A 243,793-nucleotide genomic window follows, 5' to 3' on the forward strand; every position below is an offset into this window, starting at 1 on the left:
GTACAGACGCAGGAGATTGGACTTGTTTTCTTCAAGGAATATTCAACGATCGTAACTAACGATACGAAACGATTGCAGGGTTTCTGTTGTTCCTGCGACTCAGAGGCAAGCGGCAGACGTCAGTACGGAGGCTGGAACAAAAGTTCGGATGGCAAGGCCAAGTCAACGTACAACCATACTATAAACAAACCTTGCAACAGGTTACGGACGGGAAGCAAGTGCTCGAGTTCGAACGATAATTCGGTGGCACGAAGCCAGGCCAAAGGGGATGAAGCTCGGTCCGGGAAGAAATCGGCCACGCTACACGCGAATCTCTTTGCCAACCAGACACCCAAATCCTACGTTTTCGAACCTGAAACTTGTCATAAATCCAATCAAGTTTTATCGAAAGAGGCGTGCGTAAATAAGGGAACAGAGAATCACGAGGAATCCCACGAGTCGAGGAAGAACGAGGCTTTGAATTCTAGCGCGACCAAGTCGATTGCAAGAGAAAGATACAAAGGAAAGCAAGGTGAAGTTTCGTCGACGTGGAGCTTGTTCCTGTCTCCGGAAATGGTGGCTGGAAGGCCGCCAAGCAGAGATAAAGTAGCGTCGAGCGTCGACGTTGAACGAGATCGAGCGTCGACGCAGACGAACGTAGTGTTCGAGGCGAAAAGCGGAAGTGTAGCGGGCGAGCGAAATTCGAAACGCGGTGGATCGACGACAGATATAAAAAATTCAGAATCCACGAGCGAAGATAGAAGGAACCAGTGCGAGGTTTCGCGCGATGGAAAGGGAACGAGCAATCGCGAATTCCACTCGATCAGCTCGAAGGCGGAAGCCAAAAAGCTATCGCGAGAGGAAGGGGAACGTTCGAAAAATCCATTCGTGATCGAGCCAAATAAATGTATGAATTCGATACACGACGAAGCTTGTTCGGGATCACAATTTCGCCTTTCGACGAAGTACAAGTGGAGAAAAAAATTGCTGCCGGAAATGCAGTCGATGGAGGTTAATGGCGGGAAGGACGTTGAGAAGACTGAACGAAAGAAATGCCGGGCAGAATCCTCGTATGGAAATAAAGGTCCGCCTCTGAAGTCGGGCAAGAAGAGGAACAAAATGTTTCCCGTTACGTCGACAATCGATTCGCTCGCGATTCGACCTTCTATGCATTTAAACGAGCCTTTAAAAAATTTGTCGACAGGTGTATTGAATAGCAATGGGTCTCCTGTGGCGTGGCCAGCTCGAACGAAGGAAATCGGGAAGGGTAATTTAAATAGAGTAATGGGAAATACATCCACGTCGCGAGAGACCAGACTCGGGACTTTTAACAAGAAACGAGAGAGGTCCGGATCCTTTCAATCTAACGGTAACAAGAAGGACGCAAGTTGCAGCGAAACTTTTGCTGCAGACAGGCGAAAGCTGGTTTCGAACACGGTCGCGAAAGGTGGAAACACCTTGCGAAAGGAAGATTTTTCTGCGCGTGAAAAGAAGCATCCGAAAGAGGAAAAGATAAAAAATTACACTCCGCAGAAGAGAACCTTGAAGGACTTATCGTGCAGAAATAGCTACGACCATCGGGAAGGAAAAAAGCTGAAGAAACAGGATGTTACGGGTTATGGGAGCGGGACAAATTTCCGACGATCGCGCAGACAGCTTCGAAATTGGAAAAACTGGCGGTCAGCACGGTACAGATCGAAGAGATTCAATGACTTGTCCCGGAGCCGAGGTCGACGAAAGAGAAGCAAAAAGGCCGATGATGACAAAGAACTCGCGACGGCGAATCGGAAACCCGGTCACGTTGTGAGAGTCTATATAGACGTTGCCCGGGACCTGAAGGGAGGCACGAACGGGAAATCAAGGTCGAATAAATTGGCCAACGATGAAAAGTCAGAAATAACAAATGGAAAGGGCAAAAAAGGGAACAAGATGGGCGACGACTCGTTTTCATGGGACGAAACTAGTCAGCAGGATAGCGTGGATAAACAGATCGAGGACAAATTCAGTCGCATAAGCGACGTCCTTAAAGAGGATACGATGGGATCAAAACCAATTCTAACAGAGAACAAAGGCGACACGATGAGCGTTAATCCTGTGCATGAGAAAGAGATGATTACAACTGACGTTGGTGAGCAGGGAAATCAAATTGAAGAGGTAGACGATGCGCTTCCGAACCAACAAATTGACGAAATTCCCGATAGAACGGAGGCTATAATTCTCAATGAAAGAATAAATGACTTCGATAAAAATAAAAATGCTCTCTCGCCTCTACAAATTGGCCAAACTGTCAATGGAAAGCAGATTGTACAAGCTATCCTGAATGAAAAAATGGATGAATTGAGCAAAAAAGCTTCTTCTTATAACAATAAATTTGACATGAATCAGGGTTCTTACGTAGGTTCTCAAGATGAAGCATCAGACGAACTGGTACAAGCAAATCAAAAGGATAATCTCTTTGCGAATAATCCTGACCAGTTGCTCGACAATTACAAGAGTTCAACTTCCAGTCCCGAGCTTGTGATCCCGCCACCGATGGGTTCATCCATGATGAAGGAACAGAATCAAGTTGTATCCAACATGTTCGCGCCAGAGTACGTTGACGATATTGACTCTAACAACGATGATATGCTGCTATTGAATCGTACGTCATTTACAAGCGAAACATCCGACTTGACACAAGCGTTGATCGTGGTAGACCTTTTCAAAATTGCTACGGGCTCACTTACCGAATCTTTACGAAGTACAATCTCTACGGAAACTCTCGAATCTGGCACCAAGTCTCCAAAATTAATCGACAGACTGGGTGGTCTAAAAAAAAACATTGAAAAGGCATTTCAACAGCTGAAACCAACGATCAACAGGACATCGACAGTCAATGAGACTACGACGATCATGCTGAAGGAGTCAACGACGACAAATACGACCGAAGAAACGACCAGTTCAGTCGAGATGACCAAAATCACGGATCAAACATTTCGACCTGTGGTCAAACCCACAGAAAGCGCGCCGCGAACTTCACCCGGAGGCGCTGAGTTTCATAAAGAGGTTTCCATCGAGGGAGTAACCTTTCCCGACGAGACGCCAATGATTTCTGTGCCGACACCTCAACCGGCATTCGTCGATCTGCAGTCGATCTCCCGGAACGTGGAACCGTCCAAAATGAGAAAGAAGTGTATAAACGGTCGAAAGAAGAAAGTGAAACGCACTACGGTTTCGATGATTAAAAAGCAGGGTTTAGAGGCGTTTCACGAGACAGACAAGCTCGACGGAAGAGTGTACAAAGATAATCCGATCGATAACGGCGGGAAAAAGCGATCGACGCGAGCGGATTCCGCGATGAAATTTTCATTCAAGGCGGCCAACATGAACGTCGTGAAGGAAAAGTTGGGTGTGACTAGCAGTTTCTCTCGTGAACAGCGGAATTATGTACAAGTGCAAGTGGAAGATCCGGGTGAAGCTGGAAAAAGACTAAGAAATAGGCTGTCCTCGAAGAAGTATTCACGAGCTGGACAAAATGAAGTGAAAATTGCAAACGAAAATGTAGACGGTTCTAGAGACGTAAGGAGAAACAGGGAACCTGCGTCTGATAGTGAAATTCCTGATTCGTCTGACATCAAATGGATCCATCATCCATGGTTCGTCACGACTGAATCACTGGAGTATACTGTCAAACAGAAGAGTAACAACGACCGTGTTTTTTTCAGTAAAAGTTCCAGCCAGCGCAGGAATAAAAACGCGAGGTACGAAGACAGCTTGAGGGAAGATTCTCTGAATCCAGCAACTGATGGCGTTCTAGGAAGGATCCTGCCGCCTTGCATGAAAGGCAGAGTCCGCCGTGTCGGGGATCGTGGAACAAAGAACGTCATTTGCGAGGCGGAAACGAATCGAAGAGGCAGACGTTTGCTATCCGTTCAGGGGCTGAAGGACGACAAGAGCAAGGCTGGCCACAGATCTAGCAAGGATCAGAAGAAGATTCAGCAGGACGAAGACAATTTTATCAAGGATGATAATTCGGATATGGAGTACGACGAGGGTGCGTCTGAACACCGGAAGCGTTTAAAATCGGTTCGCGATAAAGACCATAAGGAGTCGAAGAAACGAGATGCCACGAGGTCTGCGTTGAAACGGGAGAAGAAAAATAAAGGTGGCGGCAAGGAGCAATCGCTCTCTTCCTCGCAGGGGTCGTCGAGTGATTACGATTATTTCTTACCCGGAGAACAGATGGATGAAAACGACAGAACACTTTTGCAGGAAAAACAAACTGATGAGGATAACAGTGTGGAAGGTCCTGCAGGTGTAAATTACGATTCAGATCCAGCATTGGGAGATCTTTTGGAAAAAGAAACGGACGATGATTCGAAGATTTCCGACGATATGCAGAACGATAATTCTTACAATCAGGCGAGCGATAGCTCCAGTTTGCTCAATGAATTCGATAGATATCCGAAGGATCTAAGAACCGAAGGTCAGATGAGATCCATAGAAGAAGACAATTTGGAGAACACCGAAGCTGAAAACGAGGAGGGCGGACATGGGAAAGATTTCGACATTTCATTTACTGGAAAAATTCATTTGGAGAGCGATGCGTACGGTCGGCCGGTGTCCATCAGTTTCAACGCAGAGCCCGAATTTTTCAGGAAAGACTTTATCTACGATGGAAAAGCGAATACCTATGGCAATCGATTTCCATTAGAGTCAGCGAATTCTTTTATTGACGCGTCGGATACACTCGCTTCCGATGGAACAGACAATGCTAATTTTTTGCCGAACGGTTATGACGTTGAATCGTCTCTGAACGCACCCCTTGATCAAGTCGACGATCGATCGGTAGCCAGAGAATACTTTCTCGATACGATGCGCGCTAGAAATCGAAATGCCGGCAGGTACAGAAACGATCCCCGACAAAGACTGATCCACTTGCAAAAGAAATCCATCAAAGCTAACGAAGATCCAACGAAACAAGACTCGACATCGTCGAAGCAATCGTTGCAGGTTAGCAGCAGCTGGAAGAGAAGTCTTAAACGTTTGAAGAAGAATTCCGAATCCTTTGCATCAGCCACGTGCGTTCCAAAGGAAACTGAAGTGGAGGAACGCGAGAAGTTTGCTGGCGCTGAGCAAGACGAGTCTTTGAACGTGGAAGATCGAAATCGAGTCGCGTTGATTTCGAACGAAGCCAATTCGAAGAAGATAAGCGATGAATTGCTGGACGATTCGCCTCAGGTTTCCTTAGACCAGACTAATTTGCCAGAAAATAATTTCGAAAATGGGGACCCAGACGCTGCTGCAGATGTAGAGAAAGTAGGCTGTTACGTACTGAATAGTACCACGCTGAAGTTTGATTTAGCCGAGGCTACCATCGTTCCTGACAAATATCAAGGGTCCATGGTGAAAAATACGGTTCTCAGTATTCAGGATCTTAAAATCGACGATTCTTCGAATACGACAGAACCAGCGACAGAAACGCCAAAGTCAGCAGTAACGTCACCAGCGATAGAAACGACAACGATAATTTCGAGTTCCAACGAAACAGTGATAGAGGCGCAGATGTCCTATCCAAAACCACCGATAGTGATAGCAGCGGAATCGGCAACGACAACGACAACAACAACGGTAGCAACGACAACGAAGCTCACTAGTTCCAACGAAACCGTTATAGAGGCGCAGATGTCCTATCCAAAACCAAAATTAGAGGCGGAATCAGCGCTTCAGGCTTCGCCGAATTTACCTCAAGGTATAGTTGCCAACGAAGATAGCAAGGAGTCGATCGAGAAGAAGAATATGTTGGCGATTTCGGACTTTGTGAGGAAGTTGGAGAAACTCGTGGCTGATACAGGGAATTCGAGCAACACGACTGGTCGTACTTTGATACATTTGAAGAAGTTTATCATAGTTCCTGACAATCGTACGTTTTGGAGTTTGAAAGAATTCTCGGCCCCGGACAGCAAGCAAGGAACAGCGACTACCGAGACGGTGGTAGTGATGGGAGAAGGAACTCGCATCAAAGACAGTACACAATCTTTGGAGGATAACGATGAGTCGGAATACTCTGAGGTTGAAGATAACTCGAGAGGGGAGAATCGTAACTTAATAAAGGAAATAATCGATTCTGTAATAAAAGGCGATGACCTGAAACGCGAGGTACCGTTCAAACGTTCTGACAAACTGAATGATCGAAAATTGTTAGGTGATAAAAAGGATCTGCTGAGTACAGCAGATGCTCCGGTGGCGAGCGAATGGAAAGATCGGTCGAATGAACAGGAATTCGAGACGAATTTGGAGGTTGATAAGAACTCGGCCGACTTGGCTAATATACAAGAAGAAACACCAACGAAGGAGAAATCTTACCCGCAGAACGTGGGTAAGAACGTCGATGACCAATTCCTCGAATCGAGTCTCGAGAACGGGAAAAAGACGTCGAGAAAGGACAACGATGTTTGCGGAAATAAATCGGGTGTAAAGGAAAAAAGGGATACGGCTGTACGTAATACACGTTCGGCAAATCAGAAACGGGAACACGAGAATCGTGGCAAAAAGAAGGATGCGAAGCATCTGAAAAAGAAACGTCGGGGAAAGCGAAAGAGGAAGACGAAGAAGGGAAAGAGGGAGAAGAACAAAAGGAATAGGAAAAAGGCGAAGAGCAAGTGGCCTTTCAAGAGGAATTTACTTATGCTATCGGAAGAGGAGCAGATTCAACCTTCGAATGTAGATTACAGAATCAAATGGAGGAATCATGATGAATTTTCAGCGAAGGAAGGAGAGACGAAAAACACGGAATCTACAAGAAAATCGTCTGGCGAAAATGGGTTGAAAGAACCGCAAATTCGGGGCGGCCAGGATTGCTCGGATCACAGACATCCTCCTAACGTAGATCCATTAAAATATTTAGAATCCGCCCACTGTCTACGTTTCAGTGATCTATGGTTCGTTTCAAAATGTTCTTTCTTCCTCGACGCCTAGCCTCTTCTCGTCGAAATAAAAGAGTAAAATGACGTGAGAAATTTTTCAGGTACTCGGTGTATCAGTTGGAAGAACCTATAGTAGTCCATAAGATACATCTTCAAATTTACATGAAACGTGCTATGTCTGATGGATCGATTTTGTGGAAAGACTTGACGAATGGTTCGATCATAAGGTAAATTTAATCAACGACAATGAGATGAAGTACGTTTGAGATATTGGAGTCATTAAATTCACGCTACACAGGACGTTTATCTCATCAGATTGGGTACTTTCGATAAATACTATCGAAATAAAGAGAATACGGTGACTTTTACCTATAACGATGTGAGAGCGACTTCGAAGATCGAATACAATTTGAATCCCACGAGAGATCGCTTGCTGGTACCGTCTACGCTTTCTGGCAAAAGATCAAAGTATTCAGAAGCTGAAGGTTTTGAAAATAATACCGTAAAAAGACCGAACAGGTTAGTTATTAGAATGTACGAGAGAAAGCCTTGGTTAAATTGTGCAGGATGGTCAAGCGAGTACCTAGTGGTGCAGGCAGACAAGATCAACGAGGATGCAAACGAGTGTGATAAAGCTGGTGTGGGATTCACTGCATTCGTTGCTCAACCGGGTCGGTGTGAACGTGTCAGTGGAACCTGTTTGAAAAATCAACCATTGGACTACTGGAGACACGACATCGTACGTATGACAAGCGTAATAAACCAAGCAATATTAATATTAACCTGTCCGCTGTCGTTTTATTTTCTACCAATAATTTTAGCCCCTAGTTACTTGTCACGTAAAGAGTTACGATATCAATTTTGCAGATACCTAAGCATTACATATTCTTGGTTTGTTTTGTAGTACCTGTGAAATATTCGATTGGATATCTAACAAATGACACACATACACCCTAACCCCACACATACATCACATCCGGTTTATTAAAATACCGAAAATTAGAATGCTTCGGGTATCTATTATTTCAGTCCTATGCAAATATCGTTGAATAACTAAACTTGTATAGAGTTGAAAAAGAGAAATAGATCTAACCAGAACTGTTTCAAATGACTAATTCACATGCACTGTTATGTACCGTACTATGACATGTAAGGGGGAGTTTAGACCGTATTATTTGCTACGCTAATGTAATTTATTATGCACGAATTTAATGCGTTCGTTCATAAAACACTATATGAGCTGCGAGACAGTACGTGAGTGAATTCATTGTAGCAACTGCGCATACCAAGTACGCGTAATTTCGTCTAAATAAACATGATTCATATTATTGCACGTGAAACGTTATGTGAAACTATCCGCGTTACGCGAAACATTTCAGCCGATATAGTTACGTATTATACACGAGATTGTTTTTTGAGTTATAACGGAACTAACGAGACATACATACATTTTTGAAGCGTATGCGTTACGATGGATTTCGAGAAATCTAAGCGGCCTCGTTTATTAACGGATTAGAAACGGAAGGGTGGGTGGAATATTTCCCGAGGTGCCGGAACATTTCCGTAAACTGTCGGGTGTTATCGAAAGGTATACGTTCGATCTAATGTCACGTGCTGGTAGGAAGCACGGGAGTCTGGGCGGGCTGGTTGCTACTTCTTGAGCAATTTCGCTCGGGTGCCGAGAGAAGCCATCAAATACAAGGTGAACGGAACCGGAAGCCACCAGTTCCTCGCTCTGGAGTACCATTCGCTGCACGTGTCTGTGATCGACATCGAACTCAAGGACGACTACAATGCCCTTCCCAAAGTCGGGTGAGTTCCAGAGGTGATGATCGTTTTTAAGACATGTTTCCACTGAAATTTTGGCCACCTATTGCTCAAGTACTTTTTAAAAAATGATCGAATTTTTGCGTCGAACACGACCCAGAAACATTTCCACTTGGATATAAATTTTCTTGGAATGACAATAGCCTCCATTTCCTGTCGTATCACTTGCCACATTACCTTTAAAATATCTCGAGCTTAGCGCGAGCAAACTAATTTTCATGGTTAATGAAGGTGAAGACAATTTTCATTAAATTTCAGCTCGTCTGTCCAACTCACCGAGGTCCATGTAGATAATACCGCAATTAATTACACGGTGATAACGATGCTGATTAGTAACAAAGGCTCCTATTCGTTCTCTTATCGAGCACGGATTACGGATTGTCCACAAGGAGTTCCGGCATCATGGTTGAACGTCGAGAGCGCGACAAAGACAATCTCGTCCCATCGTGATCGTAAAGTAGCTTTGAGTCTCACCGGCAGACTCTCGTTAAATGAATTCTCTTGCTCCGGTAAATGTCGTGACTCAGTTTATGAAATTTTCTGACGGTTTATTATCTTTTTCGTTCAAAATGAATAAATCATCGCAAAAAGAGATCTATTTCATCGTTTCTTTTTCATCTTCAGTAATACTCTTGAGTCGTTACGACGAGCCTGTAGCATGGAGGGAGATAAAAGTACGAAAAATGGATCGTTGCTCTTGCGTGGGACACTGCAAATGCTCATGCTTGTCCGACGCCCACGATAAAAAAGATTGTCGGCCTGCGTCAAAGGGACATTATCAAACTACTGGTTTTCCAGGCCCACTTTTTATCAATAGTCGAAACCGAACGCACAGCGAAGTCGAGCCTTCTTCAATTTGGCCTGACGTTATTACGCTTGTTTGCTTGGTCTTGATCGTTTTGCTGAAACTTTTGCTGTTACTGGGTACTATAAAAGATAAATCTGATCTTTCGATTACAAAAATCAAACGAGAATTTTCATCAGGTTTCTTTAAGTGGATCATCGGCATATGCATACCAGTCGTAAGTCGTTGGGGATTGGACACTCTATTAGAGACACACAAGATGAGAAAATATTTGGAAAAGGATCTAAAATCAAAGAGCGTCGTGTTTAATCGATATAGGCAACCTGTGCATCCAGACACTGGTCGAAAGTCTGTCAGGATTTGCAATAGGTGAGTCAAAGAAGCCTAAGTTTAATTCAAACATTTTTCACATTTGGAAATCAGATTCTAACGCGACATGTTTCTCCATAGGACAGCAGAATTTTTTCTCAACCTGACATTTTTCTTTATCTATCCTTTTGGGATGGTTCATTTATCTTGCAAGAAACCTGAATATTCTGATCAACCTACCAACTCGGATCAATCGAACGTAATAGAAATACATTTCATAAAACCCTGTCTCTCCTTTGTATACGATGAATTTTCTATTTAGGCTAGTCTGAGATCCGAAAAGAACGAGTCCCAGACGATGATATGCGTCAGCACGTACGGCGACAGTATAAATTCCCAAATGGAAGCAGAGGACACGAAATACGTAATAGACGAGTTGAAGAAATCTCAGGAATCGTTGCAAAATTATAACAAATACAAAGTAGGCATCGATCGATCTCCATACGACGTACGTTCTAACGATCAGTATCGTTTTCAGAGGAAACAAACCTTAAGGGATCAAAGCTCATCCGAGCAATGAAAACCAGTGTTAAACCATTAATAGGCTGTTGTCAATGTGAACAGGTCGAAATTCATCGATCTAGGGAGAAATATACGATTTGGCCTGCTAGGCTCGATGAGAATTATACGCAATGCGGAACACGGAGAATGAATTTGTGAACGTTTCCGGTTGATATCTATTGCGGGGAGATGTGTTCCCACTTTAACCCATTTTTTCCGCTGGGTGCTATTTATACGGGGCGGCGGAATGTAAATATTCATACGGAATGCACGTATTTCTGGTGCATCGCGCTTAGTCACGGCGAATAAAAATAAATGCTCGTTACGTCGGGGATGTTTTAGTTGCGAGATTCATCTGGCTTGTTCCACGCCAAGGGCTAAAACGCGCGCTAATCACGCTCGGTAGAGGACAATTCGGCCGCGTTCGCGGATTGATTTTCTCATCCCTCCGTTCCTATCGTTGTTCATCCTTCACCATTCTCTCTCTCTCTCTCTCTCTCTCTCTCTCTTTGCCTTCTCTTTGTTTTTTTATTTTGAACGGATAATTTTTCACGGAACAACAAATCGGTAGGCGTGCATTGGCGAACAATACCAGCAACTCGTTTGTGTTAATTTGAGTCAATTATACTTGTACGCAAAGAGGAAAAACAAAACGCTATTTTCGTACTACAAACGCGAGCACTTCTATAAAAGGTCTCGTGCTTGTTTTACGATTAGCTCTTACGTTTTATCGGTTTAGCTAATTTTTTTCTGAAAAAAGAAAGGAAAAAGAAGAGAGAAGAGAAGGGAAAGACACGATAGAGCAAACAGTATCGAAAGATATTTTAAAATCCGTACTTAAAGGAGTTCTTTGATATCGCGAAGAGGCAAAGAAATATTTTACTGCTGCCTCCCTCACCCGGTGTCAGGTGGTTTTCATTTTACATGACAGGACTGGTCGATTGTCGGGTGTCGGAAGGAATCGATAAAACCATGCCGCATTCCGATTCGCGGCATCCTTTCCACGTCGCTCTTTTTTCCGGTGTCTGGAACATCTGCATAAACGTGCAATTTCTCGGCGACAGGTAGCCATGGCTACCACCTTCATACATCGAACCACTGCACACATCTCAACGTCCGCTCGACACAGGATCTCCATTCCTCGGTCTCGTTTATTTTCGTTCCTCGTCGCATCCACATAACCAGGATTTTACAAGGGGACATTGTTATTCGAACGACAAAGCAGACGTCGGTTGTTATCCTTTCAACATTGTTCGTCAACCGCGTTTAACTTCATTTCGTCTGTGAATCATATTTGCTTAATGGTACAACCGATACAGGATACTTCCGTTGAGTAAACCGGTCGCCATCGCAATTCGTCCCTGTCATCGTTGACGAACTGTTAATATTTTATTACATATGTCATGCAAAATACATCAGAATGAAAATGTGAAATTTCATCGAGTTTCGTTCTTTATTTATTTGACTGGCTATTCTTTTCAAATGACGTTCCCAATACATTTTTTCATATTTAATTGAATTGCATTTTCCCAGCTTGTGCCGAATATTTCCCAAATAAATAATTACCAACTTATCTTTCAATGCATATGGACCAATTGTTAATAATTTCCAATACGTGCATGCACAAACAGAACGATTTTTTACTAAGAGGAAAACGCTCCACCACCTACAGCGTATTGCTTTGAAATAAAAGCGCTCAACATCACGTTTTGTTAGCCCAACTTTTCTCGTAGCTCGTATTTTTTAGCTATATTACCGCGGACAGCGTTGCGCACGCGAAATTTACATTGCAAATATTTTTCCGCGCAAATATGCTCCTGTTTATTGTTCCCCTGCATGGCTCCATACACCCGCGGGCGCTAGATGAATTTATTAATTCTTTGTTATTCGTTCATGTCTCCGAGTTACTTCCTAATTACATTTTCCTGCCGTAAAGTTACTACTACTTACTCCACGTTTGCCTCGTAAACACGTATATGAGAATACGCGTTGATTCATTTGTTAAAAAAAAAAAAAAACATTGCTTTACACCCTATCGACTTGTTTTATATTCTACCGCTTGAAATTTCTTAGATTCCTGGAAGTTTGGCCCTACAACGAGTACGCTTTTAAGATAACGACGTGTGTGGCTGGGGGAAAAGGGGAACTACGTAAGTTCTAGCGGTTGTATGCTGCACATTGTACAGGTTCGGTTATCTGCATGCACCTGTGCCCGACTTGGATGTCTGTTTGTGGCCGACTACGGCCGGAGAAAGGCGGTTCTTTCTCCATTGTAATTCGGTAGCCTCGGGCTACTCCAGATTGACTATACTCGACTGACCATAGAGGAGCTTGAGGCAACGAGTGTGCAAAACGGAACAATGGTCGTCATGTCGGTCCTCCAAAGCGCGGCGTATGCATTTCTTTTCGTGAAGCATTTTCTGCTTACGGGGCGTTCGAAATGTCAAGACGAGCAAGATAAGAGATCGCGGCTTCCGGGTCAGACAGCTTTTCTACCAATTACCACGATCACCGCGGGACCCGTATCCTTATTTAAATGATATTCTAACGAGCGTCCAGCTGACTCGACAGCGAGAAAGAGCATTATATTCTCGTTATAACTTTCGCCTACACGATACGCGAAAACATTTTCCTCTTTGCTTTGGAAGATGTAATCTAACCAACTATACGTTCATATGTACGATCAACATTGCAATTGAGTTTCACGCGGAGCAATTTCTTGAACAGATCGGTCATTACGGCCACTTGCATGGACAGAGCGAAATGATTAATGCTATGATTCCTGTAATGCAAAGTTCAAGGTTGCATGTTATATGATAGGGAAGTCTCGAGAATTTTCTTCCCTTCCAGCTGTGTCATATGGAGCACATGCTAAATATTTATGTTCCTCTCGATAGTATCGAGCAACGCCTAGAGGTTAGGAATGGAAGCTACCGCGAAGCTGCCTACTCGACGAGCATCCAAAGAAAAACAAATAAACGTGGTATACCTAGTGGTGTAGGGTAGATGGATTTGCCGTTTCGGGTCACCGGAAACGATGGGTGTTGGTATTTTTGAAACGATAGTAAGCTTTTGAGATGAAAGTGAATCCCTTGTTTTCATGCTGTTTTAAAAGGACAATAGTATCCTTCCGTTTCGTAAAAGAGAACTTTTTCGAACGATTGTTTTTTCATTTAATAGTAAAGAATTAAATTGACTTAACCTTCAATGCGGCTTATCCTCAGTTGCATGGCATATCCGCGATTGTACGGTTTACCTATGGTTGTACAGTGTAAAATATGAAGTTTGTCGTTATTCGTCACACATAACGAAACACTCCTTGAATGTATTCTCAGCTTCAAAAAGGTTATTTTAGCACGAAGATCACTGAAGTTTGTAAAGTTCCAAATTCAAATCCAAGTTCATTTTAATTTTATTCTAACCACAAACGATATCGTAACGTTACTTCAGATCGCGGCTCGCGACGTGTCCATAAATACAAAAATGACACTAACAATAAGATGGCACCCGACGATACTTTGAATTGTCAGAGAAAAAACACGTTAATTGGTTGATTTATCTAAAACGAACTTCATCTATGATATAATCGATTTGATTGGCTAAAACAATATTGACGCTCTGCTGGCCACTAGTGAAAGCAACGATTTTATAAAGTGCGCGCGTCGTGATGGAACATCGTGTTTGTGACACAGTGAATTTGCATGAATTTCATTCCGAATGCGACACAACTAATAGCTCGACGCATAAAAGGTAATATTCTGTATTTGCGTTACGTAGCAATCCTCTCGGCAATCTAGAAAAAAATCTCTCTGACTTGAATCCTAACCATAAAAATCCAACAGTGTAACCATTTAACTGGTGCAGCGAAGTCACTCGTTGCCTCGAATTAGCCTTGACTCTATTCTGCTTTTGATCAAAGATGCCGTTTTTGCAAGTGAAATCATTGCGAAATGTTCGCTCGAATGCGAATAATCTCGTCTGTTCTCGACTTGTTGGCGCTCCGATCGCCGATGCTGTTTCTTTTCTAACAATGGTCACCGTGTGTTTGTAGATCGAGATATCGTCGAGCTTGCACACATTGGATCGTATCCGTGACCAATAAACCCCTGTTCTCGGCCCTTTCTCCCGGAAACGCATCAGGATGAGTCGCAGAGGCTGTTACCTCCTTCTCTACGTCGTCGTCCGTAAAGGTAAGTCACGTTCGAATGATAAATACCGCGAGTACACGCGGCTAGCGTGCACAGGGCCGTATCAACTTGGCGTTCCTTTGCACGCAACCGCGTGTCTATGCATCGCATACTGTACATCTATTTCGCCCTCGAAACTTTTTTCACTTTTAATTCACAAATAATTATCCGTATAAACTTCCAAGAAGATTCTACACGAATGATAGAAAATTATAGAAGCAGAAGAGCTTCCACCGTATTTCTCTACTACGTATGTAGAATGATTTATGAAATTAGATAAAATTTTTATTTTATACACGAGAGAAGAAACGACCGATGAAAGATCGCTTGCTATCTCACAAACGACGCTAGTGTATAGCGATTGTATAGTTTTTCCCTTGTTGACATCAATATATTCTCCTCAAATTTAATTTTACACCGTTCCATACATAAGCGTGAATAAGTATGTAACTTCATTTGAAGCGCTGTATGGCGATTACTATTGCAAAGCTACGTTCCCCCGTGTTCTCTGGTCGTATACGCGAAATTAGCAGAGCCGATGTACGCTACGTTGCATTGGCTGTGTAATGGCGCACATCTGGTGCTCCGTTCGGTACAGGATCCAAGCGCACAATATGATCACGGGGACAAAAGGCGGAACACCATGAATATATCCTTAGTGGCTGGCCTGCTGCGTCTTTGTCTTACCGTATCCTCTCTCCTTCTTTCTGACATTCCGATTTTTCATCCCCTGCATCTCCCGCCCTTGCCATGCAATTTTTCTGGGCTCTCTGCTCGTCGACCGGCTTATTGTTCCGATCCTGCGTTAAAATATAGCCACTCAAAAAGCCGCCTACACAGGGGACAAAGGCAAGGAATTTAAGGCAGTTTAGGAGTTTCTGCCCTGTATGCACACGCACCCCTATATTCAACCGGGTCGTCAGCCCTTACGTATCCGCGTGTATTGAGCACCATCCGTTTGGTTTCTACAGGAAATTTCCAAACAACTGTCGGGGAAAGTCGTTGGCTAGCCGCTTTTCTGCCTTTTGGTTTCCGTACCGGGAATAGTTTCAACGAACTCTAATGGAAGCTGGTTAACGCGACGGAGTTACACGGAAATCAACTATATCGTCGGTTAGTTATTTATTGCGGGATTGTAGTTTATTGGCGTTCCTTCATCGCTGTTCGCCACGGAGGAATTCGACGCGCTACCTGCCGTGGGCTATGGAGAACACGCGGCTTTTGTGAAATTTAACCAGTAATTCCACCAGACTGGTTTACATTTCTCTGCCATTTACGGTCATTCCTCTCTCGAGAGAAATAAATGTTACAATATTTATACCGCTTGATGAACAGTCTATCGATTTAGTTCAGCCTCGCGGTTATTCTCTGTTTCTTCTTGTTCTCCTTCTCGGTAACCGAACAATTATCGCTGTGGTCTTCGAAACGTTCCATCACGAAACGGAAAGGGGATCATAAAGTATCGTTAAAGTATGCTGTAGAGCGAACCCGACCTCTGGAGGTTTGGCCTCGAAGAGCAGTTTCCGCTCGCAATAATTCCATCGTTCGTTTCCTGCTCAACGGCGCTTTTTGCGCCTGTGCTCCACTTTAAATACACGAACACCGCACCTACTTCAATTCCATCGTTATCATCGAGTCACTCTAGTCTTTGACTTCGCGTCTTTTCCTACCACGAACACGACAGAGACCAGTTCTGTATAATCATCAGTCGTATCGAGACATTAAGCGATACCAACGTCACTGTGACGCGGTAAAGTGGCCGCAACGCGTTCTCCGAGCGACGTGACACGAAGATATCTGACGAGTCTTGAAATTCGAGCTATAAAACCGAATCGCAATTGCGCGACCTCGTAACGGTTTGCTAGACGGAAGGAAAAACGTAGCGGATCTAATGGGTCGTAGTTATTTTCCTATTCGACCTGCACCAAGACGTCGATCAACATAAAGATTCGAGGTTAGCAGTGCTAAAACGTTCGTGAGAGAAGCAAACATCGAGGTTTCACGATGACCGTTCGTTTCAGTCGCAGTAATACACGACCCTCGGTGGACCGAAAAGGCTTGGAATCGCATCCGGAAACCGGTTGCAGAAAATACACGTCACTAACTGAACCGTCCCCTGTAATTTTACGGGCGAAACCACATTTATCTAGAAATTACACGTTTTCGATGGCCAGTGCTCCTCGACATTTCACGTTTCGATGATAATAAAGTCGAGTGGATCAGGTAGCTTTTCAGAAACAGCATCGCGAAACTTTTCGAATAATTATCCGGAAAAATCCTCGGAGTTGTTAATTCGTACTTCTAATTTTCTACCTTCATTTCTGTAATTTAGTTACGCGATTATCTTCGTTTGCGGAATAAAATCTGGAATTTCCAGAAACTAATAACATTTGGTGATATTTTTTGTCGACTGTCGCGTATGATTTTCGGGAAAAATTTTCGCGATCACTTTGTAGAATAAACGCATGACGTTTATAATATAATAACTATTTTTCTATAATATAATAACTATTTTTGAGGCGAAGCGGTAGTCGAAATTCTCAACTTTAGCTACGGTTGACCCATTCCTCTGGCTTCCGGCGTGCTTTAACGCGGTTCGAGAATTCTCGGCGAGCGCGTTTGCATTCGCGACGCGCCGCGCAATGGGCCAGTTAACGTTCTCTCGAACTACGCAGCTAGATTGTCGTGTGCAGCTGCCGACGTGAATTCTGCATTAACGCCGCGAACAACACGATTCACGCAACATCGGCTCGTTCTCGCCAGTGTTGGCAAGGTCTATGTACTATATCCTCCCAGTCTGACCGAGGAATTCCTCGAATCGTGCCTAGTCCGACAGAGAAACTTTGAAATGTCGAAACCAGCGATGCTAAGCACGGATAAAAGATTATTGAAAATTGACGCCGTTTGACGTGTTTCTGTATTCGAGGCTGCGTTTATCTCGACGAAATCACATCATCGATATAGTCGCTTTTGTCTGGAATACGACACCCATGATTCACAGTCGTCTTTCGACGACTACAGCATTGCAACGTCTGCAGCTGGCAAGAGAGGAAATATATTTTGTTACCTAATTAGTAAAAAGGTAGCGAGAAGTTTCCAGCTATTGGTGTTGCGAGTTCGTAGAACTTTCGCAGCGAGAAACCTGAGCGTTACAACGAGAAAGCGAGACAAACGAAATCCCTTCTCAGGAGACTATGGCGAAAGTTTTGCTCAGAATTTTCTCAAGCATCGACACCGGCGGTCTCAACGTCTCTGTTCTTTTTTCGTGTCATTCTGTTTTTTGTTCTCTAGTACATACTCCAAATGCCCTTTCTATGTATCGTTCTCTACGTGCATCGGTTTGCATATCTAAGCAACAACGTTTTCTCTGAAAGCGGCCCTCCTCAAGACGTTTATTTGCACGAGTGTCGCCGGACACGAGACAAAGTTTCATAGGTCGTGTTTGCGGAGAGGTAACGTGTTAATTCGCAAACTTGAAGCTCGCAGTTAAAAGCTCGCTTGGGAAGTTGCGTCAATTTTGGTAGGTAAACCTGTAAACTTTTGACTAGTTCCTAATCTCGCGCCGTCCCGCGCTCAAATTCCTAAGATTCGCGTTGAATTTTCCAACGGCGACACGACGAGTCTCAGAGTCCTTGGGTACCTGCAGAGCGAGAGGCGAACACACGCTACGCGCGTGGAAGGCTTGTTTCACGGAAGTACTGGCGAGGAACGAGGAAACTTCTCGTTCTCGGTGGTTTGTCGTTTGCCCTGGTATAATGCGCCACCACCCTTCTCGTCAACCCTTAAACTCCCTCGTAAACAATTCCGTGCTCGTAGCGAACATACTCGCAGCTCGTGCTGCACGATTTACTTGGGGTTGAAGAACATTTAAGCTTTTTTACGGATGTCGCCGCCGGGTCTCTCACAGGAAATATTAGCTTATACAGGGAAACAATGCTTTCCAGTTTCTCGATCGTAAAAATCTCTTTACCGACGGGAAACAGGCGAAAGAAGTTGATGCAACGTGTATAAAGTTCTTCCTTAGATTAATTTCCGTTTTTGCGTGACGTCTCTCTCGTTGAACTCGTTGCTTCCTGTTTCCTTCTGTATGGAGATAAAACTCTAACGAAAAACCGACCAGAGGTGTTTTATGTTTTTCTCTTGATTTTTATTTTTTTTTATTTTTTTTTCTTACGTGGGATGGAAATGAAATTTTCGAAGATATTCCTTATACAAGATTCGTAGATTTTTGGACGGATGTCTTTTGGAAAATTGAAATCAACGGAGGTAAGAAATTAATTAAGAAGCGGGAATATTTAAGGGGCTGAACGAAGTTGCGTACAAAGCTCGGTGAAGGCTATTATGCAAGCGGTGTCGAGCTCATAATTCGATTCACGGGTGGAAAAGCGACGGTTGTACGGCTATTACGAGCCGGAATAAACTACAAGCTTATATCGGTGAATAGGCGCGGCACAAGTTCACGTGAAAAACGTGCGATATGCACGCGCGACTCCCATTCGAGTAATACGACTCTACGAACTTCCGTCGCGCGATACATTAATAAATCCGCGAAGTCACATTTTCTCATATGTACGTACAGTTGCCCGCTGGCGATGTAATCGTTCGTTTCACTCATGTAACTTAACATCGTAGTGAAAATGAACCAACAAATCCTGCTGGTATACCTCGCCGTAAAAACGAGATAGAAGAAGAGAAACAAAAAAAAAAAAAAAAAAAAAAAGAAAAATATATAGAAGAAACAAGAAAGCTTGAAATTCAGGTAGCGCGTTCGAGGCGCGACCGCGAATAAGAATCTCGAGATTAAATAGAAGAGAAACCACGTGGGACTCGATTCGTAGCGTCAGACCTTATTCGTTGCCCTTCGACGCGTTTTCGTTCGATGGTGTGCGTTGAACTTTGTCCGTGTGCGAAAAACATCGTCCACGCCGTGGACCAGTCGAGTTTCTTAATGAGGGAGACGCTCACAAGAGTCACTGTGTATGCACCTTGATGGCTGGTGTTGGTGCACGCATACCTGCAGGTATGTGCCCATGTGGTACGCAGCTGGGGCACCTCCATCTCCTATTGGAACCAGCTTCGCCACATTCCCTGGCCTGACTACCTGGGAACTCGGTGTTTCGTCACGAGCTCCTCGTGCTCGTCACTCTTCTCGCACGATCGAGGGGCTCGAGGCCGCGTGGCCACCGCCGGTCAAACTTGATTTTCGACTGTGTGGAATTTTCGGAGCAACGTGGACGGCGCTTCATCTCAGAATCGGTTTTACCCAGTGGTAGCTTTGATAGTTTGTTCGCTTTATTTTTGGGTTCGGTGGCGTGCAGTTTTTTAGTGCTCACCGATACAGCGGGATCAACGATACAGTCGCTGTTGACATTCGGGAATTGTTGACTTATCGGTTCTCGAGCGGTGATAGTTTAATTTCGTTAAAACGTCGCGCGTGTCGGTTGAGTTTTATTTTGTTTCGATGGTATCGATGCAGAGGGATGAAATTGTGACGTTTCATTAATTTAATTGAACGATGCCACGGCGCGATGTGTTGCGTGATGCCTTCACCCCGATCTCATTCGTCTTCCCTGACTATGGTCGAACAAAAATTTTCTTCCTTCTCTTCGTTTGTATTTGTCGGCTAAAAGAATCTTCTTTCCTATGGGCACGAGCTACGGTTATAAAATTGAAGACACGAACCACGATTTATGAAGAGCCACGGAAGAAAAATAATATCGAGAATTGCAGCTACTCTGCGATAAAACTCGCACATTTTCCTTGAGAATATGGTTTTCGAAATTCCAGCAAGAATTATTATCTTCTACTGTTGATCGTATCGCTGCGATATTTTATACATCCGTAGCTTGATTCTCTCTTTAGAATTCAACAATACGGTTTCAACAAAAACTACGAATATAGCGTATCGTGCTATGGCACATCGAAGGCGGGGCCCTAAAGAAATCGGACCCTCGGTTGCTCCGCTCCTGTTTGTCGTCCCTCGATCACGATCCCGATCCACGCGGCAGTCTTACCGCGCCAGCGCGATCGAGAGGATCGATGTTGTGCATCGCGCCTGCGTCTCGATTTTCGACAAATCGGCTCACCGACCAATTTCGTGACATATCAGTGCAGTGAGATAAAATCAAGAGACCTTTTCCTCCATTGTGCGAGCGATATTCCTTTGAGAAAAATATATCTGTGAAAAGTCTGGAGATAATATGTGGTACGGTTTTCTTAGTGACATCGCGCAGGTGATTGTTCGTTGAAATAAAGTATTATTCCTTTCTCATCCATAATATGCGAGCATCGTTAATTCACCGACAGTTTTTTTCAGCCGCGTTATTCAAACTCTCTCGACCCGAGGCGTCTCCGGTTGTCGCGTTGCGTACGCAGCTCCGTTTCGTCTTCCAGCTTGTTCTCTTTCATTCTTTGTTGAACAACTTCTCTTTCCGTGTTTCTGTTTTCTTTTCCGTGGAATACACGAGAGCATATATCAGCTACCGTGACGAGCCATGTTTTCCACAGTGGATTTCCACGACGTCGCTATGAGGTGAAATATGCGAGTTCGCTCCTCTAGTGTCGACAGTAGCAGACAATTATTTTAATGCCCTTAAGATCACACCCCGCTTACAAGATCTTTCTCAGGTAATTTCTTAAGAAGGGTATCCGACTCGTCTGTCGCTCCTTAAGCTTGTTTAATCTCTTCGTCGTCTTTTAACAGCGCCACGACATAATCCAAAATTCATTGTCTCTCTCGAGTTTAACCTCGTCCATTCCACCGGGACCTTTCTATCGTAACGCTGTCAAAATTTATACTCCTTCAGTTTCCTTCTCCCTTTTTTCTTCTCTGTCGCTTATTACCATCAATTTTATTGCCTCTTGATACCTAACCGAGGTCTCCTTTTTTATCTGTCCATTGAGAGATAAAAAAAAAAAAAAAAAATGACCCTTGCTCGTTAGGTTATAATAAGTACATACTGTAGTTTGTAGCTTCGTATCGATAAATTATATCGTTCTTTACGATCCTCTTCCGGGCTGCAACTCGTCCGTAACGAATTGCCTTCTTCTGTTTCTCAATGCGAACGCATCTCTTCGTCGAACGAGTTACGACAACCAACGATACCCGTCGAACTTCACAGGTTTGCTCGATAGACGGTGGAAGGGGCGCGAAAACCGGAAGCCTGGCACGCTCACCAAACCATGGTGATTAATGTTCGACGATCGTTTTACAGAAGGCGCATCGTTCCGGCATAGCATCGAGCGATAGGCTGCGTGCACTGCTTCGTTCCCGCGGCTGATAACAGTGTTTGAACTGTCAGTCCGTCGCGTCGGACTGATAGTGAGTCCGGTTGCACAATTAGACGCCCGTGAAAAGTTCGACTCGGCGACGGTGTGATTAATCGTGTTGACTGACGTGTCCGACGAACAACACCGGAAAGAAAGAGTTACGAGACATTCCGACGATATTTCAGTGGTTGCCGAAAAACCTGTGCTTTCGAGCGGATAAAAAGAAATGGTACCGACGATCGTTAAACATCATCTATACGCGGAGAGCGTCACGGGGACGTTAAATTGTACGATCGATGCGTCCGCCGGCAGAAAGAAAAGATTCTGGAAGACACGCCGATAAATAACACAGTGGCTGAAGTGTTCCACGAACGATGCTTGCGGTCTGCTGGTATCTCGGTTGAGACGCCGGCAGAAATAGAAGCCAGTGATTGATTGTGCGAGGCCCGTCACGAAAGGAATGTAATCAGCGCACGGTGAATCTCTATCCGGTTAAATCACAGTGTTTACTCGGGGTACGATCATACACGAACGTGCTCGAAACCTCGAGCCAATGTCCTATTCTGACTTGAAGTTACCCCCATGAAAAGTTGTACTTTGATGGAAAAGTAGTCTGGTGAGTCTCGCGAGTCTCAAATCGACGAAGCGTTAGTGCGACGCTTGTGATTCTTGCACTGTTCCCTTTCGAATCGAAACGTCTCTGTGCAAAAGTTTTCATCGAAGAAGACGCGAAAGTCTATCGGTTGAACGAGCAGGCGTGATATTTCTCTCTTCGTCTGAAGTTTCTTACTTTGGTGTTCTACGAATTGTTTCCCTTGCCCGATAGTGCATCACGATATTCTCTCGTGACTATCACGCGTCGAGTCGCGTAGTACATACCTGTTGTCACAAATCAGCGGATGACTTGGCGGCGCTGGACTGATAGCGAGACCCATTCGATGTGCAATCAGGAATCACCGATGGCGCAGGGCATCGAGTGGCTGACAACGTGCACCACCGGTTAATGCCGGCTACGACGAAATTACGCTGTGCTAGCGCAGCCAGAAATTGCCAGGATAACGTAGCCACAGTCGATTACTGGGAGTAGTCAGCAGGAGAGATCCGATCCCAGCGGATGCGTCGCGCTAGGTATGTATGTACTGTACATTCTGCATGTCTTTACACATGCTCGCATAACGCTCGTACTCGAAAGTAGATTTATGAGTCTCTTTAGAAGTGTCGTAATTCGCCAATTTGAACACTTCGTTTTTGTTCGGAATTTTGAGTGGCCGTCCGTTTATGGCACGAACAGGCCCATTCCCTTCTTTAGAAAATTCCGAATTACGTGTCCTTCCCGAGCTGTAAACCTCATGACTCCGAGGTCAGATAAAAAACCCCGGGAAAGGGTCAGCCGAAAGGGTACAATGGACAGATGAAACCCACGTCTGGTAGGGAGAATCAGCAACGTAGAAGGACAGTTCATCAGGCATCATACTATGCGGGCGAAATACTTCACTACTAACAAGATCTTACCACCACCGTGTTCATAACATCACACTTTACTTTCATACAACAAATACAGTGCTAGAGATTACACTAACACTCGATCTATTAAACCTTCTCCACCTTGAACGTTAATTCATTCGAGGTACGCGATATCGACCGATCGGTTTGACCTAACCGCTTGCTCTGTAGTCGAGAATTCGCAACAGTATTCTTTTTCTTAGCTCATCGATAAGTTTGTGACTCGTGTAGAACGACTGATGGAACTTTAACTAAAGTTGATACATATAAAATTGATTTTTAAATCTGAGGAAAGTAGTAGGTAATGATAGTCGTTCATTAAGAACGAATGTTTGCCAGAAACGTTGCCTGAATATCCGCAGTAAAGATCCGTGCGTTTGCTGTGTTAATCGTCAGCCGCCTGATATGATATTGCAATATATTAGTAGTAATCGACAGTGTCACAGTAATTAAAGATACAGGCAGCGCGGCATCGTAGTATGCACCGTTCTCGACAATTTCACGTCGTTCTACGGTATCATTCACAGAATCCTACGCAGAGAGAATCCCCTCTAGCTTGATACGAAGATCGAATGACGGGGCGAGCGTGGGTGTACTACGCTCGTACGATCGGCAGACGCGGAGCCGGTTAACGCGCAAAATGCGAACAAAGAAAGTTTCATGGGCGCGGTGATGACTTATCGCGGGTTCGTTTTCGGTTTTGTTTCGTTTCGATCATTCCACCGTATAGTCACACGAATACTGTGTTAAAACTTAACGATTTTACAAGCCGATGATCGCGTTGATAAATTCGTTTGGTCGTTATCCCACTTAATTACGACTATAATGGATTTTGCGAAATGTTTACGTCCATGCGTTTCGTGTACACGGATCGTCTCTGAAAATATGTATCTCTATATGGAAAAATAAGCCTGAAGTAATCTTATTCTATGTTTTCGATTTATTTTTCTCGATTGTATTATGATTGCTGAAAACACCGTGTACGATACTTTACGATATTTTGTATTAATAAATTCGGTAAATTTAGATAGTGCGGATTTGAAAGTATCGTTGGCGCGTTTATTCGAGCATTGTTTTCAAGAGATAAATCGGGAACATTTTCGTATTGTGATAACCTCATTCCAGGAATAAATTTTCGAATTACCAGCGTCATTAGGGATTCGGGAAAAATAACGATTGACACGAAATTACTGGACGAACCGGAGCTCGTGCCACGAATAACGAACGGTCAAAGCACTACAGTGTGCGTGGCCGTACGATAAAGCTGGACGAACATTCACCACGGGCCGATTCATATTCCCTGCGATTATCAGTCTCCGAATGAGCCGAACAATGCGACGAGAATGGCCGCACGCCGCTCGTTCGTGTTGGTTATCTTCGTGTGAATGCACTTGCAGCCCGGCACGGCGTCGCGTCGCTCGGTTTTGAAAAGAGAGAGCGCCGCCTCGTAACGAGTGTATCCGGTACAAAAGCGAGATCAAAGACGAGCAGCCGGCAGGCTGCTCCGTTCCGAGGAATCGAACGTCTGTGGGAGCGTTTTCGACGACGTCTATTGCCTCCAATATCGTGGAATCACGCCTTCGTTAACGTTGTAGCTGCACGAAAATCCTACGAAAGCTCGTTGTACTTCGTTCCTTCCTTAATTTCGACGAAATTAAATTTTTTTTCCTCGGCCAGATGGCGGGAGCTTGCATGGTTACGACGTTGAATTGAATCAACGGGGTCCTATGGACGTGCCAATGAACTCTAATCGATTACAATGAGTTCTCTTTGCGAGACTGATAATTCTTTCGACCGATGGGAAATTCGTAATCTACTTTTCTCGCAAGGATCTGTATCACGTACAGTTGTGAAAATAGGGATTACACCCCGAGCGAGGAATGCCTTTGAATTCTGGCTTTAAACATCTGTCGTGGATCGAGGGTCATCATTTCGAACGTTGCGAAACATTTCTCACGAATAAAGCTGCCTCTTTTCTCATCCAATCGCGTCACAAAGCGGCAGAGAAGCTGGTCCAAATTTAGGGCAATAACGAAGGATATAAATAAGTCGCGTACAGCGAGGACCCTCGAAAGAAAAAACTCATTTCGCATCGCGGTGGTACGATATCTCGCACGAGTTGGCAACGCACATTGTCTTGTCAGAAATGGGCACGTGGTTTATTTGCAAAGAAAAACGACCCGCTTCTCTGTAAGGCCGGGAAAAAATAGAAGAAGAGGGGAAGAAGAGAGAGAAGACAGGAGTACGGCCCCTGGGGACCACATCTGCGGGCCACGAATCAGGCCCCACGTGGAGAGAATCTTTGCTCAAAGTAAAAAAAGTCGCAAAGGGTGCGTCTTATTACAGTTATCATTAAAGACTTTAAAACAAAAAAAAAAAAGCTGACTTCCATCTCTAATATCGTTTATTAAAAACATATTTCCGTACTTTGTGAACAATCTTAAAGATTTCATTAACCGTTCGAATATGGCTGCCGTCAGCGAGCAATATTAATATTTTATTCGAGCTTTAGATGCGCGGCGATCGCGTAGAATAAATTCTGTAGGAATTTGAAGGAAATTTAATACAAACTTTATAGAAAATTTAGAAAGTTTGTGGATTGCTTATCTTCGTGTATCGTACGGGTAACGATACTGTATTTACCTTTGTCATATTTTTACGTTTCGAAGGAACGATTTATGGAAACGTAACCGTACTTAAAGTTCTGAAAAAGCAAGCTGCAATTGGCAATAAATATTTACAAACGTTCAAGCCTTGGTTGATTTACAACACGAGGTACACGAGTCAGGCACGAAGAGTTAATCAGCGACCGTGAAGGATCCGCTACTTCCGAGGCTTGCAAGCCATTAACGATGAATAGGGAAAGGAAGACTTAATAGAGCGAGGTGGCCACGGACGGTGTGTCGCAAAATTCAATCGCGGGGGCGCTCTTTCAAAGGAGAATGGAATCTTTTTCTTAATTGCAGGAACCCGCGCGTTACACTGTAACCACGCGGCATATGATAAATAGCAAGCAACGGTCAAAGGGAGCATCGCAATATGAACAGAAATAGCAATCGTTTCACGGGGCATTTCTATGCGTGGTTCGCTCGGTGCAGTTGCACAGGTCATACACCTCAAAGGCTAGCCTTGTCAGGGCCATGAATAGCCCATCGGCTTAGGAACATGGTAGAGGAGCAGGGTAGGAGCTCGTGAAAGGGTATCGAGTGTTTTCAGAAGGTTCTCTCGAGAACCACTGGGATACCATCGAGAAGAATAGGGACGAAAGGTTAGAAGCGATACATCTATTCCGATTTTTTCCGAGGAATCTGGGTGGCATCCTTAACTTGGAAACTCACTTTTCTAGATTTTCCAAGAAAATAGGGAGAGAACGGCACTCCCTATTTTCTCTCCCATGTCTTTTGCTCACGTGTTTGTACTAACTTTGAAATTCAATTTTGTAAGGTCGTTTATTTAGGTCCTGAAATCGTTCACTTATATTCTGCATTTGTTTATTTACATTTCAAATTAAACTTCAAAAGATTTTGCACCGTGCTCATAATATATTCATAAAAACTTTCTGAGGTAAGTGTTCGAATAATTTCATGAGCTGGCGCAGTTCTGTACTTCTGAATGTTCAGTATCTATATCCGCGAGGATCGAGTTCCCTATTAAAAATCCTAAAGATGTAATGAAACTTTTATAACGAGATGTATTAAAGAGGGAATATTGAAACGTTCGATGCTCGTCTTCCATGGCTACGATTTTTAATATCCTCGAGGCGAGATTTTTTTGCCTCCCATTAATATCCATATCACGTACTTCGGTATAATGGTACCTCGGTTACATCGCCGGTCTTTGTGAAATGATTGATATTCCAAACGTGTCTTTCCCTAGCGTTCACAAATTCGGAACGAAAAATTTCAATTCCCGTGGCTCATAGAATTTTGTACCGATTCTGACAGAAAAGAGAATTCTCGCTAATATATTTTAATTACGCAGTGATAAAATATCTACCATTACGCGAATATAATCTTCTTCCATCATCATAGACTCTTGTGGCCGCTCGTGCTTTGATGCGAATCTACACGGTGTTTCATTAACAGATCCTTTCTGAATGAACGAACAACTAGGGTCACGTTTTGTTCGGAATTAGGTTATGCACTCTGTCTCCTCGGTCCTTTATTTCACACTTCATCGCCTTTTACTTTATGCTCCAATCGTGTGCATCTGTGACCTTATTCCTTTCTTATATATAAGATTATCTAAAATTAAAACCATTCGGATAAATGCAACCTTCCGATAAGAAATTCTTACTTTATATTTCGATATGATCTTTTACACGTTGATTAAAATATTTTCTGCTCGAGTTGCAGCAGAATTGTAGTAACACCTTGTATGCAGAAATGCGTGTGTGATTAAGTGGCGCGGAGGAGTTGTATTATCTGACGTTACGTAGGTGAACATCAATCTGTTAGAAAGATTAATGGTTTGACATTATCATGCAGATATGGTGAAGTCAATCTGCGGGTTTTTTGAGATGCACGAAGTCTTCATTTTCATTTGACGTGCCAAAACTTCGTTTATCATGTTCGACAAAATCTCGATACTCCGTGTGATGGTTTTTCCCTTTGCCTTTTCTTCCTTGTAATTTTATTACAAAAAGTCCTCTCAAAAGGTCGTACCTATAGAAAGGGACAAGCTTTTCACATCAAAGTGGTAGTACGATTAAACGCTTTAACGCATGAAAAACCGAGCCTTTCATCCAGATATCAAATTCACGAGTGGGAGTGCGATGTACGTACAACTGCGAGTTGTCTGTCATCACGTCACCGAATCAACGCAATTACGCAAAGCTTTCGTGACACGATCGAATTTGCACATAATGCGTTTTATACATTCAGGTCTCACAGTCGAGACAGTTCCTCGTTCAGAATCATTGGGGGAAACGATAGAGACGTAGAAACGTGAAAGAAAGAGAGAGCAACGTAGGGTGAAGCAGAAACGAGATTAAAGGTCTCGTCGCGCGATCAATTGACGGGTCAAAAAGGTTTAAGCATCGTGCACAAGCCACTCGAACGAGCTGGTTTAACGAGCCAAACTAACGCTTACGAGTGTTTTCGCGATTGATGCTTGCAACGATTATTAACCCATTAGAAAATCGGTGCCACGGTCGAGTTGCCCACGTTGCTCTTCACGCATTCCTGCCCCGTTCCATTCAGAAGGCACGCGAGTCTTTCGACGTTGTTGTCGATGAATCGAGCAGATACGTTGTTCTCTCGGAGACGTTCCGCTGCTATTGGCACTGGTCCAACACCGTCTGTTTAAAGGTCCGTGAAGCAGCATGAGTACAATGGTTAAAAAACGCTTCCTCGATAGATAGGGGTGTCTTTATTTACACCCCATGCAATCCGGGTGGTCCGGAAGCGAATAAATCGAGAAGCATTCCCGTGGTATAGTTGTCTTTTCTCTAAGTGAGACGTTTCTTTTCTTTTCTTTTTTACTCTGTCATTTATCATTATTTTTTACTATTTATTTCGATTACATCTCGGATACTATTTGGTCATTTGGAATTCTCACAACTATCTTTGGCAAGCTTGCTTCGGGAACTTGCCATAATTACGGTCCACTCTTAATTTCTCTCGGACTGATAAAAGGAAAGGCATAAACGGTGGCGTGTTGGTAAGCGTGCATGCAGCTACGCAAAGAAGTATCCCAAACCTACGCGGCCTCGATCGCGTAGGCTCGTTGCACGATGGTAACAAGTGTGCATCGCGTTATGCGAATTAACAACGAGTGCAAAGATCAGCTGTTAGCCGTGCAAAGAAAGTGTATCGTCCACGCGTATAATTAGTATTCGTTCACGCGCGATCGTTCCTCGCCGAGACACATACGAGAGGAAACACAAGGCGTCGACTCGTGTGTGGTCCCCCTGAATCGTGCGCGCTACTCGATTCATCGACTTCGAGTCTCGTCGATTGGATACGAACGAGTACGGCACGAGACAGTGGAAATGTTCGTGTGTGGTATTTCGACGTTCACGAACATCGGATGTTAATTAGGACTTTTTCTTTTCTTTTTTACGATCTCAACCAGGAGAGTACACACGTCAGAATCCATTGGAGCGTCAGTTTTTAAACTTCGAAATTGTCTAGTTTGATTTGACGTTCTCGATTGGTATGAAATTCATGCAAATGTATGCCAAGGAAAGTTGCTATAACCAGAAATCCTCGAGTTTTTTTAGAGGCGGCAGCTTTTTCTTTCGATACTAACCAGTCACGGCCAACGATCCGAGAATCGTGTTAAATCCCAGCTAACTCTTTGATTCTGGCAGACATCAATCGAGATCCGGTCCGTTTCAGTCTGCTAGATTTCAATTGCGACGCAAATTACACCGATCCGTTGGACCTGAATCGAACAAGTCATATGTCATCCACTTGTGGCGGTTTCTTCTCGTTTCTCTTTTTCATCCAACTAATTATATTTTTAACTTCCCAGATCCTTCTTCGTTACGTTACGTATTCTCAATGTGAATTAATATCCGCTGGAAAAGCGTGTACCGTTTTCGGTTAAGCTACTTCAATTAGCAAAACGGGAATATGTCTGAAAAATGAAAATATCATCTTGTGATAATCATAGCACCTTGATGCATCTCGTTACGCGCTTCACTCTTAGGATCACTGAGTCGCATCGCAACGCGCTTGGAATTTTTAATTCCGTTCGTCATAGCATTACAGCGTCGCGAATCGAATCTTTGCCGATTTCTCACCCGTACCGCCGTATTTCATATAATTTACCGGAGACACGCTAGTTTAGTTGGTGCATTCGATTACGAGCTCGCAATCCGTGTGCTCTGGACGAAAGAGAAAAAATTCGTTAATAACGAATACCAATGGCGAACTATCACAGAATTGTAACAGGCGAGTACTCGGTATGGATGGTCGCGGTTATTAGCCGCGTAACGCGATCGCAGTAACGGTTTCAGAGGTAGATTTAAGATCCGGGTCAGTGCATCTGAAAAATAGGTTTTTGCGGTAGCGTTCCGTGTTTCAGCGACGACGATGGAACGCCGCCATTCAGAGTGCCGCGTTCCAGCCGCCACTGGAATGTATTTTTTCCAGATGACAATTACAACGAACCTTCTGTTTCGTTCCGTTCTCTTTCTCTTCCGTTTTTTGGTTCCTTTTATTTACCAGGTCCGCGCATTGTCTCGGAAGAAATGATTTTGTTGGTCGTTTAGCGGTCCAGGTTAACGCGATAAAGAGAAGGAGAGAGAGAGAGAGAGAGAGAGAGAGAGAGAGACTGGTAATCGCGTCTCTCGGTCGGATTTTCGAGGCAGCATGCGGTCGACGTCTTAATTGTGGGTCAATTTCAGAGAGAGAACGGGGCCACGGGCGAACAAGGCATATTTCTACGCACGAATCTCCCGGCGACGCGGTGGCCCACGGCCGATATCTCGATGAACAGATCTAAAAGTAGAACTCCAGCCGAGAGATCCTTGAGGCGAGGCCGCGTGGGAAACGTTAGAACGGTGTGTGGAGTACATACGTTTGATGGGACGTCGGTTTAATTCAATTTACGCTGCTCGTGATCCTATTCCCTCGCGTGAATTGAAACTAATCTGCCATGGCGAGCAGGACTTGACGTTTCGATATTTATCGCTGAAATTTTTGAGAATTTGCTCCGTACTATCCCTGTGATCCTATCGATGTAGTTGGAATTGCTTGTCTGCAATTGTCTGGAATTCTTGGAACGATCAGCGGGTAGTCGTTGAGAAATAAGCAGCTGGAAATTTATGCTGACGAAACAAAGGCAATTTAGAAACAAACGAGTTTAACCAATTGGAGTGTGTAACTCGAATGGAATCCATGGTTAATTAAATTATAATTAGGAATTAGTTTGTACTATCCCCATAGGAGAATTCCTGACTAAACGTTTTGATAAGGATTAACGGGTATGTCTGAAATGAATGTGTAGAACGATTAACAAGTCGTTTATGTTACGGAAAGCGTATTTGTGAATTCATAAGATGGACCTAATCTTTTGATATATCGATGATATAAATATACGCGACGAGCGTAAATATACTGCTCGATAGTCAATATTCAGCGTACAACGGTTGAGCAGGTACATTGAATTCCAAGCGGCCGTTATGGTCTTTAACGATTCGACGCACGAGCACGTGGCCGACCATTACAATATCTAATGCGCCCCAGGCCCGAAAACCGAATTAATTCCGACCGGATATCGGTCAACTACCGGATACTCCGCCATTGGTAGAACGTGCGGTTGCCGCTTAACCGGAAGCCGATGGGAGAACCGTTTTATGGAAGCTTGTGTCCTCGTGCCATCGTATCATCAAATATTCAAAAACTATTCGTCTCTTTGAATTATGAATTTCAGGACGGAATTTCAAACGAACATTTTCAATTTCCCATTCGCGTTCTCTCCATCTTTAACCCTTTCACTTCGGATTAAAAGGATGACGCGCCGTTGAGTAATTGTGTTGCGAAATTTCGTTTCTTAATTTACATGGATAACGCAATTAACGTTATTTCGTACACTGTCTACAGCGAAAATATTAAACAGCGTATAAGTATCGTGTAATGCATAGTAATTTGACGGGAATGTTCGTTGCAGGAGGGCAGAAAGGAGAAAGGAACTTTTCCTGGGAGATTCGAAAATGCGAGTACGTTGGCATTACCGCTGAAAAATGAACGATGAAATAATCTTGAAGACCTTAACCGGTGGCGGCAACATTCCATTCGCCGATGAGGATGGCACGGTACCGGGCATTGACCATCGCCGCGTTCGATCGAATATCACGCGGAGAGAGCTGACGAAAGAAGCCACCGCTCCGACTCTGAGCTCGAGGAACGTGCAGAGTTTCACAACTTTCCGTTCGATAGCTCAACCGAAGATCGTTCAAGAGGGTGAGTATCGCGGTGGTGAACCGAGCATCCCGATGTTACAGAAGAGTTCGATGTTGAATCAGAGAGAATTAGCTCAGCATAGACAGATCAAGCAATCGCCAGCTTTAAAGAGAAACAGGAACGAGGCGATCGAAACGGGTTTAGAGAATCCTCTGCAACGCTACGAGAACGCCGTGTTGAAGTATCAGAATCAGAAACCGAAAGAACGAGCAAAACGACCGCCGAGTCACGATCGACAGCAGCAACAGCAGAACCACGGTTACTCGAGTAGCGACGAGAGCGTAGTCAGGAACAAGTCGAAGAGCATCAGCTCGATCGACACGCAATCGGTGAACAACATCTTGGACGAGTACGAGGATCTCGATTACAGAAGATCGTCGGACTTGAGCGACGTCGGCAGTATCAGCGTGTCGAACTTCGAGGCTGTCATGATGGATCAGCAGAAGAAACAGCAGCAAGAAAAATCGAGAGTCTTGGCGACGAGGATGCAGCCCAAGTGTTCGCCGGGCCGGGAGAAACCCCAACCAGTTCTGAAAGTGAACCAGCAGACCCAAGTGAGACAGCGGTCCCGGGAGAGGCAGAAGGAATCCGTAAGACACGTTCTTCCATCGTCTCCGACCGAGGACAATTCCTCTTCGTGCGTTTCGCCAGTGGCTGTGACCGTGGACACCAGCCGAATCAGAGTTCCAGAGGTGTTGTTTCGCAAAGGCGAAGTTCAGAAGAGGGTGGACGAGTGGTTGAATCAGACACAGAGTCAGAATTTCTCGGTGTCTCGAGAGAAACCACTGATCAGATCGAACAGTAGCGCCGATCAAAAGAGTCAGAGAAGATATCGTCAAGACTCGAGGTCCAGATCGATAGACGAAGGAAGGGACAAGTTGAACGGAACGTCGTCGAGCTACGACGACCTTAGCCGCGCGGACAAGAAACTGGAACGCAAGGTGGACAAAGTGAACGTCGGCGTGAACACGAGTAGGGGCACGTATAAAGAGTACCTCGCCTTGAAGAACCGAAGCAAGCAACAAGATTACGGCTTCAGCGCGCCGAACAGCGTGATAGGTAGATCGCGAGACATCAGCCCTTCTACCGGTTCGAGAATTCCTCAAAGAGGACCCCTGAGTTCCAGCTTCAGATCCAGACGATTAGAATCCACCAACGAAGTCAGTCAAGCGGATAGCATTGGAGGAGAATCGTCGCAAATCTACCAGGCCGAAAAGAACTGTCGCGTCAGAAGCGCGGCCGACAACAGGCTGACGAATTTGGTAAAGACGAGAAACGAGTCTGATCATAGCAGGATATCTGGAGTAAGCGGCGTAGCTACCGGCGTTACCGGTGGTTCGACAACGGCGACGATCACGAGCACGGCCGCGGTGGCGACGAGCAGCGGCACATCGTCGGTTATCCCCTGCAGGAAAGCGTCGTTTAAACGATCTCAGAATCACGATCAAAGCACGATTGGCGCGACGAGAGCGCTCGTTAAGGAAGAGACAGGCCAGAGAGCGAGAGGAGGCTGTGGAGGGAACAACATCTCGAAGGGCCCGAGCAACCTTGGTGACCAAGGCGAGCCGATCTCACCAAATAAGGACGGAGAAAGTAGGCGCCCGGCTCTCACGAGCGATTCACCGCGAGCCGGTGATAAACCAGCCGATGCTGCCTGTAAATCGATGGAGGTTTCGAGGAGCGTCGATCGGCCCACACGAGATACCCTGAGGATTAGCGGCGAATCGGCCGATTCTAGGTATCTTCAAGATAAGAGAGACAACAAGGTGGATCAGACGAGGCTGGAAACTATTTACAGCGCCGTTGGTGCGCGTGTCCGGACTCTTCAAGGTCAGCAGGAATCTCGCGTCACGAAACCGAGAAATCTTCAAAGCGGCATCGCACAGTCAGAAGCTAGAAAGCCACCGGTTGTGCCGAGGAGGGACCAGATTCCTTGTTCTCAGGATTCGAAGGACGATCGGGCGAGGAATTCGCCGATCGATTCGCCTCAATCCACTTTTAAACCTAATAGTCGCGTATACGCGGCGTTGCAACAGTTGAACGAGCACAATTCGGCAAAGAGCAGATCGGCGGGCAGTAGTCCTTTGGAAAAGTCTCCGAGCAGATCGCACTATTCTTCGCCGAATCACGTGGAGAAGATTTACGAGCGCAGCCTGCAGCCTCAGGTGATTCACGTGGATGACCTCCAATCGATCCTGCGACCTTCTTTGCAGGTTTCTGCTTATGGCGAAGGTGGAACAGGCGGTCGATCAGATCTCAAGTCGCCTCCCAAAGAAGCGGTTATGCTCGACGAACGAAACGAAAAAGAGAGAGAAGCGGACGAGGAGGAGGAGGACGACGAGGAGGAGGAAGAAGAAGAAGAAGCGGAGGTTTACGAACGGGTCGGTGAGTTGCGGTACGAACACCTGGAGACTATCGAAGAAGACGATCAGAAGAGCGAAGCATCCGTTTGCAGATACCCGGAGATCGGATTGAGTCAGTGCCTGAAGATTCAGCAATGCCTGCCGAACGGTAGATCGAGAGGAGGTCCTCCGGAGAAGAAGAAGGAACCGGCGACGTGCACGAAGCGGGACCAACAAAACGAACCTGCCAGAACGTTCGTCACGTTTCACTCATCCGGCTCCCCTCAGGGTATCAAGACGACGAACCTGCAATCTCGATCCGCAGCAACTGGTTTGTTAGAGTGCAACGAACAAGAGGAAAAACGGGAGGTCGCGGAACCGATCATGATCGTCGAGGACTTCGAGATCCCTTACGATTCTGGGAACCTGGCCGACAGAAGCCAATCGTGTCACACGCGTGAGAACAGCAATCTATCGACTGCCACTATTCCGGTGGACGAGCTGGAGAGTGAAAGGCAGGCGGCAAAGTTCAAGGTCGAAGACGCGTGTCTTCGATCGAACGAGACGTCGGATCGGACAATGGACGATGCTAAGGAAACCAGCGAGATATCTGAAAAATGGGACACTGAGAAAGGAGAAAGAACGAACCTGAAGGAGACCGACGACCGTGGCTCGGTAGTGAACGAAGTGTTAGTGAAGAATCTTCAATTCAAGCAGGATTTACCGAAAGATTCGGTGGAGCACAGTGCTGGTGACTCGTTCGGCAAGATCATCGAATATGTCGGTCAGCAGAGACCGATCGGTTTTCATAACGTTTTGTGCGACAATTACGAGAACGTACAGAACGCGAGGTTTAAGGAAAACAAGGTGTACGTGACGAAAGAGGAGATGGAGCGGCAGAGGCTGATGGAACTGCTCCGAAAGGGAGACTACGAATCGGTGAAAGCGGTGAGTGATAAGAAACCAACGTTATTACGCTTCTTCCTTTGCTTTTCTATAGATGTAGTATAGTATAGCATAGCAAGATCTATTAAATAGCGCAAGGTGTTTCGCACCTTTGACCACCTTCCCCTGCCATAAGTAAGGTGTGTTTCCAATAACGTGATACACGCGTAGTATAAATTACAGCGTATGATTCGAGACACGGTCGAGTAGTTAAACGTAAGCTTTATTACGATCTAGCGTTAATAGTATCTGTACACGATTGACTTTATCGATTCCAGGATCTTAATCGGTTTTGCGTTCTAGAGAGAAAGGTCGTGGATTTTCACGAATCAACGATGTTTCACGGGCACGGTTTCGCAACTATCTCGATCGTTCCAGTAGCGTAAACTCGGCCGTTTTAATTCGAAACGAGATAAGCTTCGCTGGAAAGATACGGTTGACAGCAAACCAATAATTACATTTACCATTTCGCATCGGTTGTATATATTGTGTTCCGCGTGCTGAGTCAGTGGTTCTTCCAATAATTACAAGTCGGAATTAACCGAGATATGTTCGATTCGCTCTTTATCTCGATCGCGTATACGCGGAACGGTCATTACGGGCAAAGCCTCTTTTACTCGTTTCGAACCGTGTTCCGTTTGCGCCGACTAGCTGACCGGTGTAATCTGGCGTGCAACGCCGATTTCGAACTTCACAAATTTCGCCTCGCACGATTTCGACCGAATTGCGTAAACAGACCGCGTTACGGTTGGCAAACCGCCATATAATAGAAAATACATAGTTGCGAGTTTCTGGTCTTCTCTCTGTCTCTAATTACGTAAAACCTGCACGAATACGCGGATCCCTTTGCGTTAATTCGGTCCTCGGAAGCTGCGCGTTATCGACTGGGAAATGTCGCTAGAAAATAATTAACCGCGATTAAATCTTGCTTGGAACATTAATGAACCGTATGAAAGGACCGAGTACGATTTTAATGATCCTGTACGTACAATCTCGCTTACACGTAAAGATATTTTCGATGGTTTTCTGATACCACTTTGTGACTGGAAGTATCGTTTTAATATGATGATACGAAAACAATTTATTAGATCCAAATGTATAAGTCTTTTAAAAGTGTAAACAAATTACTTACAGCTATTAAAACTGGCAATATTTTCATATATCTCTGTACATGATTTCACGAGCCGCAGCATCTTAATCCGAAATTTTAAACGAGATAATAATTCTTCAAGATTTCGATAATTTTCCAATAATATCTACTTGCTTGAGGCTTACCTCATTTTTCAAAACTATCCTAATGCTTATGAACGGGCGTGTGCGTGGATGTCGCATCCCCAAACAAGCGAAACTAAGAATAACGGAAATTATCATTCAGAAGGGTGTAGTACGTATCGCGAGCGTGGAAGTCGTTGCTCGTGGTTACTCTTCAAGGTGCACGATCTCGAGACACGACTTCGCGTAAGAAACTGGTGGTGCATGAAAGACGCGAGAGGAACGGAGAGGACCGTACGATTTATGATTCAGCCGTGCTGGGAACCAAGCATTAGATATGCGGTTCATAGTACGCTTTAACGCGCAAGAAAGATGCAATAAATTGTAGCACGCGCGTTAGTACGTCTCGGAGAAGAGAAAACGCGAGGCTCGCCCTTAACGAGGTTTCGGCTCCGAGCTACTTTTTTTTCTCGTCGGCGACCTGCTCAAGGACACTGTAAATTAATTTTCACCCGCCTCTATTCAGCGAACAACTTGTCCGCCGTTGTAAATCGTTTTTCATGGCGAATCAGACGAAATTTCACCTTTTCACATAATGCTCTGTCGCACGAGGTTATTCGCCACCTCGTATATACGCTCGCGTAATTTTATGTTTCCCCGGGCCTGTTGAAATTTCGCGTGACGTAACGAATCATGGACCGACCGTACTTCGTGGATTTTACGGCGCATTAAGGCAGCATTCACAGTGGTAGGCGTTAATGGGACAGATTAATAAGAGATTTTTCAGGACGTTAGCCACGGGACGTAATAAGCGGACGTAGATTCCGTATATACGCGAGCTCAATTAACTCCCGCGGTGCTGTCATCGCCAAACGTCCGATAAAATGCCTTCGTATTCTTTTATCGGTCCGTTACAAAGAATCTCGGCCATTACTGGTAGCGATTTCTCGTTCTCGTCAGCCATAATTTCGTTCTCCGGCGTGTCGTTCAGACGGAAGTCACATTTAACGCCTTCTTTTACCATTATTCGAAGTAAGCGAGTGATTTACGGACAATGCGGATCGCAGTAAATTCAGGACTCTTCAGACAGTGGATAAAAACAGTGATTAAAAGCGCGTATATATCGTCGCAGCGAAGAAAGGGAAAGACCAGGATGTATTTTCATGGAACTAATAGCGAGCAATTCGAGCCGCGAGCTCAGAGTCACGTTACCTTGCTTAATTCTGCTTCGAGACGCGAATATACATAAGCCTATTTAGACAGTCTTATGTCTATGCGTAGGATTATTCGTAAATACATTCTTTACGACTATACTTCGTCCAAGGCGCGGGAAATTTTCTGCGAAAAACATAATACGAAAACGAAAGAGCCTTAAGCGCCTCTTCTCTTCGCTCGCCTCAAGAGAAGCTTCTCTAAAAAATAGACAGAACAGGTTGATCGAATTTATACGAAAATTGCCAGACGACGGGCAAATTCCTGGTTACCTCGAAGAGAAAATTTTCAGGAGACAGTGATTTGGGAAATTAAATGACAAGACGAGCGCTGGCTGGGGGTAGAGCGGTAATGGCGCGAAATTGACGATAAATGGTCCCGACGGTGGCATCGCATCAGGGAGAGAAAGTAGTCTGCGGATAGGGGTGTGTCGATATAATTCACGAGGAAATATCGCGGCGAACGTAAACTCGACGGGGCTGCTCGTCATATTCGAGCCGTGGATTAGGTCGGGTGACCGTTTGCTCGTAAATTTTCCTGATCGAGGAGGCGGCTGGAGAACATCGGCGCGCGTCCGTATGCGTAGAAACGTTCGTGTACGCCCGTCAACGGCGGCGTGCGTATGCATTTCTGCACGTACGCGCGTGTCCATGCACGCTTACATATCGATGAGGCTGCCTACGTCCAGCTATGCATATCTGGGGGTTCGAATGCAGCTGCATTGTTCGCGACCAGACGACGATACACACCGGCAACCCCCGTACGAATTATGACTCGATTAATTCTGCTATGATTCCCATGCGATATCTGTAATGCGCGCCGCGAGTTTAGATTGTTGCCAGTCGAGGACGATTCGCAGGGCACGCCGGATATCGCACGGATATAGGGACGTTCGATGAGAATTTGACTAACCGCGGCTTCGTTGTGTCAATCTACGATAAATGGAAAACCTTGCTTTCAATAATTTCACGGTTGCGCGATTCGGAAATGGAATCGACTCTCTGCGGAATTTGTTTATTTACGATGGCTACGAGAAGTATTGGCGCATCATTGAATTTATTATAACGTTTACGTTCCGTTATATTACTTTGATGTTACGTTGATTAATCATGTATTTATATCGTGTAATGTCTTATGTACAGATAGTAGATACGTTTATAATTATAATCATCATAGGACATGGAATTACCCAAATCAATATAGAATTCATAATGCACTGATATCCTTAAAATATCTGGGTAATCTACATCAACGAAACAAGTATTTTGAACTGGTAATTTTGACAATGTTAAAATCTTGGTTTAGCGAAGGAAAAGATCGAACAGACGTTATATACGCGATTCGATTTGTTCGATCCAAGTTCCATACGACTGTTTTTGAAAAATTTCGTTCAATCGAACAATGGGTCACGGTAAAAGTATAGAAATGATTGCAGTGGTCTGTAAAGTTCGTCCTGTATCGTTTCGAGCTATTTTTCCCAAAAATCTACCCTGCGAAACCAGCTCGCGAATAGTACACGTTTCACACAGAGCTCTCGCTTCGAACGTCGATATTTTGTAAATTGTGCATACGCCCTTACAAACCGTGTTTGCAACTGCACACAGGCACAGGACGCTGATACGTTGTTTCGAGTCCGGGAAAGCTTTCACGACTTACAGAATCGCGACGAACGTACACAAATCGATCTACAAACTATCGATCGGGGTAGGATACGTGCTATACATAAACCAGCTGCTGTCTCTGACAGTGTGCGTCTCGATTAATCTTCGCTTGATTTTGATGCATTGCGCCAAAATTATGTATGCAGGTGCACGCGTATTCCCGGTACAAATTAATTGGTGACGGGGATATGACTATAAAAAGCATACAGGATACTATTATTCCACGATGAAAATACGGATTGATCGTTTAATCGAGATATCGCGGTTTACCTCGTTTCCCTGCACGATGCATATTCGATCGAACAATTGGGAATAACTAAATCATAGTCTATCGAACTTGCGAGAATTCTAGACTTAGCGTTGTATTACCTGAAATCCTTTGCCATGTAGCTAAAGCGGTGTATCTAATTTCATGCGAATATGAGTGCTAATGCGGAGCGCAAATATCGCGAGTCGACAGGCATTCGGAGGTGAAACATCGAATGCCAATGAAGCGTGAAAGAATTCACGGCTGAGGATTGAGGCGTTCTTCGTGGGTGAAAGGAGAGGCAGGTGTGGAAAGTTGAGGACCTGTGCGTTTCGAACGATTACCTCTTACATCATACAATGCTTCGTTTATTATTTTACATTTATAAAATTCCGATGATTAATTTTTATCGATACTATAGTGCGTATAGATTATCCTAAGAGATTTTCACTTTCAAATTCTTTTTATATTTGGCCATAGTTCTTTCTAAAAGTACTCGCACTTTGAAGGCTCTGTACAAGTTCAGAGGGACGTTGAAATATGCCACGCGGAATTCATTATGAATTGCTCGTGACCGAAACATTTCATGTTTCACGGGACAAAAAATCTCGTCCAGGCCATTAACCGTGCATAATAGATAATCCCTTTAAATATTTCGCCCGTTATCCCGGATCAATTGGAGAAAATTATTCGGCTGAACTCTCGATAAAACGTTCTATTATCAAATTTATATTTTCCCTGGAAACCTTTAATCCCTTCGAGTTCTACAAACGCGCGTGCTTTTGTTCTCGCGAAATTTATCATACTTTATTTTTCAACTCGTTTCCCCTTCTCGATGGAGGAAGCTTCTCGTGCTCGGATATATAACGATTGTATTTTGAATGACGGTGAGGAAAAGCCTGAAAAACGAAGGAAAAGGATGTTACGAGTACCGTTCTCTCGCATAAAACGTCTGTACTAGAATCTACTGCTTTGAGAGTCCCGTTTTTTCCCCTCGATGAAATAATTAAAACGTTATTACTAGCTGATACGCCAGATGAACTTTTAAATAAGCCATTCGATATATGTATCAAAAAAAGCTGCACAAGTCGGTGGCGTAGAAACCTAAATACTATAATTCAACATCAAATATATGCGCATTAACAATCGCCGAACTTTCTCGGAGAACAAAATAGTGAATTGGGTGAATTGCGTGGGATGTTTGAGTTATAATATTTTTAATACCTATTAGCTAACTTTTCTCACGACTTTTCACGGAACGGCAAATAGAGGAAGCATGAATTATGTATTTCTTGTCCGATGAAAAGTTGAACGTATTATAGTTCCTACGTAATAATGAATTATCAAACAATAAAAGTTGGCGTCGCTTCTCATTCTGCCGATGCAGCAACGATAGAACGGAGTGGCGCAATCGAACGGGAGAGCTCTTCGGGGTAAAGGGCACGGACTTATTTAGAAATCGACTGGCCGGGACAAAGGGATGACACCTGCACTGTGCCTGGAGTGGGCTCGCAGCTCGGATGCACAGTGAACGTCTCGAAGCGAAGCGTCGGTTCATTGGATTTCAATGGGAAAGTCCCCGATGCCGTGACAAAACAGTCCAAGGGAGTTCTTTCGATACGGTGTTTCCGTGAAAAGAACAGAGAATGACGGAATACGAAAAATTTTAACGGCGGTCATTGGGAAAGAAAGCGACGAAACGTTGCGCAAACCTGTAAAACCGGTAACTTCTCGATGTTTGACTACCCTCGACGTTTGACGTGTTCCGTAACGATCGATTCGTAGCGAATTACACGGCGTTGTTGCACGATATTACGATATTAAGACACACGATCTTCTCGTATTGCCCGACGATGTATCGATTTCTGTGGACGAAGAAGACTTATGAGTTGGCGCGTGTACGGACTGGGTAACGAACAGCCAGGGTATAAATTGCCTGATCGTCGATAGCCGGTCCGTACATGAAAGTACAAACGGCCATCGTCGAGTTATATCAGTTTCCTATAGTTTATTAGAGTCATAAACCGAGCAGTGACAACAATTCTGCTGGTTGCTCGTCGGCGATATGCCTGCAAGCCTGTGTTGGGACACGGTAGACACCAGAATCGATCGTTCTTCTATGCCAGGAAATAACGAGTCTTCTTATGAAATACGATTTCATCGCTCAAAAATTGTCAAGGTGTTTGTTATTGGCGGTTGCCTGCGTCGATGTTGTAAATACCGTTCCTTTTCTGCCACGCTGGATCAAACGTTGTATGTAACATTCTTTAGGGGGTTCGCTCAGCTTTAGGGAATTACATAGCAAGCAGCTGCACTTTGATTCGAGTTTTCACGTTTTCTCCCCTCAACATCTCCCTCTATCTATCTTGCAGTTGTTCGTCACTGATCGAACACGACTTAGCCGAGACATAGAGGGATCTATACGTAATTCTCTGGCCACCAGGTAACCCCTCCGCGAACATCTGTGTTTACGGTGTATCCAAAGCCTCGCTAGGCTGTTCCTATGGTTAGTCTGCCTCGTATTACGCGGTGCTTGTTGCGGCCAAATGCCACGTGACTTTGGGCTTTGCCCACGATCTGATCGACACGATCGAGATCGACACAATCTCGGATATTCGTGGAAATTATGGCTTCGTGACAAGTGTATTCCTGATCGTTGGATAACTCTTCATCCGCCAGCAATCGAGGTGAATCTATACGAAGGGATCGACTGGGACAAGTTGGAACTCGTACGAAACAGATCCTGGATGATCATAGAAATCCGCTTGATGGGGATCGTAGGTAAATGTCGCCGTATCTCTACGTGCGTATCTCTGTATACGCTAGATGCATATTCGATTTGAGCATCGAAATCTTGCGAGGATTAAACAGTACGTTTATCGTAGACCCACGCGATTTTCCTGGCTTTTGTGAGACGTTCCGGTTTCTAATAAATCACTCGACTTTGCTGTACGTTGCACAGCGATCTCCGTGTTGCCTTTGGAAATTTCGTCGTCATTCCACCGGCGTTATTTCGAATTTCAGACATTCCGAGATACCGGCGGATCTCCGAAGGTTGCCGTATCAACTGAAACTTGGCTGGCACGCAAAGGACGCGTCCTCGGATCTGACAGCCGAGATAAAGTTACATAAACGCTAATTACATGGGACAGTTATAAATCCGACCTGGTTCTGTAACTTTAATTCCTGCGAAACTTTGTTAGCGATAATCCTGATCGATAATTAGAAACTTCGCATTTCCCCCTTCTTTTCACTTCTGCTGCTACAATGTACCTGTAATCCTTTCCTTCTTCCGCTATCTACCAGAAAGAGGATAAAGATTCTGGAGTTTCGATGAAGCGAGAACCCTAAATTTCTCTACGCTTCTACAGCTGCCTATAATTTCTCGTAAAATAGACCGAAAAGAAGCGGAAAATTGGGATAAGAAAATTGGGAAAGTAGGCAGTTCAAAGATGGAAGAAGGATGTCCGTGGAATGTCGAGCACCATGCATTTCTATCCTCATCTCTCACGACTCTGTCCCCTCTTACCATACACTCTCTTTTCTTCTTTTGCTCGCCTCACTCCACTTCTTTCTTCTTTTTCCTTCCTTCTTCGAGTACCTGTGGTTTCTCCACATCTTCGCTGTATAGTGGTGGGAAGGGCAGAGGCTTGCGAAAGGAAGACGAAGATCGGGAGACAGTGTATCTCTGGAAACCAGTTCAACGTATAACAGCGTTTTTGCATCGGTCTTACGAGAAACGAGAGCGCGTTTGTGACGGCAGCGGCGGCGGCGGCGGCTGAGATATAGGAACTACGTTACGAAGCGTATCCTCGACTTTGACATCCTGTGATCGTAACCCCAATAGCTATGCGGATTACCGACGTCGATATAGCTAGATTCCTTTGAATAGTCTTCTGGCTTGCCTCGCGAATAACTTTATTGTTAACCTGTGTTGGAAATCCCTTTCACGATGTAACGTATAAGTTATCGTGCACACCAGTGTGTTCTGTATCAACTCGAATGATATTCGAATAATATTGTCTACCCTTGAAACATGGTCGAATGACTTCGAAACGAGTCCGAACACTTTTCGCGTGATTGTTGACACGAGGTATGACAACCTTTGAGTAACCCGAATTTCATTAAAATGATCAGAAATCATCGTTTGCCAAAACTTTTAGAACAGCTCGAACGTCTCTCCAAGGATTTCATCATCATCGTTAAATTTAATTACGATATTCATCGTATCAACAGTGGTTTCACTCTCGCCGATTCCGAATTTAGGTTATAATATTTTCAGGTCTCGTTGAAAATTCAATTATTGGGCGTACATTTACGTAATTACTTTCGTTAACATCGAAATCCAATTCCCATCGAAGCTGTCACGTGCAAAGAATATTTAGTTTATCGATGTAATCACCAGCGTGACTTAGTTTCGTTCACACGAAATCATAAATTCATGACGTTTCGTTGTTGCAGTTTCCGAAAGCGAAGCGTGTCAGAAAGGGGACAATAAAATTGGTGGCATTCATAAACGGGATAAGAAAAGACAGAAGCAAGCTCAGCGTTAGCTGGAATCTTTTATCGGCAGGTACATGCAAGTATAGCAAATTTTCGTGCAACATCCGCGATCGGCTGAACAGTGAATTCCCCCTTTCTCTCTAGACCTGTCCCTTTTTCCTCGGATGGATCTAACTCGAGAAATTTTTCTCGAGCTTCCCAAACGTTGGAAATTGCGCTCACGATATAACTCCTTCTCGGTTCCGAGTATTGTACTCTTTGCAACGATACTGTGTGCGTTTTAGCGGCTAACCCTCTAGCCATTTTCTAACAAATTTTATTCGAAACACGTACGCGTCCCACGATCTATTGATCTACCTCGAACTTGCTTTTTCCAATTTATCAATAGACGATATATGTGTATTGTTCGTGGTCCAACTTCTTGGTATTTCAATCGATCATCGAACTCGTATTCTTCGATACATTATCGAATTCCAAGAATTCGCACGATATTCCTTCGTCGCCATTTTTCTTTTCGCTTCAATTCTACAATGTCATTTTAATAAACTATCGACTTTGTCATCGATGGATTAAACAAAAATTACAAATAGAATGTTACGTTAACCCATCGCCGCTGACCCTTAACAGGTCAAATTTATTAGACTTTCGTAAGAAGCTTCAGACTTTGTCGACCGTTTATAACGAGATTATCAACTTAGCCACGTGTTTGACGCGATGTCGATTTCCTCCTCGTGAGACGGCCGATCCCCCAAAAAATGCCCAGCCTTCCAGGAGGGGACGTGCGTGGCTGAAATCGCCATATGGTGTCCGTCTCGTTTCCAACTCGTCGATCAAGGGTCTCTCGAGGGTTTATTCTCGGTGGCCTGGTTCGGCTCTCGGAACGTGTTTCATTAAAAAGTCTTGCTGAAACCACGGCTCCGTTGCTCGAATTCCAATTTGAAACGTAAGAGATAACGTCGTGAACGTAAGAATATTTGAATTGCCAGAGCAGCGATCTAAATACCTTTTACAAGTCGGATTGTGACGTTGTATCGCGCGCGCTTCCACTGCCGGAAGTAAGGCGGATCGATAACAGCGAAGTCGACGAAATTCTAAACCGATTTTCACGATACCAAGTGCATCGAACGGAACGAAGTTTCTTGGGAGTTCTTTGTACACGCTGCTCTCTTACTTTACACCGAGGGACGTATTTCGCGGCAGTCTTCGGCCAGAGTTTTGCATGAAGGTATGAGAGTTGGGCTACTTTCGAAGGGTAGCGTATAGTGGTAGAAAGTTATTTGAACACTCACCAGAGAAAACTATATAGGAAACATTTTAGAATCTCGTTAGCACGGTAATGAAACACGGCTATCATGATCATACCGGTAAAATTTAAAAGCATGCAGAAAATATATGTACAAGTTATTCGCAGTAAACATAAATTTAGTAAAAATTTAATACAGAGTACGAAGCCTTAATATAACGGATGATTGACTGTTCAAACACTTTTACGATCTCTGCGAGATATATACCTCCATTAAATATTTTGTAGTTTCTATCTACGCTTTCGGATTTGTTTCAAACTTTACCAGTATAAAATCGCGATAGTCGAGTCTCATAACGGTGCTAATGAAATTTCAAAATGTTTCGAATAACGCATAATACATTCATAAAAGACTGCGAAAAACGTTTGAATACCTTCCCGAGCTATCGTGTATGTTGGTGCAACTTGGCGTCGTAAAAGACGAGAACGCGAACAGTCGATGGATGAACGATCGATGGATGATGCGACTCGGTAGCTCGTTTCACCTTCCACTTACGTTTCCGCGATCCGCTCTTCGATATTTTACGGCGATCGTTGCACGGTAGCAGCGACGAAGGGAACGAAGAAGACCGGGGGCTCTGCTCGGTGGAAAATGAAATTTTCCGCAACGAAGCGCGGAGCGTGTCTCGAGTATGCAACGCGCGGCGAACTCGATCGAAATTTTCCAGGGACGCGTCCACGCGAAACAACAGGCCACTTTGCATGGGACGGCCGCCGGCAGCCCGTGCTTTTATTGAACTTCAGCTGATTAAGCGAAGGGAGTCGTCGAACGATTTCAATGCCTGCGGCATCGGTTTTCATCGAGCGAGCTGACGGTTCGGTGGAAACGAGAAGGGATAGTCCGCTCGTCCGCCGGAAAATTAAATACCCCATCGGCAGGGAGTTCTCGGGAGTTTAGCAGCAACTTGCAATGCGGCCCAAACGGTTCCTTATTCTTTCAGGAAAGAGTTCATCGAGAAACTTTCAACTTTCCACGATGTTGCACGATATCTTAACCACCAGGTCCTGGATAGTATAGTGAGCGAAAAACATTTATCGTGTTTTCAAACTTTACTGCAATCCCTTTAATCTAATATCCAAAGAACGTCTAAACTGAAACGCATTAAGAGAAATTACGGTGGATAAAAAGAAGCGGATTAATGGTTGAATTGCACGAAAACGAATGACGCAGTTCGGAACATCTGTCGCGTTACCTCTTCGTCATGCCATATGCAAGTTACGAGTCAGCCGATGTCTAACAGCTCGATCTGGAAATAAGTTTCTTTCGAATAGGAAGGATTTACGCAACTAGGAAAAGAATCTACGCATTCATGGCGATCAAAACTCCATTTTGGAGACGAAGAAGCGCGCCAAGGAAGACAAACGGACAGTGAATTTGGCTTGGAGGCTTTACATAAGGACGACTCTTAAATCTCGTGCCAGGAACGCGTACGTATGCGTGTTACAAGGATATTCCATTGGGCGAACAGGCTGTGCGAGGCTCTAAATAATTTCCAAAGATGCGAGGACCGCCCGAGAGCACCGCAAATTCATCTAAATTCAAGGCGGCGGCGATCCGTTATACCAGAAGGAGCGAGAGGAGATGGGAAGGTGAGCAGAAGGGAGCAGGACGACATATTTTCTCGTGGCTCGGCTCCAGTTGCCCCGTCGTCACCGCGTTCCTCGTTTTTTCAAGTCGCCGCGCCGTTTCGTTTTATCCGAACGGAGTAAGCAGTTGTTTAATAATGAATAATGCATGGAGGATAATGGATCAGAAGGAAAACGCGGCGACGATGAAAGAGCCAGTTTAAAAAGGGTTCGCAATTTCCTGAAGTGGCGCTCGTCCCTCGTGTATTCCAGCTCGGTCTGTGTGCAGCTGGCACACTTGGCTGCACACTTGCTCCGTTCCGAAGTTTATTAGAACACGGACTTTGCGGCCGGGTCGCGTGCAGTTAGGTAAACTCGCGGGGTTCGGTGCAATCTACTTACTCGAGGACGTAACAAGTATTAGACGATCTTACTCCGCTTAATTGTAATTTTCGTTAATTGAAAAATATCCTCATTTTCGTAAGTATTATAATCATCGTCCACAAGTATTACGGCGCTTATTCGTCGTCCTATTTATTGGAGAACTTACACTATGTCGATGTTTCTATGATGCGAATGAAATAAAATTTACAGTACGACTAGCGAGATTTAAAAGCAGAAATAAATGTTCCGAGGACCCCGTTTGTAAAGTGTTGGCAAGCAAAACTTACGCCTATATGTTCCTTCCCTGGGAAAGGTTATTACAGGAAAAGTAGATGTGCAAATACTGCTTTTAGTCGGTGTATCTCTCGTTTCTAATTTATCCGAGGTTTAAGAGGATTAAAGTGACAGAAATAAAAGCGCGGGTACGCGATTTTGCGCTGCCTTAAATTTCCCCCGCAGCGACCCGGCGAAAGCAGCCGGGAATAAAGAGTCTATAAGAAGGGAATAAGGAAAATTCTTATCTGGCGGTTGGGGAATTGTATGGCGGACTAGGGCATAGAGTTAATTAGTATTTATCGCGAGAATAAGCTGGGAGATTGGCTAGTGGCTGCGAGTGCCCCCAGCAGAATCTCTCGAGTAGAATCTTTTCAGAGGATGAATTTTATCGCTCAACTTTCCGCCTAACTTTATCTCATCCTTTATAGTGACATTTTTTATAGTTTTGCATTTTCTCAATAATTACGCCGACAGAAAACGGCAATCTGTGTTCCGTTACTTGTGAAACAAACGATTCATGAAAGACACGTGACACGGGTCGCACGAATGGAACTGATTTTCTGATTTAAAGATTTAGATTGGGACATTTCATTTTTTCCTCTATAATTCTCGCAAACAATTTCTGTCAACTTATTGTATACCTTTATCGTATATCTGAGCTTCAATCAGCTCTTCGTAAATCAATTAAATTTTTGGATGAATCCAGGCAAATTGTCATGTTTCATACAGGATCAGCAGGTATCCTAGTACTCGAGTACTTCGTACACGTGCAAATTAAAAACCTGTTTCTGGTAGGCAAGAGCTTATATAGACACGAGAAAGAGAGGTTGATTTACAGGTAGCGTCGGAAATTCGCGGAAACGTTTGGTTTCATCGTTCGTACCATTTACCGTTTTTCTACGTCACCGATGCGCTGCCAGGTCTGAAAGATCGCTGATTTATGAAACTCACGGATGACAGCTTCCGTTTGATTTATTTACCATGGCAACATTTTTTCACAACCGTGTTCTTTTTTAAGTTTCGATCGACCATTGCTTTCCAAAATTGCATAAAAATCGCATGGAATTCGACTCTGTTAAAAAAGAAAAAAAAAAAAAGAAAAATGAGAAAAGAACGACAGAGATTGTAGATATATACGTCATCGAAATAACCTGTTTGAAAGTCCTTTAATCTTCGAGACCGTAAGATATACGTGCAGCTGCTCGAAAGGTCGTTTGTCGCATTCTTTACACTACTGTGGGACCAGAAAGTTAAGCTTAACATCCTATCTTTCACTCTCGCCTGCTACCTCTGTTCTACTCGTTTTTCCGAAGAAACCAAGGAGGTAACTCTCTCGTGGTGCAAACAATGGCCACCATTAATCTTCATAGTATGTCATAAACCGCGAAATAAAAGCAGCTCGTCGGTTGCGTGTGAATGCTGGCGAAACCTTTAAAGGAATATGCTCTACGCGTAAACAGTGCAATTACTTGAGAAAAAGCTCCCCCGACAAATAGAATGTCGAATTAAGCACTGGAATTTCAAATGCAACGACGCCGGTAACGTTACGAGCCGAAGTAGTTACGATTTGAGACGGTTCGACGATCAGAGAAATTTTTGGGAATGCGCTTAAATTCCTGAACGACGATAGAGAAAGTTGGCGGCCTAACAAAAGTATCTCGGAAAACAGGCTGTCCTGTTATTCGCCACGTTTTTACGATCGTTATCGCGCTAACGACACGTTGGTCTCGTCCTTTTGCTTTCACGCGTTTTCGACTCGAGTTTTTTTCGCGTTCCCTCGGTTTTCTCGCGCTTTTCACGTTCGCTGAACATTGTTATGGCCCCGATGCTTTTTTCTCAATGACGGAGATTGCGAACCGTATTTAGGGCGTGTCGGTAAATCATAAAATCCGCAGGACGTCGACGTTATCGCGCTAAAAAAGGATCAACCGACTGTCCAAGGCATAGCTCTATAAATTGTTGTTTATTTATTTATTTATTTATTTACGGGCAGAAACCCATTACATTTCAGACTATATATTACTAATAATAGGACATTTCAAATGACCAGCTTATCTGCGTGCTTCCATCGTCGTAATATATAGTTTAGATAATATGAGATTAAAATCATGACAAGATCGATTTGTAGAAAATTTGAATGGACGTGCAGTGAGGCGCAAGAGCCGATTCTAATTTTTGCAAACTTAGAGTTACAATTTCAGCAAGAGGTATCTAGTACTTTTATTCTATTTGTATCGTCACTGGTCGATTCGATACGATGATTCTCGGCCGTAGAAGATAGTAGTTTGTATTACTGTATTATGGAAATTCTGGAGCCGGAGTCGATGGAAGAAAGATTTGAAGATCCGTTGGACAAATGATATGGAGTCGAAAGATATATCTAACTGTACATACTCGTCTATCTATTGCCTCCAAAGGAACTGGCATTCGCGTCGTGATTCTTCAAAGATTTAACCATGAAATCTCCGTTTTATCATGCGAAATATTTCGTGCGTTACGTTCTAGTTTAGTGGAATCTAACGAATCTTCGGTCACGAACCTTGGAAATTGGGTTTTGGTCATCTATCCCAATCTATTTGAACGGATTGATGGATAGCTATGAAATTTGCGGGAAACGAAAAAGGGATTCTGCGTTGGCCTAATGCTACCATAAACCTTTTTCTTACTAAACCCCTGCTTTATTATTCTTCTGTTCTTCTTCTTTTTTTTTACGTCACCAACATTTTAGCCAAAGTACGGCTCGACCTCGAGGAATGAAAGTTTTGTTTCTTCATCCATCGTGGTCGTTCCTTATCAGTTCCATTTTTACGATTTCTAAGCTTTCACGTTGCAGCGCACTTTGCAAATAAGAACTGCAGACGTAAATAGAAAGAGGCCGTTGAAAAACAGTATTTTCGACTAATAATAAAAAGAAAAACGGACGAAATTTCGAAGGTTCTCGATTCTTTCCTTGAAGATTCTTGAGATCGATGAATCTCGAAGGATCGGTGTTGGGGTGTCGTGATCACGCAAAGGGCTTTACACCAGTTGCATATCCGGCGAGTCGTCGTTGATCCGCGAAGCGCCGCATCGCGAACCAATTCGGAAATTGGAACGTGCTTGCTCGTAGAATTTACGAGCAAACATCCGGCGGCAGCTTAATAAAGCTTCCGCGGCAGTGGTTTCGACCAGACTTAATTAGCTCGTGGCTCGTGCTGCTTGAAACTCTGTCTCTACCATAGCTCTGTCTCTCTCTTTCTCTCGTCTTGGACTCTCCTGTTACGAAGCAACAACACTGGCAACCGACATGGTTTATGTCGACTTTCTGGCTTCCATCGAGTCACGTCGCGACTCCACTTTCCTCTAGCCTAATTGAAGACACCAAACGAGCACGGAATTTCCATCGAAATTGTATCTCAACTCGAGGGAACTTGTCGATCTTCTTGATCGAACGTACGTTAAAATCGCCGATTCATAGAAATACTTGGTTCGTTACATGCGTACGTGTATTTTTTTGTCTCGATCAACAGCGTTTTCGGTTAATATCCGCGTTGTTGAATTTACTCACGACACTTTATGGGGTTGTTGGAAGCGACAGCTTCGAGTAAAATTAATTAGTTTCTGTAATTAGCCCAACCGCAAACACGAGTTCGTCGTTCGTGACCAAGCACAATTGAAACTAAGTGTTTTATTGCCATTCGTATCGGGCGAAATTACTTCGAGGTAGACCTCTCTATGAGCTTCCTCGACGAAAGTTTTACGAGGATTCCCATGGTGAATACATATTTAATTGGCGAAATTTCATAAAATAGTCGCGTGCTATCCGTAACGCGAAATTTTCTTCGGGCTGCACGTGTTGTATACGAACCGACGGTATATTTCGAAGAATCTCCAGAGTGTTGTGTTTTTAGGTAAAGGAAAATTTCTCGATATCGAGGAGGGATGTAGGTGATACTAATAAATGTCAACGGAGCCTCAGCGTTCGATTTATTCGCCTCTAGGTAATTTCCTGCCGAAGATTATTTCGATACACTATCAATCAGTTGTCAGAAGCGTTCGCATCGATGTCAAGAAAAAGGTGCTCTCATCCCCTGTGAAACTTAGGGTCCAGTAATCTTGATAGAGGATATCCAAGGAAGATTGAAGGAAAGCCGAGGGAACAGGATACGAGGCCCCTGAAAAGTTCCTGTGTCGTTTAACGCGATCAAAATTGCCACAATGACGCGATATCGTTGTCCCAGAAATGCCTTTTCCAAACTACCAAATGTTTAATAGTTCATACTATTTCCATTTAAGGGAACATTTTATCTGAATTTCAGCGTACAAATAAAACAACTGTTGTATAGAATTCGCAGTTCAGAAAGGCATGCTATTGGGTATCTTGATAGTTCGATCGATTTGAACGATCGACAACACTTGATACACCTTTTCTGGACTACAATTCTTAACAGACTAACCTTCCAACATTTATCACTCCATAATCATCCCAGCAATCGCTTCAAGTTAATAGTTTCTGTATTAACTAGGCAACGAACTCTCGATCTTCAGCATCTGGAAATTCTCTGTTCGTTGAAGTTTCTTGCTAACAAAATCGACAATAACCCGTGCACGCACAATGCAACGCAATATACGGCTGAAATCGCTTGCCATTATTCCCAGAGTATTTTTTTAACGAGTGGAAGAATGCAAGACGCAAGATACGGTTGCGCGAACGACATTCTACATGCATTGTCGATGATTATTTGACAATTTCATTGGCGGGAATATCATGGCGCTCGCTGGGTCAACGGTAAATGCGTGTTTCTGTAGGGTGTGTGCGAATCGTAAGCTCGTCACCGTAACGGCTAACATGCATTTCCATGATAATATTAACGTGGCGCTGCTATGAGAACGCAATACTCTAACAGCTGTTCATCAGAAGCCTTTGCGAGACCTGATACGCCTCGTTTTGTTACATATTTCCATTAAATAACGGTGATCGGCATACGGGATTGTCGGAAGGGCTCGGCGAAATCGAGCCGAGTTTACGTTTCATTTCGCCGTGTCCATGGAAATAGGTCACGTTGAAACGTTTGGAAATTGCTACGTAAAATTGGTTTGGTTTTGGGAGAACGTGCGTGAAAACGACCTTTTGAGATGCAACAGACTGCGTGTACGATGGAGCGAAGATATTACAAAAATAATAAGCTCCATTTCCAGCAAGGATGAAGAGTAATTACCAGATCCGAACTGTTCTCCATGAATTTGCCTATAAATATATATTAGCTCTAATAATATACGCTATAGTAATATACGTTTATAGCGATGAATTTTTGTATATTTCAATTCTATTTTCCTTTATTTGGAATTTTTTATCTTGTGAAAAATTACATTTTTCAGCTTAAAACTCGATTCTTCGTAATATCCTATAGAATTTGTTATATATCACTATGCTTCGATTAGAATCTTTTAAATATCTTTCGATTAGATGATTTTTCAGCTCGTATTTTTGCTACGTTTGCCCAATTTAAATGATCCCGGTCAAACTATTCCGGACGTTTGCAGTACGGTCAAATAACAGGAGAAAAATCGTAGCGGGGATATCATTTGTCTGGCGGTGGTGCACCGGCGCAATATTCACGGTTTACGTGCAATTCCTGGTTTCGTCAGGCGTAGCGAACAGAGGAAAAAAGGGAAAAGAGGATTCGTACCGACGACGGTGAATTATCACGCTTATCTGTACCGCGTGTACTGGAATTTCTGGTAAAAGCCGGCCGCTCCTCGCATGCACGGAGATGCAGAGTTATGTGCCGGTGATAATACGCTCGCGTCACGTGCAACGGAAGTCGGAAGTTATTCCCTAACATTCGCTTGTTCCGCCGAGGCTGATTGCAAAAACCGGCAGATATACGCGACAGATATACGCGTCGTTGCTTCGAACGAAATAATTAGCACCTTCTCGCGCGCGTTAAGTAGTTAAGTTGCCACGTAAACAAGTGGTGTGAAACGTGCTTAATACACGAACAAACGAGAAATACCAGGATTTTCATAACTTTGAACATTGTTCGAAAGTACGCACGTACATACGTCGGAAGGATTATTTCATTTCTCGCTAAGATCTCCGGTCATTTGTAGATATTTCCAATTATGCCACGTGTTAGATGCATCGCAGACGGTCACGCGTGTTGATCGCACGTACAATGTACTTTAGTCTGAGTGCAAATGTACGGTCATAGCAGCGACAGGAGCGAAGCTAGTATGCCCCTGGGACTGGCAACAACACCAACAGTAGCTGCATACCTCGTGACATTGTATCGTATATCATAGGCGAGCTGATGTGCAAGCCGGTGCATAGACTGGATCATTGCGTAGCTGTATTCACGCGTGCACGCACGGCATCGTGAAAGCGTCGAAATGACGTATGCGGATTTGTACGAGCACCGGTTGTCGGCTGGAAAGTGGTTGAATTATTTCCGGGCACGTGGCGCCAACGTTAAATCCCGTTAACATCGTCTCATACCCTCGCACCTCTTTCATCCTCTTCTGTCTTTCGACTCTCGACTCATAGCCAGGACGTCACGACGCGGTCGAAATTTACATTTAGGACTTGGTCACGGACATAAATGGAAGCGAAAGAAATCGAAGCGTGTTCGAATTCGGGGTATCTATACGTTTTCCCGACGATGGTGACCTCTCTCGTGGCGTTTTGTATTTTTAATAAACCGCGTTCACGATTAATTGTAAAATACTCCCAAAAAATACAGCTGGAAAATTCTCATCGCGCTTAATTCCTCGGGAGATTATTTCCTGCGGTGCTGCGATAACAACGAATTATCGATGTTTTTATTTCGATCCGATCAGCTCGTAAGCGTTCTCTCTTTTGTACGGATTATAGGTTAGCGGAGTGAACGGCTGGAAATTTGCACAGGCGTTTCCGTGCTCGGGCTGGGCGGCGGTGTTACAAGCGTAAAAAGCCGATGTAACGTACGGACAAATATTTACGCCCGCGTCGAATAACGCCGACAGAATCTCCCTATTCGTTGATCCTCTGCCGTGCCTCGATTCCGATATTAAGCAAACATTTACAATTTCCGTACTATTTCCCACGACGGGACGCACCGATGTTTCGTACTTTCCAAACAGAAACATTACGCTCTCCCTTGCTGCATCCTATTAATCGTGTTTGGTCGTCGACACAGGCCGCAAACATTTGCAAAAGGTATAGGAACGCGACGCGTTGCTCGCCACCGATCTCGTCACGAGGACAGACGTCGATCGTTCCGCTTGATCTCACGTTTTCGACGATTCGACGACGAGAGACGGTCTTCGTGAGAATTTCACCGTGTTCCAAGACGATGGACGGATAAATATTGAGCAGCTCCCCTGGGAAGCTGACGAGATGGCGTCTAGACAGACACAGTCACGATCGGACCGCGACGTTGAATCGACGGTAATAATACCACCTCCATTCTGATTCCCTTTCCTTGTTCCCTTCTGTGTTGCTAGGGGCAACAGTTTCATCAATTTTCCCAGGGAACTTCATTTCTATCATGAGAATAAATTCTATTCTAATAATTCTATTTATTTAGCATTCGTACTTACGTTTCTCAGTTCTGTTTTCTTTCCTTTCTTTTTCCCTGCCAATATCAGTGGTTGTTATATATGTGAAAATTAATCATTATTATCGTAATATTCATTTACAAATTGCGCTTTTAATGTTGTTCATATTGTGTCCGATGCCGGTGTATTAATTAATTAGTTTGTTAATTTAAACTCTTCTTAATTGCGCATAGATTATATTCGAAAGCAAAATGCTGACGTCGACGTTAAAAAATTGATTCGTCGTGGGATGATCCAACGTTATTTGATTTCATTAATCGAACGAAGAATAAAAGTAAGGGGTGTATGTTCTACGACGATGCTTTCGATGATTCAAGAAGCAGAATGGCGGAAGAAAACGATTCGTAAGGCTATCGTGGAGATGTTACGAGGGAAATGCTCGGGGGTGTCGTAAAGACGTTGTAGGAGCTGCACAGCGTTCGAGGGTGTCTAGAAGATGAAAGACAGAGGAAGTTGCACACTCGTTCGAACAGGCTTTATTTACTCTCCTCGTTATACGTTGACCGTTGATTTTCCTGTTCATGCAGCGTTGCTTTCGAGATTGCTTGCTATTTACACACTAGGAAGAATTCGCACTGTTTGTTAGCTCGGCTCTTCGTTATATCGAGAAGCATTAATGAAACCTTGTTAAAATTCTGGGAAAATTATCACAGTTCCTAATTACATCTAATCTGCGACATACGAACTAGCAAATTTCTAATTCCGTGAACGTGTGATTAATTAGTTTAAACAATAGTTTTAACGGCAGATTTCAAGCATAAATACAATATAATAAACGAAGATGCGTTTTCGCTAGATTTTTAAATGCGTTGCCGAATCGCGAATGGGAAATCCATCAGAGGAATATCGATAATTATGCGCATAAACTGTATCGCTAATTACGTACGTATTAAATGTCGTTATAATTATACACAAGCATGGGCTGCTGTTTATTATTTCGAAACGGTTCGTAGGATACGGACAATTACGCGAGTGAAATGTATTTCTCTTAATTAAAGCAGCGAGCTTCCATTATTATTTATACCATCGGAGACGGTCGTAATAATTTTACTTGGTCGTTATGCCATGTCTCTGCGAGTTCCCTGCTAGGGAAACGGGGCCACACTTTTTCTACCGGTTATGAAAGCGCCACCGGTGACAGACGCTAGCGATACTTTGTGAAAAATGGTGAACAGGCGAAAACAAATTCCCCGACGTCCCTGAATTCAAAGAGAACCGTCTCCTTTCAGCTACTCCATTTCATTACGATAATGTAGTTTACGCGTTCCGTATCATTCGTCCGTAGTATAGCACAAGGAAATTTACCGCCGGCGACATTAATATCGAAACTTGACTCAAGAATAACAGAGGGAACACCGGCTGTAGCTTTCAGCTCTGTGCACAGCTACGTATAGCAGAGAGGAAGGATAACTTTTCCACAAAATTTGTCACGCGTGCTTCCGAATAAATCGTAGCTCCTTTGTAGGTGTCCGTTCCATTCGAGATCGCGATTTGTTCACCTCGCGGTTATTTTTGTTTTCACAGGACGCTCCAACTATGTTCGTAGCGTCTCCTCCATTAAATACCATCGTTTGCTCTCTTTATGCGGCTCTCCTTTTCGTGCCATTAAACGTGTACAACGGTAGCGCAAAATTCCAGACGCACATTCCGCTTATCGAGCCACGTAAAACGGCATGGAACGCGCGAAATCCTCTTTGTGTCCGTAATGCTCTTTTTTTCTCACCAAGTCGGCCACAATTTCACACCGTGACCGTCATTTTCGACGAAAACGCGCCACGGATTTCTATCTAAACTGCCGCGAACTCACTAGCTTAGCTTTTGTCCGAGCAGTTTTCGCTTCTGATATCAGACGCTGTTTGCGTCCGACGATCTTGAATCGTAAGAAAACTAGCTGGATGTTACCGAGTTTGAGGTATCATATATCTCAGAAGAGATTCTAAACGAGAATAAAACAGACGTAGGCGAGAAGAGTGAATTAAAAACTTCTCACGACTTCTTTGCATGCAGTGTCGCTTACACTTACTGTGTAGAATAGAGTTCATTCTCAGTATATGTATCAGGGAAATTTATCGTCTGTGCGCCACGCATTCTTGCAGAATATTCGGCTGTTTAAAGAAAAACGAGAGTTGGAAATTTGGAACAACGAACTTGGGCTTAGTAGCTGAAATAATACAAATTTCGAAGAAAATTCCTCTGAACGCCCCTGTGTGCATGCAACCAGTGTGCGCATCGATGCGTTTAAGGCGCGGTTGTCTACTTGCGTGGGGCAGCTTTCTCGATAACTTTCAGTTAGATCATCCAATTTGTAAATTAGCCATTATATTCTTCGTTTATACATAATTTCAAGAAAGATAGTTTTACGAGAAAACTTACGAAATCTTTGTAAGATGGACAAGTTTTAATACAGTGATTCGGGTTTAAAGTTCCTGTATCTTGTTTCATAGACGTGACGAGGATAATCGAAAATCGATCGGTCAACTTTCGATGGGCAACGGTGCCTGCACCATTTAGTTCTAAACGCATCCATCTTCGTTATCGAGTTTCTTGTTTTTTGTGCGTACACCGTGGTTCGAAACGAAAAACCTGGGAGTAGCACTCGGCTTCGAATATTACCATTTGCAAAAACTTCACTGCTCACTCGTGGCGCGCATTCTTTTACGAGGATCCATTACCTTTCATTACCGCGGTTTCTCTGGTTTCATCGACAAAGGACTCTCTGCCATTCGTAAAAAATCTCGCAACCATCGAAATACACGCTACGTAGCTTTTCTGATAACTTTTGATCGTTTATTTTCCACTCATATGTGTATTAATCACCTACATACAGGATGGCACGTTTGAATTAAACCAATGACGAAATGTCTGAACCGTAGCACGAGCAATTTAACGAATGGTAAACTTTCAATAAGTTGGAAAGTTTAGCCTAGTTAAAGCTAAGATTGCGAACAAGCTGGTTCTCCGAGGCGGCAGTTAACGTCATAAGTTTGCAGAAAATTGCTGATCGACCATTGGTGCGGGATTCGACGCGAAAGGGCTCGTTCGTGGGTCAGAAAATGAGACTCCTCTCCATCGAGTTTTAGGGAAAATTGCAATTCAGATTAATTCGAAACGATCTATTTATTTATTTACCGCTCTTGATGGAAATAAACGAGTCAGGATACTCTGGTATACGCGTAGTTTCCAAAGAATTATCAGCGCTGAACTTGAAAAATAAAAAAAAAAAAACAAACCAGAATACAGTCTCTGATTCTAAATTATATTTATCGATACTTTTACGAAACGATACTGTCGAAAATCTGAACAGAATTTTCGTTCTCGCTTCATTTACCGTAAGAACGTGCTCGATCTCTGCGAATGACACCGTGATTCGCGCACAGCGTGCCTATTACTCAACGCATTATGGCGAAATTATGGAAATCGGGGATGAGATTGAATCTTTTGCGGGCAAACATATAGAAGGAAAACGGAAATTATTGGTTATCCCTGACGATAAAGCGATTCGTGGAATAACGATTCCACTTTGCTGGCGTGACAGCGCGAACGAGAGAAGGGAAGAAGGAAAGATAGAGATAGAAACACGATCACGAAAGAAACGATCTCCCGGTGTATTCGCCGGATGCTGTAGATTACGATCGGATGTCATGCCGACAAAAAACGGCTTACCTGCAGGTAAATAAAGAACAGGTGCATGTGGCGAGCTGCACAAGTAATTGTACGATGTATTTACGTAGGCATGCGCGTAAACGTTACGTCCTGTGCCCGTATAATTCACGTTGGACGATCCAGTATGCGGGATATTCCTTCTCATCCTCCACCTCCTCCTCCTCCTTCTTCTTTATTCTTATCTTTCTTTTTTCCCCCTTCTTCTCGCTATTTTCCTGTTGCCTCGTGTACCGTGTCCTTTCACCAGAAAGGAGGAAAGAGCCGCTCCTACTGGATCTCGCCGAGCGAACTGTTTTTCAGATGGGACGTTTTGTATTCATAGGGTGTGTCACGAGTTAGAGATAAGGGGATGGAGCAAGGTTATTTAGCGCGAACCGCTCTAAGTTATTTTCCTGCCAGGCTGTCGCAGAGCCACTCCTTCGACGATACATCGACCAGCAATTTAAACACGGATGAGTCTCGTGAAATTGAAAATTGTCAAGCTGGAACAATGCCACGCGTATCCATATGTATGTACGTATGTGCAGGTCACAGAATCGAAAATATATTCGTATTAAATCGAACAATCAGTTGATACGATCTGATACAGAAAAGCGGACGATCGCCTCTCTCGTCTCTTTACCATCGCTGACTTAAACTCCACGAGGTTATTAAGAAACAGAGTCACGCAACTATTTAAAGACCGGAATGGACTGGAACGACGAGGCAATAAGATTCTTCCTCCCGTTTCGACTTCTCGTTTCCACGTCGCTTGGAGAATTTCGCGCCAAACTAGTCACCACGTTTCATCCATTCGTTGTAGACTATCAGATGCTATTTTCTTTCTTTTTATTTTTCTTCCTTGTATTCGTGGGCCGCAATCGTGACTCTGATTTCCATTCTTGTTCTTCGTTTTCTCGATAAGGCACGTAGCACCGTTTCGATCGACAAGCGCGATTCATTACGCGCTTCTCATCAGGGAAACAATTCATCGTTTATTGCTACAGAAGTCAGATCGTCAGTCGTTCCGCGTGTAATATCAAGTATCGTATACTGTCGGCTGTAGCGTTCAGATTGATTACGACGATTATAGTATAATCACTGTCATTTGTCTTCGCGCAGTATGTAAACTCAACTTTCACTGGTTCGCCGATCACGGAGAATGAGTAATGTTTATTTCGACGTGCTATCGTGTTGATTCTTAACGTTGATTCGCCTCTCGTGTTTCTTCGCGAATTATCCGATCGTTCGAGCTAAAACTACGAATCCCGTGCCATTGTCTATTGTCCTGTATGCATCGCGATTTTATTTGCGCTGATTTATCGCTTGCAAAAAGAGACACAATTTCTCATTCATTGCCGATCGATCTATTCACCGGGACACGTGGAATTCAAAAACACGAGAAACAGTCGTATTTCAAATGAAATATGACAAATTCCAGCGTGCAGCATCAGTTTCAAATTCCTAAAATACTACGACTTTGAGCGGCCTACGTCATGTATTTGAGAATGCCAGTTTAGCCGGAGTTGAATTGGATTGCGAAGTTGCAGATGTGACAATGTGACATGATGCACACGTCACGATGTACATGTAATCGGATTAATTCGCAACAGCGAGATCGCGGAATCTCCGAGCGTAAACGAAATACAACACGATGTATTTCGCATCGTATCGAACAGTTGCTATCAACACGCAGTTAAAATGCACGAACGTAGACGCATTCGATAATACCTTTCATCTGCTTCGAAAATGAGATTTCATTTTTCAGGCATCGGGTGATAATTACGTGTCCGAATAATGTGAAATTGACAAAGAACACCACAAAAGGTGGAGTTGATCAGTTTGGCATTTCAGAGGTTCGTATAACAAGAAATAATAACACGTTTGCAAATGGCGTGCATCAACCGTTTTTCATGCAGCGGCGGCTACGGTCGACAGATATCGCTATCGTCGTTAGCCAAAGTTCCAGCGAACTAATCTCGCGTTCTCGCGTTGCAACGCTATTTTCTGGTCGTTTAACGATGGCAGCAACGATATTAATCGTTCGATGAAGGACGGAGTTGTCAAGAACGAGCGTCTTTTTCAGCCCTTTAGTCGTCGTTAACACACACCGCTTTCGGCTATAAAACTGCCGCGTGTATTTACGCCAGTTTGTTGCTTTCTAAGAAACTCGACGCTGCGTACTTTAGAAACGGCATTAAAGAACAATAGAGAGAAACTTGCCACGGCTGTTTTCCATGATTCGTCGACAAAACTAAGACTAAGACAACGCATTTCATTAGGGTGAATTTCAGAAGGAAGAGACACATTCTGCGAGTAGGAGAAAGGAGAGTTGGACAAATTCTTAACGAGAAACGATATCTGCCCTTTCAGCGTCGTTGCCTGCTTCGAGCGTCATCAGTTAACACCGCCAGTGGCCCATTCAACACCCTCTTCGTATTCCTCGCTGGCGCACCTGCCTCCAATAAACGTGTTTTTAGTTTGAATTCAAATTTGTTCTTATCCAGAGGAACAGTCCTTAAATTAGCAGCGATACGTCTGCAAAAGGGCGCTGTCACCCTCCCAAAGCAATAACTAGCTTCGTTAAACAAATTTGGCGAACGTAAAACTAGGAATCGCGAGAAATTGCAATCTTCTGGAGACCATTCGACAGACTCACTCGTGAAACACGATAGCCGAGCCCGAAGTGTCATCGAACAGGAAGATACAAGATTACCAGAAAGAAACTGAACTGTATCGATTTACCGACATGTCGGTGACAGATAACAGCTAATAAGTTTGTCGACGACTTTCTTAGACTTTCGTAAGCTGACGAGTGATCCCCCATATCTGTCATCATCCTCTAGCGAAGTTCGATTATTGATGGAACGAGAACGTCGCTCAGAGCATCGATTTCTCTTTCTTCTCGATAGCAGTACCACGTATGCGCGTGTCTCGTATAAAATCGTTTCTTTCTCGCTTTTAAAATTCCAATCACCGACCGATCGAATTCAGATAAGAGAAACGCGAACGCGACGCGGCCGACACGCCAAGTTCTCGATATCGGAGCGCTCAATTAAAGACAACCGCGGCTGCACGAAGCGGAGATGACACGATGATCGATGCGAGGATGCCTCGAACGAAGCGAGTCGTGGACCACCTGCCAGCTACAGCAACGGCATCGAGCCAGCGCAGGGATTGGATTGGATTCGGTGGGATCAAATCGAATGAACCGAAGTCAGAAATCGATAATTGAATTGCGGCCGGTCGTGCATCAAAACACGCCAACAGGCTCGTTCCGCCGGTGCCGCCGGCAGACCCATAGCTCATGCACGCCGCGAGTGCACTCGAGTCTCCATTAATATCGTCGCGTCTGACGCTGGCGGTCCGCGAGCCGTTTGTCCTTCGGTGCTTCGTCCTATCCCCCAACGAATGCCCGCAAGTCTCGGCGTTGCCCGATCACGTTTTCCGTCTGCCGGCGGAAGGGAAATTGTTTCGGTCAGAAATTTCGTCGAGCCCGAAATCTTTTGTCGGCGAATTATTTAGCTGCTTTTTGGACAGATACGAATGGCTAGGAATTTCCAGGTCTCCCGTAGTTAAATAGCTTTCGAAAAACGTCCACCCAGTAGATATCACGCGCCGAGAAGGCGGCGATAAAGGGCGAGCGACCGAAAGATGTTGGTTTCCTGTGTCTGAGAATCGACGATTCATCTGATGCCAGATGGCCGCGTAATCCGGATACAAGCGTCGTGCCATTGCTGGGAAATCACGCGCATCCGATTCGATGCATCAATGCGGTAGGATCGGGGCGAAACAACGTTCCCCTCGATGGACACCCGGACACGCGTGTCCAATCGCTGGAAAATATTTAATCGGGATATCCTGTTTGGCTACTTGTATCTTTGATAACAGTCCAGCTGAGAAATAGCAGCAACAAAGTGGAGGTTTTAAGATTTTCGATTTACCCAGCTGTTTCAATTCTTAGAAGCATCGTTCTATTAACTTTGTCTCGATATATTTTCATCGCCAAAAAATATCTACAGAAACGTGTATAATGACGAATGTAGGACACTATAGTGCGACACGTTACTATTATTCCCTGTTCCCACGTTACTTTCTGTAAAAAGTAATTTTTAAACAATCGTAAGCAAGAAAAGCGGTAGCAGAGGTAAAATCTAGCGGCTTATGTTCGTACTGGGTGTCTTTGCTCTTCGATTTTGTTCGTGACGACAAAGATGAAATCGTCGCCTCTAATAGCAAAGCTAATAGGTTAAAAGACGTATGTATCTGTTGGCCTGTGTCAAAGGCGACGCAGCGTGTGGCTGCAGAAGAATCGCAATAAGATGAAAGGAAGAACGCGACGAAGATTTCTCCGGCGGTGGTTCGGTACGCACCGGTTGCGGCGCGTCGTCTGGGGCCTTTCGGGGTTGTCTGGGACGCTTGCGTCGCGTCGCTTCCCTCGTACGCCGGCGTTGCTCCGGGCAACCGATGGGGATGAATCTACGCGACGCCCGGCGTCGAGTTTCCTCGTAGCGGGTGGGGCTGTTAGATTCAGTGCGCTCCACGACGCTGAACTGACCACGTACAACCCGCGACCCGGCGAACGCGTCACGCGACCTTCCAAGGCGCTCGTAGATCGCGATCCATCGATCGATCCACCGAATCGTTTCTCTTCGGGAACGTAGCACGCGATCGTACCTCGACTCTTGTCTATATATTTCATCGATCCTTTCTCGATCGAACGATCCTCCTCGAACCGTAAAAAGTGTGTCGATAGATCCAAAAGAAGTAGAAGAAAAAGAACGGGCTGTAAAATCGAGGTTCGTGAATTTTGGTATCGTTGGTATTCAGTGGAAGCTCGATCTTGCTCGCTCAAACGACGACCGCGCGATGACACCAACGTGATTATTGGCCATATTGGAATTCGATTCTGCTTGATTTTGTTCGTTGATAGTACAACGCAAGGGTTAAGGACAGTATCCGAATTGATATTTGCGCTCTAATCTAGAATCCGATAACCTGGTGTAATTAATCGATCGACGTGCATGGCGCAAGGTTGCGGCGAAGTACGCGTGAAAAGAACACGATCGTCGACGAGCTAGCAATTATTTTTTCTCCTTTTTTTTTTCTTTTCCAGTCACGTTTGAATCCGTGTCAGAGGTGATTCTTTCCGTGTCACCGATTGAAAAGATTAATCGACGAAGCTGGAGCAAGTGGTGCGCGAGTAAGAGCGAGTGTTAAACTAATTGGAAAGAACGTAAGTTCGCCGCGACGCTGGTGTCTCTTGGCTCGCAAATATCGTGTCCTCGCGATGAGAGGGTCGCATTGAAATTGAACGCATAATTTTCTAGGGTGAGAGTCAATCTTTTACAGAGTCAGCCTTGTTGGGAATTGAACACAAGTATCCAACGTCTAGTAGCTCGGGTAAAGCGAACTGAAAACAATGTCCAGTCTTCTAGGGTAAACAGAATTTGAAAAAGAATCTTGTTCCACTTGAAAAGTTTAAAGCGGTCTCGATGGTCGTTGATAGGGCAAGGTCGAACGATATCGAGACGGGAAGAAGGTGATACCGTTTCGATCGAGATTAATCGACGCTTGGGGGATTTTTGATTAATTAGTCGGCGATCGTACGGTCGAGCGAGGATGCGCGCGAACAGAAAATTGCATTAGCCGGTAAACGCGACATCAGCAGATCGATCGAAATTATCGGTACCGACGTGCGTGTCGTGTGAGAAGAATTGAACGAATCGTGATCGTGACAAGCGGCCAACAACCTGATGATAATTGATCGTGACAGTTCCAGAGTACGATAGTAATAAAGTTGTCGGATTGTGCGAACAGTGAACGAATCGCGAGTGACGTATCTTGTTGCCGTTTATTCTGTTTCTCGTCGAGAGATAGCGCGTCGAGGATCAAGGATCCACGAGGGGCTCGATCGTAAGTCAGGAGCAGTAGAAGTCGTTGCAGAGTTTTTCCCGTTATACGGTCAAGATTTACGAACGTATCGACGATGTTGCATTAAATCTTTCGAATCGACTAGACTCCCGATGCCTGTCTCCTCTGCTTTCCGCCGTTTCTCTTCCGTTCTTTCTCTCTGTATTTTATTTTTCCCCCTTTCTGCCGTTCCGCTTTCGAAGCCAGTTAAAAGTTGCCCGGCCGTGTTCGTGAAACTTTGAATTTGATTTATCCTTAGTGACGAGCCTGGGATAATCAGGCCATTCGTCCCGGGCTCGCGGCGGCAACGGTTTTCGCGCAACCGAATATAAGTTGGTTCGTACAAGAGAAATCGCATTACAACCGAATTTCTAAGGAAATTCGTAATCACCGGATAATCGCGCCAGGGATTTGTCCGAGTGCCATTAAATTAACTCGAAGCTCCTCCCACTGTGCTTTCGCTTAATAAGTGGCAATTTGATAACCTTCTAACGAAATGCAGTTATTTTAAAACCTACTTTATCCCGTGAAACTTTGGCCCTGCTTCTTCCTTTTTCCCCTTATCAACGAGTATTAAAGCAACAGAGCAGGAGGAGAATGGAAAAGGAATTCATGGTGAAAGTCAGAGAAAATAAAACGATTTTCGAAATCTTCTTGGAAAAAGGATCGCCTTGAAACTAATGAAAATCCTCGCCTCGAAAGGAAAGAATGTCCCGTAATTACTTTTATTCGACGTTCGCCCCCAGCCTTTCTCCCCCTCCTCCCTCTTTTTCCTCTTTCCTTTCTTGATGTAGGTGACACCGGAGCAAAGGCACGAAAGTTGCCAGCCATAAATTAAATCTGCTCGTAACGATTCACTCCTGACCAAAGAACCAGGTGTGTTCATCGCCGAGGCTACTCGAGAACTTGTTAAATCTTCGCACTCAACGGAACCGGAAGTTTCTCTCGTTCGAAGATATACGGATCACGCAGCACCCAGGCTGTATCCATCACGCGATATCGGCTCAACGATCTCGTTTCGTATCCTTTCGTACTTTGTTCGCGACTTTGATTTATTCCTCGACGAGATCTGCTTCTCTCTCGAGTCACCGACCGACTCGTTCCTTATTAAATCTGTCAGTCTCGGTGGAAAGTTGCACGGTTGTTCGAACAGCGGTGTAACGAAGCTTGGAAATTTCTCGGAGAACGAGTATTATGAAAACCGCAAAATATCGACTAGATCGTGCAAATATTCCGTTCACGAATTTCAATATCACGGATACCCCGTGGGTATCTTATGTGATCGGTTCCTTCGGTGATCCAGCCCGGGTTACCGAAAAATGTAATTGGAATTTCACGTTCGACAGATATTACAAAGATTCCAAGAGCGGAGGTATTCGCGCGACTGCAGAGCTTCGACTTCGTGAAGAGATAGTAAAGAAGGGGTTGCTAGAGGGACGAGGAAATTGGAAAATCGAGGCAGGCCATGGTAAAATTTGATTAAAAGGTCAAGTAACGAGTTAATTGCATGCGATTAACCGCGCGTTAAACTGGCCACGGTGAATGGCCCTCGCAGACGATACGCTGACAGAGGCAGAGAGGAGCTTACCGAAAGCACCCCATTGTTTTCCTAGCGCCATTGTCTTCCGACCGGTTTCCCGGATCCTTGCCCTGCACATCGATCCTCGCGCGATCAACTCCGCTTTTCGACCTTTTCAACTTTCGCGGCTTTCCAGATTCCGTTCGAAACTTTCTTCGAAACTTCGAATTGAACTGCCTGTCTTTGCCCGGTTAACACGGCGTATCGACTCTCTGTTCGCATCTTTCCACCAGAAATGGATCGATTCCATTCGAAAAGTTGATTGCTTTCCACTACCACTTTTACAAACTTCGTACGTTTATTTTCAACGTTTAAACGACATGTTCGTGTTTTGCACAATTTCTCCATCTTTCTCGAGTACAAGGAGAAATCGTAAGGTGTGTTCGATCATAGTCGTTGAGGGCGCAGAAAACTACAATTAAAGTGGTTCGTGGCGTAAAGCGAAATTCTTGGAATTCCTTGTTTCATCTTCGTGCAGATGTAGAAGGCAAATTATCAGAAGATAAGTCGATTGCGTTCATCGCGGCTGACAGGGAATATGGAATGGCGCGTATGCAAAGCCAAAGCGGAACGGTTCTTAGATAAACGAGGAACGGTGTCGCTCGTTGCATGGATTGGATGATGAAATCGCAATTTCCGGCGTGGCGCAGCCTCTACGTAGGCTGCACAGAATATCGCGGAATATTCGCGGCCGACGGGTAGCGATTCATCTTTGAAAAACGATCGACTGAAATTTTTAATTAAAACTTCGCCAGACGACAGTGTAGATTTTCTCTCGGTTCTTGCGAAAGTTTCGTCCCACCGGTTTCTTCCTCGTTTTCATTTGTATCCAAATTGATTCGCGAAGAACAAACGAAAGGGGTGAATCGGGGAACGAGGAGTATTTCTGAGGGAGCAAGTTCGATGAGCCGTGAGCTCGAGATAAGCAACGAAACCGTAAGTCTCGAAGCAAAGTTTTCTCGCCGGGCGTCGATGCGAATAGCAATGAGCGAGCAGAAAGAAATCAAAGAAAGGCAGAGCCGAAAGAACGGCCATCGAGGCGAAACGTTCGAAACTCGTACGATCGATTAATTGCAAAGCATTGACGGATACGCGAAAACGGGCGAGCACCGTTGGAAAATTTTCATTTCCACTCGCGTGGTTCTTTTATCTCCGCCATAGCGTTTATTTTTGCGCCGCGATAACGCGAATTCGAAGTTTATATTCCTACGGATTGGCAAATATCGAGTAAAACTGCTGAATTCGTAGCAACTGAAAGATATAAAGGCCGATATATAAAACATACATCCTGTTTGCCTCGAATAAACAACAGTGTTGTAATTAAAATTTCTTCATCGGCGAGCTTGGATTTATATTCTCAAGCCACCCCGAGCTTTTTAAGCTGCTTGTCACTGACACGTCTCGTGCACGAATCAGGATTTAGCAATGTTTTCTAACACTTTGCACGATATTTTACATTCTCCAGTGAAACAACGCTAATAAGGGACACGTACGAACACAATGTCGGAACATTACTCTTCCTTTTTCCAACTACGTATATACCGCGTATATATTCAAGAGCTGGAAAACAAACCATTACGAAATCGGGGAATCGGCAAAGAAAATAAACGAACGGTTAGCCCGGGAAGATCAAACCGGACTGGGCTGAGCTAATGCGAAAGTTTCCAGCTCCGTTATGGAGCTGATATTTACATTGGCGGAAGGAAAGCAACGGCGGGAGTTCGATTGTATGAAGTTTGCGTACCTGACCCACATTCCTACGGCTCATGGATACGCGGGTTTAGTCAGTGTTGTACAAGAAGCCTCGTTATCCGTTCAGTCAGCCTGGTATCGAAACACTTCCTTGTAATCGTCGCAATCGTCGTCGTCGTTGCCGTTTGTAACGATAAATTTGTACCGAGTGTATAATCGGTCTGGGCCCAGGATTACGAGGACGAGAAGACACGTTCGAAAATTAGATCGGATCGGTTGGGTTGGTGCGGCCGAGATGCCGGTCAGATTACGAGTCCCCGAATCGGCTTAACGTCGAATCCTTGAATAAGCTTCCGTTCGCCGCGCTCCTGCACGTCCGCTAGAAATAAATTCGTTAAACCGAAGCGATTCGTGTCGGTGTCTGATTTACGCGGCTGCCAGTCTGTACTCGCGCGATTTGTTTCCTTTTTCCGCCAATTTACACTTCCAATGGACTCCTCTCGGTTAATATCGCGCGATGTTCGTTTTTTTGCAGCGCGTCCAAGATAAATTTAGAGGTCAAGGACGTGTTTACTAGTTTGTGATAAAAAAGATTTCGTGTCACTGTCATTCGAAATGTAAGACATCTTTTAGTTATCCTTCTGCAAATGCGCTCTTCTACTTGGAGGACGATGCACGGGTCCTTCGCTTTGTCGGATCACGCGAAAGAAGCCTTTACACGAGGCTCAAGAAATCGAGACAAAAGAATACCTCTGGGTGTGATTGTGCAGCGGTGTATTGTGCAGCGAGCATAAATAGCGCGCGCGAAATATTCTATTGCTTTACCCAGCAAGACAGAGAAAAAATGCCGCGTGAAATAAAGGAAGATGACAGCGTTATCGCGGTAGAACGAACGCTTTCCGCCCTTGGATACCGCCTCCTGCAAAATGGATACCGATCTCAACAAAGAGACAGAATTCAGAGTGTTCTTTAGGGAAAACATTGTCCCCAGTCGCTTGTACCGCTCTGTCTTTCCCTCTTACTTTTTACACCGCTGCATCTGTATGCAAAACACGAATGACCATCGAGGTCGCGCACGAAAATGGTCGACGGTGCTGCGGAATTGGACCATTTCTATGTTTTCTTTTTGCACGAGTCTCTCGGTCGTCGATGATCGATTGTCGCGAAATTTCCGAGGAAAATAAGCAAAGACAGCAGACGAATGAAGGAACGCGAGTTTACCTAGGTGTTGACAAGAAAACGGGTGGGACGATGCAACAAGGGCGAAAGGGACGAAGAGGAAGGGAAATCGTCGTGGACAGAGAAAGGGATTGATATATCCGGTCGGCGCCAGTAAATATTGACCAAGGCTCTTCGAGGTCGATTGAATTAACGATTCCATTAAAATCTCGCCTTGAGGTACAGCCTCCTGGTCTGTGAAACGGATTGCCCGTCCCTGGCAAATTTTTTCAGTCCTTTAGACCCCTAAGAGTGAACTTTCTGTACGCTATTTGTGTTGCGTTCGAGCTACCTAAATCTCAACATCCTAAAATGTGGTCTCTGTGTGACATTTTATTATTTATTTATTTAAAATGGATTAAACAGGAAACGATGGTTATTTAACGTGAACTAAACACAGTATAACTAAGACAATTAAATGGTTAATTTACAACACTCGTCACCACGGTTCCAACGCTCTCTTTCACGCGGACCACAGTCTCTCACAACGCTGAGCACACTCTCTTTGACAACACTCTGACTTCTCAACTCACCACTAACTGTTAATTCGTCTTTCTCCCTTAAGCATCCCTTTATCTTTCTCAACTTTTCCGCAATCGTCCATGGCCATAGTGACGTAGGTCTTTTTTCCGCGTGACTATTCGACCGAAGAACTGACGACACACTGATGGACCTGTCAGCACTTAGGCTTTCTCGCGATATTGTTTATAGTTCACCCGATATTTCTTAGGCCATTTGTCCACGATACTACATTTGCACAGAATAATTAAACTTATTGTATGATATTATCGGACACGATCGATCTTGGAACGTAAATTGGTGGAAAATATAGGAATAGGGAAAATGAGCCCGTAAATATTGTATCCCGAAACGAACAATTTTAACGGCCATGTATGTTTTTCACGAATAATCACGTAGAATGTATCGCCTCGGGCGCCACCATCGAATACACGATCAACGTGCTACGCGTCCATTCGTTCTTTTTTTTCTTTCGTGTTTCCCACGTTTCAGCAGGCTGCATAAAACACATCGACGATGCGTCCACGTGATTCTGTTTTTCAGACTCATTAACGCGTTTTCGATTGACCGGTCAGCGCCATTCATATTTCTTTCGACGACGGTTCATTTTTTCCCATTGGGCAGTTTGTCATTCGCAACAGGGCATAAAGTTCTCGGTCGATCAGACAGAACCGCGGCCAAATGGATTCCCAGTCGAATATCGCGTGACCGTAAACATTCTGAGCGAATTAAGCCAACGCGCTCTATACGCGGCTGATATTTACGATCGAATATTACGCGGCGTCTGCATATGGATTTTCGCGTTCTCGTTGGCCGCTAGCCTAATGCCCGTGTTTCTCTGTCTATAAGCGCAGTCTCATCCAGCAGAACCTTTACCTGTCATGCAAATAAAGCGTTCAGATTAGAGGAAACAGGAGAAACAAAACGTATTTCTGTTTTAGTCTCTGCCTCGGATCTCGCATTTCGCTGTTATTGTTAGGTTTATGAGAGATGCATGGAAACTTTATAGCTGGGATAATAATTACCCGTACCGTAAACCCGTGCTATAAACCATGCCGAAGTAATTGTTTTAGCATATATTCCTGGCGCTGTTTTTCAAGTTTATACCCAGTAAAACTCGTGCGGAATATTTTCATCATATTTCGGACAATTTGGATATTCTCGACGTACTCGATTTACATGGTTGCAGATTTCCACTTTGCCCGTCTCCGTCCCTATAAATTCATTTATGGAACGGATAATCAATAACGCGGCTGGACGAATGAAACTGTAGCGGATTGGTGGTGCAATTAATCGTATTTTTTCTTCCATACAGTCGGTTCATTGCGCCTGTTTAAAACAATCGACGGGCACAAACGATGCGTTCGTTAGCCTCGTTCGGCACGATAACACGCTTTTCCCGCATTTTCAAGCTCGCTCGAGTCCGCATGGAATCGACGCGTGCAATTGTACTTACTTTCGCCAGAGATACGCGGCGAGTTGTTCAACATTTTACGCAAATAATACGACAGATTGGCAATAGCATCGATTGGCTATACGTCTCAGTCGTCAAAGCAATCTTTGTACCTCGATCTGTCGCGTCATTTTCTTTATTCGCGATTAGTAAATCGCCGTATACTCGCCATTTTTCGTTCAGCGTTTGTACGCGTCTGTTGGTCGCGGATCGCATCGATTCAAACTCTTTTTATTCTGTTTCATTTCGTTCTGTTCGGTTCGTTCGTTTCTGTTTGAGTTGCACGACTTTTCGTTAGCAAGGACCGGTTATTCCACGCGTTCCACTGCCAGAACAATTTGTCGTCGGTAGTATCGTCGACGCAGGACTCTGTCGCTCTTAATTGCTTCGAGCCGCGAATGATGTTGATATCAGCGCCGTGTTGCGAACAGGTATACGTATCATTCTCTGCCGTTCTATTGGCGAACACGACAAAACGTTGGGACCGACGCTGCTTAACTCGTCTCGCGTTCAAAAATGTCCACATAATGATTATGATAAAAAGAAAATCGGAACTGATAATGGGAGCATTCTATTTACCGGAGAAATTTCATGGATTTTTGACACTCGGCCTTTCTGCAATCCACTCGTATCTGTTTGTATTTTGTACATTGTATCTGTATGTAGCTTACATATTTCCTGTCCGATGTCCAAGACAAGAAAGAAAGGAAAGGCGTTGATTGTTACGCTATATATATTAATTATTGTACTTTTAATTTTAATTTTACGTACATACGCGCGTTCGTTGATTTATCTATACAATAGAACTCCAATTTAAATGAAATTATCGGAGAACAAACAGTCTACATAATTAAAGTTCATATAATTGAGTCGTCCGATACTGCCTGCTAACTACAACGTTCCGTTCATATAGTGCAAGTTCTCGTTTGTACATGTAAGTGGATTCTGCCAGAGAAAGTTCGTTTAATCGGACATTAACTAAAATCTGATTCAGATAAATAGAGTTCTGCAGTACTTGAACACGCCGAGTACGATAGGTACGTAAACGAATATTTATGCCGATTGTAGCTACATATATTCATATTAATCAGTAACCACGGATGTTGCGATTATGCTTTTAATCGGTTCACATACCAACAGAATTTACTCGATCGAATGAACCAAGTTTGTCTGTCTTTAAATTTCCAACTCCACCGCCTACAGGCTATCATTTGCGTAATGATACTTTGCAATCTGCTGTAACCGCCGGAAGGCAAAGCAATCGATATAGAATCGCGGTTACGTGCACCTTCATCTTCGACGCGCATACCCTTCGACCCTAGCTGCTCCGTCAAACACAAGCGGCAAGCTTCGATGGATATCAATCTCGATAATTATGCTCGCGACGGGAAGTACACTGTCGTGCTCACGGTACGCTGATCAAACACGATTGATAGTCGTCCGCGGAAAGTACGTCGCGACGACGAAATTGCACCGTTCACAGTAGCGATCGCTCACGAATCACCAGCAGTGTCATCCCTAATTCGCGAAATCGGCTCTTTCGCAATCGAGATTGAACGCTTGGCGCAACCAGTGAACGCGAAACACGATTGTCGCTTGTCAATTGTGAAACACGGCCGATACAAGAGTCGGATCGCCTATTGGAACTCGTATAAATGATAAAATCCTGCAATGTTTCCATCCGCCAGGCTTCCGGCTTTCATCCCTATGTGTTATTCGTCTCTTGATCCAAAGCGACAAAAGCTTACGATAAAAATTGCAGTAAATATCTTGCAACTTTCACCTACATTGTCAGATTAGCTTTAAACGTTATCGATATGAATAATCTCGAGAGTCGCATCTCATCGCAATGGTAATGATATTTCAAAATAATTTATATAACACGTGTTTATTCGACCAGTCGCGGAGAGACGCGATCGCGAGGAAGCGCGTCAACGAGAGTCGTAAATTCCCGTTGCGATTAGAATAATCGACGCCACGAACAGATCGATCCCCTATTTCGATTAGGATAATAGGGCTGGTTCAATGAGTATAACACTGAGTTTAACAGATTATGATATTATATATTTCCAACAACTTTGTAAAGAAGATTAGTTACGCTGGTGCTGATTGACGGGTGTAAACACGGTAAAGAGATGTTGACTGTTCTAATGTCGATGAATCAGTCGAGATGTCGACTGATCTGTAGATCCCGTGAAGTCCGATGACGATGTTGTTGCAAAGGAAAACTCTTACTCGCTGGTAATCGCCCGACCATTCGTCGCTTGCGGGTGGAAAACCCGCGTTTCCCCAATTTTTACCTGTAGGAGCAATAATCACAAAGAACCTGTTGACTCGAAGATGTTTTATGCCAATTGACGGTTTTAACGATAAATCAAAAAGCCTCGTTTTATGGCAGCTCCTTAGGATTATTGCGGTCTGCTTAATTCTATGTGTACAACTGGTGGCCGCCTCAAACATAAAGAGTCACCGGACGTAACAACACGTACTGTATATATGTCGAGTTCTCATTAGAGTTAGGGGCGTGTAACGAATCTTCATTTGTATTAGCCATTGTTGTTATACAATATAGATGATATTTACGGGTACCAATATGATTATTACAGAATTTGACAAGTAACCGTGGCGATTAGATATTCGAGATGCTAATGACAATCATCTTAGGTTCATAACGAATCAACGGGATAGCAAATGCGTTTTCTTCCAAAGTCTAAGTCGAACTGAACTTACTTGTCCGCAATTCAAGTGTAACTCAACTTACTTGTCCACAGTACAAGTAGAATTCAACTAGCTCTCTCAGTCCAAGTGGAACTGCACTTATATACTCTTTTCTCTGGTCAACTATATTTTTAAGAAGAGCTATATATTTATTATTTATTTATTTATTATTGTTTAGTCCGTGCCTCTCGGCTTTGGACGAACTTTCGGTTTTACATCTCTTACATCTAATTCCATTCTTACATGTCTACCTCCCCTCTTTTCCACTCTATCCTATTGCACTACTTTGCTTATTCTACCTCTAAAAACTAAGCATTAGGAACTATAAATTATCAACTAATAACTAAAAACTATTGTCACTTTGGTCTTTAGTCTCCTTGTTGTGCCTCCTCCTTGTTGTGCCTCCTCCTTGTTGTGCCTCCTCCTTGTTGTGCCTCCTCCTTGTTGTGCCTCCTCCTTGTTGTGCCTCCTCCTTGTTGTGCCTCCTCCTTGTGCCTCCTCCTTGTTGTGCCTCCTCCTTGTTGTGCCTCCTCCTTGTTGTGCCTCCTCCTTGTTGTGCCTCCTCCTTGTTGTGCCTCCTCCTTGTTGTGCCTCCTCCTTGTTGTGCCTCCTCCTTGTTGTGCCTCCTCCTTGTTGTGCCTCCTCCTTGTTGTGCCTCCTCCTTGTTGTGCCTCCTCCTTGTTGTGCCTCCTCCTTGTTGTGCCTCCTCCTTGTTGTGCCTCCTCCTTGTTGTGCCTCCTCCTTGTTGTGCCTCCTCCTTGTTGTGCCTCCTCCTTGTCGTTTGCCCTTCTCTTTTCTATTATTGCTTTCAGTTCTGCTAAACCTTCTCCAGTCTCGTTCAGCGTTTTTCCTATGTCTTTTGGTCCTCCCGTTATTTCACATTCTTCTATTACATGTCTTAGGTCTTCTTCTTTCCTTCTGCATAGTCTGAAGAGCTATATAATTACTCCATACCTCTGTTAGGTAAAAACGTCCATCCCGTGACCGTGGCTACGTTCAGCGACCCGTTGTGTCACTTCGAGTCCAAGCCTATTGTCATAAATCTCGGACACACATAATCATATTAAATCATAAACAACTACTTCTAAGTTTTATTATTTAAGTATAGCTATCATGAAAAGTCTAGACGAAGTATCGGGAGTCTTCCCAAAAATTGCAAAAGAAAAGATGAATGTCATCTCCAACATATACCTATATATATAAGTGTTCTATGGTAAGTGTTCAAATATCTTTGGTATTTTCTTGGTCTCTCGTATTCGTTGCTTGGTATCAGGATCCTCTGACGGAACGATGCTCCGTCGATGTTCGCTCATTCGACGAATGCCGCTTAAAAGGTCCGGATGCGAGGAAAGAAAAGTACCGATTGTTGTACACCATTACGGAAAGAGATTCGAGAGTTTTTCCCTGGAGGAACGAGCGTTCCGTCGTCTATTTGCGATTAGCTGCTTGTTTACCGACGGAGATTTATTTTACGTTCGCGGATATCCCCCAAGTACTTTGTGCCTTTAATTTTTGTCGAAACGACTGCACCGTTTCCGCGTAACACTGCTGGGACTGAAGTACCGCGCTGTTAGCAACCGTGTTGCGCTCCAACTTGCAAAGAAGAGATCGTGAAACGTGTAATTCATGGAAGAACCACCTTGGACGTGGAGTCGCCGGGCAACTTTCGAAGAATTCGCTATATAAGTGCGTCGTTAAAGGGTGGAATCGTTCCAGAGAAGAAAAGGAAATTGTTATTAAACGAGCTGCAAGATGAGGTTAACGCCTTTCTCCTGATATCGCGCGAATCGAAAGCCCCCACTGCTTCTCGCCTTTTCCGCCGATTCTTTCGATTCTTCCATTTCGTGTTCCATTTTCTAGGCTGCTGGTTTCTCGTTCTTTCGGCCGAGAAATTCCACAAGTATTAAGTAGCTGGACGCGAGTCGAATCCAGTGGAGAAATTCAATTAAGGCCGAGATTAGCCGGAGCGCGAAACTTTCCCGCGCATTTTCCCAAGTAGAAAGGTGATTTTCAGGTAGCCGATGGCAGCGTTCGCCCTTGCCGATCACCACCGATATCGCGTTGAAACGATCGAACCTCGAAACGGTCGTACGAACGTCGATTAACGAAAAGAGAAACTTGCTTCGACCAAGAAAAGTTGAAACTTTCGTCGCGAATTTTCCACCCCTTTCGTGCTCGTCGCCAAGTTTTTCTTTGCAACAAAGAACCCGATCGACGAGTTGGTATTGGCGAGTATTAACGACACATTGTTCGTCGGCGACTTTCCGAGTAGTAATTTCTAACCAGTTCGTTACGGCACCACGTACCAAGATAAACTTTATCCACGGGGAAACGTTGAATAGGACGTCCTAAAGGCGGAGAGTTTCCAAAGGATCGTGTAACCTGGCAGAAATTTTTCCTAAAGTTTGCGGTCATTCGAGGAGGCGATAAAGGGTCCGTGATGCGATTTGAAAGATGCAGAACCGAGAGTCATTGCGGCGCAAGTCAGTCCACTGTTAGTTTTCGTAAAATACTGTATCGTATATTCATAAGATAAAATACGTGATTGTATAAATGCAATTTTTAAAACATCGACTTGCACCATCTATCGCTTTCGGTCCATCAAACCTGAAATCTCGATGGATCGTATCGTTTACTTTAGTATCATGGACGTGTAAAAATACTTTCATCCTCTAGAGACAGGAAACAATTCCACGTTAAAATGTTCTATACTCCTTTACATTGACAACCAGGCTGTTCTTCGGTCGTGCATTATCCTAGTATCTACGTATATTCCGCGGAAAATGCTCGTATCAGAGACGAGGCCTGACGACAACGAGGCGATGTAATCTTCTGCTCACGGTCGGCTATACGTCGTGATATAACGTCGACATTGTATTAGTAGCGCGCCGGTTCTTGATCTACGGCTGGCACATGCTCGTCGATCTCCTTTTTGCGGGGGAAGAGCTACGTCGCTCGGACAAGGGTTAATAAGGATTTATGCCGAAACGTGTGCGAAAACGAATGAAATAAAGGTGTGCCAATATCTTTTCGAGAACGAAAGATACTCTTTGTATCTGTAAGTTGTCTGTACAAGACATTTGAAATTTAATTAAAATTCCAGCAGCAAGCGGAAAGCACCTTGCGCAATTAATTTGTAGAAGACTCCGAAACGCTTCTACTGTTCTCGTTCGAAGAAAGTAATAGTCAAATAGCCTGGACGATAGGCAAAATCTTCGAAGCATCTTTCGTGTCTTTTCCGTTGACATTTAATTTTTTAACCGCATTCGATGTCCTGTCTCGTCCTTCTGCTTTCATTAGCTAGTCCGCCCTCGCAAACTTCTTTGTAGAAAGCGAACTTTTCCTCTCTGAAAGTGCGCCGCGATGCACTTTTTAAACGTTAGTGCCGGCTCGTTAGAGCGACGAGTTATTACGGCGCGAGGGCTGCTTGTATCGTAACTTTTCTGCCGGTTAATGGCGCGTGAGAATGCAGCGTCGCGGCGTCTATCGATATTAAACGTCGAGCGTGGTAATTAGGTATTTTCTGAATCCGTGCTTGATCTTGCCCTCTCTTGGTTTCTCAACACCTTGAGAAATTTTCTGTCAGTTGCCAATGCGTATTCTTTCCATTGTTTCAGACGATTATTTAACTAAAATTCGGTCCAAGTCGATTCGATCGTCACACAAAATTTCCCGAAATTTCCATCTTAAACGCATTTCCAAGAAGATCCTCTTCGTCTCGAGACGATCCAAGACACGGAGAAGGAGAGGTCGGGAAGAAGCCAACGGAAGATTGAAGGAGAATGCAAGCAGAAAGCTTTGGAGCTCTTGTTAGCTGGCACTCGACGTTAGTCTGGATTACCGCGTGACACTTAGCTTGTTTCTTTTATCTTGCCGTAAGAGGCGCGCTTCCGACGCGATTCAAAACTAAGAGTGTGCGAGGGCTATATAGAAAGATACGTAAGCACGTACATACACGGTACACAAAGAAATTCACGTTTTATCCGTGGATGGTCTGGGATAAAACGCGATCGGCCCCAAAATGATGCATCTTTCTCGGCGCACGTTGATTCCACAGCCAAAGGCGAACTTCCTGTTTGTTTCAGTCAGAGTTGCTCGTTGCGTAAACATTCGATGCAGCTTGGAAAGAACGTACGAGCCAGCCGATTGCGCGATTGGAGAAGTTTCGAATTGGGCTAACGGAACATTCGACGAAAGCGGTCCAAAATTTCCCCGTAAACTGGATTTTTCTTGTCCGTCTCTTGTTACGGGGTTAGCGAAGGCGATGGTGGCTGTGTTTGCTCGATGAAGTAACTTTTCGAACGCGCGACATTAGCAGCGGACGCGCTGCATGAATAATCGAGGATTCATGGCTCTATTAGCTTTCGAGATATTCCGCTGGCCGCGAATTATTCTTCGCGCTGTTAAATAATTGATGAACTCCTGTGAACAGAGAAGAGCTTTCCAACATTTATATGGCGGTTTGATGCTCTCTGGTCATTCTGGCTCGTTAATTTCTCCGAGCATTCGCGTATAACTCTGTAAGTAGGATTCGGTTAAATTCTCCATGGCGTACCGATCACAAGCTACAGTGTTCTTCTAGTTTCCGAGCGAAAGAACGGAAAAGCAACTGTGGAAAAGAGACAGCCTCGCGTCTAGATTCTTCGCAAATGGGAAACTCGATTACGAGTTGGATCGCTTTGACGAGCAACTACGCGGTCCGCAGGGGCTCCTATTAGCGAAACGTCGAAATTCCATCGGAAACTTCGTTCGACCAAACTTGTCGGACTTCGACTAGACAACGAAGAGGTCGACGACGACGACGACGACGACCCTTTGCTCCCAGTGGACAAGAAACCTGGAGAAGGGGACGCGTAGGGACGAAATGGAACGGGCATCGAAACTCTCCTACGTAGCTTCGTAGCAGAGAGAATGAAAGAGAATGGGATGTGTACTCGGCGCAGTTTGAAACTGTTCCGGGAGCCTGGTGCCGCGGGACAATGATACGTTAATCCGCTTGGCTCGGTGTGTAACGCGAAACTGTAGAAACGCATATCGTTTCCTGGATTACTCTTGCGCTGGCAACGCGAACGTGAGTGCGAACGCGAGTGCGAAACTGATCCGTCTGTGTACAGTGACGGCGCTCGAACAATTTGCAAATTTATGCTAGTCGACCACTCGCGTGCTCTACCTGGCGCCTGCCGCCTCTATATATCGGCTTTTTGCAATTCAAATGGTAATTCCGTGTGCTTCGAATATCGGCCTCGTAATTCTTGAACGGAGTATCGCTTAGAGGAAGAAAGTGAGTTCTTTCTTGCCGGGACTACCGGTGATCGTTCAAACGCGCCATTTCGCCACGGACCTTGCTCGTTGGACAAGTATCGAGACTGCGAACGATGAATATGCATGTTGATGAAACGGGAATTATCGTTGCTACACGTGAAAAATATCGTTTATCCAGTGGCTCCTTTGGATCTTTATATCCAGGTCACTGGAAGATCTTCAAACCTAGTACGAGAGATACACAGCTTGTCCATCTGCATTCGTGGTACGATCGGGTAGTGGATGATTTCTCGTGAAAAATAAGTAGAAAATACAGAATAAAATTTTCCCACGGGCGTAAAATTTATTCTATATTTTCAGCGTATGTTTTCACTGCGAATTATTCCTTATCCTGTTGAATAACAATTGCAGAGACACCCTATATATTCCGAGTAAATACATACGTATATTCGCGCCACGACGATTTTACCTCTCTTCCAGTAGATTTTCGCCGGGAATACCATCGCGTCGTCCGCTTTTAATTTCTCCGGGTAGGCAGGAACGATCGTCGTCGCAAGAATTCCGATCCCGAGCGGACCGCCTCAGGTCAATTCGATTCTCGTCTCGTCCACACTCGCATCTGTCCGCCTCGGCCACGAATCCCACGCGAATTTTCTGTTCCGCGAGGCGCAAAGCCGCAAAGAGCTACGAGAGCCGGTCGCATCGATTCTCGTCGCGAGGTCCGTGTGGCTTCTAAAAGCTGGTCGGTATTTTTGCGGTTGATTCGCCGCGGGGTCGATCGCGGCTTACTATAATCCGAAGCTTCTTCGTTCTTGTTCCACCAAACGGCGCGCCGCAGCCTCGATGTTCACGTGGACCAGAACTCCCGGGGGCAACCGAGCCGGGATAACTGTTGCTTTCGCATTTTCGCCACCGTAGGATATCTCGTAAATTCAGCAGCTGCACGCTTCCTCGCGATAACATCGGCAAGCCATTCCATTATCCGGCAGGAAGCGCTCCTTGCTTCTCTCGCTGCTTTTGCCTCACGCCGATGAAATTGCTTCGGCGAAGACGTACGTTTCTTTTTGCGCGCACCTCTCGTCCGGCGATTTACAATATCGCTAACTGAGCGTATTCACGCGTTTCCGTTCCATCCAACTCGAACGTTATTATCGCTTTATTCGACGAGTAATCCTTTGCTCGACGATATACACAGTGCTTTTAAGTTCACGATACGAGTAAAGCCGGAGAAACTTTATAGCTCGAGATAAGAGAATGGCGAATTTGTTTAGTCCTAACTAGACACGAGCGAAACAATCGACCGACAAATTATTCTACGCGCGGACATAAATCGGAAATGTAGAACAAAGCTTTCTCCGTTTTACGACAAAATTAAATTTCGTCGTGTTCGATCAAAAATTAGCCTGGTACATATAGTCGAGGAATTTTCAAATTCGATTTTCTCCAAAATCAAGCCTCGCACGTAACATTGTTATTTTTTATTGTTCCCTTATCTTTAGCCATAGATTTTCCCTGACTTCGATTATATCACGAATTTCAGAATATATAGGCGAACATAACTTAACTCTACGTTCGGAATAAATCTGTTATAAATGATTTGCCTAGTACACGCAAAAGCTGCGAATACTTTACGAACAGTCGAATAGGTTTTGCGAAAGGTCGCGCCAGCGTAATCTACGCGTCCCGCTAATGGAATAAGCAAAGTCTTCTCCACGAGAATAACTCCGTGTTTAGTTTACTCGGAGATAAGGTTAGATTCAGATTTGCAGTTGTTAATCCATGGCCTTAGCGCACGGCTGGATCGAGGTCGGTTCATTCGCGAGCTCCAGCGACCCAGTAATTTGCAAATACTATCCTGCTCGTAGCGCAATAATTTCGTTAATACCGAAGTAGAGGCGACCCGTATTCAGCGGGCAGGTATTTTTCACTGTGCTCTGTAAACACCATTTTCCTGCCTCTCTTTTGTCGCCTTTGTTTCGCCAACGTGCATCCAACTTGTACATATAGCACTCTGTGTATCGAATACATTAATTAAATGCGCGCTCAAGCCGCACAGTCCTTTGTGTCTCAGGTTTCCTCGTTGATTATGACCATCGTCGAACAAATCGCACCGCCATTTTTTCCTTTGCATGGAACGGCGATACTGTGAAAAGGGGCGTATCAGCAACCTTCGTTTAAATCGAGTCGTTGCTGCCAGATAGCAGAGGAACAGTTTATCCGCGCGTATATTAAACAAGACAGTCGCATCTGCATTGAAATCGAAGGTGCAACAATTTACATTTCCAACGTATACGAATTCGATCTGATCGTTAGATATTAAAAGCCATTTCCCTCTAAACCATCTTTCGATCAGATACGACTATTTCAATTAACATGGTCGAACACAAGCTGACTCTTCGTCGTGAAACTTGTATCGATCAAACGCTCAACGACATCGATCGTTTATTAAACGATTCGCCGAGATCGAACGGTTCTATATTTTGATTCGTCAAAGCGTTCGCCGTACAGTACGCTTTTAACGTTCCACGTTCGAGCGTGTCGCGCTTAATATTTAAGCGCGTGGCAAACAGGCTGTGCACGGTCGCGGCCGCGATCGCCGAACTCAGCACGGTAAATTCGAGACGTCTCTTGCAGGGCCATTGATGGTTGGTGGTATCAGGAATCTGGTTTAGCAAGAGGCACAACGTTCCAGGACGCATAGTTTTAGGTAGACGCCAGACGCGGCTGCCACCGCTGTGGGAGCGGACAAGATCGGTCGTAGAATGCATTTAGTAAATGCACATCCGCCGGCGCGCTTTAGTCAATTGCTTTGTAACCCTGTTAATTACCAGCGAGGCCATTCGCCGCACCCGACGCCCAATAACGTTGCGGCCCCGTCCCGACGAAGAATTTGTTGCGTTGCCCGATTCGGAAACTACGGTCGTTTCGATTCCACTGCACGTTAAAGTTTGCTAACGTATCGACGCAACGCGTGCATAATTTAGAGCTCATAATCTACATCGAATATCGTAGTTCTGTTAAAAATAGAAATTGTCGGACTTTTCAGCAGCGTCGTACTTTTCCTGACAAGCTTTTTCTTAAATATCGGTGTTAGGAGAGCGCTAGTGATAAGACGAGGAGCACCTTCTTCTCGGCAAACGGTAAACCCGCGTTTTTCAGTTATTCGATTCGCGTTCCTCGGAGCTGGATAAAACAGTCGAGTTGCAAATTAAATGGCGTCGCGAGACCGTCTTAGTTCTTAGCTGAGAAACTTTATTGCGGATAAGCCGGGGCTTTCCTTAGAGAAGCAACATCGAAGGCGTATTAAACAGGAGACGTTCTGCTCGGCTTTTCCCTGCGAGTAATTTTCCACGGTGCACGGCGACGAATGTCGGTCGACGTTAGGCGATCGTACGATTGAAATCAACGGCCGACGAGGAAAAGGAAGCCGAGCGTTCATCCGCCAGGGATTTCCATGCGCAAGCTTCTTACTTCGCGCGGAATTCGCAGTGTAATGTAATTTAACGAATCGAAGCATCGAACGTCACCGGTCGATTCGCAAGGTTTTTCTCAAGCCGTTTCTCCCAACGTCTTTTTCTTTTATCCTCCAATTTTCTTACCTATCTAACGTTCGTACAGTGAAAGAGGCGGATTTCTAGGCCGACCGAGATCGCCGGACAAACCAGTTCCGTTGGATAAAACACACAGTGATTTACAACGTCGATCGAAGATTTTCGTATCTTTATAATCCCGCTAATGGAGCAGATATTTTACTACATACAGAGGAAGAATAATCGGCGAAGCTTTAATGCTCGCGCCGTTGTATTTCACTGAATCCTTTAGCAAAATCGTTTCACTAATAATTTATGGCTTCCCGTTGTAGCATCTTCTTAATCGATATCACCCCGTTAATATCAATAACGACGATCGTTCGACGGTTTCGCCTTACGGTGCACAGAACGGTAGTCGGTAAATGAGAGGACGAACACTAGCTGACGATGAATACCAAAGGGAGATTCTACTCGCGACAATTAATTTTCGTCCGCGCAACTCGCAGCAGAAACAAGCTGCCGCGGTGTATTCCACGGGGAACGAGCGATTAAAATTAACGATGAATAGGTAAGTAACGGAGCTAATAGAGAAGGAACCGGCTGCCAGGAATTTCGGAGTTTCGAGTTTGGACAAATGATCCACTAAGGAGATGGAGCCTCGTTCGGTCTATATTCCATCTAATCTAACTCCGTCCGCGTGGCTACCATTACTCAGCGAGTTCCCAGGGTAAACGTCGTTCCTCGAGATTACCTGGCGAACTGAGCATCTATTCGGTTCAACCACGAGATCGTTCTTCTCATTACGAGACCCGTTTACCGTTTCGCACGAACCAAGCCAAAGAGTGTAGATTGATTTTGCGAGATTCAAATCTCACGCGAATACAAGCTATCCGGGATATGGGATACAGGTTGGCGAAAGTTGTCATCGATTGAATATTGTTGCGAATTATCGACTAAAGATCAACCTGTCAGGTCAAACTAATCGGTCGATATCGCGTACCTCGAATGAATTAACGCTCAAGGTGGAGGAGGTTTAATGTATCGAGTGTTAGAGTAATCCAGCACTGTGTTGAACTTGTATAACGTAACGTGTGATGTGATGCACAGCGGTGGTAAAATCTTGTTGGGAGTGAAGTCTTTCAACCGTACGGTACGATGTCCGATGATGAACTGTCCTTCTACGTTGCTGGTTCTCCCTACCAGCCGTTGGGTTTCGTCTGTCCATCGTGCCCTTCCGGGTGGTCTTTTCCAGTGGTTCTTTACCTGACCTCGGAGTCGTTAGCTTTACAGCTCGGAGAGGACATGCAATTCGGAGTTTCCTAACGAAGGGAATGGGCCTGTCCGCGCCATAAACGGACGGCTACTATAAAATTCCGAAGAAATATCGATGATTGAATATCGTCGAATATCGTCCGTGTCGTATAAAATATTTGGAGATCTTATCGATGCTTTAACGAGACGCGACTTTTGAAGAAACGAATTTGGAAAACTATATGAAAATTACAAGAATCTGTATATCAGGTATGTCTGTAAATATGAAACCGGAATTTGCCTATAGGTGGCCCTAGCTGATAATGTAGTTATCATTAAACTGCGTCATTAATGCCAAAAGTCTTTGTTGACATCTCACAAACATTTTCGACTCAGAACGATACAAGTTTCATACAACAGCATAGTTTGTAATAGCATTGAACATGTCAAATTTTGTGCCTGGAAACTACGATTTGCGGACAGCATTGATTTTCTGTTACCATTTGAAGAAAACTGCTGCAGAATCGCATCGAATGCTTGTCGAAGCTTGCGGTGAGCATGCTCTTGGTAAACCACAGTGCTTTGAGTGGTTTAAAAAATTCAGAAGTGGCAATTTTGACGCGAGGAACGAAGAACGTGGAAGACCACCGAAAAAGACCACCGAGCTGTTAAAACCTGGCGAAACCGTTAATACTGAGCGCTACCGACAACAAATGATCGATTTGAATCGAGCTTTGCGTGAAAAACGACCAGAATATCAAAAAAGGCAACACAAAGCAATTTTGCTTCATGATAATGCACCATCACATACAGTAAAACCGGTCAAGGAAACGATTGAAGCGTTCAGTTGGGAAATACTTTCGCACGCGGCTTACTCACCAGACTTGGCTCCGTCCGATTACTATTTATTTGCATCGGTGGGACACGCACTTTCTGACCAGCACTTCACTTCTTACGAAAATGTACGAAAATGGCTCGATGACTGGTTTGCCTCAAAAGAGCGACAGTTTTTTTGGCGTGGCATCCACCAATTGCCAGACAGGTAGGAAAAATGTATAGCTAGCGATGGGCAATACTTCAAATAAAATATTTTTAATCATTTTCATACACTAAACGTGTATTTTCTATACAAAAATTCCGGTTTCATATTTACATACCTGGTATGTATGTGGAGAATTAAAGCATAGACACAAAATGTGGTGGATTCGACCCAGTTCAAATAGCTAACCATAACTTGAGGAAAAAGGAAAGATACGCGTGAACGTTTACAGATTGGAATTTAAATGAAAAAGTTGAAATTGGTCGAATCCACTTTTCTGTAATTGAGTTCTAAATGAATTCATTTCGTTGCTCGGCGAAAGTTTCGAGGACGAACGTCGTTCGCAGGGATTCAGCGTCGTGCCCAGGATCCGTTTCGCGTATCACTGGTACCAGCTTCTCTCCGGTGCTTTTATTCAGAGTACACGGATTAATTTATCACCGGTCGAAGCTGCGGTCGCGTGTAAAGAGAACATTTTTCACTAGTGAAGTTCCCGTTTTGCCAAAGGATACAGAAAATTTGTGTCACGTGTTATCTTGGTCAGCCGGTGAAAATGAAAAACCTGCAATTTCAAACCTATTTTTGTTTTCCATACAGAACAAGGACGAATACATTTTCCATGCCTTGTCGAATCCATGGCGGTTCGTGCGGTGATATCCGGCCGCGTTCCCAACGAATTCCACGAAAGATCTCGTCGCGTGCCATCGCTTTTATTTCCGAGCCGGCTATACGCACGGTGGATAACAAACGATATCGTTTTAAACAGCTGGAATAATAGCAGAATAACACGATAACGCGGCTCTATCGATGTACAGGCGAAATGTTTTCACGCACGAGAAAATGTCGCACCCAGTGAAAATCGTAATAACCACGAGCCGTTGATCGCGCGGTGCTGACGCGTGTTTGCATTCGATGATTAATCGGAAAAGCAAAAATTAAAACAACTACCACGTGGGATACGTTGGCGCTAAAATGCCTGGCGCGCCTCGCTGATCGAAAACGGTGTTGAATGCTTGTCGAATCCAAAAACGTTGCAGGGAGGCTTCGATGATCCAGTTAAACATCTACTTGCTTTTTTGATGGAGCAGCAGTTTAAAATCCGTCGAACAAAAAGAATCTCGTACTGTCGTTTTTTATTTTTCCTTTTTATTAGATCGAAAGAAAAGTACCAATTCCTTTAAACAACAATCGCGACAAGACTTTCGACAGTAATGTCTTTGTATCTCGTTCAATCGCTTCTGATAGTTCGGAATGTGAATCCACCGTAACCGTAGCCCCTGTCGATGACTATAACGGGAATCAGGTGAAAGAAGAACGAATTTCCCGTTTTCATCGGGAAATCTCGTACGACGGTCGGACGAAATCGTTATTGTATTCCTATCGCAACAGAGAGGCGTCGTATTCGATGTTTTCACGAGTCCCGCGGGAATGTCCGGGAAATCGCGTACGGCTGTCCGTTGTATCGGGTCGATGAAAAAGCAGCCGGCTCGTCCTTTTGCCTTTTTTACCCTGAAATCCATCTGTACGACCCCACCTGGTCGGAACACTCGATTCGGCCCATTATGGATCTATGTTCTTGTCGTCGCGGAGAACCTCTCCGCGCCCGGCCATTGTTCGTTCCTCTCGTCCTCCTTTTCTTTCTTTTACTTCTCTTCTCTTTCGCTTTTTTTCTTTCCAGCGTCAGATAAAGCACCGCTTGCGTTTGGCGTGTGATAGATAGCGCGAGCAACTCCATTAAACGGGAAGACGCTTGGTCGGCACAAAGGCGTCGAACTGTTCGACGATCGATTCGTTTGTTGGGCCCGTGGTTTCATGATGTTTTTATTTTAGGAAATAGAATCGAAGGATATCTTCACGATATCTCGTGAGAAAAATGATTTAAACCCGAATCGAATAGTGTCAGGTTCTCCTCCAGCAAGGAAACAAGTACAGAAGATGACACATAAATCTCGGATAACGTTGTTTCCTCGTCATCGAACATATTCCAAGCGATTCCTCAGTTCCTAATCCCTCGATGAAGATTTAAAACAGATAATCTCGATCCGTGAGTTAATTATTAGGTTGTCTGAAAAGTTTCTTTCACAATAATACACGCACAATGTTTTTTCTTTTATATTAGTTTATTGAATTATGCGCGAACGTAATAATAGAAATAGAACGAAATGGATCATATCTAATTCAATAAAATAATATAAAACAGAAATTGTTGTTCATCTATTATCACCTCATGAAACGAAAGAAACTTTTTGAACAACCTAATACGTCCGTTGTAGGAACATTTTAATAACGTCACTTGCGAGATACCATTCGACGGAGTATCATTGCAGAGATTTCACATTTAGTTAAGTAAACTAGCCTTTGTTACAGCTGATATCGACGAACGATATTAACGACACGGCACATTTCGTTTACATATGAACACCTTCATCGACCACCGTTTAGCAGAGTCTAATCGCAAATATCCAAACTAATAATCGAACATTTACGACTGCAAGTGGAATTTTTTCTCGCACTTAGCTCTTTCTACCAACTACCATAAATTATTCATGGTCGTAGTGGAATTCAGGAAGCCGTCGAACGGCTCGTGAATCCGGTAACTAGCGTTTGAAAGAACGAAGGAGAGAACAAAGGCACGAAGTTAGGGCAATACATCAAACGCACGCGTTTCCATCGTACTCTCCCCTCGAATGTTCCTGGATCGTCGTCCTAAGTGAAGGGATCCGCGGAGACGAATGAGAATTTAAAGTTTCGCGGGTTCGCGGCAGCGACAGGATGAAAGATTTATCGCGCCGCTTCCCGCTGTATTCCATTCTTCCGACAAACTTTCGCAACTCCGTCAAAGAATGATTAAAATTTCTCCGCGCCGTTTCGAGATTAGCTGGTATCGTGACAGGTCGCCGCTCGCAGGAGTCACAACCACCGGTCGAGGAACAAGAAGAAGAAAGTTTTTACGACTTGTTTTAGGACTCGCTGTATCCAATTACGAGTGTCGCGTTCGCCAGCAAAACAGGCTACGTACGCGCGTGCACGTTTCGCGAACGAAAACAAGATTCGTGCGAAGCTGTAATCGACAGTACGGTCTCCGAACAACGTGACAGCCGGTGATTAACGAGCCGCTAGCTTCCCGAATGAACGCGTACGCCCTAGTAACCGTTACTTTCCGATTTGTAAGCTCAATCATTCGCTAAGTCCGAGACGCGCGATTTAAAGACGTTCCGCTGAACCGTTGCGTCACGCCGACTAATCACTGCAATCTGTTCGCTTGAAAAAACGAGTACATCGATTGTTTCAACGACAACGTAGACAGCGAATAGAATAACGAGTAACGAAGAAACTGTCCGGTTGGATAGCTCAATTACACGGAACTGTATAATCGGGTTGTAAAAACAAATGACGACGATAAAAGAGGTTTATATTTTCCAGTTTACGGTGTTTCTCGTGGGAAACACATAGAATGGCAGCTGTCCTCGGTAAAGACTCGAATTCGGCTGCTACGAATTCTATTGTAGAACTTTTAAGTAGAGGAGATTGAAACGTTTGACTCTGTGTGTTTTTTCTTCTTTTTCTTTTCTTATAAATCTTCGATCATTCCACCTACGTACACAAAGGTTGTACTTAAATACGCCGATACTTGTACAAGACTTTAAAAAAGAAACTCTTACATGTTAGGTATTTTAGGAGTACACGACGACGCTGATAGGGAAATTCGCGTCGGTCCAAGAAACTTTTATGTAATTCGAGCTGTTCTGATCTGACTGGCTTCGAAGCGATTATACTGAAAGCAATCTTCGTTGGAGTTGCTCTCTCGGTTCGTGAACAACGTCTTAACTTGCACCCGGGCCGAAGTCGTGCGACGTGAAACTACTTTGATCTACTTACGTCTCCGGTCCGCGGATGGATATCCTAGCGGTTGAGTGATTATGTGCCAGTAAACGGCGGCGTGACAAGGGAACACGACGAGGAAAGCGAACAAGGATCGTCGGAATTCTAATTGGCTGAGAGAAAATTAGCGATCGTTAGTGGCTAATTGAGCCGGCGGAATTGAGAATTAGCATGTAATATCCCTGCGATTATTACCGCGTCTTGGGGACATAGTTGGGGATGCAACTTCCGTTCAATATTTTCACCATCTTTAACACTTATTACGCCTTTAAGATGCCTGTTCACGCTGTACATTAATCTATTTCCTCGTGTCTTCTAATTTGTTTTATAGCGACCCCTTCTCCTAAAGGGGCAGGGGATGGGTCAGTCAACTTAGCCTGTGTTGCACTGCCATAACATGGCATAATAATGGCATAAGCCATAAGCATGGCATAAGCATGGCGGACCGCAGTTGTGTTTGAGAAAGAGGTTGCGTTTTATGGTTGTTAACTCCTATTTGCTGATGTGGAGAACCGCCGTATGAAAATGCCATCTGTAAAGAGAAGAAGAGGTCCGCTTTGCCCTTATACGCTTTAAGGCGGTGTCCTGGATTAGAATGTTCTAAAACAGCGTCCTTCCGTGATTTTTTTTTAGAAGGAAAGAAAGAAATGAAGTTACTGAATTTTGAGCTATGGTTTTATATATATTTAACGAATACAAAAATTTTTTTTGAAGAAAAATAAAAATTATAACAGATTTCTGGGGATAGATCCACCTCGTAATTCTTGAGCGAAACAAAAAACCAAAAAAAGGATTAAATTATTATATGTTTTTCTTCTCGATGAACTAAAAAAGTTCGTCAAAAAGTTTATTTAAATAATTGTTGTAGCACCTTAAAGTTTATTTTCTCTTTTTATAAAACACATTTTTTCTTTAAACCCGCCAAAATTTTTAATTTCACACTATTTTCTGCCTTTTTTTTTAGTTCATCGAGAAGAAAAATATATAATAATTTAATCTTTTTTTGGTTTTTTGTTTCGCTCAAAAATTACGAGGTGGATCTTTCCCTCCGATTGAAAACTGCAGCCTATGAAATAGGCTTAGAAACTTGTTATAATTTTTATTTTATAATACTTCAAAAAAATTTTTTTTGTATTCGTTATATATAGAACCATCCCTCAAAATTCAATAGCTTCATTTCTTTCTTTCCCTTCTAAAAAAAATCACAAAAAGACGCAGTTTCAGAACATTCTAATACAGGACACCCCCTGAAGGGAGGAAGTCGTAGTTAGTTTTTTATCAGCTGCTCGTGTGCCGCTACAGTGTATTCAAGTTTTGGATTTGTTGGCTTATTTTCTCCGATCGGTTACTTATATTTTTACATACTGTAGATGATAAACGTAATCGCGTGGAAACGTTTTCAACGCAATTGCTTCGTCCTCGATTGATCCACGATTTTCTTCTAATCCTAATGGAGCATCGGTTCGCACATTGTGGTCACGTTTCGACGTTCCGGAGTAGAAAAGGGGGGGTGGCAAGGTCTGATAAATCCCGTTTCTTCTCGATATCACATCCTCGCGGACCTTGGATCTCCTGGCTGAACACGATCGTGTTTCCCCGTCGGAATTTGGCCTGAAAATTCGAGGCAGGAAAACAAGAAAGTGGAAAGGGGCGAAACGAGGAAAATTGGATCGCGAAAGGTGCAGCCGGGTTTACCGAGTGCAAACGTAGCCTCTGCTACCAGGATGCAGCCATGACACACAGGGATTTCCGATTATTTATCGCTGACGCATTACACCCCAGAAAATTGCATGTGCGCTTTGAATTATTTTCTCTTTTGTTTTCCGTGCTGCTTTCCCTGCCGATAAAAGCCACGATACAGAGAATTTAATAAAAAGCATCGACAAGATAGATCGGCCAGCTTTATTCAATTTCTGAATTACTGCGCAAATATTTGCGTAATATACACGGTTCTTTAGCGACGCAGAAAATTTCGATGAATTTGTTTTCGCAATATTTGTATTCAATTTTCTGAGTATCCAACTGCAGGAAAATGACCAATCCGTGACTGACAGGTATTCGAATTGCGCAATTTGGAATCGCAGTTTTAGTGATCTCGTCGTTGAAAGAAAATAATACGTGGCATGGTTCCTGACCGTGTAATTTAAACAGGAATACGTAAGATGCGAAGGTGGAGCGAGATCGCACGGTTAAAAAGGAAGGTTGTGCCACGGCTCGGTATCTATGGAAATGGCAAGAATAACAGGAAACGTCAACAGGGGAAATACGAGCCCCCGTAATAAGAATTGCGAGATCGCTGCGCTCGCTCGGAGAAAACTCGTTTTCGCCGCGAGCTTTTCAGCCAGGGGAAAAACAACTGCGCCCGCCATACAATGAAAAACAATGCTGCTGCGAGGAGATCGGCCGTATTTTCGATATTCGCCCTGGTGAAAAATTGAATAGGATCCAATGTCGCCGAATTCGTGTTTCAATTTTTCAGGAAATGGAAAAAACCGAGTCGAGTCGAACGAACGAAAATTGCAACCAAAAATACGTTGGACAGTTGCGTTCCCTATCGCTGTACGATATTTCCCTTGTTTGTATAGCTTTGTGTCCGAATAATGCCCGAATTACGAGCACCAGGTGACGTTTCTCCAAAGAGTTTGTTATAGATACTCGCCGTCGCGTCTCCTGTCCATCATCTTTCTAGCCATCGACCTTTCCAGCCTGCGCTACGTTAAATGGCTAATTGATTACTCGCTTGCGACTAATCGTTGCACAAAGGTCGTCGAGCGCTTTATCGATCCAGCTAAAAGTAAAAGCCACTTTCCCGCCAACCGAACGTAATTGCTCTTCCAGGCTACTCAAAACTTACCGAGTGCCAACTTCTGCATGCAATTAAAGTGCTTGGACTACTTGGAATTTTACAAGGTGCTCCTCGTATTCCTTCCACCTGGTTCGAGTGGCTCGGTTCGAGTACCACCTTCAATTCTTCCAACTTCTGTAAGTTTTTTGGCGAATGAGCGAAATTATCATTTGGACACTTGCCTCGCTTACACCATAGCTCGCTGTTTTTATTAATATTGCGGAAAGAGGTGATTGAAAAGTAACGTCGACTTCGACAGTCAAGGCCTAAGAAGTTCGAGAAAGACAATTAACTGGATGTACGCGATTGCCTCGACAATGGACGATACAGAAGACAAGCACGCTCGTTACCGGGTTCTCGGTTATCGCGACGAGGTACACCGACCTACCTTGTACTTTACGAGTCACTTCAGGAACAACGATAACACGACGAAGCATTCCGGCGAAGGTAACGCGAAAACCATAACTCTCGGTCTGTTGCTCGCCTTTCCTTCCGACCGTAAAACCGATCTTCCAGCTCTACTCGCGTTTATCCACTGCGTGTCGTCATCGATCATTGAAAATAGACGATCGATGATCTAGTCCATTCAACTTTACCATATTTTTCGTGCTTCTCTTATCAGGCAATTCCTAATCTTTTATTTTAGTTCATTAGTTACGAAACGATTAGTTACGAGAGTAGTTTACTTTAGTTCATTAGCTACGAAACAAAACGGTATCGAGTGACTTTTCCAAGAAACACACGTTCCCTTTCATCGTTGTCTCTAACTATGCGCGTGCATCGTTGTTCGTTTCGCGGATACCGCCAGCGACGTTTTCCAAGAGCAACACGTGGCGCGTGACAACCACGATACATAGCGGAATCTCTTCTCCCTAACGCACTCTGTCGTCTCCATCTCTCTTTCACCCTTTATACGAAGAGCTATTAACTGAAATTTGTGGCAGCGCCGTAACTATCACGACTTGAATATTGTAATAGTTGTATCGGCAATTGCCGGCGCTATCTGGTCCCGGTACGGGCGGAAACGGTAACGCAGTTGGTAACTTGTAACATGGCTAGAGGGGCTGCAGTTTGTTGCAGCGAAATTACGCTGCCAGCAAATATCCGTCGCGTTGATTTCGCGCATACATTTCGTGTTTCGATCGGTGTCGCGGTTGAAATTCGAACAAACGGTGTATTTTACGGGAATTAGATCGAACTGTCCCCCCCTTTCGCACCATATCTACAAATAACCAGGAGACTTTGATTTCGCGATGAAAATTCAATAATCGATCGTCCCTTTATCCGATTGTCGGGTTAAATCGCTGCTTGGCGTTGATAGTGGTGCAACAAAACAAATGTAAATTACACGAGACATTTTGAAAAATTGACAAGGAAATCTTACTGAAACGATATTGTAAGGTTTAACGCACAAGATACAACGTTACTCGCGAACGCAGTACGACCTTCCACTTGTATCGTTAGAAAACAGCTAGAGATGAGACAGCGTCGTAAAACTAAGGCCAGGTTCATAGCGATATGAACAATAATTTTGCCCTCCGACGCAAAACCGATGGAATTATAAATGTAAAGCGTTTCATGAAGTAAAAGCAAATTTGAAATTTTTCCAGTTCTTTCGCTGCCAACCAACGAATTTTTTTATAAAATTCTGTAGATCCGTCAGTTATTTTCGGCAAACTAAACCTGAGTTGTTCGGGCGATATCGAAATCAAGAGATGGATTTGTTATGACTTTCTCGCGTTCTTGTCGATTAGGCGAATAAATGCAAAGTAGTAGCTTTTTATGATGTCCTGTGAAGATAATCAGGTACGAGATGATAAAATACAAATGTCGTTACATCTCCTGTACCAGTGAATGTTTCTCATTGTTTTTAGATGTTAAAACAATCTCTGAAGTATTGCTCACATATTACATATTGTGCAATATACACGATATCCCGAATGCTTATTCCATAGCACGATAGTAGTTTCTATTTCCAGTATGACGAAGCGTTATTGTTTTTCCTCGCGTTTATTACGGTTTTACGAAGAATATGGCGGTAGCCTATCGACGTTTGCTCACCTGTCCGTAATTGAAGACAAATCGTTCGACGGCACGACGACTCGGCCATTACCCCTTTACGGGTTTTCTTCTGGCTTGAACGCCTTCTTCCGCCGCTTCCCGTGATTCTCCCAGCCCTATCAGCGCCGCTCACCGCCGCAATTGACGATAACTGCGAGTTGTTGGCCGACTATTGCCCCGATAAAGGTCTTACGGGAGCACTTCCACCTACGGGCATCGTTCCGTGAGTCACGCTCTCTCTCTACGACTGTCTCTGCAAACGACACGATGCTATCGATGCTCAACAAAAGTATCGAGACACGTAAATGGGAATTTACTTTCACGACCAATTTCCTTCAAACTGTAATATACCTTACCTACTCTAACAGTGCGTTTCACGTCGTACTACATATTCCGAGAGATAGTTAAATTATTCGGTCAAAGAGCAAAAAAAAAGAGAACATGGGTGTAAAATGAAATTATTCGATAAAATAAGATTAGTATGAAATTAAACACATGTAGGGATGAAAATCGAACTGTGTTTCCCCCCCTTTTCTTCCCCAGAATTAATGGCCGCGTGGCTCGTATCCGGCGCAATTTCATCAGCTGTATATTTCGAAAACGTCAGGGCTGCGTGATTATATCGGGAGAGCCGCTGGTGATACCAGCAATTAAAGCGATTTAAAGCGGTTCAATTGCATCCATTACGCGTGTATCCCGACCTAGACATTTCACCCCGAAATAAATTGGAACTAGGACGAATTAAACTGCATGAAAAAGGCCCTGTCGCGTTTCTATCTTACAGCTACCTTTATTCCGCTCCATTTCTAACAGAAAAGTCTGCTTCCGTAATTTATTAAGAGATTCCTGCGTATCGTGTTTCAAAGTGTTTGCCAAGAATTCCAAGGTCCCCGATGTATTTCAGTCGTTCACATGGCACGTGGCACGCTACGAAGCTGGATATTACTCGCGCTGTCAACGAGCGACACGTATTCGACGCGTGACTCGTTTCCAGCTTTAATTTTCCAGCATTGTCGCCGCGTGGAAGAGCCCCGACCGAAACGGGTCGGCAAAAAACAATTTTCAAACGCCCGAACGCACCGCTAGGACCTGCGAGACTCGCCGTGAATTTCTGCGGCTTCGCGCACTCGTCCCAATATTCCCGGACGTGCACACTCGCGCGAAATCCTGAACCTCGGAATCCACGTCATTTCCAGAGACGTTAAACATTATTTTCATTCGTCGTACTCTCGCGATCGCCACCTGGGATTCGAGCTCGACAAGGTATAAAAATTAAAAGCGAATGTTTACGTAGAGAAGCGCTGGGTTGGAGAGTGGAGAACGCACACGTCGCACCGGCGAAAATAAAAGGCAGTGAGACAGTAGGTAGAACAGGTAAAGTACCTGCGAGGAATATTCAAGTGTATTTTTCGCGACGCCGCCGCCAACCAACGAGTTTCCATCGGATCTAACGCGAAAATAAATGTCCTCGTTGCCGACGAAACAGGAAGCTGGCTAAAACAACGAACACGAGAGAGAGAGAGAGAGAGAGAGAAATAGAGAAAGAGTAGGAATGGAGAGGACAAGAAAGCTGGTCCTCGTGCAATTCCTTTTGCCCGGACGTCTCCGTACTCCAAGAGAACCACGAGTATCTCCCGTCGCGACATCTTCCCCTCTCTTGAAATATTATGCATGAAGCCCATGGTGAACTTTCAGGATTTAAATTACTCGAGGCTCTGTCACGCTCGCTCGACTCTATCTATATCTATGGAATTCCATAGGAATTGCCTTTATTACGAGCACCCGCGCACCTTCGTCTCGTTGCTCGTGATTTCCTGTCGATTTTTTGCCCGTCACATTTCCACCATTCCACGTCCAAACATTTACTCATTTTTAACGAGACGCATCTTAATTACGAAATTATAGATAAATCCGCGATGCTTGTTTTCTTCGCAATTATTACACCCGACGTGTAATCCAACACTATCTGATTACATTGACTTTTAATTTTACTGCTTCCCTTTAAACGTTACACATGTTAGCACGCTTACGAACGGTAGTGTCTCTTTGCGATTCACCCTGTAGATAGAATACGCATCTACAAATCCATATTTCGCAACGTCTTGTCATTTGGATCCGGCTCTTCTTTAATTAACTCCATCGCTGCCGATGAAATTGACAGGCGATTTTCGAGAGGTGGTTTGTGGTCGTTTGGCTTTATAAATAATTCACGACTTTTTACTACGGAAATGCCGATATATTTCAGACACCGGTTTGACAGGGAAGGTGGCATCGATCATGTTTTGCGAACGATTAGAGAGAGGAGCGACGGGGTAAAAATAAATGGACGGTGCTCGTGGAAATTGAAAACGCGGCCAACCAACGACGCTCGACGCTGTGATTAAGTGGCGGGGGAATATTTATCGCCAAGTATCGTGAATTTTTAAAGGTTATTCGTCCGGAAACTTCTCTCGCTGCTCATAAGTATTCGCACATGCGATACAATTGCGTTACACGTTCAGTTGTGACGTAAAGAGGTTGTGCGGGATACCCTCATTTGTCTCTCTCATTTATCATTTTTTCATTGTCACGAACTGTTTTCGTGACATTCGTTCTTCAAATCCTTCGTAAGATACAGCACCATTCGAAACGTTTGCTTATATTTGATCGGATGTATTTTAGCTGAGAAATTGTAATCACAAAAATCTTCCGATGTTAAAATAATCAGTGATATTTGAACAGTGAATATATGCGCTAACACATACAGTAAATAGCACGATATATCATTGCTCTGTCTTTTAGTAGGTAATTCATTTAAATTTATATTCTAGTGATTCAGAAAAAGGTAGCAGTGCTTCGAATTATTAATTTAACATTGTTTTGTAGACTTTGGTTAAATACACGTTTCGAATACCGTTGCTACAAATCGAGTGAAGTATCGAAATTCTTGCGAACGGTAGTGCTTATCGTACGTGAAACACCCGGTATATACGTACTCCCATTCGCCCTATACTTTCCACTAACATCAGAAATCCAGTTTTCTCTGGTCGTTAAAAGGGCCATGTACATCCTCGATGGAAGTCCCATCGATCTCGTTGACCAAACGCCGTGCAATACACGTCTGCGTGTAACACGGATACGTGCGTGATCTACATGCCGCGTGGCTGATAAAAGTTAGAGCTGGATCTCCAGTGTGGCACTATGGCGGTCGTGCCAGGTCTCTCGGTGGTTACGGGACGATATTCATGGGACATTAAATGGAAATCATGACTTTACGCGTGAGCCAGCAGCTACACAGCTCGCGGAAACGAGTTATCCGATACGTCGTTTTACTTATAACCCGCGACGGTTTTATAAATATTTAACGAGGTCGTGCTTTACCATATTCTCTGCTTCAACGTTCAAGCCTTCTCCTTCTTTTCTTTGCTGCGCTTCCAAGGATTTACCTTCTTTTTCCTCGCAATAGGACGTTGCCTGTTAATAAATTATTCCCCGAGAATAGAGACCACTTACACGAAAATGAATAAAATTGGAACATCTTTTAAATTTCAATGATAATCCTCGATGAATGTATGACAGTGCACAGTGGCTCGCGAAAGTATTTCAATACTTTTACGTATAATTATGTACGTGTGTGTGAGTGTAAAACATTTTGAAATTGAGACACGTTATTGCCGTGATCATACTGATAAAATTTCCAACGAATCCGAAAACCTGTGTACGCGATATTTATCGCAGATATGTATTTAGTAAAAAATTATTACACAGCATGAGCAGGTATCTTAAGCACGTAAATAAGCGTTAAAGATAGCGCTACATTATTATAATACAATGTATAAATTGACTGTTCAAATACTTTCACGGTCACAGCGAAATACGAGCTTGTACTAAGTATCTTTTAATTTCTATACAAATTTTCAGATCTGTTTCAAACTCTATGAATATAATCGTGATAATCCGGCTTTGCTAGAATCTCACTAACGTTTCAACATGTTTCCTGTAACAGAAATGCTATACTCACTTTATACATAAAGGGTGTCTACAAGTGTTGGAGTATTTTCATACATCGCCGTATGTAAAACAGCAGCTTCCTGAGATTCCACCATTTCATAAAGCAAAAAATCGCGTGCTTCACAACAATCGGAAATTCCTACCTCTTCGTCACCGATATCACCGATACTACACGATTCCTGAGATCCTCGGATAGCGATCGAATCTTGGTTCCGGCGTGCCAAGATTCGTGTACGTTTCACTCCGGGAACAGTTGACAATAGGAGTGTATTCGAGTCAGTTCGCATTTTCAAGATTCTTCGGATATTGAAAATCCGCGAATGGAAAGTATCCTTGATGGAAGACCGAGGAAAATTTACCGTGAAGTCAGCGTATCGGAGAGTCGGAGAACTCGCGAAGTTATCAAGCTAGGACTGCATAAGTCCTTCGGGAATTCCACTAAAAATCGATGAAAGGGACTCAATTCGTATATGAAAAAGGATTATATCACCGAGAGATCTAATATTCTTCTGTACGTGTACACCTCGTATATTCGTAACTGTATTCAGTATCGTACATGAAAAGCTGACTTAATAAAATAGGTCACCGTAGATCCGAGATTCGCGACCGAATTTTTGGACCAGACCGTTTCCATTTTAATATTCATATCCCTTTAATCTGTTCCTTTCATCCAAGCGTCGAAGAACGAGTCGAGCGTTTGTTCGATGTACGTTATAACCCTAGAGACTAAGAGAAAGCTAAGATATTCAGAGTCCATTTTTCATCGGATCTCTCATTTATTCAGCGCGTTATCGACATGACCGATCCTGCTGTCGAGAATAAATAAGTAATTAAATAAATTAAAATATCGTTTATTCGAAGACGCAGATCTTTTCATCCTTCGAAGCTCACGAGGCTCGTAACGTTCTAAACGAAGGTTTCTCGCTTTCTCGTGCTGAATGTCGGTTTTCGTTCGGTCGGTTTTCCCGATCGAATGCAAATCACGCGCGGTGCGCCGATGCACGACTCGATAATTCGCTAATCGTTCGCGTATCGAGCACGGCGCGAGTATAGAATACACGCGCGTTCGGCATGCAAAAATCAGATCGAGTCGAGAGGGTATCGCCGGCGACGAATCTCGACGCTGCTGTGCACGTTTCCTTCGTCGTTCTCGACATCTAGCGAAATGCAAATTCGCCTAGGATAACGGTTCGCTGTTCCGCGTGCGATGCAATTTATACTAATACGAACGAGCGATCGTACACGCTTGGCAAATTATCAGCGTAACGCTGGTAAACGCGTTATTAATGCTGGCGCCGCGATATTATCCGACTTTTCGAGTATCGACCATTAGTTCTCGTTTCCTAGCCTGCTCCGTTCCTTATTCGTTCGTCGGCCATTTTTACCTCGTAAATCCTCATCAGCCGCACCGGACACGGTAAAAGCGAATTTCGTGGTCTCGCTATATATCACCAATTCCGTTCGATTACGCTCCCAAAGACAGATAATACACCGTGTCTGTCCATTCTGACGACGTTTACAATATTTATGCGACCAAGTATCGTGTTGTTCGAAAATTCTTCAAGTTCCAAATTGATAAAGAGTTCGTAAGGAAAGCTCGATTCAGAGTGGTAGTACATGTTTTCCAACGCCCGCAGACGTCTTTTCTGAAACGTTTTGGAATATTTTATACAACACACACACACGCATAATAAACACGTAAAAGTTCTCGATGACACACGTTGAAATATTTTCGTCAGCCACTGTATTTTGGAAAACAGGGGCGTCTCCGGTTTTGAAAAGGGGCCGAAAAGTCGTAAACAGTATTGTGAAAACAAACCCCAAAGCAGTCGACCCGTTTCCCCTGGAATAGACTACAAACACCTTGCCATATCAACATCTCCACCCCTCGCTGGAAGTCAGGTAGCCATAGTTCGACCTGGTGGCCCGAGACTCGGCCACATCAGCCGTAAATCCTTTGCGGAGACTGGTCGCCGCGGTTGTCGGCTCTGTGTACCGGGTGAATAGGGCCTCAGGGAACACCGATAAATCATCTCGCGGTTCGGATCAATTGCAACGGACAACAACGTCGGTAAATAACGAATTACGCGGCTTTCAATTTGCTCGCACGAACCGTTTGCGCCCGCCGCATCGATCGATCGGGAAATTCGGATCCGTTTCAGTGGTGGAACGGTTCGCGGTCAGGCGTCATTGGCTGTCTCGTTACTCTTCGTTAGTGTTCGATCGCTAAGAAAACGAGAAGACTTTGAGATCAGAAAGCCGCGAATGCCAGGTGTCATAGATAGTCGTGTTTCGAATGATTAAAGAGAATGGTTCAAGTAGACGCTAGTTTATGTTCGTTCGGCACTGTTTCCACCTATGCGTGGGTTTCACGGTTTCGTGAAAAATCTCTGCAACGACGCGATCATATTCTTATTCGATTAGATACGGTGCCGCCTATCTTGCTGTCCACTTGAATATAGCAACGTCAAGAAGAACTGCGATATTCGAGTAGGAGGGTGACTGGACGTTTCATCCATTAAGCAAATAAAGAATCCAAAGGTCGGGGAAAATATTGAAGAGGAAAAAAAAAAGGGGACAAAGGAAGAGAACAAGGAGAGAGGGAAGGATGAAGGGTCGACCCTGAAGAGATCAGGCCTGGCAAGGCCAGCGTAGTTCAGAGGGAGGCCAACGGAGGAAAGGTCGTCAGCCCCGTAAAAAAGGGGTCGAGGCCTGCGAGCAGCTTAAAAGCTCGGTCACAATAGGTTGCCTGCAAAGCTCTGGTTCCAGGGGGTCGGAGGCGGAGGAGGGTGGCGTCATCGGCGGTGGTGGAGGAAGTGGCACGAGTATGTGCTGCGTCCTTCAGGGTGCCGAAAGGGTGTTTCCCTCGAACGGAGGGAAACACGGGGCGGGCACGGGCGGCAACAGGGGTGTGGGCACCTCGGTTGGTACCCAGGACCTACCCCTCGAGTCACTCTGGGCGGCTGGTCTTGACGAGGGTATGGGTTTCCCTCAAAGGTGTTCCTATGCCAATCATCATTCCACTCTCACGAATACTGCCATGGGCCACGCGACCACCAATCCTGAGGAGCTGTGGAAAGAGAGGAACCTCTCTTACAGGTAGAGGTTCTGGATTCTGACCCCGATCTCTAACTGTTTCGTTGTTGTACAGAGATCAATTGTACAATTTTATATTATAATCGCGGGTCGTATTACACAGCGACATAAGGCGATGCAACCAAGAGTAGAATGACGCGTCTTTTGGTTCCATCGCAAGTGTCCTTACACAAAATATCGAAACAATGTCGGTTCCAACCCCTAGAACTCCCACAACTTCAACTGGTATCGATTCGTCGATCACGGACGAGATATGGACGTCCGCAAACGAGGCGAAGTTCTTCCGCACTTCGACCACGTCAACGGGTATCGGGTCGTCGCTGAACCTGCACGAGAACAATCGATCGCTGGAATCACGGGACGGTGACTTTTATTCCACGGACATCGAGGACTCAAAGGACACCTATCGAAGATTCTTTCCTAACACTCCGACCACATCGGGCTTGGGTTCCTCGTCGGATCGTCAGTCGGTGGAAACTCAACGCGGATCCAAGGATCTTCCGGATCATCTGTGGGCAGCGGCTATGGAAGATGGTTTCTCGAGATTTAACGCTATGAAATCTCTCCAGACGATTACTCGACAGCCGCGACCTAATCACGACTGGGTGAAGACGGAGAGGATCTCAAGGTTCACGAAGCACCGAACCATTAGCCAGTCGCCGCAAAGGGAGGAAGAGATATGGACGTCGAAATTGAACGAGAACAACGTGTCCAGCTACGCGACCCAGAGAATCAACGGGCCGCACAAGTGTCATCATCAGACAAGGCGAAGCTTCTCCACGTCGATCGTAGCCGATTTAGCCATCACGCCCGATGGATCACAGCAGAGCCTCGGCAGCGGAGAGTTTCTGGTGAGTCCCGTCTCCTCTCTGTGTTGTCTCGATGTTGTGACGTAGAATCTAGAACCCCGTTTTCCTTCTTAACCTAAATACGAATGAGAATTTCTGAAATAACTCAGGAAAATAGCCTAAATGTCAGGTTAACTTTGTGCCTATCGTTAACGAAAATTACAATTCAACATTCTCGATATGCTATTCACAAATACAACGAGGAAATTGTTCTATCACGCGCCATTGGCCGCGGCTCATCCTATTTAAGCCAAGCTCACGTGATCCACTCACCTAATCAATTGCCGGCCCCGTGAAATGGAGCTGGAAGCTGATCTCAATGAGATCTGCTCGGCCGTAATAGGCGGCAAGTGTCTCCGTGCCCACGCGTCTAATAACAGTGATCCAGTTGCAATTTCGAGAAACACATTTCGTGCCATCGTGTAACTTTTAACACATTTCGTGCGCGAGTAGTTTGACAGGCTCGTAGCTGGTTTCGTGTCAGTTAGCGGATAGCATGAGAAAGTCGATAATTTGCGGTTCATCGAAATGTCCTCGATCTGCCTTGAAATGTAGCTCGGCTGTCACCTCAAGTCAGAGCCGAGAATGACCCCGAAAGCCACGGGCATCGACGGCCACGGCGAAAAATCAATGCTGCCAACCTGTTGCCTCGAATTATCGTCCCGAATGAATTTTAACCGAAGATGGTTGCACTTTCTCTGTCCATTCTTCGTTGCATCTTGCCTCGGCTTTCTAATTACGCTTGCTCTCGCGGCCATTACAATCGCCTCCGTAAGAGTACCATTTGAATACGAAATATCCACTTAGAGTTCCTCTACTTTTAAAAAGGAAGACATTTTTTTCATTTATCGACACAGTCCCTAACGAGATCATTAACACGTTTTTTTCTCGAAAAAGCCACGCGGGTGATCGTGTTTCGCGTTCGAAACGCAGAAGATTTTCGCGAGGTTCTAATTGCTAATATGTTCCGTGCTTCTGCGGCTGGTGGAAAGCAATTATGTTAATAGCTGCTCTAAGTAGGATCGCGCATAGAATGTGGCCGTAAGAAGACCGCGTCCTCGCGAAACGAGCGGTATCGATATTCAGCGCAATTAGGTGCTGCGATCGCATATGGGTGCAAGAATGGCCAATCAATTGGGTCGATCTTGATGTCGGTAATCCGTACCGGATACGCGCCAACACAAATCGCACGCGATTTTACAAATGCGGTTTATCTGTCGACCAGCGAACGCCACGTTCAGGGGAATTAGTCACGATTAATTAACGTTGCGGGAAACGAAACTAGAGGACCGTAGCGATCGACGGAATTTGTACTAAATTTTCGATCTTTCGCATCCGGTCACTAAATGGGATTCGTCATATAATTCTCAGTCCGTGTTCCTGCATAGTAATTACGAAGCATGTGGCGAGATATGGTATGATATACGAGGGCGAAGGAAAAGTCACGAGGGTATAATTCTTTTGATGGTGGAACGCGGAGGAGTAAATGGAGTGTCACGTGGAACAAAGTGATCGCAAATGTTCGACACGTGCGTTATATGGGAATCCTTTCGTCCAAGTTTCATCTAGCGACCCCTTAAATATACGACGTACGAAATATATGCCATATAAAGTACTTCGGGAAAGTATTCGTACACCTGTAGAAACATTTTTACGAATATATCACGTGTATCCCTATTCACTTGGTATTCCTTCTATTTCTTCGTTTCTTCGCGATATAACTATGTGAAATTTAACATTTCAAACACCTATTTACATAACTCAATGTTACGCGGTAAAGTGTTCCGATCGTTCAAATATAACAGCAGTCCGTTTCATCTCTAAACCTCTCAAACCATCTCCGAAACCATTAATCTTGCGCAAAGTGTCGCGTCAACGTAGACAGCGAAGTCAGATCGATCTTTCTTCTAAGATAGGACGCCTTTGAATTTCTGCTTCGCCCGTTCGTTCTACTTTCCTCGATCAGGCTGAAAATTTCGCGTGAATGATTCTCGTGATAGCGCTGTGACGTCTGAGAGATATTCCAGCCCGTGCAGTATCATTTTCTGCGGTGTTATTTCGACACACGTGAACGCGCGTACAAACAAGGACGCGGAAGCTCGTTCGTACGAGATTAACGTAAACATGGATTAAAACGAACATCTTCCGCGAAACGTCCGCTGATTCCGTGGCAATAAATTTCGGACGCGAACGACCATTGGATTAACGAAGAACGAGCAAAACGTAATTAACTCCTTGAAGAACGAGCCACGTGGCTCACCTTCTCTTTACACTATTCCTTTGAAGGTCGTAGCTCGAGAATCATTTCCGCCAACCTGTCTAGCTTCTCTCCTTAATTTTCGAAGTTTCTGACGTTTCGGTAGATCTCAGGAATTTTAACGAGTCTCAGGTTTTAGCACGTCATGCCTTCAACGCGTAATTTTGTAATTCTAATTATTGTCGTTGATAAAGTTTCATTTATATATATTTCTCGTTCATTATATTATGCTGAAACGTTGTCCAAGCTTTTGCGACCGATAACCCTTATTTCGTCTAAAATATGTAGGTACGCACGTTTCATTAAATATATCGCAAAGAATATTAAATTTAATTCGTTTAGCGGAGAATCGTCAAAATGCAATAATGATAGGATTTAAGCTAACTAGCTGCCGCTTATTATCCGGAAAGCTCCTTATCAAACGAAAAAGCTTCTCCGTCAGCGATTTGAAAAGGCCATTTGAATGTTGAAACAAATTTACAAAAGATCAACTTAAAGAGCCACTATATGTGGTTCGCGTTATTGTTCCCTCCATTGTTAACGTTTTGTACGTTTCCTCTTATCCTCGGCGCACAGAATTTCACGGCAAAGGGCATTGTTCTTTTGCACGCTGCCTTTACAAAGCAAACGACGTAGTTAAAAGTATATTACTCGTCGACGAAGTTGCTACGGCCCGTAGGGAGTTGCTTTCCTCGCAACTCGCCAAGGTTTCCGTACAATTTGCCATCCATTGAAACGGCCAAACAAGCAAATAAACAATTAAACAGATAAATTAATAAACACGCTCGATCGAGATTGACAAGCCTTTTCGATCGAAGGAATCTTGTCCATCGACAAAGGTACGCGCATATTCGCGCGATTCCTCGAACGAGTCGAGGTTCACGATCGTGTAACGAGCTCAAGATTTCATTAGCCCAGCGAACACGATGCGCTGAAGCGACAGATCGAAGCTGCCTTCGAATCGACCAGTTGAAGGAACGCGTTTGATTAAAATCCATTTATCATTCGAACCGTGGCTCTATACTTTGAGCTTTGGGTCGGTGTTCTGGCTAGAAATACCCCACTAACTTTAGCTTGCGTTCTACTCGCCCTCTCCATAACTGTTTCTTCCTCTGTGGTTCTTGTTGCAGATACTGAACCACGAAATAATTATGACCGCGTGTTCTACTCCTTCATCGATGGTAAAAACGTAGTTGACAAGTGTCTACATAAAATGCACGTATTCTTCGTGCCAAAGTTGCATATATTCGCCTTAATTTCGTCATTCGTTATCCATTCAAATGAAATAATATTCGCAGCTTCGCCACGTTGTGGCAATTTTTATTAGCAATTGGTATATAACAAGTCTCGATGACGACGTGGCTCGCAGAAATTCCAATCGTGGCTAACGAGCTAAGGATGCCGGAGAAACGAGGGCCAAAAGGAGAATTTACGTTTCGTTAGAGCAATTGGCGTTGCGGCGGAAGTCGTGACGGGTAGAGCAAGCGAAAACGGAAAGGAAAGAGCAACCTCGAATACCGACGCTTGATTACTTGACGAGAGCCACCTCGAATCGATAATCGAGCCGCAATCTCCGCCGGCTAAAATGATAATGTTCCTGCGGGAAATCCTACGGTCGTCCGCGCCGAAACCTACTCCACTACGTTCACAGATTGCAAGAGTACACCCCAGGTTAGCTCGCTTCCTGATGATCGGACCAAACCCGGATTACCTACGTGACTTCGACTTCCGGATTTTCTTTCCATTTCCATTGGGTTTGCTTCAACTTCTTCCTCTTCTCATCATTTGCCTCTTTTGGCTAAGAATATGTAGCACGCGTTATCTAATTCTTTTCTCGACGAAGATTCGTTTACGAGGAAGTCTTCGATCAATGATTTTTTTTATCTCCACTGCTATTCGTTTCTGCTATGGAAAGAAAATCGAATATGCTAATACAGTGCGCGATTTTAAATGTCCATTACAAGTGGATGAATCTTAACGGTATCCTAAGAAAATAAGGAGAAGGGATAGACAAATTTCACGTACATCCACTTATCGCATAATAATGGAAGCACCGCGCGATTTACGTTTACGTACGCGAGGTTTTACGCGATCGACTATTATTATAGAGAAAAGAATGGGGTTCGACAGGAAGATATCGAACCTAGGCTCGTCTAGACGCTTCCTTATCTCTGCGGAAAATGGGAAGCACCACCACATTAGACACGTGGCTGTAACGTGTGCAACGTATCGATAGTTTTATCCACTCGACAACCTAAGCGTTTCTCTAAGCTTTTATACACGGTTCCGCTTATGTATTTTGAGGAGATCGCGATGGCTAGAAATACGCGAGTAACGATCCGGCGGTTTGCAATTTCAATTCACGGCTGTTTGCCAGTAACCACGTCGTGTTCGCCTTGTTTTTGCCTGGCCGGTATATAACTCGATCTCGTCGTACGACATCGATTCATATGTGGCTGCTCGCGATTCTGATCCATTTCGAATCGTTTGACAATTTTCGCCGCCCTCCTCGTGTCTCTCTCGGAGATTTCAAAGGAAACGCGTTTCCCCTGGCCCATTTCACTCGCTGACAGATTTATTCGCCTGGCGAAAGACCTTTGCTGAAATTAACGCGACGCACTGTATCCGCTTCCTTTCCGGTGCCTCGAGAAATATCCTGCACATCTTTGATATTTTCATTTTGATGCCTCATTTTGGAAGATCGATCGTTACGACGTGGAAGATCGAAGAACTATCGAAGAGATGATTAATAATTTCCTTCGTTTTCTTGTTCTCGCGAGGGCACAAAGTAAGAGGCCAGGGAAGAGTAAAAACCTATCGACGAGCGTAAATTATAGCCTCCTTCGATTAATTGCCGTTTTCAGAACCACCTGTTGTTTGAACAGTAATCTCGTACGATAGGCGACAGGGCAAGCTATACGTACATCGATTGCAGTGATAATAGTTACCGATGGTCGTGTGTATCGATCGTTTCGTCATTGCAGATAGAACGAAGATGTTCGAAGGAAACATCACCGTCTAGCATCTATCTACACCGGAGCTACGTTAGCATAAAATTGATTTAGCAGTAAATTACATTGAAATAACCGGAATGAGTCGAAGCATTTTTCCTAATCAAACCTAATTTTCACCGTTCTCGCTTCATTGTTTCCTCGTTCCACGTTGCTGACCTTTCCTAGCGTACGGTTTTCGAGAAAAACGCAATTGCACTCGGAGAAAGAAGCTTATCAATTTTAATTCCAATTTCAAGCGCAGACGGTTGATTAAATTTACAATTAAAGCCACGCTATTTAACCGCCACGTTGAGCGAGTCTTTCTTTTTCGTCGCGCGTGGAAACTCACGGTGTTGCTTTAGCTTCTTTTTCATTTTTAACACGACGCGCAATTTTCCTCTGACTGTTTATCGAAATAGAAATATTCGACAAATTCTTACGAGCTACCGGTTTCGTTTCATTTAAATATAGCGCAAATTGCGAAACCAGCAATTCTGTGATTTACTATCGATATCTGTTCGGGTGATAAATTTCTCGACAAGGAGAAATAGGAATCTCGATTGTCGAAGATATTCCTGGCCGAGGTCGAAAGATCCTGTAATCTGGTCCTGTAGAAAACTGGACAGGTGACACGACCCGGATGAAAGTGGTGATTGGCAGCGGCCGATAAGTACGAATGGTCGCGCGATAACGTTGCTCCTGCACGTTATATCAATTACGAACACGGCGACATCGGCATTGATCTTCGTTTAATTGGAAACGCGCGCGCATACGTGAGAAACCGCGGCCATGTTCCAGGCGATTTCCGGCGCCCGCTTCCACTACTACCGCGCGTAATTTTGTAACGAACATCTCACAAACGAGTCAACGCCATGAACGCCAGGCGACCAAGCGAGCAATCACGCGATCAACATGCTTACGTTCATAAAGTTTGCTGGATTACATACAAAGCGATTGTTCGTAATAATTGAACGGGCATTCCTTTGACAGAAATTGTGAAATTTTGAGAACTAAAGCAGCAACTCGGCAGTATAACGGAAAATCAATGGAAATCAAATTACTTTTCGAAACGTGTTACCTTTACACTGCTCTCCTTCTCTTTCAATGAAAATACAATTTAAACGTTGGAACTGCAAACTCTTCGATTAAATCCTTTTTTAGCATTTGACAAGTTTTTTGTTCAACTTTTCTTTCTTGCCAGTTTCTTTATTCGTAGAAAGCCGGACGCAATTCTTTCGTGGAGTGTTTTGAAAAATAACTTCTTGAATAGGATTTCTACTAGATTTTGTTATTTCGACGAAAAGAAAGGGTGGCTGCATAGGGGATTCATCGTGCAGGAAAATTGCGTTCGTCGAACCCGATGATCCAGTGGGCGAGATAATTTCCCAACGGCGGAAACGAAGCCATCGATAATTTTCTTCCGCCTGGAAGGCATCCTTACGGTTCATTTGTATAAATACGAGGTCAAAGGATGTCGATTAGAGACAGCCTAAACGATGATACTCGCTAATGAAATTCAAGATCGTTCTCTCTCTCTCTCTTTCTCTCTCACTGTGAAGCTATTTCTCTCCCCAGGCATTATGCATCACTGCAAGGGGTGGCTGGATTTTGTTTCTTTCCACCGTCGCCCCTAACGAACCATAACTTCGGCTAATGATTATTTATAAGGAAGATTGTTTCGACCGCGTCTTGAAAGCGGTAGCGTCTCCATAAAAATTCCACCTTCAAGATGCTAAAATTTTCCCATCGAATTCTTCTTCTTGCTCGGTTTGACTTTAATTTAGCGAACTAACACGCCAGCCATGGAAGATCATCTGTAGAAATTATCTTTTAAAAAAATTCGTGTCGTTTCTTCTGTGTCTGAACATGTTCGAGCGGACGTAGGTACAAACATCTCCGGTCAAAAATTGATAGAATCTGCGGCTCACGCGTCGCATCAAATAGAGCTCGTTCGTCGCGACGCGAATCTCTTCGACTGACGCGTGCATCGTGTGCAATAACGCGTTTTCGCTGGTGAAAAAGGCAAGTCGCCAGGTTTTCGGGACTCGCGTGTACCCGGCCATATCGCCGCGCATTCTCGACGGGATCCTGTTACGCAAATCGGAAGAGCATCGCTGGAAAATTCGAATCGAAACGTAGAGAGCGTTATATGGCTTACATAGGAAGTTTTCGCGACAGGTTTCGCTTGTAGGAAGGTACTTTTTGCTTTGGGATATGGAATTGCTACGATGCAAAATAGAGGAGGTGTTCGTACAGTTGGCGATTAGAATCCATCGCTTCGCTCTTTTCCCATATCTTTTCCAATCGATATTTGTCTTTAATCCCCCGCCCCCGTCTCCCTTTATTCGGTGCACACGACGAACACTGGTGGAATTCACGGAAATATTTATCGCGACGTAACGAAGAGAGGAGGAGGAAGGAAGGGGCGCGGCCGTGCGCGAGAATAACTATGCTATTCCCGCATTTGCATATCACCTTTATTTCCGGGAACATTGTGAATCACGTGGCCCGCTGTAAAATGTCGCTTTTAATAGAACTAGACGCTGTTCCCGCTGTCTGCCGTATTCTTGTTTAATAGTTCGCGGAAACGAACAAGTAGGCAAAGTCTGTGACATTAAAAATTCCACTAAGAACAGCTTCAGCTTCATATATATCGTCGTAGGCGATTATAATATTACATTTATCACACATTTCTCAGATTATTACAAGCATTCTTCTTCCTTCTGGTCGATTTAAGCTCTTTATCGGAAAATATGAGGAAATTTCTCCTAAAATATCGGACGTTTTGCTCCATCTCAAGTTTCTTCGAACGTTTAACATTCACTCGTTCTCGTTACTTTTTACGGTTCTTTCGTAATTAAACTCGAAAGTAGCACGAAAAAGGTTCGCAAGCTGTAATTGGCGATAACGATTCCCTGTGTGCTCGATAATTCGGCATAGAGTCAAAGAAGCGAAACACGAGCAAGTAAAACACAGCCAGTCGCGGAAACGGACTGACGCGACGGTGCTCGAAAATAGAAACGTCTTCGTACGCTCGGAGTGGTATCCATTGCAAAGCTGGGGCAAAAAGGCAACCGAGTGTGTACATCGTGGCACGTTATTGCTGTTTGCTCGTTCCGAAACGTACTCGAGTTCTTTCTCTCGCTTTTACAAAAAAAAGAGAAGGGGTTGGAAAATAAAACGAAAGGGCAGCAAATGTTCGCTACTTCTGTCAATAACCGGGCTTCCACTGCGTAGAAGCATAAACGTCACCAGGACGCGTCAAGATAAATTTACGCGTTTCCGCGAGTGACGAACGTTGAATGAAAGCGGCTTTGTTCGCACTCGACTTGCACCTCTCGCAAGGATCATGCCGGAATAAGCCGGCCGAAACGTGCGTGCTATGTCTCATTTTTCATTCGATGCGAGAATTAAGCATACGTAGATTATAAGAGGAAAACGCGATAAATTCGTTTTCGTTAATTTTCTCAGTTTAATGTAATTTTACGATCGAACATGAAAAAGCGTCCTGTTAGCCTCGAACATATAATTATTGAATTTTTCTGATTACAAGCAACGAGGAGACTATACAGCAATTTGTCGTGATCCGAAAATTGTAAAATGCATAGTGCATTTTCTAGAAAAATATTTTTACATTTCCGGCAGTAAAACCGACCCTCGTCACTCCACGAATCGCAATTTGTTCTCACCCTTTCACCAACTTCCATGTACCTTAGTCCCGACTGTTCCTCGTTAGATTTCGCGGATTCAACGTTACGATACATAATTCTTGACAAAATTCCTCGAAGCTAAGCAGGAAGTATCGAAGCTGAAGAAGAAACATCGAAGCTAAAGGAGAAACGTCGAAGCATCTCGTCAATCAGCCGCGGCGTTCCACTCGCTCGCCATTCGTACCTTAACCAAAACAGCCTAAAGCAACGCGTGGCATAAATCTCAGAAATCCTCTCGATCGTTCACCTCAAAATTCCAAACGCTCATTAACTCGACTTGCATCGAAGCAGCGGGTACTCTCGATATTTCAGCGAGGTCTGCACGTCGTCGTTGAAGCGTTTCGCCCGTCGACGAGACTGACGTCGACGCGGACAAATCGTCCGGAGACGGGGCGAGCTGCGTGTGCGGCTCGAAGAAGGCGTTTAGACGCGGGGCCAGCTTCAGGACGCGAGCAAACGTTGGCCTAGGTTAGTGGAAGTCGCGAACGAGACACGTAGGTGGGCGCCGCGCGGTTCGCCCACGTCTCAGACCGGTGAACTTCGACGTTGAAGAGCGTGCGGGAAAGTCGACCGCAAGCAGAGCGCGTACCTCGCGCGAGTACACGGTTACTCTATGGCTTTCCACGACGTTCTCCCGTTGCATCGCCGAAAGAACGTTCGTAGAATATTTAAAGATATCCTAAGTGCATCGTGGCGGGCGTTCTCTTAAATTTCATCGCGTACACTTCGTCTTGTATCCGGGTGCACGGAGCTCGGGTTTGTATGGCACGGACGAAGACGGTTTATTTCGAGTATCGTTAATGTTACGAAGTGGAATTTTCATAGGTGCGCTCTCGCGAGTCCAGAATAATGTCTGTTGGCAGGGAGCAACTGTAAGAATACCTTCGTGTTTTATTTAGAACACTTCGAGGAACATGCTATACAGGCTGGTTCATAAATTGATTAAATCAATAATTTAATATATTTTGATGGGTTTAATATATTCTGGTTGATAAATTGATTAAATGAATTCGTTAAGTTGGTGTCAATGGTCTGAAAGAGTGAATTTGCACAGGAAAATAAATACTTTTTTATTATAAATACATGCATGCATATGACGTCTTTTTATCGATTTTAACGTGTAGATTCAAGCCCTGAGATATTAACATTCGCTCGTAAATCTCTCTATAGTATCTCTGCGTGTATCTCCAAAAAATCACCTGCATATTGATCAGCATTTCCTACAAGCGTCTATAAACATGGAATATTCTTCCGCCTAATTAATTCCTCGGAAGGCGAAGCATGATCTTGCCACGAATTCGATCTGCAAATATTACATGTTCAGCAACGACCATCAAATCGCGACTCGCTATGATTCATCGATGTGTCATCGTCTCGATTCGGTACACGTGCGTGGCGAAAACTTGTCCCTCCGGTGCTCGTGTCCGCGGCACACGCCAGTGCCCGCCGCGCGTTGGCATGCAACGCGAGTGCTTTTACTCGTAAATAGATTGTATCGGGCAGCGTACGAGTCGCCGACCGAGAGAGAGAGGCATTGGACAACATTCGAGGTTAGCGTGGAGCCGGGTCCATCGTCGTCGCGAGAGCCTGACGTACCTCGCGAGAAATCGATTTCTTTCCCGCGATCGTTTCGTCCTATCACGTGACCAATGGTTACTGCGTTCTTCCGACAGTTTCAAGGCCGATCTGTGTCGTTCTTCGTTCGGAGTTTGCGTTCCGTGATTAACGCCTGGTTATCGTCAAAGTGCATTCAGTGTTCGAGCCAGCGAGATCGTTGTTAGGTCGAAGGACTTTCCGCGCTACGTCTTTTCGTTGTGTTGAACGTGGTGCAGTGCAACACTAGATCGTGGGAGAGTGAACGTGAGCTAGTTGTGCGTCGTAATAGTGCAATTTGGAAGGTTTTCTTGTAATAATATTCTGATTCATAGTTAATCGAGTCGCGTTGGAATATCCTGGTGCGTGTGAAGTCTCGATTTTCCTACACTTTCTTACACGACCACCTCGATGTGGTTGAATGGTCCGAAGAATATTGGGAATTTCGAAAGCCCGTACGGCAGTGTGAAAACCGCGTTGGCCGAGAATCGAAGCCGGTCCGAGGATTTTTAAGAGCAGTTGGTGGTCAAACGTATAGGAAACTTCGACTTGATTTCCGCGAACTGGTCAAAGACGTCACTGGTTTCGCGCGATTCAGGAATCCCAGGTATTTGAAAGTGAAATGCGGTTGAAAAAGCAACCAGTCTCCGACGACGATCGTGTTACGCATTCCGTGGCTTCCTTTCTGTGAAACCCGAACGCGAAATTCCGTCGAATCTGGTCTGCGTATCGGCGAACGTGTCCTCCAACGATTGGCCGTTTTTATCGGAAACTTTTCTCGTTGTCGTACAATTGTACGTTTGCTCAACCTGTTATAGATGATAATGATTCAAAAATTAACGCTCTCGTGGTCTTTCCTTTTCCTCGTACGCTTAGTCATGCCAAACAATTGCGCCACTAATTGCGCACGGTTGCATTACAAGCACACTTGGTTGGTTAGTTTACCAAATAGCCTCTTCATGGCAACTCGGATCGACCGATGGTTCCTGAAAATATTCCCTTATTCTACCCACACGAACACGCCTACTCTTTACTCCCAGGGCGGACAGATCCTCTTAAGCTTAACTCTAGGCACTCTTCCAGCCACGAAACCCTCTGGAGTCCACTTACAGTGGATCACGAGAATATTTGAACACTTACCATAAAAAACTTTAACGTTACAGGGTATATTTATCGTAATTGTATATTTAATGAAACAACCTTCGCATACAATCCGAGTGGCGGTAACAAACATCGAGACTTACTAATGTAGTGGTTAATGGATTGTTTAAATACTTTTGTGATCCTTGTAATTTGAGATCTACAGGGTGGTTGGTAACTGGTGGTACAAACCGGAAGGGGGTGATTCTACGCGAAAAAAAAAGTCGAAAATATAGAATAAAAAATTTATTTTTTTAATTTTTCCATCAAGACAACGATCTACAGTGAGATCCGTTATAACGAGACGTGATAAAGTGCACGCGTACCGAGTGAAAATTCAAAGTCGATTTTCTCAAAAACAAAGCCTCAAACGAAAAGTTTTTATTCTATATTTTCGACTTCTTTTTTCGCGTAGAATCACCCCCTTTCCGCTTGTACCACCAGTTACCAACCACCCTGTATATTTACAATAAATGTTTTGTAGCTTCCCTATACGTAGGCAAATTTGTTTGAAACCTTAAGAAAATAATCGACGATCGCGAGGTCTGGTTACAACGCTAATGAAATCTCGAAATGTTTCGCATAACGTATTATAGGTTTCTACTTTCGCGAGTCACTGTATTTACGCGAGACAACAAAATCTCTTTCCTTTGGATTATCCTCGTGGATCAACAACAGAATTTTCCATCCTCTCGTCGCAGCGACATCGTGTAAGCGATTTTCATCGGTTTTTCAAGCCCGCTTCTCCAAATTACCCAAGCAAAGTTTGCACCAGCCGGTAAAAGCTTCCGAATCCTGTTTGGCCGCATCCTCCACACAGACTATGTATTTAATTTGCAGCGTCGACTGCTTCGTTTAGACTTGCTTCTCGTCGTTAGTCGAATTTTCGAGTAGGATTCTTACCGCGTGAAACGTTCGCGTGATAAAACCACACGCGCTCGCGCGCGCGTCCAATCCTGCAATTATGCCGCTACTCTGATCGAATTTACGGCGGAGTGTGGACGAGGAGAGTAGGAGAGCGAAGCAGCTGAGCGTGAATAGGAAGCCAGCGGGATCTAAACGAAGAGGAACTCTATCGAGTAGAAAGTATCGAACTATGATTTTCATTTCTTTCGCCGTGTGCCTAAGAGATTTACGACTTCCTACACCAGCAACTAGATTTATCGTTAACACGAGTTTCTCCCGTGCTTCTCGCGTCGTCGAATCAGCCATGTGAGTCTACAACTCGTCCATGTTTTTTGCATTGTATTTGCTCGAATCGAAAGGTTTCTAAATCGAAAGTATTTCGTGTTTCGTGCAACCACTGTTTACATTGCAACTTTCTACTACATTCGTATCTAAATAAGAATCAATCGATCAACGTAGACATCAAAGTACATGATATTATATTACCCGGCGAACGTGCCATTTATTACAAGTATGGAAATATCGTCCTTATTTCACGTGCAGTACCGTGCTTGTCCGATTACCAGCGTCAGAATCTACTTGCATCTCGTGGTCTTTACCTGTCGACCTATTCCACTTCTAGTTCTAGTTAAATTCGTTCTACTCTTGGTCTGACTGCCAGCGTCTAAATCTGCTTCCTATTCGTAGCCTTCGTCTGCCGACCTATCCCACTTGCGCATAAATTTCCACTAAATTCCAGAAAGTTTCAGCGAATAAAGTAAAAGAAGAAATAGGTATTCAACAACGCTTTGTCGCGTCACTAGTTCCAAACGCAGTTTACAACAAGCCGACTCTTTGCATTATGCACCAGGGTGCAATTGTAACGAGTGCAACGAGGGCTTGCACCGGAGAATTTCGGTGTCGTTGGTGGGAGGAGAGGTGGCTGGCACAACTGGCGCACAATTTTCTGCCCAAGTTCTCGTTAGTCGGCCGAGCCTTGTTAATTATTCAGCAACGTTTTGCGCCAGCTTCTTGCCGAGGTATGGTTTAATAACACCATGATACCGCTATCTTCTATCAAATATGAAAGACGCGACGCTCGTACGTTCATTTTATCAGCATTAGCGACGCACCGTTTGGACAGTGAAATACTTTCCGGGGCCGCTTTAGCCTGTCGTCCCCGAGGAGTGATAAATTCTCGTCCGAATACGTTCGTCCTTTTCGGTCTAACTAACAGGTCCCATGAAATTCCAACAATAAAGGCTGGAAATAATAAAGATACGGAAGATACAAGCAACGAGAGGCATCCCCGATTTTTCCCCAGTTTTCGTGCCTGCTTCTCGTCGTTCGGCCACACGAACGCCGACTTTTATTTCAGAATGCGTCCATTTATCCGCACGTGACACCGCGCATAAAACGAGCACAATGCAACCGCGTTCGACGAGTAGCATTACGAGCGCTGCGACGCTCTCAATTTTTCCGAAAATTCTCGCTAGAACGTAAACCCTGCGGCAAAAGCCGCGCGTTTCCATCGGCTGGAGATTATTAAGTTCGGGATGGAAAGGATCGCGGAAACTGAACGCGTGCTCGCTGATCCTTGCCGATAATGTTAGCTCGCTTTACGAGACTTTTCGTGAAACAGGCTTTGGAGCTGATTGGACGTTTCGTCGGCGCGGAAATTCGTACTTTTCTAGTTTGAATAATAAATTTGAAACTTTCGAAGCAAACTCCCTTCGTTTGGAAAAATAAAAGTGGTTCTTCTTTACTCGTGCAGAACTTGGAAATTGCGAGGTCCTTGATTAAACAAGCGCGTGGGAAAATTTATATGGCATTAATCGAGTATATTAACGATTGGGAATTTTATTGGAAAACAGGCTTGTAGCGTTTTATTCGCCGTTAGCTGCGCTAAAATAAATTTTGTTGTCGGAGGGGAACGGACAGGGGAACTGACTGCGGTGGCCGCGATCTGCCCCTATAAAATCAGCGATCTAAAGGCGATTACGGTGAAATCGGCACGACCTACATAAAATGTAAGTAAAATCTTTCGCCTCACGGTGGACGACCGCGAAATAGCGTCGTAAATAAAATCGTCTGCCGAATCGCTTCCGCGTCGTACTGTTGCACGAGATATGTGGTTTTGTCTCCCTTGAAGTATCGATTCCCTCGAGTCGACAAGCAAAAATCTTACCTTGCGATTTCAGTCAACGCTGATGTCAGCCAGTGTTCAAATTCGTCACTGTGATTTTAAACGTCTAAAATTCTCTGCTCGCAACCACGAAGTTTGCAAATTTTAACGCTATATTTTATTAAAAATGATTCGTTTCGACTGGTTTAGCGGTTCTGGTGTTGAAAAATCGCTCTCGCGATTCTCGATCAGAAGAGTGTCATGCCAACTTTATCGAGGATTTTAAATTGTGTAACCGGCGAACGATCAAATCGACGAGGTTAAACATACTTCGGGGATTACGTCAGTGAATGCCGAGTGTCGAGTTTTCTCGAGTCGCGCGCGCGACCCATTTCTTCGCGGAAAAATCGTCATTGATCAGCGTGCCATGGTAAATCGAACGCAGCCTCGGTGAAACCATTGGCGGGTAGACGGTTGGTTATAAGCTTCGTAAAGATAAAGAAATCGCGGTACGATCGTTTCCTGGTAGCGTTTTCCAACGACTTGCAACGAAGTCCGCCTTAAAGATCACGGCAAGAAGTACAAGGACTGAAGTAATTACGAAGCCGCAGGGAAGTTTATTACGATACAAATGCCTGTAATCTCTTCGTCGAAATGGCTACACAAATTGACTTGTTTGTAAATCGGAGATTCCCTTCAGAAACGTAATACAAATCTCAGAATTGTTGTTACATTTGTCGGAGTCCGCAATCTTTCGCTTAAGAGGAAATTTATGAATATTTTCATTTACATGATGAAATAATATCTACCATACTAGTTACGGTTTAATTTGATTTTTCTGTATCAATTCGCTCGAGTTCACCGCAGTAGGTTAAAAACATAAAACCTAGCGCGCAAAGGAAAACATCGTTTCAAGAAAAACGCTCTTCCACCGCAATGTTCCGCGTGCTCAACGCAAAAGAGAAACAAGAGAAAGAAACTTTCTCATTAAAATTCATCTCCGACTTCATTTCTCCGTTTTAATTTCTAAACAAACAAACTATGATCTCGAGTAAAATCTCATTTCCCTGGTCGCTTTCTTTCCTGTTGAAATCACGAACGCGCACTCGTGTTCGCGTGACAAAGAACGCTTGGAATTGTTAATCGCTTGTTTGCTGATAATTAACGAGTCACGCGGCTGTGCTGTAAAATCGGTCGTCAGCTGTTCGCCGACGTGTCTCCTGGCGGTCTTTGCTTTGACGTTGACGAGCGGCAACTCATCGAAGCGAAATCGGTCCAGAAAACGACCGGATCCCGCTTTCCCGAGTTTCACTCGGCTTTTTCCCGTCTTTTATTTATTCGTACGGCTCCCAGCGGCGTACTGTAAACACGAGCTTACCTTGAAACTCGGATAAAAGTCCACCGCGAAGAGCTTCCGACGGGAATTTTCGCCGTAATCGCGGGATGTTCGCTGATATCTGCGAGCGCGCGCGCTCTGCTCAGACTCCTGCAGTTCCGGCCATTTTTACGTGCGCGATAGAGTAAGCTTTTCGCTCGTAATAATTTCTATCCGGGCGAGAAAATATTTCGTAAGAAAATGAAGGGACTCGGGTAGGAAAGGGAATAAGACGAGATAAAATTTGTTATCGTGGTAATATCATTGTGCTACTCGGAATCATGTGAATTAGCAACTTTATGCTCTTATGGTAAAAGCGTTATTACCCTACTTGCAAAAGATACTCTTGGGAATTAGAAAATTCCAAGAATTGTTTCTCGGAATTGTCTCCGAGGATTGTAGCGAATCGAAGTTTTACACGTGCGATGCGGAATAACATTTACATTTGCTTTGGAAAATCTGAATTTTCATGCTGAGAATTTAAATTCCAACTTGGATTCGAGTTTGGAATTTGAATCGAGACGAAGCCTGTTTTTCAGCAATAATTTGGTCAATTAGCCATGAGCGCGTGCGAGTGCGATAGGTCGAGGGAGCTCGTTGAACACTCTATTTTGCAGGTAGTTGAATTTTCGCACATAAGTTTTCGTGTCTCGTATTTACGAGCTAACTTGGAGACCCGACCGTAAACGGAAAAGCGAATTTATCGCGATAGCGGCAACCACCTCGTTTATCGATCGCTTCATTGTGTTCCGGAGAACGTAGATCGGTTGGGAAATTCACGTGGATGCTTCCAGCAGGCAAATGGGTGCTTCGTACCTTCGTAAAATCTAACAAAACGTTTCGATTGTCTGGTTTTCTCAATAGACCTACAATAATGCGATAAAAGAAAACAGGAGAAATTTAACAAATTCAGCAAGTTACGCAAAGACCCATCGTTCTATTTTAATCAAACGAATTTGCAAACTGTAAAAAGTCGAAATCGATATCTGTCCATCTGAAATTCATTTCATTAGCTGCCCAGAACCCGAAACCACAGTTAACTGTCATAAACGATTCGTAAACGAATAATGCGATGAAATGATCGTAAGCATACTTCCACCCTGCAAACCACTTGAAAGCCATGATTTTAATCCGGATACCGTACATTTAGAACCTGTGGTCAAGAAGAGAGTAACGACATTGTTCGAGCAATTTCTGGCGACAGAATTATAGTGCGGCTATGTGAACCGCGACGGATATTAGTCGAGCATTCATGTGCCTTGTTACAGTCAAACGGAGTCTCTCCTTCTTATTGAGATGCTAATAATCCCCTCTTTCCGTGGCAATCTTCCGCTTCGTTTTACCTCGTCCTGAAGCCACACTCCCGGCTAACGTTATTCCGCTCTAGAAACAAATATCTCGCCGAGATGCGTCGCGAGTACCGTTTTAGATGCTCATTGTAATCTAGGTGAAATTTCATGACTCAGAGAATAGAATGTAATTTAGAAATACAAGCTTTATTTTCCGCAATTCCTGTGATAACGTCGCGTCGATTGAATGCGTACCGCTTCACGGCTCGAGGGAGCCTAAATCATTCGGCATTTTACGTGTCCCAAGAGCAGCATCGAGCAGCAATAGACGATCCCTTGTTGACACAGGCCGGTGGCAATCCCAACGATTACCGGAATTTATTAACTCGTCGTTTATATTTACTATGATTCCTGTCTCTGAACGTATGTTCAATTGTATTATCCGTCACCGTTTTTCGGTGAAACAACATCGATTGCTTCAATTTGTACATCGATACCGAGATCAAATAGTATTTTTTCCTCAATGGTATTTTTTTCCTTGTCTTGATATATGTTGAGAATTGTGGATCTTAACTGCCGAAATAAAAGTAAAGGAATACTAAAGTTACACTTAGAATTCATATTAAAATAGTTTTAGATTCATTTAATAAACGATTTCCAGGATCTTCGTCGATATACATTTGCACTTTGTCTCACCATCTTCCATGCCACAGTGCCAACGGAACAGTTACATTCATCTGTTTTTCGAGACGCCGTGCACACACATACTTCCACGCACTCTTATTCACATACGCGTGTCACTACTACGCGGCCAATCTGGCCTAGCACACGAAATTATACAATCTCAATAATATATACACACGTAATAGACGACAAGGTGTGAAGTATGCGAATAAAGTTCAAGTATAATTGTACAATAGTAGAATCTGCGTAACATGGTTTACGATTTATCATCAGAGTTTCCGCACTTGGTAGCATCCTTGCGCGAATCCTTTTATCTTACGCTGAGGCAGAGAACCTGCAGCTCCTCTAATAAACTTAGACTCGTCGTATTCTCATAGAAGCGTGGATAAGGCGAGAGATTGTATTATACCTGACACGCTGCCGCCGGGACGCTCTCTTCCTCCGGGGACAGCTGCCGACGCTCTTGTTCGCCAGTGACGCGCTCAATTTCGTTTTTGCCGTTGTGAACGCTTCCTCGACACGCGTGGAACCAACCATGAAGCCGTGTTTTCTTTAGGAGACCGGCAACTTGGTCCAATTTCGCAGGAAATTCTCGTCGTCGCTGATAATTGCGTTGCGAATTTTTCTTGCGTTTATGATAAAATTTTCAGGCGTAATAAAATGAAAGTACCACCGTACGCGATCCACCTAATTGCCGTACTATATTGCTACATTAAACGTTATACAACGATGTGCAAATATTGTTTATAGCCACTGTATATAATGTACCCAAAGTAGAGTGATCGTTATGATATTCACTAAGTGCAACAAATTTCAGCTCAGCTTGACGAAACGATTAATTTTGCAGTCAACATTTACAGTCAATTGTAAATATATAATAATTATATAAATTGCAAACATTTTGTCTATATACATTATATCATATAATTATACCGTAATAATTATTCAATATATTAATTGTCCTTTGCCATCGTCGATTTTCTGTCAACACCAAAATTGTGTACTTGATTTGAAAAAAAAATGACATTATCGTCTTTCATTATCGAACGTAAATCATAAATAAGGGACAGGCTCGTCAATTGATTTCGAATTCTCGATGTTTGATTCCCCGAAACACCACAGGAGAAGGTCCTCGTTATCGCTCCACTTCACTCGCCCTCGTTACAAGCAAACCAATTAATCCTTTCGAATAACTTCCTTCGCTGATCCTTCCGAAGAACGGAGACTCAAGCCGCGATACTCGAGCAATATGAAGAAAGATCGAGCCTTGCTCCTAGGGCTAATTCGACATTAATTGCGCGCTTCTCGCGACCACCCTGTAGAAACCATAAACTGGCCTCCCTTCGAGGGGTGGCCGCCATTTAATTGCCAGCAAATCCAATTACGGTGCTTGAGGCTTTCCTCCGAGGGGAGCAGAAGAAACAAAAAGAACCAGGTTCGCGAAAACGGGGGACGTAACCGGCGAGAAATCAGCGTGGACGTATTCAATTAACCGAGCTACAACTGTTCACGAGTAATAAATATTGGGTCGCGAGTGGCCTGAATCGTTTTGTTCTCCTCCCATTTTCGGTATTTTAGTTGTTTCTTTGTATTGCAGCGTGCACATCGCGCTAACAACGACGAAGCCATTATTAGCCATTGCTGCTGCGGCAACGATTATCACCCTGAGACGATGACCTCCATTTAGGCTCGCTTCCACTCTAATTTGCGGCTGCTCGGTATAGTGGGCGCATAATTTATATTTGCCATTCTTTTCTTTTTGGGTAAATTTGTTAATGTTTTTCACCATTTGAGAAATACAAAAGTGCTTTTATTATCTGCTAGAAAATAGAAAATTGGCGAAAGAAATGTGGAAATAGATACTCGGATATCTGGTTGCCTAAGGCCTAGGCGTCATGTGCGGTAAAACATAGGTCGTTTATTGCCTTGTCTTTATTTCGTGCAGAGATCTGAGCACGTAAAAATCATACGTTGAAAAGGCAGCACGTTTGGTGGTTGTAAAATATTTAACAACTCGCAATTAGACGTCGTTAAATCGGTAAAATGATCGCGAAGCCAAGTCGAAACGTTTCACAAGCTCTCTATCGCATTTTCAGTCACGCGTCCTCGTTCCACCAATTTAGATTCGAATCGTTGTTAAAACCATAGAATTATTCCTAACTAAACCTGTCCCACGTGGAAACATTGGTAACTGAAATCGTATCGACAACTCATGAAACATCGTATTATAATATCGCGTTAATATCGTTGCGCGGTAGAGGACCCTTCGAGTTTATAGCGAAAACAATCGACCAATTAAACATTTTGCGATACGGGGAAAATAGTGGATGTAAGCGAGGCGTCCGTGTCAAAGATCGATAATTAATTCTACGGAGGAGATTACTACGTTCCGAATGAATTATTTACGTAATTAGGCCAGCTAATCGTGGAATTACATTATCAATAAATCACCAGCTCGTTAGTGGCCTGTACAACAATAACGTTTAATCGAGCAACGATCGAACGTCGCAGCTTCACGATACGATCGTTCCACGCTATTCTTCGTTGCAGCTAATGGAACGTCGATTTTTTAACTCTATGCGCGTCGTCTCGTCCGAGTGACCTCGTCCACCTTCCTCTTGGATATTTTTAAACATTTCGGGACGAGAACGACGACGGTCCCAGCTTCGATGCCTCTCGCCAGTCGTTCACCGATCGTCGTTCGATTTTTCTCGTCGTCGTGTTTCCACGCGTATGTCACCGTATCTTATCCATTTGTCTATCCACGATAAAACAAACAAATAACGAGGAGATACAATCGTCTCGGTGGATAAATAATCGCTCGATCGTTTTCGGTTCGTTCGCGTTGCACCGGTTTTCACGGAAGCTTTGAGGCGGTTAACGAACGAAGCTCCCCGGAGCATCGCGTCCCCGATTTCTTAAAATACCAGCACAAACGCGGCCGCTTCATTTTTCATTCGGCCACCGGAAGAGGGAGATGTCCAGGGCAGAGGACGCGGCACTGAAAGCGCAGCTAGGCCAGAAAGAAAACGGGTCTGTGTACCGTGGTGAAAACCAAGTGGAAACTGTCCGCTGATCCCGTGAAACTGTGCCAAGGAGCAGCTTCTTTCGATCGCCCCAATTTCACGCGTTGCTCGCTCCGGTATTCGCGAAGCGAACTATGAGCCGCTCTTAATACGCGACGCGTTACGACATTCTTCTCGAGATCGAAAGTCTGCTCGATCCTCCGGACCTGTTTCTCCATTTTGAATTCCCTGCTTCCTCGCCACAGATCTTCTGTCCCCCTGCGGACAGTTTCAGTTTTATTCGGTTAGAACACGGAAGAAAGTTCAGCGAACATGAGTTTGGAAACGGTTCTTCGAGCGAGTCGTGGCAATCTTCCGTTTAGAAGAGAGTTCTGTAATGCTGCGACTTGCAACGATCATGTTTCTTCTTCTTCTTCTTCTTCTTCGTTGACTGTTGTTTGGAAAGGTTCGCTATTACTGTCCTCTTTTAGAGGAGAATCGTAGTCCTGGAATTTGCTACACGCGTTCACAGTATATAACAGCAACGCTACAGTTAGATTTTATGAAGTAGTTCTACCTTTTTCTGTAGTTTTTCCCACTTTTCAAGCAGATGTATTTAGATAATTAATTTCGGATCAAGATGGGATACCACGCTTTAGCGAGACGATCCGTTTTAACCTGCATACGCTTTTCTCACCTTATCTTTATTTACTAAATCTTTGTGATTCCGATTAAAAAATTAGACTGCGACACTCCGACGAAAAGACGCTATTGAGACACCCTGGAAGGATCGTACGTCCTTCTCCATGTCACGAAACTTTCCTACTACTCTTATACACGATACGATCCGCAACTTTGTCCAACTTTGGAAATCGTCTTAAGAGTAGAGTCTTTAAAGATCTATGCACACAGGACTTTCTTCATCTTCGCGGAGAATGCGTCAAACTTTGTTCGACCATTTCCAAGTACCAAGTACCCTTTCAACCAAGCAAATTCCAATAATTTCAATGTTACTCTTAGGAATTAAAGCCGTGAAGGAGCCGACCGATTGCTTCGTTCGTGTGAACCGTGTTCAATTAACAACTGATAGAAACACGAACGATATTTGGTCCGTCGATAATCGTTGCTTGGGAACGCGCGGAGAAGAAAATTCGTGTAATCTGCGTGGAAACGTGAGTGGCCGGCGCTCGAAGTTGATTCGAGCCCCGGCTAGTTACGAGGAAAATGACGAAGAGTGGCAGAAGCCGCGAGAGCTTTCGGTCTTCCGCGGCGACGTCGCCGAAGAACCACCGTGCGAGATGCCGCAGCAGAAGTTCCAGTGTGGCGACTGCAAGAACCGACTGCCCGACTTGACCAACGACATGTGTCGTCTATTGTCTTACAAGAGCCTGAATGGCCTGGTGAGGGACAGGGACAAAAGAAGGAAGAACGAAGAAGATGGAAAGTCGTTGAAAACGCTCGAAGACAAGGTAAGAGTCGTAAGAATTGCGAAGGAGAAGGGAGCAGGCTGAAAATTGATACGTACGGATGTCGAAACAGGCTCGAGTACTTGAAGAGATGTTTCAGTGTTCGAAATAGTACGGTAGCCTCCGCGAAATAAAGAAGTTTCACTGGTCAATTCGATAATACTCACGGCTTCTTTTCATATGAAAGATTTGGACCATCTTCGTAGGTTTCTGTCTCAAGCTACAGCAAACTATCGTACATCGGTTTATTAATTATTCTTATCGTTGATATAAGAGAAATCGGATAATGAAACGTTTAAAAGAAGTAATTGCATAAATAGAAAATACAAAATAGGAAAAGGAACCGTGAAAGAAGGAATTTCTGTAACAAAGAATGTAGAGCAAAAAGATATTGGAAAGAGATTCGGCATTAAAAGAACCTAACGAACGGAAGAAAGGAGTTAGAGCAAATACGTGAAAAAAGTCCAACAATGGAAATAGCGAACAGCAATGGCAAAAGGATAGAGAGAAGTAGCATCGCGACGCTGCAAAAAAAAGACGAAGATTTTCCACGAGTGAGAATACGATGGGCGACGCACGATCTCATTAGTGGTGATTGTCGGCCCGGCAATATTAATGATTTTCACGCAGGCTGCGATTCGGATTAATTCGAGGGAAATTGTTGCGCGCTTTAATTGCTGTCAGAAGTGTGCCGTCTAAACGTGTGGTTCGCGCAACTTCGAATCGCTGAACGCCTCTCGAACGTTAATTCGTTTCGCGGACTAAACTTGAACTATCGGGCGAAACTCGTCGTAACCGCTATAGCTTCTCTTGATAACTTTCCAGATAATCGAGAGGAACGAAAACTTTGCAAAGTAATTCCCGCTTTTGAACGCCCACGAGATCTTCTTAAATTAAACGGTTATATATTCCCTCTACCATCGAACTTTTCTACATAAAGCAAAACTACCGTACGAAAGGATCAATTTCACGCGAGCGAAAAACGCTTACGCTCATCGAATCCCCATTGGAAACGAGCTGTTAAACAAACCAGAGAGAAAAAAAACGTGTCGTAAAGCGGCAAAGGCCGAGCGTAAATAGCGCTCACAGGTACCAGCTTATCGAGTGCCGCATGACAGAACGTTTCACTTCGATTGCGAGCTGGGAGCCGCATAACTCGATGAAATGGTTTGTCAGTGTATAGCCGGCAGAGGAACGTCGAATGGTTCGATTCGTTTTTCCTACCCCTCTTCCGGCCCACTCTCTCTTCAATGCTCCGTGACCCGCTCCGGGGATCCGTTTCGTCGTCGTTTCGCTCGAAATAGTGTTTTGCCTGGCAATCGGGTTCCATCAAGTTGAACGGGCCAGGTATTGGCGGTGGCTCTACCGTTCCATTCGTTATGGGTCCGAAAATATTGCTGCGTGTGAGCGTTTTGTCATCCAACCCACCTTAGGTCGACGTAGACAGTGTATCGAACTCGTAAATCAGCCCCATGCTGATACTTTGTTCGCTCGAATGTTTCTTGTTTTGATTTCGATAAAAGGAAGAGGGAAAAGGGGTTGATGTTGGCTTTGAATGTGAACTTTTAATGCAAGGGACGAGAGTAGGACAAGGTATAGAGAATTTAGCGTGTTTGCTGAAACTTTCAAGTTTCTAATGTATTGTTTGATTTCGAACATCATTGCATAACACGCAGAACTTTGCAGAACTTTGTACGAACTTGTTCCAAGAGTTAAAATCTTACTTCAACTGGTTTACCGCGCGAGTATTTTTCTTGGTCGTGACACATTCGAGTTTCTCGTGTAATGCTTTCACGGAATCAAGTGTCCACGTTCGTGGAACCACGTGGACGCGAAGTTGATTTACCACACCCGAAATCGATGATTGGAAAAGTCGATCTCGAACGTGAGAACATTCTACGAGAGGAATCGAGGCTACTAATCCCTGCAATAGCGAAAATAATTTTCACCATTTGTCTAAAAAATTCTCGAACTTGAAATCGTTCGATAGCAAAGTGGAGGAAATAAGACGCCGTGCTCGTCGGATCGGAGTAAATTTAGTTTACAGAAAGTAAGACAAGTAACGTGTGTACGCGATTTGGCGAAACCGAGTACCAGTTTGCAAGTTTAAGATACGTGATGCTCCTGGTTGCCGCTAAACTGGAGTCTTCGACTTTGGACCAAAGCCCAACTGATTGTTCCTTTACAAACCTCTAGGGATTCACGAACGATGTAAGATTCGAGCTAGTAATGAATTTCACAGACACTAGCTAGGGGAATTACATAACCAGCAACTCGTGCCGGTACTTAATTCCGGATTACAATACCAATTATCGACAACATCGGCGACACCTAAACTAAGCTAAACTAAACTTTGCCTGATCATCCTTTCCTTATATTCGTCAAAATATACCAACTACTATCGTAAATGAAATATTTAATAATAATATTGTTGAGAATTATGGATCTTAATTACCGAAATAATGGTATAGGAACACTAAATTTAAACTTGGAATTAATATTAGAATAATTGTATATTTATTTGATGAGCGATTTCTGAGATATTCACCGATGCACACTTGCACGCGTCTCAGCAATTTCTTCCATACCCGACTGTTAACCGACTGAACAGTTTACATTCGTCTGTTTTCGGGACGCCGCGACACACATACCTCCACACACTGATACTAACATACAAGTATTTCTACTACGCATCTAACCTAGTGCAGCACATAAAATTATACATATGTCAATAAATATATATGTCGAGTTAGCATTGCAGCTAGGGGCGTTTAAGAACCTTCATTTGGATTAGCCATTATTCCATTATACGATACAGATGATAGCCAATGGCACAAATACGATTATCACAGAATAAAATTCACCAGCAATAAACAATTTCATCACGCAACAACAAGCTCTCACTAAAGACCCATATTATAACAACAATGATTACCTAGTCACCAAATGAATATAACAACAAATTCGCAAGGTGATCATATGACCATTACAGAATTTGACAATTAACCGTGACGATTAGATACTCGAGATGCTAATGACAATAATCTTAGGTTCAATAACGAATATACGGTCAACAGGATAGCAAATGCACCTACTTGTCAAAAGCCCAAATCGAAATGAATTCATGTGTTTTTCTATGTACCTCTCTGTACATACCTTGTGTCAACTCTATTTTTAAGGAGAGCTATACAACTACGTCATACCTCTTTTAGGCAAAAACGTCCATCCCGTGACTGTGGCTACGTTTAGCGACCAGATGTGTCACTTCGAGCCCAAGGCTACTATCATAAGTCTCGGGCAAACGTAATCGGATTAAATCATAAACAACTACTTCTAAGTTTTATTATTTAAGTACAGCTATAATAAAAAATCTAGACTAAAGTATTGGCGATTTTGCCAAAAATTGCAAAGGAAAGGACCCGATGTTCTTTCATCTCTTCATAAAAGAAATATTTCAAAGAAAATTGTTCGAGCATCGAAGCGTTTCCATACGACACATTGCTAAACAGAAGTAAAAAGCAAAATCAGACAGACGAAGATGAATGGATTCTATTAGGTGTTTTAATGGCGTAAAATGGACTATTGAAAGCGTCGAAGGCGATCGAAAAGTTTTCCAGTCAAACTACGGCGGGAGGGCGGGGGTGAAAAATTCGAAGACGGAGTATCGTCGTGAAGTTCGTTAAACGAGTACGCGCAAAGACGGAAAGTTTCGTTATCTGAAATGAGATCCCGGAACAACTCGATGGCGAAAGTGAATTAAAAATTCGCCAAACGTTTTCTATCCACTGCGTGAAGCGATTTCTCGCGATTGCATCCTCTTTCGATTACAACAGAATCCGTTGGAAAATCGAACGTTCGCTGACTGCGTGCGGTAAACTACCCTGCCCACTCTCTAAATACGACTGTCAATCTGCGTTATTAAGATTTTAACTAAGTTTTTATATATATCTCTGTCATTCTTTTGCGCGTGGAGAGAACAATTTATGAAGATGTATATATATATCTTACCAGAAAGTTAATCGATACGTATTTTTACATGATTTTATGCTGTTCGAAGATAAAGAACATGGCCAGGTTGAAACGTCCTCGAATTCGAGGACAGGCAGTTTTCCATTTTCAATAACAGTCGTCTAGCGTGTCACGAGGACGCACGGGAGCACGTTGAAGAAACTTAACACCTTAGCGTGCAACGGGAGATGCACGATAAATAATGCATAAGGTGTCGTTCGGTTCGTAGCCGCGAGATGCAACGTGTGTTTAGTCGGAGCTCGTAACGCATCGACAAGGTAAAAACGATATTCGACGTGGCGGGACGACAGAATGCGCTTAATTCGCTCTTTGTATCGTTGTTGGACGAGACGAGATGCAATCAGGAAGCTGACAACGCCCTTGCATAAGTACGATCACGTAGAGTCGGGGATTGCAGAGTCACGAGCTCCGCCTCGTTGTTCGCGCGATCGCTGTAATTCGATTTTACGAAGGCAATATCGCATTCGATGGAATAATACTGCGTCGAACGCGAGAACTTTGTCGTAAAAGGAAAATCGTTCGACCGAATGATTTCAGAAATTGCAGCGAGGCAGCGATCTTAAAATTCAATCTTGAACTTTACGCGGAATAATGAAGCTCGTTGTGTGTTATGAGACGCCATTGATCTTTAACATAGCAACGGAAGAATGACGAAATGTCGAATACTTTGGATCCAGCAATATCAAATATCAAAAGTGACAAGCGATTCGAACAATCATGTTTCTTTGCTTCGAAAAATGCGCGATCGAAACGCGTGTTTAGTCGAAAACGCGAAAATCAGGGACACCGACAATCAACGTGTGAAATCACCGAACCGATAGGACCATCGAAATCAATAGCCAGTTTGTCGGTCGGGCAGCAAAGTGTCGATTAATTGCAGGCCTTTATCAACGATCAGCGAGAATTAGTAACGTAGCTGCGCAAACTTTCTAACCGTTGTTCGGTCACACAGCGTCGTGGTTTCGTCGACTCCGATGAAATTTGAAAGCAAATAGCGAACGTTGGAAGAACTCAAACGAAAATCTCGCGTCCGTAGTTCGCTGGGATTTTCGGACAATTGGAAGGCATCAGGCGAAATGGAATTTTGGAAAAAAGTTGAAACTCTGACGGCACACGAGGTAGCGGAAACGCAAACACGAAGCTGATCGAAGCGAAAAAACGGTGCTCGGGGACATCGATACGCGGATCTGAAAGACCGCGAACCAGCGTCTACGATTTCGATATACGAGACGCGGACACTGGCTATCGATCCGCGGGACTCATATTTTTCCGCAGTGCTCCGCAATAATATTGCCATTTATGTACAGACCGCAGAGCCGATATCTGGTTCCTTTTACGTAACGTTCCCGTACTTCACTTTAATTTCGACGTAACTGGAAGTCTCAATTTGACCGAGTCTTTGGTTTAGAAACTCCTTGTCTCCGTATTCCCTTCCAATTATTTGCCATAAGTTGGAAATCCCAGCGACGTATCCGAAATCTTCCGTATAAACTGTTCTTAAACAGATTCAGTTAAGGCACTCTGATCGCAATACTATAGCGACGAGATTACCAGTTAGAGATCGAGTTTGTCTTCGTCGTGTGTGAACCTGTTTAGAAAGTTCTGCCGCTTCTTCGTTACTGTCATCAGTGACACGGTCATCTTCCAAATCTATTCTTGTCTTTTCTTCCTTTCTGAACATTTCATTTTCATTTCGTTCTATTTCTTAACTTAACGTCATGGTGAGAAGACGCTGTAAAGGTTTGTGGTACTCGAGTGATCGACTCTGTGATTTGTGGATTTCGTGGGACCGCTACACACCCATTTTGTATTCCGCGATTCGGTCACCTGTATTCATTTCCTCGAACTATGCCTCTGATAATTATATTAATCGTATGTGCAAGCACACCAATCCACTCACACCAGTCATACTTTTCCTTTGTCATCGCGTATGATTAATTTCATATTTTTATTATACGTTGATATATATCGGTTCACGCTGATTATATTTAAACCAAAGACTGCTACCCGTATGAATAAATAAATCAATAAATAAGTAAATAAAGAGAAGCGCGATGCTTTGTGGCTTTGAAGCAATTAATGGTTTCATCAAACATCATCTTCTCGGATTCGTTATAAAATTTGTCGACCCAGTGTTTTTCCAAAGACTTCACGATCAATCAATCCACCAAAGAAGGAAGTTCAGTTAGCTCCCGTTTCGTTTAATCTTTGGCTCACAACTCTCACGAGTGTTTGTCGTGGGTCGTCTGATTTCCCTTTGTTCCCTCGCGTTTGCAGTGCCACAGAGCCATTCGATAAACGCAGTGCGGCCGATTACCGTACTCGTGCAAGTTCGTTCGGTGTAATCTCGTCTTTTCAGTCCCTTTCGAGAGGATTTGTTAGCCTTTCGAGCTTTCACCATCGACCAATCACAGTTGCCACGACCCCGCTGAAAAAGGAATCTACTTAAAGCGATCGTTAATAATCGAAGAGTCTCTCCGCATGACGTCCCTGTTCTTCCGCAAACACTTACTATGTACATAATCGGTTCTATCCACGGATGAAGAGGGAATTTCTACCGGAAGAATTACGAGGAACGAAATGATAAACGTTGATCCCGACGATAGGAGACTGCGTCCAAGTGTTCCGTCAGTCCATCAAAAGTTTCAAACTGTTGTAAACTCAAAACGTGAAAGGTATAAAACCGACTCGATTGACGTAATCTCATTCGTTCGGAGATAGAAGGAGAGAAACGAGAGAAGGTTCCTAGTCGTCGAAAGAGTCGATCGAACGACGTTTCTGGAAACGTTGCTAGAGAAAACTACTGCTGAAGGTGAGCCAAAGAACAGCGAACCTCTCGCGGCTGTACGAACGTCGTCACCCAGACTGCTCACGTACGTATGCATACTACGTGGCGTAGAGTTCTAGCCATCAGTTGGCAGCCTCTTGACATTTCAAGCCGAGCAAACGTGGTAACGAGGTAAACGACCGACGTCAAACACTCGGTGCGCCGGTCCTTTCGTGGCTTTTAAAAAGCCTTCGAGCTTTGATAAGTAACGCGCTGCGAGGAAACGGTGCTCCGTTTTCCTGAAGCTCCGTGATCTTCCGAGCGTTCGGAACCTTCGACCGCTTTAATAGATAGTTACACGATGGTTGAACGTTGCTGCAGCCACTCTTGGTAATTGGCAAAATCACGAACACCGTTCGAGTGCCATCGGTCGAGCTGCTACGATCCTTGCAATTACGAAGCGCGTATCGGGTGGCGTTAAAGCGCTGCTTATATCGAAGTAACGTTGGAATTTATGGAAATCGAACGAATTAATATGGAATATAACCAGGCAGCCGAATAGAAGGTGAAATTGAACTGATATACGGAAATTTTGAATACGTCGCGATCCTTCCAGCGATACGTTCCAAGTAATTATTCGCAAAAATGCGGACCATTCGTGATGGCACCGTCCCAGTGCAATTTTCACCGGCACAGTGACTAATTAATCGAAAAATTTTCTACGTCGAGGAATTGCCGAGCTGAATGCATGGAAATATAACGAGATCATTACCATAGAGATATCCTCGATTCATACGCGCCTTGCGTTACGAAAGGAAATCGAAGCGGAAAACGAGATGGATACGTGAACGGGGCCGTTCGATGGACCGATGACGACCCAGATGCCGCTTTTCACGTGCTCGACATTTTTCTCGTTGCGTCCAACCAAGCTCTGAGTGAAATCCGGCTTCGTTTATCTCGTCTTAGTCAAAAAATATATACAAATTTATAAATATTTCGCTACGAAAGTTTTCTAGATATTAATACAACGCTGGCTGCGTAAATTGGCGGAAATTTTCAAAGATGTAAAGCTTCGTAATCCTTGGCGTTACGCTGCAAATGGAAAAATCGATACGGCTTGCATTATGCAAGTAACGCATTAGCTGCGCGTATCTCGTTTAAAACAGACAAAATTATTAAAAGGTTTTGATGAAAAACTGACTCGTCTCGGGAGGATAAGGATACGCAGAAAGTTACTTCCAGCTTCGTCAGACTTTTTTCCCCTCTATGTATCTGGGCCGGTCGGAAAGAAAACGGTGCGAAGCATAGGGAGAGAAAGGTGCACACTCCCAGTATTTACCGTCGCAACTTCCTTTCCTTCGGGGATTAAGCTTCTCGGAGAAGTCGTAACTCCAGGAATCTTCGAGGAAATTCAGGGAGCTCCGCTTCGCTCGTGGAAGCATCGCATAAACCGTGCTGCTCGTAACTGATGTACGCTTGGTCCAGCTTGGACAATTGCAACAGCTGTCAGACTTTCTCTAACAGCATACAATTTTTTCGTCTCTTCTGTCCCGTTCTTCGTAGCTGGACGAACAATGTACGAAGAACTGTTCTTGTAAAGTACTTGGATAATTTTTAGTCGGCGATTAGAGATATTGTACAGTAACATTTTTATCAGAGAAAAGATACATGTCTGTGAGTGGAAGAGAAAAGATAAAGAATATCCAGGTAAAAGTAATTTCTAGCGAAATGAAATTTTGTTGATATCCTGAAAGGTGCAAGATGTGTATAAAAATTGAGAAAGATAAGATCATGTTGCCGATAGCTAAGTGAGCTTTGTTTACGATTCGCACAGGTCTCGATTCGCAAAAATGCGAACTCGATATTTCCCTTTTCCCGCCGTAGTTGTTCTTCGTAACAAAATTTTCCACATGCAATTGCAATTGAAAATCATGGAAACTCATCGAGAACCAACTTTCCGGCAACATCGTGATCTTTACATCTCTGGGAAGTTATCATAGTGGCTCGTACATCGACACGCTCGACTTTCTGAAAGTTTCCCGGTTTTCCGGCATGTCTTCCGGCCAAAAGTTTCGAATCTCACGGAAGATACTTCTTCAAAGCTCGAACTCCGCGCGTGTTTAATTCGCTTTCTCATTGCTACTGTGACATTTCCACCTATATAACACGTACAATAGAGTACACAATATGGTGCATCTACCGAGTTGAAGCCAAACAGGTTACGCAGGCAAACTAGATCCATTTTCATGCGGCGCGAGCTTTTGCGATGTGCTTCTTAATAAGCAAAGAGGGAGAAGATGCCATAGAACTTTCGAGAAATCAAGGTTACGTGCGTCAAGTTACACTCCGGTGCATAAAGCGAACGCAGAGTGCGTTTTCCACATATGTGAAAATGTGCTTGCAGGTTCGCGAGCTCGAGCTTGCTCGTCCATTAGGTTAGCTTCTCCTTGGGTAAGATTCACGCGAGAAGATGTCTGGCGGAAAATACGAAGCTCCTTTCCTCTGGTGTAATGTACAGCTTCGCCTCCGTTGTAGTCGAAGGATGTGGCGGCTGTGTGTACGGCGGAGAAAATTCCGTGACCTGGTTGCAAAGGGTTATTACATGGGTGCGCGCGAGAAGGAGCTTTCGTAAAAAGTAAATATCGAACGCAGGTAGGTACTTGCTCGAAGAAAGATGAGCTTTTATACGCATAGTAAAGGAGCCGGCAAGTTGACTATAATGAAATGCGGAAATGTAACGCGTTTCAAATGGAAAACATCTTCGTTGTACCGTGTGCTGTAGCTTCCTTTCTTCAAGTGGAATCGACGGGTGTAAAGTTCTTCACGTTTCGTCAAAAGGAAGGGAAAAATGGTGTAGAGAATAAAAAAACTGAAAAATCTCTATGTACAGCATCAAAGTGTGAGATGGAAAAGCGTGTTGTCTCGGAACTGTAACCGTTGGTCTTTCGATCACGTCCCACGGACAATTACGGTGCCGGACGAGGCTTCGAAGCGCGAGGACGAACGCCTACGCGTGTCTCGGATGCATCGAATCACGTCACAACGAGGCGGATTACCGCAAGATTGTTCATGAATATTTAGAGAGCGGCAAGGTGTGGAGAAAGGGCCGGCAATGCTCTGTACCGAACGTCGAACTCACGAGCCCCGAAATATCGGCGGAACGCGACAGGCTTCACGATGACGAGGGACGAGAGGCGACCGATTTACGCCCACTATTTAATGGCCTCCGAATTTCGGGCGCCTCGCACCGGCCGGTTGCAAATTTACGATAATAACGACGATCAAATCGCGAAGCGATCGGTGTGTTTGTCATACGACCGCTTTACGGGCCATTATTCCAGGGGGATGCAAACAGAAGGAGGGGAAGATCGCATCGACAACGAGCGATTCCACCGATTCTCTGCTAATATTTTTATTATTCAAAATCACGACTCCCTTGTAAATTGCGACCAATCAATGGTAATCGGTCGACCGTACGTGTTCGCTCTTTATTGCCGGCACGACCTGTTTTCGCGATTATTGCATTGCTATTCGGAAGCGCGAATCGGCACAGGGATCTCTCTCTCTCTCTCTCTCTTTCTCTCAGCGCGTATTAATTTCGTATATCGCGATGAAAGTTGTAAAGTGATACGAGCACGCTCGGCAAAATTTACACTCAGCTCCGGCGTGATTTAATCGAAAGGAAACAAACCGAGAATTCCTTTATACCTCGAGAAAGCGTACGAACCGTGGCTCCAAGTATCGACCTCCGGTTCCTTCGACTTTTTTCGACGAATAACGACCGAACTGGTTGCCCGCGATCTTATCGGCCTTTGCTCCACGATGTTCGCGTAATTGCGATCGTTTGTTCGCGTCCGATTCTCGATTAATATCCCGCACGTTTTCCGCGTAATCTCTGTTCCCTCGCTGGCGGCGCGAAAAGCGGATCTTCATTAAAGACCGAGGCTGCGCCAGAAGAAAGAATCGCGCCAGTAAATCTTGGAACAATTCATGAGAGAAAGAAAGCCCGAGGAAGGAAAGGACGATACTTTATTATCTCTACTACTTGATCGCGAGAAATCGAAGAGAACGCCGTCGTCTCCCAACCCTTTCTCTGATATAATTAAAATCGTCTTATTGTCGTACTCGTTAACGCTAATTTCGAAGACTCCATCTCCGAGGACGGAGGAGTTGCCGCTTAATCGAATGGTCCTGTAATAATTTCAACTGCGATCTTTCTTTAATTACTCCTTTTTCCTGCCATCCTCGCCATCTCTCCATCCGCTTTGCACTTGCTCCTCGAGAAACGAAGGAAGAAGCAATCTCTGTCGTTGTTTCTTTGATTATAAGATATCCAGTTCCTCTTGCATTTTCTATTAACAACGACGTGTACCAAGGCACTACGATGAATCTCCTTCATGGAGGATATTTAATTCGAAAAGATGTGGGACAATTTTATCGGTGGAACAGCGATGTATCTTGTGCTGAAAAATTATTTCAACGACTTTGTCCCAATTTCCGATAAAGGAATAGATTCCCGCAGCGTTTTAAACGATATTTACGACCGCGTGCTCAGCTGCTACGAAATTATGTGAGCCAACCGAATGGCTCGTGAATCGAGGAATGCACAGAGATTCGGTTACAAGTAAACGACGCTTGCAGTTACGTTCGTGTGTAACACGATTGTTACGCTCGCGATAAAACCTACGGAAGAGTCGCTATTTTTCCCTTCATTTGCCTACTTATACTATTAAGGATATCAGCAATTTTTCAGAGACTTTCACACCTTAACCGTGATATTTCTCGAAACTCGCAGGCAATTTGGATTCCCTGTGATGGAGACACTCTATCGCTTAGGCAGTTTTCAACGTTGTATTTGTTGGATGTAGTTTGTAGGTTCGGAACACTTGCCTAGGCTCTCTCACATGGTAATTTAGTAATTAATAATATTAATGAATTAACAAGTTACAGGTTACAATAGATGTCTTTATGATTTTACATAATATGCGATAATAAAATTATTCATAGTTTGTAAATTTCCACTAAATTTAAATGAATAAATTCGTTTCTAAAATATTTACTACACGTACGAGTAATTTGTGATTCGTTCCTTGGCGAAATTTCTGATAAAATTTCTAATAATATAAGCTTAATCTCTTTCCTATGGTGGAATTTATTCGACGAATGGAAACAAATTAGAGGCAATCGATTCTCGTTTCGCAGTCAATAACGCGTTAGCGCGAAGTTAGCGTTGATCGCGAAGCGGAGGGTCGTGTTTTTCGTGTTTGCACGACCACTTCGAGTATAGGGAACGTGGGTGGGCCTGTATCGCGGCTCATTTGTTTCCGCGACGTTGAAAAATGCCGTTTCTTTCGGATGGCTCGCTGCTTGGCCAGCTCAATGCCTCGACAGTGCATAAATACCAGTGTTTCTAAATCACATACACGTATCCGCCAGTTGCTTGCCAACGTGCACGAATACACGTATCACCTGTGCATACGTGCAGTTTGACGAATGGAGAAAGAACGCGAGCAGAGATGCGTCAGAACGAAAGCTCGCGTTCGAAAAACAATTCGCGAGACCCGACGACAAAGACATCCCAGGCCCATCGATCGACTGTCGAACAAGGAATTTTACTACGAGAGACTGTTAGTAGAGAGAATGGCATTCGTTTTGGAAACATATACAGTAGCTCGTGAAAGTATTCGAGAATTTCTAGAAACCTTTTATGAATATATTACGTGTGCTATGCAAAACATTTTCAAATTACATTTTGCACTGTAACGAGACCCGGTTGTCATGGACGTATTGGTGAAGTTTGAAACAGATATTACAATTTGTATACAAGTTACATGATATTTAGTGCAAGTGTATACTTCGCAGGGATCGCAAAAGCGTTTAAACTCAAAAGTCAATTATTATACACCGTGTGAACCATCTTTGGCACTTGCAGATCTGTTTCAAATTTCATCGATATAGTCGTAACTCATTAGAGTCGGATAAAGTCAAACTCGATACGGAAAATGACTTGTTACAGCGCGAAGGAAATTTCAAAATGTTTTATACGACACACACAGTGTACATCATTTCTATGATAAATGTCCAAATACTTTTTCAAACCGCTGTAGTGTGAATACTTATTTGCAACATTTTTTATGATGTAACATTTGAAAATACGACAGGAGTTGGATGCAAGAAACTATTAAAAGGAATAAATCAGCTCCGTAATTGACAATCACTGAGAAACTGATCTCGAGTGTGCAATTAAAGCTAATGACATTTGGTTAAACACTCGGCAACGTGCAGTTACAGAAAATGAGCACGTAGCACGTCTGGTACAAGGGTTACGTGCAGCAAATGTTGTCGCGGCGTGTTGCCCTCGTAAAAACACAACTTACTTCATAAGTAACTTTATAAAGCTCAAAGAGAACTTTCAGACTGGTATATTCCCGATGTAGCCGTATCCACGCGAATTTTGCGTAACATGACCATAACCAGGGACTGCTCGACGCTCAGCTGTATAAATCGAGTCTGATACGACCCGGCGTAAATCGAGATTCGTTCTGAAAAATACTTTAAATCCCGGAAGTGGGTTACGCGATTCGCCTGCCCCTTTGTGCCGAAAAAATCGATGCTAACGTCGTAGATAATAAATAGTCCGCGTATCGAGCTACTTTTTTCTATCGGTCTGTAAATCTGTGAGTTCGCGGCCTGGTATCCAGAAACCATTGAAAAAGGAATTTTATGAAGCACGTCAGATTCTCGCACCTTCTTATCGCAATATTTATATACTATGCTTCTTGCGAGTTGCCTTTGGAAAGTAGGTTACTCGAAACTCAATTTTCTCAATCGTAATTTCATATACGTAACATTTTACGTTCGTCTCCGAATACAATGGAATCTCGTACAACGCCAGAGAATAGAATAACTCGGTAAAGGCACTCAAACACTCGTAGAAAATTTTTGTCTCTAACTTACGTTCTATTTTATATTATATTATACACGCGTCTTGAAATTTCATTAGCAGCGCGACGATACTCGAGCATCGCGACCGTGGCGGTGATGTTTGAAACCGACTCGTATTAAATATTTAAAGGGTCGGTTATCCGTTCTGTTGATAAGTCTGAATATTCTATTATGGTACCGTACACAAATTCCGCTTGAAACAGTTTTATGGATATTCGTGCAATTTTTTCGTCGCGTTACACAAATGTCCGACGCTCGGAAACGTGTTATGCAAAATTCTACCGTAGCCAATCGCCTGACAATATTGCTAGAGCAGATGACCTATTAAAATCAGGGAAGCTAAAACCGCGCGATTCAACGCGCGAAATTCGGAGATGAAATTGGTCCCCCATCGCGCAGAAACGGCACCGACGTCAATTCACCCCTTTTCTCCCCCGTTGTACCCCGGCGATATAACGCATCGTCGTTTTCCGTCCGATTTATTGGCTAATCCGATATTTATTGGACGGCGAGGCCAATTTCCAATTTACGCAGTGGTTAACTGGCACGGCTAGCATCGGCACGTTAACTGCACGCGGCCAACTGCACCCACCAACAGGCTTAGCGTTATATCCGGTTTAATTGGATCAGGATTAAATTAACTTCCGCCGGTGATGGAACTTTAACACGTAGGAGGAGAGAGATTCCTCGGGATCGGGTCGTCGTGTTCCCTTGACGCGCTCGTCCATCGATTTCAACCCCCTTGGATTCCCCTTGCCCGCCACTACCCTTTTGTTACCATCCTCGACGATTTTAATAGGTGATTCATGCTATAGTACGTCGCCATAATTTTCCTCGCAGCATTGTGTCTGCTTCGCAAAACCACATTGTTCTCCTCCTTGCAACGAGAATCATCTTTTGTTCCACACGTAAAATGTATTCCCGGAAAATGGTTAATTACTTAACTATACCGGAACGATGCGGTATATCGTTGATTCGATGAACGTAATTCTCTGCAAAGTGGAGTGGTATAGATAAACAAGGGCGGTTTGGTTTAGTAGATAAATGGCACAGCGAATAGACGCACAGAGCTTTAATTTTCGGTCGAATAAACGGGCAATTTTACCACCGTAGGTAATAACCGTTTTCATACTGTCATTAGCAAAGAAGGGTTTATGAAGTGGATATTTGAAGCAACGTTTATAGCTTAATACGCGTCGTAATCCCCTGAAGAGGACTCGTCTGTCGTGGTAGGCAATTTTTAGCGAGGATCACGTACTGCCGGATTGAATATTAAATTGTTCAGGATGATTAATCGTCGGTATTTCGTCGCATCGATCGCATTCAAAGTGCTGTTAATTACCCGGCTGCGATCTTTATTTCATCCGCGTGGGATCGCGTGGCGATTTCGAATCATTCAACAGGATTACCAACTGAAATTACAATTACAGTTGTAATTCAATTTTCCGAGCGTCGACAACGAACGAAATAGCTGGCACGAAGCACGCTATTATTTGACCGGAACCCCTGCCAGCCGGAAATGAAAAATTAACAGCCGGCAGACGCCCGTTATTAATGACGATTACAAAATCATTGTTCAAACAGGGAAAGTCGCCTCGCAGGTGAATCGATAGATTTTCCAAAGGCTCGAGAATTTTATACAACGATTTTCACCTGTAATCGTATTCGAACGTTTAAGCGGAACAATTTTGTAAAATAAACGAAATTCACGACTTGGCGAACGTGACTTTAGAAAATTTCCATTTTGCGATGTAACCTCTTGACCAACGTTTGCCCTGGCTAACGCGAAATAACATCCGGAACTCTGTGTAACGTAACTATTTACTTTAGAGATGTCAAAGTTAATACAAGCGTACTCAAGTTTGCCTAAATTTTATTGGAACACTCGGCTTCCTCGTAAATTAATTAATCCACGAAACACGGTGGGACATCGTAGTCTGACCAGGATTTAATCGTTCCCCGAAGCGATCGTGCTCGCAACCCCGCGAAGAAAGCTCTTAATACACCCTCGGGGCGAATGAACGAGCAAACCTTCGGCGGAGCCGATGCCTTCATTCAATTTGCACCGATGGCTTCGTAAAATATCAGACAATTTTATACCTTCCCGAAATTGCTGCAATTTCTTTCAAAAACCGTAACGTTAAACGTCGAGTCTCGCGTCGAAAGTATCGTTTGAACGTGAACTTATCGGTAGCACCGCGTAATCGTAACGATCGCTACTTAAAATTTGTATTATACAGAATATTACAAAACATGTAACTTAAAAAGATATGCCACAAACAACATTTTCTCTGTAGAGTCAATCCCCCGTGTTTCGCCAACGTACATGAAACACCAAGCTGGAAGATTCATCAAGCATTAGTACCGAGTTTCTCGATACTGGAAGATGGTTGAACGTTGCAGTGAAACGGTTTTCCCGGGCGCGACTTTAATTGTAAATTGCTGCAAGTCCCTTGGCAAAGACAATCGAGGGCGCTCCATCAGAAACACTCGGCGTTTCTCCTGCGGCATCGTTCGAGACCGAAGCGTCGTAATGACGTATTTGCCCCGCAGTTACCTGCGACGTATAGCACTCCGTATAAGGTATACCGTTAACAAGCACGAAGACGCGTGATTCCCATAATCCTCGAAGGGAAACCCTTTGTCCGCGCCCAACCAACGCGACGCGCGTCTTCGGCGAACGCACGGAAGCCCTTTGTCGTCTGCAGCAGAAATTACCTCAAATTAATGCCGCTGGCTTTCTCGAAGATCTTCGCCCCGTCGCCCCTTACCATTCGCCTGTTCTGACTGCGTCGCGGAGCTTCCAGCCCAGACAGTTTTCGAGCCATTGTTCTGGAACAGGCCGTGCGTTATCTGCCGATGACGTTCCGCGAGTCGGCCGATATTTGCTCGCGAAGACGAGAATCCAGCGTGAAAAAGAGGAATTTTTGCGAAGGAATTCTCGATGACGCGCGATACGTGGGGCGTTTCAAAGATCGTAGCTGAAGATCGGAAAGTTAATGAAATTTCCGTGGCAAGAAAGGAGTCGCGGATCAAGCGTGGGATGTAAAGTAAATAAGGGGAGCGCAATTTTTCACGTTGTTGCCGAGTTCCAGAGGATTATTCACGGACCTGGAATAAACTGAGCTTTCGAGATAAGTCTGAAAGGAAAAGTCTGCGGGATATCGAGGTCATGAGGAAGCGGACCGCTTGGGACGAGTTGCGGCTCTGCGGCAGATGCGACAAAAAGTCGAGGAGAAGGCAATAGTCGACACACAGTCGGAACATCGTTCGATCTCCCTGTGTGGCTCGGTGAATCGGCTAAAGGGACAATCGACTTGCAAACCGATAATCAAAGAACCTAGTGGAAACATTTACGTAGTGGAACAAAAATACCTCGCTTGAAATTTTATCCTTCCAGAGACCCGTGTTTTTCTTGTATTAAAAAGCTCAAGAGAATAGAAAGAAATGGCAGACTGTTTTTTACGGATTAAATTCGTCCAGCGTATTACCCAATCTGTTCGAAACTGCAGAGGAAAGATCCCACAAAGCTCCATTATTTAGTTTGATCGATCAACGTTGCGGCTCGACGGAAGTCGTTATAGAAAGCTACCACACTGAACGGGATTAATAACCAAGAATAATGCGATTAAAGGGTTTAATTATCGAGCCTGTGCTAGCGCAGTCTTTCCAAACGGCGTCGATCAACGTTGATCAGCCTCGATTCGAGGATAATCGAGCAAATCTAATCTGAATAGAATATTCGACTTTAATTGTTTTCACTATACTGCAATACTCGTTAAAATTGCACGCGGGAATAAACGTCAACGCTACGACCGAGCTTCCGTTTTCGCGTGCATTTAATTAAAAGTCTTTACAGTTTTTTAATAGAAACGCCGTGAATGCAGTTCGTTATCTCCGTAATTGCATCCTGGTGCTTGGGCTTGACCCGAAAGTTGCGCCGGTGATTCGCGACCCTCTCAATGAGCATTTTTATCGGTACCTGCGAAACCGCCGCGTGCCATATCTTCGTTCAGGCTGGCGGAAAAGTAGTCCACGATCGAACCAGACCAGCGACGAAACAGTTAAACCGCGTCGACCCGGCTCTGTTCCATTCGAGCAGACGAACACGTTCCATGCTGATTCGATAAGTCGTCCTTTTTTTATCGTTTCGTCGTTCGACTTCCCTTTGGGCAAACAAACGCATACGCGCTTCTATAGTTCTACGCGCATCTTCTAGAGTTGTTCGGCTGTTTGATCATTCACTTTCTACTCCTTGCCTGTTGTTTCATCCTGCTACTCGCTTTGAAAATGATAACATCGCGTTGTACGTCAACGAAGTTAGTTAAAGTTAGAAGATAGTTAAAAATTTGCGTTTCTTTTGCGAACGATAGAATAAAGACTGTGTCTCTGTTTGAAATAATAATAAGAAAATAATATGGAACGCATCCAATTGTTATTAATATTACGTAGAACACGTAAATAAATAAATAAATAAAGAGATAACCTTATTCTATGGTAAAACTCGGCGAGATCAAAAGTTGTTCTGAAATATATATAGAGAGAGAGGGTGGTCTGGTGACGTGGGACAAAAAACAAATTGGATGATGGATCTGTCTTGTACTTTGTCCTTGTGGTTCGTTCTTCGAGGAGCGTTTACCAATCGATATCGGTAGAAGTAGGTCCGGGCAAGAAAAGAAAAAGCGACGAAAGAAGGCGCGACGAAAGAAGGGGGAAAATCGACGGGGTGGAATGCGCGTTACGGCGTGTCTTTGCGGTGCGAGAAGAAAATTGGTCTCCGGATAAAAGCCGCAACGGGAAAAAGCGAAACGGACGTCGGTCGTCGTTCTCGATTTTCCTCCGTTCTGATCAACTTATCTTCGGTCACGTAGCCGACGAGAAGCGTTACGATTGAAAGGCGGCCACTATCGCTAACCGTAAGCTCTTTTTTACTCTCACGTTGATCGCCGACGTGACCGCACGATTTCTCGACTTCTCTCGGGAACAAAACCGTTCCGGATAAAGAACGCGGCAACGTACTCGTATGCCGCAACACACCGACGATTATCGTTCGTTCCCACTCCACCTAATGAATTCGTTTCTCAATAAAACTATGTGGCACTTTTATCGAAACACTTATACATGACGCTCCTTCACATTTTCTTTGATTCACAAAGAACAGTTGAACAATCTCGTATAACTAAAAACATAATATATTCGGTAATTTATATTCATCGGCGCTTCGGCCCGATTTATCCGACCTTATTCGACGAAACGTCACATCCTGTGCGGTTGTTAGTTTGTTAACAATAATCGATGCTTGCAATCGTTAATCGTGGCGCTTTCACCAACGATGATTCAGCACTTGGGTAATCGATTGCGTTCGGTCAGCGTCGATGAGCCACGTGTTGGCTCGGGCTTGCTCGCAAGCTTCGGCCATTAGTCTTCCGCTTTCGAGAGGGAAATTTCGCTCACCCTTGACCCTTGCTGCTTCCTGATATTTCCAATAACGAACGCTGTACATCCTCTTTAATCCAGCAACGATAACCAGACGCCTTCGACCTTACTCGCCAAGAAAGACTCGTAAAAAAGAAGAAAAAATTGACGCCAGGGGAGATAAATTTCCAACGACATTTATTTATCCGGGATAGTCCGCAGAACCAACCAGTGGTTTCTGCGGCGCGTAGCAGGCAATAGAAACGCGTGATAAAATGGCGCCGTATTGAAACGACACTGGCAGCTAGGAAAAAAAGGGGCGAGCAGTCAGAGGGACCTACTAAAGCGGCTTTTCTCTTCTTTTGTTTCAGGAATTGGAGAGGAGTTATACCCTCTCGACCCCAGGGGGTAGCAGCCCCGTTTGTTGTCCGCCCTGCAGCCCGCCCCCTGCACCGGCTGCATACATATCGAGCGCACGTGCGTCCTCGCGAAGACTCGGTGCCGGAAGTGGAATCGGAGGTCCGCCGTCCCCGGAAAGGGATCCCCTGGGAAGACTGTTAAGGTCAGTTCGCTTTTTCTTCTTCTTCTTCTTTTTCCTCAGAGACACGCTATTTAACCTTCTGCTGGCCAACGAGACGTGAAAAATGTTTATTTCACCACTGGCTGCTGGATTCTGTAAGGAAATTCTGCAAGATGTTCCATATTCTTGGGATACAGTAATGGGGTGGAATATTTGTTTTTTTATTTATTCCAGTTGATTCATAAGTAAGCAAGTGAATGGAATATAAGGAGGACTATAGTCGGATCTAAATGACGTTTCGCAATTTTTAAATCGTAACTCCGATCGAAACAAGAATTTACGATCCTCGCGAACAATAAAACGGATAGGTAATAATATAAATAAGAAGGTAATCGTCATCGAACGGGGCCACCTGGGTCCCAGCAGGGCGAGCCCATAAAATTGCAGACTGTTCCTGTCGGAGAAATCGTCCGGAAGCAGTAAAACCCTATCCCCGTCCCTATCCTTGTCCAATCCTTTTCTCCACGCTTGATCAGCCTGCTATGGGCTCCGCGTAAGATCATCAATCTTACCTGGGTACAACGAATGCATCATTCAACGCGAAGTTGCCACTTAGCGCGACTACGGTTTCGTCGCCTGGGAAATTAACCAGTCACCCGATAAGCGATCCACTGTAACGCCGCGTCCCGCCTCGTAACTCGAATTAATTGGAATTTTAGTGGGATGCTGTAAAAAGTTGAGCAAGAAGAACGCGCGCCAGCTTTCGAAAGCAGTTTGTCGTCGGCCAGGAGTTTAAAGTAGAATTAAATGAGTCTGCCAGACGGCTTCTTATCCCTAGTTTGGCTGGCAAATCGATAAAATGATAAAACCCCATCGAGGCTAAGCCGAAGCGTGTTAATCTTTCCTGAATTTTCCAACTCCTCTCTATAAGCACGCGTACACTAACTTTAGAGGGAAGACAGTTACTGCTTATCGTTTAAAGTAAGAAACGAAACTATGAAGTTCCGCATTTATTCAAGAGACTGCTTTTCTCCATAGTTAGACGATACGCTGGAAATCCCTTTCGATTCAACCAAAATCAACATCTTCCAATCCCTTCGGGGATCGATGTAATTCAAGAATCACATTCGATCATATTTGGTTTGTATTCGATGCAACGGCGACGCGAAACGGTCATCGGCGTTGTGCCAACATTCCATTAGCCCGTGATGCTTGCGGAATTAAGCAAATTCGTTGAGTGGCGTTCCTCCACGTGGTCGGCCGGTTAAACACAGAGAACTTGGTACTTGCAGATTCCTGAAGTCCTTCTACAGGGAGCTAGGCACTCGTGATCCACCCCATTTGCCGGCATGGGCGTCGCCTCTTCCACTTGGCACCCTTTGTCCGGCGCACTTTCAACCGCACCTGCAGCTGCTGCACAAAGGCGAGCAGGAGCACAGGCTCGAGAACATCAAGCCCGACCAGATCTTCGCCCCGGTTAGGGTGAGTGCTATAAATCATCCCGCGGAAACTACTTCGTCTCTGGTGACGCGACGTACCGGTTGTTGACGTCGGTCGTAAAACTTCTCGCGGACTCTAACGCGATGGACGTTCGGGAAGGGGAAACAGGAAGCGGAGGAATCCCTTGGGAGGAAATTTCTGATAAGAAGAAACCTGCAAGTTTGTCGTTGTAGCGCGTAGAACTTGAATTATCTACCTCGGTCCGTGCTCTCGCGCGATTGTAACTTTTTAATCTTTTTCTCGCTGGGGATGTTTGGAAATTTAAATAAAATTTAAATCAAGTATTCGAAACAAGGGAATGTATAGGTGTCACGGCCAGGCTATATCATTTTTGTAGAGTTGCGAGCTAGTTTTCCGAATGCACAGACGATGACATTCTACGTCAGTCGTATTCGACAGGGTAGTCCTGCCGCCCGCTGTACATTTGCATGATATCGACTACGTAATTGCGAAAGTCAAGTTGCACGGACAGCCGGCGATGCAACCACGATTTTCTCCGTCGAACGCTAAAACTTTCCGCGGTAACTTCGCGATATGTGAAAGCCAAGTTACCTATCCGCGTCCCTCGCTGTCAAAGTTTCACGTTGTCGAATTTCCGTGACGAATCGCGGCAAACTTCCGCTCCGTTGCTTTTGCTCTTACTCTGTCATTTAGTCTGCGTTTAAGATCAAAAAATCGAAGAAATCAAAAACGTTTCTTTAACTTCTACTACACCATCGCACAGCAGACAAAATAGGTATTAAAGGAAAAAAGGAAAGACGTCGTAAAATTGTCTCTGGTCGTATGCAGTATTTCCACGTTTTACTCCGATCCAGGAAATCCGTTTCTTTCCGAGTTTCTTCGTTCACGGTTCGGCACGGATATCCAAGTGGATGTTGCATTCTACTGTCCGTCTCGAGCGAACGACACGGATTGCGTCTAAAAACAAAACGGAGGAAGATGGAGCGAAGCGATGGGGCCGGGTTAAATCGCTCTAAGAAGAGGATGAAACAGAAGGAGAGCCGTCCTTCCGGATTTTCGACGAACCATCGTGAATTGACTGGGAACCGCCGTGCTATGTCTGTCGATGTTTGTTACCATGAAAGATGAATTCTCTGCGGGCAAAGCCGTCGTTTCACGTAGGAAGTTTCGATACGTTTCACCTGCTGATCAAGGGAATTCTTGAACAATCGAACAAAGAGCCTTCGTTCCTGTCTCGTACCATCGAAAATCCCTTCTGCACGGAATTTAGAAGTCAAGTATCCGATGGAGAAGGTAATCGTACTGCAGTGAAACATCGAGATATTATCGAGACATCGATAGAAAATAGACTGTGTGTTTGACGGAGCAATCTAGGGCAGAGTAAACGTTGATCGTGAAACGGGCAAAGGACTGGCAATTAGAGAAGAATCTCGGACATTCCTACCGCGCAAAAAGTGCTTTCCTCAGACAAGTGCAGACGGAGATGATAAAAAGGATTTTCAAGAGAGATAGAGAGTGCAAGCTCGCGTGAGATCGAGGAAGAAATATTCCTGAACCGAGATTTTCAACGCAATTAAAGAAACCGCCAGAAAGGAGGAATTAGACAATCTCGTTTCTTGCAAGTTGGAAGCGTCGAAAAGCGTTTCCCAACTGGGGCAGAGAGAATAAGATGAAACGTTCTCGAAAGGGGTTGAACAGTCGACGACGGTGGCCCACTCGAACTCTTTCCGATGTCGTTTCCGATAATAACATGAAGTCGAATCAAGTCGAGAGTATCGTCACAGAGGCATAGCTCCTTCGGTTCTCGAATAAAGAAGGTTTTAATCGCGCCTCGAAGATGCGGCGAACAAAATCGTGAAGAAGCGCGCGATCATTCGTCCGCTTCTGGCGTAACGAGGCATTGTTCTGTCGTGGCTCGATAAGATAGCCAAGCTTCGCTTCGTTAACATTTCTCGAAAGGCTTTTTAACCAGACAATGCTGATAACTTCTGACAAAGCGCGCAAACACCGCCTACCTTTGTGCCCAGAAGGACGCCCAGTGATCGAGCTTCGATTTCAATGGACCATTTTAATTTCGCCTGTACTTCGATCACTTCCCACGCTTGGTTCGTACAATCAAACAAAATAATTTCTAACAGGAAAAACTCGAATTTCTTTTAAACGTCACTCGTGCTGAATCAACTTGAGTTAAACTCGAGACTCTCAGAGTAGCGAAACTGTTCCACCATATTTAATTCAATCGATACAACGTCTCCGCCTGCAGGCGTTTCGACAAGGCCCCTTGGGCTTTCGGCAAACTGCAATCAAAGCGGCACGGTCGTAGGCGTGAACGACAGCCGAAGCATCGATCACCGGAGCCAGGCTGTCAATTTACGAGGAAACTTGTACACACGGCACGAGAACGTATCCAACGTGGAAATAGCGAAGGCGACCGACTCAGCCATCCGCTTAACATCTCAATCTTCCCGGCCTTAATACCGGCAGTATCTGCCGGCAGCACCGCGAACCAAAGATTTATCGAAGCCACAATGTATCCGTCCGCCTCGGAATCTCCTTATCTTGCGGATATATGTACGTACTTCGAGTATAACCGAAAGATCTCAGTGTCGCTCTATCTGTTTCGATCTTTCGGAGAGCCGACCTGCGTGGCTGGAAAAACGTGATGTCTAAATGGAACACGTGCGACTCTTTTATGATCTGTTTTCAGAATGGCACTTTCGTTCGACGTACGGATAATAAACGGTATTGATCGGCTGTTTCGCAGGATTGAGAAGAAAACTAGCGGGATATGACAGGAGACAGCAGGTGTATTACGCTCGCTTCGTTCATCAGGCGTCGCAATTAATAAATGTAACCGTCTCGGCCAATCAGAGATTCGAAGCTTTCGCAATTTCGTGTTACAGAATTGTTAGAATCTTCGGGTATGAACCGATCTGTAATTAAGCAGGTATATGGAGACACTTGTTCTTCAAAGACGTAGCTCACGCGTGAAGGCTCGATTTTTCCAATTTCACTTCGGCCTGTAATACACTCACCTCGGTGTAATAAATCTTCTACTTTCTCGTTCACTGTCATTGCGCAAATACCGCGTATTATATTGTGCCGATAGAGGCATCAAACGAAAATGCTACTGCAAGAATGTCAAAGGAAGAAAATTCGCGAAGAAGATGTAAGCTAGTCGAGACGAAAAGCGTCGCGACCTCGTCCTCGATAGATCATTCTGACGATGAAATTACTCTTTTCGCAAACAGTTCTGTGTGTCGTTTCGCAGCATCCGACGTTGAAGAGGTCGATAACGCGAGCGTGTAACGGAGCCAGGAAACGCAAACAATGCGCCACGTCACCTGGAAACGTGCACGTGGAAAAATGAGCCTCGTAACCGTGCCATTCGAGGCTCGGTATCGCGAGAACGCGAGAACAGGCTATGACGGCAGACACATGGCCACGTCAAGGTTGTGCAAGCCCGATATACCCTCCAAACACGAACGAATTCGTGCCGTACAGTCGACAAACGTGCCAGGGAGAACAAGCGGATCGTTGAAGAAACAAGCTTTTAAAGCTCTTCTGACCCTGTTCAGCGAGTTTCTTTCTTTACTTCAATACAGCACGGTATAAAAACGTAGAAAGAAATGAAACGAAATTAAAAGCTGAAGACTAATCGTTTAGTTAACGAGAATCGAATTCTTCCTTTTTCCGATTTAGAATCTTCAATTCAATTTATCGAGTCAGCATTGCTGTAAGCAATGAAAAGGGAGAATTATTGGGTCGATAAATTCCACTAAAGCGTAGAATTTATCGCGTGCCCGCGTGCAAAGAATGCACGGCGCCATAATGAGCGCGTTTACGTCGCGTAGCGCCGTCTTGAAGAACGTCTTTCCGGATCACCGACGTTCCAGGCCTCAATGTTCGTCTGTCGGAATATTATTTCCATTTTCCCGGGCGCCCGAGACAAGCGCAGCGACGAACGCTCTCCGATCCGGCCAGCTGGAAGTAATTTCTTTGTCTCGATGCTTGCCACGGACGTCTCTAAACACGCCTACTCGCACCAATAGCATCTTCATCTGAGACTCGCGTTCGGAACAGTAAAACGAAGATATTGTTCCCTTCGTCTTTCATCTGTTGTCTCCTTTTTGCTCGTCCAAGTGAAGAGTACTGTTGCTAGACCATCTCGACGCTTATACACGGACACACGATCGCTAAGATCGAGCGAAACACGTACGACAAAATAACAGATTTGCTATTCAGTGTATCCTTTAGACCACGATTTTAGTATAACTTATAATTTTATTGACTAGGTATAGAACAACAGTGGAAAACTCTAAGAAATTCGAAATGCACTGAAAATACGATGTAGTTGAAAAAATATTCCAATAATTTTAGAGAATTATAGTTCGTGCGAACGATTGTACATTGCAACGAAAGTACCAGAGCAAACAGTACCTAGTACTTTGTTTCATCCGAATCAAAATTCGACATTTGTTTACTTACATTCTTCAGTGGTCCGTCTACATTGCAAGTGTTCTTGTTTGTAATTCGAATTTGTTTGTTTACCAACTATGATCACGTCCAGAGCACAAAATACAAGATCTAACGGAGCTATAGTATCAGTGAATGCAACACTATCTCGATTAGAAGCGGCAAACTATACTCTAGCTGGCTAACTCTCTATACATATACTCTAACTATACATATAAGCTGGCTAAATAAACAGATTAGACGAGCTGAAATCACGAGGTTCACTGGCGTTGATGGAAATAGCCGGTCAATAAAGCACGGCAAGTCAAGAATCCCAAAACCCTCGGCAATGGAGGACTCGCAATAACAGGCTACGGGAGGTCTGAGAGACTATAAAGACCGTAGAGATAAGGAGGCTACGGTTGAACACCGTTCTGCTGAAATAGTAGAAGTGGAAGGCTCGATGAAATCACAGGGTAGACCTAGCCAGCCGTTCAAACTGAACAGCTGAAGCGAGCATTAGAATACAGCCAGCCTCGGGGATACAGTATCCGTTGAAACGAGAGAGGCATCAAATAATAATATACAGCAGATCGTATGATCTACTTCGAAAGGGATGGGAAGATTCAAGCAACAGACCGTAAAGGGACTAAAATCACGGGATAATAGCTCGGACCGACAGCCTCCTGCGGTGAAGGAGCTACATAGCAGGGTACCATGATCATAAAGCCCTTTATAATCTAGGACAAGCTGGGATGACGTTCACCGATAACGAGGGCGTGGCACTAAACCATAATGCAAAACCTTTTCGCAACTATCTCTCTGTCTTTTGCGAAATTGATATATTGTCTACTTTTCGAAACTATTCCGTACAACTTTCAAGTACATTACGTGACAATGATACGGTTTAATGCAACACAAATGGCAGGGTTAACGAGCTCGTAAACAGCGATGAACGATCGAGTCAGATCGGTAAACAATCAGGACAGATTTCTGATCGATAGTCGATGCACGATGATGGAACTCGAAACACGCAATTCTGTCCTCTGATAATCGGTCCCGTAAGCAAGTTCCTGCCCTACAAAGGGTAGCTCATCGCGTGATCGATCGGCAGACTCGCAATTGTTACGGCATTACGGTACAAACGACTTTCTCCCTTTATTGCCATGGCACGCGCATCCCCGGAACAATGGCCGCGTGCACAAAGCGCTGCGCGAAAAACAATTTTGTCAGACGCTGATTAAATCCGTTTCTAGGCCGTGCAGAGAATAGTTCCATTGTTATATGGGAAATTTGCTTTTCCATTTTATCGATTCGTGTCGGACATCGTGCCACGTGGCAGTTGAAAGTCGCCAAGTCTCGTTAGCGTCATCGAGGTGTCTGGAAAAAAGGGGAGGGCAGCTTGATGATCGTCGAAGACTTAGCCGAAGATCAGTTTCACAGGCAGATAAGTTTGCCTTTTATCTCTGTTCGAGATAGAAGTTAAAGAGAACGAAATGAAAGGCACGGCGAATCACGAACAGTTTGTATACCGGAAGTTCGTACGCCGAGGATAGACAAGCGGACCAATGCTAAGAAGAAAAGTTAGCAGCTTCGTGACCAGTTTCTCGGATACTCCTCGGTTTCTCCACTTCCAACTGGTTACCAATTAGAAGTTGGAACCTCTCGCGTGAACCACTAATCCTATTCGATGGATCGACCGTTTCTCTCAATCAGAACCACGTCTATCTGTAATTTTGCTAACTTCAACCACATCTACCATTTAGCAGATGCAAGTCAAATACAATTCTATTCGACCGTTGTAACAGGAACCCGATAGAAAAGCAATTCCTTGCGTTCATTACATCCAGAAGAATCGAATTTTGTCAAATTGCACGGTATCGGTACTCGATCGAGCGTCGTACAGTATCAAACCTAACTGAATCTTAGTCGGACCTAGGGAAAATAGCAAATGAATTTTGTCGAAACAGAAATATATGGATATTCGATCGATTAATTGTATCCACTGTTTTAGCTGAGCGATGGCACGGTATCAGAGGCGCCCCGCCGTGTGGCCATTGAAGGAGGCCCCGGAAGCGGAAGAACGACCCTTTGCCTCCGCCTTCTTCACCAGTGGGCGATACAAGGCGATAGTCCGGCTCTGGCGTTCATCGTCCCTCTCCGTGAACTTCGAGGCAGTCCTGTGCTCAATTACTTGGCTCGAGAATTATTCCCAAGGACGGCAGCCATCGGCGACGCGGTCGCGCAAGTATGGCGCACGCTGCATTTAATGGAGGACCGTGTGCTATTTATCCTTGACGGATACGACGAGTGTGTGGGGGGCAGAGCGTCCCTAGGCGATGCTATAGACCTTCTCGAGGGACGTTTGTTCCCCGACGCGAGAATCCTGGTCACTTGCTCGCCCAGCAACTCCAGTGTACTGTCGCCGTTAGTTCAAAGGAGGATCCATCTGGCTGGACTTGAGTGGCCCCACGTCGAGAGGCTCTGCGTGGCGTATTTCATTCACAACGACATCGCAGAGAAGGCTTGCGAGTTCCTCGAAGCGCTGAACGTACAACCACAGGCCGTCAAGCAGCTTGGTCAGCATCCTCTCGGCTGGATTATGCTCTGCTGTCTCTACCAGGTATATATCGAAACAGAATAAGGTTAGAAAAATAAAGATAGGATAGTCATAGATCGGTGAAGGGGACGTTTAAAGTTTGCGAAAAAATCGTGAACGAGTAGTTGGGCAACCGAGCTGATTCGTTACCGGGTGCCATAAAAACGATCTCGCCTTGTCTGTGTGTTCGATGTAGCGCAAGAGCTCCGAGAACTCGTAAAAATGTCGACGCTTTAAAGCTTGCTCTCTCGTTTCTCAGGACTCTGGAAGTTTACCAACGGAAACCAGCGCGCTGGTTCAAGCAGCCGTCAAGTGTATCGTGAAGAGGAGCCTCGATCCACCGGTACCTTACAACGAGGAGATCCCAGGTCATTGCAGAAAACGACTGGAGGATTTTGGAAAAGTGTCTTTGGCTGCGCTGAGGGAGGGCAGGTGCTGCTATACCGAGGCTGAACTCAGAGCTAGAGGTGGTGGTATAGAAATTACCAGACTGGGATTCCTGACCAAAGGATTGATTTTCGGCCAACGACGAAAACCAGACCTGTACACACCGATTCACATGGCCGTAGCCGAATTCTTGGCAGCTTACTACTTAACCTCAGTAGCTCAATACGCCAATATTCTTCGAAGGGAGTTGGAGGGATTACCATCGGGTATCATCAGCCATTTGGCTGGTCTACTGGGACCCAAGACGCATTTAATATTAAACCAATTGTGTCCGCTAGAGGTACCACCCAGAGCAGTTTTCTCGTTGCTGAAAGCAGCCGGTGCCTCGGATGGAAACATTTCCGCCGTGTGTAGATTGGTCGGTGCAGGGCCGGGATTTGGTCCCGCGCCCAACGAGAGACCTCCAGCACCGCTGGTCCACACTTCGCCTTTGGAACTCGAAGGATGGGCGAGAATCCTGGAGAGCCCGGCTTGCACCCTCGAGGCCCTCGAGGTGGTGTTCCAAGTGGAGAGAGGCTCCGATCCCAGATACCTGGACGACTTTTTCGAAGCTCTAGCTGGAAATGAGAGTGTCAAGCTCGTGAGAATCACGTCGCTTCTCGGCCAAGAGTTCCCCGCGGATGAAGCGCAAAAGTTGGCCGGACACTTAAAGAGCGTTCTGAGCAAGAAGAAACTGAACGACTTTGAGTTGGTTATAACTTGTCTGGAGGAAGCAGCGCACGATAGGTGAGTCTCTGTCTAATTTCCCGTTAGAAATTTCTCTAATTTTCTCCCTGTACGATTTTCTTGCAAAATGTGTGACAATCGCAGGACGTGCTCGACGTGTCCGTGTTCGCGACGACAGTTTGGCGATTGTTCAGACGTTTAAAAATCAAAAGACGAAGCTTTCGCTTCGCGTTTCTAAAGCTGCGCGAGTTCAAACACGGTTTAAGAAGACGCACGCGAAACGTAGGAAGGTTACCACGCGGAAAGGTGCCGAAGGGTAACCGTACCAGAGTATTCGTTAAGCTGACAGCGAAAAAACCGTCGGCCCGTTTGCGCGAACGTCGAGCAATATCGGAAAGTGGATTAAAAAAGTTTGCCCGAGGAAAGTACGTGTACATGGACGAACAAATAGATCAGTTTTTAACTCGGAGCGAGAAGCTGTCTCGACGGGTGCAAGCAGTTCTCTAAGGCAGACTGAGAAATATTTAGAGCTATTAATAACGAACGCCTACTTATCTTCGGCGCGAAAAGAAGTTCCAAGGAACCACCATCGTTATAGAGATTTGTGAAACAGGTTTTACACATTTTATAAGCACACTCGGATGCTTTTATGAATCTTCACCGATTTATCCTTACACGTGCGATACTTAACAGTTTCAAAGAACATCCTATAGACGACGGAGGATTGATGTACGTGCTTGATCGTGAAAGGTCGTCGGAATCGTTTCTGCAAAATTTCTTTCATCGATCGTGGTCGTACGGCGCAAAGGTCAGAAAGTAAATTAAAAAGTTTACTTCGCTCCGTATGATAGCAAAGAAGACGTTTACCCTCGCTCGGAGCGTGGAGATCGGAGGGTGGGAAAGAGCGCGTGTTTACCCAGCGAGCAAAGTACGAATATACGCGAAGGGTGGTGATGCTTCGAGTCCCCATTTACATAACCGCTCTGGTTGCTCGTGTGTGCGCGCGTACGTTTACATTGGCCGTGTCAGATGCTCTGCTTTCTAGCATGTTTGCAAGGAAAAGAACAGAAGCTACACGGTGGAAAGCGATGGAAGCGCTGCAGAATTACGTTCAACCGTAACAATAATTCTCGAATATCCGTCGAATCTGCCTATTCGAATCCAGCTGCGTAAAATTGTTTTCGCTCTTTGTCGTCTCTCTATAAAGTGAAACCGTTGAAACCTGAGAAACCCGAGACATAAATTTGACGCAGATGCGCACTGAGCGTCGCAGCTACTGCAAGACGAGCAAGATTTTTATTCTAAAGAGTAACTCTTGGGAAATTTTCAATTCTCTAACACGTCCTCCCGCAAACAACTTCGGACCAACGAAACTCGAGGATCTTCTTCTGCGAAGCAGAGATGTTTTTCACGCGTGGCCCCCTGGCGAAAAGGCCGATATTCGATATTCAAAGCACGACGATCGCGAGCTCGCGAGCAAACGCACTCCCCCAAATGTGACAAAAAGAGCGGGGTAACAATGAGCGGCCGTCGAGTGGGGCTGCATAAAGTCGTGGCGGAGAAAAAGTCGAGAAAGTGGCGGAACAATATGCCGCGGCAAGAATAGAGCAGAGAGGCTTCGAGATATTTTTCCTTCTTTTTGGGGAGATTGTTCGAGGATCATGAAGGGGCGCGGCTTCGTGACCCGTGGCGAAAAATTAAGGAGGACGCGGCACGATGGTTTTCATAGTCGAACGTCGGACCAGTCCTCTATATTTCTCCTTTTCTCGCGTTTCTTCGCTCTCTAGCGACTCTATCTACTTTCCTTATCTCCGAACCTCCTTTCTTCAACTTCTTTTCGTCTCTCGTCCCCCTCTCGTTCGTGGTTCCAGTCTTGTCTCTATCTCCTTCAAAGTCTATATTTCTACGAGTTCCGTGAGCAAAAGAGGCTCTACTCCACTAGCTGGCCCCTTGGCGCTTCCTTCTGTTCCTTTTGCCTTTGTCGCAGCGCTTTGAAACTTTTCGAAGGCTTTTCGAAAGAGTTTGCCTCAAGATGACGATTCATAATTTTTCTCGCAGCGGGATTTCCACAGCGGAACGCTTTGACGCTATCCGTTTACGAAAAACTTGGCTACAATTTCCAGACTACAATCAAATTGCGAGGTCTCTTAATCTCGTTCCCAACCTCTTTCCCTGCTGAATCCTGCGTCTGTTCTCCCTCTCCCGTGCAATTTCTCTGACTACTCCTAAACAAAGTCTTCTACGTACTTGGTTTACCTTTCAACCCTCCTGCCATCCCTTCTATCCCGAGCTCATTGCTGTTTCCAATTTTGACGTGTTCTCCACGCCGTCGCGTTCTTTATTACTTGCCTTCCTCTCCGCACCATCTCTGTCGTCTAAACCGGACCAATAGCGGAGAAAAATCCTTGAAACACGCGACGAAGTACACGAGGAGGGCATCGTTTAACCGCTATTTGCCCGGAGGCGGAACATTCTCGACCCGACAAACTCATTGTTGCGCATCGAGAATGTTTTTCTCGCTTTTTCCACCCGTTCGTTTGCCTTCGTTCTATTCTTTTCCGCCGGAACCGCTCTGTTCAATATGATATCGAGTAAAGGTACTCTACATTCGGTCAGAATCTCGCTAGCAGGCAAACGCTCCGCAAAGAACGCCGATTTCGATCGATGGATGGAAGAAATACCCGGAGACTTGTAGCAGAAGAGGAATCGTCCGGAAAAAGAAACACGAGTCGCGACATGAAAGAGGGCGCAATGTACTTTACGGTTTGTTCTGCTCTCTCGATTGCTCTGCAATTTCGTTCTCGATGTTTCTAGAGAATTCTACGCTGTTCCACTCGTTCGTCTGATCCAATTGAACCGAGAAAACATTAGAAAAACGGTAGCCGATCTTCTCGATAGCGGATGGAATTCTACGAGTTTTCGAACTTGCCGAAAGTTCTGGCTGTTCGAGGAATTAATATCCATGGGAAAAATTCTTCGATCGTTTTCTGCATCGTTTCGTTTATCGAAAACCACGTTGAAGTTATTCGAAGAATTCGATCGATCAAATAGACAAGTTACGTTAAGACGATAAATTTTCTGCTCGCGCTGGTTATATCGAGACACGATCTTCCTCCTTGGTGAATAGCACGTTACAAGCCGCGTTAACGCAGTGTGTAAATAATACGAATCCTCCAGGGCGAGTTCAGTCTCAACGAGACTGAATGGGCTGTTAAGCGAAGAACGCTTTCTAAACTCTGAAGAAATCTTCGTCAAGAAAATCGTATAAGGAATATAACCGTCGATAGGTTGCTGAAAAGTCGACGATCACGATTTGGCTGACGTTGACGAAGAGACCGTGTTTCGTGAAATCTCGACCGAGATTAACTAAGCTATCTGTAGCGAGAATGAGTGACAGCTGTCGGAATATTTCGAGCGATCAGTGGCTGCGAGTGATAGCAGACACGATTGGTCAGACGCGCTCTGTATCTGCGAATACAGCGGTGGTAGTTGGAGTTAGTAAATTAAGCGTAGAGATATTTCGCGAGAGCGTGAATTGTTAACGATAGAAACGAGGTCATCGGAAGTGTGCCTGTTCATCGTTTGCACGGTTTATTTTTTTACTTTTTTTTATGTATTTTAATATAGGACACGCGTCGCGCGATTCGCGGATTTGTTTGATCGTCGAATAAAATCACATCGGCTCGGAACAATAACGGGCTTGGATATTTTAATTAACTTGGAAAACACAGACCACTTTATTTTAATTCCAGGAATATCGTGTAATTGAAGGCGTCGCTTTGTTTGCCAAATAATGTTCATGAATATGTAAACGAAGACTGTCACGTTATTTATAGCGATCCACTTCGTTTATTTTCCACCATCGTTTCGACTGTTCCGCGAATGGAGCGCGCAACGCTGCATAAAAATTTCTTTCTGATACATAAACGTCGTCTCGATCGTATCGCTTATCGTTCTCCGTAAGAATCCTAACCGAGCTTACCGACTAGCATGTAATGCTGAAGGAAATCCAGACTCGTTTGCAATTCTCCAAGGAGAAGTAACCGTGGCCAGGCTTTGCATAACTGTTGCACACGTACGCGTCCCATCCTCTCGAAATAATGGCGAATAGACAGAAGTGGCGAATATTACACGCGCATAAATCTATTCATTGTTGCAGCGTTTATCGGCCGACTTCAACACTCGAGCAAATTTACATAAGTTTGCGCTCGAGAATTACGAACAGCTAACAACTTACGAAAGGCATAGGTACCGTTGCAAGAAAATCGTTTTTCATAAAAATTCGACGAAGTTTGTTGAATTTTAATTAAGAAAACTGGAACGCTCGCTTTCCACGGTCATATTTTCGGCTTCTTTGCTGACATTTCGCAAACACTGCAGTCGCCCGTATTGGTAGCAGTATGTCAAGCAGCCACTGATGAAGGAAACTGCAATGCTTGCGAAACGTTAGCAGGAAAACTGCAACGCTTCCTTAACTCGTGCCACGGTGCCGCGTTCTCGACGTTTTTCGCGAATAAGAAAGTGGCCGCGGGAAAACCAAGAACCATCCACATGCTCCGTCGATTACCATCGTGTTCCAAAACCAAGTAACCGTAACGCGGTTGTTTAATCCCTTTAAACCTACTCGTTCCATTCGAATCTACGCTTCCACGTCCGCGAGTAAATGAGAATGATCTCGGGTCAAACAGAGCCGTGCAATCGGGTTAAACCAAATGTCCAATGATTCGGGGCCAATTTCCGTGTACCGTCCTATGGTCGACGGCTTTAAACGAACGATTTAGGCGTTTGTAACGAACAGAGACATCGATCGACTGTGTTCCAGATTGGAGTGCGTGGTGAACGCCCTTTGCCGTGGACTGAGTTACGCGTCAGCCAGCCTGGCACGGCTGGTCCTCGACATGAATCTGTCCGGCGAGCAAGTGTCCCGGGTCTGCGATGCTCTTCGTGGCTGCGTTCAAGTACAAGCGCTGCACTTGCCCCATTTAGGCTGTGGCTGCGAAGGGTTGGCCTCGGTCGCCGAGCTGCTTAAGGAGAGGCCTTTGCTGGCGTTGAATTTGGCTGGCAGCTGGGGAGCCAAGAACGAGGATCCATCCAGCTCTGGAATCAGTATGGGTAAAACTATGCCGTTATTCATTTTTTTTTTTTTCTTTCACATTCTTTGATTTCCTGTTCTTATTTCCTTTCTTTCTTCTTCTTCTTCTTCTTCTTGTTTACTTTACGTTCTGATTCTTTCTTTTTATGTTTTCATCCAACGCTGCTTGGCTGGATCTTAAATTGAAAAATTCTAGAAATACCAGCAACGCTTATTTATTTGGAATACACGACTTTCATTTCTGTCTCTTTTAATTTCCGACATTCGACGACGCTCCGTTTATACAAGCTTCAGCCAACTGAAAGGATCGTATCCGGCTCGACGAAACTTCAAATAATAAAAAAGAAATCGTTGCCGAGCTGCGTCCTCCTCTGATACACGGATATGGCCGAGCTTTTAATAATAGTTCCGTAACAGTGCATCCGTTATTCGTGACTATTATTTTTCGTCTATCGAGGAGCTCGTGCACGTACCTAGCAAAGCATTCGCGCGTCAAAAAATCGAACGAAATCATAGAAGGATCCATGGGTCATCGTATCGGCCAACACACGCGCGTACATCGATGCGATGGATTTCCGGACCGGCTGACCAACGGGTTGGAAGCTTAGGAAGTTGACGGAGTACGGTTCATTGGTCACTCAATCAACGAGCGTAAGCTCAACGAAGTCTCGGGGCTTAAGGCGACCCGAATTAATGATCGCGCGGCCTGAACGCTTCGTAACGTCCGACGTGCTCGTGTTTGATCGACCGATTCGTCCATATCTCTTCGATCACGAGGGAAAAGGCGCTGGAAATCGCTATTTTAAATTTTGATACGCATCACTTCGTTAAACGCGCTCCACTATCGGCTGCCATTAAAGCCAATCTGCATGATAGCGCTGGCACGCTGCATCCAGATTTATTGCGATCCGCATGCACTTAGACAGAAGCCAATACAGCGTGGTATCGAATTAGAGGTGGCAAACGGGAAGCTGCGAATCTATGGTCGTGGACCAAATTAAGAATTGATAATTAGTCGACTAGTGGTAGAATAATTTTTCATTTTCTCATTTAGATAATATCGATTACTGAACGATTTATTCGTTCTAGATTTTATAATATAGAATCTACGATATTTGTGACATCGTCTTCATAGGAAAATCGAAGTACGTCCCGTTGATCGTAAAAGAAAGACCATCTTTGGAAGTGAACCATGCACATTGTTATTTTCGGTTCACTACACAAGTTCGTTTCACTCGCTTATACCGTTGTGGAAAAGAATTGATAATTTATAAACAATTAAACTGCAATAATTTTGGAGTGGAGTAATCATGGGAACTTTGTTTACGACTCGTAAAGATGGAGAGATAAAATCGTTGAAAGCCCGCAGTACGTAAACCGACGACGAACTGTCCACGAACGCCATTAACCGGCTATGGTGCCGGAATTAGAAAGTTGGAATTAGAGCAGTTTCCGGCCCGCAGTGGGCAAATCGGACCGCGAAAGTTCCCGTAGCGTTTTCCATAAAGCCGGAGAACGAAACTTCAGTCCTTTCCAACTTTGTACCATACCATTTACCCAAGTTACCGAGCGTGGATACGTGGAATCATAAGGATCGTCCACCGGGATGTTCCTTCGATTTGTAAAGCGAACTGAGTTTTCTTATACGGAGATTTGTCCCGGATAACGAATACAACGAGTATTCCAATTTGCGTTGGAATTAGTTTTGTTCTCTTATTTAACTCTCTGTGATCCGGACGATCGATCTCGCTTAGCCCATTCCGGCAGATTCTTTTGCAAACAACACGAGTGGAATCGCAAAGAATTATGTAAGATATAGAGGTTCTCTAGAGATTGGTAATCTGCAATTCGATTAAAACGACAGAATAATGAGTATTCTTGAAGACAAGGCTGAGAGAAGGGACATTATCAGTGGGAAGTTGAACGATCGAGGGTCGATTAGGAACAGGCTTACGGTAAATCGTCGAATCTCGTGTAAACCTTCAATTGAGATGGAGTAGACTTTACGATCGGATCGTGATCGTTTCACCGAATCCTCCTTCGATTAGATCGCGGTCGTTTGTTTGCAGAAACGAGAAGGAAAAAAATCGCAGGCAGTTTGAACGAGCGTCGAATCGTTGGCCCGTTTTCCTAGGAATAATAACAACCCTTCGTCTTCTCTCGAGGAAGATGAACGGTCGTCCTCGAGACCGGTTTATACACGGAGGTCCGTGCAAACGACACTTTCCAAGTGAATTTCCGCTCGCAAATAACGTATTAATCATCTCCGACCAAACCCTCTCTGGCCCTTTGTTACACCCTGTCCAAACCTTCCCTCTTAACAGCCTCTTAATGTCTTTCTCTCGCTGCCACCCTCACCCCCTTATCTTCGATCCCTCCGTCACATTCACTCCGCTGCTCCGTCTTTCTCTCTTTGCGCGCATGCATGAATACCCTTGACGATAGTACTTCGCAGACGCCTTTAAAATCGCGACCCGTCCCAACATTTCTCACTGCATTGTCGCCAGATCTCATTGTAAGGAACAGGGCCAGTGGATTTCACGAAACAGTAATACACTTCTTCCTAGAGCTATGTGAATCGTTCACGATCACGAGATTTCATCTCCTTCGTCCGCCGTTTCACAAATATTATTAATTATGTCTTTTCGCATCTCGCATTTCAACCCTGCTGCGTCTTTTAAATCATTTTAGATGGTGCTTTTTTATCGCTAACAAATCTCTTAAGTTCGCGTTTAAGGTGTTTCTTAAAATATTAAAAGTCTTGGTGATCTACGAAACGAGAATGAGATTAGAATCGCAACAGGGCTGAAATGACGGGAAACAGCTATTTTGAGAAACTCGATCATTGTCAGTGATTCGCTTCTATCTAAAATTTCCCAACGTACACAATACGGCAATAAGCGTATAAAACAAACATTTACCCTGGAACAATCGTGTTCTCTGCTTTCACGGGCCCATTTCTCGTCTCTCGAACTATCCCCAGCGCCTATCTCGTCTGGTTGCCTCCGACAAACGGTCGTCTCGCGGTTGATGTTATCGTCGCGACCGGTGTCGGCAAACACGCTGGCATGTATACGCGGCTTCCAGTTACCATGTTGTTGCTCCTTCGCAGCTCCGGTAATTACAAACACCTGGGGCGATTTCTCGACGAGAACCAGCATCCCAGAAGCACCCTGTCCTCGTTTGCCGTAGGCAGAAACGAGATTTCTCGAAATTGCCGATCGATCTGCTCAAGGTATCGCGAGAGTTTAAAGTAGCTGTGTTTCTTCTGGCCGTAGATCTTGAATCGGTGCATTGCAAATTGCCAAGCTCGTTCCCCTCTCGTCGAGTTTCTATTGTAAAGAATATTTTCCCGGTATAGCTCGAACTGTCGGAGGAATTTTTTATCGACAATTCGAGGACACTCGGAACTTCGATCATTCCCTATTTTCTTTAAGCGAATAACAGGAAGATCGAGTTTACTTCTGACTGGTTGAAAGCAGTCCCTCAAGATTCCGTTTCCGCTTCGAGGTCGACCCGAAAGCAATCTTTCTCGAGGCGACGGCGCCGTGTCTATGAACCGAGTCGTAGACAAATCAAATCTTTCGGCTCGACGGTTTCTCCAGAGAACTCATCGATTCTACCCTTTTCCTTTCTCTTTCCTTTCAAGTTTCCTTTCGGATCATTCGAGAACGATACAGAAAACCGGCGAAAGGGAAAATACGCGGGACACGAGAAACAACTGAAAACGGTTCGCTAAGCGACGTTGTTTTTCGACGGTTCCTTATTTTACTTGCGCCAAGTGGATTCCCAAAAGGATATCTCGCGCAATATTATTTCCGACGAATTCTCGTTACACGATAGAGAAACACGCAAAGAATAACCCATGGAAAACTGAACACGTTGTACAGAGATAAATAATACGCTACAAGTTGCGGTAATGCAATTTCGATTTTCATACGACGACTATCTGCCCATTCGGATCCCTTTACAAAGGCCAATCGATCTTCGATAATCATATATATGTATATATCTATCAGAAACCTTCGGTAAATGATACGCTGTAACTTTATTCCCGGAGTGCAAAGATAATTATGAAAATCCAATCTCTGTTGTGTAACTCAGCGTGAGGTCACAATACGTTCGAACATTATTTTCCACCAGCGAATCACAGTGAACAATTCCAGGTTGCAATTTCAACATCGCGATATCAACCAGGTTTATCAGCTATCTACCTCTTGGATCGTTTTCACTATGATTCTAGACCCGATTAACCTCGTTCCTGTCGAGATTTCTGTCTGTATCCTCCGTTCAAAATTGCACTTAGGTATCCGCGGTATCAACAATCTCGCAGTTTTCCTTTCCTCTAGCTACGAGCGTATCGTCGGCGCGAACGTCTACACGACGCGGCCTCCAATCTCTCTTCAGGCACTCGGATCTCAATAAAGCCTGCCCCGCAGCTGAACACGCCTATTTGCTCCCGTTACGGGATTCTAATCAATCCGCTTCTGGTTGCCCGGCTGGATTCAGCTGCCGATAGCAAGCAACGAGAAAAACGATATAACCACTGAACGGATGAACGAGCTCGCTTCAGCTTTTCACGTATAATATAGAAATATTTCTTCGATAGAAATATTATTATTAGTCATTTCTTTATTTCATATACGGCAACAAAGAGCCATTAGTGTGGACCAAATTATTGTAAAGTGCACGAAGAGGTACGGGTGCGATAAAGAAAAAAGAAATACAAAGAACATGTTTGGTAAATTTTTCATCTGGGAGAAACAAATGAAAAATGTAAAGCATTGCCACATGTATCGATGGAAGAGATATAAACAGAAGACGATATTTCATTATTATTTTTGCTTATATAAACACACGATTTTATTCGAACGAATCGTTAATTTTATTTATATGGAAATAAATATTTCAACAAAGTATCTAGGATCTAAGAGGATTACTATGATTACGAGGAGGAATAAATTTATTTGTATAAAAGCCACTTTTTAGATCGATGAACGAATCGAAATGCGATTGATTCCCGAAATTTGTTCAAAGAGTAATCGAAATTTGATTTGTAGGTCAGCGTACTTCGTGCACCGAGACAAAGCATCAAAGCATTCCAGTATCGTTGCAACTACCATGGTCCCTGTAGCCATCGCAGACTGTTCGTTTCCTTTACACGATTGACTATAGCATCGATCCACGATTCTCGAGTTCGGCCCGATCTTCCGTTTCGCCGATACTAACCGTAGCGAGCAGACTTTTTCGTCTGAACGTAATTAGGCAAGTCTCGTTCGACTAAGTTTAAAAGGTAGACGGGAAACGCGCAGTCTGGAAAACGGTTTACGTCTGACGGTATAACCGGTTCGCTGCCGGAGAATATGAAACGTAAATTGCACGTTCGGAGTACGAGCTGTCGCGCTACGAAATTGCATCGCAGAGCACGCTCATCGGCCGGGGAAATTGAATGAATCTGTTCGTTGTCGACGATTGACATTTGGGTCAGCGTAAGTAGCGCGCACCGATAATGATTATTTCCAGGTTTGAGAACTCGCCAAGCCGCGAGGAAACAAGAGATGCACGTACGCGTGCGATCGATGCCGAACGCGGAATGTTTCGGACGTTCACGCTCCGTAGAATCGATGCGCTTCGTTTCTGCGTCTTATTTTTCCTCCTTTTCTTTGTCCTTTTTAGCGAATTACGTAATTATCCTGGTTTGTCCGTGACGCTGGCGAGCTATTCTCGACTTTAATGAAATCCAAGAGGAAAAGAATAAAATTCGCCCGGTTGGGTAAAGGGAAAAGATGCTCCCAGCCGTTTATTATTCTCTTTGCCATTGCGCTTGTTCAGCGCGGCACGAGCGCGAATGAATTTAGATGCAACGAGAACCCGTAATGTTCTTCGATAATATGGGTCAAGCTCCAGTTTCGTCGAGCGAATGGAAGCCCTTAATACGCGCGTGTGCCTCCATTATCTGTCTTAAGTGGTTATTTAGTGAAATAGGGCCAACAGCGTGCAAAAAGCACGCTACTCCACTTGAAATCGGATCTCTTATCGCGATGCTTGATCTAACCCTCTACGACAGGCAAACCATCGCCTTCAAAGTTGAAGCTGCATCGTACGATCGTTTAACTTCGTGTCAATCGCGATCATAGGAAATTTACAAGCAAAGATGGAAAACCAGTTTACTCTGGATAAATTTACAATGCTCGATTGCTACGCGCTACATCGAAGGTTAATAAAGCACCCTTACCGCGAAAACGTAAGCCCCTGCCTGTAATAAATTCCCGATCGATCCAGCCAGGCTACCACCTACTATAAACAGTTGGTAACTCGAAGAACTTGAAGCGCACCGGTCGGAACTATTAACGGGCTCCTCGACATCATCGAAGAACAACACCGAGGCGTTTGCATCACGCGCACTTCCATCCCCGCGTTCGATGTTTGCTCGCGATACTCGACTTCTTGATCTTGGCGAAACTTCGTCTTATTAACGTTTTCCGTTCATCGACCGATATGAAAACAAAACGTTGCACCGATACGCTTTCTTGCGTATTTCTATTAAAATCTCCTCTCTATCTCCGTACCGATTTGTATTTAATTTATTTTGTATTTAATTAATATGTAACTATAGCGTTACGGTATATGCGCCACGACACGTGCACGAGTTTTTCTCGCGACAATCTACACGCCTCAGGCTGAATTTTCACAATTTTGAACGTTAATACTTGTAACGTAAAGTTTCGGTATCCGAGAATTTCTCAGCTTCTCGAAGAGGCTGATTCTCGCGTAGTTTTAACCGCGTTTCCAACGGGTTACTACACGTAATTAATCCACGGCGGACACGCGACCGCGTTTTACGTGTCCGCTGCTTGTGCACGCGTCTCGAGCGTAACCGGAGACGGCGGAGCCGAGGAGTCACGGCGGGCTTTGAATAAAGTCGGCGGAAACGCGGTCGACGTGAAACTTAACCGAGCGGTCGGTCGTTTCTTTGCCTCGCGTTCGATTATTCAAATGTTCCCATTTCAGGATCCTGGATCGTCTATTTTTCTTCGTGCATCGATAACGAGGATCCTATAGAAGCTGGGCTTTTCCAAGAGTCTCGTATTTTTGATGAAGTTTTTAGAAGATCAGCTAAGGCGGAAGAATAAGTATGTTGAAACAGCCTGTACAAAGTAGAGGGAAATTTAAAAAAGGGAAAGGAGTATAGAATGAAATAGTAGAAAGCGTGGTTCCTCTCGCACGTTCCGTGAAATAATAACAAATTCTGCGGAGTGAGAAGAGGGTTAAACGAACTCGGAGAAATGAGTGTTCGAGCGGATTCGATCGCGCCTCGGAGATTCGAAGCGGAATTAAATCGGTTTGGAACGAGAGAGAACGTTTCTATCCAATGTGCCATGGTCGATGGAAACGGCCATTACGACGCTTTAGAACGGGAAATGGTTTTTGCGCGGGTTACCATGGCGGGCGAGCCAAAGTAAATTCGTCGTCGAGTCTCGCGATAAAAACACCAGGCCCGATACGACCGACGCGATTGTCGTCGCGTTAAAACGATTCGTCAAGAGGCAAAAAGATGTCTTTCACCTAAACGCGTACCCATTCGAAAAATCTTCTGTCGTCTCGCTTTTTCCCCTTTCTTCTGCAAGAACCGACGCTTCGATTCTCACCGGGTCGAACGCGGGTTCAAGAGGAACGAAAATTACGTAGAATATTGTACGACTGGCTAAACCGTGTCTACTATTGACACTTTCAACTTGCAACCAGTTTTCCATTACGAAGAAACTAACGTTTTCAGAGTATCTATACCACGCACACTTTGCTGCTCTAAAAGCTGCCGCGATACCAGCTGCCTCGAAGAACCGTATGAGTGATCACGCTTTAAAACAACGCTCTCTCTCTCTCTCTCTCTTTCTCGCTAGCTCGTAAAGAATAATGAATCCCATCGGCGTTCCGCGGTTGGTTATTACCTTGAGCTACTCGCCGGCCCTGTCGTTGCTAATTGTTCCTGCGCGGAACACAACCGAGTAACGAGGGCAGACAGAGTCAGGAATTCCTAGCTAGAAGTTGGCAAGCGGCGAGTCTCATTTCCTGGCTCGAAGCGGCATTTTCCATTTTCCTCTGACGCACGTCGCGCGTCCAAAGGAGCCTCTTCAAGCCAACGGAAATATCGCTACAACCTTCCTTCGCAACTCACGCCAGGATGAACCAAATTTCGACCGACAGGGACCGCTGGAAAAGTTTCAGGCCGAAAGGTCACGCCATGATAACACGCTACGTGGATGTTCCGAACAGGAATTAATATTCCAAGCAGAGTTCATCGGTGGCTGATTTCTCGTCGAATTTCCAGTGATTCGTGACTGCCACGTACGCCTCTATGAAACCACATCCGAAAAGGAGTTTGGTAACTCCTTGCAAATCCGGGACGAATTAAAGCTATCACGGGCCAGCAGCTCTCGAAAATGCCCGCGGATATAATGAGATTATCGCATCTCTGACTGAGACGTGGTTTTATCCCTTGAAATTCCTCCCATCTTTGTTCCCCTGGCTGGTTTGAACGTCTCTAGGGATCGTAGTAGAGTCGAGTGCATGGAGAATATTCCTTACCTTTCACCTGTGACATATTTCATCCTAATGTTAATTCAAATTTTTGCTATGGATACATGTAGTTCGCGTCTAAGAAAAGGACGAAAGTAAAAGAGCCTACGATCACTGCGGTATTTATCATCGCTTTGAGGTGTTCAAAAATGCAACACGGGGAATGCGAGCTCGCGTAAAATTTTATCACGCACGACCCGCTCGCCGCCAACAGTCGACTTTATAAATTCTTCCGGAATACACATTGTTCTCCTATAGCCAGCTCGTAAATGTTTTATGCTTTTCATTCTGAGCACGAGCTGTTGCGTAGCTTCTTCGCGATAAAGTTTTTCTAGCATTCATGATAATACGATCGACGAGACGAGAAGCGGGTAAACTGGGGACGAGACGAGGCTGTCGTAAAACATGAGTCAGTCCGCCTGTAAACTGGAATATTTTTATTGCCGACCGCACGCTCTACGTAATTTACAGTAATGACGCTTTCGCGAACGAACATCGAGAAAGATACAGGAATATAAAATTGAACGAGCAGAGGGCGAATCTTCTTAAAGGATACAAATCCTGGAACGCATGTTTTGGAAGCTTGCCGTAAATTTTCGCCTTCACGCCACACTTGCATCGCGGTTTCATCTAGCAGTGCGTTCAACCGTGCGACGTATTGTTCGTCATTGAAGCCATTATCTTACAGAGCGTTGGAGCACGATGCGGAGGAGGAGGAGGGCCCTTAATAGAGTTCCCTTCGTAACCACTTCCTGTCCGGATCCGAGCCTGTCGCTTACTTTACGAACCGCCTGGCAACGTGCTAGCCGACCACGTTTCCCTTCTCGCTTATACACTTCGTTTATATTAATTCTACGCGGCACAAGCTTTACTGCCAGTAAACTCGGCTGAACGCTTTAAAGACACCGCTACCCGGGCTGTCGTCTAATGCAGACGTTGGAAGGGTTTACCCAGCCCTGTGCAATCTTACGAGCTTCCTTACAGGATAAAGTGTTTCTCGTTGTTCATCTGCAAATTGCTTTAACATCGGCCACTTTGTACAAATCATAGCATGTCGCGATTTCCGGCCGTGGTTTTCACGTGACGAGCATCGTTATTGCCCTAGCGTCGAAAGTACTTGAATATGATGTTAAATTGTTGTTTATAACACAACAATTATTTCCTTTCCAAGCCTAAAATTAACTTCCTCGGAAGATCGTACTTATCGAGCAAACTTGGAAATGCTTGCAGATAATTTGTTATTTATGTATAACAAATATTCACGCTAGTCCTGCAATCGTTTCCTTCCGAAATATAGAACCAACATCCTAGAACACACTCTAGGCAACCTTACAACTACCCGATCTTAAACCTGACATATTTTCTTTCAAGATGCGATCGACCAAGTTTGCATCGTCGTTCGATCTTATCTCAGTGATCTATCCATGTTAAGAAGATCCGTGTGATTGTATAGGTTCAGGTTCCGGTTCTGGAAGCAGCGGATGCGCGTCCAGCACCCTTGGCACGCTACCCCTAAACCGTTGCTACTCGTCGCTACCCCGAGGCGCGTTGGCAGCCTATGGTAGTTTGACAAGGCCCGCTACACTGCCGAGACTTCCTCTTGGGCTTGGGCTTGGTCCTGCGCCCGCTACCGGAAACGGACCGTTGCCGCAGAACGACAGGGACAGGGACAGCAACGGGAGTAGCAAAAGAAACAGCGACAGCGTGCTCTGTCATCGTTTACCGCTGCTACATCCGTTACCCACCTGCGACGTCAGCAGTCATCAAGGAACTGGCTTCCACGAGATCTTCAACGCTATCAGGTGAGGACTATCTTCGTGTGATTTAATAGGTAGACGTTTCAGGGGCTAATCTCTAATTAATTAAAGGAACAAGGACTTGGGTAGTTGTCGAGCAAACTTGGAAGTACTCGTGATCAAAAGAAAATGTTCTTTTAATTATAGCAAATGAAAAAATTGTAGAAAAGATAGACGTTTCTGGAATAACTGTTTAATCTAAAGTTTCGAAAAGGGTGAAAATGTCGGAACAGTGATTAATTAAATTTAGAGATTCGTCGAATAAATCTGTATGCAAAAGGTAAAGTTATTTAATTGCGAGAGAAGGTTGCTTCACGTTTGATACTCGCGAGAGGAAAATTGAAATAAACTGCAAACTCCAGAATTTTCATTTACGACTTACCGAAAAACCGCCGGTAGTGCTAGGGTTGGCCCCAGACGTCTCGTAACTTCGTAGGCTGTGGTACGAACCGCTGCGCTGAGTTCCTCGAGGAAAGTTTTCGAGATTTGGTTTTCGAGCAGCCGGTAAATGAGTTATGGAAATTAAAGAGACGAAGGAGAGTGGCCATTCAGGAAATTATACGAACTGCCGCTGGGAAGTTTCCGCAAAGGGCGTGCTCTCCCCTTCAGGATGGACGATTGTTAGGCGAGAAATTTAAGAGCGACGGGGTTAGATTGCGTCAACATCGTTCTTGCAAGGTCGTTGAAATTGCGAAAGTTCCTCCCACCTCTGGTCTCTCTGGTTTTCGGAAAATATCGCTTGAAATTTCTCGAATAAATGTCGCTTTACATTTTCGCCAACATATCTCGAAACTAAAAACAATATTTGCCAGAGCAAACAATCCATCAGCATACAGGTTGCCTAGCGTGTTACGCTCGCTGGAGATTCTATGGGGTTTTATCGACACCAAAGAGTTTTCGAATGAAATTCTGTCACCTGCCCGCAGCATTCGTCGTGCTGGGTGTTAATTTCAGGTCTCACCTGCGCGTCACCTGGAGACCGTTCATTGTTCAGACACATGTGACCTCGACAAATTCCCTTTTCAGCCTCTGTATTTCCATTACACAGCCTGCAATGGAATTCTTTCATCCACGTTTCACATCATAATTCGGACGACCCAGCTGCGAGGGGAAATTTCATGCGAATTCTCGGTATAACCGCGTCGAATAATCTCGCGGCTGCCAGTTTTCCTTGCGCAACGTTATATAAACCGGATACCGAAAATTTTTCAAATATCGAGCACGCCAGCGGGAAACCGCCGTGTTACACACAGGGAACAGCCATATACTTTTTAATCTCGTGCTTGGATTCACCTATGAACTTCATTTCGTGATTTCCTTCTCTTTTTTCAGCGGTTTTGTCAAAAATAATATCTAAAAATATAAAAAACACGAATGAGAGAAGAAGAGAGAGGGCAGGCACGGATTACACGGTTCGAACGTTCAATTACACAAAACAGCTGGAATCCATTTTGATTTGACGCGTATCGTTGTTGAGATTTCAAGGCGACCGTAAAACGAAAGTGCGAAACGAGGAACAAGGTAGAAACTAGAAACGTCGTGCGAGAATCGTCGTAAAAGGAACGGCGACAGGCATTCGTGCTTTTCCTCTATTGGCCGTGACCTGAACCATTTGTTCCGTGGCCCGTTGATGAAAAGGTGGCCAGGAAGAAAGCACACTCTCGCGCTCTTTATGAATCCGTTTACGAGCGCGAGCTTCGGCGCGATACGTGGCGCGTTGTAACACGCTGCGAAACGGAAGTCGACCGGCTGTGTCGCGGCCCTCAGGCTCATTGTTTCTCCGTTTACGAACGAACCTCCACGCGTCAACCCTGAAACGCGAAAAATATCTTACACCCTGTTCCTTTGCTTTGTCCCTTCCCTTTGTTTCATCGGCTTTTTACACGACACATAACAGCCATGGAATCAGGCCTCGCCTCCGCGCTCTTTCAACGTTTGACATTTTTATCGAGTCTCTTAAAACTCGTTCGAATGAGAAATTTGCCCATCCTCGAATTTCCGTTGAAATTTCGCGCCAATTTCTATCGGTGATATTAGGTCTATTTTCTGAGCAAGACACGCTTTGATCATTTCCAGCCGCGTAACTCGCTGAGTCGCAGGGTCTAACGGAAACACGTTTTCAATGACGAAGAGTCAGACCGACACGGAGGAATAATCTCGCAAATATTTTTCTCGACTAAGTCCAATTTACTCGCATCTGACGGGCCGCTCCGTATTTTTAATTAAAAACATCGTCCAGCCATTCATACGCGTTCCAAGCAATTCACTCGCGTGCGCAACCCGTGTTTCCAATTCGTTGTAACGCACGGGAACGCGAGCGAGTCAAAAGGCTACTCGAAGAATCCAGATGGCAAAGCGAAACAGTGTTTCGCCTCGGCTGGCGTTGCAATTAAAAGTGTCCGATCCGACCATACATAAATAAAAAGAGCTATTTTAAAACACATAGCAGTTGAATGTAGTCGGCGGTAGCACGTACAATCCGTTGATAAATTAAAAACATCGTTTAAAAACTTTTACAAATTTATGCTCTAAATCAAATATTTCGCTCGATCGAAATTTTCCACGGTAACTGAGTTTGATAGGAACTCTGGTAGAAGGAAGAAAAGGCAAAAGTGGAAAAGTATGGCACGAAACGCGGTGCAGTTAATGTTGTTAAGCATCCGGATTGCTCAAGTATACGCGGCCCGTGCCGTAACTTCGGACAATCTTCTTTGAGTGCAGTTGAAAGGGAACTACAGGAAGACTGCAAGTTCTAGCTTGCTGCAATTAACTTGTTTACGACTTACAATAGCTAAGTGTACCTATCGATTCCTGCTTTCTTTGCACATTCACTCTCTGCTGTTTCTTTATTCGTTTAGAGAAATTCCTCTGTGACTATTTCACGTTGCTTCGAATTTCCACGGGACTCGCGATTTCATTCAGTTAAAACGTATCACTGGAAAACTCGAGTAAATGTAATTCGCTGAGTGTTCCATTTTAACTTGTAAAGGATTTCTCCGGATCGTGCAACCGTTTAAAAATCGCATACCGCTTTCCATCGATTTATCCAAATATTTTTACCTTCGTTCTTGTTTTCATTACAAAGGTGTGTCTCGAACATGGAACGTTCAAAAGGAAAATCCCGCGGAGGGTCTAAAGGCCGATATCCGAAACAGTTCTTTCAACTGTTTAGAAACCACGGTGTTCCATTGTCCATTCATTTATCCAAGTATTTTTACGTTCGCGGTTACAAAGGTGTTTTAAGCGTTACACGGTACGCTCAAAAGGAAAATCAATCGCACGAGGAAGCGCGATATCCGAAATACGTCGCGTAGCCCGTGATCCATTGCTTACCTGGCGGCCGTTTATTCTCACGGCAGAATGCGAGGTTTCCTAGTAGAGAACGATACCGAGCGGCTGAAATCGAGAGAAAAACGGTGGTCGATACGCGCTTTGATTTAAAGTATCACTTTTATTGGCCGAGTAGCTTATCCGCCGTGAGCGGTCTGAATAAAATGTTTATTCTCGATGGCGATTCAAAGCACGACCGGCACGTACCAGCTCGCAAGCTATATTTTTCCTGCGATAGATACGTCCAGCCCACTCGCTGCAATTTACTTGTGCCGGATACCATTAAAGGCGCGCCATTAGCTGTGCACGCCGCTACCAAGCCATGCCACCACGCTAATAGCCCGAGTAAATATCCTCCGAGGAGTGGATACTATTAAATCCAGACGCGATCCCGACCGATCCAAACGATTCAGCTCTTTCAATTGTCCCTATTAAACGCAGGTATACGCAGTCCCTTGCTACGCGTGGTAAGGTTTCTTCTTGACGAAAGTTACCGTGAACGTGAACGGAGAGAACCGCTCTAGAAACAATGGAATTCTTGTACAACCCTTGTGGACCGATAAGTCTGATTCATTGAGTTATTGCCGGAGCCTGAAACTTTTAGTGGGCTCGATTGCATTAAATCCGACGTGACGAGACGTATCGGTTAGTCAGACACATCTGCGTGGAGGATTGCGAGCACGTGTTAATGGATGATCTGATTTGTCGGGGAACTGTTCAATTTACAAGCGTACCGGCGAATAATCAACGCTGCTCGGAATCGATCTCGTTAAACACAGACGGGTCCGCGTTATCTCGCTTCCTATGGCCGTAATCGCGTTTACTTCAGACCTCCATTTTTGTAACAATCTTAATTTCCTCGCCGATCTTTTCTTTTTTTCCTTCATCCGTCCAGCCAGCGCGAGCGAGATTTAATTAAAAGTCTATCTGTGTTCAATTAATAAAGAGGTGCCACCCCCACCAACCGTTAGACCGGTGTAATCATCGATCTTGCGTAATTACTGAGCTTGTCAGTTGCTTTGATTAAATCCTGCTTCTTCAGTTTCACGGTTCTTTCTCCTGTTTGTGGCTCTATATCGAAACAGGCAACATGGCACAGAGTCTGTTATAATTCCGTGCAAATTACGCTGCACTATTTGTTAATGTAGATCGTACGCTGTTATTCGTGGAATGTGGGTCACTGATTTAAGCGAGATTGCGAACTAGAGATTTGTATCGACGTTCGAGTTTAATTTCTTGTTCCGTTATGGGCAAACTCACAGCCGTAATGGAAACCCCTGTTAGTCCTCTCTCGTATTATTGGTCCACTTTTCCTATGCTAATTCGCCATTTCTCCTATCGTAGAGAGTTCACGATCCTTCCAATTACCGATACTATTAACCCCCGAGTGAATCCTCGTTAGAACTTGAATCCAATCCAATTGCGTCATAAGGACACTGAGAATCTCCACTTTCCTTTTTATGTAACCAATTTTCTCCGCCTCTTTTTAACCTCTTATTCATTTTGTCAACTCTCCTTACAGCCTTCTTCTTTATTCCTTCGCTTGTCATTAACATTTTGCTCGTTAAAATTTCATTTTCCAAATATCAATTTCCCTCTACTAATTTATCGAAATAGAATTGCAAACTGAATAGCGACAGCAACGTCGACCAGTCGAGAATTACGCGAGTATTCGACTAATCGGCGATGATTTATCGAATTCCCCAGAGAACCGAATTGCAAGCTGAGGTCCTTGAACGTGTCTAAGTGTTTGCTCGGCGGATTAGACGCGGGCTGCTTGGGGGAGACCATCAGAAGGGCGCGCAATTTGGATGCTTTAAGGGCTGCTGGTGCATCCAGACCAGCGGACGTGATGCCATTGGTTCTTGCATTAACAGAAGCCCCTTGTCTTCAGCTCTTAGATCTGGCCAGTCCACGGCTAGCCCTCGACGATCATCCTTCCAGATTGCTGTGTCACGCGCTCGCCAGGAACACCACCCTTAAGCTGCTCAGTCTCGAGGGTTGGACTTTTAGAATAGAGGTAAGTTCGTGCAGAAGTTGTTTGATAATTTTTACACGTGAACACCACAGGTAGAAACCATGTTAAGTTACGTTACTCTTTTTTATTATAGAATAATAGTTTAATAACCGAATATATCATCAACCAATTCTACATCTAAACTACATATCGTCGTATTCGATTTTCGGGTTCGATACGTGTTTCTATCGTCGTTTCGAACATTTAATAAACGCATAAGTATCATTATTTATGGAAATTGATTGTATGCATCATATCTTGGAAAGGCTCGTATGGCTTGCACCTGTGTATTTTATATTAAAATACTTTCTAGCCAGCGAGTGATGTAAAAGTCAGAAAATCTACATGTAGAACGTAAATTGGCAAGAGGGCGATAATTCGCAAAGAACAGAAGGCGCTGATTTGTATTCGTTGAGCAACCGACACGGGGGAAAGCCATAAAAGTTGAAGAGGGGAAAAATAAAGGGTGGGGGCGTCGAGTAAGAATCTCTCGAGCGGCGGGCTTCCCGTTTCCTGGTCGGTGGCTTGCAATTCCGAAAGTGCTAGCTGGTAATATCCTGGTGCTGCTCCGCAGCTGGTCGTAGCTATGCAGCACAAAGTTGCATAACGGTCCCGACCACCGCGTCCGACGAGAGAGCAGGATTCCAACTAGCCGTCTCAATAACAATGTCTGAAAAGTTCGTGTAAGCTCCGCCGACGCACGGCACCGCTCAAACCTTCTTAAATCTGAAATACCAGCCGTGAGCATGCCGCAAAGCATTCTTTTATTCGCGCCGATTACCGCTTTGATAACGCAGTAACACAGGAAACTGCTTACCGTATTAAACTAGCGGATAGCGCAACAAGCTAACGCACAAGAAACTAACGTTCCGCGTAAATACCAGCTGACTTCCGAGTAAATCGAAACGATATAATTTTGCCGGTTTACCGATCTGCCCGTGGTCGACCAACGTGAACGTAATTTCTGCTAAGAACGAGGTGTACGCGCAACTCGAAACCGTGAAATTTTCAGCGTTCCGTGAGGTTAGATCGCGTCATTTCGAGAATATGAATTCACGCGGCACTTACTTCGATTCCAAATTAGAACTTTTGCACGTTTTTTTCCCTAAGAATTACTAATATTATAGCTACGAATATTATCGAATGGGATTTCACACGGAGCACTCGCTCGTTTTTCTACGACTCGTGGTTCTTTGTTCTTCCACACGTTCTCCATGCGTGCTTTCGTCTTAAAAGAATAAATTAAACGAAAAAGTAAGGATCAGGCGATCGATACTAAACGAACGGACACGGAGTTTTGCGGTTACGTTTTCGAGGTTTCCACGGAATTACGAACAAAGCGGGATCCATAAAATGAACTGATGAGGTATCCGGGGTCTACTAACAGTAACTTGGTGGCTCGTAAAAAGAATCACTCGAGAAGTCTGTGGTTTCCAGCCATGGAACCGAGGTCACAGGGATTTGCGCATATCCCCGTGCTCTTCTTCTTTGGAATTTTTAACGACACCGCAAGACAGATCTGCTGGAAATTCCATCGAGTTTCCCAGCTCGTGCTACGTCCTAGCCATATTCGACGCGAAGCAACGACACGATTTGAAACCGTCGGGCGGAAACGAGCACGAGAAACGACGCGCTCCACAAACAGGAAATTCAACCGTTTTCATGCGCGAATTTTCGTCGATTTTCCCCCACCGCCGGCGAACAGAACGATTTCCCTCGCAAACCAGCGGAAACGCCAACGAGATTGGACGTTCCACAGACGATTACACGCAGGGCACTCCCTAAACGCGTCACCTAATCAGATTTATGACGTCGAGATTTCGAAACGACCGGCTAGCGGTCGGGGAGCCGACCGACAGGTGTCCCTGATGCGCATTATTTTCACACCGCGCTTTGATTAACGTCCAGAACCACTGGCCACGCGTAGCAATTGTACGTCGATTACTACAATTTCATCGTCCATTGCCGTTTCTTCGTTCCCTCTGAATTATTCGGCAACGACCAGCCTGAACCGATGAAATAACGTTGGCAAGTTTTAACAATAAGAAACGTGATGCATCGAATTCTCCACGACAACAGGTGTCTTCGATGGCAATTACTTTCACCACGCTTCCACGGAGATGGACGTTGATCGTTCCACTTGAGACGAAGCGTGCGCGTTGCGGTGGTAAGTTTAATTAGAAGCGGTCGTCAATTAAGAGCGAAACTTGCTCCTTGTCTTCGTCCTTTCCGCTTTTCGCTTCATAAAACGCTTCATGTAGTCGCACCTAGTCCATAGTATCCCTTCTATGTGTGTACATATATCTGCCGAGTATATAACATAAATACTTCTCTCTCGGTTCCTTCCATTGAACCTCTTAACCTTCTCCCGGGGTTCTATCTCCGCCTAAGCCATTGTTGGCGACGAGCCATTGTCTCTGATACGAGTAGGAGTAGTGGCTCGCGAAAGGGGCAAGACAACCGAAAAGCGGCAGAGGCGAAAGAGAACACGACCGCGAGATAATCCTAGCAGGTGCGCCGGAGGATTATCCTAAAGTGGGTAATTAATTATCAGCGATACCGGCCGACCGAGGAAAGTAGAGAAGATAAAGGACAAGTGACTTGGGTATTGTTTAGTCCGCATACTAATTGCTATGGGAGGAGTCAACGTGGAAAGAGAAGTTCGATCTTCTTTAGAAAGGAGAGAGAGCTAAGCCGTCGCATCGACGCGAAATATCGTTGATCTTTTTGTCGTTGCCTCGCGTCGTAGAACGTCACGTCGTCGACTTACAATGGATCCTGTTTGCTTTAGTCTCGGTTGGAACTTCGTTAACTAATGCGAGCGTACGTGAAGATGGAAATGGCTTACGAGCTCATCGTCGATAGTTGTGGGCGCAGCGCGTTCCCCTAATTAGCAAGCAGTTAATGTTTCCAAGTACCTCGGCCGTCTGAAACGTCTTCATGAATAATACGGAATGACCTATTTTATCACGTTCACCTCAAACACGAACTCGTTGTTCTCGCTGAAAGCAACGTTTAAGTAGAAGCTCGCTGGAACGCGACACCCACATTCACGACGTTTAAAATAGAACAAGAATTCGACGAACATTCGTTCCATTTTTACCGCAGACTCAAAGATACCGGAATGTTTGCCGCACGATAGATGATGATATTGGCTGTACGAAAAGCTCAGCTGTCGGCGGACTGACGAAACACCGAGTCGTTTCACTGAATCTCGTAATAACTTTTCCGCTTTAATTGGAAACCTATCATTATGCAGGTTGCGTCAAGAATGAAATTCACGAGCTGCCTTTGGCCATCCGGTCAAACGGACTGAAAGAATTATACGCCGTAAAATCCCCTTTGTAGGAATTATCCGATCGACGCGACGTCTGGTAGGGGCCGCTCCTTTTCTACTGACTGAGCATTAAAGCCTGTTTCTACTACCGATTCGAGACTCAACCACCGTGAGCTCCTTTGTTCCTTTTCTTCGTTGCCTTCCGTCTTCTCGTATAAAATGCCATCCGCTATTCTATTTGTCGCAGGCGTACCAGAAGCCGCAATAGTAAAACCAAAAGAAGAACGAGAAGGAAAATAAAAAAGCCGAGATTTCTGTTCTTTTCTTATCGCGAAAGGTCGAACGAGCAAATGGAAGAAGAAAAAGTAGAAAATTTCGAATGACGATATGACCAATCGTAAAAACCATCTATACCACTATACTGTATGAAATACCATGCACCTACATATGTGTCACACATACATGACACGAAGCTCGTAAAAGAAGCGTAAGAAAGGAAGAATTTGAAAGAGTCTACCGCGGAATTACCATAAAATTCGGGATTACTCGTTCGACTTCTCATTGCTTCTTTGCCCTTTCTCGAGACATCTTGCGGTCTCTACGATTTGACATTCGCTTTTATTCGTATTTCACGATAAATTTGCGGACCCAAACTGGGCTGCAACCAGATTGATACGAAGAAAACGAGGGTAAATGCATCTCGTCGATAAGACGAGTTTATCCGCAGCAAAAGTGCAACGCGTTGTTCCCTGCGAGATTTACGTTCGTAGCCGCTACTTCTTTATTCCGAATGCAACGTCCTCGTGACCAATTTATTCAAATTGCACGTCGAAAAGGCCGCTAATGATTGCGTGGAATAAACGAATCGGTTTAGGTATCAAGTTCTTTGATACCTCGAAGACAAAATGTATTGAAATCAATTTCTGAAAGTGTCCAAACACATGCGGGGGTGTACGGACGTTGGAAACGTTTGAAGCGTCTCGACGCGATCACGAAAAATGTGATTTATTTAAAAGCAAGAAGACACGAGCGAGATTTCGCCTTTGGCGAAATAAAGCAAACGATATCGAAGCAAAATACTCGACGGACAAACAAGACGTATATTCGCGACGCGGCCAAATGGATTCTCCATTATTAAAAATGCTGCCGTTCGCTCGTCCGTGTGATTCAATTTACTTAAATCTTCCGGCAAAACTCGCCAGCTCTGGCATCGCTGCATCATCCGACGCAGCTACATCGTTCCGTAACCAATTTCCCCGGGAAATAGAATACAGGAGAAATGGCGCATTAAGTGGACAAATCGATCATTGCCGGCCGAGTGGAACGACCTGGCCATTACTCGGAAACGCTCGCTCAAACATCTTCTTATTTATTATCCACCTGTGACGCGGTCCGAGCTTGGATGATTTATAACCTTTTCCTTATACGCAGCGTCGGTCACGCTAATCAAACGTTAATCAACTGCGGAATATTTCACGCATTCTACGACTTTCCAAAGTTTCCAAAGTTGGAGTTGCTAAAGTAGAGAGAGAGATACATAAGTAAAGCAACGTTAAATTTCTCTATAAATGGAGATCACAGGAGAAGAAGATGACAAGTACATTCTTGTTGATTTTCTAATTTCCATGTCATTCATCTTCTATCGTTCTTCAATTTTGATCGAATCACGGCATCGTGAAATTTCTGATACTCGTTGCATTCGACTCGTGTAACAACTCGATCCAGAAACAATTCGTTTAAATTCGCCTAGATAAAGAGTATAGTCGAAATATGGGATTCTCCGACGCCATAAAATACGAGTGCGCAGGGGCCCCGAGGTTTTCCAGACCGCTCAACGTCGCCGGTAATATTGCCCGCGATAAATTACGTGGCATCCCATTCTAGCGCGACTCCCTCCGCTCGAACATTCTTTTCCACGATCCTGACCAGCGTCTATGGGGCTCGTTGAAAATCTCCATGGAAATGCCGCCGCGTCTGACGTATCTCGCTCCTCTTCGTTCCATTATGCAAAGCGATCCTGTGAAACGTTTATTCAAAACAACGTGAGAATTTGCCCGGTAACGGGAACAGCTCGTCTGAGAAAAACATGGCCGGAGATCAATCGTAACAACCCTCGCGGCTTATCTTTCTCCGACTTCGGTTTACTTTACGACATCGAGTACAAATCGATATTCATATTCGACAAACGTCGCTCGTGGTATCGCGATCGCTGTCAAAAGAGATAAAAGCGTGCAACTACGGCAAGCTCGAGTTTGTCTTGAAATTGCAGCCGATAAAAACCAACGTTCTAGATTTCTCGTCCCTGTCCTTAGTTTTCGAATGGGTTTATCGGCGGACCGATAGCGCAACGCTGCCATTTAATCGCATTGGTAACGAGGGTAAACTGTGCAGCAACGTGCACAGGGGGTGGTCGTGGATGAAATGTGGGCGGGAATCTCGGGAAGCGCGTAATTCGCAGAATATCCAGGATAAATTGTACAACCGTAAAATCCTACCGGTGGATGGATGATATCACGCGCAGAAACAATGAAGCGGAACGAACCCGGCCAGATTTAATTTAACGCACGAGGGTGATTATAAACAATGCAGCTCGTTCAAGTCCTCTCTCTTTCTCCCTCCAGCGTTCCTCTCTATTCTCTTCTGTTGTCCCTGTGCGCTGCTACCGCGGCCGCGACATTATTGTTCGGCATGTCACGATCCGGGATGATTTCCATTTAAAAAGAATCGTGCCACGGCAGCCGATTCATTGAATTTATGCGGCCACTCTGGTATTTTTCATCGAACTCGACTGGACCGTCGGCGTTTTATGTATGGCACGGTATCAACGATGCCGCAGACGAAAAACAATTTTCGAACACGACCTCGTCGACCATCGTTCTCCACGATGAACGCGTCCCCCGGGCTCGAACGTTTTAGTTGTGATTTTCACCGATGACGTCCGTGACAAAAGTTGCACCGACGGAACGAGATCGCGAGCCGTGTTCGGTAGTCGCAACTTCTCGTCGAAAGCGCGCAAAACAGCCGTCGATCATTAATGATGTCAAGTACGAAGCAAACGAGAACTGATTCGCCGAAACGTTCTCCGCGAAAGAGATTACTTCGTGACTTTGTATTTCAAAGGTTTTTAAATTCGTGGACCGGAAGCCTTTTGTACTTTGATCTCTGGACGGTAATCGTTTGTTTTCCATGTATTCCGAGCAAGAGTCTTTTAGAAGCTTAAACGTTGGAAATTCGTAGAATTTAGTCGGTTTAATCGCTTCCACTGGTTCTTGAGGGATTCCTGTTTCGTTAGCAAGTGCTTAACGAAGAAAATTCTCCGGCGTGTCGACAAGTAGCGGAGGTTCGTTATATTGGCCGAGAAGCAAGGTGTAATAGCGTTCTGCCGGCAGTTGGTCTGCGCTGGTCGTAATTTCGGCCAATTTTCCCAGCATTATTCAAGCCGAGCGAGCGTTCCTCGCGAAAACTACCTTCGTAAATCACGCGATCTGTCGGTGAAATTATTTCACGCGGAAAAAGAACCGAATGCCTCTGGAATCGAGCGCGAGACGGAAGAACTCCAAAAGACGTACGAATTCGCATTTCTTGTGTACTTTAACAGCCTTAAACCCGGCGAAACCTCGAACGAAATAAAACGATCGAGTAATTCGACCGAATAAAGCGACCACAAGACTACAAAAACGTTTCGCAAGAAAACGAAGAGATGTGAAACGGGAAGCACCCAGCGCTCCCGCTAATACGTTTCGCGGTAAAGGGTAGCGACACAATTTTTTTACCACCGTAGACGGATTAATTTCGATGCGAGGCCGATGAAATAGAAGCGGTCGATTAAAATACCGAGCGACACTTGTTGCGCCGATTATCGAGTAAACATTTTTAAACCGCGGCTCGTCTGCGAGAACGTATTTCAGGCGGCATACTAACCCTCATGAAATATTCTTCTGTATCGATTCGTTCAGCCCCATTGAACCGCGTCCAAACAACGAACAAACTCCACTCTCGACCCGAAATCTCCCATAAAATATTGGTTCTTTCAATCGTTCTACGATTCCTCTCCATTCGAAACGTAATTTCCCCTCAAAGCTCCCACGCTGTTCGTTGCTTTCGTGCTGGCTTTTCACAAGCCACGCGAGATTCCCCGAGGGATCATCGCGCGCCAGAATATAGGGTACACGCTCCGTTCCACGCTTAGTTCTCTATCGCGACATTGAGAACAACCGTGGCAAAGTAGAACGTAGCCGCTCGAATCGAAGAGGTTCGACTTCGAAATCAATCTGAAGCAGCACGTCGTTTCGCACAGCTTAACGATGTCTCTGTTGGAAACTGTGTCGTCTAATTGGGTCACGCTATTTCCAGACGGCGCGTTCCGATATGAATCTTGAAAAGCCGGATGCACTTCCCACGCGTATGTCCTCGACGAAGATCGTTACACCGGAGATTTTACACTTCCGCGTTTCGCTCGTACCCCTAGGGTTTCTCGTGTTTCGCGTTCCAATCTTTCGTTGATCGTATTGTACGTGCTATTCGAGTGGTAACACGACGAAGAGCAACGCGACGCGATCGCAAACCCGATTTGAAGATTAATCGTAGCTTGTTAACTTTCGTATTATCGTCGGAGCTTCATCTTACACCGCGCAGCGAACCCGTGCGATCCTGTAATCTCGGAAGTCATCGTGTCTGCACACGTCGCTTTGTTCTCGTCTCATTGCCGAGGTTACGTAATACCGCAAGCGATTTCGGCGTCGCGACGCTCTTAGACAAACCACTTTCTCGTTTAACGTCGTTCAGCAGCCTGCGTTAATAATGGAAACCGCTGTCTGTCAGTGGATCAAAGAGTCTTCGGGCGAATCGCGAGCGGATTTCCCACATTCCATTGATATTACCCCTTTGTCTTGCGACGTCGTGTCACACACGTAGTTTGGAATTACAGATACCATTCGGCAAAGATAAATTGTAATCGTAGCGAAGCCTAGTTTCGACTCTGATTTTAGCTTCGATTCTTCAGATTGAGCAATCTGAATAGAACATCTAAATAGAAATTCAATTTTTTGTTTGGACTGTCAAATCGAAGGATATGGAAAAAATGAGATACGATCGATGTTGCAGGAATCCGACAGCCTAGCAGTTTTTTCTGAGCTGCTCAGATACACGAGCGTCCGCGAGCTAAGTCTTTGCAACGCCCGACTGCATCTGGCTGTCCACGAGGGTCCTTTGGCGAGATTAGGGCGTCGAGACGACGCCGGGGCCGAACTCCTGAGAGCCGCGCCGCCTCCTGCCTGCCCCGCAATTGTGTTCCTCAGGCTGGCCGGTTTTCAAGTAAGTAATCCTCTTTTCCAGGCCACCATCCCGCAGGGTAATGAAAAGGATCCAGCTCGGACTTCTGACTTCACCGCGAGTTTCGCAACTACGAATTAGATCATCGGCCGTCTTTTAACGAGTCGACGAAACTGATTCCCCGATGGTTAGACGTTCGAAATGAGAGATGGTTCTCTCTTCTCGAGGAATCTTCTCTTTCGAGTGGCCTCTCTCTCTTTGTGCCATAAATAGAGAGGTTAATTGGACCGTATCGAAATGCAGACTACGATATCTCATTGTAAAGGCGACCTGAAAGCAACTGCTGTTCCTCTCGGTTATTCTCAAAGTGCTTCGAGGGAATCCGGTGTTAATACTCGTATCGCGTATACCAGAACAAGGGGGTAACGACGCGTTACGTTCAACTGAGAACTCTAGCCGACGTATCGAGTTGCCAGAGGAACGTCACATTCGAGATGCTCGTGTCCAGTGGAACCAGCCGATTCGTAATTCGAGGCCGACGATGATTCGTTTGTGGTTTGGCCAGCGGTCATCCTGACCGCTGCACATTATTCGTGCTGCTCCGGGAACTGGTCTCGGCTATTCTGTTACGTCGTAAAGCCAACTACGACGATCGATATTGCGTTCTTCGATTCGTTACGTAAATCTTGGAAAAGTAGACACGCGGAAGACGACGTTTCCTCGAGGCGGCTCCTCCAAATTTTTCCTTCCTTTTTTCACCCTACGATGAGAATCGACTGATCAGAATTCGTGCAACGACCCTCGAAATTCCCATTCGTCTTCGTTATTCGACAGCCCCGGTCTTCTCTTGTAACCGAAAAAGGGAGGAACGAGAATTGTCGTGAACAAAACGGTGCACAGCATTATTTCTGATTCCAGGTGACAGTGAACGATCGTCTGGCGCTACGAGGGCCTCTTCTATTGCCATTCCTCGCGGGCTTCACCGCTCTCAGCGAGCTGGACCTCTCGTTGGACAAATCCACTATAGGAGGCAGCAGCGGATCTCTGCTCTTCATCGACGACAAGATCCTGCAGCAATTCTTCGCCTGCCTCTCCTCTCACTTTAGGAACCTACAGTCCTTGAGGATCAATTTCTGGCGAGTTACCTTGGAGGACAGCGAGAAGACGATGAGACAGATCGCGAAATACCTGAAACTGTGCAACCTGAGCTTCTTAAAGGCGAATGGATTGATCGTGACCGACAGCGCGAAGAAGGTGCAGATGGAGCACGTGTTCGTGCAGACGATCCTGACTCATCTTCAGTACTTGACTTGGCTCTGCCTGGACGGAGTGGATTTGACTGAGACCCAGGCTTCCAGTATCGGGAAATGCGTAAGAGATCGGTTCCCAGGTACTTCGTTGGAGATCAGCGCCAAAGACGTGCACGTAAAGTCCGTGAAGGCCTTGGTTGCCGCGATAGAAGAAGGAGGAAGGGCGGAAGTCGTGTACACCGGTGGATCAAACTGTAGATTGAAGATCACAAAGGTGCAGAAGAACAGCAAGAGCAAGAAAAAGTGAAGAATTGTCGGAACACCCTTGGTTATCAACGATACGGAAGCTTCTTAATTGTCTGGCCATGGAAGAACGTGGCCATAGAAAAATAACGATTGGAATTTGATTGTAGATGAGCGAAGTATAGAAAATGGAAACGTACGAAGTAGAAACGAGAGATATTGATTGCGCGTGATTCTTGAGTATCCATGAGCGATCCGGTGAAACGGATATCGAAAAAATTGAGAGGCTAAGAGGATGTCTAGGATGAGAATATAAGCGCGTAGTTTTAGGAAGATACGAGATCGACGATGTTAGCCATAAGAGGCATGTAGAATAAAAAGACTACTCATACAACGGAGGAAATAAATGGAGAACGAGGGAAGAATGAAATGAAGCCGACACTTTGTGGATTTTCGTCTTACTGTGATTTCCTTTTCTGCGCATCATCACTTTCCTAACGGTATAGATCATAGATCATAGCATTGTTCGCTCGAATGTTATTCTAGATACTCCGTTAAACGCAGAAAAATGTCGAGATCGTAGAGATAGGATCTTTGTTTTAAAAGAGATAGAGTGTATTCTTTTGAGGGAGGGAGGGAGAGAGGGAGAGAGAGAGAGAGAGAGAGTGAGTAAGGAAATGGAAAAGGGTGGAAGAACGAAACGAGATAAAAATTTATCGCGAGACCAACACGTATACACACACGCATACGTACTAACGAGAGAATATTTAAAAACAAATAATAAAAAAAGATATAAAAAAGAGGCTGTTGCAACTAGATACGTTCGTTGTTGTTAGATGGACTGTAAAATATGATTCAGAGTAATATATTATTATTATTATTGCCATTATTACGATTACTATTATTATTCCTACGATTATTAGTATATTCTGATCACGATTATTAAATGTTACGATCGATTGAATTGCAATCGACGATCCAAGAGTGAAATGGCTTTACCGGATGGCGCGTTGTTGGAGACTTGAAGAAATTTTATAAATTATATTCTATAGTAGCGGGTAGAAAGAAAATACGTATCCAATGAGAAAGAGGTGTCCTCGGATTTCGAATTATGCGATTACACGCTAAATAGAAAACGATGGCTATTATATTGTATAAAAATAAGGAAACGAAGAACGAGAAAGAATACAACAAAAAATATATATCTCTGCGAGTAAAAACACACAACTGCCAAATCATAACGTAGAGTTTAATTCGCGATTATCGGTATTATATCACGAGTTCGTTATATTTTAGCATAAGCGCGATACGACGATTTTTATCCACCGATCGCCGAACTAGAACGCAAGGTGTGATTTTCTGCCATCTCTTTGCCAATACCGAGCAGAAACTACGGAAAGAACACGATACTGCCATATACCTTCGACGAAATAATAATAACAATAATAATAAAAAGCAAGAAAAAAAAAACGAGTTTAACGTGAAACAGATCAACGAGTAAGTTCGATCGGATTCAGTTCAGCTTTACATGAAAAGCAGTTCCACGGTGTTCGCTCGATTTTTCGTACCGTTAGCGAGGAAACCGAAGTTTTTGATTCCCTTTTATCGTCCATTTTAAATAGCCAGGTATAGCCTCGCAGGGACGACAGTTCCATACAGTTTTTCATTTTTGATAGTTTGCTATGTACATAAAACACCGCACGAGACACGAAAGCATCCTTATCGAAGGTACGATCTGTTAAATTTTGCGAGACCGTTTTAAGGAATAAACTAATTCAAACGGCGGGAGACTGAAGCTGACACCATACGCGCGCACGTTGTCCAATGCATTCAAGATCGTTTTATCGTGTGGAATCAGCTTCAGCGATTTTATTATAAATATTTATGTATTTATATGTGTATACATATCCTTCAAATAAATGTAATATGTGTTTGAAAATTTCTTAGAAACGTTATTCCCTATATAGAAGTCAGCACATCCCTTGTTGATGGGTATTTCTAACGGCCTCAATCATGTTAAATTAAAACACTTTCTATTTTCTACAAAAAGGTTCTACTAGTAAAAGGAGCGTAAACGAGACAGATCAAAGATTATTATAAGTATTTTTCTTTATTATTTACACTTTGCCCATGTCGAAGATATTCTCTTCAAAATTTTTCGTTTATACAATTGTGTTAATAAAACGTAACAACGTTGGCTTTCATTTCAGAAATTACATAGCTCGTCGTGGTAGTTTCATCGAATAGCGCTGCAAATAATGCGTTCATCTCAGTATAAGATGATACAGAAACTCGATAGAAAAATTCCTCTCTACGTTCTTACTAAGTATTCTTATTAATTTCTATGAGGTTCCATTCCATTTTATCAATATCTATATTTTGGCTTACATCATCACAATCTCAAGTATACAAATAATATACCTTGACTATAATGGAATGTCCTGGTCATGTTTAAAATTTATGCTTACAAATCTGTCGTTAATTCTAATTTGATAATCACTTTTCCAAAGATGTATTACAACATTAATGAAAATAAATGGGTAACGCTTTCCGTGAATGCGAAATATGGTACATGAAACTTTCTAAATGAAGATGCTTCATTTCGTTTCAATTATATGCGATTAAATGAAATGTACGAAGAAAATTTAATTTTCAACGTTTAAGAAACTTCCTATTGCTATAGGTATTTTGATATTATTCGCAATTTGTCTATCGGATATTTATAGAAATGATGTTTCATCAATATAAATATACTGACTATGCGCGTTAACCATTCGTAAATATTTAATACGAATGGGATGAATCTACTTAACGCGGATAATATGTCAAAAATATGATAAATTATAAGGAAAACACAACTTCGTTTAGACATAAGAATATCGATTTATATTACACTTTGTAAAGTTATATTTATATAAGGTATATTTCACACTTTCTGTATAGTAGTGACTAGCTGTCTGTAGCTGTCTGTATATGATTATGGCCACCGTAATTATGTGCGAATATGATCTTTTCTTTGTTCCTCATTTTGCGCACAATTGACCATGATATTTAAACTTTACCGTGAATAGTAATTGCATACAAATCAATGCAAAGACGACGTAAAAACATTTTTATAGCTATGGCTTAAATTAGCCCTGCAAAGATAAAAAGATGTAATGTAATGCAGCTTTGTTCTTCCAAAATGCATTTAAATGCATTCTAATATAAAAACTTCGGTAGATAATACAAAACATGACGTGCGATTTTTGGTCGATAAATAGTACAGAGTTAAAGTTCTTGTAAACAGAGATAAGTTGCAATTTGATGGAAAAGTACGAATATCTATATTTACAACAGAATTATAAAAAAAATGAAATCAATGATTTTCGTTCGTGATGGATGCAAGTAATCAAGTGCGCTAATTTTACAAAATTGGCGTATCCTTAAGAGTAATATCGATATCCTGAGTCGCGAATTTTTATTATTCTTTCTTTTTCTTTTCTTTTAACTTCTACAAATTTTTTAAATAATCTGTAACCCAAGATGATATTCACTGTTGCTTAGAACAAGATATCTGCATAATTTTAAAATGGCAAGAATATTTTGCATGAGTGCAATATTTCTTGCTTGCTTTTGACAAACTCCACAAATAGATACAGTCTTGGAGCACTTGTAAGAACACTTTATGACATGCATGCTTTTCATAGATCACATAGGTGCATAATCTAACTGAACAGTTAGATGCCTTACTCCAGCTGCTTGGAAAATCATTTGTGTGTGTGCTACAACGTATTTAGGCTCTACTGTTCTGGCAACTTCCAATTTCAAGCACCCAACGTACACATCTGAGCACAGTGTCCAGAAATGTGGATCTTGCACACTATATACCCCAGCTAATTGAGTCACCTTGTTATAACACTGTGGTAAAATGTGGTCCAATGCAGCTGGTTGCCTTTGCATCAGTATTTCCCACGAATCTTTCATCAGGGAAAGCACACTTAAAACTATCAATACTGAGATCAGCATGGAACAAATTGGATCAGCTATAAACCAGCCAAACAAGCGCATCAGCACTGCTGATATAATTACACCCACAGATCCAAGAGTATCTGCTAAGATATGCAAAAAGACTCCTTTCATGATTTGAGAGTTTGTACCACTGAACGATGGATCGATTTCAATATCATGATGATCGTGACTGTGGCTATGATTCGAGTGAGAATGTGCATGACTTCCATGAGAATGAGAGTGACCATGTCCCATTCCATGGCTGTGTCCATGGCCATGACGGAATACATACATTCCTACTAAATTAACTATTAATCCCATAATGGACACAACCAGAAGTCTTTCGTGTTTTATCTCCGGAGGCTCAATGGCTCTTTCCACAGCTTCTGACATAATGAAGAGAGCAATAAAGAACAGAAGCAGAGCATTAACAAATCCTCCCAGAACTTCTGCTCTAACATAGCCATAGGAGTATCGTTCGTTTGCTCTCCACTTTGTAATAACTGATGCAGCCAAGCCAAATAATAAACCAGTACAATCAAAGAACATGTGGAAACTGTCTGATATTAAACCCAAACTGTTTGTCCATATTCCATACATTAATTCAACACAGGCAAAGGATAAATTCAATAAAAGAAATAAAAATAAATTCCTGGTATTTTTATCAGAGAATATTAAACGTTTCCATCCCAACAGCTTCTCCTTTATCCTGCTGCCAAGATTCTTTGAATCTTTGTGCGAAAGTGGAAGCATTTTCTCTGGTACAGGCTTGTTTGCAGTAATGAAGCTTATCCTAAAAATAGAAAAAGTCATTTTTTAATAAAATGAACTTTTGTACTATACTTTTCGAAAAAAAGTCTTTTCAAATGAACCTTTTCCTAATTAATTGTATTTATATCTTAACAGAAACATTTAAACAAAAAATCCTAAGCTTAACTTTGGTTTTAGGTAACATAAAATTATTAACTTTCTTTTTGACATCTGGTAGTTTTCCACACATAGAATTCAAAAATGCAGGTCTTAACTTTAGAAATCCAGTAGTACAATATTTATGTATATATGAAACTGAACATTTTTAGCATATTTTACAGGTTAGTATGTCAACATTTTATCCATCATTTGATTGGCCCGCACAGATGAACGATAAACTGAACATCGCCGAATATTACTATTGTATTATTCAAACCTAATCCAAGACTCACGATTCAAAATCCCGCCGCAAAATGGCTGTCACCCACGTGCATTTGTATACAGCCAGCGACTCCAATGATTGGACGGATCATGGATAGAAGTAAATATGGCGTCAAAGTAACTTGTACTTAAAATATGTTAAAACGCTCAACTTTACATACACGTAACTTTGGGACCGCTAGATTCCTGAAATTAAAACTAGCATCTTTTAATTCGAGACGTCGAAAACTATCATAATATACAAAGAAAGTCAATAATTTCATGTTCTACAAACCGAAATACAACCAAATCTTGCACTTCAACAAAAATATTCACAGGATAAAATTAAAAATATGTCGACAATACACGGACCAACATACAGCTGAATAACGATACTCTCACTTAACTATTCGTCACATATATTAACGATGTCAGAAATTGACTTCCTAAATGAAACATATTGTTTACGATGAATTGCCACGTTGTCAACATTTTAGCTGTGCCATCCGAGTACAATAAAACTCCATTCGCCTGTATAAAACTTGTCAGGGGATAAACAGTTTATACGATTATAGTTCATATAATAGCAATTCAACAATTAAACCCAGTACTTTTCTCCGTTCATATAATTGGTGTGCAAAGTCAAATAAATAAATTCAACTAACAAAAGTTCAGTTAATCAGTCATTAACTAAAATTTCACTTAGACAAATGGAGTTCCATTGTATTTATTTAATGTTAACATATACAGTAACATAATAAAGATGTACGTAACATGTACGTAACGTAACACATACAGAATAAAAACACGATTGACACTAAGTTTCGAACAGTGAAAGGTATCTTAACCCCACATAAGGTAACATTAAGAGAAGAAAAAAATACCTTCTTGTATAAAACTAAATACAAATGGACGTTCGTTGTTAATTAAATGACACCAAAAAGTATTCTTAGCGCGAATACATTTTGTCAGCGGGTCAAAGATATGAAAAACCGGGACTCAAAAACACACGGCGTGGCGCCATACTTCACACGTTACAGCCACTCCTCAGTGGTCGTGGTCAGTGACGACGACGGTGACTGACAGCGATAGCATTGACTAAGGACAGAGTAGACCTGACATTCACTTCTTTTTCGTATTTTGGGAATTATCTGACACTCTTACCATTTTCATACTACACGCGAAGTTATTGATTCTCTATGGTAGTGGTTAGAATCATTGAATAAATACAGAATAGATTTGACATAAATTCAATGTCACTTGTAATACGTATGATATATCTCATGAATTTATCTTAACAATTTTACAATGAAAAAATTAATTTCAATAAAATGATTAATTTATCTACCCATAACTCAGTTACTTTTTAAATTTTCTAATATTTTTGAAGTAACATTGACTAACATAGTAAAGTAGAGGGCACTAAATGAGATACGCATTCAAGATGGCGATATATTCACTTCCCTTTTCTTTCTGAATCAACGGCCATCATGGTGAGTATTTATGAGAAAGATTTTATTTCTAATTTAATAGTACTTACAAAAAATAATTTCATTTATGTTTTAAAGATCCCATTTCTGTGTAGTGCAGTGTTATCATTTTGAAAATTAATTGGAAAGTTTTGTACATATAATGTATGAATACACGGATAACCTTTCTGAGCGATTTCATCCACATGGTGTATACAGTGCAAATAGGATATTTCATTCTAAGACGATTTTGTTTACTTAGAATATTGTTTAATTAGTTTCAGAAGATCGAAATTAATTTATGTTCATTATACAAAATGGGAACTTGTTTTGATTTCATAAACATGGCAGTTCTAACCTCTTCTCTTGACCCTATGTTTTGTTGACACTTTGAAACATTATTGAAAGAAAAAACAGTATTATAAAGTACATTATTTTATTATATATTTAGAGTTAATAATTGCTTTAATAAATCATTATGATGAAAAAAACTCATTCTTGATTGCTTTTGTGATAGTACAATGCTGATTTAATGAGCCTGATTAATAACCAACATCGTTTCTTAATACTTATATCTTGCTGAACATTTGATCTAATTTTGTTTCGTATTTTAGCCTCCGAAAAAGGATACTAAGGGGTCTTCAAAGCAGCCACAAAAAACACAAAAGAAAAAAGAAGGTGGATCTGGTGGCAAAGCCAAGAAGAAGGTTTGTATAATAGTTGTTTTAAGTCATGGATTAATTTGTAATATATGGTAAATGATGTAAACTTATAATCTTGACGAACAGTGGAAGTAAAAAGCTGATTTAATGAGACTGATACTATTTTATAAAAAAATATGTTTAAAAGAATGAATCTAGATAGATACCTAAATCTTTTCTTAATTTTATCTATTGTAGAAGTGGTCCAAAGGAAAAGTACGTGATAAGTTAAACAATCAGGTGTTGTTTGACAAAGGCACATATGAAAAACTACTCAAGGAAGTGCCACAATACAAATTGATCACACCCTCCATTGTTAGTGAAAGGTTAAAAATCCGTGGATCACTTGCTAGGAGAGCACTGATCGAATTGCAACAGAAAGGTCTTATTAAGCAAGTTGTACAGCATCATGCACAACTAATTTACACACGTACTACTAAAGGTGATGATCCGGCTGCGTAATTCGTTTTTACGCAATGTATAATAACGTTTAATAAAAATTCTCAATAAATCCAAATATTGATTTATTTCACATCGAACATGTATATAACGAAGTTAGGAGCAAAAATATCTTTATAAAATATACCACGTGTATAAGAAGCGACGTGAACATACTTTTAAAGCGAATCTAGGCATTGCGAAATCACTCTCGAGAATCGATCGTTTGTTGTTTTTGAATATTATGGCTGTGTTCGAATGAGACACGGATCTTTTCCTCTGCCCCGTTCCGTACCAGGTACAAGCTGGTGTCGACGCTCAAAATTCTAGTGTACACAGCCATTTGAAATGACAGAACGGTTCCCCGACTCGGGTTCATCGACGTGATAATCAGCGAGGCGTGCTCCGGCTCCTTGCGGAGCGTGAAGTGCTACATCTCTGGCGACAAAATTGACTGAATCACGTTCAAAGAAGATACGGGTAGGCGCCCCGAAGGGGTAAGTTGGAGAAACTTGTCACGATACAGAATAAAAAGGAAGTAAGTTATCTGTACGAAGAAACGAAAGGAGACGAGAGGTGTGTAACGAAGAAGAAGAACCAGTTATCTGTTATCAGGATCCGAAGTCCAATGAAGATCCACTGGCATGGCCACGCAACTCAGCCCCCGAAATTCGGAGGTGAACGCTCTTGAGCAGCGGGGCTATCTTATTGGCAAAAAAATCGGACAGGTTATTTATCCCTAACCCTCTATTCCCCACCTGTTCGTTAACCTCTTCCAGTTCCCCTCTACCTGCTTTTTGCTCTGCAATAATGTGTCGTCTGTTTCTTTTTAAACTCTGTACGTTCCCGCGTTCTCATCTCTTTCGTAGGACGAGCATATATTCTTTATACTTTTTGTTTTTTGTAACCCGAATTCTTTTTATATTATCGTATAATTATTCCCGGAGGCAAACTGGAATTTTGTAAATGTTAGGGCTCGTATGCGACCGTACACCTGGCGGAATATGTGGACGGAACGAGCTCGAAGAAATTGCGATTAGCTTGTAAGATATTCGACAAAGAAAAAGCACCGCTCGATTTCCTCAACAAGTTCTTTCCTCGTGAACTCGAAATCCTTACAAAGATTGAAAATCCTCATATAATTCAAGTAAGACCAGAATACTAACGGAACAATACGTTATTTAACGATCGGTAAAAAAAATTACAGGTGCATAGTATATTGCAGCGTGGTCCAAGAGTGTTCATATTCATGCGCTATGCGGACAATGGTGACCTCCTGGATTTTGTAAAAAGAAATGGTGTTGTACCGGAACAACAATCGAAGCTTTGGTTCAGACAAATGGCTTCCGGTCTGCACTACCTCCACGGGAAGAATATCGCCCACCGTGACCTTAAATGTGAGAACATTCTGTTATCCAGGAAGTTCAATGTCAAGCTTGCAGACTTTGGTTTTGCGAGATTCTGCGTTGATCACGAAGGTAGACGCGTTCTCAGCGAGACTTACTGTGGCTCTGCGGCATACGCTGCACCGGAAGTTGTTTCCGGTACCCCCTACAACCCAAAACTGGCCGACGTCTGGTCCCTTGGGATAATCCTATTTATCATGCTAAACGCCTCCATGCCCTTCGACGATTCGAACCTAAAGAAACTATTGAAGGATCAGATGTCGAGGAACTGGATGTTTCGATCCCGAGTGCGGGAAACGGTATCTGCACTGGCAAAGAGTATCGTGAAACACATTCTGGAACCGGACATTACTTTGAGGCTAACGCTAGAAAGAGTTCTAGGCCATGAATGGGTACGCACGAAAAAAGAGAAACCTGGATCTCTTACTGGTCGATTAGTACATTCAGCACCGCCTATTCACGCGCAGGTGATTCATCTTAAATAAGAAACAAATATAAAATTTCCAACACATTATGCGTCCACATTTTTTATAATTTACATTGTACCAGACTTGTGGAGGCGGAGGAAATTTAGTTGGAGCAGGGGCTGCAGGGGGTGGCAACGTACCCGTAGTACTAAGAGGATTACCGTCATTCAAGAATACTGAGAATCAAAATCATGGTACCATTGTAAAGGCTACGGACAATGCGGGAAAAGATACACAGTTGTCTGCCATTGAATGAAGAAACATAGGACCGACAAGGATGAACCAGCGTCGTTCGTGCGTCGAACGTCGACGAACACACGAATGTTTATAATACATTTTTTTTACATTGCTGATTATTGTTGGTATATACATGGTTTTTAATAACGCATACTTTTAATAAAGAATATCACAGTTTTAATAGTGCATAATATCATGAATAGCGATCTATATAAATCGGGAATAAATCTAACAGGATGATAATAATTAAGTTTATTGTACAACTAGCATCTATTAATATACAAAACTATAATTTTTGATTACACGTTCGATAACGTGACATAATATAAGTAGGTAATAAGTAACGGTACAAGTAAATATATTTAATATATATAGTTTACACTAAAACAACAAATAATTTACACGATTTAATATGTCGTCGCTTCTGTGTCAATCTCGCCCGGCATAGCACCCCCTCATGTTAAAACTACACGTATATTTTGCCTGAGAGAGATTGATCTGGGCGATCGAAAAAATCATAAAGAATATTATCTAGTGAGGTTGAGTCTAGAGGGCAACTCAAATATAGCATGCTTATCCTTGTAAAAATATTAATTTGTTCGTGGCCTGGATCATCAGCATCGCGTGTACAGAAGGCGTGGTTTACTCTGGTCGATTTTGTGCGTGTTTCATTTGTAAAATATAAAATAACTCGCTATTATGCGCGTGTTGCTTTACAAACGATTTTTTATCTCGAGGTTGCAATGAATCACCCTTTTTATTTCGTACTTCGAGCGAATGATTAATTCGCCAAGAACAAGTCATTTCCTATGTGAAATAAAAGATGCACTCATCACGAGAGCAACAGTTGTATACAGACGATACAATTTCTCTATTTACAAATACTATAATAAAACGTCTAGATATAGATTTAAGTATTTTTTACAAATGTCAGCCAACATATGGCGTTGTTTCTCAGATCAGAGTTTCCATTCTCACGAATAACAAACAATTTAACACTTCGATAAGTGTCGCAGGTTTATCGAATGAAATATTTTTCCTCTGCTATCTAAACCCATCCACCGGTTAGTTTGTGGAACATCTCTTCGTTCAACGTTTGATTCGCCTCTTTCGATCGCATCGACAAGAATATATATCCTCCAATGAATTCGTGAACGACTTTACAGTCTGCAGACTGGCACTCAAAGATAATATTCTCTTCCTCGAATTGAACCATCATATGTTTTACTTCCCAGTTTACGTTCCATGCCTGTGTAAATAAGATGCCGATAGTACAAAGTCTTTTACAGATACCAGGTCCTTAACAGTTATATACAGATAAATCCGCTCACCTTCATCGTATTGTATCTCCAAGTTTTCAAGTGATCACCACTGTGCAGCTCCATCCGCATCAGCCTATTATTAGCGATCCCCAACAGTTCGTCTTTACTCTTTCCAGCGAATCTAACCACAAACAGAGAGATCCCATACTCGGGAAGAGATTGCCACGCTTTAATGTAGTTCAATTTGGCCTCGATTAGAGGCAGATCTTTCACGTTAGCGTGTGCCTCCAAAATCCTCTGAACCAGCTACGAATATAGAAAAAAGAAATCAATTCCCGAAGAGAACAATTACAGAAACAAGTAACTTACCTTTCCTTTGAACTTCTTTGCAAATCTAGGCGCGACGTAATCTTCCGGCACAATATCAAGAGCGCTGGGATTGATCGCAGGTGCAGGGGCGGGCCTTTGCAATTGCAAGAAAGCCGTGATACTGTTTACCTCGCTTTCGTAAGAGGCATCTGCGAGAGAACGCCCCTTCGCCGCTAATCTGCACGCCGCCATCCATTTCGCATATTGTTGTTCCTGCAACGAGCAACAGAGAACTCGGTAATTCCCACGCAGAGACGGTAAAGCCGCTAAAGTCACTTGATCTAACGGTTACTAATTGCAGGTTAATTAAATTTCAAATGCGAACGTCGGCGTGGACGAGGGCGGAGGCTGGGTGGTACTCACATTGTCGCATCTGATCCACATCTCGGTCATGCCCTCGGCACTGGGCACCTCCAACCTGATCCCGTAACGACCTTGCGAGAGATGGACATCGGGCGTGACCTCGCATCCACGCAAATTGATCACGTGGGCAGGCGACTCGGTGCTATTTGTCTCCTCCCGACTTTTGTATAGCCTCAGCTGAAGGTCCCTGCACGTGACCCAGTAGCGCTTAAATGCCTTCAAGGTGAAACGCTTCGGCTTCAAAAAGCGAAGGTAGTCGCACAACTCGGGCACCTGGGTGATGTCGCTGGGGCCATTACTAATATTACTGCCCTCTAAAGTGACTTGAAGGTCCGTCAAGGCAGCGTCAATGTCGTCCTCGACCGGAGAGGAGGCGCCATTGCTGTCGTAACTCGGCTGCGGTACGCTCGCCTGAAGATTCACTTGCACCTGCGTCACAGAATACAAATGTGTCCAATGTCCACCGTGTTTCTACCTTAGATAGGAGTTTCCTCTTTCTTAATCCGATAACCACGACAGCATGATCGGAGAAACCGGTAGGCGTGTATCGGATCGATGATGCCAACGTTTTCTCGATTTGTTAATCGGTTTAAGAAAACGAGATTTGCATGGGAAGATAGAACCGAGCGGAGGCGATTTATCGTAAAGGCGGACGAGTGTCTTTAATTGGGCAAACGTTCCGTACGATCGTCGAGCAAACTTTTCTTACTTTCTACGTTTCTATTTTCAGATGTCCCGATATGCCGATCTTTCCACAATTTTAGAAACGAATCCTCCGCTGCGATGTCTCGTGTCATCGTCAGCTATTTCAGTCTGCCGCTCGCCAAGACCGTCTCTGGACGTAGATATATATAGATCGATCCGGTCGGCGAGCGCCGGATGTTTGGATCGTGAAAACGTTAGCCGCGTAAACAATTGCGCAGCGGCTGGCCGTCTCGGTGCTACAGCGCAAATTCTCGCAAACGGAAGAGAGTAAAAGGCTCAGTTGTCGTCGTTAGACCCAAAACGGTAAGAAAAATACCTGCAGCGCAGCGAACATGAGCATTTCCTCCTCTGTGCAGTCGATTTCTTCGGCGAGCAGCTGCCATTTGGCCTGCTCGTAAATCATGTTGATCCTGACAGCGTCCGTCTTCGGGTTCAGATCGTAGAAGGAGTAGAACTTGAATTTCAGCCTCAGGGTGTCGAATTCGCGTATTCCCTGTTCCATGATCGACAAGGACGAATCGAGCCAGGCCACGTTCATTCTGGCGCGTTCCACGAGGTTCTTCGGCCTGATCAATTTTGCCCGTACCTCCGGTGAGATCGTGGTCGGACTCTGGGCTAGAGACTCGGACAACCCACCGTTCAATACCTCAAGACTCATAGTGCTATTGTTCGCGTTGAACGATCCGGTGCTACCAAAACCTGACGAGTTGTTGTTCCTCTTCCAGGTACCGGTTTGCTGGAAGGAACGCAGGCAAAAGAGCGAAACGTGAGTGTACGTTAGCACAGGCGAGCACGATCTCGCAGCCGAGCAATAAATACATCTAATGACTACCGCCGGCCGGAAAAACGGGCCGCTCGCGAGAAGCAAATTAGTTTTCTGAGATGAACGACTTCGTAAGCGGTAATGATAGGCCAATATCGATAAATCATAGCCGTGGCAATCAGGTCGATCGGGGATTATTTATTACCATAACAGGTCCGGTCCGGCTCTCTCTGATATTCCCGATCCTATCGATCGACCAGATCCACGATACACACAACTAGTGGTTCGGTGTAGAGATTCGTACTTACCGAGACGGGCGAGCTGATCGGCGTGCTGTGATTTCTGTTGTTGGGTGTGACCGGCGCGCACATGAAAGGGCTGCTCTGGTCCAGACTGCCCGTCGATCCTCTGGGACTCTGACTCACTGGAATGAACGTGTTCGTGTCCGCGGGGACGTTCCAATGGCCGTTCTTTTGATTCTCGATTTTCTTCTTCGCCGGAAGATCTTTCAAATTATATTTCAAGTGATTCGACTCAAGCGGTTTGCAAAACGATAATTCTTCCGGATGTCTGATACCTAAACGTTGCAATAGGAAACATTTATTTTAAAAACATTGCGTTGCCGAAATCTTTCGAAGATGTAACTACAACCGCTGGTGTCTTAATTTCCATATATTTCTTATTTTGCAATGATACACGGTTTGCATATGCTTTTTACCATATGTAATTTGTTCTGTTACGAGAAAATAACGTCAGTACGTAAGAGCTCACGCGTTACCATATCTATTTATGAGTATGACACGAGGCTATCGACGAGGTCATCTGTCCGCTACTATGTGGACAAAAAACAAGAAACGAGACGTAATAACCGTCACGGTGACGCGGATAAATAATTTCACGAGTTGGCAATTTCTATCGAGCGTCGTTTTCCCGTGGTGCGAGAGCTTGTTACACTGCGAAACCGTCTCGATTAATTACCGTGCCGCCCTACAGAAGAATATTTTCTCGGCTGAATTTTTCTTGCAACTGTAAGGCAAGGCGGCGCGATACAATGCCTTCATTATCGCGGCGAACCACTTCCTTGATTAAAAAAACTGCTCGTTAGAACAACCATGCTCAGCCTCGGACACGACGGCTGGCGTGACCTTCGCGTGACTGGGAATTTAACAATTTTATTTCATTATCAGGATCAATTAGCACCATCACGGTTAGGTGTCGTGCGAACTGGCCGCCTATGCTGAAATTCCATTTTAAAACGGCCGACCTTAGCGACCGTTTAACACCATCAAAGTTTCAAATTTCAAACCGATTTACACGTCTCGCTGCCAATTAACCACCAACTCAGAAACACTTAAGTCGTCGTTTCAAATTTTGAAAAAATAAAATCTTGAATTTTTAAATCGTATCTTCTTATAGGACCACGGTGTCGGTTATTTCTGAGGAATTCCTAGAGGAAAGACTCACCAAGTTCCTTGCACAGATTAATCACGGCGTTGAACGTCTTTACGGAGAAGTCGACCTTGCAGTCGAGGCAACGCGTGTCCGGCAACTGTACTCTCAGAGTTTTGTGCATCGGTGTGAAGTGGAGAAGCGCATCCGCGGCAACACCATACTGATCCAAAGTGCTTCTCGTTCTGGTGAGCCAGTGATTCCTCTCGGGCCACCATAACGCGTGATCCGACCAGTCCATGGCGATATCTGCATACAACAAACAGAATGGGAAATTGAAAAAGCCGTTGGAAGAATTATTTCGTTCTTATCTGGACGTGTCATGGCTAATTCCACGGCGTTACGAAGATGGACATGTTCGGTTAACCGATGGTCAGAGGGGGTCGATTGTTTAATGCTTCTTTAAGGGAGACGAACCAACCTCAATTTATCAATGAAGATCCAACGAGATGGCGGTCGTAGACACGCGTGTTTATTGCCTTTATCATCGGCCCCTTTGACCATCTCGCGATTCCGGAAACAGAAAACACCCCTAATGTTTTGTTGGGGTGGAATATATCGGGGGGATTATTCTCCGGATGGAGATTCGGAGCAACGATAATGGGCCCCCCTCAATTGATCTATCAGAACATTGATCAATGGAACAGCGGAAAGATTCTTCGTACATAGATATGGGTCTATTTGAGATCCGATCTAATCAACAAGAAAAATTGAAACAAATTTACAGCAACCTTTTAGAATCTTCATTCTTATAAATTCTTGCTTTGCAGTAACATAGAAACACCGTTCGCGCGTTCTTTCTATTTTTTCGTCCGAGAATACTCGGTGTTCTCGGTCGTTCGTTCGCCATTCGTACGAGACGACTTGGAACATTCCGCGCAATAACTTGGTAGATTTAATTTCTCTTGCGGTCGCGAATGTACGACTTCCCAAGTCTCCGACCACAGCCTTAAACCCCCATCCTCGTTAGAGCCACGATACTTTGACATGGCGAACGAACGAGCGAGCGAGCGAGAGCGCGCCAGCTTTCTGTATTTTTCTTTCCACGTCATACCCAGACCCCGTATCCGGGACATGTGCGTCAGAGTTTCACGACGCTTCCTATCCGGGCCCTGTGCACGCTCGATGATTTACGCACAGCGGACTTAACGACCACGTGGTTGGGTCCTATCGCGCGTCCTGTTTACGTTATTGTCCCGTGGAATTATTACGGAGACCGGTTATCGGATTTCCATGTCGTAATTCTTGGAATATTCTACGATCCTCGCGTGACTTTCCCTATTTTCTCTAAACGATAATCACGCGGAACGTTATTGGTGATTTGGATAGCTCTATTGAATCGGAATGGCCTAATTTAGCGAAACAAATTGCTCGACTCCACCCTATCCCATATTGCCAACGCTGTCCCGCTATTACAGCCCATCGTGAATTGAAATGCTATTATTCCCCGTAACGTCGAAGTCTCCCATAATTGCCGAGAGTCAAGGTATCCGTCGCGATCCACTAATTACGCTCCCTCGGGTGTACGGAGCAACTGTTGCGGAGATAAAATCGGCCGATGGGGTGCGACATAAAAGGATGCCTGGAGGCTGGAGCGTCTTTCTCGCTTCAAAAGGTTTCCTCGTACATACATTTGTTTCTACGCGGGCAGAAACCTACGGCTCAATTCGAGTACACGCCCTTCTTCCTCTTGCACGTCGAGTAGGCCGGCCTCTTCTTTTCTTTCCCTCCGATTGCCGGTCGTGCGCGCTTGTGAACTCGTCGCGGCTCTCGCACAAGCAACCTTCTTCGTGTTTCTCTCGCGAGGAGCGGTTACAATGAAGCTTTGAGAATCCAGCACACAACTTTGCAAACGTGTACTCGCATCCACGGATAGGCGCAGTCGAAGATATTCGTCCCGGACTTCGCACCCCCGTCCCTTTTGTGTCCATTCTTTCGCACGAGCGGCCCACTTCTCACAATCGCGGAGGGAGAGAGAGAGAGAGAGAGAGAGAGAGAGAGAGTACCAAAGCCGAGACACAACCCCTTGTATACGGGAAGACGTCGACAAGGGTGTCGGCTGGCTCAAGGGTTTCATCCCTCGCCGCCTCTTGAAACCGAAGAAAACCGGTCCGTTTTTGCTGCTCTTCGGGAAATACGCGGGACAGACACACATGTACGCATGCCTGTCAGAAAAACAAATTTTCACAGCTGTTCCGTTCCATGTTTGCCTGATTTAACGACTCGGACCCCCAAAATCCTTACCACTCTCCGTCTGAACATCGTTTAAAGTGACTATTACCAACCACATGCTGGGCAAAGTGGAACCGACTACGTGACATGCGTATCGTTTCTACAGGGTGTGAATCGGACCGTAGAGGCTCGTGAATTTTGAGTTGAATGTGTGACTTGAACGGTATTCGATTGTTTTTTTTAAACGACGCTCTTTAAGATTTGTGGAAGCTAAAAGCGTGTACTATGTTGTCCAACAAGGTGTCTTTGCATCTGAAAGAAACAGTCTCTTACTACAGCTGCTGCAGGCTAAAAGCGAGAACAATGTACCGATGTCAAGCTTCTAGTGCTCTCTTTCTCGTCACGAGTCTGTGTCTCGTGCAAAAGCTTTTAAGAGTCGGCGTTCTTCGTAGCGTAATCAAACCAAGCTATAAATTTACATGGTAATTTACAGTTCTTGTTTGGAGTTGCCCGAAAAGAAGTAAACGAGTACTCGTTTCTTGTCATCCTCGTAATTCGCATGGTGCATAGAGGTTGCCTGGTTTCTCGTCGAGTACACGAGCTAACTACATATCTCTTTTCTATGCGAGAGAGTTGTCGCGAGGCACGCGACGAATTCAAAGGACGTCGCGGGTGTACCGTTAATGAGATGATCTTTTCCAGCGTTGACCCGAAGTGCCACGCGGTTTTTACGCACCGTTACGTTGCATCAGCTACGAAGATACGAATATAAAGGGGTCGAAGAGAGGAAGCTCGCTTTCACGAGACTACAAAGCTACGCGATTGTGCAGCTGCGGTCTATAAATATTTCGCGAATTTTAAGACTCGTCGCGAGACCACGCTGCTCTCCTATCGAGAACTCCGGAACCTTCGACACCACCCACGCGATTTTCAACGCTAGCGGAAAGCGACGAAACAAAGAAGCTCGAGATGCAATACCGTCCCGAAAAAACGAATTTCTCGCGTTAAAAGAGAAAAGACCGAGGAGAATGCCGAAGGGAATGACTTTGAAATCGCGAACTTTGCGAGCCACATTCCGCTCGTCGAGTTGTTTGTGACTCGCAGCGATGTTACAACACGCCGGTACAGCTACCTACGACGCGTTTAGTATGCATTGTCTTTCATTACGGCTACCGCGAAGTGGAAGCACCATCGTGGCCGAGCTGTAACTACAAGATATTAACTGACGTCTGTCACGATATAAAATATTCAATTAGACGATCATACACTGGTCGTGTAGCGTACAATACGAATACTGAAAGTTCTCGTTGCAATCGGTCATTTGTCAGATACAGCATAGAGGAGGAATTTTGACTACGAAACAGTCTGACAAACATTGATTTTTATCATTAACCAAACGTTGAACTTGTACATGGGAAACCTACACCTAAAATGATAGACCAAATGATCGCTACTTTACATCATCGTCCAACAATTTAGTATATCTACCACTTTAAATATTAAAAGCTTGGTAATGTTTTTAGATTCGGATATTTTAAGATTTAGAAAGCTTCTTTTTTACATCTGTTAGTCTGTAATTCTTAAAATTGCTGGAACTGCATGTAGATAACGGAGCGAGCATATTGTCGATTATTTGTCGCCGAGGCAACGACCCGGAATTGAACGTTACCGTATATTACGCTAGCATTTGCAAGGATGCGTTACGAATGACATTTAGCGACGACGAGACGCTCCACCTGGAAGTTCAACCGTGAAAAGTGCAACGGACGGTGCAACGACCGGCCGATGCACTTGGCGAAATATCACGTTGGAAAATGGAGCTCGATCTCTCTCAAAAAGCGAATCACTTGTGGAACTGTAATATCTGCACATTGCGCGTGAATGACAATAGACCGGTAAGAGCGCGATGTAGGAAGAAGAGCGATGTAGCGTGGATCTCTGGTTGAGAAGAAACCGTGCTGATTCAACGACAAGAAAATGTTCTTTGCATAACAACGAAGAACCGATGTGTGAGTGTGTGTGTGTGCGGTGTACCGCTAGGAGTGGCACCGTGACACACTAACGAGAAAAACGACCTCTTGCAGGTCGCCTTATTGCTCGTACCAGTGACCGGAAACGCGCATCGTACGAGGATACGTTCGAATCCATTTCTCGGATGAATTGTTTTCGTTTACACGAAAATATCTCGCAGCGACGGATGTTGGCAATTAGGTAATCGTGGAAGTCGTTTAAAAATTCTGTTGCATTATTTCCGGCATAGATTACAGATTTAGAAATTCTAAATTCATAGTATTTAATTGCTTCCTGCCTACATTGCTTTTATCGAACCGTGAAGAATTTATGAACTAAGTGGAACTGAAATTATACGAATCTCGAAAAAAACGGTGAGTTAAACTGTTATTTAAAGAAGAAGCATCGACAGCTTACGGTAACAGTGGAAATGTAATCGGGCGAAGGAAGTCGTCGACGAGGGAACAGAATCCGGCTGCTTTTCTACCATTCCTCGTGGCGGTCGTGAGTGAATCTATTTCAGTAGAGCCGCGTTTGGAGCGTCGAGTAAATACAGCCGAGTGTAAATCGAGAACCAACATAGCGGAATAATTCCGGAGAAACGCGCGTGTTTCGAGGAGATTCCGTTGAAATGTGGCTTGCCAACGATGTACGAAATTCCTATTCGTTTGCGAATCAAGCTCGTTTGGCAGTGGCGAGAAAAGTGGCGAGAGAATACAACAGAAAATACAACAAAATTTCGACGAATGTTCGTGTCGAGTGGATAAACGTTTTCTTAAACCGAATTTAAAATACAAAGAAAACCGCGTCAGGCGAAAGGAGGCTCGATCACGGAAGAGCACACGTCTGAAATGGATTGATTAAGAATTCTATAAGGCAGCGAGTAATTTAAATAATTAGGCGGGGATCGCATTGATATTGCACGCGGCACTTGTGCCTCCTTCGAGGAATGTTCTTCGATCGAATCAATTGCACGTTTCCCTCGGCGTCGGACCAAGAGCCGGAGAACGGCGGAATTGCGACTGTCATTAAGGCCGCTTCTTAGCTGAAAATTTATCACCGTGGCTGTCTGTAGCCGAAACGGACGAGCGGCGCGGCGCCACGGGGAATCCTTTTGCTGAAAAATACGTGACCGTGTCCCCCTCGATTTAATAAAACACCGAGGACAACCAGCGTAGGAGCATGGTAATTCGTGTCGGGTCTCGTTTAGTCCCCTCTAATTGCTTTATATTTGTTCGCCGTTTAGTATCGAATCAATAATGGGTCGTGCACTTTATGAAATTAGCATAACATGGATTGGTAATAAGTTGTCCGTGTTTTCCTCCTGTTTAACGATTAACATTGCGTCGAGTTTAAGTTTTAAAGGGCAGTTTTTCATTGTCAGCTTTTTCGCAAACGATTAAAAGGAGGTCGTTAGACAATGAAAAGTGTAACGAAAAAACCAGGCCGAGTTTACGATTCCCTCGACGTACTCGATACAGCGAATACCTGTGACGAAACGATAATTACATCGAATTGCATAGGTACCTACGTCGCGTATACCTGTGTACATGACTCGTATAGAGTGCTTGTTATCGTCGCTCGTTGCATATCAAGCCGCGACTGTTCGCAACACTGATCCCGAACACAAAGAACAGTGTCAACAGCTGACCAAACAGTTCGTAACGTGCGACGTGTCCGTAACGTACACCTCGTTAAGCGTCCTCGATAATTCCTCGACGATGGATGAACTCATCTTCGCTCTCTGCTTCCCCAGCGTAATCCTTTCAGCGGCGCGTGGATCGTAGCTTTATCACGACCGAAATTGTTTTCTTTTAAAATACTAGAGCTCCTTAAGCGACAGGATTATCTCGCCGCTCTAATATACATGTAAATATTGAAAAGCACTGGGAGCACGTGCGGTCTATGTAAACGTAGACGAGGGAGGAGAACACGCGAGCAGAGCGCTGCTCATAGCGCGCGCGCAGCACCGGGGTGAACGCTTAATAAGGGGACAAAACCCGCGGTGCACGTGGCTACACATAACACCCCTTTCCGCGGAACAAACGATCCTCGACGGAAGTCACGATATAATATTATGATATAATAATGGGAGCACGAGAACCGAGCGGTGATGGCGACACAATGCTGTGCGACCCGGTACATCGCTGAAAGGACCCTCCACCCCTTTTTTCCGCCGAGTTCCTGCGCGAAAAACCAAGGGGACCCGGGCAACGCAGCCACCCTCTGTGCCTCTGCAATTGTGCAAAGAAATGTGGGCCATTGAGAGGGAAGAAAGAGAGGACCAGAAGGACGCGTAGTGCCGACTCTGTCAACAAGGACGAGCGTTGGAGTACGAGTTCAGGGGCGGATCCAATCTATCACGTGGGACATTTGAAAAGACTCGCGTCACAGATTTATTTAACTTTATATACGTGATGTGGTTTCGCAAATTGTACAAACTGATTTATAAAGGTAAAACCAAGTATTCGTTCAAAACGTATCTACAGGGGGAGATCGTGCCCATTCATGAGGAATTTTCATATAATTCAGACGTATCCGTGCCTGCAACGCGCGCGAATAGATTCGTCGAGCAACCCCTTTGAGGTTTTTAGCGACTGCTTCTCCCTGCAGTTCTGTTTGGTGAGCTGGAGCATCGTCGAGTTACCCTCGAGCGAGCCACAAAGACAAGTTCGCAGAAAACTGCAAGACCAAGTCGAGCCAGGAGCAATTCCTAGCCTGGTACCAACGCCCCTTTGATTCCTCGGTCGATTAAACATGGCGCCGCTTCTTTTGCCGATGAATCTCGAAACGATGACTGTGAAATCAAAGCGATGGGACTACGAAACGATCCTTCTGAATGCTATCGCTTGGGGGAGGCCACCGACGCCTCCCTGTGGATTTGGTTAACGAGAACCGCCCTCGTCTACGATTTTATCTGCTGGCAAATGAAACTCCCTGGCGGTTGATACAATTAATCTCAAGCCACAAGTCATGCTTCATATCGGATGTCTGGTAAAATTTAATGTTCGAGGACAAGAAATAAAGATCAAAACCGGAATGATCGCATAAAGAGGCTAAAAGAGAATGGAGCGAATCGATCGTGATCAAAAACCATGTAAAGGCAAAAGATTAGATACAGGTCAGTCCAGGCGTGAATTTATTTCTCTGCACGGTGTCCGCAATGCGGCACGAAGGTGAGAGATATGCAAATCGAACCGCTTGTACCTGTTGCGTTCTATTTAAATCCAGTACTCGTTGTTCAGATTGTGTCTCGTGCTCGCCGTTAATCGACTTTCCCGAACCAGGGAGTCGCTCGAATTCTCTTGGAAATACATAATGACTCGGTTGCCGCGAGAATTATGCAACCGCGTGGGGACCACAAACGCCGCCAAGTGCAGTTGTCACGCTGAAACCTTTCGTCATGGTTAATGCACGAGTTGGTTCGCGGCGTGGCCGAGCTATCGCCGGCCCTTAATTGTTCTAAAATAAGCACTGACTCAGACCCGACGCCTTTAACTGAGTTTAATCCGTTTGTATGGTTCGTCACGTCGATCCAGAATCGGCGTCCGTAACGCAACACCAACGCTCGACGCCGAAGTATCGGCGGTGGGAGTATGGAAGCAAGCGCGTGCAAATCCTTTTCCCGTGACGAGTACCATCAAAGGAAGCGTCTCTTTCCGTGATCATCGGATAATTAGAAATTACACATTCAATGAGCAAGCCGGGGTCGTCGAACTATCGGTCGACCATTTCACGCGACTCGGAGTGCTACAGTCAGATGATTCGTGAGAAAAAGATCGTGATATAATAAAATGAATGTTTAAAACGTTTGTCAGACCATCTTAGAGTTATCTGCGTGTATGCGCGCCGTTGCTTTACCGCGGTTTACGAGTCCTCCTTCCGAGCGGTAACATACAAGTTGCAATAAATGTCGTGCTTTTTACGCGGGAACAATGGAGGTTAATTCGTTTGTATGGTTAGATGACCTTTCTTATTAGGACGGTAGCAAACAGTAAAATTGAGTCACGTGATTATTCCTCGTAATTATTGCGCAACCATGTGATAAATTAGGAAAGTACATAAGAGGAAACGTTGATCTAATACGAGCGCTGCCATTCACTTCGACATTTGATCGCAAATATCACTTCTAAGAATAACTGGTTGCCGCCACGATGCTAAACATTAAGAGTATTAGACCAGGTTCAAACCACGCAACTGGTACGCTATGACCAAGGTTGCGATCAGCATAATGCAGCCTGTGGCGTGTCGAGAATGGCAGCGTCGTGTCTCAAGAGGCAGTCGTCTCTTCCATGGAAGAAGAGCACGGCGTCGCGCCTAAATAGGCCTCGAATTTCAAGTGTGGCTCGGAGCTTTAAATAACTCGCGCGATTAAGCATTATCTGACGTTTCTGGGGGCGTGTACGCGGTCTCGTAATTACGCACGCAGCGCGCGTACACGCGTAGATGCGTATCGTCTATCAAACGACCGCTTGTGTCCCCCTTTTCGATCCACTTTTGCCATCAGCCGTCTATCTGTGACCTCGTTGAAAGAGAATCATCGAATCTGCTCTTCGTTCTAGCGGAACGAAATCAGCGAATTTAGCGTTTAAACATTCGTGTTGCTAAAAGACCTAGATTTCTACAAGATAAACGAAGATCCGTTCCACTTCGTTTTCTCCTCGTTGGAGATTCTTCGTCATCCTCTAATCTCTTGATAAGTTAAACGACAGAATTCAGCAGCAGAGCGGCGAAGTTTCAGTCGCTAAGAAACTTCCACATGGATAAATCCGTCGTCGCGACGCGTGCAACAGGTGCTTGCTTAAAAATGTTCCCGTCGTGGTTGATCGATCGTTTTATATTTTATTCTGGGAAAACGTGGCCGCGACCGACCCGATAAGAAGGGAAACAAGCGACGCGTGACCGCCTGTCCCGGCCATAAAAGGGTGGCGTCTAGGATTGTCCACCGTTTTTAGAAGAACGGCACGAAATCGTCCTATATGGACGTTCGGCATCGACCAGAAAACTATAAGTCGCTTATACGAAAACATGTTAGCGCCTGGTGACGCACGACACGCGTCAAACGCGTTTCTCTCCTCCCACCCGATCGTCCAACGAAACTAGCAACTGGTAACACAACGATGACGCTACCTGTATGGACTTCCTCCGAGCGAATGAATGAATATGTATGCTGAATTTAATTAACGAGTCAAGGCCGTAACTGTTTCCGTTACAAGCGCAACGTCGTGCTTTCGACCCGTTCCGTCTCGTCTCGTCGCGCATGTCACACTTCTTTCTCCGTTTATTTGCCTTTGATAAAACTTTACTTCGTTTTTCTATGTTTAATAAATCTTCCGTGTTCTACAAAGTACAGTGGGAGGATGATACACGGTGGTTTCATAACCAGAAGCGCTAGACCTGTTACGATTCGTTACGAAACAGGCATCTCTGTTGACTCTACGCGAACGTGACAGGCGAAAGAATGATTCTTTAGAATCGCTTGGAAGGCGAACGCGTAGATAACATCTTGTTAACGTCAATGTTCGACGTTTTCTATCATTAAAAAGTTTCTCCGATATCATGTTCGTTTATTCGTTACGGTCAATGCAGGACCACCGACATATTTAAAAGGTGTTTTTCTACTAGCTGATAAGTCTTTTAGAGCGAGCTCCAAGGCGAGCTGCAAAAACCTCTAGCAAGCGATTTTCCACGGTAGCCGCGAGCTAAACGTCGATACTAGGCAAGATTGTGCTGGAATTTCATAAGTGTGGGTGGCCCCTGTCTTTGTCCGCCTGTAACGATAAAATCGGGTCAGGACAGAGCACTCCCTTCGTTCGATATCTCGTATCTATCCGGAAATCGATAGCGCCGCGTTGGTCCCGCAGGACGAGCGACTGGACTTGCGATCCGACGGATCCCACGGATTCCAAAGGATAAGCAACATAAAGTAACACATCTTGGAACGAACAATCTTAAGATCTCCATTTTGATTTATTCGTAGGAGAGATAGATGTGCATGCAGTTCGAAGAGTTTGCAATAATAAGTGTGATAGTGCACTTGTAGTTGGCCTTTGTCTTGCAAAATAACGAAGCGATACATAAAACGAGCAATAAACGTCGAGCATAGAAGGTCACTATCCGTGGCTGAGAAAAAAGGTGGAAACAGTGTACAGGGTAGGAAAAAGTGACTTCAGATAACGCTGCTGGGATGTATCGATTTCGTTGACCTTTTGCACGAACACGAGCAGATACATGCGGGTGTGTCTAACGAATTGAACCACTTTTTAGCCCGGAGAATCTACACGGGCCACAGACGTTGGAATTCAATCGACGAAATTAAATCGTTCTCTTTTTCAATCGTGTTTAATCAGGCCGTTGATTTACGATCATGTTCATTGGAGTTGATAAAAATCAGCTGCTCGATCAGAAACGTCAATGAACTTTTTCAATCTTCGAATTATACATTTTATCATGGAATCTTTCCGTCTTAATTTCCAAGAACACTTTCCGCTTTCTCACCAGCGATAAGCCGATTTACGTTATTTGCACATAATAGAGGAGGTTCGATGCTCGTTCCGCGATTTCCCACCTACGTTCCCATGAACGTGGCTATCCAGTAAGAAAAATTCACTTTCTCGTACCGAGCAGCGTGGAGTCGGAAGATGCGCGACTGCCCACGCGGCATTTCACCAGAGGTGAAGGGTCAAAAAGAGTTACCGCGGATAAAAGCATCGCTCGTTAAACGAACTACCTTGCCACCGTGAAACGCTGCTCAAAGCCCTCGTTTCTATCGAATCGTCGATATAAACTCGACGATTTCCGAGTTCGATGTACCCGATGTTACGCGTCTTCGAGTAGCGATCGTTTCTCCATTGGCAAACACGTAGTTCGCAACTCGGAGACGAAATAAAAGAAACACTAGCGAAAACGCCGGCGACAACGATCTCGCGAGTGACGCTGCACACGCAATTACATAGATGAAGCCGAAGGGAGCGGTTGAGCGTGACGAGAGAAGAGTACGCGAGAGGACAGAAAAAGAGAAAGAGGAAGGAAGAGGACAGAGTGGAACAGGGAGAATGAGGGGTAGGAAGCGAGAGGGAGCACAATAAATGACAGAACAACGACCCCGCGTTGGCTCGTCGACCAGACAGATCGTTGCCCATCGCGAACGAAATATTCGCCACGGATAAACGTTTCCAACTTTCCACCCCCCTGAAACTAACGGCTCGATTATAGCTGCAAACTTTGCTAGATCGATGCGTTTCTGCCGATGCGATTATTCCAGTGAATAACGGGGTGAACGTCGGATTCTATCCATCATTCGGCTGAAATAAGATAGTCCCGTTGGCGTGTAAAGCGCCAGCCAAGTTCTCGGACACACAATGGGCCATCACGGCAAATTGTGATGCCAGAGGTGTCGGTCACGATCGATGGTCGATCGGAGAAAGGATCGAGGACGTGGAACTTCCGGCAGAATCGAAATAACTTTGCCTGACGCCACGTCGTGGGATTTTAATTCGTGTGGTACCTCCGGATGCGTTCGTAATCGCCTAAAAATTCGTTTGGGAAAAACAAAAGTACGTTTCGTATTGTCTACGCTCTAAACTCGTCCCGACGAGTTATGGAAATTGCGTTCCGAAGAGGTCATCGGTGAAATGGAAACTTCACGCTGTCACCAGACTCGCTTTGCGTCTCGTCAGCCATCCGAGTAATCGTCAACCCTGTCTGAATACGTCGTTCCTAGCAACCATATAGCTTTATTAAGCTCTCAGAGTTTAAAAACTGTGGATTAAATCTCGGTAGAAGGACGTTTGCGAAATCCGGTATTCGCTTCTATGTATAATACTTCCAGTATTAGCCAGCTAGAAAGTGGCGTCATACGATCATTTTGGTTTATGGCAACATTTCTGGTTCCTTCCCCCTAAAGAAAACTGGGTCACGCGATGATATTTATAGAGGTCCAAAAGGGGGTTGCAGAAAGAGTGAAAGAGTGGGGAGCAGGCTGGAGAAAACTATTATTGGAATCGGCTGGGTATTCGCACCCAGCGTGGCGGCGTCTCTTTTGCACGCTTGACCAATCGGCCAAGGAACCGCCGTCGCATGGATCTTGTAACCCGGAACGTGCCTACTCTCTCGTTGCCGTGCCATTTGTATTCTCCCCCAATCAGTGCTGCGAGCCGGGCTTTCATTTTCGTTGGTCGAGAATCAGACGGAACCGAGAATTCCGGGGGAGGATCGCGCGAGTCAAATCGATTTCATCCTTGGTCGACCTTCGTCTACGGGGCCTCGTTACGAACGCACGATTTGTTTCCGCTGCTTCCCGTTCGCGTTCGGTGAAAGGGAAAATGAGCGGAAAACGGCGACTAAGGAATAGAAGGAGGAAAGAGCGAGGAGAGATTGCGGGATGGCACAGAAGGCAGCATAGAGGAGAAAGAGAAAGAGGGTGATGGAGAAGGGAGGAGGGATGAGCGTTGCAATTAGTCTTTCCACGGGAAACGCACGCGGTAATGAGGCACGACCGGCTCGCACTTCCGGGACGTCGACGTTGTACGGCCGCGAGAGAGGTTATTCCTCTTTTTGTTTCATTGTGCGCGACTTCCTCGCTTTCTCGAAGAACTGGGGGACGCAGTGATTGTTTCGTCGCCCTGGGCCATTGTAGACGAATCTGCTCTCTGTCGTTCCCTACTGGCTGCGCTCCGTTGCATCGAAAAGCGCCGACTCGCTCTGATAATTCGACGCTGAATGCCTCTTGAAACGACGCTGCACACACCGAGGGAGACCTTGCGAACTTGTGAAATACACCAGCGACGTAACAATAGTGGTTTACTCTTATGGAAGATTTCTTTCGTACGATCCAACCTCGACTTTCACTTGTGTCTTCTCATCCGATCAGAAATTTTATCGAGAAACACGCGCCGAACTCGTTTCGATAATATGAACTTTGTACATGGTAATATGTGTCTTATATGCAGGTATATTAATCAGGCAACCGGTAAATTTTATGATTCTTGAGTGGACTCGTCCAAAGAATTTTAATGGCCATAATGAGACCGCTCCGGTCGTTCAGTTTTTGCAAATCAAAAAGAAGCAGGCAGAATACTGGCTAGGTGGATACAGATAATCATACGTCGACTGGCTAATTAAGTTGTCCGCGGTATCCGTTTTCGATGCGAGTATCGTCGGCCTCTCTGATGCATCGTGATGTCCGGACGCGAGTGGCGCTTGTGCGCTCGTGAATGGACGCGCAGCGACCATTGGATTGATATATTCCATGCAATCAACATGCCTGCGACGTTTCCGGTTCAAGGTATCGCAGTCCTACGCACGTTAAACGCCACTGGAATAGTCTGCTTCTGTGAATCGAGACTTACTTGGTTTAGAGTGAAACGAATCGGAGTACGCCTTCCATCCGAATTCAATTTCGCCATTTGTCAAGTGATACAAGAAAACAACGTGAAAATTTGCTCGCGTAAGCCATCAATGTAATTAAGCGGATTATCGGGACATGTATGGACAACGCGAAAGAATGCGAACACAGTCGAAATCGGTATAAAAGGAAGAGGAAAAATTCAGTGGACGTCGCGGCGGATGACGTAACGTGGCTAAGTGACGACCGTGTAAACTGGCGCCACGGATTTGCATTTCGCAATGGCCAGTAAAACCGTGTTCCCCCCAACTTGCGTCTTTAGGAAACACATGCATACGAGTATATACAGTTTCGTCGAATCGACCTCGTAAAACATAAACGCGACTAAAATACTATGCGCTGACTGGCACAACAGATTATTGCGCACCTACGTTCCATCGTGAACGAATTCTGGATGCGTAATGCATGATCATTGTCGCAAATATCGCTGAACGATGTCCGTTAAGTGAGACGATCGCTCACAATAGCGAACATGTTTGCCTCACATTATCGCACCGAGTGAAACAATTCTTAAATAATGGTAAATGTATGAGATACCGATCGATCGAGCTCGCGCGAGTATTTCAATACGGATGCTCGTGTCGCATGTTTGAAAGACTCGAAATTATCCAGGTTTCTTTTATAAATGTAAATTTAGTGCCTTATAGGGTGTCTCATAAATCATATGCCCGACGATGGTTAATTTCGCGGCTGTGGCAGAGGCCTAGTTTCTCGCGGAACGAGGGGAGAAAACACGCGGAGAAATATAGCTTGTCGACGCATTAACTATTTCTGGTGTATATTGGCGGAGAGAAGTCGGTTCTTGCCACGTTCCCGGTGATTGAGCTGCTCGAAAGCAATTTATCTTCGCCACCGTCTCCACACTCGACCGATCGGCCGACAAAAGAAAGAAACTACTCGATTCGAGCCACGCGGATCGAACACGAGCCTGGCCTGGACACCGTTGGAAGCTTTTTCCACAGTCTCGGCAAACCGGCAGACGTCTATAATTTTTTCACCGACTCGTCGTCGTCCCTCGAAGGGGTGGCTGGTAGACGTAGGAACGTTCTGTCTCTGTACGCGAGGTTCCACACGAATATCGGAATAACGTGGGAGGAGTCGAACGAGCCGATCGATCGGCTGGAAAAGCCACGCCACGCCGGACTGCTTTATTTTCGCATGGAATGACCTTGGAGGAATAACGTTTTATGGAAGTCCGACTGTCGCGATAACCAAAGCTCGAAACGTTGTATTCCCCTACCTCTGGCGAAAAGTTATCGTCTCGCCAGGCTTTATGTAAAGTTTTACGACCGAGTCGACAAGCTCGATACGCTCCGTGTCAATTCGAAAGAATGCCAGTAGCTTTACGATAGGCCACGTATCGGGCATTCCACGAATAATCGTCGCGAGAAAAAATAAGCTGCGTGCCTGGCGAGCTAGGTATACGTGCCTATTAAATCTCTCGCATATTCAAGATTGCAGCTTCCGTTAAACGGGTGAAAGTCATATTAGCGTTCCTGCTGGCGCATAGAAAAACGCGAAAGAGGAAACTTGGCGTCGTGCCTCACGCTGGTATCATCGTGTACATGATTTACAAGGATTCCGGTCGCCTTATCGTAGCTGCACATCCTTAACTCTGCACATTCGCGAGTATCATCGACTTCCGCTGACGTCAGGTCTCCCCTTTCCCTGTAACACCGTTTCCGGTGCGTTGAAAGCGAATCGCAGCAGCAGCCGCGCTATGTCGCCTGCGCGAACCTGCCGTCTCGTGTTTTCCCCAAGAGGTTGTTTCCTTTTTCCTGGCAGCCGACGCTTGTTACTGTTAGTTTGCTTGTTTTCGACAGTAACAGACAATGGGAGAAAGGAGATAGCGAGTTGTGAAAACTACCTAAGTTAGTCGATAGATCGAATGGCAGCGAGTCTGGTCAAAGGTTCGACGTTCCGCGGCCATGTTGACTCACTATCGCGAAGATAGAAGAATTTTATTATGTATGCTGTAAAGTCACCGAGGCATCTACTTAGTCGGCTTGAAATGGACGAAGCAAACTACTCGATATTCAAGAAACTATAAATTCACACGAGATGAAACACCTGTTTCAAACAGTACCTACCCAACACTCTCGCAAGAAATACATATTTCCCCTCCAGGAACAAAGTATGGTGGAAAAAAGAGGTGCTAAGATAGAGAGCGTTGATTGCTGACTTCCGGAAGCAGTGGTAACTTGCGATTCCGTATTTTTCTTGCGTCGCATTCACGAGTGAGACAGCTCACCGGTTTCGTCGTGTAGCGGTGCATCGATATATCACACTCCCAGCAATTATACAATCTCGTTAGCATTCTTTCGCTCTATCGCGATGAATGGATCCCTTTCATACGCGAGCCACGCGCTTCTTGCTAACTCGACGCTTCGCTCAAACGCGTGTAGCGACTATGTTAAGTGCACGCCGTGTGTCACCGTCTCCAGAGAATGTTTAACACTCTTTGCTCCGGCGCTCCATTAATTTCCCACTGTTGCACAGTGAGAGAAAGCAACTCGAAGCGAAAGAGACGATTTCCAGTTCTCGCAACTTCGCCACGCTCTTCATCCTAACGCGTATCTATATCTCTATGAATCATACATGCATATATTATTGTGCTTGCTTTAACACGTTGACGCGTTGCATCGGAAATACGCGTGCCGTGAATAATTTGCGAAGCGAGTCACTACGCAGATAACTGGCTGGTTGACGCAGCGTGCATCCCGATACTCCGAAAGCTCGTGACCGAACGTCGCTGCGGAGGCACGATCGCGATGAACGGCAAACTGATTTCTGCACGGTCGCCGAAGCAGCAACGTTCCATGCCGTGCTTGTTGTACCGGTATCGATCGTGAGTAATTACCCAGCATCGACAGACTTAGACGAGCATTTACGCACGTGCACGTTCATGCTCCTGTAAATCTTTCGGGACGTTTATCGTTTCCGATGCCGGCCGCTTCGAACGACCTACGCGAGAAACCTGTAAATGAACCGCGCTAGAAGGAGGTCGGATCTCGAGTAGTTGTTATTCCAGGGACGTTGGCCTACCTAGAGGCGGTACTTCGAATCTTTCTATTCGCGAGATCTCGAGAATCTTCTCCTTGGACCCAATTCTTTCGATTATCGAAGAAAAAAATGTGTCTCGGTAAATGTTTGCGATGGATGACTTGAATGAATATATCTGACTCGGACTTCAATGAAGACGTCGACGAAACATTGCAAGGGCACATGAGGATCGTTGTCTCGCGTGGGTAGATAAGTTGCGCACATAAACGTTATCGGCGTTATCAATCACCGTAAATAATAAAACGGCCAGCGAACCGGCGCAGCGTTTACACGCGGGCATTGGTCACGCGTACGTGTATGTAGATGGAAATAAACGAAACTAATAAGCGGCCGATGCGAGCGAAACGGAGCACGTAGACCGCAGTGTCGCTCGAATCCTTCACATGTGGGCTGAGAAAATCGCAATTTACGAACATGGACAGGGATCTTGCAATGATGCAACGCGCACACATCGCGCCAATCCACTGTAACTCCAGTGACTTATCGACTATTATTACCCTCCTTGTCTTCGCTATGTATCACTGTCAGTCGTTAGCCTTTCATACGCCATTCAGACTTTTTTCGTAAAAGAGTACTTAATTATCGTCTTCTATAAATACACCGACGTGTAACGTTCTTTCGATAATTTCATATAATGGGCTTTGTACACGTTCAGCCACCGGACGCTAGAACGATACAAGTAGCCTAGGATACGCTATAAATAAATTAATCATTTTCCTGCTTAATTTTCTGTTTCCTTTAATTGAATACGACCGATTACATCTATCGAATCGTAACGATTGTATCTTTCCCCGTGTCCATTATCACCGACTATCGATTCTTTGTCGGTCTCCTAACGACAAGATAGAGACACTGGAAGCCAATTTGGTCTCTAATCTATCAAGTTATGAAGTGGTATGCGTGACAAGAGTCGACATACTATATACTAAACACCATGAATGGACACGAAGGCGTTCGAGTGAATGGAAACCAACAGGCAAGTTTCGCCTACGCGTTTCCAGCTATATAGGCAGACAGGTCCCGCGTATGTGGTCTTCTATACGTAGTGCCTGCGTATGAATATGGATGTCTAGAGGCTGATCAAACTTCGCTCCATGTTCATTTTGCAAATAGTCCGAACGATATTTTATAATCGTAATTTTCAGACATGTGAATTAAAATAGACGGCCAAACATGGATCTTAAAACGATCGTCAAAACTTTCGTACAACATTGCTAATTAGCAAGGCGAATATTACGCGCGTGTTAAGCGAAGGTTTCAACTTTAATGATAGGAAGAATTCCGCGCGATAAGAACAAGCCGCGATATAAGTAAAGCATAATATTGATACAAGTTGATAACACCTTTTCAGATCGTCCAAAAGCGTTAAGAAGTGGTATGTTATCTGCCGCTAGTAACTGGAACGTTTAAAATCGAATCGACCTAGCGATACACGAAAATTGCCACGGCTATTGAAGTCTGTGACGCAAAACTAAATGTAGTGGACGTATGTACGCAGACGTATTTAGATAGGCCATACGAATAAACAAACGAAGATACAATGGAACGTTGGACGCGCCATGGCGTCTTAATTACAACGCTTCAAACCGAACTTGTTTTGATTTCAAACAAACATAACGAATTCGAATAATTAAGCGACGTTGCGACAGCTGAAAGTATCGACTCATCATTGTCGGACGATTTACATTAATGAGCACCGAATAATATCGACGCAGCGAAACGAGTCCTCGCCGAGGAATGGAACTAAAAGTCGAATCATAAGGAGGGTGCAACGACTTCGCGTGCATCGTATCAGCGCCGAGATAAACGGCGAGATTGCGAGAAAGGGGGAAGAATAGGGCGAAAGAAAAAAAAGGTAAAATCAACGGCTGTAATCCAGGTATGCACTTGGGCACATTGCCAAGACGCTAGGAATGCAGCATGCATCTCGCACCGGACTCGATCGCCGCATATGAGTACACGAGTATGCACTCAACGAAATTGCCAACGCAGGGAGAAACTCTGTTCCCTGCGACGTTGGCATCTTCGCGCGCAAGCATTTTTTGAATGAAAAACACGGGAAAACGGACCAGGTAAAAGTATCTTCTTTAACATGGAAATTACAAGTGCGCGGAACTGTTGGCAAAAGCAGAATCGTAAAATTCTCTGGGACAGGGCTCTGATACTTTGATTTCGATTAAAAAAAGAACGCGCAACTTTTTAAGCAATATCTGTGCCACGGTCAAGACCTCGGCGACCCATACCAGTTGTCACGTGTTTCAAGGTCCGGTTGCGTATTTTCGAGAAAAATAAATATTCCAAAGCATTCACGCGTTACCGATGCGTCTGTTTCTCTCTTCTGCGACGTAGATTTCGAAGACGTACAGCGAACATCCGCGCGAATACCTCCTCGTCCGTGTAAGGCACCTAAAGCTGCAAGGCCGTAGCGAAGAATCTCGCGGCTGGCTGTCGTATTCAAATCGTACGAGCTACGAGATTGCTTTATGTCCCGCCATACAAAGTGCCTTCTCCGCTGCCGACTCTCCTCCGGACAGAATTACATTACACCTTTTACCGCACTCGCCGCGTCAGATATTATCGACGAATAAAGTTACGGCTTCTACAAATTTTCGCTACATCTCCTTCTGTTCTATCCGTTCGTCGTAGGGATCGAAATAACATTACGAATTACGACGACAGTGTAATTGCATTAGCAATTCCTTAACTAGACGAACAGCTGTTGGCGCAACGCAGTATTCGTTTCATCATTCTGTCACACGCTCTTACGACGCAAGTCGACTAAAGACAAACTCCATGGACATTGTACTTTAACCTAGAAATCCTAGAATACTTGGGGAAAGATTCTTTGAGAGTCACTGACGCGTTCTACGTGACAAAAGACCAGTCTGTCGCGACGCTGTTCAGCATCAGATATTTTCGCAAGCTGGATGCACCGCCTAAATGCATCGCTCCATGACAAAGTACATCCGTTGCGTAACTTCCAAGAGCTTAGTAAGAGAAGTTCTCGCTCGCGTAATCAATGACGCCATTCATCCTAAAGGTCGATTACTTCTATATCTCGCGTGAAGATCGTCTCAAGATCGATAAACTTTTTTGGAGCACAACAACAGGCGAAAGAAACAACATGAAGATAGGAGCGAGCTTTGATCGATGCCACTGGCAATGACTCACACATCGAAAAAAGAAGACGAGTTACCAGGAATGGGTGAAATCATCCCTTTCGTATCACGAAAGAAAGTCGAAGGTTAAAGTATAGTTACAATGTTTAATTTCTCTAACGAAATAAGGTTCTGACGAATTCCTCGTCCTCTGTCGATCCACTAACATTGTTAGATAATAAATTATTATGCAAAAAATGCAAATCCATAAAATTGGAAAGTTTACAAAAAATAAAGTCGATCAGTTTAATTTTCTACGTATCCAGAACGTCAAAGCTGTATAATTCTTTTCGTCGTTGCAAAAGTTTGCTACACATCCTGTTCAGATTCGTCGAGTGTGATTCGCGGATGTTTCGACGCGTGGACCAACAGACGAGCGAAGAGTTACGAAACCAAATGTGACGGGATCGCAAGCATCACTGACGTCACGTGCTATGTTTAAACTGTGAGTAGCGTCGAGTCTGCTTCTACGCGAGCTCGCGTGTGCGCCGGATCAGAAACGGATGCGATGCGTACACCAGGTCGGCGTGTTCCTGCTGGTCGACGCACAATGTACCATTGTCTCTTCCTCTTTCGCGTATGTCTTGCCTTTCTCCGTCACCGACCGCTTTTATTTCCTATTGAGCCTTAAGACGCTCCAAGGGGTCAGGCTTCCCGTGTCCGCAGGTAGGTAGGCGTGCGTCCACGCACACGCACGGATGCTGTGCAAAATTACGGACGTTTGAGTCATGCGCTCGGTTTGCAAGAACGGGAGCGGTCCGAAGTTCTTAGAGACGATAACACCAAGCAAAGATAATTGTCTGACGAAAGTATAAAGCCCATGAAATATTTGCATACACGTAATTTTGTCCACAGATGATAAGCGCGCGCGTTGATAGAACACAGTTCTTTGCAAATCGTGTTTTCTCTATCTTTCACTGTAGCGATTATGACTGACGAGGCAAATGGAGGGATGCTATGAGCTCGAGTACACGGAGTACCGGCTTAATCGCCAATGCAATTTAGGCAATGCGATTCTGCGGCAAAACCCATGACAAGCGTCAAAAACACGCAGCGAATAGGGTGAAAGATGGAACCGCGTGCGCATGAATCATCGTCCTTCCTGCCATTAATGGGATTCGGCCGAGTACATGTAATATTTCGACCGATTCGGTCGCATGGCAGGATAATCGACTGGTCGGTAGGTCTTCGTCGCGTTAAACATCGACCGGTTCTCGAGGCCGGCAGACCACCGGTGTCGAAAACCAGCGAAATTAAGTTCGTATATTTTGCCCGCCGCCAGAGAAGTCGACGAAAGAAATTGAAATATCGTTTCGCACGAGCGAGCAACGGCGATCGAAGCAAACCACGAAGTGTCGCAATGCTCGGCATCGATCTGGATATTCGATTCGCGATCACCGCTCGAGCAACGATAACGGCCGCGTATATTTAGCATAGAACGCGTCGTTGCCGAGGAAACACAAACAATGATCCGTTCATGCGGATTTGCTAGGTCGAATAAAACCGATCAACCGGAGTGCACGTGACTTTCTAACCTTATACGCGTTTTTTACCATCCATAGATCCCCATGGATCCGATCACGAGCTGCCTTCGCGCAGCGTAAACGTTGAAAAACCACACAATGATCGCATTCAAATTATTCTTAGACGAACAGCCTGTTACCTCGGTTAATTGCGTGATACGTATTAAGAAATATAATAACAAGAATTCTGTTAGCAAAAGTCATCATTCAAGGAACGCAAACTGTACGCGTATACAAATATTTGAAGTTATTCGAAACTTTCAGTTCGAACTCTTGGAAAACAAAAGTTTCTCGGCTCTAAAAAGGGGGTATAGGGGAAAACAGAAGGATTCCGGAGTGCGCAAATACGCGTGTCACGATATGCGACTCCATTCGTTCGATATGTTTGACTGGGTGTCGAATGTCGGTCGTAATATGCACGATGGAGAACACATCCGTTATAATTGTGCCGCCAATGGACGATCGAGAGCCGGCTTATACTCCATCAGGATCGATGCAATCCACGACGTATCCACTGGATGCGTATCGGAAGACGAAGCGAGTCGAACGAGACCTCAATTAAATCACCGTTTATTGCTGCCGCGGAAGCAGTTCGTTTGGAATAAATTTCAAACGGAACAGGCTGGTACTCACTTCAAACAATCTTTCCATTGAGTAAGTATCCTCTTTTGATGATTTACACAATTTATTTCACGTTATTTTAATCTGACGAGACGAAGCATGGCGCCAGGCATGGCGGGCTTCCAAAAGTAAGAAAACATAGTTGTATTCGATTCTCGGAAGGCTACGAGACGAGTGCGACCAATTGTAGCAACACCTGCATCCTCATTCGTTAAGCCGCCCCAATTTGCTGGCGGTCGCATCCTGAAAACGACTACACGACGACTACTGAAATATTCACGAGGGTATAGGGATGTCGGCGGTTATTTCATTGGCCTCGCGCTCCCAATCAACTTTCCACGTCTCATGTTCGTGCCTCGACACAGTCTGTTCGTGTGCGTGTTCCTTTGCAAATTATACGCTCTGCGTCCTTGCGCCAATCAACAGCCACTCGAGATTTCCGTTCACTCTCGTAATCGTGTGCTCGATAACGATGAACGCGATGCCTGAGATCGCTTCTGGCACACGTATTGTATCGTAAATTCGACGTGAAGTCACCGACGGAGTCGCAGCTTCGAAAACGAGTCGGAGAAAGCTCGCCTTATATAGTTCCGTAGGAAAGATGTGTGCGCACTTTCGTCGAGGGAGCTGAAATCACGCGTCGAAAAGGCAGCTACTGCCCACGCCTGACATTTCACGTCTCTCCGTTGGGGCCCGTGTGGAAACGCCTCAAAGATGTCCACAGAGGAACAATACAGAGTCCATGCCAGTTTTTGGATCCTGACAACGACTATGAAACAACGAAGATTTAATGAGAACCACGGGATTACGAACGATTACGTACGTAACTTCTTAAAGAGGCGTCGAGAAAGTTGAGTGGATGGGAAATATGGCTTTAAAAAGAATATCGAGAATGAAGATCCGATTGAATAGTAAATAGATCGAGGAAAACATTTCCAAACACAAAGAAAGGGATTCGCGTAATATTATATACGTTCTTCTCGAGTTTCTAATCTAGTAAACTTACAATACAGTGTAGCGAGCAACAGTCAGGATGGTGTTTCGAAGGAACATCAAAATTTTTACGAGGACGTAAAAGTGTTTCTTGGAACTCTTTCGGCGTTACAGCTGAAAAGAGCGTGAGTCTAAGCACCGAAGGGGTCAAAAAAAAAAAAAAAAAAAATAGAGATAATGGACCCAAACAACGGGTGTTCCGAGATTCCTCGTATCAAGACCCTTCGACATCGGGGTAGCTCACCGCGATAACTTTTCACGGCACGACACGAAAATAAAACACGACAATTTGCTTTGTTAATACATCAGCAAAGTACAAACATAACTCGTACTCGGAAGATTCACAATGGCGATTAACGCTGTCTTATTTGTACGCAAGATTTCGCAACTCTTCGCGCTCAGCTGAATCATTAAAGAGAATTAATCGCAATTTTAATATTAATCGCCGAAGCTTAGGCACGAATGAATTGTCGTTTGAAAGCAGTGGAGCGTATTTACGAGTGCTGCACTCCGATTACGTTCATCGAAGCATTTCTTGTTAATCTGTACAGCGGGAAATCGTTTCTGCGAAAAGATTGGCCGACCTTTCTGATATAACTTAATAGCCGATAGAAGCTAGTATTGCTGTGCAATAAAGTATTCGTTTCGCCTTTTTTTTCTTTGCGCGACCGGACGTAGTGACTTCACGATCCACGCTTTTCGTTGCTTTATTTTCGAGATACCATGCTCGAGGCGCCATCAGAAGAGAGCACCAGTCCCGAGAAGAAGGTCGCACGAAAGCCTGCTGCTGGCACCCCACTGGACAGATAAACTGAATGAAATACTCGCGTGTTTCTGCTTCAACTATGCGTAAGCATAGAAAAGAATTCAAAGGAAAAACTATTTTAACGATATTTCTCATAGACGTTTCTCATAGCTAAATTGCTGGCAATACTGCAGAAATAACGATTACGAATATTTCTGCTTGCTTTTAAATGACATCACGGTCTTACACATTGAGACATCGGAGGGACCATTCTCTAAAATATTAGACTTCGCTAAAGTCCTATTAATAGAGGTGTGGTCTGTTTGATCTCATCATTATTATTCAAGTCAAGGCTGCATCTGACCAAAAGGAAATTTCCTTTGGCATTTCTTGCCGGAAAGGAACGACCTTGACTATGTTACAGGTAGGTCTTCGAGGCGTGTCCGAGCAATCACGTTAACAGAATAAAACGTAACACAAAAGTCGTGAGTATCTTCGAAATTATGTGACAAAATTGGAAAAGATTGTTGCACGCTTCCCGTAAAGGCATATATGGAATTTCATCTTTCTCTGCTTACGCATCAGTTCTTTCTTGGTCGTCGTGAATTCGTTGAACCGATTTATTGCCTTATAAGTTCTGTCCTTCGTGCTGCCAAACCACAATAATGAAGTCACTCAGCCAAGGTTTCGGTCGATTTTCATCAGTAACGATAACTTCCTCCTCTAATTTCTTTTGTCAGCTCTTGATCATTGCTTTAAATTATTCCCTCTATTTAGAGATGACCATTCTCTAGTTGCTCAGCGTCAAATGTACCGCTTATTTCATCTGCATAAATGACGAATCGATTCTCTAGATACCTTAATGACTTCCTGTGATATATTTCCGGTTCTTTTTCCAGACAAGGAAAAATACCTTCCGTGAAACTCATAAAGTAATCGATGAAAATAAATGGAGATATTTTCGATATGAACAAAGCTTAAAATAGATTTATCAGTTTGTGGAACTCTGTGTCACGTGAACTAAAATACCCAGACTATGTGACACAAAAATAAATGATATCAATGGCTTAGAATCCATTCACTTGGAGCCTCGAAAACAGTACGGAACGGTTATCTTATCCCAAGAAACGCGTTTCGGGAGCAGCTACCGACATTATTTCTTCTCCGCATACTTCTACCCTTTGCACGCGATAAAGTTTGACCGAACAGTTCAGTCAGTTTAAAGTCTTCCATTCGTTAAAGTTTAACTATTGATTCGCCGAGAATTTAAAAGAATGCAGTAAGAAATTTATGATCTACCGATGACGCAATGCTGAGGCGAATGTTATGTCATAGACATTGTGTTATAGACATAAACTTTGCTATGCGATTATTGCACAAGCTGTCTTTCTCACTTTCACATTATAGTCGCAATATTCGCACTGTAATTCCACTCTTAACTACTTGTGATTAAGACAAGTATCGTATGTAACAATTATCCTCTGCCGTTGTTTAGAACACGACGAACAACTCTTTGCTCGACCATCAGCCATAACCGCAAATGTTGCAACACGCACTTTTATGATTTTAGCATGCGCATGAAACAATTTTTAATAAAAACCCCAAATGTTCGTAACATATTACAATGAGCGCATAGATAATGAAATTTTTTCCAACATTCTGAAAAATGATAAATACTCGAGAATCAACAGCTGCCCGATGACTCAGTGCTGGCTCAAGTTTTTTGCGTTACGGTCGTTTCTGTTGGAGCATCGCCAACTGGCTGGTGAACAAATTCTATCGAAAACCCTACTCGACTAGACTTACCATAACCATGGCTCGTACTATTGAACTTGCGAAACTTCCATTGGGATTTACTATCTTATAACAATGTCTCGCAGACATACATTCAGTACATTATTCAGCGACGTTGCAGAAAAGAACGAGTCGCAGACGAAAAGCCGTTATATAACTTATGTCCTTAACATTGAACTTTGTGTGGAACATTCGCTTAGAACTGGGAGAGTTGAGGCTTGTGCTACGAAGTAGTTCATTTACAAGTCAAAGATGCTCGGAAACCAAACAGAGTAGAAGTTTGGTTTCTTTGTGCGGAATTGTTTTACATTGAACGCAATTATCTTTCTGGAGTAGCATCTGTCTAAGAGTCGTCTCAGTTCCTCGAATAATTAGTCGACGACGAGTTCACGGTGTATCCTTCGTTCTCAATTTATTTAAAAGGACTCCTCTTTCGCGGATGATTCAGCCTGCCGCCAATTACAAAACCCGTCGAGCACGTTCGTCCGACTGTAAAACGCTAAAAACTGACTCGCTCACGCCCTAGGGAATTATTCATACCAGAGAGAAATGTGCGGATATCGCGGCCTGTTCCTGGGGACTGCATCGTAAGTGTCGTGTTACTTAAAACTGGAATAAGGTATGTATCATAGTCCGGCGTGAGTCACCAGATGCAACGAAAGAGGCGTCTAAAAAAGATAGCCCGCGCTTCTCGGACAGAAATTGCTGCAAGTGTTCCATGATAAATGGTCTCCTTGCAAACAAGTTTATTTTCATTGCTTTCTATTATTTCGTTCCTCTACAATGAGCGTTTAGAAGAGCAGTCGCAGAAATTGTTCAACTATACGCCTCGATTAGCACGACCGATGGTTATTCCCACAGCGGCGACTTATTACAAGCTCAGTAATCGAGTAACAACGTGTAACTCATTAGCTTACCTACTTAACGGTCGAAGGATGATCGATAATATTCAAAAACATTTATCATGTTCTTGCTAGTTAATCTCATTTGCAGGGAGATCAAGGCTAGAAGAAAAAGTTGTCGTCGGAAAGCTAAAAATTGTTGGAAATACACACGCTTGAGCGCATCGTCTTCCACAATCTCTATGTACGTATTGAAGTTTCATTGATAACGCGGTCAGAGTAGAATTTCTATACGACGACCTTTAATTCCGTGTAGAGAGCCGCAAGTAGCTAATCTTCTTAAGTCTCTTCCAAGGAAGGACTGAGTTTTGCCCTGGTGGTATCGCTCCGATCCTATATCACCAACAAATAAGATTATCACGAGTCCAAGAAGCGATGAATCTTTCGCATTTCCTTCCTTTCCATATTCAAACAGATAACTTGGACACTTTGAGGATATATGGTAAGTCAGTGGCAATAGCAAACGATAAAGTTTATTTTCACAGAGTATATTCATGAAAGAATGTTACATAGATATGGCACATAGCGATAGAGACCAGTTAGAAACTATTTTGCATAGGTACGTACAGATCGATAGAAACTATCTTACTTAACGCGAATAGAACAGCTATGGGAATCGAGGAAAGCAATGTCAGACGTTAACTTCTCTTCCCTGGTATGGTATAGTATTGTAATCTACTATTATTCCTTACGTCATCGGAACTTCGCCTTTGGCGTTAGCTCCTCGTTATTTTACCATCCAATTATAGCATGATTAAGACTTGTAGCGCATTTGCGCGCATTTGTGAATGGATTACTATTGTAATCAGATTGTTATAGAGGAAACCTCTGTCTCTCACGAACAAAATAAATGGTAAGCATTCAAGGCTCGATTCATGTCTTATGAAAGACGATTTCGACAGTCGTATCGTCAGAGACTGTACGCTATACTGGAATAATATGGAGGTACGCGTATAAAACGGTAATGTAGGATGATCGATCAAATGATGCACGGTAATAATTGTGGACGATGTGTTAACGGCACGATCGGCCAACGAAGGTGGCATCGATCGTACGAAGGCTTTCCAAGATAAAAGAAGCTTGCGCGCCTCGTGCGAGTACCGTAAGAACGACCTTGCCTCGAAATGGCGAAACGGTCCGGGTGCACTACAATAAATGCCTCCGATTCTTTCGCACCTGGTAACTACGAGAACGAGCAGAGAGAAATGACCGGTATCGAGGGCGAGGATACCGAGGAGAATTCGGCCAAGGAACGATCCTACCGAAACCTGTCCTTTCGTTACATATATCACATCGTCTACTACCGCTTCTTTCGCCTGCTTTGTATCAAATCAAGAAATAAATTGATAAATTGCAAAGTCCAAGTAAATCAATTAGGAAACGCAGTTACATAAGATTAAATGCCTGTCTGTATTTATCTTCTTTATTTAACCATTGCAACGTGGTAATATTAACATTCCACAACATTATCGAAATCGTGTAATGGTCAGGAATGTAGTATTCTTGCGGCCCAACGAAACAGAAAATTAACGATTTGATGACTCCGTTTAGCAGAGAAATTACCTCATCCGCGTCTCTTCAGTTTCCAAGAAACTCGGATTGACTTGATGAGAATTCAGAAATCGACAAATGCCAATTAAAATCTATTATGCAACGTTCGAATATACACGCACGCGATGAAAAAGTTGAAGAAGAAACCACCAACGCGAGACGGAGATTCCGCACGTCAGAATGATGCTTCGTCGGTTTCCCTCAGACAGGCACAATTTCGTAAGAAGGCCGTGCTACCATACCGTACGAGGTAGCCGGAATATAAAATTACGAAGCGGGTAATCCGAACCTGTACACGTAAGCCGAGCAGATAATTCGAGTTAAGTGGCTCTCGGATAAGTCTCGCAGTTCGGATTTTGCCTCCGTGGCTTCGTCGTTGATCAGAGTAAACGCTAAAAATCTACGTTGAGAGAGTGGCGTTTGTGTGCCCACGCGTTAGCGGCCTCCCTCTCTCGCTCTCTCCTTTTCGACCTCTTCGCGTTTTTCTTCTTCCTACCTTGCCGGCCGGACTCCCACAGAATGGTACGTGTCGTAACCAACTATAAACATTGGCACCTGCGGGCCTGTCACCTTTCTTCTACACGGCCATGCCGGCGATTGCTTTTCTGCAACCTTAAACCTTACCGATTCTCCAACGAAAATGCGAAGGAATCGTACGCCAAGAATTTTCTCCGGCTTCCCGCTGCGTCTCTTTGCAACTTCCAGCTGCATGAGAAAAAATGGTCACAGGTAAAAGCTGTGAGAGCGATGGTAATCTGAGCGGACCGTGGGATCGGCCGCTCCAAGACGACTTTAATCTTCATAATGAAGTCGACGCTTATCGGTTTCGTTAATTAAGCGAGCGGCTCGTCGGATCGTAGCCTCCCAAGATGACGGTTGCAGTGGCAACGCCGTAGGGTCTCTTTCGATTTCGAAGAAGCGACGCAAGAAGAATGTAGTCTTGTCATCGGCTTACTGATGTACGGTACTTTCGAGTCCTCCAGTTTTTTCGCCCTTTTCCCTTGCTAGCGTATACGCACGTGTCCATCCGACGAACGTTAATTATTCGGATAAACAGCGCGACGCCTTTCTTTCAAGTTATATCGATCCAACTTCTAAGATAATCCTCTCGTTTTCGTTTCAATGGAATGCAGAAGTCACCGCACAGCCGTGTGACAGTTGACTACCATGTAACATAATGTCGTGGCTTTCCAATGGCGGTATTCTACATGCAGAGTACACTAAATCTCTCGAGGGAGGAAAAAATACACATAGCATGTGTCTTACTTCGCTGTCCGAAACGCCAGGGAAATATATGACGATCGTTCCGGGGAGGGAATATAAATTTTAGCCGAATTTTTTTCTAATGCCGGTTCTAAACAGTCGACCGATGTGATCGTAAGATATCCACGGGAAGTATCTCGTAACTTATACACCAATGTATCTGTATTGAGCTTAAACGCGCCATTTATAAGCGCTCGCATCCGTTTAAGTGGCGAACGAGCGTGTTGTCGCGTATATGCAAACGTCGCAGTGCATTTCTCTTCGGGCTCTCGAAGAATGTCGACCTTTTGCCGCGCCGAAGTATTCCACTACGTGATTCCGTACAATGAGTTCGAATCTGGTCTCTTCCCGGGACACCCGGTATATTTACATAGGGTTTTGCCATGGTACTGGCAAGATGCTGCTGGAAGCGCTGGACCAACACCTGTACAACTACGGTAACCTGTCAAGCTGGAAGGGCAAGGAAGGCCCACCTAACAAAAGCTTTTGCTGTTGGATTTTTTTTTACCTGTTTCTTTTTTCCTCGTCCGTTGAATCTTGGTTTCGGTGCTTGAAAACGTGCGATCGACGCTCTGTTCCAAGAAAAAAGATGCATCTTTTGAAAGAACGACTCGAAATATTTTGTTTCGATCGATATAAACTATGCTATACCTGTCAGAGCGGAAAGTTAGGCTGACCGAAGCGTAGATATATCGGCACTCATGTGAAATTATCGTCATTACACACAGAAAGGCATATCTTTCAGATACGAGTTATCGCGTTGTCGTACAAGCAGCGAGTAAACCATAGTTTAAATCTTCTCTTGCCGGAAGTAGTCTTTTGCCACGTTTCAAAGTGGCCGGATTTTATAGAAAAAGCGTTCGATTGTTTGGTGCAGTTAAAGAACCACGTAAAAGCGCGCATGCATAAGACAATTATTAATATCTACAAAACCTAATCAAAGAATCGCTTTTCAGTGTAAATTGAGGAACATTTGAACTTAAAATCACGAAAGATGATTGACTTAATATCGGTATAAAAAAAGACGTAAAGCTTAGTTAGGAATAGCAGGCCGAGATTTAATGAAGGGATAAAGGGCCGGACGAGCGCAGAATGTTGAAGATCCCTTTTGGGACCGGAGAAACGATCGTCTACGTGGAAGTAGAGGCCGGCTCGAAAAATCGGATGAAAGAAACAGCAAGTTAAAATAAGCTTGGCTCGTTCTTTGTCGCGTGATCGAAGGAACAAGAGAGACGGAAATGTCGTCTTCACTAAAGACACTGCTGAAAATACATTGATGGCTAATAGAAGATGGACTAACGCGTATCAAAATTTTATACGCTCAGCGGTTGTTCTTGTTTGCAATAAGCAGCAAACGGATGGAAAAGAGAAACCAGTATCGGCCCTAAGTATAAATACTGTGTTGTATAAACGATGCTGACTAAATAAATTAACGAGTAGATGTTATTTTAACTATTAAGAGAAGCATCGAGCAATAGCCTGATAATTTTATTACTGAACAAATTCTTCCAGCCAATTACCAATTTCATTCGAAGTTATGTGTTGTCCGGATATAAGCTGATAGCAATAATCGAGCGTTTATCGATGAAATTGGTCATGTAAAGGCAAACACTTGTTAAATTTCACGGATAATTTGCACAGAAATTGCACGATATCTTTTTAGGACAGCTGGAACTAGACTCCAATGTGCCTTACGATATATTCGCTCGTCTATTCGGCCATGCGTATATACGTGGGTTACGGTACGCTCAATTGATCGAAATTGGTTAATTCGTCGAGACCGAAACTATCCTACTCTCAACCTGGTTAATTATCTGGAGTATTGACCGACAGTAGTTCTCATATAGCATCATCCAAAATGAGGAATTTTTGCCTAAAGATCCTGACAAATTAACGTGTAGACCATGAAACACAATTTAAAGAATAAAAGGAAGAGCAAGGTATTCGTAGAATCAGTTGTTCTTCCTGCGACGATTCATCAGGGAATAAGACACCGACTAGGTTATGCTTATCTACGACGAAAGTGACCGTACGGTGTTCGTTTTACGTGCGGCCAGACATAGGAATTGGTTGCCGGTCTCACGTGTCTTTCGTCTCTCTACGGAGCTGTGGGAGCTCCTTTAGCATATAAAGGAGTCGCTGGACGCGTCCATACGTCCACCGTCATGGCGAAACTAGTTCGGCCGTCCAGTTTTTCCACTCCCGTGCACACTTCAGTCGTCTCTTCGATGGTGGGAGACCACATCTCGAGCAGTCGCGGTCCTCGTAACGACACGCTAATAATCCCGCAACTTGTTGCTATTCCGCCGCTTAAAGGTCTATTGATCGTCCCTAACACCATGTTGATTCGATATTTTCAAAAATGGAGTACGGAACGATGTTTCGTTAACAAAAAGTTATCGCCTTCAGAGATCTAGCCTCTCTACGATCCTGTGTACGATAATCTTGGCGTTATCACGTGACAATTTGACCTATTACAAGCCTCAAATTAATCGTCAGCAACCATTTGAATTTTCAATTCCCGCGCGCTTTCCCCCTTTAGTCAATTAGAAAATGATCTCTGAGATGTTTCTATGAGATATTAAAAAATGAGCGATAAGACTCACCGAGATCTTCAACCAGTCGGAGCATGACACCACCGATGTGCAATTCTCCTTTTACTCGTAAACTCCTCTCCACTTGAAGATCGGTCACATAAACACGCAGCACCCAGCTGCCGTCCACCTCGTGACCATCGGAATACATTTTTCCCGATCTCGGGCGACCGTACGTCAAAAATATCGAATTATAAACTAACACGTTCTTTAACGCGATGCACCTTCAGCTCCAGACACTCGATTTCGAGAAGAAAAGTTCGTTCTAAGGTGCGAAAATCATGATTTCGCGGCACTTGACATCACCGCGAATACACCTCAAAATTATTCGTCGTTCGGTGAATAACGAGTTGTATTTAATCTAGCAGTACTAGTGGATTTTACGACTTCTTAAGCAAACTCGATTCGGCCTAGTGTACGCACTTGCGATACACTGGTTGCTTTGATCGGACTCGCACAAATTCGTTCCGAATTCTGTATAGAGGCGTTCCAACGTTAGCCTCACGTCCCAGCTGGTTTCTCGACTGGTGTCGACCGTACACTCTCGGCTCGGCTACACTCTCTTGCCGAGAATAGAACTATTTACAAGTAGCGCGCTTGGAATGCGCGCGCAGATCTCTCCCCCCGACAACGTCGCGCGGTAACCCGTCACACAACTCGGTTTCCTTTCCCTTCGCGTCTACAGACACACCGTGGCCTTACTGTTTCGTCGTTTTTCCTTTCCTATTTCATTGCCTTTGAGTTCTCGTCGTCCTTCTCGATCTTCTCGTGGATAGTGCTCGCGTTGGCTCTCCCTTCCTTCTTCGCCGATACGTTGCCTTCTTCCACCACATCGATGCACCGTAATCCGGAGAATCCTATGGATCTTTATCCAGATTTTACATTTTCCAAATGCTGTATACCTAAAAGTACTTGCTCCAGTTCTCCCTTCGAATAAGGTAATTAATTTATCTTTTATGGTTGAAACAAGTTATGCATGTGATTCATTATGAGCTGTTGTACATACATACATACATATACGGTTACTTCGATGACAGATATAAGAAGGATTATAAAACGAACTTTTTAAACATATATTATACAGTGGTATTTTAAAATGCTTTAATATATTCAGCCCCTTTTTTACTTTTGCCTAAATCTTGTAACGTATACACAATATTGCTTTCAAATCTATAAAGTCTATTTTGATTGGATATGTATCAAGGCATAAAATAGACTTGGCATCTTATAAGATCTCATATCGTGTGTGCTCTGAAATACCGACTTCAGAAAAATTGGAGTGTTTCTGTACTGTCTCTGCAATTTGCTATAGTAAATATAGAAATTATATTTAGTCAATCGGTGTAGTCATTAGCTACGGAAGAATCTTCGTTTTCTAAACTCTCGAAACAAAATTAGACAGGTAGTCAAAATCAGTAAATAATAATTAAAAATTTTGATGTTAATCTTATGTTATCTGCAGAAATGTCGTTCGATATTTCATTCAATTGCTTCTGATAGCGCTAGTAGACAAGCAGTTTGTGTAGTCTGTAGTATACTGTAGAGTTCTTCTTTTACCTACTCATTTGATTTACCATACCAAATTCTTACTCATTACGGATCGATGTCGTAAAGCAATCGAAATATCCAGAATAAATTTGGACAAAAGTTTTATAACGGCATATTTGCAGAGAGGTTGTGTGAAATATCACATAAATAAAAACGTAAGATTATCCATACTTTCTTCAGTAAAGACAAAAAATATAATTTAAGGTTAGAATGTGATAAACAATGTTATATTAGCGTGTGAATTTTTCTCTTTCGTGAAGGTCAAATTTGTACAAAGTTTGGTTGTTGTTCTGGTGATATTTGGTACAATGATCATACACCTCAAAAGATTTATTTTGCCATTGTGCAAATTGAATAAACTTGGAAAGGTACAAAAGCAATTTATTAGATGCAATTCTTCAGAATCTTCACCTGGAATCTTAGAACAGCTAAAAAATAAGAGTATACTGCGGGTTAAAGGAAATGAAGCTTCAAGTTTCTTACAAGGATTAATTACAAATGATATGAAGCATTTTGAAGAAGGGGCAGCAAATTTATATGCATTATTTCTAAATGTCAAGGGTAGAGTAATGTATGATGTTATTATCTATAGAAGCCAAGAAAATAATGTATATTATATTGAATGTGACTCACAAGCTGCAGATTCATTACAGAGACATCTAAAAATGTATCGTGTTAGAAAAAAAATTGATATAGATCATTTAGGAGATAATATAAATGTTTGGGCATTCTTTGATCCTACTCAATATATGAATAACAAATATAATGATAGTAATAAACAAAAACTTGAAGGTTTAATATTTCCATGTGGTACTCTTAATAATAAAGTAAGCAAGGTAGTTGATAATATTATGATGTATGAGGATCCTAGACTTCCTGATCTAGGCATCAGAATTTTAGCAGAATCAACAATTGAAAGACAAAAGATAATAAGACATTTAAACTTAGATGCATTACATTCTACTAATGACTTCAATTACAAAGCATTTCGATATAAACTTGGTATTCCTGAAGGTGTAGAAGATTTACCACCAGGAAAACCTTTGCCACTAGAAGTAAATTGTGATTATTTGCATGGTGTTAGTTTTCATAAAGGTTGTTACATTGGTCAGGAACTTACAGCTCGTACTCATCATACTGGTGTTGTAAGAAAACGTTTAATGCCTCTATTATTTAGTGAAGTTCCTAATAAATCTTTTTCGTATGATGATAAAATTATTAATGAGTCTGGCAATGTAGTAGGTAAATTTAGAGGAATTGAAAATCAGTATGGATTAGGTTTAATGCGAATTATTGAATCTTTGAATGCTCAATCTCTTACTATATCAGATACTAAATTAAGAGTATCAAAACCTATTTGGTGGCCGCAGGAATTGCAGAAAGTTTCTGTTAATAAAAAAGAATGAAGGTTTTTAAGTTAAATACGATTTAATGTATATATATATACTAAGTTGTAATCTATGGTTATAAAATAAATATATTGTCAGGAAAAATTATAGATTATTTTCCATCAATGTTACTTTATAGGATGGAATCTGTCGCTAGTACATCTACGGACGAAGCTCATTTTATCGGACACAATCAAGGTTTAACATCAGCAGTTCAAGATCCCAAAGAAATCATAAATGAAATATTTAGATGCTCTTGTTGTTCATTAGAAGAACGATTTAATTTCAAGGGTATTAAAGCACCATTCGCGCGGCAATTAAGTTATCTAGAAGAATGTTATATTATGAAAGATCCTTTTAGTTTACCGAACAAAGGAGAGGTTTTAGTATTAGGAGCTGATTGTAATTTTTGCAAAAAACCTGTATGTTTAGAATGTAGTATATATTTCGGTAAACGGTTTTGTTTAAAATGCGCGTTATGTAATATACAAAATTTGCCATCGCAACTACATTCCAAAGTAAAAAATTTAATAAAAGAAAGAGATTCATAAAAATATTTTATTAAACATTAAATACTTGTTTCTACTCTTTTACATTTGAAAAATACATACTGATAACAGTCTTAAAAATGCTAAATCTTCTTAATTACGTTTTTTCTTACTTCACAATGATACGACAGGTTGCAATTTGTCATTATCGCTAGTATATAAGATATATGAATTAAAATTGAATTGTTACAAAAATGTTTAAGCTAACAGTATACTTTTTATGCCGCTATTTAATTTGATGACTTTTTCGGCTTAGCCATAAGTTTTTCAGCCAAAAGTTTCTTTTTTTTGTCAAACTTGTTTTTACTTTTCTTTTTGTTTACATCAGATTTTTGACCTTGAAAGTTATTTCCTTGTTGTTGTGGGCTAGTTTCTTTCTTTTCTAGTTTTTGTTTTTTTGTTATTCTTTTTGCAGCGTTTTCTTTATTACGAATCTGAAAAATGTAAATTAATATTTTATTAAATAGTAAAACTTAACTGATACATCAAATATTTCTTAAAGAATAATGTTACATACCGTTATTGATGCACCTACAGTATTTTTCAACTTTTTATGTGAAAAATTATGGTTATTTTCTGCGGGATATCTCTTTCCATATTTTTCTTTTGTTCTTTTATCTTGGACAATATTTGGTTTTACTCTAACTTCTCTATTTAAAATTGTGATGCCATCTAGTTCTAATGCTAATGCAACAGCATCTTCACTTTTAAAATTAACATATCCAAATCCTTTGCCCACTCCAGTCTGATTGTCTCTAATTATTCTCACAGATTGTATTTCACCACATCGCTTAAAATGATTCCTAACTGAGTCATCATCAACATCTGAAAATTATAGCATTTTTATAATATCATAATATTAGTTAATCATGTAATTAATCTTTATTTCTTTTATCCTGTATTATACTTACTAAAATGTAAATTTCCTATGAATACGCTTTTTTTTGTTTCATATTTGTCATTTGATTTCATAGACATGTCTACTCTTATATAATTTCCTTCAAATTTTCTTCCATTTGCGGACAAAGCTTTCTTAGTAGATTCTTCAGACTCAAATCTAATATACGCATAAACTGATTTCATTTTAGGGTGTAAATCATTTGTGATAGCTGCAACTCGTTTAGGTATATTGAGGGATTTTGATATTTTACCCCTTATACGAATAGCATCAATCTTCCCAAATTGCTTAAATAACTTCTGTAACTGTTTCTTTGTTACATCTTTTGGGAGATTACCAACAAAAATTGTTCGTTCATTTTCTTTAAATTCTTCTAAAGAGGAATCTTTATCTTGATGAGAGTTCAATGATCCGTTTCCTTCTACTTCTCCTTCTTCTTCATCTTCTTCATCACTTATATCATCATCTTCATCATTCTTAGCTGGTTGAACAAAATCATCATCATCATTATCATCCTCAATAGTAGTGTCAGACACTAGTGTTTTTAGAAGACCTGATCCTTCATTCTTAAATTTTTCATCTTCATCAATTGTATCATCAGTTTCGTTATTCTCATCAAAATCAGTAAAGTCTTCATCATCTTCATCCTCAGAAAGACTATCTCCCAGAAGTACCTTTAGAGAACCCACAGAAGATCCATCAGTCTTTCCTCCATTCTCAGATTCTGTATCTTCTGTATCATCCTCTTCTTCCTCTTCTTCCTCTTCTTCATCATCATCATCATCGTCGTCGTAATCATCATCATCATCATCAACCTCATCATCACTATCCTCAGTCACAGAATCATCCTTGTCTTCACTGGAATCAATGCTGTCATTTGATCTTATTCCATCAAACATTTTTACACCTTTAAATACTTGTACTTTTTTGTTTTCCTCATAATCTTCATCATCTTCATCACTATCATCTGCTAGACTGGCACCAAGAATATCTGGTAAGATTTTTTCCTCTTCACTTATATTACCATCAGATGATTCACTCTCATCAGTACTTTCAATTATGCTATCCTGTAATACAATTCCTTCATTGATAGACTCATTCTCTTTGACCTCCTCAACATTTTTATTTTTTCTTTGTTTCTTTAAAGATTCTTGCAGCTTTTCAACATCTTTCTTTCTCAGTTCTTTATTCTTTTCTGGAGATTTCTGAGGTGTATTATTTTTCATATTGTTACTATTTGACTTTTTTGATCCATTAATTAATGGAACTTTTCCAGTTGGTATTTGTTTAAATTTTTTATTTTTATTTTTTTGTATAAATCCATCCCTTGGTACATTCAGTAAGTGTTTGGAAGTTAAATTTTTATCTTTCTTTGGTTGTGATTTAACCATTTTTTTCAAAAAACCTTATGTCGTCGTTTAAAACAACAGCTATCCTGTTATAGATAGAAGAAATAATTAATCTTCCACGCACATATTGTCCTTATTTTGTTTCAAACAATTTAAATTTTTTAAGATCATTGATTCATTTAGAAGCACGTTATATAGTAGTTCAATCAAAGATAATTAGGTTAATACAGAAAGTTAATAATCAAATCATAGCCATTAATAGAATTAATTATTATTAATATACTTAATAAGAAATAATACTAAATACTCACTACGGTTATATGTATACAAATCAAGCCGCCAAAGAAAAACTCACTTCTCAATACGCCGGCTCAGAGTGAACACACTTTAAGCGCCAACAGGAAGAACGAAATCAGCCATTAATATCCTATATACCTCATTTTTGAATGTCAACGTATTAACGAAAAACAAAATTCTCTATATCTTACTTTAAATGCAATTTCCCTATGAATCTAATAACCAATTGCAATCTTACATTCATAATTTTTAACGGAAACATTAGACAATTGCACAAAAATCGGGTCCCAAATTTTGCAAGTATGCAGGTGTAGAAACAATTGTATTTCACATAGCCACAAGCTTTGGTAGACCTTAACACGTTAGACCTTTAACTCAAAAATCAAAATATTTTATTTTTGATTTATGATCAATGAAACTTTTGTGAACACATTTGTTACATTTTTCTGATTGAAATGACACTAAACACAACGTATGTAATTTGCTTACTTACTAAATGATAGTTAAATACATATGAATAAGTAAATGTAATTCAAATTATATCGTGTTTGGTCTCATTTTAATCAGAAAGATGTCACAAATACGTTGGTGAAAGATTAATTTTAAAAAGGTCAAAAATAAAAATGTTTCTCTTTTAAATTAGTATCTAAATATATTATCTCAGCGGTATTTGACCATGAATTATGTTACACTATTCGATCGCGGCGAGCCGCAAAGCTTCGTGGTAAACTCTGGGTATAAAAACAACAGTGGGGATTACGACGGTGTAATCTTTATGCGCTCTTTTTGTGCAATTATCGAATGTTTCTCTATATTTAAAGTTGTTACGAAAAGTAAACGATTCAATTAAAAAATAAATGCAAATATTTTATACTAAAATATGATTAGAGACACCATTGCAAACATAACATTTACACATATGTAAATGTTGTTTCAATGTGAAAGGAAAGGTTATGTTGTACAGTATTTTCGTGATTTTGTAAGATTCAGAATTTATATAAATATTCGCTTCAAAAATTAATATATCTATAGTTATCGATAGGAAGATTTAGGTAAATTTTTATTGACATTATATCCTTCTGTAATAATTTTTATAGAACTAGGTTAATTTGTCCAGATATAAAGTGTCAGAATCATGTGGCTGCATTTTCCATGTTTCAGATTATATTTGAGTTGTATACAATGGACGGAGTAGGATTATTTAATACTTTTCTTCAAACACACCAACCTCAATTAGAATCTTCTGGGATACCAAGAATATATTGGCACATTTTATTTAAAAAACTTCAGTACCAGATATTTGATTCAGGTCTAATATTTCAATTAATGAAAATTGATTACGATAATGATAAGAAGGGTAAAAAGGATCCTATTTGGAAGCTCTTTGTTTGTCGTAAGGGAGGCATTGCTGTTGAGGATCCAAACAATATTTATTTGATAGATCATGCATGGACATATGATATTAACAATGCAAGGCAAAATTTATCAACTATTCCAGGTCTATTAGGTCGTATGTGTTCCTTAATGGGTTTTGACACAGATGCAGAGGAAGATGAAAAGATAGAATTTGTATTAAATGAAATGTGGAGGTACAATCAATCTTTTGCTATAAATAGTGGTTCCATAGAGGATAGAATGCCAGTTTGGTATATTATGGATGAAGTAGGATCAGCTATAAATCATAGTGATAACCCCAACTTTAGAACAGTGCCTTTCTTGTATTTACCAGATGGTGTTACTTATACACTGTTGTTCCCTATAAAAAATGTTGATTACAAAGAAGAAGTTACAAGAAATTTTATAGAAGGGCAAACAAGAGACAAAAGGAAACAGAAAGCGTTATTGTTACCTTGGATAGAAATATCATTTATCGAAGAAAGCTTCTTGCAAATTGAACCAGATGAACAATACTTTTTGGCAGGTCGTATTCATGAAAGTCTACCAGAAAAAGTGGATTCTAAACCTCTTGAAAGAGCTAAAGGTACGAAATTAAAAGTTTTTTCAGAATATACATATGTAAATGAATATCTAAATGACCCTGCATTTGAAATTGTGGCCGATGAAGACCAGGCAGATATTTTATGGTACACCTCACATTTCAAAGACTATAAAAGGTTAAGCACACAATCGCCATATGTTTTTGTAAACCAATTTCCATTTGAAAATGTTCTAACTGTTAAAGATTTATTGTCGATTATATGTAGAAGAAAAGCAGGTGAAAGGTACTTCAATCCCAATACACTCGAAACTTACCCAACTTGGTTACCAACTACATACAACCTAAGTGTAGAATTAGTGCAATTTATTGCATACTTTGAACGGAGGAGATCAATGAATTTAGATAATCATTGGATTTGTAAACCTTGGAATCTAGCTAGAGGATTAGATACACACGTTACGAAAAATTTGTTCCATATATTACGATTGCCTAGCACAGGTCCGAAGATAGCGCAAAAATATATTACAAATCCCGTTTTGTACCACAGACCGAACATCGGAAAAGTTAAGTTCGACATACGATACATAGTAATGCTCAAATGTGTACAACCTCTACAAGTGTTCGTCTACAAAAATTTCTTCTTAAGATTTGCGAATAAGGAATTCGCTTTAAATAATTTCGACGTGTACGAACAACATTTCACAGTTATGAATTATTCAGGAGACATACCACTTTGTCACATAAAGTGCGCGGACTTTATCTTGGAATGGGAGAAGCAGTACCCCGACTTTTCATGGAAGAGATGTGTCGAGCCAAAAATCTTGCACATGTTTAGAGAGGTTTTCGAGGCTGCAGTCGCGATAAAACCACCGAAAGGAATTGCGGAAAGCCCACAAAGTAGGGCTATGTACGCGATCGATTTAATCCTCGAATGGAAAGGAGATACGATACAGCCTATGTTATTGGAGATTAACTTTGCACCTGACTGTAAACGAGCATGCGAATATTATCCAAATTTTTATAACGACATATTCAAATGCCTGTTTTTGAATTTTAATAATTCGGAAGTATTTCACGATTTGTGCTTACAGCAGGGTTAAATTCTTTATACATAAATCGAAATACAGTTGCCTAAGTGCATGCTCGAATTATAAATATCGAGAAACTATTAACGATCCTTTTTGTGATCAGCGTCGCGGCCAAACACATTTATTTATTCAAAGCAGGAGAGTTCCGTGTTTCGTATGCGATAATGAGCTGAAGTAGATCCAGTAAATCTGCATATGCGAACGTTAAGGGTATATTTGCCCCGTAAATAATTTGCAGTTCCCATAACTTGACGCTATAACGGGAAGACTATTGTAGTACCTAATGGAATAATAAACGAGAGAGCAATTGGAACAGTTTCACGACTGTCCACTTTGGTCATCGCGTATCCACGAGTGCGTGATTAATGCAGAAAGATACTCATAACGATAATGCCAACTGCTTAGCGATATTATTTTTCTCGTGAAAATAGAATGAATACGTAATAAAGGTCAATATATCGAAGCATACACAGTCAATCTTAATTATTTCTTCGATCATCCATCTGTGATTATTTGTTTAATATTTTATGTTGATTTTTTCAATTACTCCAGATGTACTAAATATAGAATCAAACTTCCTGAAAAAAAAAAAAATTGCATTGGATCTATAAATTCAGCCAGCACTTGTATTTTCCTCGGTTATTTTCGTCGCTCTATTTCCTACTGTGTACATTTATTTTTACATAGCTGCAGCCTTTTTATCGTGTTATTTTATGCTGTCGACGTGACGACACGATTTTATCGTTTACCTTCGGATTTCAAATGGTAGCCAGAAAGTTGACTGCTACCTGCTGTGTTTGCCTATACTTTTTATTCAAATTATTTTGTTTTCAATCGACGATTATCAGTAGATTTTTATTGAGTACGACGAGTTTTATACCGGCGTATATTTTTACGTACGTATATTAATCCGCAGTTTCGTCTCGCGTGCGACGACATAATCAACCGCAACGATTATTTCTTTATTTCATTCTGCGGCGTTAGTAGTCGAATCACGTTTTACTGACAATCGTTTCGTGATAACAATGAGCTTACGCCATGGTATTTTGTTAATTATCGTTCCGTTCGTTATTTGGTTATTTCGAAACGAGATTTGCGGTGCCTGTACTCAATTGAAAAAGCTTTGTCTCCGAACTTTCTAGTACAAAGCTCGCCCCGTGCAATTATACAAACGTATCAACGCTCGAATTTAATGTTGTTACGCACTCGGATAACGTAGAGCTATTTTACTTACGGTATTTCGTTTGATACGATTCAGCGGATATTAAATTATAATTACTTTATAAAGAAAATGTATTTCGAGACGGAAAATCGATGTAAAACAGCGCTCAGAGAATATTATGGTTCAGTCAGGCTATACATAATGTAGCCCATAGATCTGGAATAGCTACATAACTTTTAATACCAGTGAGCAAAGTTTAAAAAAAGGTAGCGATGGTTAAAGAAATAATTATAACACATTTTTTGTGAACACTTTTCAGCAAATGCAACAATAAGCACAATAAGCTGATCAGCGTTTTCTAATCGCGGTCGATCGTACAAAATAATTTACGCTTTAATGCTTCGTAGGATTTACCTTTTTTTCGTAATTTTAAAAAGCCGACACGTCATTCAAAGCAAAGCCAAGGTAAAAAAGCAAAGAATCCCACGGCTTGAACGCTATGTCGTGATCCTTCTTCTTTTTTTCCATCGGACCGATTATATTTCACCCTCCACTGGGCGTCCTCCCTCCAGTGAGGACTAGTGCGTGCGGCTCCAGGTAGTCGGCTCCGTTCTATCGTACCTTGCATTCCCGAATGTTACGTCTGCGGGGTAGTCGCACCACTTACATACGTCTGTGAACTATGGCTATACCTATATTCGTTTCCGTGAATTACGTATCGCATAGGTTGGAAAAGTGGCCAAGTAGTGGCCACCTTCTTCTACTGAAACTCATAGCGGGCTTCTCCGACGTCGGCGTTGCTGGTAATCGTGGCAATTAAGCAAATGAGTTCTGCGTATAGGGACGTCGATAACGAGGGCGTCACGTAGTTCGGGAGGTACAGAGTGGTTTTGCGACCGTGTCCAATTCAACCCTCGCGAGTCTTTCTCGTTCCGTTTCCTACACTCGTACGTTCACCGCGCGTTACTTTGTCTGACATCTTTTCCTTTTGTTTTTGTCGTAACGACAGACTGACCGACGCCGTTGATCTGGTGGTTGATACCCCTGTTTCACCCCGCCGTCCTTACACTCTTCGTCAACGAGATTGATATCGAGAAGTTGAAACGACCGTTGCGTTGGCCCTTTTATTTCCAGCGGGCACATCGGCCTGTTATTTCTTTCGTTGCGAGTGCCGATTCGCCTCTTTCGACCGGCAATTTCGTGTTTCTTGCCGCGCAATTCACCGGGTAATTTGGTAATTTGGTTTCGACCCTTCTCACCCGGTCGAAGAAGAATTTGGTCGGTTAGCGGTGCGGCTGGTATAATTATTCGAGAATGAGCTCGAAGGCTTTCTGCTCGGACGAAAAGAATACGCTTAATCGCGGACGCGAAGAACGCGAGTAATTTTCCATTTTACTTAATGTCTTTTCAACTTTCAGCCTGATAGTCGTCTAAAAATAGTTGGCCACGACAAAATTAGTTCGAGATCTTCGAGGCTGCTGGTGCAACGGGCAACGGGCAACGGCGTTCTTTTCCAAATTGCACGGATGTAGGTAGAAGAGGCGAAACACGAAAAGCCGCGAGTGAAAATGTAACAATAAACAAGTACACGCAATTAGAGAAGCACACGAATTTCCCAGCGCGATAAATATCATTGGCTTGCGAGGTGCAGCGAAGTTGCGCTCATTAAAAGTGGTCTATGTTGTTACGAGGGATTCGACAATACTCGTTTCTTTGCAGGCGGATTCTGGTGGCGACGTGGGAGCCATGCAGCCCCGACTCTATATTGGTGGGTTGGATTTTATGTCTTGAGGAACGTTGTACCAGTGGCCCGCGTTTATCAATGCACGATGTGCTGAAATCCTCGTTTATTGTTAATTAATGCGTTTAATTGTTATTTCATGCGGAATAAGTATGACGCATGCAGTCCATTACGGGCAAGTTTGTCCAGAGGAAATTGCGGAACAACTGCATAAAAAGTATCTCTCGCCAACTCGTTTGGCGAACACGCCGCCTGAGATGACTTTTTTATCACCTTCGTACCGCATCGTTGAGAACGCCCATCGCGCGATCCTTTCGTTTTTGAAGATGTAAATTTTCTTGCTAGCTAATGCTCGAAGAAACGCGTTACCTAACTGCTCGGTTCGCGAACGAACACCGAAAGTTCGGCTTGCAAACTCGTGCTCGTATTTGCCGAAAGCCAGGCTACAGATCATCGTGCTCTGTTAATTTTTTAACGCTCATGTTTGATTTATATCTGAAGCGAACCGACGTATCCCCATCGATTGAAACTTTTATAGTATTTCGAGA

General features: G+C 43.8%; 8 protein-coding genes and 1 non-coding gene across 17 annotated transcripts; 6 read left to right on the plus strand and 3 right to left on the minus strand.

Moving 5' to 3' along the window:
• The first annotated feature begins 20,600 nt into the window (after window positions 1–20,600).
• Window positions 20,601–186,632, plus strand: LOC138185878 (uncharacterized). Of its 3 annotated transcripts, none has more exons than XM_069125196.1 (12): window positions 20,601–20,806; window positions 21,788–22,970; window positions 31,965–35,547; window positions 144,074–144,264; window positions 145,515–145,704; window positions 152,153–152,761; window positions 152,997–153,910; window positions 158,673–158,962; window positions 168,973–169,321; window positions 174,353–174,665; window positions 183,043–183,252; window positions 184,129–186,632. In XM_069125196.1, the coding sequence occupies exons 3-12, from the start codon at window positions 32,038–32,040 to the stop codon at window positions 184,765–184,767; spliced, it is 7,215 nt and encodes a 2,404-aa protein (XP_068981297.1). In that variant the 5' UTR covers window positions 20,601–20,806; window positions 21,788–22,970; window positions 31,965–32,037; the 3' UTR covers window positions 184,768–186,632. The 3 variants fall into 3 exon arrangements, with proteins under 3 accessions (XP_068981297.1, XP_068981299.1, XP_068981298.1); XM_069125198.1 differs by having other exon boundaries at window positions 158,673–158,956; XM_069125197.1 differs by having other exon boundaries at window positions 20,601–20,778.
• A 934-nt stretch (window positions 186,633–187,566) lies between these two features.
• ZnT86D (solute carrier family 30 member 7) lies at window positions 187,567–191,223 on the minus strand. Of its 4 annotated transcripts, none has more exons than XM_069126050.1 (3): window positions 190,748–191,223; window positions 189,896–190,070; window positions 187,567–189,486 (listed from the first exon to the last, which is right to left on the minus strand). In XM_069126050.1, exon 3 carries the CDS (start codon window positions 189,444–189,446, stop codon window positions 188,394–188,396), a length of 1,053 nt encoding a protein of 350 aa, XP_068982151.1. In that variant the 5' UTR covers window positions 189,447–189,486; window positions 189,896–190,070; window positions 190,748–191,223; the 3' UTR covers window positions 187,567–188,393. The 4 variants fall into 4 exon arrangements, with proteins under 4 accessions (XP_068982151.1, XP_068982150.1, XP_068982152.1 ...); XM_069126049.1 differs by lacking the exon at window positions 189,896–190,070 and having other exon boundaries at window positions 190,748–190,961; window positions 191,028–191,123; XM_069126051.1 differs by lacking the exon at window positions 189,896–190,070 and having other exon boundaries at window positions 191,028–191,164.
• Window positions 191,224–191,240: 17 nt separating this feature from the next.
• RpS25 (ribosomal protein S25) lies at window positions 191,241–192,550 on the plus strand. Its single transcript, XM_069126053.1, has 3 exons — window positions 191,241–191,356; window positions 191,947–192,039; window positions 192,232–192,550. Exons 1-3 carry the CDS (start codon window positions 191,354–191,356, stop codon window positions 192,493–192,495), a joined length of 360 nt encoding a protein of 119 aa, XP_068982154.1. The 5' UTR covers window positions 191,241–191,353; the 3' UTR covers window positions 192,496–192,550.
• LOC138186559 (small nucleolar RNA SNORD57) lies at window positions 192,086–192,154 on the plus strand. The gene has a single exon (XR_011174919.1). It is a non-coding gene; the product is annotated as a small nucleolar RNA SNORD57 (small nucleolar RNA).
• Window positions 192,551–192,688: 138 nt separating the features above from the next.
• Tssk (Testis-specific serine/threonine kinase) lies at window positions 192,689–194,813 on the plus strand. Its single transcript, XM_069126054.1, has 4 exons — window positions 192,689–193,199; window positions 193,445–193,618; window positions 193,679–194,344; window positions 194,427–194,813. The coding sequence occupies exons 1-4, from the start codon at window positions 193,116–193,118 to the stop codon at window positions 194,598–194,600; spliced, it is 1,098 nt and encodes a 365-aa protein (XP_068982155.1). The 5' UTR covers window positions 192,689–193,115; the 3' UTR covers window positions 194,601–194,813.
• A 5-nt stretch (window positions 194,814–194,818) lies between these two features.
• Window positions 194,819–231,862, minus strand: LOC138186299 (unc-112-related protein). The gene is made up of 8 exons (XM_069126033.1): window positions 231,300–231,862; window positions 199,508–199,741; window positions 198,352–198,620; window positions 197,597–198,016; window positions 196,576–197,004; window positions 196,213–196,425; window positions 195,913–196,149; window positions 194,819–195,830 (listed from the first exon to the last, which is right to left on the minus strand). The coding sequence occupies exons 1-8, from the start codon at window positions 231,436–231,438 to the stop codon at window positions 195,630–195,632; spliced, it is 2,142 nt and encodes a 713-aa protein (XP_068982134.1). The 5' UTR covers window positions 231,439–231,862; the 3' UTR covers window positions 194,819–195,629.
• Window positions 231,863–232,012: 150 nt separating this feature from the next.
• On the plus strand, window positions 232,013–240,810 carry TTLL12 (Tubulin tyrosine ligase-like 12). 2 transcript variants are annotated; one of them, XM_069126037.1, is made up of 2 exons: window positions 232,013–232,225; window positions 238,477–240,810. In XM_069126037.1, exon 2 carries the CDS (start codon window positions 238,498–238,500, stop codon window positions 240,352–240,354), a length of 1,857 nt encoding a protein of 618 aa, XP_068982138.1. In that variant the 5' UTR covers window positions 232,013–232,225; window positions 238,477–238,497; the 3' UTR covers window positions 240,355–240,810. The 2 variants fall into 2 exon arrangements, with proteins under 2 accessions (XP_068982138.1, XP_068982137.1); XM_069126036.1 differs by lacking the exon at window positions 232,013–232,225 and adding an exon at window positions 238,042–238,367.
• Window positions 232,732–234,345, plus strand: LOC138186303 (putative transferase CAF17 homolog, mitochondrial). Of its 2 annotated transcripts, none has more exons than XM_069126047.1 (2): window positions 232,732–232,990; window positions 233,070–234,345. In XM_069126047.1, the coding sequence occupies exon 2, from the start codon at window positions 233,144–233,146 to the stop codon at window positions 234,239–234,241; it is 1,098 nt and encodes a 365-aa protein (XP_068982148.1). In that variant the 5' UTR covers window positions 232,732–232,990; window positions 233,070–233,143; the 3' UTR covers window positions 234,242–234,345. The 2 variants fall into 2 exon arrangements, with proteins under 2 accessions (XP_068982148.1, XP_068982147.1); XM_069126046.1 differs by having other exon boundaries at window positions 232,761–232,990; window positions 233,096–234,345.
• On the minus strand, window positions 234,772–237,491 carry LOC138186300 (uncharacterized). Of its 2 annotated transcripts, none has more exons than XM_069126035.1 (4): window positions 237,374–237,491; window positions 235,683–237,104; window positions 235,289–235,596; window positions 234,772–235,205 (listed from the first exon to the last, which is right to left on the minus strand). In XM_069126035.1, exons 2-4 carry the CDS (start codon window positions 237,058–237,060, stop codon window positions 235,002–235,004), a joined length of 1,890 nt encoding a protein of 629 aa, XP_068982136.1. In that variant the 5' UTR covers window positions 237,061–237,104; window positions 237,374–237,491; the 3' UTR covers window positions 234,772–235,001. The 2 variants fall into 2 exon arrangements, with proteins under 2 accessions (XP_068982136.1, XP_068982135.1); XM_069126034.1 differs by having other exon boundaries at window positions 237,330–237,481.
• Window positions 240,811–243,793: the final 2,983 nt, after the last annotated feature.

The sequence above is a fragment of the Bombus flavifrons genome, chromosome 13, assembly GCF_040668555.2.
Source record: "Bombus flavifrons isolate JBK064 chromosome 13, iyBomFlav1_principal, whole genome shotgun sequence".
NCBI lineage: Eukaryota > Metazoa > Arthropoda > Insecta > Hymenoptera > Apidae > Bombus > Bombus flavifrons.

Excerpts from the sequence above, each read along its gene's own strand:
- TTLL12 (XM_069126037.1), top strand. The coding sequence starts at position 238,498 with ATGGACGGAGTAGGATTATTTAATACTTTTCTTCAAACACACCAACCT.
- ZnT86D (XM_069126050.1), bottom strand. The coding sequence starts at position 189,446 with ATGCTTCCACTTTCGCACAAAGATTCAAAGAATCTTGGCAGCAGGATA.
- Tssk (XM_069126054.1), top strand. The coding sequence starts at position 193,116 with ATGGCCACGCAACTCAGCCCCCGAAATTCGGAGGTGAACGCTCTTGAG. Across the intron at positions 193,200-193,444 it reads TTGGCAAAAAAATCGGACAG|GGCTCGTATGCGACCGTACA; the intron begins GTTATTTATCCC and ends TGTAAATGTTAG. Across the intron at positions 194,345-194,426 it reads CACCGCCTATTCACGCGCAG|ACTTGTGGAGGCGGAGGAAA; the intron begins GTGATTCATCTT and ends ACATTGTACCAG.
- RpS25 (XM_069126053.1), top strand. Across the intron at positions 192,040-192,231 it reads GTGGCAAAGCCAAGAAGAAG|AAGTGGTCCAAAGGAAAAGT; the intron begins GTTTGTATAATA and ends TATCTATTGTAG.
- LOC138186299 (XM_069126033.1), bottom strand. The coding sequence starts at position 231,438 with ATGTATTCCGATGGTCACGAGGTGGACGGCAGCTGGGTGCTGCGTGTT. Across the intron at positions 198,017-198,351 it reads CGATCAGCTCGCCCGTCTCG|CAAACCGGTACCTGGAAGAG; the intron begins GTAAGTACGAAT and ends CGTTCCTTCCAG. Across the intron at positions 196,150-196,212 it reads CAAAGAAGTTCAAAGGAAAG|CTGGTTCAGAGGATTTTGGA; the intron begins GTAAGTTACTTG and ends CTATATTCGTAG.
- LOC138186303 (XM_069126047.1), top strand. The coding sequence starts at position 233,144 with ATGATCATACACCTCAAAAGATTTATTTTGCCATTGTGCAAATTGAAT.
- LOC138186300 (XM_069126035.1), bottom strand. The coding sequence starts at position 237,060 with ATGGTTAAATCACAACCAAAGAAAGATAAAAATTTAACTTCCAAACAC. Across the intron at positions 235,597-235,682 it reads CATAGGAAATTTACATTTTA|ATGTTGATGATGACTCAGTT; the intron begins GTAAGTATAATA and ends TATAATTTTCAG. Across the intron at positions 235,206-235,288 it reads CTGTAGGTGCATCAATAACG|ATTCGTAATAAAGAAAACGC; the intron begins GTATGTAACATT and ends TACATTTTTCAG.
- LOC138185878 (XM_069125196.1), top strand. The coding sequence starts at position 32,038 with ATGAACGATGAAATAATCTTGAAGACCTTAACCGGTGGCGGCAACATT. Across the intron at positions 152,762-152,996 it reads TGCTCTGCTGTCTCTACCAG|GACTCTGGAAGTTTACCAAC; the intron begins GTATATATCGAA and ends CTCGTTTCTCAG. Across the intron at positions 169,322-174,352 it reads GAGATCTTCAACGCTATCAG|AGAACCGAATTGCAAGCTGA; the intron begins GTGAGGACTATC and ends CGAATTCCCCAG.